We start from the raw sequence: 288,358 nt of genomic DNA on the forward strand, positions 1-288,358 counted from the left end.
ATGCCAGAATATCTGTGTATGTAGAAAACTCAGTTTTTTATTTTTGCAAAAGGTCATAAATGTGTTCAAAACACTAACGTTTCTCTGCTAATTCTTTTCTTGCCATTTAATAATTTAATGTAGAGCAAGAATTAGTACTGACTCAACAAATTAGTAAAAATTAAATCTATACAACCTCACACTGTACACATATCATTTATAATCTTTATAATCCTCACAATCCTATGAAGTTTTGTAGCTAAGAAGACTAAAACTAAGAAAGATTTAAGTAAATTTCATAAGAACACTTCAGTAAGTCAGAATTCAAACTTAAGCCTGGAAGATTTCTAAGCCCTTGCTCTTTCCTGTGTCACATTCTTGTGTATATTTCTTTGACTCAAGTAGATTATAAGATTTGGATGTCAGGAACTGTGTGTTAAAGTGTTTTATTCTGAGGCAGGTGTTTGATGCAGTGTTTCACATGACACTCGGATGCCTACAATCTATATTCAGAAGTGCCTGGGTTTGAGTCCCAGGTCTATTTACCATTCTGCCTTGCAGGGTGCATGCATAGTAGTAGGAATGCAGAATGGTAAACAGATTGTAGGAATCTGAAGTGTCATCAAGGGCCTGGGTCGCTGTCACCCTCAGGGACACCCAGATTGAATTCCCAGCTCCTGGTTTCATCCTGACTCAGACTTGCTGGAATTTTGGAAGGAACCCAAGGATGGAAGCTTTCTCTTGTCAGTCTCTGCACTTTTTCACTAAAATGAAAATAAATAAAAATTTGAAAGTATTTTGTATTCAGCTGATCCAGAGCAGTGATGTGTCAAGTGTTGCTGCTCTTGTGGAAGGTGGTATGGACAGGTTCTGAGAGATAGGTGCACACTTTGTAAATTTTGAACAGTGGTCTTAAGATTGTAGTAACTTCATGATGAAGCAGAAGATGAAGCATAGGTTTGGATGACTTTTCCCTTTCTCATCTTGCCCCCAGTTCAAAGTGTTTACATCTCTGAATAGCCAACACTCTGTTAAGTCTGCAGTTGTATTTCATGCTCTCAAGCATTGGCACAATTTTCTTTGTAGTTTTATTGCCTCCACTCACCCCCCATTTTTGTTTTTCCTGAAGAATCAGCTTATTCTATCATAGCCAGTCTACTTTCTGTCATTTGCTGATTTCCATGGTATGCTGAGAAATCCTGGCCTGTCTTCTTCAGTATCACTTTGTGGGGTGAGTGCTTGCCACAATTCTTACAGAAGTTCCAACTTGTTTCAGGTCATCATGTTTGCCAGATCAGCATGGGAAGCAACATACTAACTCTTCTTGACCTTCTAAAGGGCTGTTTAGTGCCATGTTTTTAGAAAATAATATTCCTGGGCCCAGGACAATGGCTCAGTGGCTAAATCCTCACCTTGCATGCACCAGGATCCCATATGGGTGCCAGTCCCTGTCCTGGCTGCCCCACTTCCCTTCCAGATTCCTGCTTATGACCTGGGAAAGCAGTAGAGGAGGACCCAAGGCCTTAAGACCCTGCATCTTCCTGGGAGACCTGGAAGAAGCTCCTGGCTCCTGGCTTTGGATCGGCCCAGCTTCCGCCATTGCAACCACATGGGGAGTGAACCAGCAGACAGAAAATCTCCCTCTCTGTAAATCTGTCTTTCTAATATAATTAAATAGATCTTTCAATTAAAAAAAGGAAAATAATGTTACTTTGTACCCCCAGACCATGATATGGTTGTTTAGAAATGGTACCATTGTTGTCAGGTCTTGAGTTTAATCACTGGACCTATATGAAAGCCCGAAGACTGCAAGAGTTTTTTTGTCTCATTTGCTCACTCTTCTGTCTGCAGTACCCAGGACAAACATGTAGTTGCACCTCAATAAATATTTGTTAATGGCTAAATAAATTCTATGGAAACCTGTTGCCTTTCTTCTATGGCTGAATATTCTATTTTTAACCTGGTCGAATTTCTTTCGTATCTAAGCCACTGACTACAGGGGAGCTGGGGAATAGAAAGGTAGATGGAACAACATACACTTATCACTTCTACTGCAAATACCAGCCAGGCCCATGCCTTCCAGAAGCTAGGTCAATAGCGTTATCTTTTGAATAAAGGATGATAATGAGAAAAAACTAAATCCAGAAACAGTTCTGTGGCAGAGGTGAGGGGAAATGCATTTCATTCTCTCTTCTTTTTGAATTTTTCAAAAGGATGATGTCTTTGAACATCCTTCATATGTGTTTGGTTTATCATCAGATTTATTTATTTACAAGTAAGGTGTAGTTATATAACTCAGGCAGTTTGCTAATAAATATACCAAACAACCACCAAAAATTGAAGCCATACATTTCCACTTTAATATTACAAAATCTAGAAAAATAAAAGTTTTGCAAATGTGATTAATTGCATGTACCATATGAGTGTCACAGTTTATATTGCATATTGGGTTTTAAATTGATAAGCATTCCAAGATCAAAACAATGTAGGTTTATTTTAGATATTCTTGCTTGGCAGATTACCAGGCGTCTGTATGGTGTTTACCTTGGGAAGCTAAAGTTCACATGTTGCAAACACATGCCAAAATTCTCTTAGATTAAGGTTTGTATTTAACCAGTGCTGACTTTCTTTTCTTTATGGCTTTGAAGTAATAATTTGCAGTAGTGATTATGCTAACAAACTGTCTCTTGGTGTTCATTTGGATAAAAGTAATTCATCAAGTACATTTGCCCCTTCCTTAAAGTAATTTTTCTCTTCATGATTTTCCTACTGAGCAAGAAGTTTATACCCAGTGGGGATAATAGAATTCCCTACTGGGCAGGAAATTAACAATAAAAGTAGGTTAATAAGCCTTTATTAAGCACCTATAATTAGAATGGATGCTGTGGAAAGAGAAGAAATAGAGAGCTGCCTCTGCCCTTGGGGAAACCTACAATCTACTTAAAACACAGTAATGCGACTTGTGGTTTTGTAGGTTCGAATTGAATTTTACTGAAAACGTGTTCCTGAAACCAATACTACTGTAGTAAAAGATTTACATAACATAATATTGAAGGGGACTATATTCTGTTTCCTAATTCAATGCTATAAAAGAATCCAGTGCAACTAAGGTAATTTTAATGCCCATTTGCTTTTAAAAAAATCTAAATTATGTTTTAAACTTTAAAATTTAAAACAATATTAGTAAAAAAGTCATGATGGGGGCTTAAGTTTGTTAGTGATATTTCGTGGATATTAAGATATCTTTAACACCAAAACTGGCATTTTTGGGTGCTGATGTGAATTTGACCACCATTCAACTCATACCCTTTTTTTTTTTGTCTTTTGGAGCAGAAGCTAATTTTAGTCAGTATACACCTTTTGAGGTGTACTCTGTAGCAGTTGTAAGACATGGGGAATCATCAGAGAGAAAATAAATGAAAGCTGATTTTTACCTTCCAGATACATTTAAAGCACACTTAGCAATTACACAAGGTTACATACTTGACACCTGATTATTCTTTTGTTATCTATAGAAGTTATTGAGAAATAATACATATTTAAGGCATAAATATTGAGGCATTTTTTTTGTTATCACTCCTTATAAATTTTGATTTGGGGGAATTTTCCATCAGTTAAAATTATTTGCATTCTGATTTGGCCCTTAATAGGTTTTCTTATTTTATACAGTATTTTGTTTTGTTTTGTTTTTGTTTCTTTTTTTTATACAGTACTTTAAAATAATAAGATAGAGTCAGTGTTATATGTATCAGAAATATGTTACTTTTAACAAATTTTTACTTGAAAGAAATGAAATTTTCTGATATGTAGATGACCAAAGAAAGCAAGATACATGCTAAGGAAAGAAAAAAAATACTTACAGGATAATTAACTCAGTACTTCTACAGTAATATTTTAGTTTTAGGTTCTTAGTTCTTTATATTAGGACCTATTTGTAGAATTTACTAAATTCTAGTTCATTACAAGTATACATTTATTTATTACTGTTAGTATAAGTTTTATTTCTTCAGAAGCTGTTTTCTTAGGAAAAATGTGCATGTGAAATTGTTCTGAGTTGACTTTTGTTAGTAAAATTCTGTTGTGATTTTGCTCTTATACATACATTTCCCTTAAATCTTACATTAAGGTAAACTATTAGTATATAAATCCTATTAAAATGATTTGTCAAGTTGACTTTTTATTTGTAATAATAATTTTTTCCCTGAGAATTAGAGATTTAAATCTCTGAAAACATTAATGTGTGGGGGGTGGTTATGATAGTCCAGCTGCCTTTGTGTATGTTTCATTTAAATGTAAATTTATCTTAGAGACTCAAAAGATGAGCTCAGAAGGTAAAGAATTTTAATTTGAATAGTCATTTTCTTCTCTTTTTTTCATGAAAGCCAAAATCCCTATTTTGCCCTAAAGAGAAAGAAAACTTAATAGCCAAAACCCAACTTTCTTTTTTAAAGCTTCTTAATGTATTATAAATGTTGCTTTGCCAGCAGTTTTTCTACAGTGATATAATTCCATTAAATAAAACTGCTCTGTTCTGTAAAACCAGATAGCAATAATTTAGCAACCATCAGAATGATGCCAAATATTATTTTGCAGTTGTGTCAAAGACAGAAATCAGGTTGTAAAAAACATTTCAAATCATTATATATGATATCTTTTAAAAATTAATGGAGTTAGCTAAACAATGATACAAAACACGTATCTATGTTTTTTGTATGTATTTAGATGATTTTTTAACCACTAAATAAAATATAATCTGATCTTATAAATTAACTTCAGGAACAATTTTCGAGGACACTTTCTGAGGAAATTTCCGTTTTTTTGAAGTTTCAAGTCACTGTTCTCTGTAAGATAGAGAAGATCAAGATCTGAAACTCTGTAATTCTGCTGTATTTCATAGTCAGTTTGGCATTGTGTAAGCCACCATGATTGTCTTGTTAAGAAAGGGCAACCTTTGTTGTCTTTCGTAGCCTTTTCTACTTCTCTGCAATAAAACAGGCTGGTTTTGAGTTACTGGTTGATTATTTTGAAGTCATTTTTCTCTTAGTCATTGCATTACTACTAGCCTGTAATTGTCTTCTGTTAACAAAAAAGAAAAAACAAATAGACCAAAACTCTCTTTGATCTACTCTAACCTATCTATATGCAAATTTCAGAGAAGTAATATTGTACCAACCAATAAAATCTACTCCTACATTGACATTTCTGAAGTAATTATAAAAAGGATTATAAAGTTTACTAGTGGAATTGCTATTTGTTGATTGATCATATTTACTCAAGCTGCATAAATGTAAATATTTCCCCAAGTCATCCCTAGAGAGCCAAGGGTTCCCTTCAAAGGAAAAAACCTTTGTGCATTCTAAATATTTTTATTTTGTGCAATTAAGAAAAGTAAAAGAGCGCTTTTCAAACACTTTTGAGAAGTCTTGAAATTTAGTTTATGCTACTCTTTAATTTTTACACATTTTCGTTGAATACTTAAGAGTTTTAAGATGCAGTTCTGCTTTAACTAATAGTTGCTGTTTAGAATTTAAAACTGAGTGCTAGAGTAACCAGTAAGAATGTCAAATGGTATTTGTTGTAGCAATATCCTAATTTACAGATCTATAAAGTGAGGTGAGACACATAGGCTCCTATGTTAGGCTACCAACCTGGAGACCCAGTGATACCAACCTGTGGGAAATGATTGTGAGAAGTCAGTTTCTCTGGACATCATTTCTACTGTGCATGATGGTTTGGGAAACACAAGAAGTGAGAACAGGTTGAGCATATCTTCATTTTGCTTTGTAAAACTTCATGCCGTGCCTTAAGATCAGACAGTGAGTTTTCAGAAATATTTTCCTTTTAGCATCTGTTGTATGTATAGCAACTCCTGTTTAAGTGTTTATAAGGATATTCTGCCTTAAATTAAATGGGAGTATAAGTAATTGTAAAACGGTCTACTTCACATTCAGGGTTATTACCTAGTAACCAAAAATACTATCTGAATATATTTTTTGGAGTGCCAGGAAAGGCTGGGGGATGGGGAGGATGAAACTTGAATCAGTGACCATCTGGCCCAAATTTGGCTGATTTCCTGTGCACTGTCCTTTGTTTCTGCTAGACAATAGATTGCTCCCTTTAACAGATAAGAACTCTGTTGATGACTTTGTGCTGAATCAGCAGATTTGGTTTGGGATTGCCAGTATAGACTCATAACGAGAGATTTTCCTATTGTTCTGAGGTCAAAATCCTCACCTTTTATCCATCACAAAAGTATTCTTCAGGTGCTCTTCTGTACTTTCATAAATCAAAACTAATTGGGAGTATAGATTTGTAGCTTGCTGTTAACAGTTTTAATCACTGAAATTTTCATTGTTCTTAGTTTCCAAAGCTGTTTCTAACTGTGATTTTTGAGTTTTTTTTTTTTATTCGCATCTTCTTTTATGTGTGAACTTGAATTTTCATTTCAACCTCTAATGGTTTAAATTTAGTGTTGTCTCTAACCTGAATTTTTCAGTGTGGCTTTGTGAACTGTAAGTTTTCAGTGACATTTCTTGCCATATAGGTGTAAATTATCTTTTAGGATGTTGAAAGCTGTTTGCTTCGCAATTGTCATGACACCTTTAAAAATGGTTTTTAACAAGAAATAGGGGCCCGTGTTGCCTAGCATTCTGAGTCAGTCAGCCATCTGTTTTTGTAGGTTGTCTTAAAAGCATGAAAGGTTAGAGTGTGGTTAAATGCCACTTTTCAGATGACTAGGGCTAACTCCAACACCACCATCTTGCGCTGTCACCAAGAAATGTAAGAATAATCATTTTCACTTCTTTTTGGAGAATTGTTGTCACATTTTCAGTCAGATTTTGAGCTTCACACTTAAATCCTTTTAGCTGAATTGCTATTTGTATACACCAGGACAAAATTTTCTGTAGACAACTCTTCTTGAAACAACTATAGTTTTCAAAGCAAATATTTGACCAAAATTGATTATGTTGAGATCAAATCTGTAATTCTTTTGTGTAAGTAAAGGTATGTTCCTTAGGTAAAATCAAGAAGCCTAACCTTTAAAAAGCTTACTAGTTCTTTGGGGATCTAATTATGTAGCAGATGGGACCACATGGCACAGTTCACTGGGTATAATTAATTTTAGGTCCACATCCAGCTAAACCCAATGATGGAAAATGATACTAAATCTTAGTTTGCCGCCATATGGGACACTGTGCATTCCTATATTGTTGTTCCTCTTTGTGAATCTTTAATCAGCTGGTTTCCTCTGACACTAATAAGGTGTTAGAACTGCTTGTTTGATTACAATGTTTGGATAGTTTGGATATCTGGATACGAGCATTGGAATAGAATATTCAGATGTAAAGCACTGATTAATTATGTGGTAAAATAGGGAAGAGGTAAAATCTCCAACAATGTCAAGACAAGTTTCCACTCCTTACCCCCTGCTTTAATCAAAGACTAGTTCAGGGAACTAGTTCGAGGTGGAGGGGAAGGTCTGATCCTTCCCTCCCCTCCCCCTCCTGGTCACCCTTCACCCCTCAACCTCTGACTCTCCTTCAAATCTCGCTGAGGAATTATAGTCTCTACAGAGGCTTGGTTGCAGATGCCTGGAAAGTTTACACTGCAGAGAGTTGTTTTGTTTGGCATAGCTAATCAGGAGTCAGGCTGGAATTGCTCATAGCTGTCATTCAGGTTTTGTTTCAAAGTCCAAGGACCTGCTGGGAAAAACAAAAAGCTAATGAAAGCTGACTGTATTTAGGCCTCAAATCTGTGGAATCTGAAATGATGTCCTGACAGTGTATTCTTATTCTTCCACATTCTTGCCGTTACTAAGGTAACAGATTTTTAGAGGCTTTCCATCTTCATTGTCAAGTATTTGTTACACTTATTGTTGTTTTCCAGATTAGAGCAATTCAGATTATCTCCTTTTGAGATGAAGGAAAAAGAGAAAATAATAGAAATAAAATGTCTGAATCAATTACCCTACATGTTAGTGAAATTAGTTTTTTTTTTTTTATGCCTTTAAATTCTTGGATTCATAACCATGGGTTTGGAATAAAATCAGTTTCTGCAAAGTTGTGAGTGTTGTGTGTATGATGTTCTCAGTCTTGTAATGTGAAATAGTAAGTATTCATACTATTACTAACAAATATATCATATGGGAAAAAGGTATGTAGTGAAAAGATCTTGAATGAAAAGCTAGATTAAAAAGCGAAATGTTGGTAGCTTGAATTCTCATGTAGAAATAGTAAAGTCAAGTAGCATGGGAATATTAGCTGTGATGAATGTATTTACTGAAAACTTGGTCTTTTAATATTTTTTGTGGGGTGTTATGCTCTGGTGTATTATTAGCACTTGTCCAGATGAAAATTCTGTTTCTACAATTCATTTGTGCTAAATACTTGCATTACCTGAAGTGTGGCAAATGATAAACAAAAGATAATTTGGGGGAAGACAAGATTTTCTTAGAGTTGCCTTTAGAATCCCTGTGGATGCTCCTCAATGGTCTTTTAACTTTATGAGTCTTCTTGTCAATATATGTTGACTCCTTGAAGATGATTAAGTTTTTTTTCTACATACTTATCAGATATCTTCATTGAATACTGCTACCCTTGTGGCAACCATTAGAATATTGAAATGATTAAATTTTAGTACTGATCAGATCATGTCAGTATTTGGTCCCAACACAATAAAAGCCAGCATTCATGGAGATAAGATCTGGCTTAATTTTCTCCTGAGAAGTGAGAGAGTGGGCAGCTGGCTGAATGGAAAAGAATCTATCAGGCTCTAGGAGAGAAGGGTTTGGAGTGCATCAGCAAGCCCTCGCTTCAGTACCTGTGTCTTTGTTCATGCTCTTTTCCTAGCCTGGGTTTTCTCTGCTCTCCTCTCCATCTGTCTCAAGCCCGTGCATCTTAAGGTCCAGCAGAGGTTCTTCTTTATTCATTGAGCCCTCTTCAACTGCTGACTTTCAGATTATAAGAGAGACTGGATCCTCAGCCAATCATCGTACCTAGTTAATTGCTTTCAGATATAATTTTGACATTTTTCACAGGAGAATGGTTATGATGGAGGAGATGTGAAGGCAAAATGCCATGAAGCTGGTGGATCATTTGATATGGAGAAGTTTAATCCAGAAAAGATTCAGAGACAGGACAGCTGTCTTCAAGAGCTGACATGTGCAGCTGGCATTAGACTTGCTCTAATTACCTTTAAAGTGAGGGTTTTCAAATTGTGCTGTGCAGAGCTCTAGGGATTTTGTCTTGGGCTGCAGGGGGGTAAGGAAGAAGCAGGGACTGGTTGAGTGCCTCCTGCAGCTGCTAATGGAAGAGTTTCCCTTTTAACTGTTTTATATACTAGATTTGTACCTAATATTTTTTAAGTACCCAATGTACTACTTAAGAAGTAAAGCTTTGAAAAAAATCATTGTTGAATAGACAGTTTTGGATCAAATAATATCAAAATGTTCTAGAATGGAAAACTGAAGGATTAAGTGGACTTTGTGAGATATGAGTTCCTCATCAAATCAAAAGTTAATGACCGTGATAAAGACATTGGAAGATTTCTGCCGTGGGGGAGTGATCAGATTGAATATTGCATGCGCCCTTAGATTTCCTACAGTTCCATGACTGTGTAGTTGATTTCTTCTCTTTTTGTCGGTGTGAGATCACTTGGTACTCGGCTCTCCTCAGAAAACACCATCTCTCAATTTAATGATGAGGTTGCAGGGAATAGGAGCAATAGCCTCACTGCTTTTGGATTCTTCAGATCCCAGCACAGACGTCGGGTCTCAGTGAAGACTTGTTGGTACAAGAACCGAATGCAGGAAGCACTTGCTTAACTGCCTTATGACCCCATCCGATCATAAAAAGTGATAAGGGAAGGTATTCGCAGAAATTTTTTCTATTTGTGCTTTCTGCCCTTCAGGAATAATAGAAATGACAGAGGAGATCTAAGATAATCCACCTTCTTTTTTGCCAAGGCTACTGTGTCTGGAAAAGGGAACCTGACTAGCTGAGCCTAACAGGAAACAGTTTGAATGTGGAAATCATGACCGTGCATAGAAGTTGAGGAGTTGAGGCACAATGGAGGGTGAAGTTGAGGGGATAGCCATCATTCTGCATGCAGAGAAGGGAACACATCATAAGGTTCGCGTTGGCAACTAGGACTTCAGGGTTTCCTTCATTGCATGATTCAGTTGGTGCTGACTTATTTGTTTATTTATTTAAGAGCGAGAATTAAAGCGTATGAATTACAGAGAAGTTTTCCAGATGCAAGATTGGAATCTAGTCATCGTGGTAGAATTGAGAGGGACAGGCAGGCGCTTGATGAGCACAGCGTAATGCGAAGCAGCCAGTTCACTCCTAGGAGGCCTTTCATGTTGCTTCCTTTTGTTTTGGGTGGAAAAGGGCAAAATATTTTCCCAGGTCCTGTACATTAGCTTGTGCGTAACTACCACTAAGGAAGCACTGAAGGAATTGAGCTGGATCTTTATTAAGGGACTCTGAGAACCAAATGCCTATTACAGAGTACATTGTAGCTGATGACTATAGTCAGTACCCACAAGCTGGTCGGTTTAGTGAAGACAAATTTCCAAATAGGGAGATCGGTTACGTGTGAAAACACACAAGGTATTCTTGTTAAATGACAACAGGAATGCCTGGAACCAGAATAATTCCAGTATTTAAGGCACTCTTTATTAGGCCAAGTAGGTATAAATCCTAACTATGTATATTGTCATGGCATAGTGCCTTTGACAGTGAGACAACAGGAAACTGAATTGGGAAGGGCTCTCAAAAGTAGTCTAGTATCCATGCCTGTTTTACTGAGAGGCAAGATCTGAGGATCCCAGAAACACTTGAAGAGCCAGGAGTAGAGTATTGGTTACATAATTCCCTGTAGATATGCCTATTCACAATGGTGAGTGGGACCATCTTTATTTACTCTATAAATTTTTCATATTGTGAAATAATCTTTCTTCCCAAAAATGTTTCACAAATTGGATGTTATGCATAATTGTCAAAATTATTTAGATATCCTAAAAGCAACTGAACAGGCCTTGAAGTTTTCTGTAATACATCACAAAGCTGAATATGCCTTTTATTAAAAAAAAAAAAGCTAAATACACAGTGTATAAAATAACACCATGGGGCCCAGTGTGTTAGCCTGCTGGCTACAGTTCTTGCCTTGCATGCATCAGAATCCTATATGGGCACCGGTTCTAATCCTGCAGCCCCACTTCCCATTCTGCTCTCTGCCTGTACCCTGGGAAAGCAGTCAAGGATAGCTGAAAGCCTTGGAACCCTGCACCCACGTGGGAGACCCGGAAGAGGCTCCAGGCTCCTGGCTTCTGATCAGCTCAGCTCTGGCCATTGCACCTGCTTGGGTACTGAATCAACGGATTCACATCTTCCTCTCTGTCTCTCCTCTCTGTATATCTGACTTTCCAATAAAAATAAATATTTTTAAAAAATAACATCATGATACCTTCAGCAGTAAGTATCTTTTTCCAGTATAAATGAAGACAGAGTATAAGGCCTATGCAAAAAATTTAAGACAATTAAGAGAACTGATTTTGGAATTTGCATATATATATAAAAAAGGTACTGCTTAAGCTTGTCAGAGCACTTTCTCATTAGTTTCAAGAGTTCTAATAAACACCAGTTGTGTGTGCACATATATATGATTAATAGCAATAGTTCATGAAAATGAACTCAATCTGCATATTTGAATTGTGACTGTCAGCTCTAGAGATCAGAAATAGAATATAAATTTCAGAGGTGAAGGTACAAGCATATAATAAAAAAAATAAGACACATTTTACCTTATTATTAAGTATATGTGTATGAGAAAAATCTAATGATAAAATTTGGTTTTCTTCTACCCCTTCCACTTAGCTACCCCGCTGGTATATCCTTACTCAGATATTCTGTGCTTATCCGTGTATCTAGGGGAACATTAGTCCTTTGTATTTTCAGGTAGCTGCATTTTTGCAGATTGTTGAAAACTTTTCTATGACCTAGCACTCTTCAGCAGTGGAATAGGCTGTGTTGTGAATGAGCTGCACATTAAAGGCTGGAAGATGGGCTGTGAGGAGTGTTAAAGGGAATCCCATTCTAGGTAGAAATTTAGACTAGATGACATTGAAGGTACCCTCTCATTCTGTGAGACGTTTAAGTGCCTATAAAATGCCAAATGCTGTGGAAGGTAGAAATACATGTCTAAACTTACATTTTAGTTTGGGAGAAGCACACTCACATGTTTTCTATCAGAGTAAATGTGAAAAATTCTGTAAGACAAAATTAAAGACATCAGGGCTATACTAATACCTCTTTTTAAAAATGTATTATTTTAACATTGTTTATGTAGTTGAGAGGGATGCACGTCCATGTTGGCTTCCAGTTACAGTATGGAGGGTCAAGGTATGGAAGAAGGACAAATGTTTCTTTTTTTTTTTTTCTTTTTCCTTTGGCCACAGGTGGGGAAGGGTGAGGGGCCACTGTTGCTGTCAAACAGTATCGGCTCTTCGGGATAGGGGATGGACCTTTGATGACGCCTTAGAGACCCTAATGTGAGGAAGAGTGTTAAGAGTGTTCTGAGGTTGTTACTTGAGTGGTTTTGATAGTTCTCAGATGTTGTTGGCTTTGTTGCAGTAGGGATAAGAAAATCTTTTCAAGGTCTGTTGGCTGACCAGGTCCATCTTAGTGCATTCCCAGGCCAGGAACACATTGCAAAGCTTAGCCAACCTAGAAAGCTTTCTAGCCTTTGTTGAAGCACTCAGTGACCTCTGCTAGCCTAGATGAACTGGCTGCCATGTCCCCCACACGCATCTGGGCCTGTTGTCCACTGCACAAGTATCAGCAACTGAGGAGGCCCAGTACTGATGCTTGAATTCTAAGGTCATATTGTGATTTTCCCTGTGGCCAGGGTTTGAGTCCAGCCATCTAGTTTATTCAAGGAAACCTTGCCTAGAGAGACCTCAGACTGGACTGCTATGTCCATCAGCCAGTGCAGGGTCAGGTGCAGTCTGTCACTTGCATCAGCCAACACAAATACTGTCCTAATCAGTTCTGTCCCCAGCCCATCTCTCACGTGAACTGACAGGTGCTGTGACTTACACAGGCCCAGTCTTCATGCCAGTGGGTGTCTTGGCCTAGTTGGGAAGCCACCAGTAACCTTCACCAGGCCCACCTCAGCCATGGTTTTCATGTGTGCTGGCAAGTACTGTGGCTAGCCCCGTCTGTCTAGCTTTCATGTACATTCATGGGTGCTGCAGCTTAGTTCGTTCTGACCTGTTCCCAGACCTAGCCTACACATACACTGGCAGATACTGCTACATTAGCCAGCGTGGCCCACCTCAGCAGGTGCTATAGCATGACTCAGCCTGGCCTACCCCCAGTTCCAGCTCTTGCTGGAGATGCAGCAGCCTAGCCCAGCCTGGCCCACCCACAGCCCTCATGTGAACTGGTAGGTGTTGTAAACCAACCCAGCTTAGTGTATACCTTGTCCTGCCTTTCACTCATCCAGTGTGTGCTTTGGACTGGTCCAGTCCAGCCTGCCTGCAAGAATGGGCCCATACATATTCTGATGGGTGCTATAGCCCATCCTGGCCTGGCCTGCCCCAGCCTCAGCTCTTGTGCTCACTGGGGAGTTTCCCAAGTTCCCCTGCCAGGCCTGCTTCCAGCCCCGGATCCTGTGTGTGCTGCCGGGTGGTGTGGCCCAACCTAATGTGGCCTGCCCCAGGTCCTGGCACTCACTGATGGGTTCTGTGGCCTAGCCTTACTCGCCTGCATGCTTTTTGGCTCTCACCTGCCTGACTTGGCTGACGCCCAGCCCTGGCTGTTGTGTTCCGCAGCCAGAGCCGCAGCCTAGCAAGACTGTTTCCCAATTTCCCCTACCAGGTCCACTGCCAGCCCTAAATCTCACATGTGCAAACAGATGTTGTGGCCTTGATTGGAATGGTCTGCTCTCAGTCCTCAATTTTGCATGTGTTGGTGGGTGCTACAGCCTGGTTCAAGCCAGGCTCACAGTCCCAGCTCCAGATGAGTTCCATCGTCCAGTTTGGCTCAGTCCATCATCACCTCCAGCTCTTGGTGTAAGCTGGCAAATGCTGTAGTCTCACAGAGGTGAACCCACAAATTCCCTGTAGAATCTGATCCCAAATCCATTCTCTTAGGTTCTGGGATTGCTGCAGCCCAGCCTGATGTCATCCACCCCCTGTTCCAACGTTTGCGGGCAGGTACTGTGGTCTATCCCAGCCAGGTATACCCCCAAATCCCAGATTTTGTGTGCACCAGTGGATGGCAGATGATACTGTTTAGCCCAGCCCAGGTCTACCAGATGGGCAGATGCCTTGGTCTGACCCAGATATGCCTTCCAGTTGCCCCTTCTAAACTACTCTATCTCAGTTCCGTTGCCTACCTGAGAGTCTAATAAACCAGTCTGTGGAAGATCCCCAAAGTCTTTTCTCTAGTGTCAAATATGCCATCAGCTGCTCCCCCTCTAACACATCCCCAGAATCCCTTCCTGGGCAATCCACAATTCCTTGGCCTGGGGGCTGGAGTGGCATGTCCTATCCCAGTGTTTCCCACCTTCCCCACATATCTTTTAAAAAAATAGAGTAGGCAACTATGCTGACATACTGGTATAGTTCACACAAATTTGTCATTAACTTGGCCCAAAGTGCCTAGCAGCTATTGGCTGCTTTTCTTCTAGCAGTATAACACTTGCCTAAGTATAAGGCAACCTAGGCAGTTGCCAACAGGTAGGGAACAAATAGCTCTTGAATCATGTAGATGATAGGAAGTACTACAAGTTAAGGAAAAGTTGTAGAAGCCTAAGAAAACTTTGCTTGGACCTAGAACTGTACCTAAACCTTGATGAATTAGAGTTGGATGAATAGGGAATAGGTAAGAAAACCCATTTGTCATTGTGAAACACTTGTACAGACGTAGGATAGAATAGTGTGAAAATGGAGGCATTAAGGGAAGTTAAGAGGTTGATGAATGGTAAGCTGTTAGACTCTGAAGTTCAGCATACAAAGAAGAAAGACAGAGATGCGGAGAGAAAGAAATCTTACATCCACTGATTCATTCCCCAAATGGTAGTAACACCAGTTCTAGGCTAAGATGAAACCAGGAGCTAGGAACTCCATCCAGGTCTCAATACAATTGGCAGGAACTCAACTACTTGAGTCTTCATCTGCTGTTTTCCCCGGTGCATTAGCAGGGAGCTAGATCAAAAGTAGAGGAGCTAGATCCATACTGACCCTTCTGCTGTGGGATGTGAGCATCCCAAGTGGTGGTAAGCTACAATTCTTGTCTCTAAGCTTATATTTAGTGAGTCACCAAGGAGCAACTTGAATAAGAATGTGACAGAGTTGCATATTAGAAAAGTGACTTTAAATTATTCTATAGGGCCCAGTGCGGTAGCCTAGCAGCTAAAGTCCTCATGTTGCAGGCACCGGGATCCCATATGGGCATAGATTCTAATCCCAGCAGCTCCATTTGCCATCCAGCTCCCTGCTTGTGGCCTGGCAAAGCAGTAAGGGATGGCCCAAAGCTTTGGGACCCTGTGTGGGAGACCAGAAGAGGCTTTGGATTGGCTCAGCTCTGGCCATTGCAGCTGCTTGGGAAGTGAATCAACAGAAGGAAGATCTTCCTCTCTGTCTCTCCTCTCTGTATATCTGACTTTGCAATAAAAATAAATAAACCTTAAAAAAATTCTTATAAATATGGGCTCAGGATAGTGTGGACTTTTGAATATTAGTGTTAGAATTAAAAGGGAAACAGATTCAAAATATAAAAGAAGAGCTACAGTTTGAGTATCCCTTACCTGAAATGCTTGAGACCAGAAGTGTCTTGGAATTTGGTTCTTTTTTTATTATTATTAATATTGAAGCATTTGCATTTAAACAGTGAGGTCTCTTGGGAATGCCAGGTCTAAATGCAGATGTTATTTATGCTCCGTAAGCACCTTATACACACAGCTTGAAGGTAATTTTGAAAACACCTAGTTGAGAGGCAGAGAGACATACATAAACAGGTAGATGAGACAGAGACCCACCAGCGCATTCCACACATACCTGCAGCGGCCAGGACTAAGCCAGTGCTGATACCAAAGCTGGGCCAGAAGTCAGCAGTCAGAAACCCAGTCCAGGTCTCCCACATGATTGACAGAAACCTTACTGCTTTACCCACCACTTGGCTGCCTCCCAGGATCTCCGTTACTAAAAATTTGGAATTAGGAGCCAGAGCCAAAAATTGAACCCAGATTTTCCACTGTGAGAATGAGGACTTCCTAACCAGCAACTCAACAATAAGCCAAATGTCCACCCCAGAGGTAATTTTAGGCATTATTTTCATTGTGTCCACTTTGTGACTATGAGTTACCAGATACAGTCAATTGCAAACATTTCCATTTTTGACATTATGTCAGTGCTCAAAAAGTTTCAGATTTTGGAGGATTTTGGACTTTATATTATGCATTTTCAACTGATGTTTATTGCTGATTGAAATTGGAGCTAACGGAGAAGATCTCATTTTGCCCGAGTTTTATCATGCCCATAAAGGAAAGGTGTTGCCACAAAAAGAACAAGGAAGGCAAAATTTGGAGTTTTAGGGGGAAATAAGTATAATGCACTTGATTTTAGGGTAAGATTGAGGTGATAGGGAGACATTCAGCTAAATGCTTGCAATGAATGAAACTTGGAATTGTGGTACAGTGGGTATATCTGCTACTTGTGATGCTGGCATTCCCTGTCAAAGTGCCAGCACGTATTGGACCACTGGTTTGTGTTCCAGCTATTCCTCCTTCAAACCAGCAGCTCTCTGTTAACATGCCCGGGAAAGCAGCATTTGATGTTTGGGCCCCTGCCAAGCACATGAGCCCTACCACCCATGTGTGGGAGACCTGAAGGGAGGTCTGTTCCTGGTTTGGATTGGAACCAGTCCTGGCCATTTTGGTAGTGAACTTCCTTTTTGTCTCCATCATATTCCCCAACCCCATTGCTCTGCCTCTCAAATAAACAAACCTTTAAAAGAAAAATTAAAATGTGTGTGTTGAAATATGGAACTAAGGTTCTTGGGAAAAAAAAGTGAGAAGGGTAGATGACAACAGCCCCAGTCAATACCTTTTAGCCCAGAAAACCTGCCCTGTGCACTGTTTTTCAACCAGAGTTGTTCTCTTTTATCTGAGCTGTGATCAGACCCAGCTGAAGCTGGGAGAGAACTGTTCGCTGATAACAAGGTCTGATGTAAGAACTTGTGCAAATGAGTAGTATACTTTCACTGTTTGACTCAAATATTACATTTCATTTCTATATGATGTATGATTTTTTATGTGGTATGGTTGACATGTTTAAATTTTGGCATGCTGTTATTGTTCTGTAATTCTGAAAAAAAAAGTTTTAGGATGGTGTTCTGATAAATTACCTAATATAATACTACTATCTTAGTCATTGCTAACAAATGTAGTACAAAGGGGCTTTTAAAAAGTTTATGGAAAGGGCCGGCATGGTAGTCTAGCACTTAAATTCCCCGCCTTACACGCACTGGGATCCCTTATGAAGTTGGTTCACGTCCCAGCAGCCTCGCTTCCCATCCAGCTCCCTGCTTGTGAGCTGGGAAGGAAGTCGAGGATGGCCCAAAGCCTTGAGACTCTGCACCCACATGGGAGACCCAGATGAAGCTCCAAGGTCCTGGCTTCGGATTGGCGCAGCTCTGACCATTGCAGTCACTTAGGGAGTGAATCAATGGACAGAAGATCTTCCTCTCTGTCCCTCCTCCTCTCTGTAGATCTGACTTTACAATAAAAAAAATAAATCTTTAAAAAAATTTTTAAATAAATTTTTTTTGTCAAGCAAACAAAAAAATTTACTAATGGCAATGCAATACCCAATATTGCACAACTGTATGTTTTATTTGATGATCGACATATGCATTTGCCAAGAACACTTTTTACAGGCAAGAGTGAGCTTTTGTTTCTCTTCCTCCCCCTTAAACAGGGGGTGGCTGGGCTGCCTCTTGATCAGGAGTCTGTCTTTGTGGAGCTTGTTAGGTTCTTGGTCTCAGACCTGTGAGCCTCTGCCTGTTCGGCCAAGAGCAGCTGGTAGGCTTTGCTTTCAGCCTGGGGCTGTGTTCCATGAGTTTTGGCTTGTTTTTAAACACTTTGTTCTGCAACTTCCTGCACAGTCTGTAATACATGTGATTTCTCACACCTTCTGAACATTCCCCCCCCCCCCCAACCAGGTTACCTTCTCCGGTCTTTGCACATAAGTTCCCTTCCACTTACTATACTATCATGCCTTCTTTCTGATGAAACGGGGTGTTTTTCTAGCACGGAGTCTGGGAATGGTCTGTCACTGGCTTGTGGACAGTTAGTTCTTCTTTGATCTGCTTCCAGATCTCTGGTGGGAGTTGGTACAGGTGATTTCATTGGTCTCATTGTGTCTAAGAAGATGTTCTTTTTGCCACAGTAGAGGGTCCTGGAGGTTGACTTCTTCTGAAGCCAGGACTGGGGCCTCAGTGCTTTGCAGTTTTGACACTGAGATGGAATTTCAGGTTCTGTATCCTTAATCTGAAAATAGGAGATCAGAAGTCCTCCAAAAGCTAAAGCCTTTTGGGCACCAGCATGACACCACAAGTGGAAAATTTCATACCTCACCTTGCATTACAGATTGTAGTATAAATGGAGGTGCATTAGAAATATTGTATAAAATGACCTTCAGTCATAAGGTATGTATGAAACCTATATAGATTTTGTGTTTACGTTTGGGTTCCATCTCCAATATATCTTATATTATGTATGGATTCAGATATTCAAATATTGTAAAACCCCCCAAAATAAAAATTAAAACACCAGACTCTTTCTCCCTTGGAGCTCCCCCACTGGTAGCTACAGTAAGAGGTTTTTTAACCTACATAAATCTTGTTTTATTCAAAATAATAAGAATAAAATTCCAAATTCCAAAACACTTCCGGTCTCATGTATTTGAACATAAGGACTACATATTAGAAACCTCTGTAGTATCCCAAGAGAGAAAGGGATGTACTGGAGAAAGAAGTTATTCATCCTGAGGAAGTGAAATGCATTCTCTCTTCTTGAAGAAGAGTGTTGTATTGCATAGTTCAGAGCTGTATTTGATGCTTAACTCTTTTATTTACTGGTTAGTATTTTTCGTTTCTTCTATCTCTTGGACCTGAATTTTATGTTGCTATTCTGTTATTTAATGCATATCCTTTATTATAATACTGTTGGGGAAGAGAAAAGGTATGAATACATTGAATTTATTGTAGCCATTAAACTATTCCCAAACAGTCAAAGCCATGTTGTCTCAGCACATAGAATAGTTGAAAGGTCATAGCAGGCAACCTAGAAATGTTTTTGTAATGAGCGAAGTTCAGGCAAAGTCCAGAAAAGTCACGGAGACTGAGTAGGGAACTATCTTTATTTATTTATTTATTTATTTATTTATTTATTTATTTATTTATTTATTTTTATTGGAAAGGTGGATATACAGAGAGGAGGAGAGATAGACAGTAAGATCTTCTGTCTGATAATTCACTCCCCAAGCAGCCGCTATGGCCAGAGTTGAGCCAATCCAAAGCCAGGAGCTCCTTCCAGGTCTTCCACGCAGGTGCAGGGTCCCAAGGCTTTGGGCCGTCCTCAACTGCTTTCCCAGGCTGCAATCAGGGAGCTGGATGGGAAGCACAGCCACCGGGATTAGAACTGGCGCCCATATGGGATCCCAGCCCATTCAAAGTGAGGACTTTAACTGCTACGCTATCATGCTGGGCCTGGGAACTATCTTAAAAGAAAAAAAAAGTGTACTTTGATTCTGAGAAATTGAATTATTTTTTCCTTTTTATTGATTACATTGCATTATGTGACACAGTTTTTTAGGTACTGGGATTCCCCCCTCCCCTGCCCATACCCTCCCCCCATGGTGGATTCTTCCACCTTGTTGCATTACCACAGTTCAAATTCAGTTGAGATTCTTTCATTGCAAGCATCTACAAAGCAGAGTCCAGCATCTTACTGTCCAGTGAAGTTCAACAGTGAGAAATAGAATTTTAACAAGCAGAGACAAGCTAATAGATTTGTTTTTTCCCCTAGGGAAAGGAGTCAAATAAACAAAGACATGGAGAGCCAAAAACCCTTGGAAGGTGGATCTTGGAGATGCACGGGGAAGGTAGATAGAGTGGTAGAAGGCCTGGTCCTGCTGTTGTAACCATGATCTCTGGCATGTTACCTACGGTGAGGACTGGAGTCCACAGGCCTGCGGGGTAGGAGTTCCAGGGATGTTAGGGGACACGTTCCCACTCTTCAAGGATCCTCCTTGCCCTTCACTATCAGTTATTGACACTAATCCCGCAGTTCGAATAATTTAGCTGTGATGTTATTTTAACCCTGCCTAAACTGCAAGCAATCTAAAGGCTGTCAGGCAGCCTAAATTTTCTTTAGCTTACTCCCTAGGGGCCCTAAAGAGAAAGCACACTACACACATAGCCTGCAAGGACACCTCACAGGAAATGGGATATATGACCACTTGAAGCTACGTGGCTGAAACTTGGAGGTAATAAAAGGAAAAGCTTAAGTTCTTTAAATAGCCTATGTTGAGCATTCTGCTATGTGCCTTATACTGCTTGTGTCATTTCATCTATACTTGTGTCATTTATTACTATACTTAAAATTATATGCTGATTGATATGTTCATTATATATATTCATTATATATACTCATTCTACTGGTAAAAACTGGGAGAGATTCTGTACCATTTATATTCACACCAGTGAATGCCAAAGTAGTCTGACTCAAAAGTGTGACCTCTTAGCCAGATGTTCTACTGATTTTTTTAAAAGATTTTTTAAAATTACTATTGAAAAATCAGATACATAGAGAGGAGGAGAGACAGAAAGATCTTCCATCTGCTGATTCACTCCCCAAGTGGCTGCAATGGCCAGAGCTAAGCCAATTCAAAGCCAGGAACCAGGACGCTTCTTCCTCTGGGTCTCCCACACAAGTGCAGGATCCCAAGGCTTTGGGTCATCCATCCTCTACTGCTTTCCCAGACCACAAGCAGGGAGCTGATTGGAAAGCATGACTGCTGGGGCACGAACCAGCGTCCATATAGGGTTCTGGCACATGCAAGGTGAGAACTTTCTTGCTAGGCTACTGCGCTGGACCCAGTGCTGAAAAAGATTTATTATTTATTTGAAAGTCAGAGTATTCTGACTTAAAGGAAGCACACTGAGAAAGCATGAGAGATAAATATGTTGTTCTGGATTCAGTAGATAATGGCAACAAATTAAGGGTTACAATTAAATTAGCAGACTTCTAAAAATTATTTATTTCTGTTGTAAAGACAGAATATAGAGAGAAAGAGACAGAGTTCTTCCATCCGCTGGCTCACTCCCAAAATGGCCACATCGGCCGGAGCTGAGCCAATCTGAGGTCAAGAGCCAGGAATGTTTTCTGGGTCTCCCACGCAGGGTTCCAAGGTTCTGGGCCATCCTCTACTGCTTTTCCAGGCCATCAGCAAGATGTTGGATAAAAAGTGGAGCAGCTCAGGCAAGAACCAGCACCCGTTTGGGATTCCAGCACTTTTTCTTTTAAGATTTATTTTTATTATTTTTTTATTGGAAAGGCGGATATACAGAGAGGAGAGACAGAGAGGAAGATCTTCCGTTCGATGATTCACTCCCCAAGTGAGCACAACGGCCAATACTATGCCAATCCGAAGCCAGGAGCCTCTTCCGGGTCTCCCACGCGGGTGCAGGGTCCCAAAGCTTTGGGCCGTCCTCGACTGCCTTCTCGGGCCACAGGCAGGGAGCTGGAAGGGAAGTGGGGCTGCTGGGATAGAACCGGTGCCCATATGGGATCCTGGGAGTGCAAGGCGAGGACCCCAACCACTTGCGCCACTGCGCCGGGCCCGATTCCAGCACTTTTAAGGTGAGAATTTAGCCACTAAGTCATTGCCCCAGGCCCTAAATTGATGGACTTTTATATTTCACATTTCTTGAACTGAGTAGCCTTGGGCCCATTGAGGCCTTTGTAATATCATTTCCATGTTTATAAAAAAATCTATTTGCTTTGAATGCTTCAAGATGGGATCATGCATTCTGCTTTTCTCATGTGTCTCGTGAGAGCCTGCAGATGTATGGCACTGGTGGATATTTTAAGATGCAGCCTCCAGTCATGTAGATATTTCTTCAAGGTAAGGGGAGAAGAGAGGAAGAGATGATGAAGAGATATCTTTTTATCAAGGAAGGAAAACTTTTTCCAGAAGGCCTATTGTCTCTTAGCCGGAACTGGGAGGCTAGAAAGGTAAAGAACATAATTTTCATGAGAAGCTTAGTCCAGTCAAGTTCTCTTGGGAGTGCGTGTTGTGGTGCAGTGAATCATGATACTGCTTGGAACACCTGCAACGCGTATGGGAGTGCCTGTCATCAGGTCCCCCTTCCATTTCCTATTCAGATTTGGGCTAATGTGCTTGGGAGGCAGCAGGGGATGGCACAAGAATTCGAGTTTTAAAATAGTCTGATAGTTACATTATAATACTTCTTACTCAGCTAAACACATGTCCTAGGAGGTAATAATATCTCCAGCTAGTTACGTGTCTCTCTGATTTTCCTGATGAGTATTTTATTGTACAAATAAGTGTTTGAGGTTTAAATTTCCCAGAGTAAAAAAGTATGATTAATTGCCAAATCCAAAATATTTATATTAGAATGCTTACGTAATAATTAATTAACCGTTTACTCCTGGATAGTATAAATGAGATTCTAGTTTCTTTATGCTTATGAATCCTTCCTCACTATACTTTGTTTTTTCTTTTCTTTTTTAAAGATTTATTTATTTTATTGGAAAGGCAGATATACAGAAAGAAGATGCAGAAAGAAGGATCTTCCATCCTCTGGGTCACTCCCCAGGTAGCCACAACAGCCAGTGCTAAGTTGATCTGAAGCCAGGAGCCAGGAATTTTTTCTCTGGTCTCCCACTTGGGTGCAGGGTCCCAATGCTTTGGGTCATCCTCAACTGCTTTCCCAGGCCACAAGCAGGGACCAGAATGTGAAGTGGAGCAGCCGGGATATGAACCAACGCCCACATGGGATCCCAGCACATGTAAGGTGAGGATTTAACTACTAGGCTACCGTGCTAGGCCCATATACTATGTATTTTCGAAAAGTATTTTTTCTTGTCTACTTGAAAGGCAGAACTGCAGCAGCAGCAGCAGCAGCAGAGAGAAAAAATAAACAGAGGTGGAGATCCTCCATCCAGTAGTTCTCTCCAAATGCCTGTATCAGCCAAGGCTAGGCCAGGCCAAAACCAGGCTCTGAGAACTCGATCCTGGGCACCCATCTGGATGGGAGAGTCCTGAGCACTTGAGCCATCATGCTGCCTGCCTGTCTTGCCCCAGATGTGTTAGTGAAAAATTGGGTTGGGAGCAGAGAAGATGGGGACTTGAACCAGGCACTTCAATATGGGATATGGGTACCAATCAGTGACCTAACATACTGCACCACAGTGCCTACTTTTGTATTTTTTTCTTAGGGTTAATTTCCAAAAGTAACATAGCTCAGTTAAAAGTTATACTTTAAATATATGAAAGTCCCAGAAGATTGTTTGAATTTATAGTTCCACTTAGAATGTGAGAGTACTTGGGTCTGCATTGTGGCATGTCAGATAAAGCCACCACCTGAAGCACAGGCATCCCATATGGGCTCTAGTTCATGTTCTAGCTGCTCTGCTCCTGATGCAGCTCCCTGCATGGCCTGGGAAAAGCAGCAGAAGATTCTCCAAGTGCTTGAGCATCATGATGAAATCCCTTGTCACCTGCTCAGTCACATCTGAGATGTGACACATCACTTTGTGTAGATTATCTGTGCTGTAGGCACTGTCTGCCTGTTAATCACTTCACAGTTGTTTGGTGGACTGTCAGCATTGCAATACATGTGTTCAAATAACCCTTATTTTATGTAATAATGGTCCAAAAGCAACAGGGTTAGTAAGACTATATTATTACAGTTTTTGGTATAATTGTTCTACTTTATTGCTAATTGCCATTAATCTCTTACTATATTTTATTTTTGAAAGGTTTATGTATTATGTATTTGAAAGGAAGAATTACTGATGGGGGAAGTTTGAAAGAGAGAGAGATCTTTCATCTATTAGTTCACTCCTCAAATGGGCAGAATCTGAACTGGGCTGAAGCTAGGAGCCAGGAACTGTCTGTGGTTCAGGCTCCCAAGCACTTCAGCTGTCTTCTGCTGCTTTCCCAGGTGGATTAGCAGGAGCCGGATCAGAAGTGAAGCAGCTGGGGCTTGGACTGGCATTCAAATAGGATACTAGCGCTGCAAGGCAGCGGCTTAATTTACTTTGACACAATGCCAGCCCTTTGATTTACTTTTAAGTTTATTTCATTAATATAAAGAGAGCAAAGGAAAAAAAATTAAATAGAAAAGATTTTATGTGTCTTCATGTATTTCCTTAATTCTTTTGCAGTAGCATACTTTAAATTTACTTTATAATCACAGACTTGGAAGTTAAATCTACTGGATAAAACAAAAAAGGGTAGTATCTACAGGGTATTGGTACTTTCTGCATTGTCAAGCGCCCGCTGAGGTCCTTGGAATGTATCCTGTGCAGATAAGGGGTTCTACTATATACAGTGCTCAAGGAATCTTGATTTTGCAATTTTCTGCAGTAGTACCCCATCCCTAACTGCCTGTCCGGCTTGTTGCAGGGTAAAGGGAGGTTTGGAATTGGAGGAGAAAACTGGGAATTTATTTGATTGTTTTTTCAAGATTTTAGTTAAATTTGGCAAATAAACCATTGAGTAGAATGTTGCTACATATCATCCTGATTTTTCTGTGTAGATGCGTAAAGAATGTGTAGATTGTGTAGACTGCATTTTCCTTTTTTTTCTGTCAAAAAATACAATTATGTTTGTAGAGGTGGGGAGATCCATGGGAGTACAAGTTGGGATAAGCTGCAAGCGGGGGTGAGAGAATATTCTAGGTAACAGAGATGTTCTACAAATGCTTTACAGTGGTAGTTGATTAACTCTAAAAAGTTATAAAAGACTAATGGAAATGTATACCCACATGGGTATGGTTTATGGTGTATAAATTGTAATTCAAAATTATTTTAATATTCCATTTACCAGCATAAAACTAAACATTTGTTTCCACTTATTTATTGAAATTCTATGGTGCTTTTTTTTTTAAAAGATTTATTTATTTTTTTTTATTGAAAAGGCAGATATACAGAGAGGAGAGACAGGGAGGAAGATCTTCCGTTCAATAATTCACTCCCCAAGTGAGCGCAACGGCTGGCGCTGTGCCAGTCCGAAGCCAGAAGTCAGGAACCTCCTCCAGGTTTCCCACACGGGTGCAGGGTCCCAAGACTTCGGGCTGTCCTTGACTGCTTTCCCAGGCCACAAGCAGGAAGCTGGATGGGAAGCAGGGCCGCCAGGATTAGAACCGGCACAAATATGGGATCCCGGTGTGTGCAAGGCGAGGACTTTAACCGCTACACTATTGACACTATTGCGCCGAGCCCTATGGTGCTTTTTTTAAAAGATTTATTTTTTATTTTTGTTTAAAAGAGAGTTACACAGCAAAAAAGAGAGACAGAGATCTTCCATCTGCTGATTCACTCCCCAAATGTCTACAAAGACTGGTGCTGGATGGTCTGAATCCAGCATCCAGGATTTCTTCCAGGTGTCTCTTATGGGTGCAGGTCTCCCACATTAGACCAAGTGCTTGAGCTTTTATTGCTACCTCCAAGGGTGCTCATTACTAAGATGGTGAATCTACAATGGAGAAGCCAGTTCTTTCCCAGGCCCTGTACTGTGGGATGCAGCCATCCCAAGTAGCAACTTGAGTGTTGTGTGAAACACCTACCCTTACCTTTTAATTCTAGCCACCCAGTGGTATGCAGTCGTATGTTGAACATATTTTCAGGTGTTAGCCATTTGTGTCTTTTATGGAGAAAGATTTGTTCACATTCTATGCTCTATTTTTGGGTAGGTTGTCTTTTGATTTTTAGATAAAATTCTAAAAACATTATAAAACATGACATATATTGGATACAAGGCCTTGACCATTTGTTTATTTATTCATATTTTACACATTGTGTGGGATTTTTTTTTTTGGTAGTGTCCTTCAAAGGACAAAATTTTTGGCTTGCATGACCCTTGTTTATCTGTTTTCTGTTTACCCCGTGTTTGGATGGGAGGTCCTATCTAAGACCCAACAACTAATCCAAGGTCACAGAACTGTTACACCCATTGTTCTAAGATTTGTATAGATTTAACTCTTACATTCAGTTCCTTAATCCATTTTGTGTAAATTTTATTGCATAGTATAAGGTAGAGGGTCTAACTCCATTCTTACACATGCATATCTAGTTATTTTAGCATCATTTGTTTAAGACATTATTCTTTTTCAATGGGATTATCTTTGGTATTACAGAAAATCAACTGACAATAATGGTAACTTTCTTCCATTTGCATTCTGTTGATCTAAATTTGATCTGCCGTTTTCAGTAGCACACAGGCTGGATTACTGTAGCTTTGGATCACATTTTGAAATCTGAAGAGGGAATCCTTAAACTTTTGTCCTTGTTGAAGATTGTTTTGACTAATTTTGGTTCCTTGTGTTTCTGTATAACTTTTAAGATAAGTGTGACAATTTCTGCTTAAAAAGCCAGCTGGGATTTTGAGAGGGATTTAATCAAGTTTGGAGATCAACCTGCTCCTGTTTTGAAGGATTGCTTTGGTCACCAAAATGCTATTTTATACTCTACTTTCTCTTTCTTCTAAAACAAAGTGTTATCATTGCTCCTGATCCAGGAAGAAAGGAAGAAAATTTGTTCATCTAAATGTGATTGTGTAATTATCTGTCTCAGTTTTCTGATACGTAAATGGATTAGTAGGTATAATGATGTCACAAGGATGCTGTGAAAATTAAATAAAAGAATCTGTGAAGCACTGCTAAGAACTCAGGGAATATTATCTGCAATAATAAAAACAATTATTTTTCTAGGAATAGTTGATTCTAGATGGAGTCTCATATCATTTGGCATTGGCTTCATTTCTCATGACTCTCTTGGGTATAATCTTAATTCAAGGAAACCTGCGCTTTCTGATTCTCAAAAAACAGATTCTTGAGCCCAGTGGCTAAAGTCCCATGCATTCGGATCCCATATGGGCATCAGTTCTAATCCCTGCTGCTCCACTTCCCATCCAGCTCCCTGTTTGTGGCCTGGGAAAGCAGTCGAGGACAGGCCAAAGGCTTAGGATCCTGCACTCACATGGGAAACCTGGAAGAAGCTCCTGGGCCATCTGCTGCTGCTTTTTCGGGCACATTAGCAGGAAGCTGGATCAACAACGAAGCAACTGGGCTCAAACTGACACTTAGATGGGATGTTGGTGCTCTAGGTGGTATTTATTTACCGTGACAATATGTATGCCTCGCTCTTTATCTCTTCTGTATCCAACATCATCTTGGGATATGAAGTTTTGTTAATGTATCAACAGATGGACTAGAGAAGGAATGTGTGTAATTGGTGTTAGAGATAGATAACCTTGGAAGAATTAAATGATCTGCCAGAGCAGTTTTAAGATAAAATGGTTGTAGAGAAAAAGTTGAGAGCTTGAGAATGTGGAGGAAACAAACTTTATGAAGAAAGACAAAGCAGAAGAATTTTACTTATGAAGCATTGTTAGGTGCTGCAGGAGTCAGTCGGTAACCCTAAGTAGTTTACTGAGCCTCTAGAAGCGGCGTTTCCTTCGTGAGGGCCACTGATGCTTGCTAAGGCAGGCAGAGCTGGAAATGACCCCTTGTGTAAAAACTGAAACATATTCAAAGGTAGAAACAATTCTCTTAAATGGAGCTGTAATGTACATATGATATAATGTACCTTTTTAAAGTGTCCAGGATAGAAAATTTTAGTGTATTAACAAAGTTGTGCAGCCATTACCATTGTCTAATTCCAGAACATTTCATCACCCCCAAAAGACATCCTGTACCTATTAGCAGTCACTCCCCATTCCTTCTCCGCTCAACCCGTGGTGACCTCTCATAGTTTCTTGTCTCTATGGATTTGTCTCTTCTGAACATTTAATTTCAGTGGAATTATGTCATGTGTAGCCTTTTGTGTCCGGCTTCTTTCACTTGGTATGATGGTTTCAAGCTTCATTCCTGTAGGAAGCATGCATCAGTACTTTGTTTCTAATATTGTTAAGAAATGTAGTTCTTTACCAAAAATGAGATGAGCAAAGGACATTCCCGTCCTTTCTGCTATTAAAAGTTTTACGAAGTGAAATGAATGTCATTATAGGGTAGGGCCCAAAGTTTGGTCCCAGGGAATAGGCTCAGGAATGCCTCTTGTTGTCCTGATTAGGTTTATTAACTTGATGGCAGCTAGGGAAAGAGCAAAGCAGGGACTCTGTGGAGCATCTCAATATGAGAAAGGATCTTTCTGGTTATTTTGGACTCTTAACAAGAAGGACAGGGACTATGGAAGAGAGGCTCTATACAATCCGGAGGCAGCATGAAGCTGGGATAGTTTAGTAGTTGAGGATATCAACACTCTTTGTTTACAACTAAGGAGGAACAAAGAGGAGCAGGGAAGTGCTGGGCAAGAAAGCAGTAGTCACAAGAGGAGTGATTTTTTTTCTGCTTTGGTGTGGCCTTGGGAAAATTGTTTTCTGCTTGTTGTGCTGGCCTTGTCTGTGTCTGTTAGAGACATATCACTACTGATTTTTGTGCACTCACTTGAGACTGATGCACTCTGATTCTAAGATTAAGCAGCAAGTCAAACACAATAGAACTATTAAATAGAACTCTTCATTCACTCACTGAATTGATGTCTTTTAACATAAATTCCACTTAGTGGTCTTCTGGCAGAGTATGATGTGTGGATTACCAGAAGACAAGGGATAGAACGTCTCTCCTCATTCATATTATTTATATGATTAACTTCTCATTTATATTATTAAGCATCCTTTATTCATTCACTGCTATGTGATGATCTGCACACTAAGCATTTTGTATATGTTGTATATTTTTCCTCTTGTCGGCTTAAATTTTGGTGAAAAATTAATCCCATTTCATTCAGTCAAAAGAGTATGTACAAGCATGCCTGTATTTGTCAATGCAATCGTTCCTTTTCAAATTCAGTACAGTTAGTGATAGGCTTTTGGAATGAATTACACATGTTCCTTGCCTGTTAGCGTAGCACAATGCTGTAAAATAGAAGGGGGAGTGATGATAGAAATCCCACTCTGCGTGGTGCAGTATGGTGGTCATGGGTGCATGTGGCATCTGAGTCCCTGGAATGTAGTTTTTATATGGAAGAACTTATTTTTAATTTGTGTTTAGCTTGAACTCATATGTTAATATACAATGTAAGGCTAGAGGCTGTCAAATGATGGAAACAAGCTCCTCCCATTTCAAGCTGTGATGTATAACGCTAGAAGCTCTAAGTTGCAGAAATAACAGAAAAAGCATCCAGAAGGAAGCAGATAGCCTAAACGTGAAATCATAGAGAAGGAGGGGAGGGAGAAGGTTCACTGTAAGAAAAAGTTATGGTACATAGAGCCACCAAGGTATTAAAACACATATGTGAGCAAAGCATTTTGCCTAATGGTTGAGATGCCCGTTGGTGGCTCCCCACATCCCACACTAGAGTTTCTGCGTTAAGATCCCAGCTTCCTGCTAGTATGAACCCTGAGGAGTGATAGCAATGGTTTAGATGGTGGTTTTCTCACACGGGAGCCCTGAGCTGGGTTCTTGGCTTCCAACTTCAGTTCTGCCCAGGCCTGACTGTTTTGGATTTGGGGAGTGAATCAGCTGATGAGGGCTTTGCATCTCTGTTTCTCAACTCTAAAACTTTTATAATGTTAATTTATTTAACAATGTATAAGTTCAGAAAAAAAAATGTGGCTTGGCAGGATCAAGAATAGGTATTGTATGGGCTCTAGTGATGAAGGCTTATTTGAACTGATTAAAGATATATTTAAAATATTTAGCATTTATTTTATAGTAGAAGAGCTGCCTTATTTATCAGTTAAAATGGTCATTACGATCTTCTTTTCAAAGAGAGAAAGCCAGGGTCTACAAAGTTGGATGAGGCTGAGGACATGCCATGAGTGGAGTCAGGGTTTGAATCCAGATTTGTTTGATTTTAGAGATCAATCTCTTCACCAATACTTCTCCCAATTTAAGCTTTTCTCCAAGTAGAATTGTGAATTGCCTTAGCTATGTTTTCCATAGCTTCTTTCTAGCCACTGGAGGTCTTCAGTTGATTTCTTTTGCCTGTGTTTTCATATTGAAAATGTTTTGTGATTTAGGCACAGGCTTTATAAAATATTCTGTTAACAAAGCATCTCACAAATTCAGATTTTAAAAATAGCTCTAGGAACAATTCCTCCTTTTTCTCCTGCATATTTATGGCTTCAGGAGCCTTTTATATCCTGAAATAGAGTAGTTAGAGAATTAGTTAAATTGGAGGACCTAGTCCATTCATTCCCAAATTTGAATGGGCTCCAGTGACCATCCTACCCACAGAATTCTTGCTTCTTCATGGTGGGGAATGACTTGTTATTTGAGTCTTTCCACATCTTAACCTAAAGGTCATGACCCTGGGCTCTGACTTCTTTCTTTCTGCCCTTTCTGGGCAAATCGTAGTGACTGGGTAGAAGCTTTGCTTTTCTTAACTAAGATGATCTCTAGCCCTGTCTGGCAGGCATGGTCAAGTTTTGAAAGCACAAGGTGAGGATCCCTTATCTAAAATGCTTGGGACCAGAAGGATCTATGATCTCAGAGCTTTTTGGATTTGGGAATATTTGCAGAGGTTGTGTTGGTTGAATATTGGTGCTCAACGAGTTTCAGATTTCAGAATTTGGGCTTCAGGGTTAGGGATTCCCAACCTGTTTTTGTGTGAAAAAGAATTTGTGCTGTGAAGACATTTTTTTTTTGTTGCTGTATTTATTTATTTATTTTCAGGCTAAAAATACTTTCACTTGCTGTTATTTACTGGAATTCTATAAAAGTCCATCTTCAAGTCATAATAAGCAGCATCTAACATTTGTACTTATCAGGCCTTGAGATTCTGAAGAAGTTTAGGAAATAGCACTTGCTTCAAGGAATACATACCCCACTGCTAATTCAGAACAGAGATTAAAGAATGGAACAGCCTTAGAAGACGCGGGAGGATGTAGTTAGCAAATATCTAGGGTTCAAGATTCTTCTATAGAAAAAGAGCTGCGGGCAGGTCTTACGAGAAACATGGGATTTGGCTATGGTGAAAAGGGGCACTGTATGTGGTGCCAAGATGGAGAGATCCGTACAATGGCTCGACTGGTGCAACTTTAGCTGCATTTCACTTGGGGAGCTTTAAAAACTGTTTTCCTAATGAGTCTTCTGATGGTCGAAATCTCAGGTGATTTTAATGCACTTCCAAGATTGTAGGCCATTTTCTAGAATTTCTAAATAGAGCAGTGTGGTCTCAGACCTGCAATGCTGGTCTTGCCTGAAAGCTTTTTAGAAATGTAATCCCTCAGGTCCCAATCTAGACCTAGGAAATCAGAATTTGCATTTGCACAACATCTCCAGCACTGTTGTAGATAAAAGATGAGAAATATGGTTAAAGAGGGCCAGATAACCTAACCAGATTTCCGCAGCCTTTATGGTGGGCTGGGAAAGAGTTACAGGTGTGTCAAGATAATCCCTTCCCCTCCAGCCATTAGGATACCTCTCAAGAAGTCTCCTCAGGTCATTTCTGTGCTCCCTAACTACGATGGCTTTGAGAGGAACTTGCTAAAGAGTACTTGCTAACGAGTAGGATTTTTCCACCATGGAAATTCCCTAAAGATTAAAATGAATTTTTATTTAATTTTTGGAAAGGCAGAGAGATAAGAGAAAGAGACAAATGATGAAGTGCTGTCTGCTGGTTCTCGCAATAGCTGGGGCTGGCCAAGGCTGAACTTGGGCACGAGAAACTAATCCAGATCTTTCAGCAGGATGGTAGGGACCCAATGACTGGAGCCATTACTATCTGCCTCCAAGGGTGTGCAACAACAGGAAACTCTAGTATTGGAAGTGGAGCTGGGATTTAAACCCAGGTACTCTGATGAGAGATGCATGTGTTCCCAAAAGACATTTTTTAAAAATATTTATTTATTTTTATTGGAAAGGCAGATATACAGAGAGAAGGAGAGACAGAGAGGAAGATCTTCTATCTGATGGTTCACTCCCCAAGTGACCACAACGGCGGGAGCTGAGCCAATCCAAATCCAGGAGCTAGGAGCTCTTCCGGGTCTCCCACACGGATAGAGGGCCCCAAAGCTTTGGATCATCCCCAATTGCTTTCCCAGGCCAAAGGTAGGGAGCTGGATGGGAAGTGGGGCTGCCGGGATTAGAACCGGCACCTATATGGGATCCTGGTGTGTGCAAGGCGATGACCTTTAACCACTATGCTGTCGCGCCAGGCCCCCCCAAAGACATCTTAACCAGCAGGCCAAAAGTGTGCCTTTACCCTAAAGATTTTTTTTTTTAATCAATGATGTTATATGTATAATGTTGTGATGCAGAAAGCAAGTTTTCCTGATAGAAACATATAGCATAGACTGGTGGAAGGTTTGCAAGAGAGGTAAGGGAGAGTTTAAATACTTCACAAGTAAAATAAGAGAGGAACTGAGACTAAAGAGGGTGGTGGTTGTGCTTAATAATCTGCATAGCAATTAGACATCCACTCCCAAGGGCAAAGCTTGGAAAGAACTGCAAGATTCCTCGGTGCCTTTTTGGAGATACCTTGGACCTTTTGGTTTTATTTTAGTTTATTCTGGTATGACATTCCCTGAGTCTGATGATTAAAATCTACTTGGCATAAATAGGGTCATAAACATTCATGGTTCCCTAGTTCTTGGTAGGTGGGATCAGCCGACGAGAGGGTTATTGATGATTTCAAAGGAGAAAGGAAAACAATGATGGCCATCATCTGGTGAGCGGGCAGTGAGGAGGGGTTCAGGAAATGGAGAGGTTAAAAGTCCAAGTATGAAAGGTTTGCAGTTGCTGAAGACTCAAGAAGGTACATTGTGTTAGGGACAACACCCACAAGGGAATAATATGTTCTCTGAGGTTCTTGGGGAAAAAATATTGGAATTATTAATATGCTAAATTGATTTATTCGTCAAGGCCTAGCAGAAATTGGACTTTTGTGAAATCGTTCCCAGTAATCCAATTCATACTGTACCCTCTTCTCTCTTTTGTCCTAAATGTTCCTTAATACTTGATAACTACTGTTTTTTAGACCTGATATTTGAAAAGTACTACAAAAGTACTGTATTGTCTTATTTTCTAATATTCACTAACGGTTTACTTTCTTCTTGTTTGCAATCGTATCCTATGTCCCAAAATAGACGGTAAGCATTTGAAGACAAGGGCCATATATAACTCTTCTTTTCCCAGGGTCTTGCCCATTGGTCAGTGTATACAGATAATGACAGTTTTCTATGATGAATCATTTCCTTGAGAGATTTGTGACTTTATGAAATAGCTGTTTTCAGGAGTGCTCATAATTGAATATAATCAACTAAAAATAATTTGCCATATACTTTTTTGTTTTCCAACTTTATTGATGTTTCTGATTTTTTTTTCTTTTTTAGCAATGAAGGGGACAAGGAAGAAAAAAAAGAACAATTTTAAAGTGCAATAAAAATACCTTGTGCATTTCAAACTCAGCCAGAGCAATACTGTTAGATAAATACTGGCATCTTTCTGCGCTGTCTGCAACTCTTGCCAAAACATATTTGTAAAAAAGTTATAAATGTTGGAAAACAAATAATGCTGGTTTTCCTAATCTTTTTAAAATTGCCCATTTTACTGAGCTGCTTTTGTCTTCTTGCCATTTGGGTTTCTTTCTTCCTTTTTTTTTTTCTTCTCTCAGTTTGGAGGTGATACCATTTGTTGCAGCAAGGTGACTCTTGGCCATACTTTTAGCCAAGAATGTCACTAATTATCTGGTTGCAGCCTGTTAAGATGTTTAAGTTAAATTAGATGTTAGATTAAGTTTTGTGAAACTATGGTGAATCGTTAACTGTTTTACTTAGGTTCTAATCATAGTATGTTATTTCCATTCCTTCTAGAGTTAGGAAACCTAGTAGTTGCCAAAATTCAAACTTTATATTTATTTTGAAATCAAGGCACTGAAAATTACCAGTATCACCTAAATTTAAGGGAGGATAGGAGAGTTATTTTAACTGTATTCTGTTGTGGTCTTAGGCATTAAGAGTTAAGAACTGTGTATTACATTTATAAAACTAGATAGACTTGGTTAGAATGAATGAAACAGTTTACCAAGATTAAATCAATGCTTAAAGAAAAATCTCAAGCTGGGGAAAGTCTTTTAAAAGAAGACTTACTGACTCAGTGAGCTTATATCCTTAAAGAATTTTTTTTATGGTTTAATAATGAACATTTAAAAACAAAACAAAAATAAGCAGCTTCCTAATATTAGCCTCTCTGCTGATGGAGGTCATAAAAATTGTTAATGCAGATGAGGTTGCCTTCTGTTGTGTGATGCTAATAGGAAATGGATCATTGCCGTTTATGAGGTACTTAGCCATTTTGGTTCATAATAAATGGTTGACTTCAAGTGACATTCTTTCAATGACTCCCTCTATTCATCACCTGAAAGAATGGAACCCAAACATGAAGTTGATTTTGAAGTTGTCAAGAGTGTCACTGTGGTATAAATCCATCATAAGGCAATGTAATTGATTTAGGAAGAAACACTCTGAGAGAAAACACTCATAAATGTTTTATGCCCCTGTTTTCCTTTGTTCAAAAGCCAGTTTGTGACTCTATCTTGCCCTCCTCTGACTTGTTTCTCTTCCCTTTCCCATCCCCCTCTCTAAGCATTTTGAAAACTCCCCTGATTTTATCTTTGTAGATGCTTTGATGTAATTAATTGTTTGACTCTATAAAATTGTTCCCAAATAAGGAGAAAGAATGTTTTCACCTTGCATATTTAACACATGTGAGACATTGTAAAAAGATTAACATGGAGAACTTCTTTCACTACTAATGTTCTTGGTTTAATCCTTTTTCTTCCCCCTTTTTTTGGTCATCTCTTCTTAAAATACTCCCTCATCCTTTTCCTCCCCAGGACACACAACATCCCTGAGCAGGAAGGAAAAATGCTGCGTTCTGGACTAAGGTCACATTAACTGAGGTTGTTGCTTTTAGAAAATTATTTCCCAGTTTATTTTCAAGGAGGTTTTTCTGGCTTTGGAAGGTTTGCCCAAGCTCTAGTCATGCTTAATGTATGCCTAAAGGAAGTTTGAGCCTTTCCTGTGTTGTCTCAATACTTGGGATGTTTATGTGAGGTGGAGCCTGGGTTTGATTCAGTAGCGTGATGCTCTCCACTTTACTCACATTTGGAGAGATTTGATATGTGGCAGCTTGTTATTTGGAAAAGAAAATGCAGATGTTCCTGCAGGTTACCTTAGAACCCCCGTAGTATAATCGTGATCTTTCTGCATTTATTTCACTGTATCTTGAACGGATTTTTGAGCTTCCTTATCTGTGTGCGTTGTTGGAGTGAGGGTGACAATAGGTCATCTTGTTTGCTTTGTAGAACTTAGCTGGAGGAAACTATTCTCAGCTCACTTGAGGTGCTGGTATCCTGGAAGCAGAGCTGGTGAGTCTGAGAAGTTTACGTGCAAGAAGTCTCTTCTAGGAAACGGTATCTATATTCCTTGCTCACAAAAAAAAAATTTAGGCCAATAAGTTGAAAACATTTGAGATGTCTGAATTCTTTTCATGCTCTCGAACCCACAACATTCATTGTAACCAACTTTCTGCTGGTCATTCTCTTATTGTAACCTTCGAAAACAGCTCAGTAGACACAGTTTGATGAACTCATCTTAAATAAATCCTGTCTTTTATGGCTGGTTGTGATATCTGATTAAATGGAATAAATAAACCATCTTTTTTTTTTAACCTTAAGTTGTTCATTGGATACTTAGTCTGGAATACTTACTTAGCTCGATTCAAACCAATGAGAAAACCTTTAGATTCATCAATTCTACTGTGCTACACTAAGCTTTTCAGACTATGGAAGTTGCTGCGATGAGCAGAAAAAGGGAAAGATAAATGGCAGACCTGCAAAAAGGAGACTGAAATCATCCCCGATCCTCTGCCCTCACCCCAGATGGCCTCATTACTGAGAACTGTTAGCACTTCCTAACTGTGGCGTGTAAAAGGGAACAGGCACGGCGTCTTTCTTTCTTTCTTTTCTTTTCCTTCTCCCCCTGTCCTGCCTCCAATGTGGGCATAAATATGCTGAAAGTGAGGGAAAGTAAAGTAAGACCTAAAATATGCAAGCTTTTTGGGGAGTGGAATCCATTGGCTGTTAATGATTTTCTCTCTTCAATTACTGATCTGAAAGTGAGAGTGTTGGTATTATCCTGTAGGCTGTTATGCTTCTTTGCACTTCAAAAAGATCTAAGGTCATTCCCTGATTATGACTTTACCACGTTGGTGCTATTGTCTTTACAGAAAGGTTTGGGGGGCTTAGACCTTTCTGTAAAAAAAAAAAAATCAACCCCCCTGCAAAATCCACCCAAGTAAAAATTCTTGATATTTGCATGTCTGTTAAATTTACCACTTTGCTTTTCATGTAATCCTGTAAAATTTATGTTATACTGGGTCTTGAGTGAGCCTCTTAAGAGAGTTGAAATGTCTTTCCATTCTCTCTCTTAATGAATTGTGCAATAGAGCAAGAGAGTCAGACAATAAAGTGCTTAAGCCTGTGCTGGGGAGTTACTAGGTTAGTAGAAGTCCACATTTCTAAGAAGTTCTGTTACTGTACAACCCAAAATATTACTAATGATTAATTAGCACCTGTTAGTTGACCTCTCCCCCATATAATTTGATCTTCTTTAAATTTATTTATTTATTTATTTAGGTGTTTGGGAGGACGAAAAGAGAGAGAGAGAGAGCACACGATGTCAGTGCCCCTAAAGGCTGCGATGGGGCCTCGCCAAAACAAAGAGCCACAAACCCGATGCTGATGCCCCACATGGGTGGCAGAGACCCATCTGCTTTTGAGCATCCACCATTGCCTTTCAGGATCTACCTTAGCACAGAGTTGGAATTAGAAGCTAGAACTGGATATTCAATTGAAGTACTCTAGTATGGAATGTTGGAATCTTAATGTGAGACTGTACACTGACCCTGACTTTGCCCTTCTTTTGATGTAGAAAGACTGATAAGCCTTTCCTGCAGTTCTCATGCCTCTTAGATATCATCTGTGAGTGACCATTGTGTTCAGGCTTGAACTAGCAAACCAGTGCACCTAGTACTGAATCAGTAAACTGCTGCCTTGACCTGTATTTCAAATGTTATTACTTAGCCCACCATATTATTTTCTCTGTTACAAACAATTGTCAGTCATATGATTTTTGGTGGAGGAATGCTTGAGCTGAGTTGGTAAGAACAAATCGAAGATGCTTTGTGTTGTGATTACTGTTTCACGTCATTCTGTTAATATGTGAGGCCCAATAGCCTGCAGGATAATTTTAAAGACCTAGTCACTATCTCTTTGTAATACATATATGTTTCCAGTAAGATTTTTCATTTAGATGATTTTTAAAAAGTGCTATGTCAGTCCTCTCCCTAGAACTCTAGCCTCATATATTCAACTGCCAACTCCTCTTTCCCATCTGGATATTAATTGGTATCTCAAATGTAGTATATACAGAATACAACTCTTAATTCTCCTACAAACTTGCCTCATACCTGCTTTTCTCCACTTCTTCCCCTGACTTTCAGTTAATGACACACAAAAATCTAAGAGTTTCTTTCCCCACACATATCTTCCATTCAGTCTACCAACAGGCTATCTCCAGAGTAGATTCCCATTCTTTCCAGTTTTTCTCATGTCTGCTTTCCCACTGTGCTTTCAGCCACCATCATCTCTTATTTTGATGGCCACAGTGGTCTTCTTGACCCTCTGCAATCTGTTCTCTGTGCAGAGTCAGATGTCTTTAAAGCAGAAGTCAATTTAGAACCCCACAGCAATGTCTCATTACTCTTGCCTTACAACATTTCTTGCCTTACCAAGCCCTGCATGGTCTGGAATCTGGCTACTTCTTCGGGCTTATCTCCAATCATTCTCCTCTCACTGGCCTGCCTTCTATTCCTCAAGCACACTCAGCTCATTCCCACCTCAGGGCTTTTGTCTTGGCTGATCTTTGTCCCCAGACCTGAATGTGCTCCGCTTCCTACTGGTCAGGTCTTACCTAACTTGTCAGCCAGCTACTCTGAGAGGCCTTCCATTAACTTCTCTAAATAGATTCCTCTCTGTCCTGATAATCTTTATCCTGTTGCCTTATTTTATTTATTTTATTTCCTAAGACAGCCATTTCAAGTTCCTACTTATTTGGTTACCTAGTGGACTCTGCCCACCCTCCTAGAATGTCCATGTGTTCCATTAAGAGCCAGGATCTTGTTTATCTTGTCCAGTGAAGTACCCCAGTACTAATAACGTTACCTGGGATATGCAGTAACTGCTCACTGGGATTTATGATTGGATTAGGAAACTGTTAGTATTAGAGCTAAAACTCTTTGAATACTGCAAACAAATATTATATAAATGTGAATTTGTCAGTCTTTATATAACCTGTATTATATGTAGCAGGGAATAAGACTTAAACAGTTAATGTCTTTAAAAGGCTCTTCCTTAAAGCTGTTACAAGGGGATAATGCTATTTCAACTAGTTATCAGCCAGTGACAATGCATTCCATCACAGATGTACTTTTGTGTTAGCTTTTAGACTGCCTGAAAAAACTGAGTGCTTCAAAGTATAGAATAAGAGAAGGGAGTACTGCACCTGTGTCGTGGCTAGCCTGAAGTCTGTTTATTTTTAAATTATTATTTTCAATTCTTTAGTTTATCAAAGGAGACCTAATTTCACTCAAATTGTTTAAAGAACTGTACTGAAATAAATGCAAAAAAAAAGGGAAAACATATGCAGGTGCTTTAAAATTTTTTGCAGAAAACTTAATTAAAAGATACTTATTTGAGTGAAAAAATTGAAATCTCAGTTTTTCATAATATGCATTTTTCATGAATGTTGGAGGACCGTGCTGATATTTTAGTGATGATTTGCTTTTTTTAAAAAAGATTTATTTATTTATTGGAAAGTCAGATATACAGAGAGGAGGAGAGACAGAGAGGAAGATCATCCGTCCGATGATTCACTCCCCAAGTGAGCGCAACGGCTGATGCTATGCCGATCCGAAGCCAGGAGCCAGGAACTTCTTCCGGGTCTCCCACACAGATGGAGGGTCCCAAGGTTGAGCTGTCCTCGACTGCATTCCCAGGCCACAAGCAGGGAGCTGGATGGGAAGTGGAACTGCCGGGATTAGGACCGGCGCCCATTTGGGATCCCGGCGCCGGGCGCTGCTTTGTTTTGTTTTGTGAACATATTCTCACCAAATTTTCAAGAAAAGTAGGTGGCACCTGAGCAACTAACTAGCTCTTTCCATTCTGGTTTTTTATAATTTGTGATAAAGAAAAGGAGATTGGCAATAATAATTGGCACTTTTATTAAATGAGGCTTTTTAAGAATCCTGCATGTGTTGGTTGGTTAATTTCCCAAGTGCCCATGACAAGTGGGATTGGGCCAGGAGTTCAGAGTTCACTATTAGTCTGTCGTGTGTTGATAGGGACTCAGCCGCATGGGCCATCACCAGTTACCTGCCAGTGAGCACATTACAGGAAACTAGGGTTAAAGTTGAGTAAAAGGAACTCAAATATAGATGGGCATGACAAGTGACGTTTTAACTACTGAACCAAACACTTGTCCCTAGGCTAATTTTTCTCTTGCAGATACATGGATATAAAATGGTCATAATCGATCAGTTATGTAAATCTTTTATTGGCAACTCTTAATGTGTTGTACATTTGAAAAATAGTATAAAATGTACTCCTTGCAGATAAGAGTCTGAAAAAAAGATACCGCTTGCAATGTAGGCATCCCTTACAGGTGCCAGTTAAAGCTGTGGCTCCATTTCTGATCCATCTCCCTGCTAATGTACCTGTGAAAACCAACCCAAGATGAGAAACCTGGATGAAATTGCTGGCTTTGACCTAACCCAGCCCTAATTATTTCAGCCATTTGAAGAATGAACCAGCAAACAGAAGATTCTTTTCTCTCTGTCTCTCCCTCTCTCAATATATAACTCTGCCTTTTAAATAAATAACTTTCTAAAAAGACTTTAAAAATACATATATAATAATTAAGTTTTAAAAATTTTTTGTCTGTAAATTGTTTAATAAATTGAGTATTGTCTATGATAAAAGCAGAGTAAAGAAGACAGATCAATTTCTTTCCCTTGCTCTGCTTTGTTAGTAAATGTCAATGGGCTTCAGACCGCTGACTCACCAAATGAACAGAAAATAGCAGGTTTTTTTTTCTGTCTTCTGTTTCTGAAACCACTCTTGATTTATTTTTAGATCTTTCCAGTATTTTTTTGTGTGTGTGTGTTATTTTCTGCCATTTGACTGATAGTATTTTCCTTTCTTAGCCGCCTTCAAAATAAATACTTTCCTCACTGATAGATCTAGCTGTCTTCTGGGGTCTACTGCCTGGTAGCAATTTTCCTTTAGGAGTTCTGGGTACCTTCCTTCCCCCCATTCTATTGGCAAATCCCCAACTCTGAGTTGTACTGTATTCTCTCACCATCAGAACTTAAGTTATATGCAACTATTATAGTTACTCCTTTGATCGATTACCATGATGGCAAACTACCCAGGCATCTTGAGTTGGTGTGTTTATGGCTCACTGCATGAGGTCTGAAAGAAATAACAATTAAGATTCACCATCTGTCTGTTATTTCAACTGTCTTCTTAACTGGGATCTAATTATTGTTATAGGTGAAATTCTGTTTTTAAATTAGAATGGTCCTAACATTCAGAGGTTGACCATTAAGGCAGAATGAGGACTCACATTGGTTCTGAGTCGTGGATCAACTGATCATGAATTGCCTGCTGAAGATTTCCAGACACCACCAGTTGAGGAATAAGAGGTCATACTTGTAAAGGAAACCTTTTTCTCCTACTGTCTTCGTCCGCTGTTCTCTAGCCTAACTCTGCACCTGGGAAGCTGTCTGTGAAGACTGCTGCAGCAGCTCCTCTGGCCTCTGGCTTCTTCTTTACCAGCAGGGGCTCCAAGGAAGGGAGGAGAGTGAGGTCAGGCTAATTATTTCCCCTGCTTCCTCCTTGTGGGGTTGCCTTGGGCTGCTGTTGCCCCTCGACCTGATGTCATGGTTTTTCACTTTCTCCTTTCAGGCTCCTGTAATCAATCCTTCCTCTCATCCCTTTTCTCTTAGGAGTGGAAACAGCTCTGCTGTCACCATTGCCAAATTAGAGCACTATCTTTGAAATTCCCCTACAATACATTCACATCTTTGCAAACAGTCCCATTCAATAAATCACCATGTTATCCTAATCCGAATGGGCGCTCTCTCTCTCTCTCTCTCTTTTTATGGGATGTTACTTTATACAACTATTTTATTTTCTTGGATGATGTATAGTTTGGGCTATTTTTGACCATGTGTAGATGTTACCTTATAGAGTCTGTGGAGAGGGCACAGGATGAAAGAAAGCATCAGTGTCTTCTGGGAGAGCTGTCAAGTGAGACAGAGTGCGAGAGGAGTGCCTGCTTTACTTTATTCAGGATTCAGTCAGCGTTTATTGAATAGCTGTGTAAACCAGACACGGTGGCCAGGTCTCACACAGATACGAACTGAAGCAGAATGTTGTCCCGGTGTTACATGTATTTTTTAACTCTATGTTTACGGAACATTCTGGTTATTCGAATCATTGCAATTTACAGATCCAGACCAGGCAGAGATGAAGTTAGTCCTGCTTAGCATGATACATTTGCAGTAGTTCATCACTACCATCACTGTCATTGTCATCACTGGTCTGCAAGGGGCTGAGTATAAACACAGGGAGAACTTAGGCTTTGTCTTAATTCGTTTTGGGGGTATTGGTACCTTGTTGTTGTTGGATCACACCACTGGTTTTGTATACTTCTCTAATCCCCAGTTTCTAAACTTCTGCAAGGTTTTTTGTTTTATGTTTTTGGTTTGGTTTTGTTTGCTTACTTCATTTCTTTTTCTTGTGTGGGTCAGGGTGGTGAATCTGGACTGAAGAAGGAGGTGTTAGCTTCATTGCATTGTGCCTTGACAGGCTGTGAAGCTGTGGGCTCTCCTTGGTCCCCATTCATCTCTTGTTATAAGAACTTGGTCAGAAAACAGACAAGCATCAGCTTGACTGGTTATGCCTGCTGCTTCTAGCCTGTTCCGTTTTTAGTCCCCAGTGCCTTATTCACTAGGGTGCCTCTGAAATTCTCAAGCTTGAACGTTTCTCTTTGGATGGGAATCTTGCAACGTTAGGAAAACTCTTCTGTACAAATGAAAAATTCCAGTTAAGTACACGTTTCTTTATATTGGCATTGGGCAAAACATACTCTGTAGCTATACTTCACAAGAAGGGGTCTGTGGTTACATTTGGGCCACAGTTACATTTAAAGTGTCTTTAGCATAGGACATCTCTCAGGCTGTGATTGTTTTACCCTTGTTTAGGAAAACCTACTAGGCATTGTTGAGTTGAAGTCTCCAAAATCTCAGCTGGGTGACTTCTTGCATCGCTCTCTACGCCTGATAACTGAAAAGAGTGGTTCGAGTTAGAATTCACAGTAATAGGTAGGTCAGGAAAGGTGTGGCACTTCTTACCTTGTGAGAGAGGAAATCCTGCGTAAATGGTCCTGTCCAGTTAGAAGGCTTTGTGGCCATCTTTAGTATGCGCACATAATGATACCTTGGCGATCCTGCAGTTCATTCTCCAAGGACATCCTCAGCCTGCACTCTACCAGGAATTCTTCCTTAAAGTTGTAGGAGAGAATCCAAGAATTGCTTCTCACCATGCCCCTGTTCGAGTATTTCAGGGCCCATGGAAGCAGCCAGAAGAAAATTCACTTTACTGACTGATAAGGACTGGAGCTGCATCCCAGCTGTATCATGAATTAAAGCTTTACCTTTGCCTGTTCTCAGGTCCGTTTCTGTGGCTGGAAGCAGCCTCTAGCTGTAGTACCCAGGACTAGAATATACAACGAATGACCATACAACAGAAACTGCAGAAGAGTTTCCCAGTAGTACTGTATAAAGTGCTTTTCTTCCTGTAAGTGACATTAGAAGTCATAGGGGTACTAAAAGAAGTTGATTTTCAAAATCACAGAGAACTTAAACATCTCGATACCTCTTGATCAAATGATCTGATCATTCTGAGCTGAAGTGAGGACTAAAGTAGGTTGGAAATAGGGAGAATCAAGTGTTGTTTCAGAGACAGAATGTGTAAGGTTGTGTACCTAGCTAGATACACGTTCAGTTGAGAAACAGTAAAAAATAAAATCACTTCGGTAGTTTAGCCATAAGTAATTGGGGCAGCTGTGGAGTAGCAAAATGTTGCTGGGAAGTGGAAGAAGTTTATCTGGAGTAAGTTGAACTGAACATAGTAGCAAGACAGCTTGTAGATGTGTTGTAGGAATCTATCTGGAGTCAAGAGAATGGCTGTGGGTATAAGACCAAAGAAGGTGTGTTCACAGTTGTGGCCATGGGAGTGATTTCTGAACAAGAGAGGATTTATAGCTTCTCAAACTTAGCAACATTGTAAGAAACACCCACCTGATAGGAAAATATCAACTGCTACACCCTCCTTAGAGATTTTAAATTCAGTAGGTGTGGGGGTGAACCAGTTGTCTTAATAAGCAACCCCAAGTAATCTTGATGTACTGTAGAAAGCACTTATGTACGTGTGTGTGTTTGAGACACAGAGAGGCAGACAGAAAAGCTCCCATCCTTGCTGTCACATTGCAGATACATACAGTAGTCCCTGGTTGGGACCAAAGCTGGAAGCTGGAAACTCAATCCAGACCTTCCAGATGGGAGGCAGGGACCCAACTGCTTGGCCAGTGTGGCTGCTTGTCAGGGTCAGCATTGGCCAGAGGCAGGCATGGAGGGATCCCCATCATCTTGATTAGGGATGTGTGTTCCTAACCACCAGGCAAAACACCAGTACCAAGAAGCCCTGTATTTTAGAAGACAAAGACCTTTCAGAGGCTAAATGAAAGAGGATGGCTAGTGCTCTATCAGATTAGGGGAAACTGAAGAGTAAATAGTAAGAGATTAAGTGAGTAGGTGGGGATCCTGTGTTGGGCTGTGGTAGCTGAGCCAGGAGTAGGCCTAGTTGAGGGGTTAATAAGGGAGGTGGAAGTATGGGTAGAGTATCAAGAATATATCAATTTACTATGTTAAATGCTGTAGCTGAGTGTTTTTCAAAGTTGTGTGTATGTGTGTGTGTTGGGACAGTTTTTAAAACAATAGGGGCTCCCAAACAATGTTGTTTAAGCAGGTAATATCCAATGGTGTGTTGATAAATTGATTCTCCAAAACATTTGACTTATGATATTTTCTGACTTCTGTGATGTCAGCTCCCATCATGAAGTATTACAAACTATGAATGGCTTTTATATAAGCTTATAATCTGGTTATAAAACACACCAGTTGATAACTGTAGATATTTATCATGATGAGAGTTATAATAAGGACTTCACTTAAAAATAGCAATGATCATTCATTGTTAACATAGATAACATAAGGCATAACTATTTTCTGAAATAAGAATCTAATGATAGCAGTAGTATTGTTATGTATTTATATATTTATATATTTAATTTATATATTTATATGTATATATATATTTATATATTTAAAGTCTGGCTTAATGGAAAGTAACTGGCTTCTCATACCTGTTTCTGCATTTAATATGTTATAATATCACATGTCAGGTAGCCTCTGGAAAACCATATGGTATGCTTATGAGAGAATGAGTGAAAAAATAAATTTCAACTTAGTATCGTTAAGAAAATAATTTTGATTTTACAAACACCTCTCAATGATTTCACATAAATCACTCTCCCTGATGCCACACATTGAGAATTGCTGTGATATGCAGAAGGAGGCTGCAAAATTGTACTGATTTTCTTATCTTGAAGAGTTTCAGTGGACCTGGCGTGATGGTCCAGTGGCTAAATCCTCACCTTGCACACAAATGGACCCATGGGGGAGCCAGTTCGTGCTCCACTTCCTTTCCAACTCCCTGATTGTGGTCTGGGAAAGCAGTTGAGGACGGCCCAAAGCCTCGGGACCCTGCACTCACATAGGAGACCTGGAAGAAACTCCTGGCTCCTGACTCCTGGCTTTGGATTGGCTCAGCTCCAGCTGTTGCAGCCACTTGTGGGGTGAGCCAGCAGGTGGAGGATTTTTCTGTCTGTCCTTCTTTCTGTAAATCTGCCTTTGCGATAAAAGTAAATAAATCTTTTTTTTAAAAAAAAAAGAGCATTAGTAACCATCCTCTCTAACATATTGATATATTATACACTTTATGAGTAAGAATAAGCAATCATTTCCCCTACTGTATAGATATGTCTTACACATTGTAGGAAAAAAATTTAATCACAAATAAGAGTTTGAAATTTTTTCTTTCTAAACTCTGGATTTTATTGTGCATAACCCTGGCTTGCTTAGAGTTCATGGTCGTAAAGGGTGAAGCTGATCCTAAAGTGTTTGAGGTCAGTGTAACAGGGCCTGAATTCTCCAACCTGAAGAAAACAACATCCATAAAGTGGTGAAATGAAAGTAATATGTAAAAGGAGTGAAGAGAGTGATGGAAGGTGGGGAGTCAAGATAAACTGCTGCAGTACTTGGTAAGGGACACAAAGACAATAACTGATTTTCTTGTCTGGGAAGGAATGAAGCAGGAGACATAGGTAAGTCAAGACATCTAAAAAATTATCACTGCCAGCATTCATTATCGTTCACCTTTCTCAAAAGAGCAAAATAAGGCAAGAAGGCCCTTGGCAGAGATTTTGAATATACTCTGAGAATAATGTTTTTCTAATAGAGTCAAGCATTGTAAATGATGAATAGTTGTGTGACAGTTTCATTATTCTAAGTAGGTCAGAACAAGTCATTCTAATGTCTTTGAATTGGCATGATCAGTAAGGACTGGTCTCTCTTTTTAGAGTGTTCAGAAATGAGTCATTGGAAATAATCCTCTGAAAAACTATCAGTAATGCCCAAAGTGGTACCCATCCACCTGCCTGAGCTATGTATCTTTTCCTCCTCTAGGCACAGCTACTGCCAACACGGGAACTTTATTCTGAAGATGCCACCTATTCTTAAAAAGGGCTCATGGAGAACATAGAATTTTAGTAGCCAAGAAAAACATTCCCCATGGTAGGATTTTAATAGTTGTAAATGAAAAATTAGGGGACAGCATTGTGATGTGGTGAACAACCTGAATGCTGTGATCCCAGCATCCCATATGGGCACTGGTTCATGCCCCAGCTGTTCCACTGGCAATCCAGCTCCCTGCTAATGGCCTTGGAAAAGCAACAAAAGATGGCACAACTCTCTGGGTCCCTGCCACCCACATAGGAGACCCAGATGGAGTTCTGTCCTTGGCTTCAGCCTGACCTTACCTTGGCTGTTGCAGCCACCCGAGAAGTGAAGCCACCAGTGTGCAGAACATCTCTCTCTCTTTCTCTCTCTCACTCTCTCCTCCCCCCCCCCCTCCCCCCGTGTGTGTGTGTTTATCTATTGCTTTTTCTGTGTAGCTCTTCCTGAATAAATAAATAAATTTTCTGGAAAAAAACAAACACAATTGATAAACAAAATCGTGGTCCTTTTTCACTATTCTGAAGATGTCCATTTTGGATACTTGAAGAAGTTTGTGAAAAAAATTAAAGCAAGTTTATTTTAGTATAAAAAAATACCTTAAACTTCTCAAACTTCTCATATAGTTTTTTTTTTTTTAGTTAATCTATTTATTTGAAAGTGCAATGGAGTGAGGAAGACAGAGAGAAAGAGCTTCCCTCCACTCATCCACTCCTCAAATGGTCACAACAAGCCAGGGCTGGGCCAGGTAAAAATTGAGTCAGGAACTCCGTCCTGGTGACCCATGTGGTGGCAAGGGCCCAAATACTTGGCCATCTTCTGCTGCTTTCCCAGCACATTAGCAGGGAGCTGGATTAGAAGCAGAGCATCTGGGACTTGAGCCAACACTATGATATAGGATTCTGACATTGATGCAATGGCTTAACCTACTGTGCCACAAGGCAGCCCTCTTGTGTTTTTTTTTTCCTCTATTTGTTTTCATGTACTCTGTAAATGCCTTCTCACCAAAATAAACATATGTGTGAATTTTCTCACCAAAATAAACATACGTTTTAATTTCATTTCCACAAGATTTCCTCAAACTGTATGTTATGATGAGAAAAACAAATAAATGCATTTTATTTAGTATTCCCTAAATGCTAATAACTGCTGTTATTATAATAACTGATTAGACTTAGTAGGTAACCTCAGGACAGCCAGCAACGTCAGAGGTATTGCCCGTGTCTTACAAAGAATGAAGTTCTGAGAACTGAGGAAGCTTAACACAGAGTTGTCCTGCTCATGAGACAAAGAAAGCATGTGAATCCGTAGACACAAGCTCTGTTCTTTCACTCATTAGAACAGTCATTCCCACGGATGACCCAAAACAGAGCATTCAAATCGTGAGGGATGTTTATGACAGACTAAGGACACCAACAGAATGTGAGAAAGTATCTGTGCTATAAATGTTTTCTCCTTTTCTTTTATCTTTCCACTAAGACTCTGGGGGGGGGGGGGGACTTACATCCACCTGGCGGCTCCAGACAGCGTTGCTTAGAATTCTCTGGCATAAGTGGCTCATCGTGTTCTCTCCTGAAGCCAGATGACACTGTTATTTTCCCATCTTTATGGAGAATACATAGTGACTGCTTCTTTTACCATTCTTTCCTCTCCATGCATGTATGGTCATTTTTCTCCTAAGTGTCTGTTTTAAAACAGTCGTGAACCAATCTCTTTACTTATCCTGGTGTCACAGAGATAAGCATTTCTTTGCCCTGACTAGTCAGATAGAAACAATAAGAGAGTTTCTGCGTGAGGAATTACTTGGTGTGTAAAAATGATATGCCTCATCTCATTTTTTGTGATTTTTTTTTTATCAAGATAGCCCAGTAATTAATTATGCTTCAAACTCTAGGTTTCTATAGTGAAGATGCTTCTACTCCTTGCTAGTATTTCTGTATAGGACTTACTCTTTAGTAAAGCTGGCATGATGAAATTAATGTCCTTATGGTAGGCATATCAAGAGCTCTCGTGTCCTGATACAAAATGAAGCTGCCCATCTGCAACCCAGAAGGCAGCTGTCATCAGAATCCAACCACACTGAAATCCTGATCCCAAACTTAAAGGCCTCCAGAACCAATTTCTATGTTAACAAGCCAGTGAGTCTATGATACTTTGTTGTAGCTGCCCAAACTAACACACCCTGCAAGTGCTAAGCCCAAGCCAGATGTCAGAATTCTGCACTTAGTACTTAGCCACAAAGAAGCTCTTAAGGCAGTGAGGAGGGCAGAGTTCAAAATAGTGAACAAATATATTACATTTCCAAGTTCTTAAGTGGCACTAAGGACAAAAACATAGCTTTGCATGTAATTTCCAGACATGGCCACTAAACAGTTAAAACAGTCTGAACTAAGATATTTTGTAGATAAAAAATCCACACTGAATTTCAAATAATTAATACAAAAGAAATGAATGTAAAATATCCCAATAATTCATTAATTTTATGTGGATCACATGTTGAAATGATCATGTTTTGTGTTGAGGTAAATAAAATATTTGATAAAAATTTTAAAAAAGCCTACTCTTTAAACAATCCGTTCTTAAACTCTGAGACAATGGGATAAGATTGTTTAGAAAGAATGGAAAGATCCCATTGGCTTTACAAACACTTGAGAACAGAGACTTGGAAAACCAATAAACTACTTGAGGTAAAAAATGATGACTTGTTCTTTCAGAGGCCCTTAGCACCTGGAGCAATGTCTGCTCACACATAGCAGGTACCTGGTAAATATTTGTTAAGTAGGAAATGATGGCAGGGTGGTTAGGATGTCGGAAAAACAGCATTGCAAGATGAGGGCACCTGATTTGTGAAATGGAGAAGGACAAAGTGTTCACTTTTGTTGGTATTTGCTGACTTCCTGTTTTGTGAATTGTATTCTGTGAGTATTTTAGATCAGAGGCTAATAAGGGGCAAGATAATAAATAGTTTAGATTCTGTAGGCTGGCTTTATAGGATCACCCTGGGAATTATTAAACTCTTTGGTGAAGTGCAGCAGCAGCTGTAGACATCAAAGGAATGAATGAGCATGTCTGTGTTCCAGTAACACTTGATTTGTGGATCTGTGGGCTGAATTTGGCAGGAGAGCCATGGTTTACCCATACTTGATTTGAAGGCCTGACATTCAGCAAACTTCCTATCAAAATATCTTTTGTAAGGCAGCTTCTTATTTTGAGACAAAATAACCATATATAAGGTATTTAAATAGGCATACCCTTTGTGTTCATGAATGGAGGTCAGTGGATGTGGTAAGTCTTAAAAAGAGGTAGTATTCGCATTTGTTGAAATCCATTAATCTGGGACTAACATTGTGGCTTAGTGCATAAAACTGCTACCTGTAGCACTGGCATCCTTTATGGGTGTCAGTTTGAGTCCTGGCTGCTCTGCTTCCAACCCATCTCCCTGCTGTGTGTCTGGGAAAACAACCAAAGATGGCACAAGAGCTTAGGCCCTTATGCCCACATAAGGAGTCCTGGAAGAAGCTCCTGGCTCCTGGCTTTGGCTTGACCCAGCCCTAGCCATTGTGGTCATTTGGGGGGTGAACCAAGAGATGAAAGATCCTCCCTCTCTGTAATTGTGCCTCTCAAATAAATAAAATAAATCTTTTTGAAAAATCCATTAAATCTAGTTGCTAGTTTAAGATATTGGTCTTTCTGCCATTTGGCCCATTAATTTTTCTTGTTAGTGTGTTGTAAGACAGAAATAGGGATGGGCATTGTGGTATAGCTACTTCAGCAGCCAGTTGGGACGACACTCTGTCTAGTTAGGAATACCTGGGATGAAGTCCTGCCTGTGTCTCCCATCCAGCTTCCTGCTCATATACACTCTGGGAAGTAGCAGGTAATGAATCAATAGTATAGGTCGCTGCCACCCATGGAGGAAACCCTGAATGCCTGGCTCCAGGACTTCAGCCTGGCTCTGCCCTTGTTATTGAGTACATTTAGGGAGTGAATCAGCAGATGGACAACACCCTTCTCTTTCTTTTATATGTCTTTCACATAAAAAATAATAAACTTTAAGAAGTAGTCAGCAACGAAGGCAGATGTCTAGATAAAAATGTTCAATACTTACCATTTTTTTAAAGATTTTTAAAATTTATTTATTGGAAAATCAGATATACAGAGAGGAGAGACAGAGAGGAAGATCTTCCATCCGATGATTCACTCCCCAAGTGAGCGCAACAGCCGATGCCATGCCGATCTGAAGCCAGGAGCCAGGAGCCTCTTCCGGGTCTCCCACACAGGTGCAGGGTCCCAAAGCTTTCCCAGGCCACAAGCAGGGAGCTGGATGGGAAGTGGGAGCTGCCAGGATTAGAACCGGCGCCCATATGGGATCCCGGCACGTTCAAGGCGAGAACTTTAGCTGCTAGGCTACACCACCAGGCCCCATTTCAAATGAAAGTTTAGGAATCATTCAAATGTTCAATTTCAAGAAGATTGTTTAGTCAGTTGTGATAAATCCACAAAGAAATATACATTGATCACTACCATGCCCATATCCTCATCACTTTGGAGGCACAGAACAAGAGGACAAAGGGAGACCGATGTGTATTTTAAATATTAAAAAGCTTTGAATCAAATGAACAGATTATTAAAGTCTAGTCATTAGAACTCTTATACTCTTTGGGATGCGTTACTGGAATGTGATATTTGTAGAGGGACAGGCTCTGCTCTTCCCAGCTCTGTTTGGACCTTTCAGCCAGAAAGTCTTATGCTTGTAAGAAACTCCACCCTTATACCTCAAGTCCATCAATGCCTCCTTGGACTTGGGGCACACACTGCGATGTACAGTTTGTTCCACTGGGTCAGCACTGAGGGAGGAATCCTAACGTGGGTCTTTTGGTTGTTAAGGGTTGGGATTCCCAGTACTTTGAGAATGAGCTACATAGATAGCACAGATTCTGTGTGAATGTGTCCTCCATCCTGTGGAGAACACCTCCTCTCAGATGAGAGTTTGCTGGAGAACACAGGGTCATGAGCAAGGCAGTATTTGCCCGGGTGAATGCCCTTTTTATTGTAAAGCTCTTGAAGTGAAAGATGTTTGGAGACTGTGGAGTGAGGCAGTGTGAGATGATGGCTAGCATCAGGTCCTAAATGTTTGCTCGCTGTGTATCATGAACGAAATCCTCCAACATCTCTGTACCTCAGTTTCCTACCAGAAATAGTAATAGCTACACCATGAGGGGGTAATGAAAAGACATTGTAATAGCAATGACTTGACCACTGATGTCACTCTATTATTGTTGCCAGACCTTTCCCCTATTCCATGACTTACAAGAGTGAGAAGAGAGAGAAGTTTCCTGTCTCTTAGGATGTTTGTAAGCTAATGTGAAATATAACACATTAAAACAGATGGTGGTCAGCCAGGCAATAGTGTCTGAACAAAATGTGACTACAAAGACTACCACGAAGGTGATGGTGTTTGGTGGTAGAGATCATTGGCAACTCACTTTATTTTAAGTCTGGTGAGATTTTCACCCAAATAGGTGATTTTTACATATATGCATTAAAATAACTGAAACCAGTTTTTAAAGCCAGGATTCCCAGAAACTAAAACTGGAATTCCTCTAATCTTGGACAGACTTGTTAATTGGACAGAAAGGTGCATAGAATAAACGGATTTCTTCCAAGTTCACCTAGAAGCATAGATGTGGCTATTAATTTTCCTACTTACAGTCTACTCTTTGAAATAGATCAAAAGCATATATTTGTGCAGGCAAAAATCAAATCTGTTAATTTTTGTACTTACATTGTTCAAGGCTTGGCAGAACTAGGACACGTACAATTTTCTTTTGTTCCAGGCTTTGGCCAAATGATGGCAGAGAGAGATCTGGCTCAAATTGTAGAAAACTCAAAGACACTCAATATTAAATCAGAATACTTTTAAGGTTACAGTTGCAATTTGTCTCCTAGATCTTTCTGTCTCTGACAAATGGCAGTGACTCATTTTAAGAATGTCTGAGAGTTGAAGCCGGGATTAATGGACAGATCACCAGCTATAAAGATCATTATTCCTGCCTCATCCACGTGCTATTGTGTTCTTGGGGTTTCCTGAGTTTGCATTCTCCCTTGTTAGTTGGCGCTGAAGAACCATTCCTCCCTACTAGACCATTATAAAAAATAGTAGGAACTATGGGGCTGGTGTGGTGGCTCAATAGATTAATACCCTACTTTGTGACTCTGGTGTCCCATATATGGGCTCAAGTTCAAGTTCCAGCTGCTCCATTTCTGATCCATCTCTTTGCTTATGGGAAAACAGTGGAGGATGGCTGAAGTCCTTTGGTACCTACACCTTCATGTAGAGCTAGAGGAAGCTTCTGGCTCCCAGCATCAGATAAGCTCACTCTGTTGTAGCATTTGGGCAGTGAATCAGAGCATGAAAAATCTCTCTCTGTTTTTCTTTCTCTCTCTCTCTCTCTAAAATTCTGCCTTTCATAGAGTTACGCAGAGAAATAAGTAAATCTTTTTTAAAAAGATAGTAGAAAATATTTCCTGGAATCATTGAAAAGAAAGTATATAAAGACAAAGTTCTGCTGCCTATACTGTTGCCATCAGTGGCTTTAAAAATTGATCTTATAACTTATTAGTAACTAGATGCGAGTTTATTGAGATATGCAGCTTCTTTGCTAAAATTTTTAAAAATTTTGCTATCCAAGATTCTTTGTAATTATGAAACAAATAGCTTATCAGGTATCTTTCATGAGACTAAGAAGTGTTAAGTCTATATCATGTTCCTCCCAACTATGAACTAAAAACTAACTATTGAGCTGACTAGAATAAGTTTTGACTCTGGATAACCTTGGTTAGATCTCCAACCCCACTGGTCTGTTTCTTGTAGAAATAATTATATACATAACATATATAACATATTATAATGGATAATGATTATATATAGTGTATATATATAAATTTATATATATATATATATATAAAGTCCCTCATGATTTATATAAGAAGTAAAGAAGATGATAATGTAAATTCAGAATGTAATATGTAAATATCTAGTAAGTGTTTAGGGTCTAAATCTATTTCATTTGTCCATAGCAAAACAAAAGTTAAAATCATCAGGTAACAGTAGATTAGTCTTAAAATTCAGGTGAACCCTATGATCCATAGAGGCATTTTACAGGATTTTAAATTTCTGTTTTTTTCTACAGAGACATAGATAAACTACTGACATTGAAAACTTTATATCAATCATTAATCATTTACCTCCTACACATTCTTTTTTGTAAAAAAAAAAAAAAAAGAAAGAAAGAAAAAGAAAAGATTTATGGACCTGGCACAATTGCCTAGTGGCTAAATTTTTGCCTTGCATGCACTGGGATCTTGTGTGGCACTAGTTCATGTCCCAGTGGCCCTGCTTCCCTTCCAGCTCCCTGCTTGTAGTCTGTGAAAGCGGTCGAGGATGGCCCACATCCTTGGGACCCTGCACCTGCATGGGAGACCCAGAAGAAGCTCCTGGATCCTGGCTTTGGATTGGCTCAGCTCTGGTCATTGCAATTACTTGGGGGTGAACCAGCAGATGGAAGATCTTTCTTTCTGTTTCTGATTCTCTCTGTAAATCTGCCTTTCCAATAAATATAAATAAACCTTTAAATTATGTATTAATTTAAATGGACAGTAAATAATTAATCCACTCAATAGCTTTTTAAAGGAAGGAAGAACAAAATAATAGAAGTAAAAGCAGAAAAAGATAAATTAAGAACAACAAAAATCGTAAGACCTCTAAAATATATTCCAAGAACTCAATCTTTGAGGAGAAAATGATAAACCCTTAGATAACTAAAATTTATTTTTTTAAAAAAATTGAGAGGCAGAAATGGAGAGCCCACTACTGCTGGTTTATTCTCCAAATGCCTGTAATGGCTGCAGCTGGGCTGGGCCTGAAGGTGAAAGCTGGGAACACATGGAGACAGGAAGTCAAGTGTTTGAGCCATCACTGCCACTTTGCAGGGTCTGCACTGGCAAGAAGCTGGAAGTCAGGAGTTGAAGCTGGGTACCCAATCCAGGTGTGCCAATGTGAAATGATGTTACCACGAAGTTAAACACATGTTCAGTCTTGAGATAATAGCACATTGAAAAAAATTTCAAAAAGTCAGAGGTACTAATGGGAAATAACAAACAAAAAAGATGGGTTAAAAGAATTTTTAAGAGGCAACATTGACCAACCTGTATAAATAAGAATATGAATGAAATAGATAAGTGTAAATGCAAAATCTAATTATTAATATTGACTCCATAAGAGTGCAAACTCACAAAGTACAATAAATAAAATAAAGAAATTGTTAAACAGCTACTCCCTGTGAAAGCACCAATCCCAGACATTTTCATGAGGGATAGTTCTCTATGAAGTTTCTAAGAACAAGCATTTTAGTAAATTTAAACAGAAAGGTTAAAAATTCTTGTGCTCCTATTATGATTTTGGTAGCAAAACGTAACAAAATAGCATGAGATGAATAACTATAGACAATTCAAAAGTGTTCTAGAAGAATCACATGTTATTACCAAATGAAACTGATTCTTAGAACTCTTAAATTGTTCAGATACTTTTCTTTACCATTGAGAAAAGAACATGATTTCTTCTATACATGTGAAAAAGAACTGTAAAACTCCAACAACTGTCCTTCGGTAAAAACTCACAAATAACAAAATAACAAGAGATACATGATACGCTACCCATCCCACTGCCGCACGAGAAGCAGGATAGAAGTGCAAAGTAACTGGGACTCAAACCAGGTGGTGTGCTGTGCGATACTGGCATTCAGATTGCATCCTAACCCACTGACACTTAAGCAGAAATGTGCCTGATCAGTGAATGTTAACTGGGATGATTGTGCTTCCCAGGGTGCATCTGGCAACTTCTGCAGAAGCCTTTAGTTATCCAATGTCAACAGTATTGAGGTTGAAGGGCCCTGATCTAAAGGAAGGAAACATTAAGGCATTGCATAAGACCGCAAAAGAAAGCTGATGCATGTTCTTGAAAAACAAGTGTCCTAGATGATAAAATGCATACATTTTCCTGTTAATTAATATATGCATTTTGTGAGATATCGTTAACAATAACATAAACAAAAGCAGATTCTAGAGTTCTTAAGTAAAATTAGGTGAAGAAATTCAGAAAAATTATGAATAAGAACAGTAGTGATGTGGAAGACAATCCCTGCCAGATATTAAGGATTGCTAAATGAATGATAAAGAGAATATTGAGCTCATAATAAGAGCTAGGCATATACTAAAATTTAGTGTCGTTTTCCTTGCTCTCAGTATGCCCTGCAAAACTGGGTATCATAAAAGCAAACATCTTCAGTGTTTGAAATGAGAGGAAGAAAGTTTTGGCTAGCATCTGATTGTTCCTCTTGAGTAAAGTTTGAATACCTTTTCGAATGCGAACTTTGTGCTGTCTGTAGTGTCTGTTTATATAGTTGTTTGCCTACAGCTAGACACTGTTTGCAGTAGTCAAGAATTCTGAATCATTGACTCCTAGAGAGATAAATTGCTACTATGTTTGAATTGTTGGACATTTCTACGTATGTGTCTTAACTAAAAATATTTAGTGAAATGACCGCTCAACATGCAGATGTCCAATGCGTATTTACTAGAGCTACGTGAAGCAGCACTATATTAACCTATCATTCTGAAGAAGCACAAAAGATGAATTTTACAGCTCAGTAAATTTTAAGTTCAGAAGTAAAATGACCTACTCAATGTCCCCATCTAGGAAATTGGTTATATCAATGATATAACATTCCAAGAAAATTTTCAGGGTCTGATACTGTGGTGTTGCCAGTTAAGTGACTGTAGCCCGAGTCCTGGCTGCCCCACTTCCAGTTCAGGTTCCTGCAGATGCTCCTGGGAAAGCAGTAGAGAATGGCCCAAGGGCTGGGCTCTCAGTATCTGGGAGGTAATCTGAGAGGTTAGGAAGAACCTCCTGGCTCCTGGCTTTGGTCTGACCAAACCCAGACCATTACAGCCATTTAGGGACTGAACCAGGAAATGGAGGACTTCTCTCTCTTTCTCTCTGTAACTCCTTCAGAAAAATAAGATGATTAAGGGGGCGGGGGGAAGGAACATAGTAAGAATTTGAAAATGTGTTTTTGTTTCCCTTTTGTCATAAAAATTATAAATTGGCAAATGACAAAAACAGTGTGTGGAAATATATTATTCACATATGTGTATAAAAACCAAATAGAAAAATTAAAGTATTATGGGAAAATACTAAAATTAAATTGATTTTGTTGGAATTAGGCTCGACAGTGAGTAACAAATAGTTGAGAAATAAGTAGTGATTATGATGATAATAATGCTAATAATGAAAGAAATAATTAGTGGTTTAAAGGAAATAGAATTCACCTGTCCCCTATTTTTAGGAAGTCCCAAGGTGGGCGTTCAAGGCCTGAGATGTGACTCAGGATATCAGGAACCTAGTCCCTTTCTGTTTTTAGCTTCAGCTCAGAAACATTTCATGATCCACAATAGCTGGCTGTTTGAGTTGTAACCGTCTGGTACACAATACTTCTAGTAGTAGTTCTTACTCTTTTTATAAATGTAAATGTGCTGGGTAATCATATAATTCAGTGAGCAAACCAAGTTTCTTTTTATTAAAATGTCATTTCAATGTTGTCTACATTTTTAACACTATAGTTAATTGTGAATCTAGCCATGTCCCAATCTGATGTAGTAAATGTATATAATAGTATGAAAATAGGACACTCATTAGCTTTTGGTTTTTTTTACTTATAAATAGTATTTGTTTATTTTCCCCATGATACAGATTTAAAACAGAGGGGATCAGAAAGTCATCTTACATCTGGACCTTTCTGTTAAACTCATCATTAAACAAGTTTTTCTCAGAAACTCCCCTAGCAGTAAAATAGAAGAATGAGCCAGCCGGCGTTCCTTCCTCCTTCATCACACTTCCCACCATCTCCCATTTGGCACATGGAGCCTTTTGGCAGTTGTCTGCTTCTTTCTTCTTTTTTCACCTAATTGTCTCGTACTGGAAAAGTGATCTAGCCTTCAAAAATCCATTGAGCCATTCAATTTTAGAGATAAACCACAAAACTGAGTCTTGGTGGTTGCTGCAATTTTGGATTCATAATCATCTTTTAGGATCCCTTTAGAAAGAATGTAAGAAAATGCCAAGTTTAAAAAAACTGCTAAAAACAATTTGAGGAGTTATTATTTTCCTAATTTTTAATCGATTCTTAAATTCCCTCCTGGGGAGTCCAGGTGTCAATAACACAAGGTACATAATAGATGAGCAGACTGTGGTTCTACAAATCCACTCACAAAGACTCAGGAAAACACTAGCATTACCATTGACTCCATCCAAGTTAACAGTGTGGTATTTACTGAAATGTTCAAACCAGGAACTGCTGCTCAAGTTATTCTATACTTCCTTGTCCTCTAAGCCCTTGTCGGGAGTCCCTAAACTCCGTTGCATCAGCATCCTACATACTCATAAGTCTCAAATAAATGACGTCTCATCTCTACTGTCCTATTAGTCCCCTATTGTCTCTTTTCTAGACCGTTTAAGTCATCTCACCAAGCTCTCAACTTATTTGAGAGTCAGAAACACTGAGAAAGCTGTCCTTGACATGGGTGGCAGGAACCCAGTTACTTGAATCATCAGTGCTGTTTCCCAGAGTCTGAATTAGCAGGAAGCATAGTTCAGAAGGCAGAGCTAGGAATCCACCCTTGGAATGCTTATGTGGGACATAGATGGCCCAAAAGCAGCCTACCCTCTGGGCCAAAGACCTAGTCCACTAACTACTTTTTAACTGTTTCTCCCCCCATCCTTCAATGTCTTCATCTTGGTCCTATAAAGTATCTGTTTTTATTGCAATATTTATTTGGAAGATGGAATTAGAGAGGGGGAGACAAGGATGGAGAGAGAGAGAGAGAAATCTTCCATTCACTGGCTCACCTCTCCAATGCTCACAACAGCCAGGGTTGAGCCAAACGAATGAGAAACCTAGAACTTCATCTGGGTCATCCTTGTGCATGGCAGGGACCCAAGTACTTGGGCCATCTTTCTGCTTTCCAGGTATGTTAACAGAGAGCTGGATCAGCAGTTGAGCAGCCACAATTTGAACTTTGTGTTCATATGGGGTAATGGTGTTGCAGGTGGTGGTTTAACCTGATGTCATACAATGCCAATTCCTGAATTATCTTCTTGAAAAGTGAATTTGATTATGTAATTACTTTGTGTCCAATCTTCCGAAGCTCTACTTTGTCTGGAAAAAAAATTTTAAAACTGATTGCCTTTCTTAACTTATTCTCTAGCCTAACTTTTCAGGCACACAATTTCATATTGTTTTATCCTTCATGTGGAATGTCTCCCAACCCACAGTTGGCTCCATCACAGAAACCCATACTCATTTCCAAAGTCCTGACCTTTTGCCACTTCCACTTCAAATTCTTGAATTGTGTTCTACCATGTGGCTCTGATTATCCTATATGACATAGTCAAGTCAGTCTCTCTTAGCGTGAGCTTTTTGATGATATGGGTCTAAGGATATGTCCTCAGCATCTATCCCAATACTTGACATCAAAAGGGATAACACTCATGTTAATTAAATTGAGTGAAATCAGGCCAACTACAGAATGTGTATTGTGTATGCCAGTTCTTATTGGATGTACAATCTAAAAACAGTACCTAGATACCCAGGAAATGGGGTGGTGAAGCTGAGATGAGTCAGGCAGAAAGAGGCACACTACAGTAAGTCGAGTCCTGAGGAACTGTTTCCAACTCTTGTATTGCCGTGGCCTGCTCTGTCCTACCTTGTTTGTTATGCCTAATTTCCTCATATTTTATTCTCTCAATTTCTCAGAAGGATCCTTTAGCTCACCCTATTGTATTTGCTCCTTTCTCAGTACCAAGAACTGATGTAGCCATTATATACGTGTGTGTGTGTGTAATGGTACACACAGATATATTCACATCTCAAAGTAAACTTCCAGAAATAGAACTGGAAATACCCACTTAGAGAATTGTATGAATGAGAGGTGGATGTTCAGTGCAGCAACAGGGACCTGACATGCTCTGTTGGAGTGCCTGGGTTCAGATCCCATGTCTGCTTCTCATGCTGATACACACCTTGAGAGACAGCAGACAATGCCCTAGAACTGGTCTCTGCTCTCATATGGGGAGCCTGGATTCAGTTCCATACTCATGGCTTCAGCCTGACCTGTTGATAGCTATTGCAGGCATTTGGGGAGTTTAAGCCAGTAGATATATGATCTCTGTCTGTCCCTCTACCTTTCAAACAAATGAAAATCTTTTAAAAGAAAAAATTGTGGGGGGAAGGGCAGCTCAGTGTTATAATAGTCTACACCTCCACCCCAGCACCAGCATTCCACATGGGGGCCGAATTATGGCTCAGAGTATCCACTTCTGATCCAGCTGCCTACTCATAGTCTGGGAAAGCAGGAGAGAATGGCCCAAGTCCCTGATTCCCTGCACCCATGTGGGAGACCAGGAGGAGCTACTGTCTCGTGGCTTTGGATCAGCTCAGCTCCAGCCACTGAAGCATCTGGAGAGTGAACCAGCTTGTGGAAGATGTTTCTCTCTTTCTGTTCCTCTTTCTCTCTGTGAATATGCCTCTCAAATGAAAATAAATACTTTAAAGAGAGAGAGAATCGTGTGCATGAAGGGCAAGAGGTGGACAACAGAAACAATAATAATCAGTTGTCATATCCTGAATATTTGCCAAATGCCAGAATTTATATTTCATTGTTCCAACTACCTTATGAAGTATAAATACCAATGTTACATTCCTGCTTTGCAGATGAGTTCACTGAAGCTGAGCAAAGCTAAATCACATGCAGCCTTGTTAACATGCTCCAGTTAACATGTGTCTTAATCCAGTTGGTACTATAAGCACAATTAGTGTTAAAATACTGTAATGGAACACCTTAAAAGTGACTCTTAGAAAGATATATTTCTTGTTTGTTTTGTTTTGAATTGCTTTCTGAACACTGATAGACTTTTTACATGCAAGTTCAAATCCTGACAGCTCTCTGCTAATATGCTATGAAAGCAGCGGAAGATGGCCCAAGTGCTTGACTCTCTGTGACCTACATGGGAGATCGTACTGGAGTTTGAGGCTTCTCATTTTGTCCCCTTATGGCCATTTGGGCAGTCAACCAGCAGATGGACGATCTCGTTTTTCTGTCTGTCCCTTTCTCCATTGCTTTGATTTCAAAGAAACAAAGTTAATCTTAAAAAAAAAAAGAAAAGAAAAAGAAAAGAAAAAGAATTTAACTCTAGGGATCATCCTGTACACAATTGTGCAAGCTCAAGAACCTCATTGCCTTTCTTCCCAGAGTGCCCCTTCTGGACCTTATACACCTGTGCTAGTCTGTTGCTCAGGTTCCACTCCCTTAGTGTTTACTGACCTTCTTGACAAGATGCTATTCAATGCATCTTGTTTGGTAGGCAGAAAAACCAGTGGGGATTGGTTCCTGCTTCTCCCTTCTCCCAATAAACAACCGTCATAACTTTTGTGGAAAGACAAGCCATTCACAAAATAACCACAGTGTGGGTAGCATTGGCCATGTGAGTTTGCAAGAGATTTCTGTTCCTCAACTGGGAATGCATTGAGTCCCTTCAGGCTGTGTGCATGTCCCATTCAGCTCCCTTTGTTACATTGTTTACGCGTGTATTCTGTTGATTTGCAGCCTCTCTATATACAGATTTGGGGGAGTGTTTAAATTAGTGTTTTTAAAAATAATAATTCATTTTATTTTTATGATGTTTACAGAGTTGGGAGGGATGCATGCCCATGTGAACCTCGATTAGAGTGGGGAGGGTTGAGGAGTAGGGTGAAAGTGGATAACTACCTACAGTCTGCTTTTTTCTTCCTGTATCTAGGGGAGAAGGGGAGAGTGCTGCTCCCAGCAGCCCAACCACACCAGTACCCAGGAATGGGGGACTGCCACCCACTGTCATCACAGGATCCCCAATATGTAATGTTCTGAGAGTATTGCTTAAGTGATTTTGATAGTTCTGAGATGCTGTTGATTTCATTGCTCCAAGGTTAATCCTTCCAAGGTCTATTTGCCGACGTAATCCACCTTGAAGTCTCAGTTTGCTCAGGTACTTGCTATCAAAGCTTGACCAGGAGAGCTACCCAATTTGTTCTGCCATCCATGGTACTAGGTGTCCTCTGCAGGACTCAATTCACAGACTGTCATGTCCCCCAAGTGCACCTGGGCATGCCAGCCACTGTACAGGCCTCAGCAACCATGGACAGCCAGTTCTCTATGATCCTTTGATTTTCCCTGTGGTTGGAGTTCTAAGTCCAGTGATCCAGTTTCCCAGAAAAAAACCTCGATAAAGGTGACCCCAACCTAACTCCTATGTGTGCAACTGAGTGCAGGATTCTGGCTCAGCCCATCACCTGCATCAGCCTACACACAGTGGTGGCTGTAGTCACCTCGTCAGTTCTATACCCAGCCCCATCTGTTATGCATATCAACATGAACTGCAGCCTACTTGGAATGATTCCCATTAACCCCCACCAGGCCTGTCCCTAGCCCGGTTCCTGTATGTGCCAGCATGTGCAGCAGACTGGTCCAGTCTGTCCTGCATCCTATTTGGGTCTTATATACATCAGTGGGTGTTGGAGCCTAGCTCAGCTCAATAGAGTCCACTGTCCAGCTCACACTCAGAGTGGCAGGTGTCCAGCCAGAACCACCCTCAGCCCTGGTTCTCATGCTCTCTGATTGGAGCTCAGTCCATCAAAGCAATGCCCACAATTTCCGTACTAGGTCCACTCCCAGCTCTGAATCTTGCACTTTCCAGGTGGTTCTATGATCTAGCCTGACAATATTTGCCTCCAGTCACAGTACTTGCTAGCCGATGGTGTGGCAAAGCCCAACCAGCCTGCACAGACTCTAGCTCATGCTTGTACCAGTGAATATAGTCACTTTTCCCAGCCTGGCTCTCCCCTTAAGGCAGCTCATATGCAGACCAGTGAGTTTTATAGTCCTCCCCAACCTGGTCTGCCCCTCACGCTTGCCAGCAGGAGCAGTAGTCTAGCAGGGAAACCCCTCTAGCTTCCCTAGTGGGCTTGCACCCGATCTGAGGCTCACATGTGCTGGTGGGTGCTGTGGCTCAGACTGCCATGGCTCACCTCACCTTAGCATTCACTGGCAGGTGCTGCAGCCTGGCTCTGCCCAGCCAGCCCCCAGTCCCAGCCCTAATGTGAACTGGCTGGTGTTTTAACTTAACCTGCCCTGGCCTGTCTCACTGGTTCTTACATCCGTAAGTAGGTCTGTAAATTGGTTCAGCCTGGCCTGCCCTCAGACTTGACCTACATGTATACCACCGGGTACTGTAACCTGACCTGGTCTGTGCTGCTTCCAATCTTGATTCTTACACTCACCTGCAGGGACTACATCCTGACAGAGGAGTTCCCCAAGCTCCTCTATCAGGTAAACTCCCAATGACACACACCAGTGGGTCCTTGGCCCAGACTGACTTGGCCTACCTCTTGGTCTGGCAGGTATAGAAGCCTTGCCCAACCAGTCCACATTCATTCTGGTTCTTATTGTTGGGTGCTATAACTCAGCCCTACCTGGTCAACCCCCAGACCCAGCTCTCAGATAGGTCAACTGGTGCTAAGACCTAGCCAAGCCTGATCCTATACCCATTTTGGCTCTTGCGAGTACCAGTGGGTGCTGGCGCCTAGCCCAGTCTAGCATGCTCTAGATCTGTCCACACCCATGCCGAGGAATACTGTAGCAATTTCAAGCCCAGTTCCCTGCTCCTGTTCCAGTGGGAACCGCAGCTTAGCTGGGACCTTCCCTTAGCTCCCTGAACAGGTTTGCTCCCAGCCATAAATTGTATGCATGCTGGTGGTTCCTTTGAACCCAGCCCAGCAAATGCTATCACATGATTTGACTTTTGCCCTCAGAAGCTGCAGCCTAAGCTGGGCTAGCCCACCCCCTGTCCCAACTCTCACCGTTGCTGCAGCCTAACCTTGCACAGCCTGCCCCCATGCCCTTTTATGCAAACCGGTAGGTGTGAAAGCCACCATAGCCTGCACCCCATCCTGGATCCTGTGCATGCCAGTATGTTGTGGCTTGGCCCAGCCTTGCCTGGTCCACTTCCCCAGAACCAACGCACACACTTGTTGACAAGTGCAACTGCTTTGCCTGGCCTGATTAGCATCCAGTCTTGACTCATGTGCTCACCAGTGGGAGCTACAGCCCACCAGGCCCACTCCCAGATCCAGATCTCACATGTGCCAGTGGGTGCTAGACCCTTACCCGACACAGTCTGCCCCCTCTGTCTCAGCCTTTGTGTGTGCTGGTACATGTTGGGGCCCAGCCCACCCCTCACCCAGTTCTTGGGTGTGCCTGTGGGTGCTACAGGCTGTACCAACCTGGCCTGTTCCCAATCCCTGTACCCATGAGTGTAGAGTTCCACGGTCATGCCTAGCTCAGCCCATCACCACTCCCAGCCCTCAAGCAAACCAGTTGGTATGACATTCCCACGGGGGTGAGCCCATGATCACCCACAGAATCTACTCCCAGAACTTGTTTGCTTGTAAGATGGTTAATATCATGGCCCAGCCGTTCATGGTCCACATTCTGCCCTGACATTCACTGGCAGGTACTGTGGTGAGCCATGCCAGGCAGGCACCCAACCATAGCTTTTTTGTGTGCTGATAGGCGGTCGTCAAAAGCAACTAGCCCTGCTCAGTTCTGCCACGTGGGCAGGTGTATTGGTTTCTCCTCAAAAGGTCCTCAGTCTTCTTTCTCCAAACCACCTGGTCTCAGTCCCCTTGTTTACCTACAAGTGTAGTATCTTGGTTGGTAGAAAAAGCCCCAGAAGTCAGTCCTCACCTGTCACGTTCTCCCTCAGCAGTCCTCCCTCCCACACATCTCCAGACCTGCTTCCCTGAACAATCCACAGCCCCCCATTCTACTAGCATGCGGATTGTGAAGCCAGTCCTCTGGCAGCGTGCCATGTCACCCTGCCTACCCAAGGCCCATGCATACTCTTGCATGGATCCCCAGACTCTGTCTGCGGGCATGTTGGCATCTGCCCCACCCCCCCACATATCTTAAAAAAATAGAATAGGCAACTTTGCTGGCACACTGGTATAATTAACACAAATTTGGCATTAACCATGCCCAGGATGCCTGCCAGCTATTAGCTGCTATTCTCCCAGCAATGTAAAACTTGCCTAGGTACAGTGCAACCTAGGTAGTTGCCTATCGCTGGGGAAATTAGTGTGTTTTTATCCACATTACTGTCCTTACGCCTCTTTCCTGAGAATAAATCTCTTTTTTCCTGAATCTTCAAAGAGGTAATCAATTCTGACTTCGACTGTGCAACTTAAATAAATAAATAAATAAATAAATAAATAAATAAATAAATAAATAAAACAAAACTAAGCCACTCCTTGAAGAACATGTAGCTCCTAACTGTGGGCCAGCCAAAGGTGTGTTCCCATAGATGGTAGAATTAGGCCAGTTGGAGAGGAAGGGCCACAATAGGCCAGACAGTGGCAGGCTGTCCTACTAACCATGGCAAGGGGAGCACCAATGAGCTAGGGTTCCTGGTGTGTAAAGGCTGGTTTCATTATTTGGGGATTGGAAAGATAAACAAATATTTTCACAGGGTGCGTTCAGAACTGAGTAGCCAAGGTCACTGTGGTGCAGACAGATGGATGGTGTCAGTGTGTCCCTCATGTCTGGACTCAAGTGGCCTTTCTTGGCAGCATGTATAAAGAACACAGAGCATGCTGTAACCTTTACTGTTGATACTGGATGTGCTTTTCCAAAAGCTTAGTCAAATCTCTAGATCTGTTTCCATTTCCAGTAGGTTGTTTTGAAAGAGGAACAAGACTTGCATTTTCTGTAGATTGGAACTTTGCCCAGTGTGCTTTGTTCTTCTACTTGAAACTGACCTATATTGCTCTGATTTGATAGTTCCTCCCAAGGAGGCTGCAGGTACTTACAAGAAGTCTTAACTGGTCTTTATATTGTCTTTTTTTTTTTTAACAGATGTGAGTAAGAACACATGGGCATGTTAGTCGCTTTTTGAAAAACTTGAGTATGATGACTAATAATTTAAGAAAGTTTCAGTAATTGGGGGTGGACCAGGGTGGCCAGGCTACAGCACCCACTGGCAAATGCAGAGATGAGGCAGACCAGACCAGACTGGGTCACAGCGCCCAACCAGCACACATGAGACCTGGGGGAAAGGGGCTGAAATCACTAGGAGAGCTGCATGGGGTTCCCCTGCTGGACCACCACTCCTGCTGGTGAGCACAAGAACTCGGATAGGGGAAGATCAGGCCGAGTAGGGCTACAACAGCTGCTGGCCTCATGTGAACTGGATCGGGGCAAGTCAGGTTGGGTTGACTTTTCCTACTGGTACATGCATAAACCAGAGTGGGTGTGGGTAGGTTGGGCTTTGCCACAGCATCAGTTGACATATGTTGCCACAGGGAACAAATTCACTGCAGAACCACCTGGAGAGTGCAGGATCTGGGAGTGGGCCCGTTAAGGAAACAGTGGGCACCTGCCTCTTGGGTTGCCACTCCAACTGATGAGCATGAGACTGACCAGGACAGGGGCAGGCATGCCCTAGACAGAGAATGGCACCCACTGGCAGGTGTGTGGGCTGAATAGTGGGGCTGGTTGGGGTGAACTAAGTTTCAATGTCCATTAACTTGTATGAGAGCTGAATGGGATGTGGGACATACTGGACCAGTCTGGTGTACATACTTGCAAGCATGGGAACCAGTGTGTGGCGGGCCTGGAAGGGGTTTTTGTTGGTCACTCCAACGAGGCTGCAGCTCCTACTGGTTAGCTTGAGGGTTGAATATGTGGTGGGTAGGATCGGGATGGGCTGCAACATCCATTGGTTTGTGTAAAAGACAGGGCTGGAAACAGAACTGGTCCAGCAATTGCGTGTGCATAAGCTGATTGGGGTGACGGACTGTCCTGAGCCCTGTATTGGCAAGCACACTCAAGAATCAGGTCTGGGATGACCTCAGATGAAGTTTCTTTGGGGATCCTCCCAACTGAACTGCTGGATTCAGAACCCCAACCTTGCAGAGAAGTGCAGGTTCCATGGTCTGACCATGAAGTGCATGTATCAGAGCTGGGCCTCCTCAGTGGCTCATGCAGAGCAGTGGACAGCATATCCAGGTGCACATGGAGGATATTGCAGTCCATTGGAGCCTTCAGAGGACACCTGGCACCATAACAGAGGACAGAACAAACAGATCAACTACCCTAGTCAAACGTTGGTAGTGAATATCTGGGCAAACTGAGACTCTAAGGTGGACTGTCAATTAATGGCTTCTGGAGAGATTTCATCATGCTTTGAGTGGCAAAATCGACAGTAAATTAAAACTTTTGAACTGTTCAAACCTCTTGAGCAGAACCCTCAGAGCATGCCCCACACTGTGGACCCTGGGATGGTGTTGAGTGGCTGTCCTCCATCCTAGGGTATGGAGGCAGTTGGGAGGCTGGGTGTGGCTTCTCCCCTAAACTCTCCCATCCCCCAAGATGCAGGAAGAAAAAAAAAAGAGAATGTGGAAATAATGGTCTCACCCACCTTCCTGTAGCCCTTGACCCTTTGCAACCTAATCAACTGTGTAAAAAACATCAAAAACAAAAATAATTATGTAGAGGCCCAGCGCGGTGGCCTAGCGGCTGAAGTCCTTGCCTTGAATGTGCCGGGACCACATGGATACCGGTTCTGATCCTGGCAGCTCCACTTCCCATCTAGCTCCCTGCTTGTGGCCTGGGATAGCGATCAAGACAGCCTAAGTCCTGGGGACCCTGCACCTGTGTGGGAGACCTGGAGGAGTTCTTGGCTCCTGGCTTTGGATTGATGCAGCACCAGCTGTGCGGTCACTTGGGGAGTGAATCATCGGACGGAAGATCTTCCTCTCTGTCTCTCCTCCTGGCTGCATATCTGACTTTGCAATAAAAATAAGTAAATCTTTAGGAAAATAACAGTTGTTTAAAAAGAAAGTTTCAGTAACATTTTCTTCTTTAACATGCTGATAGTAACATATGCAATATTTTTCTCTAGATAGTCACAACATAGGTAAGAGGCATTGAGCGACTGTTAGGATGAGGAGAAATCACAACAGTATACAAGTTATCAGACTTGTTTTTCATTGGGAATGCCCACAAACATACATTGTAAGACACAACACTTTCTAATCTACATACACCATTCCATAGTTTTGAGAATTCTCTCTCTCTCTCTCTCTCTCTCTCTCTCCCTCTGTAGGTAGACACAGGCTAATTTATCTGCAGAGTTTTTATCTTGATTCAACATCAGTGCCTCATCATTAGCAAACTTCACTTACTAGTTTTAGTAAAGTCTGAGCTGCACAATGGTTGAATTGGTGACTATTATATTTGTTTAACTGCTGTAAAGTAAGTTTGCAACAATAGATGCTTGGACTTAAATAGGCCTGCAGAGCATTGGGGCCCTATCAATCATGCAGAGATTTCCCTCCTGCTGTCTCCTCTGATGGACAATTCTGCTGATGTGGATATTCAAAAAGAAGGGATCAGGAAGAACAGATGATGGATAAAGACAATCTTCTGTCTTGAGAGGAAATCGGAGAAATCCTTTTAAGGAATTTCTTTGTCGTGGTGTCAGAAGATTAATTATGCTCGTGTGAGAACAGCTTTCTCATTGGGTGAAAAGAGACATTATCTTTCTGACTTGTGACAGGAGATTTTCAAAGAAAGAAAGTTAAAGATTCCAGCTTCCCTGAAATCTTCTTACTCTCCTAAGGCTCCTCCTTGGATTGCATCCATGACATTGTGATGTTCAACAAGTAGTTAAATGAATCAGAAATTTGGGTTTCAGGCAACTCTTCCTCCTCTTCAGCTTGAAACCTCTTCAGAGGCCTTACTACCTGAGTTTGTCCATCAGCTTTTTAAAATGATGTAATAGTATAGGTAATAACTTACCACAAGTCAGGTATGGTATCTCCTAGTGATTCAGAAAAAGAGAAACCATGATACAGATAAGTAAATACAACTTTTATTGATGCGAGTAATATTATTACCTGACGTGGTATTCCTAAACTTAGTTTTTAGGAATATGTCTTAAGCTAGTTGGAAATAGTGATGATAGCAAAGATACTTCTTTGCAATCACTTTGAGAATAGTGAATCACCATTTTAAAAAGGCTCCGAAGGTAAAGACAAATAGTTTTATTTATTACATTGTACAGACAGACCAAAAATAGTGAAATTCTTTCAAGTAGCTGTTTGCTAGAGCAACCAAAGTTGCAAAACATTTAAGAAATTAGTGATTCATCAAAAATCTTTCTGAAGTATATTGGTGAATGCTGTACCTTTTAAACAATGCGTATTCGCTGACTCGGGGTAATAACATGGAGGTCTACCATCATGCTACACTGAAATACACTAACGCCCTCAGGGACAGTTGGCATATTTAGCGGAAGGTCATTTGCCTCTGCAGGATGTGATCTGAACAGTCATATTTTTATTCTTTCTGTCACCTTTTGTAGAAATGGACTCTTTTCCCTTCAGATGAGTTCATCACTTCTCCCTGAAATCTGTCACTATTTTTCTTGATACCTGAAGGTAAACCTGTGCCTACACTTATAAATGAATTGCGTCTCTTTTGTTGTTCCAGTGTAATTATTTGTAGTTTTATTATTTCCCCCACCCCCTGGCATTTGACTGAATCCAGGCTTGTTAGTTGAGGTTTTTACAGAAATTTGTTGTCTGGAACAAGTCATTACCAAGTACACACCCATGTGTGCATCAAACTTGGCTCATATGTGAATTGTGTTGCTAATGTATTACTGCAGGGATGCTGTGAATACAGGTCACCATTGGCTTACTTGTACACTGGAGCCTTCATGATAGATCTGCAGCAACTGTTCCAGTCAACACTTCTGCTCTACCCTGTCCAGGGCCTAGTGTTGCTGCTGTGAAAGGCTACATTTTGGTTTTGAATACATTTGGACTATTAGCCTGCATGGAAAAGAAATCATTAAAATAAGCAATAACTATTAGCTGATGTTGGTAAGTATTGTGTAATAGTAAGATCACATTGTGAAAATGGATAGTCATGACCCCGTGATTGTTATTGTAGTTCATACTTGCTAGTGATACTTAAATGAACAGATCATTTAAAATTAAAATTCTTGAGTTTCACGCAGGCAGTAAGCTTTCGTATATAAGGGGTCTTTAAAAAGTTCATAGAAATAAATGCATATTCTGAAAAAGCTAGGGATGAACTTAATATCTTTGCACTTATCTTTAATTCCATTTTCCATGGAATGTTCAGCGTGACCTTGTCTTACCAATTCTATTTCCAGGTTGAATTTTTGAAGATAAGGTTGTGATTTTCTTGAAACACAATTTTTGAAGAAACAATTCCAGGAGAATAAAAGTCCAGGGAGAAAATTAGTGCCCCCCCCCCTTTTTTTTCTTTCATTAAGAAAAGAGGAATGATAATGTGATGATTCTGGGGGTTTTGTTGGAGAGGGAGTTCTGATTTTTTTTTTTTATTGCTAGTGGAAAATGTAATCTCCATTTTGCTTCCCACTATTTTTCTTTTAGTGGGATAAGTTAATCTTTGAACAAGTTTTAATTAAAACTGAAGGTAATTTATCTGGATGGCAGAACATTTAGAGGGAAAAAAAGTTTACTAATTAATAAAAATTAAAGCCAGTTATACAAAATGTTTTCTTTTTGTCTTTCTGGTCCTGCTGTTAAAGGAGGACAATCCATTGATCACCCACCAGCTGTGTAAATTCAATGGAAAAGAACTTGTGGTTTTCACCTTCCTAAACCCTTGCTGAGTTGTTCTGGCAGTACATAAAAGTGGGTCATTTGTACCTAAAATACTTAACCAATGCTCCATTAATCTTAGTGATGGTGTTCTCACTTGCCCTATAATGAGCAGGCGACAGGGTTATTATGGGGAAATGAAGAGGATGTAGCATTCTTAAGACAAATGAATAAATGTATCGAGGCGATTTAATATTTTATAACCTGACCTTTTTGATGATGAATGCTTTATCAAAATACCACTAAATGTTTGGTGGATTTTGAATACACAATGGTTAATCTTGTGGTGTATTTAATACTCTTTATTAACATAGTATATTAAACCTTCAGCATTAAAAGGAATGTTTCAATAATTTGTTTAAAAAAAAAAGTCATTTGTGTCTTGGGGCATGTACCAAGACCTTCATTCTACAAATAAATAATCTACCAGGCAAAATAATGTAAAAAGATAGATGAGTCAAGGACAAGAGGTGTTTTGCTTTGGTGGTTTTGTTTTAAATGTAAGTCTTCTATCACTACACTGCTGATACACAATGATTAAAAGGAAAAATAAGCTAACCTAAGATTTGAGAGCTTCTCACTTGTTGACTGTTTAAACGGATCTAACAAAGACCTTGGTTATAATCCCAAAAATGTGCTTTTCATTTGTTAAAATAATTTTCTTAATAACTGCTTCTCCGTGTCTGCAGTGAGAGCACCGAAGAGCAAGGCTGCGTGGACTTGCCTCTCAGGCTCCTGTTATATAGACAGGTTTCAAAGGTTAAACCAGCTGCACGGGAAATGTAATCATTGGTGACTTGATGCCTTCCTGGATCGCTCTGGAAATTGCTACAGCCAACTTTGCCCACAAGTAAAGAAAGTTTTTCCCTGAGCGGTTCATATGGGAAGCAGTCCCTGGCTCCTCCCTTCTTACTTAAATAAACAAACTAAATGGAAAAATAAACACTTCTTCTTCACATCTGGTACAAAGCTTCCTCTTTTGTTGGAAGTTCACGTGCTCCCTTGGTTGTGCCTGATCCTGTGAATCAGGTGTCTTGCCTTCTGCTGTCAGTGACTCGTGTAGCTTGGATAAAGGACTCTGAGTGCTTCACCAATAGCCCAGTAGTACCATTATATAGAAACAAGCAAAACAAAACTCTTGACCATGGGGAATGACATCAGATGATATACAACTCAGCCTCCCACACATCTGTCGCTAGTGAAACAATTTGTGACAATTAATACGGCAAGAAAACTTGAATAAGCAAACAAAATAGGTGGGTTTCCCTTGCACCAAGTCAGATTATACTTATTTCTAAGTGTTCCCTCAACAGGTCTTTTGTTTGTCTTAGAAGAGATTTCTTTCTCTCTGTGGCGTGTGCTAATCTTGGCCACTCAGAACAGAAGGTAGCATGCATGTAGCAGAGCCATGATTGACATTTGGTAACCACTGGGGTGATGCTGGTGGTCAAAATTCATCTTTTCCTGCATATATCATTCTAACTGCACCTCCACTGTGCTCCTGGACCACTTTGTCTGATTTCCCCTATTTTTCATAGTAAAATATTTTACTAAGTGGTATTCAACAAATTTTTAAGTTTTTCATGTAATCTACAGCTTCCTTTCCCTCCAAATTCCACAGACGTGATGCCTCTTATTATGTAACATTACACAGAAACTTCCAGAAACTGCCTCTGTTCGTGTGATGCGGGATCTAAGCTTGTGAAAAACCTTTGTTCTGTCTTTGGGGATCCTAAGCATCATGTTTATGAGGATGATATTTCTCACAAAACCATTGGGACGAATTGTCTTCTTGATGTTTCCATTTTGTTACTGTTGATTGCTAAACAGTGCTTTATTATTTTAAATTCTCTGGTTCCCTGTATGAGCCAGCTTTGAAGGAAAAGAGGTCAAATACCAGAGGCATCCAAAACGTGGTGGCAGGTGGACCTGATGCTCACCGCAGAGCAGGCTGCCTTGGCAGGAGGGCCTTTTCTGACTCTCCTGGGCTTTTGAAAGCCTCTCTGAGGAATTCTGAGCTCTCTGAACAGAACCTCAGGATGGCAGAAGGCTTAGTGGGCTTCATAAGTGATTTCTTTCCATTTTCCAGAGGAGGAGATTGAAGCACAAAGCCATCAGCTTTTCACTCCTCTAGTCACACAGTAACTGGTTTTGTTCTCTTTTTAACATGTTCAGCTAATCCTTACACAGAGGCATTCTCTCTCTTTGTAATACAAGCAAGGGTTGTGTTTTTTTTTTCAAACTGTGATGTCATAGAATCATAATCATCTGGGGTTAGATTGCTAAATCTGAAAACCCTGCACAGCGCATTCAAAATGCAGATTCCTATGCTTTGTAGGGTGAGTGACTGGTAAAGCACGGAGAGAGACGAGACAGCGAGGAATCTGCCTGGCGAATGTGCTCTTCAGGGCGTGTTGACGCACAACTTGAACTAGACTTCATGAGCAACATTGGTCCAAACGATTTTACATTTCAAGGATGTCACTTTGGTCTTACCGGGGGCGGGAGGGGGGACCAGTATTAGTTCAAATCAGATTTTCTATTTTGTGATAATGAGGTCATATGTAGCCCAAGCCATCAGCATCACAGGAATAAATGAGAACATCTGTCCCTTTCTTCTTGCCAGTGACTCCTGATTTATCATCCAGCTCTTCCTACTCCATCCCCCATTCCTATCAGACCAGCAATGTCTCTCAGAGCTCATTCCCAACAACCCAACTCCAGGACCAAGCCACTCTACCTTATTTGTCTCCTGATGTCCTTTTTTCCCCACAGTGCTTCCTTCCAGGACTCTTCCTTTGTTTTTTTACACCAAAATAAGAACTCTTAATTCTTAAAACTTATGCCGACACCATGAGTTCTAACATCTTAGGAAGTTCCTTGTATTTTACTTCTTTACAAAGACTTTCTGAAGGTGGGTAATAGAATACAAATACTACCAAAGAGAAAGAAGTACCATATTTATCGATGAAAAGTCTGGATTGTTTTAAATTTGTCTCATTAGAAATTTGAAGCTTAAAAAGGGCAAATAGTACTGTATCATGAAAAATAAAAAATTTTTAAAAAGGACAAATAGTGAAGTCAGAACTTATTTAATTGTTTAAAATCATACAAGTGTGGAATAGAAATCTGTTTAATATAACTTCTCTGGTAGACAAGAGGCAACTTAAACCTTTTTTCATAAATTAAAATGTTTTTAAATAGGCTAATCACATTTTGCTTTCAGTTTAGCTTCAGAATTCTATATTTGGGCATTTTATTATGTCAGGTTCAGCTGACATAATAATTATTACTTCTCTCTCTCTTGAGTTTTAGTTCAGAGTCCTGGTTGCAGTTTCGGACTTTTTTCTTTTTAAAAGGTTTATTTGTTTCTATTGGAAAGTCATATTTACAAAGAAAAAGAGAGACAGAGAGGAAAATCTTCTACCCACTGGTTTACTCCCCAAGTGGTTGCAATGGCTGGAGCTGAGCTGATCCAAAGCTAGGAGCCTCTTCCAGGTCTCCCATGTGGGTACCAGGGTCCCAAGGCTTTGGGCCATCCTTGACTGCTTTCCCAGGCTACAAGCAGAGAGCTGGAAGGGAAGTGTAGCAGCCAGGATAGAACCCGGCACCCATAAGGGATTTCGGCACACGCAAGGCGAGGATTTAGCCACTAGACTACAAAGCCCAGCCCTCACATATTCTTTTCTTTTCTTTCTTTTTTTTTTTTTTTTTTTTTGTTTAAAGAGGTATTTTACTTTTATCACAAAGTCAGATATACAGAGAGGAGGAGAGACAGTGAGGAAGATCTTCTGTCCAGTGATTCACTCCCCAAGTGACCACAATGGCCGGTCCTGTACCGATCCAAAGCCAGGAGTGAGGAACTTCTTCCAGATCTTCCACACGGCTGCAGTATCCCAAAGCTTTGGGCCATTTTCAATGCTTTCCCAGGCCACAAGCAGAGAGCTGGATGGGAAGCAGGACTGCTAGGATCAGAACCAGCACCCATATGGGATCCCTGCATGTGTAAGGCGAGGGCTTTAGCCGCTAGGCCTCTGCACCTGACCCATCACACATATTCTTTTCTATGACTATACAGACGCAATTGGCTGAGCTAGAACACAAGATGTAGAACTTATATTTGTTTGCCTCTCTTCCCTGCTAATCTTTATGGAGTCTGTTTGTGAAATAAATGCAGTGATATCTAAAAATGCAGTGATATCTAAAAATGTTGTTAGGAGGTGAAGCAAAGTGTACCCAAGTTCTCAGTGCAAATCTGAAGTATAGCTTAGAAATTTTTAGTTGATGCTTAGGCTTTAACCCTATAAAGATCAAGAACCTAAGGTATTATATTTTCATTCTTATTTTTACAGTGACTACTTTTGGACACGAACCACAGCTTACCTCTCTAGCACTTACCCTACTAAATATTATTTTTTGTTTTGTTTTGTTTTGCTTTGCTTTGCTTCTGTGATCTTTTCTAGTTCAAGTTGTACACACCAACCCCACCCTCAGGACTTGATGGAATAGCGAGATAATTATATTCCCCTTGCCACCTTCTACCATGCTTATAAAGTAGCATGTTAGAAAAGACATTGGTTCTGGAGTCAGAGGAAATTTGCCTACTTATGAGTGTGAAACGTCATGAAGATTAACTGAGACAGTGTAAATGGAAAAATGCTATGAAGTATATAAAAGCAGTGTTCTCCCAGTGATTGTGGATCTGTATGAAGAAAAATATTAACATTTGTTGTGTGCCTGATATATACGGGTGCTTCACGTATGTCAGCATCTCTAATCCTAAGGAGTAGAAATACTATTCCTGTTTCATATTTACTATCCTCAAGTCACATGATTATGAAGGAGTGGAGCATGAGTCAGCACACTGCCTGTCCTGGTTGCTTGAGAAGCAGTCAGGTCAAGCTACTCTTGGTTCTGCCTCCTGGCTACCAAGGGTCAAGGGAAGGAACAGATGAGCGAGTGGAAGGAGGCACTGTGTGTTGCAACCAATAAATAAGAAGCACCTGTCGGGGAAAATATGTTAGTAACGTGGTGGGTTCCTGCTACTTGTCTGTGTGGCAAAGCTGAAAAGACCAGAGAGGCCACGGCATTGTCAATTTAGAGTGCTTCTGGTAGGGCTTGTGCTCCACCTCATTTGCAACCAGCTGAAAGAGTGGCTCAGCCACAAGTGCCCTTGTCCCTGTAATTTGATTTTGAAACAAGGCTGATTAACTTACGATTTCAGACTAGTGAATTTTTTCCAGTGTTTTGTCACTTGGACACAAATGAAGTCAAAATGTCCCCTTGGCCTCTAAGCTCCAGGTAGCACTGTCCCTTTAGATATAAACCCTTCTCTGTCAGTGCAGCTTTGTTTGTGACCCTGTTATGGTTGCACAAAACAATACTTTCATAGGTAAAGTGGGAGCTGAAATTTTGTTCTTGGATATGGATAATTTTTATAATCAAACAAAACTAGATATATGATGAGAAATCAATTTTCTAAAGAAATAGAAATTACAGAAAAAGGTTCTTGCAATTCAGTTTCATTTGGGAGCTTTAGGCATTTATGATTTAAATTATCAAAACCTTTTTCTTGCCCATGTGTCTATGAGATCTCTAAACGTATTTGTGACTTTTTGATTGATTGTACATCTGACTCTGTTAGTGGCAGATGACCTGATCTAGTATTATACAACATATCATTACTCAGAGAAGCTTGATTTTTTTTTTTTAGTTGTATTTGAAGCTACACTCTCAAAGTGGGCAGAATGCAGGACAACAAGTTTACAAGTCATCACAGACATTTAAAATGTCAGGAAGATTAAATTAGAAAAATAGCAGTATGTCTGATTCATGAATTTTGGTGATGAACGCATTACAAGAACCACCTGTAGGTCCTTGTTCTCCTAGACCTCACTGCCTCAGATACAACTCGGATGGATTTTTTTTTTTCGTGATTGCATTTAAGTACTTGATGATCTAATGAAGACAATTTCTTAATGTGTCAAAATGAGTTCTTTGTGTTTTATTTGGATCTTTTGTTGCCTTAAGGTAATCTGCTTTAGGGTTCTCAAATCCAGGCCTTTTACAAAGCAGACTCTAGCAATGGCATTCATTTGGAATGCTGCCTTTTGTTTACTAGCTTTACCAGACCTCGCTGCTTCCTTTGGTCATCTGGTGTCTTCACTAATGTGATTTGTACTCCTAGGCTCTGCAGGTAGCCATGAGCCTTTAATAGTGGAATTTACAATGGGACTCACCACCCTGGCTGCTAATGAAAGGAGCCACAAGGACTTTGGGTTTTTTCTTCTGTCTTCCAAGAGTGGAGAAAAATTGTGTCCTGGGTTTGCTAATTCTCCTTGTTTCCATTTGCTTTAATTTTTACAATTGGTTTACTCACCGTGGTGCAAATATACAAGTATTTTTGTTTAACAGCCCGAATGTTTCATCTGCCAGCCCTGAGTGCTAATCACTAGAATTGTTTATTATTGAACCTGGAAAGAACAAAGCAAAGCCCCTGTTTAAACTCAACCAACTGGCATTTCACCTTCATCTGCTTTTGTTTTTCAGGAGATTTTTGACCAATTTAGTTGTTTAAAAAAAGTGCATGACTGAGAACTCTGGATTCTGGTGCTGCCTTTCCCATTAGTTCTTCTATAATCAACTGAGCCACTGTGTGTCTTGTAATTTCTTCTCTGAAGAAAAAAAAAAGTTTTAGAAAGGCACATATAAAATTCAAGATGGTGTTTCATATTTTCCCCACTTTCTTTTCTTTGTACTATCAGAGTGATAGTGAAGGTGTTTCTCCATTGGATTTTGGGGTGGCTAACCTTTGAAAAATAAGCTTATATCTGATAAAATGTTATAACCAGCAGTCAAAGCAGTAACAAAACATAAACATTGTTTTTTTTTTTCTTTTTTTGGAAGTGGTATGCTTTGTAGGTTACTATCTGGTGTTATAGAAAGATGGGTTTACCCACTTCCAATAAAGAAACATGGAGACAGTATTTTAATTAAGCTCCATTATCCAATGGTTACCAGGTACGGCTTTAAGATCTTTCAGAGACGATAGGAATTTTGGACTTTAGGATCAAAAGAAGCATCAATAATTAGTGAGTTCAAACCCTGAAATTTTACTGTTGACGATCCAGGAAGCTCAGCAATTGTTAGTAGATTATTCATGGTTACAGATTGTCTAGAGCTGCCTGTAGAGACCTAACTCTAAAGACAAAATGAGAATATCTAGGGCAGAGGTGTCCTACCTACCTCTTCATGAAAAACAGAGTGAAAGATTGAAAGGAAGAACTGGATCTACAAAGAGCTCCAGAAACCCAGTGACAGCAAAAAAGAAAACCCAAAAAACAAAAAAAAACCCTGTAACAAAATGGGCAAAAGAAATGAACAAACATTTCTCAAAAGAACAGACACAAATGGCCAACCAGACATATAAAAAGATGCTCAGGCTCCCTAGCCATCAGAGTGATACAAATGAAAACCACGTTGAGGTACCACCTAACTCCAGTGAGACTGGCCTACATTATGAACTCAACTAACAACACCTGCTGGTGTACATGTGGAGAGAAAGGTACCCTCCTTCACTGCTGGTGGGAGTGTAGGCTAGTACAACCACTGTGGAAATCAGTATGAAGAGTGCTTGGAGAATTGTAAATAAACCTGCCATATGACCCAACTATCCTACTCCTAGGAATATACCCAATAGAAGTGAAATCTGGACCCGGCACAGTGGCGCAGTGGTTAAGGTCCTCACCTTGCATGCCCAGGATCCTATATGGATGCCAGTTCTAATCATGGCAGCCCCGCTTCCCATCCAGCTCCCTGCCTGTGGCCTGGGAAAAGCAGTCGAGGACGGCCCAAAGCTTTGGGACCCTATACCCACATGGGAGACCTGGAAGAGGCTCCTGGCTTTGGATCGGCATAGCATCAGCCGTTGCACTCCCTTGGGGAGTGAATCATTGGATGGAAGATCTTCCTCTCTGTCTCTCCTCTCTGTATATCTGCCTTTCCAATAAAAATAAAATAAATCTTTAAAAAAAAAAAAAAGAAGTGAAATCTGCATGTGAGAAGGGGATCTGTAATCCTATATTTGCAGCAGCACAATATGCAGTAGCAAAGACATGGAAACAATCCAGATGTGTGTCCAAGGGAGAGTGGTTAAAGAAACTGTGGTACATCTACTTCATGGAATATTATTCAGCTATTAAGGAGAATGAAATTATTCTGTTTACAACCGGGTGGTCCCAACTAGAGACCATTATGCTCAGTGAAATGTCAATCACAAAAGAACAAATACCATACATTCTCTCTTAAATAAGGAAGCCAACATGGAAAATGTAACTCCAGTAGTCCAATCCATACTGTGTTTTGATTGTTTGTTTGCTTTTTTGGCTGTATCCCATGTGTTTTGGTGTTTTTATTTCAGTTTGGTTCCTTCCAAATGATCTCTTTTCTCTAGTCGAATTCATCACGTGCTCATGGATTATACGCTGGGCATCATTTTTCCCAAGAGACTTCTGTGTTTCCTTTTTGTCACTCATGTGTTGGTTACTCAGTGGCATGCTATTTTTCATGGTGCTATATTGTTGTTGATGATGATGATGTGGCTGTTCTAACTCGTACCGGTGTTGACCTTGTTTCATGGCTTCTCACTTATGGAAATGCATAATGATGGAGTACTGGGGTATATCATATACAGACGTGGGGGTACAATGGAACATGCATGCCTGCTTCCAGACGGAAGATGGATTCTCAATGAAACTGCTGGACATACGTAGACAATGGGATGCTGGACTGTCTGACATTGCCTGTACCAACAGGGTCAGGTACACTTAAATAAGAGACTGATTGAATTATGATTCCTTATGAAGGACTACACCATTGTTGCAAAATGGGAAAACTGATGAGGGGCTGGGAGTTTGGGGGGAAATCCCAGCCTATACAAAAATGTACCACAGAATTCAAAATTCAAAAGAAGAATATTTTTTAAAAAAAGAAAGGAAGAACTGTTATTTACAAGTCTGAAGGTATACAAATCATTGCTTGATGATGTTAGGGAGTTGGTCAGTTTCTCCAATGAGGCTGCCAGATTAAAGTCAATGCAGTTCAAATGTTTAGGAAGGAGGTGCTTAGGTGAGACATGGAACTGAGGTGATACTCCTGTGAAGGGAGTTTACAATCTAACCTGGAGATAAAACAAATAATACTGTGTGAGTTGCTGGAAATAAAAACAATCAACACAAACTGTGACCAAGGATTACAGAGTCCAAGGGGAAGGTCAATGTAAAAGGAACCGTAGAGGCCAAATGTGTAACAGCAGGTCAAATGTAAAGCAGGTCAGCATGCTCTGGGAACTCACAGGCAAGGTCTAAAATCCCACAGGGATAAAGGAAGAAATGAGTAAAATGATAAAATTTTGACAAGTCTGTGCCAGTGCTTCATCTTCAACCCTGGCTTCTTCCTTGAACTTCAGAATCCTGTATCAAATTACCACCAACAACCCTGCCCCGGATGTCTTTATTTGATAGTCTGCAGCTATCTCAAAGTCAGCATGTCTAGAGAACCAAATGTATCACCTTCCAACCAAAATTCACCTTCTTCCTCAAAGTATTGTTAATCAGAGGTGTCATCATCCACTGGGGTGCTCTAACTCGAACGTGGCAAATGGGTAAAAAATGTTCTGTTAGGAGGCTGTAATAATCCAAATCACTATACTCTGTATCATAGAGATTAACACCTCATATGCGATGGCATGAGAAATAGTATAGACTAGTGATTAAAATCATGGCTCTGAAGATGAATCTGGTTTAATTCCTGGCAGTGCTAGTCACATGTTAACCATGAACAAGCTATTAACTTTTTTCCTTTGAAGATTTCTTTGTGTATCTGACAGAGTTACTGAGAGGGAGAGACATAGCTGTTCCATCTGCCGGTTTACTTCTCAGGTGCTTCCTACTGCTAGGGCTGAGCCAAGCTGAAGCTAGGGGGCAAGAGCTTCCTCTGGATCTTCCATGTAGCTAGCAGGATCCCAAGTGCTTTGGCTGTATTTGTTACTTTTCCCGTATCATTAATCAAGGAGCTGGATCAGAAGTGGAGCAGCAATATCAACCAGCATCCATATGGGATACCAAAAATTAACCCACTGTACCACAAATGCAAGTCCCTGCTACTAAGCTTCATAAGACTGATAAAAGTCATAAGACTTTTATCTTTAAAAATGGAAGACAATAATAGTAAGTTGTAACATGTTATTTTTAAAATGTCTGTTTTCATATACTTGGAAGGCCAGGTGAGACAGAGACAGAATTTTCTTTATGCTGTCTTACTACAGCAGCCAGGTATGCCAGAGCCTGAAACTCCAGCTAGGTCTCCCACATAGGTGGTACAGGGACCCAAGTCCTTGAGCCATCATGTGTTCCTACCAGGGTGCATTAATAGAAAGCTAGATCAGAATCAAAGCAGAAGGGACTCAAGCTGGCACTCCAGTCTGGGATATGGGCAGCGTAGCCCTTGGTACCACAACATCCACCCTCAGTATTAGCACTTAGACAGTGTCCTGGGGATTAAATCAAACGTCATTTATGAAGCATTCATCACCAATGTCCTTAAATGAGATATATCAAGGCCAAGGCCATTTTCAGTTTACTCACTGTTGTGTCTATAGGACCTGAAACAAAGAATATTCTCAGTAAATATTTGTTTATGAGTAAATGGGATGGTGGTAACCTGAATTAAAGGACTAATGTAGGAATAGAGTAAAGCAACCCAAGGTGGAGACCTCGGCTTCTTCCTGAATCACTTCGCTGTGTTATCAGTCAGTAATTCCTACTGATTTAATTGTTAAATATTTCTCAGGTCCATCCCATAATTAGATGTATCCCAACTCTACCATAATTGTCCCAATATCATGAACTCTCATCAGGAGCATAGATGTTTCTAAAAATTCTCCCTGCATGCTCTTTGGCTACTCATGAGACCCTTCCCGAGCACGTTAGGAGAATCTATTAAAAATGGGAACACAGTCATCCTCTTGCGTAAAGCCCTTACCTGGCTGCTTTTTATCTGAGAGGTGTCTGCTCTCCAGATCCGAGCCTACGCGTTTTTGCCTTCCTGCCACTTTATCTCACACACCTGCCAGACTGGTCTGAGAAATGTATTCTGGACATGCTATGCTGTTTCATGGCCTCCTGTTTCTAAGAGGCTTTTGCTTATTCTGATTCTTCCAAAAATATTTCCCTCCTGTCTCAGTTGTGTTTGCAAATGATAGGAAACATAAACCAGCACATTGGAAGTTTCTTCATCCTCGTATAAAGTTAGGATGTAATAGTGCAAAACTAAGACAGCACTTGTGCTGTGGTCACAGATCCCTTTCCTGGGTAGTGGTTCTTCCATACCTGTGTGGCTTCTTAACCTTGATTTTCTCTCCCTCAGACGTTGTTCGTGAATCCTCTCTCCTCTTCTGTAGCATCACCTTCCTCCCTCCCCCCACTTTTTTTTTTTTAAGTGAAGAGACTTATCCTGTAAGAATCCTTCCTAATTGTTCCTTCTTTCTTACAGTTAACAAGTATTTCCGCCCTAGTTCACCATGCTTCTAGAAAGAATAATCACAGGACATGACACGTTTCTCACTAAGCCTTTCTGACTGCTCTTACTTTTCCAAGCTGCCTGTCCCCTTCCATTTCCCTAAACTCTCTAGACCCTTAAGTTTCACAACACTTTCTGGCCCTAGCTCCCTTCTGGCTGCTCTCACTATGCCACCACTACCTGCTTTACTGGGTTTTCTTCTTCTTTGCTTGAGTTTCAAATGATAAGGTTTTTCCTGGTTTCCTCCTTACCCTCTCTTAACTCCCATACTTTATCTACTAGGTAATTGCTAGGTAATCCCAACAGTAACAATATCAGCTATCTGTGTGGCTTCAGTCTGTCTCTGGGAACTATTTGTTCAGTCCCCACATCCTGAGTGTGCATTCTGAATCTCTATTTTTATTTATGAGCAAGGGAAAAATGGGCTGACGGATTAATTGATTAATCTCCTGTTTGCTGGTTTACCCCCCAAATGCCCACGTGATCAGAATTGGCTGGGCTGAGGCCTGATGCCAGGAAGTCAGTCCAGGTAAAAAGGTTGTCAGGAGCCCAGTCATTTGGCCATTACTGCCGCATTTCAGGCAGGAAGCTTTAGACAGTGATTGGAGCCTCAGGTCAAGCCTAATATGGGACACATGCATATTGCAAAGTCCAGCAGTTATCTTCACCACTTGCCTCTGAAGTCCTGAATTTCTGCCTAGTGACAGGGCTCTGCTTTCCTGCTCTCTCCAAGTGGTTATGTGTAAGTCCCATTACTTCTTTCTAGATTCTTGGGGAAACTTGGATGTTCTCCAATCCAACTTTCACATCAACGAACTTACTTTGTTTTTAAAAATCTTTTAAAACCAAGTTATCATTATTATTATTATTATTAGATTTATTTTATTTTTTTATTGGAAAGGCAGATATACAGAGAGGAGAGACAGGAAGATCTTCCGTCCGATGATTCACTCCCCAAGTGAGCACAACGGCTGATGCTATGCCGATCCAAAGCCAGGAGCCTCTTCCAGGTCTCCCACGCGGGTGCAGGTTCCCAAAGCTTTGGGCCGTCCTTGACTGCTTTCCCAGGCCACAGGCAGGGAGCTGGATGGGAAGCAGGGCTGCCATGATTAGAACTGGCATCCATATGGGATCCTGGGCATGCAAGGTGAGGACCTTAACCACTGCGCCATTGTGCCGGGCCCAAAACCAAGTTTTTAAAATCTAATTATGTTCATTTGTTTTTTTAAAAACTTGTGTTGGCTTTATCCTGTTCTGGGTTTAGATTCAGACTTCTCATTTGGGTTAGAAGGTCTTTGAGGTGTGGGAATACATACATAAATTGCAAATGAGAATATAAATTTATTTGATCCTTATGAAGGGCAATCTGATGATATTAGCAAAATTAAAACTATTTATATACTTGGCTCAAATACATTTCATGTCTAAGAATTTATCCAGTAAGAGTGATATTTGTATATATTAATATGAATTTTATTATTAGGATATGTAATATGATACATCATTAAGGGACTGCTTTAAAACAATCATGCTTTATATATGTCAGAGAATTTGCTGAAGCCACAAGATAAGAATGAGGAAGATCCTTACATATTTATATATAGAAATGTCTCATATCTTATATTTTAAACAGTCCAAGTGGCCTTTTCTTTTGTTTCCAAAATTATTTGAGAGGTAGAGAGAGGGAGAGAGAGAGAAAGAGAGACCAAGACCTCAATTTGGGTCTTCCATGTGGGTGACAGGAACCCTTACCTACTGCCATCCCAGAGTGTGCCATGATGGAAAGCTAGACACAAGAACAGAAAAGGGTTCAGATCCATACTCTCCAATACAGGATGTGGTCATCCCAAGGGGTTGTCTCACCCAGCACACCAAATGGCCTCCTTGCAAAGTATATCTTAACATACAAGCACTAGTTCAAGTCTTGGCTGCTCTACTTCCCACCCAGCTCCTGGTTCATGGCCTGAGCAAACAACAGCAAAAGGCCAAGTGCTTGGGTCTCTATACCCACATGACATGCCCAGAAGAGGCTCCTGGCCATTTGAGGAGTGAATCAGCAGATAGATTTCTCTCTCTCTCTCTGTAACTCTGTCATAAACAAGTAAATATTTTTTTAAATTTTTTGTTTATTTATATGACAGGCAGAGAGTTACAGAAAGAGCAAGAGAGACAAAGAGAGGAATCTTCCAATCACTGGTTTGCTCCCTAAATGATTGGAACAGCTGAGGTTTGGCCAGGCCGAAGCCAGGAACTGGAAACTTCATCCAGACTTCCCATGCACTTAGGACATCCTCTGCTGCCTTCTCAGGCACCTTAGCAGGAAGCTGGATTGGAAGTGGAGCAGCCGGGACACTTACTGGTGGCTGTATGGGATGCTGATGTCGCAGGCAGTGGCTTTACCTGCGCCAGCCCTGGCAGAGATATTTTGTAAGATCTTTCAGCAAAGGACAGAAGAGAGTAAAAGGAATTTAAGTAAGCCAGAGTGAAGGAGAGGGCGTGTAGTAGTTCAGGCAAAGGAAGTATGTGTTCATGGCTTCGGAGTTGCCAGAGCACAGTTAGGATAAGGAAACTGCAAGGTAAATCCAACAGGATGCTTAAGGGTGCTTATCCTGAGAGCACTGTAAAATCTTGAAGATTTATGAAAGAGCTGGCATAATTATATTTGCACCATGATGCAGATAAAAGAGATTGGAAGGTACAAGAGAGGAAGCAAGGAAAGCAATTGTTCACATTGGTTTTGGCTCATGAGAAAAGACCTCAGTTCCAACCAGGAGGACTTCTCCACAGAGCAGGTTGAGTGTCCTCAGCGTGCTTACTGCCTTCCCAAACAGATGACCCAGGAAGGTAAGGACCTTCTTTGCCCTTGGAAATTACACACTGGTTACTTATGTGAATGGAATCTCTTATCAACTCCCACTCTTTTACTGATTTATTATTGATAAATAAAAGCTATATTTGTATTAAATATATTAACAAGATGATGTTTTTAAAATATGCTTACATGGTGAAATGACAAATTCAAGATAATTGGCATATCTGTTATCACTTAAATTTTGGAGAGTGAGAACCCTTAAATCTACATTTAAAAAAAAAATCCTTAAAATCCAAAATCTACAGTTTTCAAGTATTATTACATTGTTATTAAATATAGTCACTGTACTGCATAATCACTTCCTTGAAATTATTTCTTCTGCCTAGTTGTAATTTTGTATTCTTTGATCAATACATTCCAAGCCCAAGCCCCTCCTCAGCCCAACCCTGATCAGTACCTTTGTATTTTTAGCTTCTATGAGTTTCACTCTTTCAGATTCCACATGTAAGGGAGATTATGGAATATTTGTTTTTGTGTTCTTGGCTTGTCTCATTGAACTGAATGTCTAAACAAGTTCACCAATGGTATCCAAAATTATGTCATTTCCTTTTTAAAGGCTGGATAGTATTCCACTGTGTGTATATTCTTTCAGTGATTGATGGACACGTAGGATGGTGCTGTATCTTAGACTGTTATGGATAATGCTGCAGTGAATGTGGGGGTTAGGTATCTCCTTAAGACACCAATTTCGTTTGTTTTGGATGGTCAGTAATCCCATTTACCTACCTGGGGAATGTTCCAGCAGCTTCAGTGAATGGATTCCTGAAACCATCAATGGAACTTAAGCTTGTTCAGGTGCTCTCAAGTTAACTTGGCATTATGCTTTTATAAACCCATTGTAAGTTAGGCATTTAATATACCTAAGTTACAAAACATAGCTTTGCCACCTAGTACGAAACAGAGTGTCGTAGTTTATCCTCGTAATCAAATGGTGATGGTAGCTACATCTTATTACGCCTGTCAAACATGATTTGGTGTGCACATGACTATCCTGGGAGAAAAATTAAATATCATAATCAAAGTTGCACATTATTTCCTCTACATATATGCCCACAAGAAAGTTTAGTTTGCAAATTAGATACAATAAGATTAACAAAAATAACTAAAATAATATAAACAAATGAAAAAACAATAAAACTAGTAAGAACAATCTGATTGATTGTAGATGAGCTGTATTAAATGTTTTATTTGCTGCAAAAGCTTTTTAATCTGATGTAGTCTCTTAGGCTTGTGAAGTTACAGCTCTCCTCAAAATTGTTGCTCAGATTAATGACATGGAGTTTTTCGCTTATTTTTTTTCAAGTTGTGTTGCTGTGTCAAGTCTTATATTAATTCATTAATCTATTTTGATTTTTCTGTGTTGTGTGAGATATTGGTCTAATTTCATTTTTCTTCATGTGAATATCCAGTTTTTGCAAATGCCTTTCCGCCATTGTGTTATTGGCATCTTGGCAGAAAATCAACTGATCATAAATGTATGGATACTTTTATAAGCTCTTTTTTTCCTGCTATTTCTTTGGCCTATCTTTATGTCAGTATTTATATTACTGTAGGTTTGTGGTTGCATTAGTAATTGGGGAGTGTTAATGCCTTTACCTGCCACTTCCCAAGATTGCTTTGCTTATTCAGGGTCATTTCTGTTTCCTAGAAAATTTTAGGATTGTTTATTCTGTTCTTTGGAAAACATCATTAGAATTTTTGCTAGGAATTGCACTGAATCTGTGGGTTTCCTCGAAAGTTATGGCATTTTAACAATATCAATTCTTCCAGTCTATGATAACCCAAGGTGTCTTTGCTTATTTGTGTCTTTAATTTCTTTCACTAGTGTTTTATGGTTTGCAGTATACAGATCTTTCATCTCATTGTTGATTGCTTCCTAATTATCTTATTTTCTTTTGTAGCTATTATACATGAAATTGTTTTCTTCATTTTTCTGATAGTTCATTAATAGAGTATAAAAATGTTACTGATTTTGTATGTTGATTATATATTCTTTATATCAGCTCTACTGGATTCCTTTGGTCTGACATTTGCTTTTCCTTAAGTCTTAGGGTTTGTAACATAAAAAATCATCCCATCAGAAAACTGAGGCCTTGTAAAATTGGCTCTGATTACCAAGTGGCTGAGTTGGGAACTCTACATCTTGAACATACGAATTTTACTGTGCTACATTAATGAGAAATCAAGTTGTGTACACAGTCAAACCCTGTCAAAAACAATACTCCCCTAAGTATCACTTCCTTTTGGTATTAGATTCAAGACACCAATTTTAATATACATTTTATTGCAATCTCTAATTTTTAACATTGTCATTTGAGGAACTGATTCTCATCTCCTCCATTCCATTCTCCCAAGACAGGATTCCTACCAGACAGGAAATATTTCTTCTTTGAGGTCTAAATAGCACCTAACCATCTATTGCACTGGATAAATATTTAATGAAAATTGAATATTTCCTCTGTGGTGGATCAATGTCTCCTGTTGATCCCTGAGGAAAGCTTTTTCTTTTTATGTTATATAGTGGGCTAAGAAATTTGTTTTCCTATGTATTTTTATTGATGCAAAATTCACTTCAGCGATAGAAGAACCCATTCCCTTAGGTTTTAGTTGCATTCTTTCCTGGGTATATACATACAGTTTGAATATTTTTGCCATTTGTAATCCTTGCATACTGTTTTCATAATAAGTATTATTATTTTATTATTATTATTATTTTCTAACGTTTACATAATACTGGCTTTCAAATTTTTATATCAAAACAAGCTTATCATTTAGTTACATTTTCCATAAACTTTTTCAAGTACCCTTGTTTAAATCTAAGCTTCATTAATCTGGTAGCAAGCAATAAAATTCATTGCTGATAGGGTTGGTTTGAGGAATTTGTGATATTTGAGAATCTTAAGATGAAAACAATTTAGTAATATGATATTAGGATATTTGCGGTATATTTTTAATGGAAAAAGCATAACTCTAATTGATAAATGTCTCCCAAAACAAAAGTAGTTCTTTCTGTTCATTTGATAAAAATTTGTATTCTTTGTGTTACTAATATTCAAACATATACTTACTTTTCCTATTATTAATTTTTCTTAACTATTATCAGGTATAAATGAAATTCATTTATCCTTGCCCAGGGAACCTCTAAATTTGTGAAGGTAGTAAGATAGCGTGGAAATTTTCATCTTGAAAAATTACAGTTTTACAGTGGATTATTAGGTACAAATTATTAATGGGGAATTTATCTGAATTAATTTTAAAAATCAAAAGTCCTCTCATTTAAATAAAACTAAAAAATGAACAGGAGAAAAAGTAATATATATACTGTTTCTAGTCTAGGAAGCAAGTTAAATTATCTATAAAATAAAAAGTCATTCTTTGTGGCAAAAACAAGTCAACATTATTGCTTTTAGTACCTATATTTCAACTTAGATAACTTATTGACATTAGTTCTTATTTTACTGTGAAGGCAGTTACAGTACATATTTGATAACATGGACAAGAATAAATCAGTTGAGTCATAGTGGTCTGGTGTCTGTTTTTAGGTCTTTTTGACCCAGAAGTCTGTGACCTGTGAAATCTCCACTTTTATTTTTTTTTTTTTTTATTTGTTAAGATGTTTTACAGTGCAGGGTTTTAAATTTAGATGAATACCACACTGTGCAGTTGGCTAGCGTGGCCCAAAACAAAGGATATCAGAGTATGAATTGGGAAAGAAGTTCAGATTACAGTGAATGTATGTGAGAAAAGATTGTATAGTTGAGGAAGTTTCTTTTCTTCGAAAGTTGCCAGAAAAAGAACTTGCGATTTAACCTGATATTTGCAATGCTCCGATTTAATTCAGCAGCATTCTTTTTTGTGAAATCATTGCTAAGAAAATGTACACAAATCTTGAATTTACAGATTGTTCTTGCATCTGATGAGAAGGGGTGTATGAATTATTTGAAAGGTACAGCAAATCCAAGGCTGCACAAATGAAAGTGGAGACCAGCGGGGAGGGTTCGAGTTAGGGAAGGGAAGCTTCCTAGACATTACAGCTCTGTCCTGAAGCCAAATGGGAGATAAATCACCACTGGTCACCTCTCTTCTTATTGAAATGGTTCAGCCCTGGGGTTTAACTGAAGGACTAACAGGGTTTTGAAGTGCAAATAGGATGTTGAAGGGTAAACCCTTTTAGGGTTTCATTTTGATGGATTTTTTTCCTGTGTGGATTTCTGGCACTAACTGTGATCTGGAAAGGGCCCTTAAGAAAGAAAAGTGCTGTTTTGTTTTTGATCAATCAGGCAATAGAACTTTCCACAGGGGTATACTTTTCCTGCATGCATATTGATCCCATTGTGTTTAAAAACTAGATAATTTAATTGGGTCTCTTTTTTTTTTTTTTCCTTTAAGCTTTCTGAAGTAGGGGACTGTCATTTCAAGGTCACATCTCTCTTCGAGTATGATGACAAACTTTGAGCATGTTGAAGGATGTGATACTTTTGGATTAATTATTTTTGGAGTATTGCTTAGACCAGTATGTCTTAAATGAAGTCTTCTAGTTAAAAGTGAAGCCTATATTAGAATTAGTATTTTGCATAAAGATACACATTTAATAATTATTTAGTCATTTCTCATTGTAGTGTATAATTGCACACATTCATTTAATTATTTTGTATGCATTATATTATGCTAGCCCTGAAAACTGAAGTGCTAAATTTTTAATATATTATAGAGTGCTTTTTGTAGAGATTTACTGAAATGTTTGAGGAAATAACGGAGACAATAAAAATGCTTAAATAGGGCTGTGTTGATTTATCATTGAAAATCTTTTAACCTCCTCTCGTCAAATGACCTAATGTAAGATAAAACAGGCATATTTTAAAATGCATGTTTTTAGAAGATGCAAGAGAAGTCATGAGTGGCTCTAAAGAAAAATGAGTATAGCATGATTTAAGGGCTTATTGTGTAAACATTTTTGCATTCTTACCAATTAAATGTTATTATAACCACTTATGTTTTTTGCTTAGAAATATTATTGATGGAACTTTCCTTGAGGATTTTAGTCCTTTGAGTAACACAAACACTTCACTCATTTCTCTTTTAGAGACCAGTTATCTGGGGGCAACAGAAGTTTTCTCCTATGTTGCTTGCTATCTAGCCCATGAAAATGGGCTGCTAATCTCCATAATTGACATTGATCACACTGTGCTCTTAATTGACCTCTAGCTTGCTTTCTGTTTGTACAGTCTTCCTACTTTTTCTTATACCGTATTTTATCTGAATGGTAGAGGTGTATTTCTTACTGCACTAGGATGATTTTAACAACCGTCATAAAAGCCAAAAATCCTAGAATGGCATCAAGCAGAACTTCATGTCATTAGTTTGCTGCTAGGAGAAGCTAATAAGACCTTTCCTTTGTTAGATAGATCTGCAGCTCTTCCCAGAATCCTCTTGGTAACTGTCTCTTTAACCCAAGTTGGAGGTTGTCTGATGAATGAATGGTGAGCTTTTTTTTAAATGTATATAAGCTACATATGCTGTTGTCATTGTGTCATGGTGCTTTCTAATTTCTAATGTGTTTTTGAAATTGCGGAGTCTGCATGTGTCTTTTACAGCAGAACTGAGTCAGCATTTCTCAGTCTAGATATTGGCTTATGCAAACAAGAAGGGTCAGGCTTATGATTGTGGCATGGTAGCCTTCCCTTTCCTGAGACACACGTGGGAATGAATTTCACTTTGAATATTGTGGAATAAGAGGAGATACTGGAGAGGCTTTTTTTCCCAAGAGCCTCTCTTGCCTCTTGGTGAGTGAATTGCCCCAATATAAAAGCATTGGGGGGTTAGGAGGATTGGGAGGAAAGTGAGTTACAGAGTGAAAAGGCAATCCACAAATAATCACTCTTTTCTGCCTTTGATTGTGTCAGATTTTTTGTGTGTGTGTGGCAATTGTTTTCTTTTTCACTTAGAAGAGGTTTATGGTCCGATGTCTGTCAAGTCAGCCCCCATCTTAAGGTTGCAGTTGTATTTCTCTCTGGAGTTCCTGGAGGTGATGTTATCTTTTGTTCACTCAGCAGTGTGGTCATCCCCGAGAGCATCTGTCACTTTAGGCATTCCAAGATGGATGGGTCTCCAGTGAACTGCTGGTTGAAGCAAATGGTGAAAATCAGAAAAGACAAGAGGTTACAGGGTCTGCAGAGGGGACAGACAATGAGGAAACACTGTTAGAAATCAAGAGTAAGCTCTGAGCAATAGAGGAAGCAAGAACAAAGATGGATCAGATGTCATTTTGTAAACGTCTTGGAGATCAGAATCCTTGGCTGACTCTCCTGATCTAAGGGAGCCCTGCATCATGGTAAACAGCTCTGGTTTGGATTAGCAAAATGTGCTTAGACATTAACAGAATTGTATCTGGGAAAAGTTTTAGGAAATAACACAATATAAAATGTTTGTAGATGACTGCTCTGTGGCTTAGAAAAATTATCATTTCAAAAATTAAAATATGTTAAAATTTTCTATTTTACTTCTCCAATTTTCTTTTCTGTAATCAGCTGGGCAGTTTTGGCAAAGTTTTGTTACATGTTGCATCAGTAATATCTCTAATGTTTACTGGATTTTTTTTTTTTCAGGAAAATCCTAAAAATTCTTTTAGGGAATAGGGCAGCTGGGGGTAGATTTTAAGTTATTTTAAGTAACTTCAATATATGTAAACAGGCTCTGAGCAAAGAAAAAAGTCAAATTGTTGCTAATTTTTTAGAACAAGTTGAAGATTTGTATTACATTTAGATTTGAGTTCATTTTGTTGTCATAGGTAAACATTTCTAATCTTGGCTGATACAAAGTCTTTACAGTGTAACAGAAGGAACACGAAGGAGGTTGGTTAAGAAGTGATAAAAGGGAATGGGAGTTGGGAAGGGACTTGTGATTGGAAAATTCATTTTGTCAAACTTTTTGGCACTCGTGTATGAAAAAGACCCACAGGTTGAAAGGCAAAGAAATGAACATGATTAGAAGCTTTAAACCATACCAACGGCAGAGTATCTTCCTTCTCTGTGCCTGTAAATAATGCATGAAAGAGTAAGAGTGACAACAAAGGATCAGGTCGTTTAAGAGAATGGGTGCAGCCTGAATAGGGGTCTGTGGCCCAGGGCTAAAGGTCTTAGCTTTGAGTGTAATTAGAAGAAAATACAAAAATGTCATTACTAGCAGGTGAAGTGTACAGCACGTGGCCAAAAATTAGCAATTTTAGACTCTGAAGCTATTGGAATTGGATTACTGACCTTTTTTCAAAATCATTAAGGTCCTTGAGGAGTCATATACTTTCATTGGCAGTAATGCAGTTTGACCTTGCTGACCATATGGGCTAATCCTGGGTTTGGAAGTAGGTAGCAGGGCTCCTGGCTTAGGAAAAGATGTCTATTTCCGTGTATGGGGGCAAGGGGTAATATGTCAGTTTGAAAATCTGGTTGTTGCATTTTAATGATCCTTTTTTTGCCTGAAGACATTCTTCTTGACAGTTAGAAGAGGTAAGGTAAATAATTTTATTTGAAAATATAATTTTTTCTCATTCAACAGAGTTGGTAAAAAAATAAAATGAAAATTTGTTTAAAGAAAACTTAAATTATTATTATCTCAGATATTTTAGTGCCTTAAATATTCAGATCAAAATTAGTATATTGTTAAAAAAAATCCTCTTTTTTTTTTTTTACTTAGACCCGTACAAAAAGCTAAAAAATATTTCTAGATTTCATATAAAAATTCATGAGTTTTTATTTCACTTTATGCTTTACAACTGTGTTTGTTGTTATGTCATGTAATAATTTCTAATAGTCATAATTACATAGAATAGGGAATAATATGTATGTTATAATTTTCTGTAATTATAATTTTTAGTTTAATATGATCTAGGAGTATACTACCCACATGACTAGGGAATTCTGCCTCTTTTTCCTTTTGTAAACTTTTTCTTGGAAATTGTTAAAGGATTAATTTCAAAAAATATAAAAATAATTTAAATGAACAGTATGTTTTACATTTCTGATAGTTTGTTGAGTAAATAGGTTTTAATAAATATCAGGAATTATGAAACTCTTAAACTCTTTAAGTAAATTATCTTACACTAATTTGATTCCTAAAGCTAAAAATAGTTTGTGGACTTTTAAAATTATGGTAACACATATCACAAATATAGACTTGACAGATTAGTTTAACTTACATTTGGTGGGGTAAATCTTAAGAATGGTATGTTATTTTTGACTGTAAGTAGGATTATTTTTGGAGTATTTAGGAAGGAGAAATATCTCTGAATTTGTTAGCTATGATGTATTTGGGATTGTGTAGTAAGACTTGATCATTAATTTCTAATTGTGATGTCTATAGAATTGCAAATGCTTAGATGATGTTTTAAGAATATAACACATCTGAGAATGAATTCATGTTTTTATGTACATATCTTTATTTTGTTTTTTACAGGTGCAAAAAAATCTTTAAATAATTGAAATCCAGGCAGCAAGCTTCCTGAAGAGTTGACTGCCCAACTTAACCATGAACATGATTCAAAGATGTTAATAAATAAACTAAGGTATTGTACAGTTCTGTATGCCCTCTTCTAAAATTTTAAAGATCAGATTTGAAAAAGTTATATTTACAATGTAAATACAACTACTATTTTGATCCTTAAATTGATTTAGCAGATATTTCTATGGTTTGTTCTTTCTCTATCTCTTCCCCATTTTATCTGTCCCCCACAACAAAACATACTCACCACAAGTTCTCCCCTCTGTGATAACCTCTGTTTTCCATGTGCCTAGATTAAGAAAATAAGAATTCACAATTTGTTGATGGTGATTTTCACGTCTCAAACTCTTTAAGGGAAAGACTTCTAAATTACTGGCTTTGGCAGAAAAATCTAAACCATCTCTAGTGACCATATACGTTCAAAAATTCTTCCACATAGCACCATCCTGAGTTATGTTGCAAAGCTTTTATGAACTTTCTTCTACTTTTAGGCTTTTAATTTAGAAAATGAAAATGATGACATTAACTTACACAAAGAAAATCAGCAGTTTGCTCAGAGTGGAGGATTTAGGGCTACTTTTTTCAGTATGTCTTGCCTCTCTGAGACGGGGCATAACCCAAGACGGTCCCTCTCCTTTTGGAGGTTACAATGTGCTTAAATAGCCTGGCATTTCCAAGGGAGGCCAAAGATCTTTTCCTCTTTTATGACCTGCTGTATCCTTTTGAGGCCAAAAAGAACAAGAGGGTCATTGCCACTTGAGCCTGGTCCTTGTTTGTTCCTTCGTGGTGACCACGCAGATACTGAAGCCCAGTATTGGCTGTAACATTTGGGCCTGGAACATCTGGAAAACGCACCAGAGAAAGAGAGCAGAGGAGGCAGAAGAAAGAGAACTGTTGCATTTTGTTTCACCAGGTGCTAGGAGGAAGCAACATTAGCCTTTTTGATATGGGAGGCGGATTCTGTGGGCCTCAGAGTAAAGTTAGGCTTCAACAATTGCAGAGGTCAAAGGACAGCTGAGTGGGGTCAGTGAGACACCATGGGGTGTATTTTGTTACTTAGTAAAAGGAGCAGCCTCCTAAAACCTGAAAGGATTCTCTTGAAAATCTCTGTTGTGAAAAGATTTTATGAGTCTCATGGCAGAAACCCCTGATTTATCTAAGGAATGCTTGCTTTTGTCTAATGGAGGGATAATCCTTACCAAATGTTGGCCACTACTGTAAAAATCCGCATCAATCCGAAAGAACAGTTAGGGTTTGAAATGTCCTTTGCTTTCCAAAATGCTTATCATTTCAATGTTTCTGTTTCACTGAGGAGTTACGCTGGCGAAATGTCCGTTTCTTTTCTGGGAGTCAAAGTGGAAGGAAGAAAGTAAGGGAAGGATTCAGAGTGAATTGATGTGGATTTTAAAATTTTACAGGCTCTGCACCCACAAGCTAGATATTAGAAAGACTTACTAAGAAGTTATCTTTGAGTTGATTTTAACCTAGCAAGGTAATGAATGGCACATGAAGTGCTGTGTTTCTTTTGTTTCCTTGTAGATAGCTGATAGCAGTATCAGTTGATGAATAATCTCAGGCCTGGCATTTCTTCCCGAATGTGTTTCTCATACAGTTTGTAGAAGCAAGAAGAAAACCAGTGTCAGCATCAAGACTAGTGATTAAGAAAAGCAATAATAAGGAATTTTCTCTTTGAAGAGAAATGAAGACAGGAAAAATCTGCAAGACACCTTACCCCAGCCCATGACCTCAAGAGACCACTCACTTTATGTGATTGTGGACACCTTTGAAAGGTGTTGGACCTGTACCGAAAGGTAGAGAAAGGAGGGGCTCAAAGAAATTTGGCAGTATTTTGATATTTCGGTTTTTATATTCATGGACATACACATGCAAGCATACTTTGAAGAGTTAATAGAAATGGCCAGAAATGCGTGCATAAGTTTTCAGAAAACATTTGTTTAACTTGAAGACTCCTCATGAGATAGAAAGGAAGCATATTTTGTAATCTTCCTATGAGAAGGAAAAAAAATTAACTAGTATATTATAGACTTTGTTAAGTATTTTCTTATTCATAAGTTTACTATTTATAAGCAAACATAATTATTAATATGTTTATTGTGTGCGGCTTTAAAATATTTTTAATAATTTACTCATATTAAAGAAACACATTTATAAATAGAAGGCTTAGCATGCAAAGTCATTGTTCTCTATCCTCAAGGTTAAAGCACCTTTCATCCACTAATTTAGAAACCTAAGTAAACTCATTGATAACTGCATAGGGAAAACCCACAGCTGTTTAAGTAACATTGAAATTGTGGCAAAACTGACAAATACAATTAGCAATGTTAATAAGATAAGAAGATGGGAAGGCAGGGCAGGTGACATAGTGGAAGGGGGAAGAGAGCAGGAGTTAGCAAGTTTCTAGAGACAGAACACTCACATTTGCTTTGGATTTGCAGCGCTGGATCATTTAAACTAAGTCTCTTTCACCGTTCTCTGAATAACTTCAGAATTTATTGAGATGCATTTGTTGAAGCCACATTCACATCTGATTTTGAAAGGACATAGTCATTGGGCTATAGTATCTAAGAAAAACCATGGAAACTTCAAATCCTAAGGTATAATTTGACTTGCAGCACTTTTAAAAAGACACTTTTAAAATTTTAGTAAAATGACTGCATAAGAATTTCTTGTTTTAAGATTTATTTACTTATTTATTTTATTGGAAAAGCAGATGTACAGAGAGGAGGAGAGACAGAGAGGAAGACCCCCCATCCGATGATTCACTTCCCAAGTGAGTGCAACGGCCGGTGCTGCGCTGATCCGAAGCCAGGAGCCAGGAACTTTTTTCCAAGGTCTCTCACGCAGGTGCAGGGTCCCAAGGCCTTGGGCCATCCTTGACTGCTTTCCCAGTCCATAAGCAGGGAGCTGGATTGGAACCAGCGCCCATATGGGATCCTGGTGCATTCAAGGCGAGAACCTTAACCATTATGCTATTGTGCTAGGCCCTGCATAAGCATTTCTTTACCCCTCTTTGAACCCTTACAGTTTGTAATCAATAGGTATGTCTTAAAGGAGACTGTTTCTGGCTTTAGTTGGCCAAATTATTAAAAACAATCATCCCCCCGCCTCTAAAAAATACCTGAAGAATCTTTCAATATGTTATTATGAATGATGTTATCTGGTAAGTGCTGATAGATCACTTTTCAAAATGACTTCTTAGGAAAATTACATGGGAAGATGTAATTCAGAGAAATTAAATGAGTGTTCTATAAAAACAAAATATTTAGTTGTTTATTCCTTTCCCACTATTTGAAGTACCAAATGAAATTTGGAAGGTTAAAGTAGTAGGTTTTTGTTTGTTTGTTTGTTTGTTTGTTTTCAAAATCTGTTCAGTTTGATTTTTGCCTCTGGTGTTTTATTTTTAATGATTGTTGTGACAAATCCATGGGAGTTTGTGCTGTGAAACCACAGAGGCCCTGAACTGAGTGTGGCAGCCCTGATGGATGTGGTAGGCCACACTTTGGAAGCATTTCTTGTATTTAATGTTTTCTGTTCTGGATTATTGACTCTTCTCCCTGTTGAAAAATTGGTCTCTGGTGACATGGTCGAGGTCACATGTTGCCTATTATTGTTTTGCTGCTTTGATCTTACACGGGGATTGCCTTTGGTAATTACACTAGTGCCAAAGACTCTTGACAAGATGTGTTTATTTTACGGAAGAATTTCTGGCATTTTAGGGAAGAAAGTAAAAATTTTCAGTAGTAATACATAACTCTTTGTTACAAATGAAAGTGGGATTATACTTTATCTTGTAATTATGACCATTTTTAATAATTATTATGAAAATAATTGGCATATTCTTTGTCTATAAGGTATATTTCTAAACATGGTTAATTTTAGCATTGTCACTAGGGCTAGATTTTTATTTCAGGACCTAAATCTAGTCACCCAAATTTAAATATACAAAATTATATACAGAAGCTCCATAAATAAATAATATTATAAATATTATTATGTTGATTTTACAAATATATTATTATATTTATATTATAATTATTCTATTAAAATATTAAGTGATTTTATAAATATCAAATAAAAATATTTTTTCTTTTTACCTTTTTATGTTTTTCTAAAGATTTTCAGCAAGGAGGATAAATAAACAGTAAAATGCTGTTTTAGATGCATGATTGGCTTTGTGAATTTTTGGAATATCTTGGGGAGAGAGTCCTGTTCAATGTGTAATTGAGTAAGCCACATAAAATCTCAATCTATTCTCTTTTTTTAAAGCTCAGTTCCAGCTTAAATAACCTCCCCAAACTCATAATCTAATAAAGGAGTTAGGCAAATACCTGATTATCATTTAGAGTAACCTAAGTCAATATAAAAGAATTAATAAAATGCTAAAAAAGCACAGAAGAAAAAAACCTGTTAATATTTATTTGTTTTACATTTTGGACTATAAATGCTATAAGAACTTGCAACAAAACAAAAACAAACTTTGTTTGGGAACCATTCATTATCACTCTTATCAGTCAATGATTTTAGTAGACAAAGAGCACGGAGAAGGTAATATTAATAACAAGCAATTTTCTTATCTAGAGTCTCAAAGAATGTTATTATAAGGGACAGTAGTAATCAATTCTGTACACTTATCTTACAGATGAAGCACTTGAACTTGAGAGGTTGACTTGTTCAAGGTCACATCACTTAGGAAATCAGCCAGAACTCTTAGAAGTTAGGAAATCTTTTTGTTTCTCTGTCATGGTATAGATTTTTTAGTTGTGCTGTCCAAAGTCATAGCTACTAGCTTCGTGTAGCTATTTAATTAAAAATAAAACTGAAAATTTAAATCCTTCAGTCACACTAGCTACATTTTAAGTGGTTGTGTCACGTGGTTAATGGCTACTATATTGGACTATACAAATAGAGAATATTTCCAGCGCTCTCAGAAAAGTCTGTTGGATAGCACTGCTCTTTGGGTCAAAGGTCATCCCATGGTGTGTACTTGTGATTGTTAAACTTTTTCAAGAAATGAGTTATGTCCAGTGCCGAGTAGCTTTTGGAACGTTTACATTGATGGTCATCTGTTCCTGGAACAATGTCCCGGGATCTGTTGTAGTGCCCAATAAATACAATGAAAAGGGTACATCTTACTTTTCTTATTATCCTCATTGTAGTGTAATGCTAAAAGAAAAGCAAAACCTAAGTTTCTTTACTCCTAACATATTGTACATGCTTACCCTGTGACAGGCACAATTCTAAGCATTTCATATGCATGCAATCACAGAAACCTGAGCTTGGGAATGTGCCCGTTTTACACTTGAGAATTAAGTAGCTTGCTTTGTATCTTACAAGAAGCAATGGGGACAGAATTTGAAGCAAAATTGTCTGATTACAGAGCTAAAGTATTTAACCACTACAGTAGGCTGACTGTGTGGATGATCTTTGAAAGGGTGGAAAGTGAATGACAAAAGGGTAACAAACTAGGAAGTTACACAAAGTTGTCTTTTAGTGCTATCACTGGTTCAGGGTTGGTAAACTGTGCCTTAAAGTATTATATCTCACGTCAAACGTCACTGCACGCACGTTCACCAATAGGACTTGACAGCTTCACTCAGCTTTTTCTGTTTTAAGCAGCATGTTTTTAGAGAGAAAGCATGAACTTTGGAGTCTAAATGAATGCTACCTGCACCGTTTGTGAAGTGAATGACCTTAGGTCGACTAGGATGCTAGTTCCACTTTGCGTGTGCCCCTCATTCTGACACCGTACGTTTCCCTGTGCCTTTGTTTAATTTGTTCCCTGACCCTCCAAATTGACATTGCTCTGGACATCTGACTAGATTCATTACACTGCTTGGCAGGGATGCCTCCAGGTGGCAGGTGTCTTTTGCATTGTCCTCTGGAGGAGTCATGCCAAATCACTGCCTCAAATTCACTGGCACTAAGCTCAGCAGTGGATTCCAGAAGTGACAGCCAGATCTCTGCTGTAACATTCCCGATCAGCTTTTCGTCTAACGGCCTTACTTACTACCATGGCCTGCATGAGTTTTTTTAGGGGTTTCAAAGTGGTAATTTCATACTTCTCATTCTTTGCTAGAAAAATAAAATCCTTTACTATAACCAGACTATTTGGTTAATTTTAAGTACAAGAAAAGCAGGGGAAGTGTTTACTTATATTTCTTTCTTTTAATGTTCAGTTGAGTGTTTGTTTCAGTGCTAAGCTGTTTTTTCTCCTTGAGTAGCAAAATCGAGTTGTAAGTTTTCTCTCTAAATATATATCAGCCAATTGCATTTATTCTCTTTTATGTTCAGTTTCTTTTGTCCTTGGGAGCCCTTTATGTGAATTTTATGTATTCTGACCTGATTCATTAGTTCTTTACAGTTCAGTGCTTCTCCTTTACATTTTCAAGAGAAAAGGAGAAAAATTGAGAGTCAGAAAGAATCAGAGAGAAAAAAACTTCCATCTGTTGCATCGCTCACCAAAACTCCACATTGATGGAGACTGGTCAGGCCTGCAGCCCTAGGCCTGGAACTCAATTCAGGTCCTCCCTCTGGGTGCTGGGAAACCATGACTTGGGCTATCCTTGCTGCCTCCTATTGTCCCATTAGTGGAAAGCTGGAATCACTCCACTGCGGGACTTGGGCATCTTTTGTTTCTTATTTTTGAGATTTGATTTGATTTGAAAAGCAGAGTGAGAGAGTGAGGGAGAGACACAGAGACATTTCCTATCCACCACCAGTTCCCTCCCCAAATGGCTACAACTGTCGGTGCTTGTACAAGCCAAAGCCAGGAGGCTGAAACTCCATCCACATCTCCCATACGGCTCTCTTTGGCAGGAGCCCAAAGAGTTGGGCCATTTCCTATTGCCTTCCCAAGCACATTAACAGGAAGCACGATCAGAAGTGGAGCAGCACGGACTCAATGCTTAAACCAACTGCACCAAAACAGTGGCTACTCTAAATAAACACCTTAACCAGAATCCTAACCATTGGTTAAACGCTTTCTCCAGATAAGGAGAATTGAGAAGCTGTCAAAGTGTTAGCAGGCACCAAGATGTATTTCCCAAGCTACTCTTTTCTTCATTTCTCCGGTCCTCCTTCCTAAAATCAGTAGAAAGGGAAGCTGCTTGTTGTATCCCAAAACCCAAAAGGGAAGAGGCTAAAGCAGAAAAGTACCAGGTACAGTATCATGGAGATTTATAGTTGGTTAGTCTGCATTTTGAGCAATTAATTATTGGTGCAGAAAGAGCTCATAGTTTTTATTGTTCTCCTTCTTCGGTACCTGAAATGTCCACTAGTATCTCAGAGATCTTTCATGCCATAATAAAATTTAATAGTTTGTCCTTTCATAACTTCACAATTAAAAAAATGGAAAAACAACGTTGCGTAGTCTCATAAATCTGATGTCGAATTCTGAAAATGCCAAAGTTTATTATGTAATTCATAAGACTGCCTTCTTATTGTGTTTGATTTATTTTGTAAAAAGTACTTTCCCATCTTCTACCTGAAGTGAGATTTATTTTCAATGACTTTCAGTCAGGTATTACACCATTTCTGGTCTGAGAGTTTTGGAAATTCAAAGGAAAAAGGAGGATGGAATTTTCGGAGGATAATGCCAGCAATTTCAGTGACCCTAAGCATAATTATGGTATATGATATTTAGAACATATTATTATTACAGTAAAAAGACTTTGAGCCCCACCCACAACTGGACCATCAAGGGCAGAACTCCATAGTCGACACTAAAGAAGTCTGGGATTAGTCCTATAATTCTTGACATTATCATTATTTTTAAGTGCTGTGTTGTTTTTATTTTATTTATTCAGCTGCTACATTTTACTCTACCAAGTATGAGCACAGAATGAGTACTTTCCCATATCTTCATCTATTATTGCAGAATTGTATCTCCTAACATGGTGAATTTCTATTCTCATGTTTATACTAATTTTTTTTTAATTCAGTGAAATGTATACCTGCCTTGTTATATTACTCCTTAAACTGTAAGAGGAAGAGATTGAGATTTTATGTTTTTCCAAGTATCATTGGGACTTCCTTATTCAACTAAAACAATATCTTTGAGAATGTAGCCTTTTGAGACTTTGAATGATAAAAGAAATTTGTTGGAATGGTGATGGATTAAAAATATGCAGGATTTCCAGGCATTTGGTACTGTGGGTAAAGTCCATCTTTGACGTTCTCTTGTTCACAAATAACTCAATGCTACTTCCTGGTAGTTCTCGTCCTTAGGAAAGAAGAATTGGTACTAGGTTAAAAAAAGAGAGAGAAAGAGAGAGAGATTTATTTGAAAATCAGAGTTAAGAGAGAGAGGAAGTGAGAGGCAGAGATATGCCATCTGTTATTCACTCCCCAGATGCCCACAACAGCCAATGCTGAGCCAGGCTGAAGCTAAGAGCCAGGAGCTTCATCCAGGTCTTCCTCATGGGTGGCAGGGGCCCAGATGCTTGGCCCATCTTCTGCTGCATTTCCCAAGCTATTAGCAGGAACTTAGCTTGAAAGTGGAGCAGCTGGGTCACATGCAGACCCTGTATGGGATACCAGCGTTGTTGCTTTACCTGGTATGTCATAACACTGACCCCAGCTATTGGATATTGACCTTTAAATATAAACCAGTGGCATAGCATATTTCTATTCTGGTTCTCACTCTGTTTTTGTCACTGCTGTAAAAATCAGTTGCCTTTCAGCTTTAGAAAATGTAAATGCATATGGTGGTACTGGTGGAGAATCTTAAGACTTAGCAGAAAACATGGTGTTCCAGGGAATTTTCATTTTGGCATATGGTTGATTATCCTCTATTTACAACTTTTAATTGGACATTGTATATTTTGGGTGTATTTCTAAAATTTATTTCTTTTTATTTGAAAGGTAAATGTATATAGAGAGATGGAGAGTCACACACACACAGATATCTTTGATCCACTGGTTCATTTTCTAAATGAGTGCAAAGGCTAGAGCTGGGTTGATCCTAAATAAGGAGCCAGGAGTTTCTTCTGGGTCTCCCGTGTGGGTGCAGGGGTCCAAAGACTTGAGCCATCCTCAGCAATTTCCCAGACCATAAGCAGGGGTCTGGACAGGAAATGGAGCAACTGGACTAGAACTGCTGTCCACATGGGATGTCAGCACTGTGGGCAGAGGCTTAGCCTGCCATGTCATGGCACCAGCCCCCTTTTTAGGGTATATACATTTATATGAAAGGAACTTAGTATTTTTTAAAGATTTATTTATTTATTTATTTATTGGAAAGTCAGATTTGCACAAAGGAAGGACAGAAAGATCTGTCTGCCAATTCACTCCCCAAGTGATTGCGATAGCTGAAACTAGGCTGATCCAAAGCCAGAAGCCAGGCACTTCTTCCAGGTCTCCCATGCAGGTGCAGGGTCCCTAGGCTTTGGGACATGCTCTACTGCTTTCCCAGGCCACAGGCAGGGAGCTGGATGGGAAGTAGAGCAGCTGGGACACGAATTGATGCTCATATCGGATCCTGGTGCATGTAAGGCAAGGACTTCAGCCACTAGACCACTGTGCCCTGCAATTTAGTGGTTTAGATCCATGACATTTAGTTTTTTATTTCCCATTAGGGGAAAGTTGCCAAATAAGATACAGAATTCTGATTTCCTCCAAATCATACAAATGTCTCATATGTTTTGACAAACTCAGCCTCAGTGATTGAAAGCAATGTAGGAAAACTACTCACGGCTACCAGGTATCACAATGGACCTTGAAGCCGCACAGAGGGCACCAAATCTCCTGTGGATCCCCAGAATGTCAGTCTGGAAGACTTGAGAGAAGGGCTGTGATGGACTGTCACTTTCTCTGCTAACGTATTGGTTCCCTGGGTCATGGTTTTGTTTCCTGATGAGCCCGCTCCAGGGATTTCCTGGAATCTATCAGAACTGACTTTCCCAGCTGGAATGTTTATATTCTGCTTGATGAGAGAAGTAGGCTAAGATACTCTGAAAATTACTTGTCTTGAAATGCGATTTACCCATGCTGAGCTTGTACAGTGACAGGGCAGGACTAGTCACCAGGGACCAGGTACTGGCTCCATCCCTTACTAGAGGAGTGGTAGGGAAAGAGGTGATTACTGCTTTCTCTGTTGATTACATGAGTTAAAACTCAACCTTTGTGGGGATGACATTTCTCAGGATGGAGGTTACAGTTGGTTCAGTATCTAACCATTACTGACAGGTGGCAAACCCAGTGTTTTTTTTCACATGATTTTTTTGTTGTTGTTGTTTCTTTAGCCTTTATTTATTTATTTTAAAATTATTTATTTGAAAGGCAGAGTGACACAGAGAGAGTCTTCTGTCTGCTGGTTCACTCCCTTGACTGCAATAGCTTTAAGCCAGGTAAAGGCCAGGAGCCAGGAAATCCATCAAGGCCTGCCACATGGGTGGTAGGAAAACAAGCACTTCATCTGTTATCTGCTGCTCCCCAGATAACAGTAGCAGGAACTGGATCAGAAGCCTAGTAGTTGGAACTTGAACTGGCATTCTGAATACTGGCATTGGAATACAGGCATCCCAGGTGGTGGCTTAACATGCTGTGCCACATGCTCACTCCTATTCTTATTTTTTTTCCCTCAATTATCTGTTTCTTTGTATTTGAAATAAAGAGTTACAGAGAGAGGAGAGACTGAAAGAGAGAGCTTCCATCTGCTGGTTCACTCCCCAAATGGCTGCAATGACCAGAGCGAGGCCCATCTGAATACAGGAGCCAGAAGCTTCTTCTGGGTCTCCCAAAGGTTGATCTTGGGTGCAGGGGCCCGAAGACTTGGGCCATCCTCCACTGCTCTCCCCAGGTGTCATCAGGAAGCTGAATTGAAAGTGGAGTAGCCAGGACTCTAACTGGCGTTCAAATGGGATAGTGGCACTACAGATGGAGGCTTAACTTGAGACTGCACCAGTCTCTTGTTTCTTAGCCTTCAAAATGGAAGGAAATCATACCTACTCCAAAATATAAGCATTAAATAAAATACTTTTTATGAAATTATTAGTAGACAAGCCCAATACCTCTCAAACTTTTGGTCTTCGATCCATTGATTCAATCCCCAAGTGGCCACAATGGCCAGAGCTGAGCTGCTCCGAAGCCAGGAGCCAAGGAGCTTCTTCCAGGTCTTCCACATGGGTGCAGGATCCCAAGGCTTTGGACCATCCTTGAGTGCTTTCCCAGGCCACAGGCAGGGAGCTGGATGGGAAGTGGAGCAACTAGGATTAGAACTAGGACCCATATGATCTCCCAGGTATATGCAAGGCAAGGACTTTAGCCACTAGGCTACCACACTAGGCCTATAATATATTATTTTAATGAGTGAATTATTTAAGTTTAAGTGCCTAAAATCTTACTTTGAGAAATGTCAACTATTGTAAAGTTTCACCCATATACTTCCAACAGGGATCTTTTTTTTTTTTTCCTTTGTTTCTTCTCTAGAGTAGTAGAGCTTACTAGAGAGTAGGACTTGGATATTTACTCTGAGACCACAAACAGAAATGGGATGGAGTATGGTTAGTCCACCATTTTTAAGATTTGGTTCTCTTGTTAACCAGGTTAGACTTCATGATTACAGATCAGTTTTGATTTACTGTTGGAGAATCTTTTCTGAACACGTTAATTGCTATTTGATTCTTAGATACAAGCACCTTTCGTGAACCTTTTCCTTAAATTTTTTTTTTTTATTTAAAATGCAGAATTACAGATAGAGATCTTCCAGTTCACTCTCCAAATGGTCAAGAGCTTGGAGCTTCATCCTGACCTCCAAGCGGGTGCTGAGCCCCAGCATTTGGGCTCTCCTCTGCTACTTTCTCATGCACGTTAGCTGGGAGCTGCCTGGATTGGAAGCAGATTAGCCAGGACTTGAACCAGCACCTATATGGGATGTCAGTGTTGAGGATGGTAGCTAAATGTGCTATGCCACAGAGCCAGCCCCTCATGGAGCTTTTTGATAATGGATTTGGATTATAAAGAAACAAAGTACAGGTGATAACTTAACATGTATGTTAACAAGAAATATATGTATTTCATTTAGTTCATATTGCAACAAGTTACATGGATATTCTGTGTAGTAGCTTTGCAAGTTCTCTGCAGACATATAACCTCTAATCACCAGCTTTCTCCTTTGTCTCTTTTTTCTTTGGGCTGGGCCGTAGACCATGGGGAATTCATATGCTGGGCAACTGAAATCTGCTCGATTCGAGGAAGCTCTCCACAACTCCATAGAAGCCTCACTCAGATGTAGCAGTGTGGTACCACGGCCAATTTTTTCCCAGCTATACCTGGACCCTGACCAGCATCCTTTCTCATCTGCAGGTAAGTTTCTCATCCCACGTGTATGTCTAGACACATTAAAAAAGAAGTGGGGATTTCAAATCATGAAATCTCTGAGATAATTTGGCCAACTAATGTTTTTAAAAAAATGCTGATCTCTCCTTCCTCAGATTTGTTTTTTAGAACTGTGATTTTTTCTCATTATTTTTCCCATAAGCTCCTTTTTATGAAATTCACTATGATTTATATGCTTACCCAGATGTCAAACCCAAGGTGGAGGAGCTGGATAAGGATTTGGTACATCGCTACACCCAAAATGGAAGTCTGGATTTCTCTAACAATCTAACAGTCAATGAAATGGAAGATGATGAAGATGATGAAGAAATGTCTGATTCAAACAGCCCGCCAATTCCCTATTCACAAAAACCTGCCCCGGAAGGATCTTGCACTACAGATGGTAGGTTTGAGTTTTGTTTTTCCTTTGGTATTTTTTCCTCTTAAACCATCCAATTTCCAATCATCCCCTGTGATGCTCAAGGCTGGTAACTTGTAATTATGGGAAAGCATGAGAAGAGACTGTTTTCACTCCTCTTATCTCCTGTGACTGACTTCACAGCAGGTGTCTTAAAAAAAGATAAGAATCACCACTTGGTTTTACAGAGGAAGAGACTGAGTTTTACAGTTGAATGGCTCTCCTGAGATATGGCAATGGCCAAGTCCGCTGGGCCAAGGCTTTTCCAGGACTCTCTGCACTTCTCCCAGGAGGTATGCTGCTTAGCTCCTCTCTTGGGAATTACTGTTCCCTCTTCCTCCTTTCTATTCCACCCTACTCTAAACACACCAGGCCATCGGTTTTCATACCTTTATTTAATTGAGCAATAAGCTTATCTATCACTTAACAAGCTAGAGGCTGAAATAGCACTTCAGTATCATTCGATTATGGTTGAAATATTATGTGGGAGAATTAAACAGAACAAGATCAAGCATTTTAGAGGTTAATTTTGAACTATAGAATTTTACACTAAAAAAGAGGGGAAAGGGTCCTCCTGACTATAGGTTTGTTGTTGTTGTACTTTGCCTTTTGCAGTGTCTGACATTGAAATTATTTATACCCAGGTATGGAAGGATGTTTAATATCCACCACTCAGTGATCTAGGGATTTCTTCAACTTGAAAACATGAGAAGCATATAGGGAAGATATTAATGATTAAAAAAATAAAGGAAGTAAAGCTGTTCAACAAATAAAAAGCTTTCCCACCCAAGCATGGAATTTAAATTCCGAGACAATCTGAAAACACTAAGGTTCACGTATGAGCTACTTGAGTTTCTTAGGCTGAGTGCTGCTTAGTTCCACTGTAATTCTCCTGGTAAGGGGATATTTAAACAGAGAAGCTTATAATTTGATGGTTTGCAGTTTGTATAGGCTTCTCTTGATTTGGCTTTCTACCAGTCATCTTTACGAAACGGGGCAACAGCTCTGAAGTTTTCCCCATAAAAGTGTCAGTGAAACAGGGCAATATACGGCATGGACTTGTTTCAGCATACCACCTTTTCTTCATGGGAAATTCTTTATTTACCTAAGGCTTAAAGGAAGGTAAAGCTATTTTTAGAGGTGATTTAGATAAGCAGATACTTAACACCTGATGGGCTGCAGGGGGTTACCATTCAAATGTAAATTTTGGTTGCTAATTTCTTATGTAAATTATTGGAATAGTGTAGGTTCATTCCCTGCTGTGAGGCTGTTGATTGTTTTTAGGGGTGAAGGGCGGCCAAATTTTCAGGCTCCAAATGGGGCTTTGATTACTTTGGGTTGTGTTTACAGCTGTTTCAGTAAACTCGCCCTGCCCCCTTTGGGTTTACTCTGTAACCTTCAAGTTGGAGATAATTGGGGAATGCAAATCCGTTTCTGTGAAGTGGAAACGCTGGCTGTTTTTCTAAGGAAATGCAGATCAAGTTTATAAAGAAGGTCCCTCTACTATTACTCCTTTTAAAAAAAGTTAAGTTATTTGCTCTGTCAGAGCCCTGGTTTTAGAGCAAAATTTCAGGCCTCTAAAAAAAAAAAAAAAAAAAAAAAGAACCCGTTTGGTGAAGTGAGTTTGTCAAAAAACCTGCTTAACTGTTTGTAAGCTCCTATCTTGTTTTGCTTGTGTACAGTAAACAGACTTAGATACTTCTTAGGGTGCTGTTAGCCAGATCTCGTAGCCTGGAAAAGAATCATTGTTTCAGAATTATTTCAGATGTAGTGCAACATTAGTCTGTAGGTGAGTACCAGTTTCATTTAGTTCTAATTGCGATTTAATATTTGATCTTATTAGATTAGTAACCAGATGTATTTCTAATAGTGCCACACTGGATATTTGAATCTTAGAAAGTCTTGAGGCATAATCACTTTTATGGATTCTTTAGCTGTCCACTCTTAACACATATGTACAGCTTTTTATTTTTTTTTTCTTAACTGAACATTGTTCTTTGCGTAGTTTATTTTTTGCTGGGGAATCCCTGATGATATACTTCGTATGTAGTTAGCTGATCTGAATCCCAATTTTATACAAGTTAGGAGCAAAGTCAGTAGATAGATATTTACTTTATGTGAAAGACTAGACCCTCAGCAGATTCCTCCCTCACTCTTTGCAGAATAATCAGGAACTGAATTTAGGAACTTCCTGATTTTACAACCTGTTTGACCCTGTTCCTAAACCTGGCCTTGCCTTTCATGTTCTCTTACTCTGTCTTCTTTTTTTCTTTCTTTCCTGTTTTGATTAAAAGGTTTATTTATTTGAAGGGCAGAAAAAGAGAGAGAAGAGAAAGGATTTTCCATCTGTTAGATCATGCCCCAAATGGCTGCAATGGCTAGGGAAGGGCCAAGCCAATCCAGGAGCCTACTCCATCTGGGTCTCCCACTTGGATAAAAGGGACACAGCCCTTGAGTCTTTTTTTTTTTTTTTTGGCTGCTTTTCCAGGCACAGTGCCAAGGAGCTGTATCAGAAGTGCAGCCAGCATCACTGACTCCAGCTACAACAGCTACTACACTGGTGGTGTCTTTCTTTCTTCCCAAGCACCCTACCCTTCTTCCTTCCCCACTACTTTTTCTCTCTCTGTCTACCTGTCTACCTCCCTGCCTCCCTCCCTCTCTCTTTGAATTCTCTGTGTGACTTGAGTTGACAGGTAGCCAAAAGGTAAGAAGAGAGTAGGACAATTTTTATTTTAATAATTATATAATAATAACTTTAAGTTTATGGGAAAATTGAGAAAATAATATAACTTGTTACTGTGCAATGTCCCCTATTATTAGCAACTTAAAATACAGCACTTTTTTTTCTTATTTTTTATTGTTATTATCTTCCATGATACAGTTTTAAAGGCATAGAGATTTTTTAAAATATTTATTTATTTTTATTATAAAGTCAGATATATAGAGAGGAGGAGAGATAGAGAGGAAGATCTTCCATCCAATGATTCACTCCCCAAGTGACCGCAACAGCCAATGCTATGCCAATCCAAAGCCAGGATCCAGGAACTTCCTCCAGGTCTCCCACATGTGTGCAGGGTCCCAAAGCATTGGGCTGTCCTTGACTGCTTTCCTAGGCCACAAACAGGGAGCTGGATGGGAAGTAGGGATTAGAACTAGTGCCCATATGGGATCCCTGGCAGGTTCAAGGCGAGGACTTTAGCTGCTAGGCCACACCACTGGGCCCAGGTATAGAGATTTTTCCCTCCACTTCCCTTTCAACTATCCCCCCACCAACCGTTTTCCCTATATCATTATAATAATATACTCCTGCAGCAATGGTCACAAGCCCAACATTCTGCTATTTAAGTGTATCATGGCATTGTATCAGAAATGGTAGAAAATCTAGTATGCTATTGTCCAGGTCTATTTCACAGTTTCATTGAGAGTCCTTTTATTTAGGAGTAGAGATAAATATTGTGATGTCTTCACTTCTAGCATGCTAGTCTTCATTATACAGTTCATCTGTGAGAATATACATACGTATCTAGTTGTCTTGTGTTTCGCCTGAATATTGTCTTATATCAGAACACATGATATTTGCCCTTTGAGGATTGACTGGTTTCATTAAACATAACGGTCTTGGGACCACTTTGTTGCAAAAGGTAGAATTTTTTTCTTTTTAATGGCTGAGTAATATTTCATGGAATAGATATACCACAGTTTCTTTATCCATTCCTCTGTATTGTTTCCATGATATCTGTATTGTTTCCATGGCTCTGCTATTGTGGATTATGCTGATATAAATACAGGGTTGCAGGTTGCTTTCTCATATGCAGATTTCACTTCTTCGTATATAGTCCCAAGAGTGGGATAGCTGGGTGATTTGGTAGATCAATTTTCAGTTGTCATAGCACTCTCCATACTGACTTCTATAAGGTATTACATTTGTTGCAATTATTGAGCCACTATTGATACATTTTTATTAATCCTAATAATAATATAATTTTAGTTTATTTGGGTTCCTTACCTTTTACTTAGTATTTTTTTTTCTCAAATTGTTTATTTACTTTGATAGGTGAAGAGAGACAGAGACAAATCTGTCATCCACTGGTTAACATCTCAACAGTCTGGCTGTACCACATGGGTAACAGAGACCCAAATACATGAGCAGTCATTACCTGTTGTTCCTCAGGGTGTGCACTAACAGGAATGTAGAATTGAATCCAGGTACTCTGAAGTGAGATGTAAGCATTGGAAGTGGCATCCTTTTAAAATGAATTAATTAATTAATTTGAAAGAGCTGTGGAAAGAGAGGGAGAAAGGAAAAGCAGTCTTCCATCTTTTGGTTCACGCCACAGATGGCCACAATGGCCAGTGTTGAGCTAGGACAAAGCCGCTCCATCTGCATCTCCCACATGAGTGGCAGGGATCCAAGTACTTGGGCCATCTTCCACTGCTTTTCCTAGTGCATCACCAGGGAACTGGATCACAATTAGAGTAGCTAGGGCCAAGTAGAAGCCCATATAGGATGCCAGCATTGCAGGTAATGGCTTTACCCGCCACTCCATGATGCCAGCCCTTCCAAGTGGCATCCTAAATGTTGCTCCAGATACCCGCTACTTGCTGTCCTTTCTTCATTTCTAGAAACATTACATTTACTCATTATGTTTCCCTAACTTCCTAGTTATGGCAGTTTCTCAGAATGCTTATTTTTGATCATCCTGACAGTTTGAGGAATATTAGTTATGTATTCTGTATTACAGGAACCTCCCTATTGGAATTTGATATTTTTCTCCTGGTTAGGCTGAGGTTTTTGGGAGGGAGATCACAGAGGCACAGTGCCGTTTTCATTGTATCAGCATGACTTCCTAGTACTGTGGATGTTGATTTGCTCACCTGACTGACTCTTTCCTCATCCCTTTTTATACTTTCAGACCTATATAAGGAGCACTTAGCCTATGTTTAAGGAGAGGAAAGCTACGCTACACATCCAAGAATGCAGAGTATCTATTAATTACTTGAAGTTCTACTCAGTGGAGATTTGTCTCTTCCCCATTTCATTCAGCTATTTATTTTATTCAGTTATTTGCTTATATCGTTATGGATTCATAAATATTTATTTTATGTTTTGTGTTATAGTTCAATACTAACTAACTTTCTTTGCTCAAACTGTTCCAGTTTTGAACATTAGGACTTCTTTCAGTTGGTCTTTGCAACCCCATTAACTAATCCCCGTTGTGGTGGGTTTTCTTTTAATAAAACAGAACGTTTCCTCTCTTGGTGCCACAAGCCCCTCTTGAAATACTTTTAAGAAAAGAAAGCTGGAAATATGCTTCCCATAGAATCCAATCATTATTTAATAAGTATTACTTTTTACCTCTAGAGGTCCTCATTTCCTAAATGGGAAAAGCCTCAAGGGATGTAATCCAAAAGATCGTATGTGCTTCATTATTTGAGGGGCAGTGGATAGTTTTTATTTTGCCTGAGAAATTGTTCTAAAATATAGCCTAGATGCTCCTGCCTTCTTGAGGCCTTCTCACACTGCTTTCTTGACTGCCAATCTCCTCATCAGCGTGTACTTATCCCCTTACTCTCACTTTCACTGCAACATATTGGTTGCTTGAGAAACTTACTCAGAAATGTCACACTGACAGTGGGCTACTGTGTGGCTTGCAAAAACTTGAATTTTAAGGATTCAACCAGTATAAAATAGGTGGCTGCAACTGTGGCCCATCACCCACAGAGGCTGCTGCGTCTGATGGCCTGCGGAGTTCAGCCTGGAAAGGGTACAGGGAAATGCTGGCATCTACCGCCCAAAAAGGAGGCCAGAAAGTTACAGGAGTTTGTCCTGTTCAGACTGGGGGCAAGTGAAGCATTACTTATGGGTCAAACAGGTGTTAATGAGCTTGAAGGAGCATCTGCTTTGGAGTTGGGAAACCAGGATTCTATTCCCACCCACTTCTCCTGGCTGCCGGCCACTTGACCTCACCAGTTATTTTAACCTTTCTGGGCCTTTCCGTTATTTACACATGAAAGAGGTTTAAATGAATGTAGTGTTCCCCAATCTTTGACTCACAAATCTCTCTTGCAGTGATGTATATTATTTAATGAATTCTTCAGGGATTTAGAAAGTGAATTCTGTCGTTACAATGGCATATGATAAAAACTTGATTATAAGCAGTTAGGTTAACATCAATACGCTCCATTTTATTCATACCAGAACATTTGTCTGCATCTTATTATTCAATAATTGATATTCAACCTACTTGAAGCATGTTTTGTTTAAACATTCAAAAATGTGCTTCTCTGGCAGTGAGGAGGGGAGTCAAATGTATTTAAATGTTTTCCAGATTAAAAAAAAAAAAAAGCCAAAGTCTAGTTTTAATTCCCAAGTTTTAGAATTAAAAGAATGTACACATTCGTATTTTATGATTTTGGTATTTTTCCTCTATATGACAAGACCATTTTAAGCTACCATTTGAGGGAAGTTCTTGAATTATAACATGAAAGAGATAGTGTTTTGCCTCTCACAAATGCAAAGTCAATTGTATCATAATCACTAAATGTTCACCTTTTCAAAGTTGCTTTTTTGTTGTCCTAGAAACATATTTATATATTTTATATCATATAATTTGATAAGTAGAATGGGGAATGAATTTAAATTTTGTACTTAACAAAAATCATAGTTAGGGGCACATTTGTAAATGATTTATTTATATTCATAAACACAAGCTGATGTTTCCTGAGCTTCCTATTTCTAGAAAAAAGCTTTAAAAATTAGTTATTTTATTTGAAATATCCAAAATTTTTCAATTTGAAGTATTCAAAAATATTCAAAATATTCCAAAATTGTATTTGAAATATAAATAAAAATATTTATTTGAAGCGCAAATATATATACGTGTGTGTATATATAGAGAGAGGGGGTTGGAGTGAGAGAGAGAGAGAGAGGCTGACTTAGAGACACCCAAATATCTTCTACTCAGAGAAAGATCTTCCATCTCCTGGTTTAGTCCCCAAGTTTCCTCAGTTGCCAGGACAGGGTCAGGTGAATGCTAGAGGCAAGGAACGCATTCCAGGTCTCCCACGTGAATGGCTTGAACCATCACCTGCTGCCTTCCAGGTACACACCAGCAAGAACCTGAACTAGAGAGTGGAACTGGTATGAGCATTCCAGTAAGGGTTGTAGGCATCCCCAGTGTCACCTAAACTGCTGCAGCAACACACACCCTTGGACTTCCCATCTTTAACCAACAGCCTACTTTATGTGTGTGTGTATATCTATATATCTATTTAAATTAAGCAGTATATCAATATGTATGACTGAAAAATTAAAAATTGAAAATTGTGTAACAGTCAAAGCCACACAAAAGTTAATAACTTTTAGCTCCCACAGAACATAGTGTTCTAGAAAGCTGGTAGGAATTTGCAGGTTGCTGCAGAACTGTTTGCATCAGTGTGTGCACCATTCTGCTTTCCATAAAGACACAGTCGTGACCTGCTATTGAATTTATATACACATTTGAGGAAATCATAAGTTCTGCTTTTTGTAGCAAGTCAGACTTTTTCCAAAGCTGCTACTGCTGAGGGGGAAATGTGTTTTTAAGTGTATTGCCTAGATACGACTCAGGAAATTTCTGATTAAAGATATTAGTACTGTTTTGAGTACTGTGTAATTTCTCCTGGATTTTGTCTCTTAGAATTTTATCAAAAAGCCTACATTCATGCCTCATAGCTTTAGTGCCAGGTCATAACTTCTCTTATTTCCTTTTACCAAGTTGAATAGTCCATTCTTTTAGTAGAGGTGCTGTCAACGAGAGGACAAACAGTCCATTTCTTACATGGCAAGCCTCCCATTTCTGAAGTCAGTGAACTTTACTGGATTCATTTTGTAGCCTTGGACAATTTCTCTAACCTTTCTGAGACTTAGATTCTTTATCTGTGAAAAGGAAATGGTAGACCAGGTTGAATATCCTTCATCTCTTCAATACAAAATTTGAAACATTTTGAATGCTTACGTGATGTCACAATAGAAAATTGCCACACCTGACCACATACAATGAGTTTGAGGCACTACACAGGTGTACTCAAAATAGTGTATAAAACTGCCTTCCTGACATATGAAGCATAAATGGATATGAGATTTAGACCTAGAGCTAATCCACAGGATAGTATGTATATGCACATATTACAAACAAAAGAAATCTGAAATTCAAATACTCCTTGTCCCAAGTACTTTTTAGACAAACAAAAACTCAACTCACATATTCCTAGAATTGTTGAGCAAACTAAGAAGGAGAATTTGTCTAGTATTTAGCACCATACTCATTATTAATAAATATTCCATAAATTTTAGCTGCTGTAGTTATCATTAATTCTCAGCTTCCAAAAGTGTGAGCTCTATTTCTTTTAATGGGAAATAAGAACACATTTTTTTTTTTCATAAATTTCCAGGTATCCACAGGCTCCCCAAAAATGTTTATAAGCTGAATAAACTATATGGCTCATGTAGGGAAACAACTTCCAAATAAATATACATAACGTGAATAGTAAGTTTTACTTAAGATTGTTAAAGAATTCGTAGTAACTTTTTGATAGTAATTTTCTTAATTCATGAACTCTCAAGATTAATTAGATTTTTTAAAATGATTTATCCATTTAAAAATTTGTTTAAGTTTTTTTTATTGGAAAGTCAGATTTACAGAGAGAAGGAGAGACAGAGACAAAGATCCTCCCTCCACTGGTTCACTCTCAAAGTGGCTGCAACAGCTGGCACTGAACTGATATGAAGCCAGGAGCCAGGTGCTTCTTCTGGGTCTCCCATGTGGGTGCAGGGTTCCAAGGCCCTGTGATGTCCTCAAGTGCTTTCCCAGGCCACAAGCAGATAGCTGGATGGAACGTGGAGCAGCCAGGACATGAACTGGTGCCTGTATGGGATTCCTGCGCATTCAAGGCGAGGATTTAGCTACTAGCCTATCATACTAGGCCCAGCTTATCCTTTTTTTTTTTTTTCTAATGTGAAAGTCAGATTACAGAGAGAAGGAGAGACAGATCTTCCATCCACTGGTTCACTCCCCAAATGCCCAGAGTGGCTGTAGCTGAGCTGATCCAATGCCAACAGCCAGGAGCTTCCTCTTGGTTTCCCACATGGGTGCAGGAGCCGAACAGCTCTAACCATTCTCTACTACTTTCTCAGGTTATAAAAGGGAGCTGGTTTGAAAGGGGGGCAACCAGGACACGAACTGGCACCCTCACACCGCAGGAAGATGCGCCACCACACCAGCCCCTAATCCAATTTTTATAGATATTGAAAGAGGCTGTATTAGGTTGAAATATTTGAGCCCCACTGTCTTTATGATTGTAATCTTTATTCTGTTGACCTTTACTAATTTCTTGAGGCCTGCATTTGAGATTTGATGATCAAAACCAGGTAGTAGATTTTATATACCACAACGTCATACATACGTTGATTAAGTTTACACTGTCACATAGCCTAACTGAATGACACCCAATTACTTGTTGGCAGTGGTCTAAAATCATAATACGATTTGCTCCTAGAGGAATGTAAGATGGTTCTTCCCTGCTTAGTCCTGGGCAACGAGAGGATACTCTCCCCAGATTTGTGTGTAGAGTGAGACCTCAGTATTTTATCCCTCCGGGACCCCCAAAGTGGCATTTACCATGCTTGCATTTCATCTCTCTTGACTGTGAGTGACAGAAACAAACTGAAACAAGTTTAATAAAATCAGAAAATACTGGAGTATTTCCAAAAGAAAAAGGTTACATGACTAAATCATGGAAAACAGACACAGCTGGGCTCTTGGAATCCAGACACTGCCAGAATAATCTCCCTTGGCCTCCTGTTTTTGCCCACAAAATTCTCTCATAGATCAAGAACAGAGCAGGCTGCCAAAGAACAAGCAGAACCTGTTGTCCCTGGCTGTATTCAGAACTCTGAGGGGAAAGGCTTTGCTCCACCTGATGTATGTCATTTCCCACCTCTGGCTAGAAAGCTAGAATGTTAACATGGTTGGTCCAACTTGGACTTGGAAGAAGCTCCAGGGCAGTCTGGAACATCCCAGTTCTTTGGGAAGAATTTCATGGTTAGGTAGGAAAAGGCTCAATTCCCAGAAGACACGCAGCAGAGCCCCAGCTGTTCTCTGACATACTGTCTTGGGTGTTTCCTTTTGTTTCAGGTGCCTACTGTGTGGCTTCTTAGAGGAAGATGGTTTTGTTCACCTCTCTGTCCCCAGATCTGAAAAAGCACATTTGTGCAGAAATTTGTTTAATACAGAACTAATGAATGGGTGTCCTTCATTATGGTATACAAAGTGGTCGTGTATGAATTTCTCATGTCTTGTATGCATGTGTTCAGTGAAAATGATGATTGTCGGTCTGGCCTGTTCATTTATGAGTCACCAAACTCTGAGCTTTGGTCTCTTCCTCTGTAAAATTAGAGCATCTCTGTTCTATGGCCATTCATATTTTTACAGATGACTTTGCATTGAAAGTAAAACCACTGGTAAGCACACATAAAATCAGTGTGACTGAACCACGCGGAGATATCTCCTGTTAGTGTTTTTCCAGCTGTCGTCACAAAGGCACATAGGATAGATTTGTCTTCTGGGTACAGTATATGGACTTTACTGATTGGTCCTCATTTGAGATAAGCTACTCTCCCACTAGGTGATAAGGAGATACAACTTCCTTAAGCATTTCATTATGTTCTTTTTCTTTTCTTCTTTTTTACTACTTTTAAGGTTTTTGTCAAGCAGGAAAGGATTTGCGCTTGGTATCGCTGTGTATGGAGCAAATCGACATCCCGGCAGGATTCCTCCTGGTGGGAGCCAAGTCTCCCAATCTTCCCGAACACATTCTCGTTTGTGCTGTAGACAAGCGATTTCTACCAGATGATCATGGGAAAAATGCACTTTTAGGTGAGTCTGTCACACCTACGAAGTTCTTTCCAAGAGGAGGGAGTAAAAATACACAATTACTGAAAATTACCACAGAAATTTTAACTATCTACCTGGAATTAGTTCAGAATTACATAGTTCAGTTCAAGTATGAAATCTTTCCTTTGGAAGCATCCTAAAAATTTTTTTCTTGATTTCCAAAACAGTAACATCAATTAAGAGATTTTGATCAGACATTAAAGGATAGCATGCAGTGCGTCACAAACTAATCTTTTACAAAGCAAAGTAGAATTCTCTTTCAATAGAGTCATTTGATCTTAACTTGATGTCAGGTCAACAAATCCAGTTCATGTGTGGATCATCCATTTTGTGAGTTATTTATAGTTTGTTCCCTAATGTCTATTATTCCTGTCTATACTAAATTGTTATAATTCTCACTTCATGGCTAATATAAATTCCAGCTCCTTATTAATGAACCTGGAAGGCAGTAAGTGGTGGCTCATGTAGGTAGGTTTTTGCCACCTTCTCTGGAGGCTCAGACTGAGTCCTTGGCTTCTGTTTTTGATCTGGTTCGGCCCCAGATACTTTAGGTGTTTGAGGAATGATCTGACATATAGTGATCTCTCTCTTTCTTCTCTCTTTCTACTAAATTAAAGGGATGGGCATTTGGCACAGTGGCTTTAGTGATTATTTGGGGTACCTGCAATCCCACATTAGGATGTCTAATTCAAATCTGGGCTACTTCACTGCTGATCCATCTTTTTATTAATATGTATCTAGAAGGTGATGGGTGATGGTGGAAGTATCAAGTCCTTGCCACTCCTGTGGGTGACTTGGGTTGAATTTTGGCTTCTGGTTTTTACCTGGCTCAGCCCTGATTGTTGTAGCTATATTGAGAGTGAACCAGCAGATTCTTTCTCTTATTGTTCCTGTTTTTTAAATGAGGTGAAAAACAAATAAAATTTTTTTTAAAAAGTTGTTTATTTTTATTGGAAAGGCATATTCACAGAGGGAAAGATCTTCCATCTGCTGAGTCATTCCCCAAGTGGTCACAATGGCCAGTAATAAGCTGATCTAAAGCAATGAACCAGGAGCTTCTTCTGGGTCTCCCATGTGGATGCAGGGTCCCAAGGCTTTGGGCCATCCTTACTGCTTTCCCAGGCCACAAGCAGGGAGCTGAGTGGGAAGTGGAGCAGCCAGGACATGAACTGGTACCTATATAGGATCCCAACCCAGTTTTTTAAAATTAAAAGGAAAACCAAGTCAGTGTGTTGTGGAATCTGTCACAATGCTGCTTGTGTGGATTCTGTCGTAAGGCCTAGAAATCTCAAAGAGGGAAAAGGAAGTACTGAATAAGGGAAAGAAAGGTTGGAAGGAAAGGAAAGAGAAGGGAAGGAAAGAATGAAGGGCTGGTATTGTGGTGCAGTGTGGTAAGCTACCATCTGCTATTCTGTCATCCCATGTGGGCACTGGTTCAAATCCCTCTTGGATGCCAGTTCAAGTCCTGGCTGCTCCACTTGTAATCCAGCTACCTGCTAATGTACCTGGGAAAGCAACTGAAAGTGAACCAGGTGCTTAGGCCTCTGCCACCCACCTGGGTGAGCTGGATGGAGTTGCAGGGCCCTAGTGTAGCCCTTGCAGGTAGGCCATCTGAGACCAAACCCACAGATGTATGACATCTCTCTCTTTTTGTCTCTCCCTCACTCTGTGTAACTCTGCCTTTCAAATATATAGATAAATGGGAAGAAGTTATTCTTCCCTTGCTTTATGGATGCTTCAAAAATTCAAAGCCTTATCTTGGTTGTTCATAGAAAAAGAAGTGCTAAAAGGCTCTCAAGAAAAAGAAATGTGCCTTAATTCACTTTTTAGTGATATTGAGCACATTGTTTAATGTAGGGTATGATAAAGCTTATGCTTTGCACTCCATTATCAAAGACAGTCCAGCAGTTCATTTTTCTTTCATTCATTTAATAAAGCACTCTGTGATGTCTTTCTTTCAAAAAGCTTATAGCTGGGAGGTTATTGTGGAACAGCTTTGGAATTTTTTTTTTTTATGCATTTCCAAAGCATCGTCGTGTCCTCATCTGTCAAAATAGTTCGGATATGAGTCCGAACTCCAAAAGGTATCTCATAATATCCTGATGCTCAAAAATTTTTTTAAAGGTTTGTTAATTTTTATTGGAAAGCTAGATATACAGAGAGGAAGATCTTCTGTTCACTCCCCAAGCAGCCTCAACGACCAGATCTGAGCCATCCCGAAATCAGGAGCCAGGAGCTTCTTCCTGGTGTCCCACACGGGTGCAGGGTCCCAAGGCTTTGGGTCATCCTTGACTGCTTTCTCAGGCCACAAGCAGGGAGCTGGATGGGAAGTGGGGCGGCTGGGATTAGAACCAGCACCCATATGGGATCCTGGCGCATTCAAGATAAGAACTTTAGCCACTAGGCTACCGTGCTGGGGCCCTATACTCTCTCTCTCTGTTTTTTTTTTAATGACTAGAGGAATTCTCACAGGATATATGAGACACAGAAAAACAGAAAACATCAGAATAATAGATTGCATAGAAATGAGATCAAAGAACATGAGCTGCTAAATCAGAACTGGATCTAAAACCCATTGTTCTTATTAGTACTTAAAAACAGATTTACTTGTTTATTTATTTGAAAGACAGAGTGACTATACAGAGAGGGAAATTTTCCATCTGCTGGTTCATTCTTAAAATGGCCGCACCAGCTGGGGCGCTGCAGATGACCCGGGCAAGGGAGCCTGCGGACAGGTTGAAGTGGGAGTAGACAAGGGCATGTTTGACAGGAAAGGAATAACTCCTGTGGTCTTCCACTGACTGGGCCACTGCATTCACAGGTAGGTGAGGGAACTGAGATGGGATGATTTAGAGAGGGGGAAAACAGAAGGCATGGCTTGGGCAGACCAAGGCATCAGTCCACGTGGGAAACCTGGGCTGGGCTAAGTAGCATCACCTACTACCTGTCGGCACACACACAAGCTGATTTGTTGGGCTAGGCCACAATACCTGTCTGCAAGTGTCAGGGCAGACCATATCAGGCTGGGCCCCAGAACTCACAGAACTTGAATTGGGCATAGGGGCAGATTCTGTAGGGGATAGTGGGCTCACCTCTGTGGGACTGCAGCACCTGCTGGTTTATATGAGAGTTTGGGGGTGATGACAGACTCGCCTAACAGGAATCACTTGACACTGGTGGGAGCCAGGACTGGGAGGAGGCTGGGCTGGGTCAGGCTGCAGTACCTGTTGGCACATTCAAGGACCAGGAGTGAGGGTAGTCAATGCCAAGTGGGGCTGCAGCACCTGCTAGCATGCATGAGTGCTGGGGCTGGGAGCAGGTTCTGGGGGAACTGAGGGAACTTCCCTACCAGGCCATATCTCCCGCTGAAGAGCACAGAGCCTGGCCTGGAGGTGGGGGCCGAGGTTGCAGCACTCCTCAGCGTTTGACTGAGCCATGCCAAGCTGGCTGGGTTGCCACACCTGTCAGCAAGGGCTGAGACTGTGGGGAAGGGTATGTCAGGCTGGATGAGAGTACCCATCAGCATACTCAAGATCTGGGACTGTGAACAGACCTGGTAGGTAAACTCTGGGGACTCCCCTGCTAGGCTGCAGCTCTTACTGGTGAGTATGAGACCTAGAGCTGCAGGTGCGTCAGGCTAGGACAGGCTGAAACACCCATTGGCTGGGTCTGGGAGTGGACCAGTTTGGTGCTCATGAGAGTCAGAATGGATTTAGAATAGGTTGAGCTAGACCACGGCACCTGCCAGTTCACATGAGAGCTGGGTCTGGGAGTGCGCCAGGCTGGGCTAGGCTGGGCTAGGCGATAGCACCCACTGGTAACAGCCTGAATGGATGTGAACCAGGCCGGTTAGGTGGCAGTACCTACCAGTGAGTGCCAGGACTGGGTGCAAGTCATGTCAGGCTACACTGCAGTACCCCCTGCCAGGTGCAAGATCCAGGACTGGGAACAGGCCTGATAGGGAAATTGTGAGCACTCTCGTGCTGGGCTGCAGCTCCCGCTGGTGAGTATACAAGCCAGGGCTGGGGTTGGGCCAGGATATTCAGGGCAGCAGCATCCATTGGCATATTTGTGGCCTGGGAGTGGGGCCAGGCCAGGCTACATTATGCTGCACCCATGGGTGTGCATAAGAGCCAGATGGTATGTGTGACAGATCAAGCTAGTCTATAGCTTATGCCAGCACATGCGAAAACTGGGGATGGAAGCAGACTGAAGTTCTAGGCAAGGATTTTAACCACTAAGCTATCGCGCCAGGCCCCAATGTTTATATTTCTATAAGGCAACACCGAAATGTTAATTTTGTGTAATTGGCCAGCTATTATGGTTGTGTCTTGTTCAGGACTGTTTCTGCATTGTTCCGGAAAACATTTGATATATACTGTCAGGTTCTCAATCGATTGATGAGTAAATAATTCATTGGAGTGCTCATTTCTTTCTTTTTTTTTTAAAAAAAGATTTATTTATTTTTACTACAAAGTCAGATATACAGAGAGGAGGAGAGACAGAGAGGAAGATCTTCCATCTGATGATTCACTCCCCAAGTGACCGCAGTGGCCGGTGCTGCGCCGATCCGAAGCCGGGAACCAAGAACCTCTTCCGGGTCTTCCACGCGGGTGCAGGGTCCCAAGCTTTGGGCCGTCCTCAACTGCTTTCCCAGGCCATAAGCAGGGAGCTAGATGGGAAGTGGGTGTGCCAGGATTAGAACTGGCACCCATATGGGATCCCGGGGCATTCAAGGCGAGGACTTTAGCCACTAGGCCACAGTGCCGGGCCCTGGAGTGCTCATTTCTAAGTATGTGGAAATTTTTGTCAGCCTTCTGTGATTAGGCAAGATGTTCTGTCTTTAACCTTTGAATTCCTTCTCCTTTCTCCTTATGTATCTTATTTGCTTATGTAATAATTGGAAAGAGTGTGTTATTGCCTCAGTAAATTTATTTTCCATTGATTCTTTGTCTTCTATGGGGAACGTCCTTTCTTGTTTACAACTCTTGCCCTGTTCACCCTAGGTCCTCGTTGGAAATAACTCACTCTTTGCTCTCTTTTGCTTTGTGTTTTAAGATGGACTCAAAGTTGATTTTCAGTAAACCAAAGCCTGGCTTCTTATCCTCCCAGCCTTCATTTCTTTTTCCTTCCACATCCCCTGCTTTGATCAGGTCACTTGACCTTTGATCAGTCTGAGTGAGGAAGTGTGTATATATTAGACCTCAGGAAGAAGCCAGTTTGACCACACAGAGGTCTAATAAAGAGGAAATGGGGATGTTGTGGAACTTAGGTTAGAAAGTACAGCTAGATCTCCTGGGACCTTCAAGTTGGCCGTCTCCTCCACTGGCATTTCTCTGTTCCTGCTTTCAAACTTTGATCTCCTATCTGCAAACCAGCCCCTTTTCACAGTTCCTTGTTTATCCTCTTGCAGGCCTTCACTAATCATGTGGCTGACATAACTTCAACTTGGGTAACAAATCTGACTGCCTTTTTGATTTTACTTAACATTCTCAAGAGAGAGATTCTGATTGTTCCAGCTTGATCTGGATGTTGGTCCACCGTCTCATCAGCTGTAGCTGTGGAAACATGAGTGATGAGTTGGGTGGAGAACCAGGGCTAAGACAGGCAGGTTCTGGGAGAAGGAGAATGGAGGAGTTAGAGAGATGAATAATGGACACCTCCAGGATTAAGCTTATTATTATATGCACTGTGTGGATTCTGTCCCATGATAGTATCTAGTCTATTTCCTTAATCATCATTCTTTTAAGACAACAATAATGAAATACTTTTTTTAAAAAAAAAAGGACATTTAAAATGTATTTTTATATTTTCATATTTTTATTGATATTCAATTTTGATGAATTCTTCCATGCAAGTATTTACCAAGTCTGACCCTGCTTACCCTCCATGTACAAATGAGTTCTTGTATGTTCATGGTGGAAGGACTGGGGTATTCCTGTTCCCCAATCCCCCCTGCCCTATAAGTCGTTTCCTTGAAATTGAAACATGATTGGGTTGGAAGATATGACTATTTGTATACTTTTTGCACATAAAAGTGTTCTGTTGACTTAAAAGACCATTAGTAACTTTGTTCCTCATTTCAGGGTTTTCTGGAAACTGTATAGGCTGTGGAGAACGAGGATTTCGGTATTTCACGGAATTTTCCAACCACATTAACTTGAAGCTCACCACGCAGCCAAAGAAGCAGAAGCACTTAAAGTACTACCTAGTTAGAAGCTCCCAGGGTGTACTCTCGAAGGGACCTCTTATCTGCTGGAAAGGTAGTCAACCTCCAGGAGGGTGAGGGGAGGGACTGGAGATTCTGTGATTGTGAAAAGTGACCCATTCAGGGTTCAAGGTTCGGGTGTGACGTAGATAAATATCTCAAACGTAAAAGACTGCAAAAATTCAAACCCGTCTGGTAGGTTATTTGGTTCACTTTTTGTTTTAAGATTTACTTTATTGATTTGAAAGGCAGAGTTAGACAGAGAGAGAGAGAGAGAGAGAGAGAGAGAGAGAGAGAGAGAGAATGAGTGGATCAGAGAATGATTCTTTCTCTACTTGTTCCATTCCCAATTGACTACAACAACTATGGTGGGCCAGGCCAAAGCAAGGCGCCTAGATCTTCTTCCAAGTTTTCTATATGGGGATAAGGGACAGGGACTCAAGCAAGCCGTTGGACCATCCTCTGTTGTTTTCCAGGCACTTTAGCAGGGAGCTAGATTGGAAGTAGAGCAGCTGGAACTCAAACCAGTACCCATATGGGATGCTGATGCTACAGACATTGGTTTAACATACTACACCACAGTAGCAGCCTCTGCGCTCCTTATTTTTTTAAAGTATTTAATTTAATTTTTATTTTTATTTAAAAGCTAGAGACAGAAAAATCTCCAACCTGCTGCTTTACTCTCCAGATATCCACAACAGCAAGGTCTGGGCTATACTGAATTTGTGAGCTTAGAAGGAAGTCCATCGAGGCTTTACATGTGGGCGGTGGGATCCTAAGTATCTAAGCATTATATGCTGCCTCCAGGGTGTGCACTAGCTGGGAGCTAGGTCAGAAGCGGCTCGGACCCCAAACAGGCGTTGTGATATGGGATGGAGAGATGTTCTAAGGGGGGGTCTTCACTGCTATGGCAGCACCTGCACCCTCTCCTTACTGTTTTTACCAGACTGTTAAGGTTTGGGAAATTACATGTGTCTCTCCATGTCTCTTGAAAGAAAATGGACACTTTCTAATTCCTCTATCAGTTACCAGAGGACCTCAAAGTGTTAGTACCTTTTGTCAGGAGACCGAACACTGGGCCCATCTTCCATTGCTTTCCTAGTTGTATTAGCGGGGAGCTGGAATGGAAGTGGAACAGCAGGGACTGAAACTGACAGTCATATGGAATGCCAGCAACACAGGCAGCAGCTTATCTCACTGTACCACAACACTGGCTGCAGAGGCTTTTAAAAGTTTTTATTTAAGCTAGCAGTGCTCAAGTACTTGTGTTTTCCTATTTTGATTAGACGTAAGCATGCTTAGAACAAGTAATGCTTTCTTCTAGTATCTGGGAAAATCTACTAGTAAATTGAAAAAGTTTACATTTTCTTTTTCTTTAACTGGGAAGGTCTTATTTTTGCAAAGGAGTCTAGTTGGAGCTTCATATCTTGGTGCGTTTGACTGGAGGTACAAATTTTGTATTCATTATTGTCATCCTTATTTTATTGAGCAGTTTCTTTTTTTGTTGTTATCTTTTTTTTCTTTTTTATTATATTTTGACAATCTTTACATAGTTAATTAGGGTAAAAAGGTTCAAGGGCTATAGGAAAGTGGGTAAGACTGTTATTTCCATATTGTTTCCTTCACATTCAAAGGGGGGTATTAAGGGAGAAGGCCCACCCAATTTCCCACCCTCCCCAGGTCCCACATGTAGGGTATGCTCTGAGGTTCTTGCTCAAGTGGTTTTGATAGTTCACCAGTTATGAATTGCTGCCAATCTTGCCACTCCAAGCACTATGAGGTCTTTGAAGAATCCACTAATTGACATAGTCCATCATAGAGTCTGTTTGCTCCGTATTTCGCTGCCAACATATAGCTGAGTTGGTTGGTTGACCTGTTCTGTCTTCTCTCTTTTCTTGGTTAGGGTTCTGAGTCCAGCATTTTGATTGGGGAGATCTCCAAAGAAACTTTGTCTAAGGTGTTCTCAGACCAGATTCTTGTATGTACTAACAAGTACAGGGCCTGGCACAGTCCATCGCCCCGATCAGCTGGTGGTTGCAATCGCTGGGTTGGTTCTGTTTTCAGCCCGGACTTCCACTGGAAACAATGGGTGTTGCAGTCCAGCCTGGTTCTGCCCAGCACATACTCGGTCCTCGCATAAACAGGTGGGAGCTGCAGCCTAGTTGGAGCAACCCACACTAACCCCCACCAGGCCCGCCCCCTATCCTGGTTTGCCAGTATGTGTAGCAGTAGTCCAGTCTGTCCCACACCCCATTCGGCTTTCGTGCATGTCAATGAATATTAAAGCTTAGTTCCATCTAACCAGCTCCACTATGCAGCCCACACAGATGCTGTTGGGTGTCTGTCTAGCCACCCCAGCCCCTGTCCTAGTTTTCGTGCCCTCCCGTGGAAGTGGTAACCCAAGAGGGAGGAGCCCACTATTTCCCTCCCAGGCCTCTCCCACTCCCGGATTATGCACTCTACATATAGTCCTGTGGTTTGACTTGACAGAATTAGCCCCCAGTGCCAGCTTCTACCAGCTGATGCTGTGGCTAAGCCCAAACAACCCTCACCCACTCTAATTTTGTTTGCAGCAGTAGGAATAATCAGCCCAGCCTGGCTTTTCCCTGATCTAGTCCACATGAGGCACACAGGTGTTGTAGCCCTGCTTAGTCTGGTCTGCCCCATCCCAGCTCACGCTCTCCAGTGGGAGTAGCTATCCAGCAAGAGAACTCCCCACTTAGTCCCCCTGCCGGCTCCACGCCCCCTATTCCTGGTTCTCACGGGTGCTGGTTGGCCCCTGTGGTCACTTCTGGTACAGGCAACCTCACCTTGGCATTCCGTATTGTGCACTGGTTTTTGTTGCGACCGAACTTGGCTTGACTCACACTGTTCTGGTGCCTGGATTTGCCAGTGGATGACGCGAGCAGATTCAGCCTGGTCTTCCCCCGACCCATGCCAAGTGTATGCCAGTGGGTAACTTTCCATGGCCTGTTCTGGGCTGTTTCCTGTCATGTTTCTTGCGCTTACGTGCAGAGGAGTTGCCCAGGCTTCTCCATCAGAACCTCTCCCAAGGCCAGATTTTGCGCATACCAGGGAGTCCATGAGCCAGCCCTACTCAGTTCACCTCCTGTCTTAGCAGGAACAGTGCCTTTCCTGACTGGCCTTCAACCCAAACTGGTCCTTGCTGTTGGATGTTTCAGCCCAGCCATGGTTTGTCCGTACCCACATATGGCTCACACATGGCTCAGTAGGGGTTGAGACCTTGCCTAGTCCATTGCACATCTACCCTGGTCCTCCAGGACACCAGAGAGTATTGGAGAGAGTATTGGCTCGGTGCATCCAATTCCAGTCCACACTTGTGCCAAGGGAGACTACAACCGTTTCCTGATCAGAATGCAGCCCCCATTCCAACCCACACACTCCTTGGTAGGAACCTCAATCCAGCTAGTGTTGTCCTCTTAGCTCCCCAACCGGGCCTGTTCCCAGCCATAGATCACTCGCATGCCAGTGGTTGCTCTGACTCAGCTTGGTTCAGCCCCTTACCTGTCCCGACCTCTGCCTTAGACACTGTGGCTTAGCGTTCCTGGCTCACGCATACCAGTAGGTGCAAGAGCCTAGCTTGGCATGACCTGTGCTCCTTCCTGGTCTCTAGTTTCACTTGTGGGCTAAGGTTTGCTCAGTCCTGTTTAAACCCCCAGGCCCAAGGTTGCGCCCCTCCCCAATCCATTCACCACCCAGTGAGGGTGACGGGTGGGCCCCGGACCTGCCCAGTCACGGAGACATCCCCCCCTCGGTGTACTCACCCCAAGGGAGCAGTCCCTGGAGCCCAGGCAGGCCCTGGGACAGCTCACCACATGCCATGCATGTGGTGGCTGGCGTCTGGGATCCGGGCATGAGAGGCCTGTCCTGAGACCCCGAGCAGTTTCTTTCTTTTTTTTTTTTTTTAAAGATTTATTTTATTTTTATTGGAAAGGCGGATATACAGAGAGGAGAGACAGAGAGGAAGATCTTCCGTCCGATGATTCACTCCCTAAGTGAGCGCAACGGCCGATGCTATGCTGGTCCAAAGCCAGGAGCTTCTTGTGGGTCTCCCACGCGGGTGCAGGGTCCCAAAGCTTTGGGCTGTCCTCGACTGCTTTCCCGGGCCACAGGCAGGGAGCTGGAAGGGAAACGAAGCTGCTGGGATTAGAACCGGCGTCCATATGGGATCCCAGGCGTGCAAGGCAAGGACCTTAACCACTGCGCCACCGCGCCGGGCCTAAGAGACACTTTTTAATCAACTTAGAGATATATAACCATTTATATTCCTTATTCACGTATTATTTTTCAAGTTAATGTTAGTATACTATAATTTGGAATTTAACAATCCAACAAGCTGTTTATAGTACACACTATCTCCCTGAATCAGCGCAGATACTACTGGCATATCAAACCAGAGCCCATTAGTATCAGCCTACTTAATCTGAAACTTGGCAGTGTGTAATCAGGAATCACCTTGAGCATTGTCTATTTCTTTTAGTAAAAACTAAGAATATTGAAAAATTGAGCCTTTCTAATTTTTGTCTTTTGTTTACACATGTTTGTGTTCTTCCCTGAACATAAATTAAGGCTGAATAGGAAAGGTTGAAGGCAACCTGGACAAAATCTGAACTGGGCCTAATGGCTAAATCTTCACCTTACAACTGCCAGGATCCCATATGGGTACTGGTTTGTATCATGGATGATCCACCTCTCATTCAGCTCCCTGCTTGTGGCCTGGGAAAGCAATCAAGGACGGCCCAAAGCCTTGGGACCCTGTACACGTGTGTGAGACCCAAGAGGCTCCTGGCTTCCAATCGTCTTAGCTCCAGCCATTGCGGTCACATGGGGAGTGAACCAGTGGATTAAAGATCTTTCTCTCTGTATCTCTTCTCTCTGTGTATCTACCTTTCCAATAGAAAAAAAAAAAATCTCTAAAAGAAAATATTGGCTACTATGTACACTTAAAACAGTCCTGGGCAGGAGGTAACTCGTGTTTGAAAAGCTTATTGGGTTTTTGTAAGTTATGATCCTTTAGATGCTCTGTTATCCATGATGCTTGCATGATTACAATAGTTATGTTTTTCCCTGAGGACCTAGTCTATAGTGGACAAAGGTCTGGTTATGCTTTGCATTCCAGGCATGACATCAGGACCAAGGAAGTGTTTATTGGCTGGAGTGCCCTGTGGAGTTAGGGTTAGAGGAAGGAGACCTCGGGTAAGGACATTGGCTACCACAGGAGCAGCAGTCAACTCCAGGGATTTTATGAATTGTATCCCCATCACTTCTGATGTTTGAGGAATGTCAGGGATTTTTTTTTTTTTTTACAATACAGTTTTTATTCCTTTCCAGAATGTAGAAGCCGACAATCCTCTGCTGTTTGCCACTCCATTAAACCAAATTCTTCAGTGTCATCAACTGTGACACCAGAAAATGGAACAACAAATGGATACAAATCAGGATTCACTCAGACAGGTATAAGATATTTTCTTTGAGCATTTCAAGCAAACAGGTATCTATTTAACAAAGCATTTGTAATGCTTATCGTTGACTTATAAAAATGAGTCTTTTTAAATAAAAGATGTTACTAGAGTTTAGAATTAGTTTTCACCATTGAGATGGTGCAGTCTGTGAATGACCAAGACTCACATTTCAGTAGTCTCACCAGTGTTAACCACAGGATAGAGAATTGACAACTGGTAGGAAATTTACTTAAAGTGTTAGACCTGCTGCCAGAAGAGTCTGACAGTGGGCAGCAAGTAGAAATCCAGGCTTGTTAGCAATATGCTCAAGAACACTGAAGTCCTGGGGTAGAGCTCTCATTAAAGTCCACAGAACAATACAAGGGTGCTTCAAAAGTCCGTGAAAAAATGGAATTAAAATCTAAGTTTGTTTTTTTATGAAAGCAAAAACTGAATCCTATGTGTCATTTTATGCACCGTTTGTTTTCTCTGGACTTTCTGAAGACTTTTTAAATAGGTGTTTGCATACCGACTGGGATACAAAGTAAGATCTCAAGGCAACCTGGATCATAAGGGATCATAAGGGATGCATCCAGGATTTACTTGCTAGTAGGGACTTGGTTACAAATAACCAAATAAAATCTTAATGCCTATAATTTGATAGTTGTATCAAGGCTGGATAAGCAGCATAGCCAATCTGACATTGATCAAGTCATCTGCTAGTCTATGGCTTCTAAAAATTCCTCCATTATAGAGTCCCAGCCCAGGGCCTGAGGTCAGGATAGATTCCAGGTGGGACTTAATGGTTCCTGGAGGGCTGTAACTGAAGAGATCCCTGCAGATGGTTTTTGAGGAATTTACCCAGAATCAGCCTTGGTTATATCTTAGGTAAGAAGGAAAGTTTGTTTAAGAAGAGTTTAGGAGTTCTTTTTTTTTTTTTACTTCACTTGTTTTGTGAAGTACTATTTTATCTGAAATATAAAATTCATAGCATATGAGCTTTGCCAAATCCTGTTCCACCACAAATGAAAATGAAGGCTGTCTTCATTGACAACTTAGCATACTTCTTTCAGATTTAAGTGAAGTTCTCATGAGGCAATAAATTGCTTTTGCATTTTTTCCCCTAGGATGAAAGTAGTTATTAGCATATGTTAGGAACAAAAGCAATGGCAGTAAAGCTAACCGGATTTGAGGCACTTCTTGATTTATGCCCACACCCAGCTAAGTCTACCTCATCCTGGATATAAAAATGCAGCCTGTCAGGTGTGTGGGAGAATAGAGACTGTGATCAAAGAGGAGAGACCATTTCTGTTTAGGATAAATGAAAGAGCACCGTGTCACTGTGTTTTCAGGAAGGAAAAGAGTTGGCTTTGGCTGTTAGTGTTGGAAGTTTGATCTTCAGTTGGCAGTGTTTGCTTCTGGAATAGGATTTTGGTAATTTAATTGATTCTATGATATATTTTCTTCCTGTATTAGCAGGAGCAAGATATGTGTTTTTTTAAAATAATAATACGAAAAACTAATATTTACTTCATTCCAATAGACACGTGCCAAGTGTTTATTATATTCTAAAAGCCTTATCTGATACTGTAAAGCAGGGCTCCAGTACTTGACTGATGACCGTAGTGATTAAAGATCACTCATCTAGGATATTAGAGAAATGCAAAACATGCTAATTCTCCTAAGTGGGAAAAATGGACACACACAGAAACACAAACAAAAAAGGGTGGTCCAAAAATTCACAGAACACATATTTTGGTGTAAAAAATGTGTTGAAATATGCATTTAACTTTTTCATAATATCCATTTCTACCAAATTTTTGAAAACCCTGGAATAGCCAGTTGTGCCTGGAAATAATGAAAAGATAATTCACTGTTAACCAGCAGTAATATAATTTTGGTTGTATCCAAAAAAGTATCATGAAAGCAAACTTTGCTCTGAAAGAGATGAAGATGGATGCTTTCGCAAAGTGTTGTTCAGTGTGACCGTGAGAAAGGAGGTGAGGGAAGAAACTGAGGGGCACAGGCTGACTCAAGGTGGATGCAGTGGCCAAGTCTTCCAACATTCCATTCTGTCCCTTGTTGAGGGTAAAAGAGCTAATTGGACCATGAAATTGTTACTAACATTTTTAGGTGTAATCCCGAGAATTCAGTAGAAGGTAGTACCTTTATAAATGAGTCTTTGCATCGTAGACTTTTCTTGTTGGTGAGCTACATGTATAGATTGTTCAACAATGATTTCTTTCTCCTGGCACATGATGACCATCATAGGCTGCAGGAATTTTGTCTTCTGTCTGCTGATTGACTCCTCCTCAAGTGGCCACCGCAGCTGGAGCTGAGCTGGTTCAAAACAGGAGCCAGGAGCTGTCCCCAGGTCTCCCACATGGGTACGGGTCCCAAGGCTTTGGGACATCCTCAATTGCTTTCCCAGGCCACAAGCAGAGAGCTGGAAAGGAAGCAGGGCAGCTGGGACATGAACTGGTACCCATATGGGATCCTGGTGTGTGCAAGTTGAGGATTTAAGCTGCTAGGCTACTGCATTGAGCCCAAATGTTTGTAAAATTTTTATCTAATAATGCCTTACTAGCCGGCATTTATCCCTGAAAAAAACAAAAATGTCTTACAGTTCAATAAGATAGCAAATAATTGGAAATACAAGGATTTGGAATGAACATTTCATCAGAAAATATGTACAAATGTCTAATTGTTATGTGAAAAAAATGGTGAGCATCATTAGTTATTAGGAAAACAGCACATTACATCTACTGAAATGTCTAGAATGAAAAAATACAGCAATGATTGTGTATGCATTTGGGGAAATTAGACACTTCATGTATTATGAATAGGAATGTACTGGTGAAATATGGTAGCCACTTTGACAGTCTCAAAACTCCATTTCCAATCCAGCTCCCTTTTAATGTGTCTGGAAAAGCGGAAGGGAGTGGTTCAATTCCTTGGACTCCTGAATTAACGTGGGAGACCCAGCAGAAGCTCCTAGCTCCCAGCTTTGGACTTGCCCAGTTCTTTGGCAGTCATGGTCATTTGGAGAGTGGCCAGTGCATAGAAGATTTTTTTTTTCTTGCTTCCTCTCTCTCTGTAGCTCTGCCTTTCAAACAAATAAAATACAACTAAATAAAAAAAAAATTATTGTAAAGCTACAGTAACCAAAACAACATTGTGCTGGCATAAAGATGCATAATATTCTGTTCAATGGAGCAGAATGGGAAGTCTAGAAATAAAAACAGCATACACTTCACTTTTTAACAAAGGCACAAAAACAGCGCAGTGAAGAATGGATAGCCTTTTCAACAAAAGAGCCTGAAGGAATGGAATGTCCATATCCAACTTGAATCTTTACCTATACCACACACAAAAATCAAATGTGTCAGTTATAAATGTAAAACATAAAACTATAGAACTTCCAAAGAAAACATAAAAAAAATAGTTGTGACCCGAGGCAGGCAAAGATTTCATAGTAATATTACCAAAAAGACAATCCATAAAAGCTCAGATTGCTAAATAAGATTTTATTAACCTGAAAACTTTGGCTCAGAAGAGACTAAAATGAGAATGGCATGAGAAACCACAGCCTGGGAGAAAATCTTTCTAGAACATACAAAAGAATTTTGTCGAGAATAAGACCCTTAAAGGTAAAAAAAAAAAAATTAGAACCAATCCAATTTTTTCAGTGGGACAAGCTATAAAGGTAGTAGTTAAGCAACATAAGAAGACATTCAATGCCGTTAATCACTAAGAACATATAAATTTAAATGACAATAAAATATCATTACACACTGGAATAACTAGTAAGTACCAAATGCTGATGAGAATACACTTAAAGTAGAAGTCTAATACATTGCCGACAACACAGAATGGTAAAACCACTTTGGGAATGGTGTTTGACAGCATCTTAAAAAGCTAATTATATAGGCCAAGCTCAATGGCTCAACTGGCTAATCCTCCATCTGTAGGTGCCAGAATCCCATATAGACACTGGTTTATGTTCTGGTTGCTCCACCTCTGATCCAGCTCCCTGCTTGTGGCCTGGGAAAGAAGCAGAGGATGGCCAAAAGACTTGGGATCCTGTACCCATATGGGAGATCCAGAAAAAGCTCCTGGCTCCTGGATTCAGATCTTCTCAGCTCTGGCCATCGTGGCCATTTGAGGAGTGAACCAGTGGATGGAAGATCTTTCTTCTGTCTCTCCTTTACTCTATAAATCTGGTTTTTTCAATAAAAATAAATCTTTTTTTTAAAGCTAAATATGCACCTGACACATGATATTTATACAAGAGAAAAAGAAATACATGTCCATACAAATCCTGGTACATAATATTTATAGCCGCTAGGGCCCAATATGGTAGCCTAGCAGCCCAAATCCTCACCTTGCACATTCGGAGGTCCCATATGGGCGCCAGTCCCTGTCCCAGTTGCCTTGCTTCTCATCCAGCTCCCTGCTTGTGGCCTGGGAAAGCAGTCGAGGACTGCCCAAAGCCTTGGGACCCTGCACCCGCGTGGGAGACCCACAAGAGGCTCCTGGCTCCTGGCTTTGGGTCGGCTCAGCTCCGGCTATTGCAGCTGCTTGGGGAGTGAATCAGCAGACAGAAGATCTTCTCTCTATCTCTTTTCCTCTCTGTATATCTGACTTTCCAATAAAAATAAAATAAATCTTTAGAAAGTATTTATAGCAGCTTTCGTTACAATAGCCAAAAACAACATAAATATCTATTGAAAAGTGCATGGATAAATAAGTCATTATGTACCTAAACAATGAAGTGCTAGTCATAAACAGACAATAATGGGTTTTTGATATTCTTAATTATGTGATGGATGTCAAGATAATCTGATGGGTGAAATAAATCAGACCTAAAAATGTAGAATTCTGTATAATTTTTTCCATATGAAGCTCTAGAAAACCTAAAGCCATCTGTTGTGGGAGGAGGGAATAATCATAAAAGTTACAAAAAACCTTGAGGTTAATAAATAGGCTCACTATTTTGAACATGATTGTGGTTTCATGGATATATACCAAAATGTATACTTTAAATATGTACAGTTATCAATTATAACTTCAATAAGGCTGTTCTTAAATCAGCAGCATAGGAACTGGTTAGGACAATATGTGACTTAATATTTTAAAGGAGGGATGTGTTCTTATTATTACTAAAGATTAATTTGTTACTTATCTATTTGAAAGGCAGAGTGACAGACAGGAGGACACAGAGGTCTTCTGTCTTCTGGTTTACTTCCCAGTTGGCCTATCGGCCAGGTCTGGGCCAGGCCAGAGCCAGGAGCCAGGAACATCATGCAGCTCTCCCACTTGGGTGATAGGGGACCCAAGTACCTTGACCGTCTTTTTCTGCCTTCATAGGCACCTTATCAGGAAACGGGATCAGAAGCAGAGTAGCTGAGATTCAAACCGGTGTTCTGATAGGGGATGCTGGCGTCACAAGTGTTGGCTTAACTCACTACAGCATAATGCTGGGCCTCATGTGCTTATGTTTAAATACTAGTATAATTGAATCAAAAGGAGAATGCATGAATAACTACTATAGCACCTTTAAGTACAATAAAAAAAAAAAAACATGGTGTTTGTATTAAGGAGGATTACTCTTTTTTTGGGGGGGGAGGTAAATTGTAATTTTTTTATTGGAAAACAAATATACAACTTGGAATGGATTTGAGGCAAATTGTGCCATAAGCAGATTTTCTTTAAGTGGCTAAACAAAGTTTAAAAAGCAAGTAACAATAAAAGAAAATGTTTCTGGTACAGGACCAGCAGTACAAAAAAATAGTGTACGAGTACCTGGATAATACACCCGTTTTGCAATAGTGCAACTTTTAAGTACATATTGTTGACTGTCCATAGTCCACGCAGAGTTACAACTCCACACTTCAACAACAACATGCTGACAGTTCCTAAAGAAAACTACTTAAAAAAAGGCATAACCAGATGTTCCCTCATTTGACCAACTCCTTCTAAGTTTAGATGTGCAGAAGGGCTTAGATATATCCAGAGTAAGCCACATGCAACATGTTACTTGATCAATTTCTAAAATAAGGTTTCAGGACAATGACAGTAAGATAAGGGAAGAAAACATGGAGGAATTACTCTTAATTGTTCTTGAATGTGAAAATAAATCCAGTATACTTCACACAGGGAAGAAGCACATCATTATGTGTGTGTGTGTACTATTTTATATATACATATATACGTATATATGTGTACATTATGTGTGTATATAACACACATGTACACATATATACTAAATATGTAAATTTATATAAGTCATGTGTGTGTGTGTCCGTGTGTGTGTGTGGTTTTATTTTTTTGAGTGATTGACCGATGGAGCTGTCAGCTGCTGGTTCACTCCTTAGATACCTGAAATGACTGAGAATGGTCCAGGCTGACGTCAGGAGCTGGGAACTCAATCCAGCTCTCCCTCTTGGATGGATGGCTCTGAAGTACTTGAACCATAAGCCACTTCCTCCCAAGGTGTGCATTAGCAAGAAGCTGGGATCAGGGAGAGTCGGAAATTGAACCCAGCCATCCAGAATGGTGTGTAGAATTCTTAAACTGCAACTTATCTGTAAGGCTAAATGCCCAGTAATAGAGCCTACATTTTACATGGTGTCAAGGGCAAAAAGAGAGCTCATAAAATGATTAAGTGTGGATCATCTGGAAAATCCTTATCCAGATATAGCAAATCAAAGATTATTGAATGCCTACTGTAAACTGGAGATGGTCTTGGTTCCTTTTTAGTACCATTTGTATATCATGAAACAGGTCCCATGGTGGATTAATGTGAGTATATTTTGGTGCAAAAAAATTTTTTTAATTAATTTTTTTAAATGATCTTACTTAGTTGGTTAGGGTACAAATGGTCAAGGGCTACAGGGTGAAAGTGGGTAATACCATTGTTTCCACACAATATCATTTTTTTTTTCCCCTGTATCTGGGATCAGGAGAGAAACAAAGGGAAAAGCCTCACCCAACCTCCCACCCATCTCAGGTCCCCGGTGTGAGGCACGCTCTGAGGGTCCTGCTCAAGCAGTTTTGATAGTTCAACAGGTCTGAATTGCTGCCAGTTTCGCTGTTCCAATCGTGATGAAATCTATTCAGAATCCACTGGCTGACATAGTCTCTTCATGGTTGGGGTTCCAAGATCGGCAGTTCAGTTGGGGGGGGATCTCCAAAGAAACTTCATCTGAGATGATCCCAAACCTGGTTCTTGTGTGAATTTGCCAGTACAGGGTTTGGCACAGTCTGTTGCCCCAATCAGCTTATGCACATGCTGGTCATTGCAATTGCTGGTTCAGTTCTGCTTCCAGCCCTGTCTTCCCCTTGAACCAATAGGTGCTGTAGTCCAGCTTGATCCTACCCATTTCATACTCGGCCTTCACACAAACCAGTGTGAGCTGCAGCCTAGTTGGGGCAACTCCCCATAACCCCTACCAGGCCTATTCCCTACCCTGGCTCCCATGCATGCCAGTATGTACCGCAGGCTTGTTCAGTCTGTCCCACATCCCATTTAGCTCTGGTACTTGTCAATGGGCATTGAAGCCTAGTTCAACCCAACCAACCTACTATCCAGCCCACACACATACTGGCAGGTGGCTTTCTGTCTAGCCACCCATGTTCCTGTCCTGGTTTTCGTGCTCTCCAGTGGGAGTGGTAACCCTGAGGGAGGTGCCCACTATCTCCCTACTAGGCCACTCCAACTTGTGGATTTTGCATTCTTGAGATGGTTCTGGCATTTGACTTAACAGAATTGGCCCCCAGTGCCAGCCTCTGCCATCTGACGATGTGGCAAAGCCCAACCAACCCTCACCCACTCTAATTTTTGCTTTCACCAGTTGGAGCACTTTTCCAAAGTGGATGGACCATTTTGTACTTCCAGAAGCAGTATGTGAGAAATCTAGTTTTCCCATATTCCTGTCAACATTTGTTATTGTCCATATCGTCAGTTGTACTCAGCCTACTGGATATGAAGCAGTTTCTCATTGTGTATTGGATTTCACTTCTCCAAAGGCTAATGATGTGAAGTATATTTTCATGTGCTTTTTGGCAATCTGTGGATTTTTAAAAGAAATTTCTCTATAAATCGTTTGTCCATTTTTCAATTGAGTTATTTTTTATTACTGATTTTTTAAAAGATTTATTTTTATTATTTTTTTATTGGAAAGGCGGATATACAGAGAGGAGAGACAGAGAGGAAGATCTTCCAGCCGATGATTCACTCCCCAAGTGACCGCAACGGGCCGATACTATGCCGATCCGAAGCCAGGAGCCTCTTCCAGGTCTCCCACGCGGGTGCAGGGTCCCCAAGCTTTGGGCCATCCTCGACTGCTTTCCCAGGCCACAGGCAGGGAGCTGGAAGGGAAGCGGGGCGGCTGGGATTAGAACCGGCGCCCATAAGGGATCCCGGGCGTGCAAGGCGAGGACCTTTAACCACTTGCGCCACCGCGCCGGGCCCTACTGATTTTTTTAATATATATTCTGGTTATAAGTCCCTGATAGATACATGATTTTAAACATTTTCTCCTATTTTGTGGGTTGTGGTTTTAAGATTGGTTGAATTTGAAAGTCAAAATTACAGAGAGACAGAGATCTTCTATCTGTGGTTCACCTTCCAAATGGCTACAATGGCCAAGGTTGGGCTAGGCCAAAACCAGGAACAGGAAACTCCATTTTGGTCTCCCAATGAGTGTAGGGGTCCAAGATCTCTATGATCATGGTTTACTCAATGAATTTTTAGATGTGACATTCAAATACATACACAACAAAAGAAAGTATAAATTAATTTGACCTCATCGCAACATAAAAATCCTTTGTGGTACAGGGGATTAAGCTGCTGTCTATAGCTTTAGTATCCCATGTGGACAGTGGTTTGAATCCAGTTGCTCCACTTCCAATCTGGCTCCCTGTGAATGTTCTGGGGCTTTCTCAGGTACATTAACGGGCAGCTGGATGCCCAGAGCAATCCTCACCTTAACATGTGCTGTGATCCCGTATGGGTGCCTGTTTGTGTTTTGGCTGCTCCGCTTCCCGCTCAGCTTCCTGCTTGTGGCCTGGGAAAGCAGTCGAGGATGAGCCAAAGCCTTGGGACCCTGCACCCACATGGGAGATCTACACCCACATGGGAAGAAGCTCCTTGGCTCCTGGCTTCAAATTGACTCAGCTCTGGCTGTTGTGGCCACTTGGGAAGTGAACCAGCAGCTGAAAGATCTTTCTCTCTCTCCTTCTCTCTGTAAACCCGACTTTCTAGTTAAAAACAAAATCAAAACCAGGGAGCTAGATTGGAAGTGGAGCAGCTGGCATTTGTTTCTGGATTTTCAGTGCTTTTCATTGATCTGTATGTATGTTCTATGCCAGGACTACACTGAGTAATTATTGTTCCAAATGGGCAATAAGTCCTCCAGCTTACTCTTATTTTTTATGATAGTTTTGACTATTCTAGGCCCCTTACATCTACACATGTAATTTAAGTTTGGTTGTCAATTTTGGGGAAGAATTTAGTTTTTGATGCAGGTTGTCATGAATTTTTGGAACAACTTTGGTAGTGTGGACATCTTAACAACACTAAATCTAATCCATGAGCTTGCCAGGGGAGAGAGAAGAGTGAGGTCTTTCCATTTATTTTCTTTCTTTTTTTTTTTTTAAGATTTATTTACTTTTATTGCAAAGTCAGATATACAGAGAGCAGGAGAGACAGAGAGGAAGATCTCAATGGAGCAGAATGGGAAGTCTAGAAATAAAAACAGCATACACTTCACTTTTTTTTTTAAAGATTTATTTTTATTATTTTTTTATTGGAAAGGCGGATATACAGAGAGGAGAGACAGAGAGGAAGATCTTCCAGCCGATGATTCACACCCCAAGTGACCGCAATGGCCGATGCTATGCCGATCCAAAGCCAGGATCCAGGAACTTCTTCCGGGTATCCCACATGGGTGCAGGGTCCCAAGACTTTGGGCCGTCCTCGACTGCTTTTCCAGGCCACAAGCAGGGAGCTGGATGGGAAGTGGAGCTGCCAGGATCAGAACCGGCGCCCATAAGGGATCCTGGTGTGTTCAAGGAGAGGACTTTAGCCACTAGGCCACGGCGCCAGGCCCCCATGATATGGTTTTGTACATATAGGAATTCATCGCTCCCTGTTTTCCTTCCTTCTCCACCCTCATACCAGCCATTTCCCCTGGATTTTCACAATAGTATAGACCTTTAGTACAAGTTATAAGCTTAACTTTCTGATATTTAAATGAATCATGACATGATAAGTACAGGAAAAGGTAGAAAACCTAGAATCCTAATGTAGAGGTATATTTATAAGTTTAATCAGGAGTCCTATTTTTATTCTGAAGTAGAGAGACATACTACTTAGTACCTTTACTTCCTGGTGTGCTAGTCTCCCTTGCACAGTTCATTATATGAAAAAAATATATATATATTTCCATGCCTATATATGTATATATGGACATAAATATATGCATATGTGTGTATATATGTACAAAAGCATGTGTGCATATGTATATATAGTACTTTGCATATCAACTGTCGTAGAGAAAACATAACATGATGCTTCTTTTGGACTGGCTCACTTAGCATAATGGTTTCCAACTGAGACCATTTTTCAACACAAATTACTGAATGACATAACCATATTCCTAATTAGAAGTGTCATCGTTATCATATATTAAATTTTCATGTTTATTTGCATCTCTTTTTTAAAATAATAAATGATGTGGTTAATTTATGGCAGAGAGACAGCTAAGAGTGTGTGTGTGTGTGTGTGTGTGTGTGTGTGTGTGTGTGTGTGTGTGTGTGCATGCATGTGCTTGTGTGCTCCTCTCTACCAGTTCTTTCCCCAGTTGGCCCAGTCCAGGCCAGGGGCTAAAGCAAGGGGCCAGATTCTCCACCTGGGTCTGGAACGTGGGTGGCAGCAACTTGAGTCATGACTACTTCTTCCCAAGATGTGTTAGTAAGGAGCTGGAGTTGAGGGTTAAAACCAAGTATCTAACCCATCCCCACCAACAGGATATGAGCATCCTAACCAGCATCTTACCTTCCAGGCTGAACACTTATGCTTGCATCTCTTACTGTCTTTTTTGTTCCATTCTTCTGTTTCTCTGATTGTGTACCCAGACCCTAGTGTTTTATTCACTGAAGTTTTATGACATATTTTACTGTATCATTTTGTAGCTTGTTCTCATTTTATCTTATTTTTTTAAGCATGCTGAATTTTTTTTTCCTTTTATTTGAAAAGCAGAGTTACTGAGTAAAGGAGAGATGAGAGAAATCTTCCTTCTGCTCATTCGTTCCCCAGATGACCACAATGGCCAGAGCTTGGCCTGTCTGAAGCCAGGAGCCAAGAGCTTCTTCCAGGTCTCCTACATCGTTGCAGTGACACAAGAACTTGAGCCATACTCCACTGCTTTCCCAGGCAATAAATAGGGAGGTGGATAAAGGGGAGAAACTGGGGCAGGAACCAGCGCCCATCTGGAATGCTAGTATCAATGGCAGAGGCTTGGCCTACTACACCAGGGCACAAGCCCTATTTCATCTTATTTTAAGGATGTTTCCTGTGGCAGTGTTGTGGCATCTCAAATTAAACCTCTGCCTGCTGTGCCATTCTCCCACAAAGTGCAGCTGCTCTATTTTGCAACAGCAGTCCAGCTGCTCCACTTCCGTTCCAGCTCCCTGCTAATACACCTGGGAAAACGATGGAAGATGGTCCAAGTCCTTGAGTCCTTCTATGCATGTGGAAGACCCAGAAGTCGTTCCTGGCTCCTGGCTTTAGCCTGGCCTAACCCTAGCCATTGAAACCATTTGGGGAGTGAGCTAGCAGTTAGAAGCCCTTCCTCACTGTCTCTCTCTCTCTCTATGACAATGCCTTTCAAATAAATAAAATACTTTTTTTAAAGAAAAGGACATTTCTATTTTTTTGTTGTATGCTTATTTTTTTCATGTCTATGTTATATAGTTTGCCTAACTAAAGCACTCCAATAATTCTAATAGTAATTCAGTAATATCTACACTGGATAGTTCTTTTCCAGGGATTGCATTAACTATAAATTTTTAAAGTGTATTCATTTGAGAGAGAGAGACAAGATGGAAGCAGGAGTGACAGATTTCCCATAGACTTGTTCACTTCCCAAGTGCCTGCAGTAGCTGGAATTATTATTCCCAGGAATTAGGAATACACTTTAGTCTACAGCCATACCACCTTTAATGTGCCCAATCTCGTCTGATCTCTGAAGGAATACAGTCTAAGTCTCCTGTGGATAGCAGGGACCTAACTACATCAGCCGTTACCGTTGTGTTATAGGATCTGTATTAGCAGGAAGAGAATCTCAGGACTTTGGGCATTCCCATATGGACATCCAAACCAGTGTCTGAACCACTAAGCTAAATGCCTGCCTCAGTTGGCATATTGGAAGACAATCCTAGGATGTGTATATTCAGATATATTGTAAAGTTTGTTTTTAATATAGTTGCAGCTATTTCTGATTAAGCTTATTCCAATGCATGTGAACCATGAGTTGTTTATATATATAAGAAAATTTATTTCTATATATATTAATTTTTGAACCTTTCATTACTTAAAAATATTAGCCTATACTAATGTTAACTTACTCATTAAAAAAATATATGACAAGGCCCGTGTTCTGGTGCAGTGGGTAAAGCTGCTTTCTGTGATATCAGCACCCTACATGGCAGCCAGTTCATATGCTAACCTGTCCACTTAGGATCCAGTTCCTTTTGAAGCCCTGGAAAGGCAGTGAAGGATGACCCAAGTGTTTGGGCACCTGCAACTCACAGGAGAGATGCAGATGAGATTCCTGGCTTCAGCCTGGTCCAGCCTTGGCTGTCGTCGCCACCTGGGGAGTGAATCAACAGATGAAGATCTCTCTGTCTCTCCATCTCTAACTTTCAAATAAATAAATCTTTAAATCACACATTCAAAAAAAGAAAACACAAGGTGAATTACTACCATTCATAATTTGCTAACCAGATTTTGTCTATATGTTTTTTCTTTTTAAAGATTTATTTATTTTTTTATTGCAAAGTCAGATACACAGAGAGAAGGAGAGACAGAGAGGAAGATCTCTCGTCCGATGATTCACTCCCCAAGTGACCGCAATGGCCAGTGCTGTGCCGTTCTAAAACCAGGAGCCAGGAGCCTCTTCCGGATCTCCCACGTGGGTGCAGGATCCCAAGGCTTTGGGCCGTTCTCTGCTGCTTTTCCCAGGCCACAGGCAGGGAGCTGGAAGGGAAGTGGAGCTGCCGGGATTAGAACCTGTGCCCGTATGGGATCCTGGTGCATTCATGGTGAGGATTCACTACTAGGCCACGGCACTGGGCTCGATTTTGTCTCTATGTTCACCTGAACTATCAGATAGGGATAAACTAGTATAACAAACTGCTAACCTTGTCCCACATAACATGATTGTGGCCTGAAACATAATGACCAACCCTTATAATGGCACATCAGACTTATTAATGGGGCCTAACCTGTGAGATTCACACTCAGATGTGAAAAACACAGGGCCAGGTTAAACTTCTGCCTGTAACTCCTGCATCCCATATGGTTGCTGGTTCAAATCCCATCTGTTCCACCTTGAATCCCATTCCCTAATGCTGATCTGGGAAAGTAATAGAAGATGGCTCAAGTCCTTGGGCTCCTGAACCTACGTTAGAAATCTGGAAAAAAGGTCCTGGTTATGGCTCTGGACCAGCCCAGTTCCAGCCATCGCAACCATCTGGGGAGTGAACCAGCAGTTGAAAGATCTGTCTCTCTGTATCTTTCTGTAACCCTGCCTTTCAAATGAAAATAAAATAAATTCTTAAACAATATATGGAAAGCAGTTGCCTCAGTTTCCTACAAATTGGCAGGGTTGTGTGTGTACTGGCTAGTGTCCTCTAGGCCTTGTCATTCCTCCCTGGTCCTCAGAGAGCGTCAGCATTTCAGTTAGCAGGGAGCCATGGAATTCTTTTTGAGTTAGGAGCAGCACTGGTGAGAAGAACTGAGAATCATGCTGCAGCATGAGTAGTAGTCCTTAAAGGTCATGTCTAGTGTAACCTCATCAGAATCCTGTTCTTCAGAGCATTTTGTTTTTGAAGATTCTCTAAGTTTTTATTATCCCTGTTGATACTTCACTGTGTTAACAAATCCGAGGCAATGACCAGGAGACTAGTCATTTTGGAAAACTCCAGCTAGCTTGAGCTCTTCTGTCTTACACAGTCTGTCCCTGAAATGGCATGTGATTTTTCCAGGCTCAAGTATTACCTGTATCCAGATATATGGCAATGATCTTTTGGATGTAGCTGACAACACAGCAATGATAATTCTAGTTTATTCTGAAAGTAAAGCAACTTTGTTTCAGAGGAAAGGAAAGCACTTTTTTCCTAAAATATAATGAGGTAGTTTGTATGACACTTTTTAAATGACAAACTCGTTCCAGTTTTGAGATCAACTTGGGAAACAGTTTTGTAGGCAGCATCATGGTATCCCTGATGACAGGCAATCTGACTTGCCTAAGTTACTAACTGTAATAATACTTACCTCATAGGGTTGATATAGAGAGTGTGTAAATTCATATAAAATTCCTAAAATAGAGGAACAGTATTGCAAGTGTAGTGGTTAAAGCTACTACCTGTGACACCAGTATCCCATATGGGCCCCCATTTGTGTCCCAGCTGTTCCAGTTCTGATCTGGCTTCCTACCAAAGGCCTGGGAAATGCAGAAGATAGCTCAAGTGCATGGGGTTCTGCCTCCCACATGGGAGACCTGGAAGAAGCTGCTGGCTCCTGGCTTCAGCCTGGTCTGACTCAGTGTTGGCTAGTGAGCCAGTGGGGAGTGAACAAGCAGATGGAAGGTCTGTGTCTCTCCCTCTCTGTCTTTCCCTCCCTACAACTCAGACTTCCAGATAAATAAATAAATAAATAAATAAATAAATAAATAAATAAATAAATAAATCTTAGAAGAACACAAAGCACAGTAGTACATTCTAGGTATTTATTAAATAAATTTTTTAAAACCTGCATACAGAGGTTTTCCTAAAATGTGAGACTAGTTCAAAAAAAAATGGAAATTTTACAGTCTCCTTTTTTCAGTTCACACTAGTTGAATTAACTTCTTTCCTGCATATTTAAGTGATTGTCAATTTAAAAATGACCTCTTTCATTTTAAAGATTCGCCAGTTCTCAGTCCAGCAAATTCTGCAATCAATTTAAGTGGAACTCAGGACCTGAGCGGGAACAAGAACGTTGTGAAACCACTGGCTTTATCCTTGCAGGCTATGGGGAAGACATTCCCTGCAGGTGACGTGTTCCTCACTTACATTTCTTTGATAAATCGCTCGTGTGTAAAAGACTTTATGCAATCTAATCAACAAATGGAAGAAAACAAAAGCTGCTCCTATTGAAGATGGAAATGTGGCTGCAGAGACGTAGCACTCTCCAAAGTGTCCCAGCCGTAAGAATCGGGGACTTACATTTAGCACACAGAAGAGACAAAGCGGTTTGATTCAGTCCAACAAACACTTCAATGCTGTGATTAGGAACTGATACAAAGAGAAACTGAGGCTGAATCCCTGACCAGATATCCTTGTAATTTAGTACAGGGAGTGGGGAAGAGCCTATATTAAGGTATTTTCAGGGTATTGCAGCCTACATTTTAGTGTATAATCCAGAAATGAATTTTTTGAAGTAAGCTGGTCTTTAATGATGTGGAGACACTGTAGGAATAGAGAAAAAGCATTTCAAATTCAGTGAACAACAAGAACAAAAGCAGAAAAGAAAAGAAGGGGGACAAAAAGGCAGACACAGCATGATACGTATAAGAACTTACAGAACTGTGGTCTGTTTAGAACCACGAAATGTTAAAATTCCTTAAGTGGCAAGAAGTGAGCCAGGTGTGGGCCAGGAAATAATCATGGGAACATGACTTTTGCTTACAGAGCATCATCATAGTTCTGCTGTGCCATGACCCCTGGCCCCACCATTAATTTCAAGTATGATGTTTAATTGTATTTTTAAAAGAGTCACTTTTAATTTTTGTTTTCTTTGCTTGAAAGGTAGAGCTACAGAGAAAGAAAGGGAAAGAGAGAGAACTTCTATCTGCTAATTCACTCCCCAAATGGCTGCAGGCTGTAAGGCTGTGCCAAGCCAGAGCCAAGTGTTTGTCCAGGTCTCCTCATGGGTGGCCAGGATCCAAACACTTAGGCTATCCACTGCTGCTTTTCCCAGCCTAGTAGCAGGGAGCAGGATCAGAAGTGGAACAATCAGGACTCAAACCGGACCCCAGGCTTAACCTGTTAACACCACAGCATCAGCTACCAGAATCACTTTCTGTTAAAAATACATACAGAAATATTTAACAGTGAAATGATATGATAAATTCATTTGCTTCAGAGTAATCCAGACCATGTTATGTGTAAACTGGGATGGGGAGAAGAAGGCTTGGTGTATAAATGAAGCAGGATGGGCTGTGTGTTGATAAATTTTGAAGTTTGGGTGATGGGTATTTAGGAGTTTATGATACATTTCTCTCTCCTGCATATATTTGAATTTTTCCATCATATAAAGATTTTTTTTATGTTTTCCTTTTCCTGCCCAACCACTATCTCCAAATACTTCATTAAAACTTGTCCTACAAGATCTCTTGCAGCTATTATAATTATATTTGATTTTGATGAAGAAACTATTCTGATGACTTTAGTTGATACTGCTCTGATGACTGGGCTGAATCCTATCTGTAAGACTCCTTTGAACCCTTGTGTGTGAGAGTTATATGACAGTTGTAGCATCACAGGAAACAGTGTCCTCTCCAGCAGCTTTGCAAGTGGCTCCTCCTCTCTTGTTCTACAGATGCTGCTAATGGAAACAGTAGCCACGGAGGGAAGAGTAATACCTCCAGCTCCACTCTCCCCCACCCAGGAAATTACTCTGTATCACCAAGACCTAGTTATGCATCAGGAGACCAAGGTACAATAACCATCTTAAGATGTGCTTAAAAGTATTGCAGTATTTGGAACCATGAATTATCTGACAGAACACTTTAGTTTTTTTTTTTTCCCTTGGTTTGTCATGTAATAGTTTGGAAATTTGTGATTGCCGTGAACAGTAGTATCTTCATGATTCTGCATGGATGAGTGTAACTGGCAAGTAAGGCTGAGACGGATGTATAAGGAAATGTTTGGGCAGGGGGGAAACAGGCTTTGCTAACAAAAGTACATGATTTAAGTTCCTCTGTATTATGTGACTGCGGGCAAATCCGAGCCATTCTTACTCCATCTACAAAATAAGTATGACAGTAATACTCATGATACAACTTTACAAGGGTCATTGATAGAATCAAATAAAATAATCCAGGTAAAATTGTAAACTGGCACGTTGGTGTGATGTTAGATTGTTCTGCTTGACTTTTCCCAAATGTATCTTTGCCTCTGGAAGAGGGACTGATTTTCTGAGTATAAATGGTCTATGGACCCGTGTGACTTAAGCATTCCTCCTTTTTGAACACAATGTTGAGGGCAAGGCCATCTTTCTTTTTGCCTCCAGCTACCATGTTCATTTCTGGGCCACCAAAGAAACGACACCGAGGCTGGTATCCGGGTTCCCCTGTCCCCCAGCCTAGTTTAGTTGTACCTGTTCCTACAGTTCGCCCTGTTTCAAGAACTGGTAAGATTTTAGCAAATGATGGTTTTTATTTTTTAGTTTCTTTTGTTTTAAATTTGCAGATATTTCCTAGTCTTTCTCTGAACCTTTGAAGACAGGTTTTCTTAACCAACATTGGCTCTAATAGTCTAGTAAGGTATTGAAAGTAGGTGCTATTTTGTCCCCATCACATCTGCCTTCCCCAGCACGACTGATCTAAATGCAACCTTTGACCTTGTTTTAGCCCAAAGTATTGACAAAGGACATGACGCTACCAGCACACAATCATAGTGCCAGTGGTGATATTAGGTTTGCCTTCCTGTGATTGGTTGTTTATGTGACCTAGGCTTGTTATTTTGTTATTTCTGGCCTACATGCTTCAGTTTTCAGGTAGAAATCTGGAAATACACACACACACACAACTTTTTCTCCTTCATAATACCCAAATTCTAGCCATTTGATACTCAAACATCTAAATGTTTAAATATTTGTGTACCTTGCTGTACTAAACATATTAGCGTAAATATTACAAGATTTTGTAAGATCCTTTAAAATTTTTAATTTGTTAAAATAAATGGTTCTGTAGGTTACATAGAGAATACATTAAAAAATCATGTCAATATGTTACTCTGGTTGCCCTTTGGTAATGCTGATCAATGAAGTTTGTCCTTCATATTGTTTTAATACATTTCAAAATTTATGTTAGTGTCTTCAGTTATCTGAGAGAAAAAGATAAAATGCAAAAACAGAATCCTAAAGATTGCTTGTGCTGGAAAAAAAAAAAACTAGAAGGAAAGCCACCAGAATGCTAAATACTAGCTATCTCCAGATACGGTCCTCTCACAGCATACCTTTCCTCCTTTCGTTTGTCACATTTCTAATTTTGTATTATACACATGAATAACTTTAATAAAAAATGAACTTTTAGACTTCCAAGACCTATTTACTTAAAGTTTTAAAGTTACATTACATTCTGTTGTATTTCATTTTTCTTTCAAGATTATTGTTTCTTATTCAACAACTTCTCTTTTCCAGAGCCCTTTTTATCTGCCCCAATTCCACAGACCCCATTAACTGGAATTTTACAACCTCGGCCCATTCCTGCAGGGGAAACTGTCATTGTTCCTGAAAACCTGCTGAGTAACTCAGGAATCAGGCCAGTTATTCTGATAGGTAAGGCCAAAGGAATTTCACGTTGTCTGTTTTTCTGAATCTAGGAGTGTTTCTCCATTTTACTGTTTGTATGCTGATTCATGGGATGATGAAAATATTCATTTATTCTTCCACTGATGCTTTTCAGCTTTTGTTCAGCTTTAGTTCTTCATGCTACGAGAGTAGTGCAAAAAAGTTTGTAGACAGTAGAAATAAAAGAAGTTTATGTTGATGTAATATTTTAAATCCTTTCATAGGGTTTTTTTTTAAATAATATATATTTTCTGTGAACCTTTTCGAGATCCGTGAGGTATAGTAAACATGTGATTAGAAGTTGAGACTAAGGCCAAACCTTGCCCTCAAGGACTGCTGTTTAGTGAGAGAGTCTAACTAGCCTCCCATTAACCATTGAGTTGGTAAATAACCATTCCAGTACACCTTGATAAGGGCTGGTAGGGGTTCACAGCCAAGAGCTACTAGAGCTCAGAGGAGAGGGAACTTACCATGCCTGGAGAAGCCTGAGGAGACGTGATGTCCTGGAGGTTAGCTTCGGTGGATAAATAGGGGGAGGGAACATTCCAGGCAGAGAAAGCTAAACCATAGAAGACAAATAACAAGCTGAGTTGGCCAACAGACCTCACCCAGGAGAACCAAGAGGTCTCCATGTGTAGGTGTGAACCATAGGAAAGCACCTGTGAAATAGGACCTTCAAGGGGACTGAGTGCTTATAGGCTGTCTATAGACAGAAGTAAAAGAGGAAGGGAGAAAGAGGGAGAGAAAAGAAAAGGAAATAAAGCTAGTCATTTCATGCCCGCATCAAAGTTTCCCTTAGTTTGGGGGCTAGTTTTGGCCAGAAGGAGTCTGCCTGCCATACCTTCAGGATGAAACAGGATATTTAAGCTATCCTTAAGATGTGTTTACATGATGTATTGTCTTGCATCTTGTAGTTGGACTGAGCCCACAGATGGGTGTTTTGCTTCAAATCCTACCCTTTATCAAGCCACCCTTTGCACAATCATGAATCTGTAGGTACTGGAGGAACCCCGGTTGGCTGGAATTCCATGTGGCTCAGGAAGTTCTTATCAAACACTGACATACTTCAACTAAGCCTTGGAGAGATACATGGAACGTTAGGCCCTTTGTTCCTGCATCTGCCTTTTGAAAAAAAGGTCTCAGAGAGAGGGGCTGTCTTCTGCACCACACACCCAAATATATTTCAACTCATTTTATCCCATCATCTTCTAAGATAATGTGAGGCTATTTACTGACATTCAGGAAGAGAACCTAACGAAGATACCTGAGATAACAAAAGCAGTGGGAGTCTCCATGTACTTAGATCCAACAGAGTAGAATCTGGCTGTTGAGCAGTGGATTGTGCATATGTGTGTTTTTAAGAAAACTTTGGGATGTGAAACGTGTTGCCGTGGCTTGCTTTCTGATCTCCTACCTGAAAGAGAAAAACTGATCAGGAGGAACTCTAATTAGAAAATGTTTTTATCATTGGAGTTTTACAAAGGATAAAGAGATGTTTTAGGAACTCGCCCATCTTCTGTAGTCTCTTCTGTGGGAAACAGAGAAAGCCATTACGATTGCTTGCTTCATGGTTATCTGATGTAATTAATGTAAGGCAAGATCATGGGAAATGATACTAAAGTAAAAATAAATAGATTTGGTGCAAGAAAATTTGAAATCAATGCATTTTAAAATAATATATATTTTCCACTAACTCTTTTGAAGAAGTCTCATATTTGAATGATTTATTGGGCAAATATCTCAGAGGCCATAAATTCTATTACACAATGTTCGTTTTAGTCGAGCAAGCATTCCTTGTTGTACTTCTAAAAGGAATAATGAACCGTGTTCACCTGCTTCTATTTGGCAGGCTATGGCACTTTACCCTATTTCTATGGAAATGTTGGTGACATTGTTGTGAGTCCCCTGCTGGTGAATTGCTACAAGATTCCACAGTTGGAAAACAAAGATTTGGAACAGTTAGGGTTGACAGGCAGCCAACTCCTGAGTGTGGAAAACATGATTCTTCTGACAATACAGTATCTTGTGAGGCTCGGTAAGTTATTTTTGGTGACTTTTTATTCTTTCTTATAAGATGTTTTCCCCTTATTTCTCGCATCCATCTTCCTTCTCCTTTTACATCTAATGTTCTTTTCCTTCATCCCATCCTCTTTTTCTCTTTGTCAGTCCTGAAAAAAAAAGATGAATTGCTCCACCTAGCGTCCAGTGTCATGATATTCCCAAGGTCTCCTTATGGATTGTGTCATTGAAGCCTCTCCTTTGCTGAGTCTGGCCAGGAGACAATGTTGCTGAAAACACAACTGCTATTTGGATTGCAGCGTGGCTGTGCTCTCAGACAATGATGCAGTTTCCCACTTAGCCTTCATTGTAACTATCTGGACTGCTGCTATTATCAAAGCAGAAAGAGACAAGGAAAGCATTCCCCTCTACTGTTTCACACCCTAAATGACTGCAGTGATCAGGACAGGGTGGGGTCTAGGTTGAAGCCAGGGAGAAAGCTGGAGTGCTTAAATAATCACTGCTGCTTGCCACAGTACGTGTTAGTTAAGAAGATGGAATCTGGAGCTAGAGCTAGGAATCAAACCCAGGCCCTCCAGTGGGGTTTTAACAGCCAGGCTAGAGACCCACCCACCACCCACCCTTAGCCTTTTTATCTTCTTTATCTGTTGTTCCTGCTTCCATTTTTTTACCCCCTTTCTCCAACTGAACTCCTTTGATGTGGTCCTTTCATGCTTTCCTTCACCAAAGTAGTAACTGCAGACATCCCTGGAAGATTCTCCAGGGTAAGAGGACATGTGGGTCATGAACCCTTCACGTCCTCTGTTTGAAATATCCTCCTGAGCCCCTCAATGGGCATATGCAAGAGCCCTGACAATACTGTATGGTTTGGCAGCATTTACATAGAAATGTCCTTTATTTTGCAAACTACCGTGAGCCATCTAAAATGCAGCTTAATTATACACTCACTCCAGGACTTCAACCATTGAATGGTTTACCTAGAAAAATATAAGAGATACAAAAAATTTTTTCTTATATTCTCATGAGGTTTTTTTGACATTAGAAAACTGGGCTAAACAGCATTAAAAACAGGCAAAAGCTTCATTCACCCTTCGGAGGTCAGCAACCTTGGCTAGAACTTTGAGTTCCTAAAAGGCTGCCCTGAGGTGAGTTTTGACCTGACATTGACTTTTGAAGCTAACAAGGTTCAAATTTACCATGAAAACCACTTGAGAATAAATCTTCAACTTACCAGTCACTCTCATTGATAGGCAATAAAATTAGAAATATAACTTGCATCTACAACTCATTTGATATTTTAATTTTAGTTGCCTCACACTGATGTTGAATGTATTCTAAGACTGAAAAATAAACACAGAATCAGTAAAACAAGACTTCATAGAGCCAGGCTCCTCCAACAAGCTAAACCAACCACCGTAGCAATATTTTTCCATCTTAATAGATTTTAAAAAATCAGAGTCCAAATTAAGTGAATCAGGTGCTCAAAATTGAAATATCTTCCCTTGAATTACTACAAGTTCTTATCTTTAAATATCTTTAAAAAGTCTTAACAAGAAGAGCTGTTTTTTTCCTTTTTTTTTTTTTTCCTTTTTCAATTAAACTTGGACACTAGAATTTCTGTGCTGGACAACAACTGTTCTAGAATCCTTGGAAACAAAAATTTGTCCCTGGAGGTTTTGAGAAGGCAAGAAGAGGATTTTCACATATGTGTCACATATTGTAGACAATTTTAAAAAAATAAACACCGACTTTTAAAGGACAGTGTTACTGCTTTGCTGGTTCGGTTACCTGGAACAGAGAAGAAAAGCAAGATTCTTCCATAAGAATAGGTTAGGCCTTTTCACCACAGTCATTTTAAACACAGTTTTCTGTTATTTCACAATTGGCAAAATCTTTTGAAGTAGATAATGGAATCAGAAAATCCAGAGATTCTTGGAGGGCTTTGAGTCTGCAGGAATCTTGCCTTTTCCTATTAGGGTAGCTGTATCTGAGAAGCTATCAGAACTAATGCCTGGGCTAAATGGGAGCTTCTGGAGACTAGCACTTAAATCGAAAAGAGGCTATTATCAAACTTGCAGAAAGTGGAGAAAAGGCTCCTGTAATTTTCCTGTTGTGGCCGAGGATGAGGAAGTGATGACCAATGAGTGTAAGCAGGGCATTTTGCTCAAAGGAGGGTCCATATTGCCTTTAAACTTTCATGTATTTCCTCATTTCTCAATGCCTAACAATAATTCAGTCAAAACTCCATGAAAGCGAGTCTTCAGGCAACAGCGATGCTGTGAACATGTGGGATAATTTTATTTCCCTAGAACATGCTTCCTAAACATGATACCCAATCCTGGTTTGCAGCGGGTTCTAAGCCTTTAGCTTGCCAGTGAGGGGTCTTGGCCTTTTGACTAAGATCGAGTGTAAGCTGGCGGTGAGAGATGTTAAGGAATTGGAGACAGGGACAGCTTGTTGTATGTTCTGGTGGAAAAAAAAGATATAAATAGATGGCCACCTGCCATTCATTTGACATGGTCAGTCCAACCCTGTCCACTTGAAGCTCATTACTGTGTGCCCACTTGCCCACTATCCATGATGCCAGTTTGATAAAGCTGAATGAAGATCAGAGGTTTTGGTGGGTCCCAGATGATGAAGGAAAAGGCATCCACTTCCCACTCCCCCCCCAGCAAATGATTAGGAAGGAGATGAGACACATAGATGTAAAAAGTTTTCTACCATGTGAAGAACAGAAAAATCCAAAATTCAGGGCACTTTACTTAATTTTCCTTATCCTAAAACACTACTAAGCTCCTGACTTTCTTCCTTTTGCAGAAACCATGGGTAGGGTCAGGGAGGCCACTCCAATATTGGAATGAAACTGAGGAAGGAAAGATTTCTGACTCAGGTAGTGACTTTTTGTTGATGTTGTTTAGAAATCCAGTCCCTTATCCTTAACTGTGTTCTGTCCTAAGGGACTTTGAGCCTTGGTTCTGAGTCCATCCCCGTGTGGATGCCAGCGATTCAAAGCAGGGGCTCACACTGCAAAAGGAATGACCAAATAGAGGAAATAGAAGCCCTGGCTCTCTGGGATTCCATGCTAGCTAAATGCAGAAACCTCTGTCTGTTGTGCCATTTGGATGCCAAATACTTGCTAATTTTGTTCTATACATTGGTTACATTTCCAAAGAGCGTGAGAATAAAATCCCCCAACTCCATGGGGCACAGCCAGCACTAAAAGCTTAGCTCTGGTGGTAGCGGGGGTTGAGGAACAAAGATCATATTTAACAATCCAGGATGCAGATGTCAGAAATATTCTCTAACTGGGGAAGGTGTGAGGCAGCTAAAATGTAAATTGGAACTGAAAAATTATTTTTCCTGTGGGCATGATTTATGAAGTTAGGTGCAGAGTGATTTCAAAGTACCTATGAACAAAATGAGAACCGAAACCTAAATTTCATCATATACCACTAGGTTGTCGTCTTGTTTCATTAGGCATTAACAATGTCCATGATTAATACATCAGAAACTGTGCCCACCATGATCATCTCCCAAGGCACATAATGAAAGTGACACTCACCCAATTCATCCTCTTTTTTTTTTTTTTTAAGATTTGTGTATTCTTATTGCAAAGTCAGATTTACAGAAAAAAGGAGAGACAGAGAGAAAGATCTGTACGCTGGTTCACTCCCCAAGTAACCACAACGGCTGGAGCTGAGCCAGTCTGAAGCCAGGAGCCTGGTTCTTCTTCCGAGTCTCCCACTCGGGTACTGTATCCCAAGACCTTAGACCATTCTCTGCCGCTTCCCCAGGCCACAAGCAGGGAGTTGGAAGGGAAGTGGAGCAGCTGGGATTAGAACCGACGCCCATGTGGGATTGCACCAGGCCCAGTCATCCTCTTTTAGAAAGATCAAGTACAGAGGAGAGGATAGTAGGACCCTGTTTTCTGTTCTGTTTTTAAATAAAAATAGATGAAGCTCTTGGAACTAGCATTGTAGACAGCAGTTTAAGCTGCCACCTGTGTCACCAACGTCCCACTTCAGAGCACCAGCTGCCCTGCTTCTGATCCAGCTCTGCACCAGTGAGCCTAGGACATCAGTAAGAAACGATGCAAGTGACTGAGCCCCTGCCGCCCGGATGGGAGACCCACATGGAGTTCCTGGTTGCTGGCTTTGGCCTGGTGCAGCCCTGGCGGTTTCCACCATCTGGGAACTAAGTAAACCAGGAAGTAGAAAATCACCCTCTGCCTGTCTTTGTCCCTCTCCTCTCTTTTCTCTGTCTCTCCCTCTCTCCTACTCTATCACTCTGCTTTCTAGATAAATAAAACTTTTTAAAACAGAGAAAGAAGAGAGATGGTTACTTCACAATCAAGAATGATTAGTTGGTGATCTGTACTTGGGACTACTTGAATAAAGCTTATTCATAAGTGGGAGGATACTAGGCTACAAGAATGGGGAACCTTTTTCTGGTTGGCTGACCAAAAAAATGATGTTGCCATCTTAAAAATTAGCCTGCTATGGGCCCTGCACAATGAATGGCTCAGTGGTTTAATCCTCACCTTGCAGCTGGGATCCCATAAAGTGCCAGTTCTTGTCCCAGCAGCTCTACTTCCCATCCAGCTCTCTGCTGTGGCCTGGGAAAGCAGTCAAGGTCGGCCCAAAGCCTTGGGACCCTGCACCCATGAGGGAGAACCAGAAGAAGCTCCTGGCTTTGGACCAGCTCAGGTGCAGTCTTTGCAGCAATTTGGGGAGTGAACCAGCAGATGGCGAATCTTTTTCTCTGTCTCTCCTAGTCTTCATAAATCTGATTTGCCTTTCCAATGAAAAATAGATAAATCTTTAAAAAAAAAAAAAAAAGGGGGGCCCGGCGGTGTGGCCTAGCAGCTAAAGTCCTCTCCTTGAATGTGTCAGGATCCCATATGGGCGCTGGTTCTAATCCCAGCAGCTCCACTTCCCATCCAGCTCCCTGCGTGTGGCCTGGGAAAGCAGTAGAGGACAGCCCAAAGCCTTGGGACCCTGCACCCATGTGGGAGACCTAGAAGAAGTTACTGGTTCCTGGCTCCGGATCGGTGCAGCATCGGCCATTGCGGTCACTTGGGGAGTTAATCATCAGATGGACGGTCTTCCTCTCTGTCTCTCCTCCTCTCTGTATAGCTGAGTTTGTAATGAAAATAAAATAAATCTTTTTTAAAAAATCTAAAAAAAAAATTAGTCTGCCGTAGATTAGGTGAAGTTTGAGTACCACCTACAGTTGTTTTGGCAGAACCAGACCACATAATTTAGCAGTCCTGCTCTGCCTGCAAGTCAGCCAGTTCCGTACCCTGAGGGTCTACAGACTAATATGTGGGTGTGAGTCTCTCTTCTACCTATAATTTAAAACAAACAAACAAAAAACCTCTAGCTGTAACTCTTTTTTTCAATGTAGGTCCTGATCAAATTCCTCTCAGGGAAGAATTTGAACAAATTATGCTGAAAGCTATGCAGGAATTTACTCTGAGAGAGCGAGCTCTACAGATTGGGGCCCAGTGTGTCCCCATATCTCCAGGACAACTTCCCTGGCTGGCTAGATTGATTGCCAGCGTATCTCAAGACTTGGTTCATGTGATCGTGACCCAGAACTCTTTGGCGGAAGGCATTTCAGAAACCCTGAGGACTCTCAGTGAAATGAGACACTATCAGAGGCTACCAGATTATGTGGTAGCAATTTGTGCTTCGAAAATCCGAGGAAATGAATTCTGCGTGGTAGTCTTAGGTGAGTAACTGTCTAATCCATCCACTCAGTCCCTCATCTATCCAAGAGATATTTAGCAACTGGTAGCTATTTGCTCCAACTTGGATCCTTCCTCCTAATTTTAATTCTTCTTTTCCTCCTTAGATCAGAGTTTTATAGCCCTTGGTTTGGCTGGTGCCCTTGGCAGCTGGCTCTGGGAGCATTATTTCAGAGCTCATCCTAGTAATAGATACCTTGGTCTCATATAACTTCTGTCCTTAAAAGGCTTTGGAACTGTCACTAGCCTAGCATGTGGTAAAGCCAGTGCCACAGGTGGCTTAAGCCAGTTCAGCAAATCTGCCAAAAACTTACCTCACGTGGCTTTTCTTCACTAAGGTGTCCATTCCATGTTATAACATGGACTCTAAGGGTAAGTCTCAAAAAGTTGGTGCAAAACATGTGGGTTTTGTTTTTGTTTTTTAACTTGTGCTGATTTTCCATCAGACCCCATGCTGGGTAGACTCCGTTTTGCTTCTCCTCTCTGAGTCCAGTGACACTGCTCCCTACCCAGGAGGCTAAGCCCCCTCCCCTTGGCAAGACCCTCCTGCCGTCTTGCTATGCTGCATGTATTTTCACAGAGCTCCGTCAGACACTGTGATATGTTAAATTATCCATTTTTAATTGTGAAGCAACCAGCTAAGTTTCTGTTTTAAAGATTAAATACTGTAACTGTGAAAACACAGTTTTTATGAGTTTTTCATGCTTTTTCCTTAGTCAGTAAGCACAAGAGTGTGTACACTTTGAGTTGTAAAATGCTAAGTACGTTATTCTTCCCCTTGGTCATCCAGCATGCTGTTATAAGCATTGTCTTTTTCTGTCTGTCATCTTCAACTGACATGTCAAATGTTGCCTCTTTTCGACATAGCAAGTCCCTGTAGTCACAGACTTTGTCTCCAGTTGTTGTTTTGTAAATGATGTTGCGGTGACCATCGCTCCCCCTGATGGGGCCTCTCTTGTCCCCCTGTGTGCTCCAGGTCAGCATCAGTCCCGGGCTCTGGCGGAGAGCATGCTCACCACAAGTGAGTTCTTGAAAGAAATTAGTTATGAGCTCATCACGGGAAAGGTCAGTTTCCTGGCATCACATTTCAAAACCACGTCATTAGGTGAGTAGTTGTAAAAGTCAGCCACCTGGCCGGCCCCTGGCTGCTTGGCTGTGTGAATTTAAATCTTCGACTGTCAAGGATGTGAGTGTGGAGTGCGAGCCCGCCAGCTCCTCTTGGAGTAGTGTAGCCTACGTATTCTGTTACTCATACCAAAGGAAGCAGCGGCAGTGCCAGCGAAAGGTGCCTTAGTCCTGAGACTGGGCTGCGGTCCTTAGCTCTGCCACAGCCTTGCTGAGTGACGTTGGGTGGATCTCTCCCACCGGATCTGCGTTCTGATATGTCATGGGGAGACAGAATAATCCCATTCTGTTTGTTTTTGACTGTTATGGAGGTCAAGAGAGATGCAGTGTGTGAAAGCATGTCACTTGAAAGTGTGATTCCAGGGCTGGTGTTGGGACATAGCAACTAAAGCACCAGCTTTGGGCATCCCATGTGGACAGCTGTTCAACACCCAGCTGTTCCACTATGGATCCAATCCCCTGCTAATGTGCCTGAGAAAGCAGCAGAAGATGACCCAAGTGCTTTGGCCCTTGCACCCTTGTGGGATATCTGGAAACAGCTCCAGATTCCTGGCTTGGGCTTGGGTTAGCCCCAGCCATGAGGCCGTTAGGAGAGTGAACCAGCAGATGGAAGATCTTTTTCTGTCTATGTTACTCTTTCAAATAAATTTTTAAAAATAAATCCTAAAAAAAAAAGGCATGATACCAGTATAGGTAGCTCTTGACATCAACGATGGCAACATGTAAACTCTGACATGAATTACTGGCTCACCCACAAAATGGTGGAGAACCCAGCCTACAGCCTGACTCAGAGATGGATACAAAGCAATAAATATGTCATCCCTCGTCACTTTCCTACCTCCACTTTCTTTTGTAATAGGTGATGATCTGGACATGCTGTTAGAAAAAATGCAGCAGAGAAGAGGAGACAGTGTGGTTACCCCTTTCAACGGAGACCTTCACGAATGTGTGTCACCCCGGGAGGCTGCTGCTATGATCCCCACGCAAAACCTGGGTAACGTCACCCCAGACCAGGAAGGGGAAATCCATTGCTAGCACAGACGTTGCAGAAGCAAAGTCACACTGAGAGTGCTGAGCGCTTAGAGCAGACTTTTCCTTGTTTACATGATAGATTGTCCTCGACTTTTAAAAGTGCCTTGCCCCAAATCAAAGGTCTGCTTCTTAGTAAGAATCTGATTCTTAAGATTAAAGGTTAAGTGAAAACTAGTGGCCCTCTTTTTCCCTGAGAAATTTCAGAGGTCTCAGTCCATTTTTCTTACTTTCCCAAGCTGTACCCAGAGCTGCTGTACTTGCTCCAAGTTCCAAACAACGGCTAGAAAGACTCTAGACTGCACGCTGTGAGGGGTCCCTGGCTGACTTTCCTTTGCTTATTCTGGAATGTGTAACGCACACACAGCCTCAGGGAGAAGGCCTTCCTGTTAGTGGGAGCATCACTTCCTCCTGTGAGCCAGGTGCCCAAGGGGAAGTGCTGGCTGAGAATGGGGAGTTTGATCATTCAGTTTTATTCGCTTGGACTCAGACTGCTCAGTCCACTGAGTGACAGACACAGCATGGGAGAGCCTGGGAGTAAGGACAGGAGAGCATCACGCCAGGAGGTAGACACGTGTCAGCCACTGCTGGTGGCCATTTGGTCTCCACTTGATAAGAATGCAGCATTTATATATTAGGATTGACAGGTAATGAGGAGTTGTGTGGTTTTGGCATCACTTCTGTCACAGAAACAAAGGTAAACACAGGCCATAAAATGGAACAGTGGTAATAAAGTAACCATCTAAAAACGTGTTATATTCCCTGTTTTGAAGTGTTCACACATTTAGAGTTTTAAAAATTCTCAGCATACTGACAGATTCCTAAGTCTTGACTCTATTTGGAAGATGTTGCTTCCAACTTTAAAAATTACTCATCTAGATTCTACAGATGTAAGAATATAAATTATGTGTAGTCCTCAATTTGTGAAATGAAAAAGAAATTAGATGAGAAGATAGACTCACTTTCATTGGTGGTCTTTGTAGATCGAAACCTGTTTGGGCTACTATTGACAATCACCACCTTCTGCCTTTCCAGTGAGTTTTCCCAGTCAGTGGCGAGACTACCGTGTCCAGGCTGGTCTTTGCCTTGGCTGCCTCACAGACTGATTTTAGAAAATGCTAATTGGTGAAGGTTAGCCAGACTCTTATGAATCTGTTTCAGACTGCTGCATGTGTTCTTGCTGAGAAACCTGCCCTTAAACTGGGATGTGGACATTGCCTGTGCAGGTGTTGAACTGACAAACTTGTTTCCGTGGTGTGTATGTACATAGACACACGTTTACAGGAGATTGGTTGCTTGATTATAACTTGCAGCAAAGTCCACTGACCTGCTGAGAGTATTTGGCTGTGTTTTTGTAATGCATCATCTCTGAGCAGCCAGCTGGCTATGTCATGAGTCAGGCTTCTTCAGACCCTCCAGGCACCAGCACTGGAATCGACCACAACTACCTAAGCCTGTCAGGTCAGAAGCACTGGCCAAGTCCAGTTGAGTTAGATGAAAGGTGAGGGACGTGTCATTCTGACCCGTTATGTAGTCACCAGGATATTCCAGACTGACTTGCCGAAGAGGAAGTGTTTACCCTGGTGTGATCCAGAAGAAATCAAAGGAACTCAAAACAATTATAGTCACAGCGTCAGCAGCCCCGCTTCCCCTGGGCAGGTCTGGGCTCAAGCACTGACCTCTGCTGACTTTCCTTGGATACCTAGAAGTCTCCCTTTCCAAGATGAGTCCCGGCTTTGGCTTCACTAAGATGCGTCAGTCTCTACCATCACTGTGTCCAAATCAGGGATGTTCAATTAGGTGTTCATGACCCAGCAGTTGATTTTTAAATGGCACATTTATTAAACTGCCACATACACTACTGAACAATTTTTTTTCTGGGAAAAAAAAATGGCCAATTTATTAAACTCAGTAAAGAATAAGAAGAAAGAGTAAGGATTCTTGATGACAGAGCATCTGTCATTTTACCAAAGATGTCACATGTCCTCAAATGGGTTTTAGAGGCCATCCAGGAAATAAATTAATCATAGTTTTATGAATTTTTTATTTTAGATTTAGATAACGAAACCTTCCAGATTTATCAACCTCAGCTTACAGTTGCCAGGAAGCTCTTATCCCAGGTGTGTGCTATTGCAGACAGCGGCAGCCAGAGCCTAGACCTCGGCCACTTCAGCAGAGTGGACTTCATCATCATCGTCCCAAGGTCAGAGGTTCTGGTCCAGCAAACTCTCCAACGGGTTCGACAGTCAGGTAAGAGGACACTGCCTACATCCAACCTTTAGATTCCCTCTACCATTTCCTTGGGTTTAATCTACTTTGCCTTAATTTATAGGACATGAAAAACATTTTTTTTTCAGTAATAAAATGCATAAATCACTCAGTAAGCCAATAAATCATGAACACTTTAAGCTTTGGACTTATCTGTAAGTTTACTCTCAGAGTAATCCAACATTTTTCTCTCCAAGGTAAATTGATGTACGTGATTGCCAAGGACGGTTAAATCCGTGATGTAATCTATGGGACTGGAATCTGTCATTCATTCAGGAAAAGACGTTTTCTCAAAACAAGGACAGTTCTGTGGTGAAATGACAGACTCTGTGCCAGCTGGCCTGCTTTTAGCCCACATAGGTCACATTTTCATAGGCAGATGTTTGAGCATTTAATCACATCCACAGCATGTTCTCAACCTCAAAGCCAGAACACTGTCCCCCATGTAAACAGTAAGCCTCACTGAAAAAATATATAGAGAGAGTTAGAGTTGCTCCTAAGAACTTTAACAGAAACAGGAAATAGAGGGAAAAATTTCCCCCAGACAATACTAAAAGGAAAAAGAACAAAAATTTTAAAATCATTTTAAAATCTGGGGCCTGGCATGGTAGCCTAGTGGCTAAAGTCCCTGCCTTGCATGCGCCAGGATGCCATATGGGTGCCAGTTCATGTCCTGGTGGCCCTACTCCCCATCCAAGTCCCTGTTTGTGGCCTGGAAAGCAGTAGAGGACAATCCAAAGCCTTGGGATCCCTGTACCTGTTTGGGAGACCCAGAGAGGTTCCTGGCTCTGGGCTTTAGATCAGCTCAGCTCTGGCCGTTGCGGCAATTAGGGGAGTGAATCAATGGATGGAAGATCTTTCTGCCTCTCCTCCTCTCTATCTATCTGACTTTCCAATAAAAATAAATAAATAAATCTTTTAAAAAATAATAAAATTTGCCTGGGATTACAAGAAACTATAAGGAACCTGGAAAATTGCAGCAGCTCGCGTCACCTTTGTGGCATAGTGGCTTAAGCCTCTACTTAGGATACTCCCATTCCATATTTGATGCCTGGGATTGAGTTCTGTCTCTGCTTCCAATCCAGCTATCCTACTGTCTGTTAGGCAGCAAATAATACCTCAAGTACTTAGGTCCCTGCCATTCAGGTTGGAGACCTGGATGAGGTTCCTAGCACCTGAATTTTACCTGCCCAGCCCCAGCTGTTGTGCATTTGGGAAATGAACCAGTGGATGGAAGCTTGCATGTACGCATTTTTCTCTATTCTTCAAATACATAGATAACTTTTTTTCTATAAAAAAAACACTATTATATGTTTTAAAATACCTATGCTACTACAGAAAAAGCATGACTAGAGTAGTCTTTCTTTTGAAAGATGGAAGAAACAAAGTAGGGAAATTTAAATATTTATAAGCCTTCCCACTCAAACATAACCACTGTTAAAACGTTGGTATTAATAAATAATGGAATATTAGTGCTATAGCTCTCTTCACACTTGTGTGTATTTTTACTCAACATTATTCTACACGCATTTTTCAGTGTCATGGAAAGCATTGTTTCTTTTTTTTTAAGATTTATTTATTTTTATTGGAAAGTCAGATTTATAGAGAGAAGGAAAGACAGAAAGAAAGATCTTCCATCCGCTGATTCACTCCCCAAGTGGCCACAATAGCTGGAGCCGAACCAATCTGAAACCAGGAGTCACGATCTGGCTCCTCCGTGGTTTAGGGTCCCAAGGCTTTGAGCCATCCTTGACTGCTTTTCCTAAGACACAAGCAGTGAGTTGGATGGGAAGTGGGGTTGCCAGGACATGAACTGGCACCCAGATGGGATCCCAGCATGGGCAAGGCAAGGAGTTTAGCCACTAGGCTACTGTGCCAAGCCCCGAAAACATCATTCTTAATGAATGTATACTTTTTTTTAATAATAATTATGCCAACATTTTTTTTTAATATTTAAGTATTTTCATTCTCTTGGAATACAAAATAATTGATAGAAGAGGAAAGCCTACCTTCATTTTATGATATGAAGAGAAATTGTTCAGGGTATGGTAAACAGATATCAGGTGATTACTCATTTAAAAAATTCTTAGCAATCATAGCTGTTAAAAGAGAAAGAACTCTCATGAATCCATCTGACCCAATTTCCTCATGTTTAATTATGTGAGTGGAGGAGAACTTGGTTTGCCTGAAGTCCCAAAGGGCAGAATGTTAGCATAATAAGGCTTATGTTTTGTTTTGTTTTTCATAATATGCCTAGTGCCCCATTCACTACCTCTCCTGGCCTGGCACCAGTGGATGTTCCACTAATCAAATGAAAGGCCGGTGGTGATGGTGGTGGTGGCAGTGATGGTGGTGATGGTGGTGGTGGTGGTGATGGTGGTGGTGGTGGTGATGGTGGTGGTGGTGATGGTGGTGGTGGTGGTGATGATGGTGGTGATGGTGATGGTGGTGATGGTGGTGATGGTGGTGATGGTGGTGGTGATGGTGGTGATGGTGGTGGTGGTGATGGTGGTGGTGGTGATGGTGGTGGTGGTGGTGGTGATGGTGGTGGTGGTGGTGGTGGTGATGGTGGTGGTGGTGGTGATGGTGGTGATGGTGGTGATGGTGGTGATGGTGGTGGTGGTGGTGATGGTGGTGGTGGTGATGGTGGTGATGGTGGTGGTGATGGTGGTGATGGTGATGGTGGTGTGTGTATGTATGTATTTGTGTGTATGGAAGACTGGGAGGAGGTATGTCTCTGCTTACTGGATTCTGTTTGCCTCATTAAAGAAAGCATTGCAGCAGTCAGTGAGCCTGCCAGGAAAAGCACCAGGCAGGGATAAGCTGCCAGGCGCCCAGAAAGGGCATGTCCTTGGCAGCCCATGTGTGGCTGAAAATAAAAGGTTGAAAATAGAAGTGGTCACATTGTTGCAGACCCAGCACTCCTGTGGAGCCTTTGGATACATGAACTCACATTCTGATTAAGAAAGGAAGGAAGGGAGGGAAGGAAAAAAAAAGAAAATATTATGAAAAGAACTTGGTGATTAGTAAAGAAACAGTCTTAACATCCTTATGTTTGCTCCAAGTGGTCATGTGACTGCTGGAGGCCTTGTAGAGGGGAACATTTTTAGACTCTAGGAAATACTATTGTGTTAGTACATTTAAAAAAATACCTGACGCTTAAGATAATTCTTCTCATTCAGGAGACCCCATGTTCTATAAATTAGAATCCCAGGGTACTGCTTTAATACAAATGCAAGTCACTTTCAGTCAAGATGGGAGGGAAGAAAACAGGAAGTACTAGTGATTGTATTTTTTTTTACCCTTCCTATTTTTAATATGGAATTGACTGAGAACCTCCCGCAAAAGGGAGCAGGTTGATCGTCCCCTAGACAAGCAAGTTTTTAATCATGCTCATGGGATTAAGACAGGTTTGCCATTTCCATACTTGCACGATTATAAAAGCTGTATAAAGACATGTACAAGAGGAAGTTTTAAGGAAGTCAAACAGTTGAGTGGGAAATTAAAAGAGAAAGCAGAAGGCATTCTCATTTTCTAAAATATCCTTGCTTAGTCTCATCAATTCACCAATCTTCTCTCACCCCTGTTCGTCACTTAAAACTTCAACAGAAAAAAAAAAAAGCAGTATTTATGGGGTGGTGACAAAAGCAGCAGGAAACAGGATCTCAGTGGGGAAAGTCCAGGGAAACGGCTCTGCCCTGAGTGAGGTGGGAGCCGCCCCCGATGGCTTTGTACAAGTAGAACTGAATGTACCTGTTCATGTCCGGCTGGATGAAGACTCTGTCTTCAGTGCATCCTTGTCCAGCGCCTCTGCCCCTAGTCACTCCCTAGACTCTGCTGGACCCTGGAACAATTTCAGACCACAGACTCCTTTCGCTACATGTGAAAGTTCCTGGATGTCGTGGATCCTCAGTGAGTTCTCCTTGCCATTCTATTCCACACTGGCTTCTTGCACACACCATTCCACTCACTCAAACATCATACCTCATTCTTCTTTCTTTAAATTTTTATTTATGTGAGAGATACAGAGGTTGAAGGACAGAGAAAGAGACAGGCAAAAAGAACTCCCAGCCACTGGTTCACTCATCAAAGGTTCCCAGTGGCTTAAAGAGGATGAAGCTGCGAGTGTAGAACTCATTCTAGACCCCTAATGTGGGTGGCACAAACCCCATTACTTGAGCAACTACTCGCTTCTACCCAGGTTCTGTAGTAGCAGGAATAAGAATCAAGAGGCAGAGTCGGGAACTAACATACAGGATGTGTCTTAATGGCTGAATGCCTAGCCCTCTTCCCTTCTTGTCTACAATGTTCCTCTCCTCCCGTTCCCAAAGAGATAAACCCCAAACCATCAGATAGAAGTGTTTAAAATGCATATCTGTCATCTTCATAACCGAGAAAGAAACAAAACACAAAAAACATAAAACACACACACACACACATAAAAATGAAAGCAAGTCTAAAATAAAATGTAAAGGAAGGATGACCCAAACATCCATTTAAAGACCCCCTCCCTTCAAGAAGGTGCCCCTCCATCCAGTTACCAGCAGAGCCAGCAAGTGACACAGCTGTGGACTGCCATGACACTCACCAGAATTCCCCACCTTGCCCATCCATGGGATGAAGGTCTTCCTCCTGTCCTCCTTGGGATCTCCAGGGCTAGTGTAGTGCCTGACACCATGCCAGATGCATAGATGACCAGTCAGCAGCTATCAGATGTTGAATGAACCTAGCGGGCAGTCCACTTTAAACAAATTAAATTTACCTGCCAAATTAAGTATTTGACTGGTTTTGAAAATATAGTAAAATTTGACTACTAAATTTGAGGTGAAATTTGAAGACAATCTCTAGGTAAAGGCTCCTAATGAAAAAATGCTTAAAAAGAAAATTACTTTTGTTTCTTTTGTTTTTAAATGTTAATTTGTATATAATTGAAAGGTAAGGCAACAGAGAGAGAAATGTCTTTCGTCTTCTTGATCACTCCCCAAATGCCCACTAATCCTAGGAGCCTGGGACTTGTCTGAGTCTCACACAGGAGTAGCCCAGGCCCGGAAGCCCTTATCTGCTGCCTCCGAGGGTACATTAGCCTGTGGTGAAATAGAACGGCTAGGACTCAAACCTGCACTCTGATACGGCTCACGGATATCTCAAACAGCAGCTTGATTTGCACCACAAAACCACCCCTGCCCATCTTTTCTAATACAGTCATTGTTAACAGCATTTTTATTACCACTTAAAGGTAATGGTATAAGGCATGTAGATACTAATTGCATGCAGTTATGAACTGACCTGTTTTATATTAGAAGACAAACTAGATATGTTAAGTCAGCATCATTCATAAATGGTCTTATGTTAAAGAAGGATATGGTGTTTTCATTAATTAGTCTAACGACAATTTCATGTTTCTAGAGCTACTTTAGAGGTCTTCATGTAGAAATAATTTAATTATAGGGAGAGATGATGATCTAGCTCTTTCAGTTCCTAACGTTTGGAGAATGTGGTAATCATGAGTAATCAACTCACTGTATAAATTCACAGAGAGCTTTCACATTTTAGATAACGTGCAGAACTGTCACTGTATAAAATTAGTAATGGTGCCAGACCCTGTACTGGCAAGCACACTCAAGAATCAGGTCTGGGATCACCTCAGACAAAGTTTCTTTGGAAATCTCCCTCAACTGAACTGCCGATCTCAGAACCCCAACCATGAAGAGACTATGTCACTCAGTGGATTCTGAATAGATTTCATTGTGCTTGGAACGGCGAGATTGGCAGCAATTCAGACCTGTTGAACTATCAAAACTGCCTGAGCAGGACCCTCGGAGCATGCCCCACATTGGGGACCTGGGATGGGTGACCCCAGGGAAAAATGATGATATTAGTGTGGAAAATTATCCACTTTCCTATAGCCCTTGACCATTTGTACCCTAATCAACTAAGCAAGATTATTTTTAAAAAATTAGTAACATACAACCTCAAACTGGGACGACCATAACCGAAGCAGGTCTTTGGCTCAACAATTAAGACACCTCTTCAGTTGCTCACACCTTCTATCAGAGTTCCGGGGTCTGAGACCCTGCTCTGCTTCTGACTCCCGCTCCCTTTTAATGTCCACCCCAGGGGACAGTGCTGGCACAAGTGTGTGTGTCCCTGATACCCACATGGGAGACCCAGACTGAGTTCTTGCCTCTTGGTTTACTCATGGCCCGGCTTTAGTAGGCATTTGGGTAGTGAACTAACAAATGGAAAATATCCTTCTCTAGCTCTAAAACTAGCTCTGACTTGCTGCTTTACAAATAAATTTTAAAAACAGATTGGGGTGCAGCCGGTTGATAGCAAGCACCCCATAGCAATGATCATGCTTGCTAGGTTCATTGTAGACAATGCAGAAACATGTCCTGAGGCTCCACGCACGCCCCACCTTTGCTCCCTCCACAAAATAAATTAAAAAAAAAAAAAAAAGCTCACAATCTAATGAGGCAGCTTTGAATCTCACATTGTATTTTCCTTCCTCAGATATACCCCCGCCTTAGGGGGTAAAGGAGTATTATGTGGTATATTACTTTCAAGAACCTCCAGTATTTTTCTGCAGGTGGCCTTTAGTAGTAGTTCCCTGTAGCTCTTTACATAGAAGTAGAACTTAATTGTATATCCAACCGCCTTTGCTTCAGGTGTCAGAACATTCCTTGTATTTGTGTGTGGCATAGGAGATGAAGTGAGATGCTCTCAAGAAAGGGGAATCTGGTATTTCCACTTTTAAATTGTGATGAAGAATATGAAAAAAAAAATCTCTAAATCTCTATGTAACATTAATATCAAATATCAGTTGCACAGAAAGCGTTTATCTCGTGAGTGTGTGTGTCTGTCTGTCTGTCCAGTGGATTAACTCTTTCTTCTTCACAGGCGTCCTTGTAGACTTGGGTCTGGAGGACAACGGGACAGCTCATCAGAGAGCAGAGAAATACGTGGTGCGTCTCGACAATGAGATCCAAAGCAAGTTTGATGTTTTTATGCGAAAAGTGAAACAGAACCCATACACATTGTTTGTGCTGGTTCATGACAACTCTCACGTGGAACTAACGAGGTGATTGCTTCAGAGTGAGCAAATACAGTCTTTCTTCTATGGCAGTAAACGTTACATAATGAGCTACCGTAAAGGTGGTGATTGGGAAGTCCAGGGACATCTGCTCACTGGCCACTTCTTCCTGCTCTTTCCTCGTTCCTTCAACATGTCTCCTTACCTATGTAAGTTGTAACTATCCTGTGGCTGGATGTCGACATTCCTGCTAGGAATCCAGTCTCCAAAGCACTGTGGAGCTCAGCTGCTTCAGAGAGAGTGCGAGGTGAAGGAGCGCCCAGAGAGACGCCGCCCTCACACCGCCTCCTCCCTGCTCCTTCTCTTGCCTTTCTCCCCCTTGTGTTCCTCAGTTCCTCCTCATCATTGCCTGCTTTCTCTTGTTCTGCCTGTGCAAGCGGTAGAGCTGCCGTGTCAGCGCTGAGCAGATCTGAAACCTTCCCTGGTTTCCCGGTTTAAACAAGAGCGTATCATTTCTTGACGGGACTTATTAATGAAGGAACAGAATGCCTGGAATGATGAAGCTAGTTTTGTTCCCGGATCAAATTATAGTCATTAGCTGGTTTAGGGTATCTTTGTTCCTGTGGACTAAAAAGGCAAGTAGTTTAAAAGTGGAGGTGGTCGGGGAGGGGGAACAGATACTATTGCACATCAACATTTGCTTTCACCGCATCAGAAGCAGGAAGTCACAGGTGTCCTCAAGCACATGTAGGGTTTTTTTCTCCAGAAGTCACTGAGGTTGGAAATTTCTTCATCTCTGGCAGAAATGTCAGAATTCCCAAAGCCCTTGTTGAGAAGTTAGGAAGTGTTTGATACTCAACAGCCTGAAATCTACAGCCATAGTAGGTATACTCATAAATAAGAATTTTCCAAAGCTTGTTATATTTAGGAGAAAAAAAGAAGAAAAAAAAGGAAGGAGAGCAAGAAGAAAGAAGGGAACCAGGAAATCTTGTCCACATCTATTCAGTTGTTGTGGTTGTTAAGGAACAGAAAGAGCTCACTGACTTTATAGGAGGGTACTTCAAAAAGGGCCTGGAAAATGCATATTATCAAGAACATGCATGTGTTTCAAGAATAATATTATAGGGGGACACTGAAGGGGAAAATGGGGTGATTGGGAATGAAGGGGCATATCCCTATACAACCATATGATGGAAAATACTAAAGAAGAAAAACTACAACAAAAAAGAAAAAATGTACATGTATGTCAGGGGTTTTACACCCAAATAATCATATTTTAATCCTATTTTTCCATGATTTTTAAAGTACCCTTATATAGATAGTTGATGGCTGTCCAGGGCACTGGAGACTAGGGTCTGGTCTGCCCGGCCCCCACATCTCCTAGGCTCCAGCCTGTATCAGGAGGAGGGGCCACAGGAGCCAGTTATGTCACCTACCTGGCGGGATTCCAGGTGACCAGTGGCACACCTGAATGGACATTCCTTGCATAGTTGGGGCACAGACAGCCCCTTTGCCTTCCCACATGTCTAGATGTGTGTATAAAACTCCTCCACACGTATCTCAGACGCCCTTTTCGCTTCCCTCTTCCTTCCCCTCTGTGCGAAGGGGGCCCAGGAGCGGATTTTCCAATAAAGCTTCCATCTCAACTCTGAACAACTTGCCGATATTATTCCACCAGCGGGCGGGCGGGCGGGCGGTGGCCATCATCTAACAATAGTTATTTAAAGTTTGGTGTAATGATGGGCAGGTATCAGGGTCCATCAAGTTAATCTGCTGCTTGGGCATGCCCATATCACTTATCAGAGTTCCTCCTTTGAGTCCTGGGTATCCCACTTCTGGTCCAGCTTCCTACTAATGTGATGACTCAGATGGTTGAGTCCCTTCCATCTGTATGAGATGCCCAGAAGGAGCTCCTGGCTTTGGATTGGCTCAGTCTTGGCTATTACTGTCATTTAGAAGGTTTCATTTCCTTACTCCCAGCCTCCCCTCCATTCTTCTGCCTTTCAAATATATATAAATAAACTTAATTTTGAGATTTAATCTCTCTGTCTAATTCCCCAGTTTGAACATACTTGATTAAAAACAAAAGTGTGTTTTTGAGGCTGGATGGTACCCTAGGATAGTACATGCAAGTGAAAGAGAACTGAAAAGGATTCACAAGTGAAGATTTGGTCATAGGGAGTGGGGCTGCAGGAGATCCTCCTCTGCCCTCCTCACAGTCCAGCAGCCCAAGGGAGGAAGGTGCATGTTAGTAACTGGAGATCCTGATGCTTCTGGGTCCTCTAGGGTACAGATCACTGCAAGGAGATAGCCTCGGGTTTTGATGGAGCAGCCCCCATTGTTGTTCAGACAGCTCTTCAAGTCTAACTAGCTTCTAACCAAGGGCTTTAAGAATTCTGATATTTCTAACAGAGATCAAGAAATTACCAACCTAGTGTTTTCTGGGGAAAAAAAATCTGTACATGTTTGAGGATGCCTGCAATTTCCTTCTCATGATGTGGTTCAGATAGCTTTCAAAGTGATCCTCTCAACTTTAGTTGTAGCTATCCTTAGCCAAGATAACTGAATTTAGACTGAGGTATATAAGACACAAGCTGAAGAGAAAACACACATTCTTTCTCTCTCTCTCTCTCTCTCTCTCTCTCTCTCTCTCTCTCTCTCTGTTTGTGTGTTTCCCTGAAAATGACAGGAAGGAAAGTACATTTTTTCTTTCCCAAATCAAATTTTGGATGCTTTTTCACTCCTGTTCCAAGTTTATAAGAGCTAGAAAAGAACTATAAAAATGTTGTCTCCATGTCAGTGCAGGCATAACTGATGAAACAGGAAGTATTAATGTGACTTTCAATATTTCCACAGTGTCATTTCAGGCTCTGTGTCACACGGTGAGCCCAGTCATGGATTAGCTGATAGAGTCATAAACTGCAGAGAAGTTCTGGAAGCTTTCAACCTCTTGGTGCTGCAAGTTAGCTCCTTCCCGTACACGCTACAGACCCAACAGTCTCGAATCAGCTCCAGCAATGAGGTTCACTGGATACAGCTGGACACGGTGGTGAGTCGGCTACGTAGTCACGTTCTCACTTCTCCACAAATGCAGTCGTGACTTTGTAAAGCATAGTACAAGAGTTCACAAGTCTAACATAATATATTCTCCACTGAAAGTTCCATGGGGTCATAAGTAGCATATGGATAAAACCCAGTGATCTGATCAAGTGATTCTTTTTACAGTATTACATACCAACAGAGTTAGCCATCCCAGATAGTCTTAAAAATGTGTTGTCATCAGACTGATGGACATAGGACTCCTTTTGAAGGACTATGCTGCTGTAGTAACATGGGGAAAATCAGTCAGGGGTTAGGAATTTGGGGAAAGAGTAGAGAAATCACAGGCCCTATGCCATTGTACCATAAAATTAAAAATAATAAAATCAGAAATTAGCTAGCCAAAAAAAAAATGTGTTATCTGAAACACCCACAATATCCTAGCTTATCATTGTGCCTTTAAATGGTATCACTCTTAGTCATTCTGATACTCACACAACAGCTGGATTTTTCCATTTAATCAGCTGCCACAGTATGCTGATTAAAATGGATAGCACTGTTGCTTTTACAAACTAAGGAGCAGGGTTGAATATGTTGAGAGTAACCATCTCAAAACTGTTTATATATGTGTGTGTGTATGTATGTATGTATGTGTGTTTATATATACAGTCTTTTTTAGTTTATAAACCCTGAAAAGTATTTTCTGTGACCTACAAACTCTATGCTAAATGTGCTATTTTGAAAAAGAATTAAGTTTTATAAAAATAATGAAGAGTACTCATTACATAATGGATTCTTTGCTTAAAAATATTAGGCACACTGTATAAAAGTAGCTATGTTTAGAAAACACCAGAGAAGCTGATGTTGTATTCCAGCGGGTTAAGCTGCCATTTGTAATGCCAGCATAGCATGCGAGAGTGCTGGTCCGGGTCCTGGCTGCTGTGCTCCCCATCCAGCGTCCTGCTAATGCATCTGGGTAGACAATGGAGGCTGAGCCATGTGCTGTTGCCACCCATTGGGAAACCAGAATGGAATTCATGGCTCCAAGATTCAGTCTAATGCAGACCTTGCTGTTGTCTCTCTCTCTTTCTCTTTTTGCCTTTCATTTGTATTTTATTTTTAAAATATTTGTCTGAAAGGCACAATGACCAAGAAGGAAAAGCAGAGAGAAAGAAAGATCTCCAGCTGCTGGTTCTCTCCAATAATAGCCACAACTACCAGACTTGAGCCAGTCTTAAACCAGGAGCCAGAAACTTCTTTCTTGTCCCCCACATGGGTGCAGGGGCCTAAGCACGTGAGCCATCTCCCGCTGCTTTCCCGGGTGCATTAGCAAGAAGCTGGATCAGAAGTGCAGCCAGCATTCAAAGGCCCACATAAGGATACTGGCCCTGCAGGCAGTGGCTTAATTCACAGCCTTGAATAAATAAATTTCAGGGCTCTCCTGTTGGTATAGCAAGTTAATCCTGTAGCTGGGGTGCCAGCATCTCTTCCTTTTGCCCTTTCTTTATTATTTTTATTGAAAAGACAGATATACAAAGAGAAGGCGATACAGAGAGAAAGATCCTCTGTCCACTGTTCACTCCCCAAGTGGCTGCAATGGCTAGAGCTGAGCCGATCTAAAGCCAGAAACCAGGAGATTCTTCCAGGTCTCCCACTTGGGTGCAGGGTCCCAAGGCTGTTCTCCCAGGCCACAAGCAGGGAGCTGGATGGGAAGTGGAGCTGCCAGGATATGAACATATGCAACCCCGGTGCATGCCAGGAAAGGATTTAACTACTAGGCCATCGTTCTGAGCCTAGCCTTTCTTTCTATCTCTCCTCACTGTGTAACTCTGTCTTTCAAATAATAATAATAATAATACTTTTTAAAATCTTCAAAGAAATTAAAACAAATGAATGAATACATTTTTTAAAAGTTTTATTTTTATTGCAAAGTCGGATATACAGAGAGGAGGACAGACAGAGGGGATGATCTTCCATCCGATGATTCACTCCCCAAGTGACCGCAACAGCTACAGCTGAGCCGATCCGAAGCCAGGAGCCAGGAACTTCCTCCAGATCTCCCATGTGGGTGCAGGGTCCCAAGGCTTTGGGCTGTCCTCGACTTCTTTCCCAGGCCACAAGCAGGGAGCTGGATGGGAAGTGGGGTCACTGGCCGGGATTAGAACCGGCGCCCATATGGGATCCTGGTGCTGTGCAAGGCGAGGACTTTAGCCACTAGGCCACCACGCCAGACCCAAATAAATTTTAAACTCACAACATACCCCAGAAATCTTTTACATCAGAGACAGATTTGTTTATCAGCCTAGTGCATTTTTCTGTTTTGAAGTGGATTTCCCCTCATGGTGGCTCTGCTCTTTGAGCGTTAGTTTATTCTCTGCCACCAGCAATCTCAGGCTCTTGAGTCATGCTGCCATCAACAGCATCTTCCAGAGAAAAGCCAGCTCGGTGTTCACTCTCCGAGAGAGGTTGCCTTGTGCTTCTGCTCAACCGGGATATTCTCTGAGCCATTTGACTCGTAGGTGGCCAGGTCAGGCGTGAGATGATAGCAAGGGGACAGCCCTTGGACAGTAAAATGAATGAAGGGAAAATGATGCCTTTAGTACAATAGATGGTTCTGTTCTATGTTAAGTTTCAGTGTCTTGGAGTTCACCCACATTGGTTGTCCTGTCTTTTCCGGAAGGTGGAATTGCCCCGTGAGAGGAGGAAGAATGAATAGCTTCAGCCCGTTACCTTCTCCCAACAAAAAGTCGTAGAGATAAGGGCTTGATAATTTCCCCTAAAATGATCATCCTTGTGATTATGGTTCACATTTTAGACATGCTAATGGTAGTGTCATTGTGGTTTTTTTTTTTTTAAGATTTATTTTTATTATTTTCTTTATTGGAAAGGCGGATATACAGAGAGGAGAGACAGAGAGGAAGATCTTCCGTCCGATGAGTCACTCCCCAAGTGAGCACAACGGTCGATGCTATGCCGATCCGAAGCCAGGAGACTCTTCCGGGTCTCCCACGCGGGTGCAGGGTCCCAAAGCTTTGGGCCGTCCTCAACTGCTTTCCCAGGCCACAGGCAGGGAGCTGGAAGGGAAGCGGGGCTGCCGGGATTAGAACCGGCGCCCATATGGGATCCCGGGCGTGCAAGGCGAGGACTTAACCACTTGCGCCACCGCGCCGGGCCCGTCATTGTGGTTTTTAAAAAAGATTCTTACCTTTGGGATGTCTGCCTGCACGCTTACGGATTAACAATTTGATTGTGAGGATGTGTGGAAGGGAGTTATGACAGTCTTCTGTAAAATAAGGGTCTAGCACCTGACACGGTGACTTGGCAGTAAAAACCCTCGCCTTGCATGCACCAGGATCCCATATGGGCACCGGTTCTAATCCCGGCAGCTCCACTTCCCATCCTGCTCCCTGCTTGTGGCCTGGGAAAGCAGTCAAGGACGGCCCAAGGTCTTGGGACCCTGCACCTACGTGGGAGACCCAGAGGAAGTTCCTGGCTCCTGGCTTCAGATTAGCTCAGCTCCAGCCATTGCGGCCACTTGGAGAGTAGTGAATCATCAAATGGAGGCTCTTCCTCTCTGTATTTCCAATAAAAATAAGTAAATCTTTTCAAAGAAATTTAAATTAAAGGTATAAAAATCATCTCAATGAAATTGAAGTAAACAGAAAAGAAAGAAGCTTTGAGTCTAACTTACAGCAATTTTATCGTAGAGGGGAGAAGCTCCTGAGGACTCGTCCTCTTCAGAGCTGTTGAAGGCAGCAACCTGCAGCAGGAGTCACGTCCTTCCAGAACATGTGGTTGGGCACATGGAAAAAGAACACACAGGGAGCTGATGGACTAGAAGAGAAAGGGACATATCTAAGTCACAGTTATCTCAAGTAGAAAAAGATGTTTGAGGAAAAAAAGAAACTGCTGTAAGGGTTGAGGGAGAGACTTTGCAGACAGTGGAGACCTGAAGAGGCCACATGGAGGACAGGGCGCTGGTATTGACTTTGAAAGAATGAAGGCTGGACAGAGGGAATGGGGGCAGACACTCCTGGCAGCCAGCAGAGGGCAGGAGAGAGAGGGAGGCAGGAGCGGTTCGTAGCGGTACCAAAGAATCTGCAAAGGTACACACAGAGGCTTAGCGCGCGAAGCTGGGATGCTTTATGCTTAGCTGTCTTTACTAACATAGATATTTTTTACCTTTTTTGGTTGTGCAGGAGTATCTCCTCCTTGCTTATCTGGTGGGTAGAGAGCTCCCATCTGCTGGTTTACTCCCCATATTCCCACAGCTGCTTGGTCTAGACCAGGCTGAAGCTACAAGCCGAGCATTCAATGTAAGCTTCCTACATGACTGGCAGAGACCCAACCAGAAGAGCCAGCAGCTCTGTGTCCCAGAATACACATTTAGAAGAAGCCAGGGCCAGTTAAGAACCCGGACACTCCAATATGGACGAGGGCATCTTAACAACAGAGCCAGACACCTGTCTCTCAACTCGATGACTTTTCACAAACAAAACACACCCATGGGACCAGCACCCAGCTCCAGAAACCACAGGAGTTGTGTGTCCTTTCTAGCTCGCTCTCACTAGTGGGTGCAACACTGTTCTAACCTCCTGGAGCATATTCCTTTTGTCCAGTTTTGAACTCTGTATGAACGGAATCACATCATATGCATTTCTTTGTATCTGGTCATGAAAGCATCTGTTTGTACTTTACATTGTGTGACTTCATCAGAATTCACTTAACCTACTTCATGGATTTCAAATGGTGTTGCTCTTAACATCCTGGCACATTTTAGTAAGCGTAATCTGTGCTTTTGCTGGCTTTCTGTCCAGGAGTGGAATTGCTGGGGCATCAGCTACACCACGTGTGTTCAGCATTAAGCTGCTGCGTATTGTTAACTGTGGAGCCCGGTGTAATCCCTCAAGTCAGTGATGACTTCGGCCAGTTGCCGGCTTTTTGGTTAGTTCACGTTAGCATGAACAAATGCTTGAGTCGTAATAGTAGTCCTGGTAATACAAAATAAGAAGATGAGAGATATATTGAATGTTGTAGGATTTTAAAGTGGAAAGAGGGAGGAGTCAGAAAGATTTTTGAGGTCAAGGTTTTAGTTGGAAAAAACTGAGGTGAGCACCCTGGAGTGAGGACTGAAGTGAGCACCCTGGAGTGAGGACTGAGGTGAGCACCCTGGAGTGAGGACTGAGGTGAGCACCCTGGAGTGAGGACTGTGGTGAGCACCCTGGGGTGAGGACTGTGGTGAGCACCCTGGGGTGAGGACTGAGGTGAGCACCCTGGAGTGAGGACTGAGGTGAGCACCCTGGTGTGAGGACTGTGGTGAGCACCCTGGTGTGAGGACTGAGGTGAGCACCCTGGTGTAAGGACTGAAGTGAGCACCCTGGTGTAAGGACTGAAGTGAGCACCCTGGTGTGAGGACTGAGGTGAGCACCCTCGGGTGGGGACTGAGTTGAGCACCCTGGTGTAAGGACTGAGTTGAGCACCCTGGTGTAAGGACTGAAGTGAGCACCCTGGGGTGAGGACTGAAGTGAGCACCCTGGGGTGAGGACTGAAGTGAGCACCCTGGTGCAGACGCCAGACTGGACTGTGGATTGGAGCTTTCCTGTGTAGATTGAGAATAATTTTTTTTTTTTTTTTTTTAAAGATTTATTTTTATTATTTTTTTTTTTTTATTGGAAAGGCGGATATACAGAGAGGAGAGACAGAGAGGAAGATCTTCCGTCCGATGATTCACTCCCCAAGTGAGCGCAACGGTCGATGCTATGCCGATCCGAAGCCAGGAGCCTCTTCCGGGTCTCCCACGCGGGTGCAGGGTCCCAAAGCCTTGGGCCGTCCTCGACTGCTTTCCCAGGCCACAGGCAGGGAGCTGGAAGGGAAGCGGGGCTGCCGGGATTAGAACCGGCGCCCATATGGGATCCCGGGCGTGCTAGGCGAGGACCTTAACCACTGCACCACCGCGCCGGGCCCGAGAATAATTTTTTTTAAAGCAGTGATTTCTGAAGCAGCTGGTGTGAATAAAATCATGCAAGAAATTGAAGATTGCCGAGCCAAGGGCTGACATGTCAGGGCCTCCGGATTTGGCCTCAGCAGTCCTTGGTGACCCTCCAGGGAACAGGATCAGACCAGTTTGGCGACAGGTGGAGGGAGAGCAGAGACGCAGTGGAAGGTCTGGGCGAGCTGTAGATTGAAGGCCACCGAGATGGCAGGTCCTTGGAAAGGGAGTGCTTTCCTTTAGTTTTTTGTGAGATGAGACATTTTCCCCTAAATCCAGTTGATCAGTATGGTTTATGATATTTGAAATATATCATCCCAGTGAAATCATGTAGAGTTTCTTAATTCTTCTTTTAAACGTTCTATTGCAACGTTTGTGATATGACAGCAACCACGGCTGAATGTAAACCTAACAGGTTGGGCAAGCATTCATTCCCAATTCTAACTTTCAAGTATCTCTAGTTCTCAAAACCCTCACTAGCTCCAGTTGACCATAAGACATCTATTCAACAAGCTAGGCCGTGATTTTACTTCTGAAAGAGACATAAAAATAAGGACAGGTCGGCACATCTACACCAGCACTTTAATGATGCTGCAAGAGGAGAAGGAGCAGGCTCGGAGTGGGATCCGTGTCTTCCCAAAGCGGCAGGGTCATGGGCGAGAGGGCGGGGTGAAGGCCAAGTCTGCAGAGGAAAGCGCTCCCAATGACTTCACCTGGAGTCTGGATGCAGAGGGAACTGCAGGTGAAGCGCTTTTACTTTTCTTTCCCTGAAATGACTTGATGTGACTAGCCATGACACAGCAAAATGCAGAAAGAGAAAAGCAAGGCCTCTACACTTTTTAACTAGATGTCATTTACTCTAGTCCTTATGTAACGTCCACTTCCTCCAAAAGTAAGTCCCTATTCGAATAAATAGGGCTAACTGGCCTCAAAAAATCCAGAGCTGCCAACTGTGACCCTTATAAAGCACACAATTATTTCTCTCTTTTGAGTGGGTTACTAAAAAGCCCAGGATGAAATCCAACCCACTTCTAACCAAATGTGCAGAAATTTCTTGTGTGATTTTCTGGGAGTACCATCTTTTTTTTTTTTTAAGATCTATTTATTTATTTTTATTGGAAAGTCAGGGAGGAGAGACAGAGAGGAAGATCTTCTGTTCCATGGTTCACTCCCCAAGTGGCTGCAACAACCAGAGCTGAGCCAATCCAAAGCCAGGAGCCAGAAGCCTTCCTCTAAGGTCTCTCACATGGGTGCAGGGTCCCAAGGCTTTGGGCTGTTCTCGACTGCTTTCCCAAGCCACAAGCAGGGAAGCGAGGCCACTGGGACATGAACCAGCACCCATATGGGATCCTGGTGCGTGCAAGGCAAGGACTTTAGCCACTAGGCTACTGCGGTGGGCCTTGGGAGTACCAAATTTATCCTGCTCCAACCTCATTCTTCTCAACTTGACTTTTTCTTCTTCTGATTGCTTAGTTTACTTTTATCTTACATTCTTTAAAGCTGCTTCATTGGCTTTATAAGGCAGTGAATTAGAGAGTACTTTAAAATGCTGATATCTAATAAACAACAAATAAAAGTAGGATTAAACATTCAGACGACACGACAGCAAGAAGAAAATGACCTTAAAAAAATAGAGAAAATAATCAAGAAAACTCTACCTAGAAAACATATCTGTAAACTCAAATGGCTTCTTGAACATTCTGGGGCTTCTTAGTTTAACGACTTAGTTTAAATTACAAGATCCTCTGAGGGTATCCCAGTGTCACCTCCCAAAATAGGGATGCCTGAGTCACCCCAAAAGAAGGAGGCTTAGTGGAAGTAATGTGGCTTCTGAGTAAGAAGGCACAAACAGGCAGATATTTCATTTTTTTAGGATAAATGTTATTTGTAAGAGAAACAGCTTTTATGAATTCTCATTCTTAAGTGATATCAAAAGAAGTAGTCTGTAACAGGGGTTTCTGAATTTGTCCGTCTCTGGAGAGGCCAGCGGGTGGCATTCCTCTCTGACCTTGAGTAGCTGAAGGAAAGCAAAAGTGATGGAATCTTTGCTGCTGCCCTCTCTGCCTGGGGGACGTGGCTCACGGTTCCTCTGGCCACACTTAAGTTCATTGGAAAAGAAGTTTCTGGTGCATCCAAGAGGGTTGCACACTCGGTATCACATTGCATAACACGTCTTTTTTTTTTTCTTAGCTTCCAGGAAATAACCTTTTGCAGGACTCTTCCATCCCCAAAACCAAACGTGCTGTGTCTTCCTCTCATTGCACTTCTGCTTTGTTTTGAATCAGGAGGAGGTGGGCTGTGAGGAGAAGCTGTATTTCGGCCTGAATGAATACAGCAAGTCTCTGCAGTGGGGGATCACAAGCCCACTGCTGAGGTGCGACGAGACTTTTGAGAAGATGGTGAACACGCTCTTGGAGAGGTAAATAGACCTTTGCAACCTTGCCTTTAGCTGTACTGGCAAATCTGAAATAGCCCGAAGTGTTTCGTATCAGTGTCATGGAGGGTGTGCACGCAGATGCTGGCAAAGGCCAAGTAAAAATAGCGTCTCCTAAGATGACCTGCTCCCGTGGGCTTTATGTGATCATCCAAGAGGGAAACAGCCAAAATGGGGCACAGCAACCTTTTTCATGCCCTGAATCATCTCCCAATCAGTCTTCAGTGCTACTGCTCAGAGATTAAAAGGGTGCAAAGGGGGTGTGCTCATTAAAGCAAAGGAACTCCGGCTTCTGTGATCCTATACCCCAGACTTGGACACAGATGGCAGATACCCCCGGATGAACCCCTGATGCCTGGATTACAGATGAGAAAATTTAGGAACAATCGGGTCATGTAAACGTGTTCAGTTCTTAGGACCCTTCTTCCAGGCCATGCAGGGTCTGTCTTCCCTTGCCTCCTTTTTATTGCTCAGTCCCAGATGAAACTCTGGAGTTGTTCTTTCTCTGACCTTGAATCATACACACACAGTTAGATTAAAACATTAGAATTTACCCAGCCCAATAGAGGGCCACCTCCCTGCTCTTGGCCGCAGTATGCTGGCTAATAAGACAGCTGGACTCTGTATTATGGGGCAGACTCTTAAGTTTTAGTGGCTCTGACTCTGAACACTGGCCCCACTTGATGGCAAGCTGTCAGTTTAACAACCTGCCCTGTCATTCTGCTGTACTAGAACGGAAGACAGGTGGCTGCAGGGGGGTGGAACAGTGCTGTGTCAGGAATGGGAACAAGCTCAGAGCAGGCTGGGGTATTTTCACAGCTGTTGGATTTGTAAGTCTTAACTGACACTGTGACCGTAATCCTATCCTAGTACAAGTGAGCTTAAATTTCCACTTTCAGGAGTCCACGAGTCTCCCCAGCACGTGGTCCCCACCCACCCATCTCATCTCCCGTCCAGGGAACCTCTCTCTCCTCCTGGCAATTCTCAGTTTCATAACTTAACATTCTAAAGGGTGATTCCACCAATTTCTAATATTTTTGTAATCTGTTCACTTTTTTAAAAAACATTTGTTTTTATTTGGAAGGCAGATTTCATAGGAGGAGAGACAGAGTCTTCTATTTACTGGTTCGCTCCCCAAGGGGCCACCATGGCCAGAGCTGAGCTGAGCTGAAGCGGGGAGCCAGAAGCTTCTTCTGGGTCTCCTACATGTCTTGAGCCATCTTCCACTGCTTTTCCAGGACATAAGCAGAGAGCTGGATCAGAAGTGGAGCAGCCAGGACGCGAACCAGCACCAGTATGGGACGCCGTTCCCATGGGGCAGAGGATTAGTCTGTTAGTCTGTGCCAGCCCCAATCTATTCACTTTTAAATTCATAATTCTTTATTGTTTTTTTATCTTATTTTTATATTCATAATTCTGTCAAAGTATGAAATCTAAATGCTTACACATCAAAGTTGCCTTATATTCTACTGTTGTTTTTGCAAAGCCATTAAGCATTAATCATTTCTGCCTACTTTCTCTGACCCGTCTCCCCAGGCTAACACGAAAAGGGACTGGCTCAGGGTAGATTGAACTGAGAGTTCTTTTACTTTGCCATAACCCACTAAATGCTTGCATGTGTGAGATACCTGCGTACTGCGTCAGCCTCAGCTACACGCTGACCAACTGTGTACCTGGGACGAGTAGTTGAATTTCTCTGCACTCTCCCAATTCATTCGCCTCCTGTGAGAAGGCAGAGTGGCTGGAATCCTGGGCATCTGTGGCCCTCTCCAGCTCTGAAACATTTCATTACCACGCTGATCATTTGCTGACCCAAAAGGGCATTTGGCCCTGGGCTTCTCTATGCCAAGACTGTTGAATCAATTGAGCTTTAAACAACATGATAAACTGTAACGGAAAGCCTCCATTAGCCTACCCCAGCTGCTAGGCAGCTGCTTGTGCCACCAGCTGGCAAAGTGTACATACCCAGCCTCATTTTGCCAGATTCCATGAGCGCCTGGGCCAAACTTGGAACAGGGTCCCACCCTGCTAGTGCCTGCTGCCTTGACTTAGCATAGCACCTGCTCATGATGCATGGATTCTCTGAGCTCAGGGAGACTCCCTTGGTCATCAGGACTGGCTTTAGGAGGAACAACACCTACATGAGAAATCTATTTTCTACATGAATTCTAATTGGAAAAAGATGGCAGTTTGGACAAAATGATCCAGTCACCTGTAATCTAGACAGGAAGAGAATGATACTGAGGGACTTTGCTCCCTGGTGCAGATTGGTGGCTCGCTTGTCTGAGCTTGACTTCAGATGATACGGCGCCACGCCACTAGAGGGTGCCATTTCTCCAGTCAGCTCTTTTTCCTGCATCTAGGCACTTCTTACAGGAAGATATCAACAGGAATGACCTCAAATTAGTAATGATCGCCCTTTTATATCTGATACTCCATAGGATATCAGTGTGGCACTTGCAGGCTTAGTTTCAGAGGGAAAAAAGCTAATAATTCTCCATCCTGAAGCCACTGGCAGAAAGTCAGGATCTAGAGTTTACCCTTTAGAACACTATCAACAATTAGCCAGACACGTAGGTGTCAGAATTTAGGATACACACAATCTCACACAAGCTGAGATTCTAACAGAGCTGCAAGTCTGGCATCCTTAATGAGCTCCGGTTAGCCTTAGACCACACTTTGAAAAGCTTGGGCTGCAAATCTGAACCCTCCCAACAGGTTAGAACTCACTTGCTGCGGAAACTCAGCATCTCCCAGCGATGCAGGCACCCAGAGCTGAGGCCCCAGCACTGACCAGTGGCCTTTCCCACCACACGCCACCTGCCTTGGTGCAGGCGGTTCTGTGCCCAGGTGGTTCTGCTGCCTTGAGTGCCAGCTCCTTTTCTTCTGTTGAAGGTACCCCAGGCTCCACAGCATGGTCATCCGCTGCTACCTGCTCATCCAGCAGTACTCCGAAGCGCTGATGGCTCTCACCACCATGGCCTCACTCCGGGACCACAGCACACCGGAAACTCTCAGCATTATGGATGACCTCATCAGCTCGCCAGGAAAAAACAAAAGTGGGCGGGGACACATGCTCATTATCAGGGTGCCCTCGGTGCAGCTGGCCATGTTAGCCAAGGAGCGGCTGCAGGAGGTGCGCGACAAGCTGGGTCTGCAGTACCGTTTCGAGATCATCCTTGGGAACCCGGCCTCTGAACTCAGTGTTGCAACTCACTTTGTGACACGATTAAAGGTTAGCAATGGGCAAGACGTCTTTCGTTTGAAATACCATTTGTTTCTGGTTTCTGGGACTTCTGCCTAGTTGGCTTAGCAGCCCACGTTTAACTGGTTGGTGCACCTGTGTGAATTTGGCCTTCCTGAGAGTGTTAAGGCCAAGCTGAGGAACATATTCATTTTCTTAATTGGAGCCGGTTTATAAAGATTCTGTCAAGTCCCCTTGCTAGCATGTGCATGCAGTTGGTCTTCCATGCTCTCCAACTGCAGGTGCAAAAAATGAGAGACCAATTTGACCCCATATTTATTGACCTTGTTCAAGATTCATCTAGCCCACGGCCATCTGTTTTCTCAGAAAAAAAAAAAGGTAAGTTGTTCTCTCAGACCTCTTGGGGTACCTTCTTATGGATCGGCAACTCACTGAGTCTTTTCCGCCTGTCCAGCCTTACACCTGCCAGCTCCTGGTGGAGTGGGTAAAGTATTGCTATTTGCATCTTGGGTGCACACAGAGAACTATCCCTAGCCCTCTTGCATGTGGATTTTTCAACAACTTGCCTCTTGGTGCTTGCTTTGGCCCTCAGCTCCAAGGCTTTGGCTCAACTGAAACCTAACCAGGTGACCTCCAGAGGGATTTGCTGCATGACCCAGCCCTCACAGCTCCCTCTGCATGGCCAGGATCTAGCTGCCTGTCCCCCCTTCCCCTCCTTGAAGGAATAGGCTGGGGAATCAAAATCCTAAATCAACTAACCCAACTCTCTACCTATGCCTGGCTCGGATTTGTTGGGTTTTTTTTCCCCCTCTGGGCAGTTTTATGATCCAGTATGTCTTAGCCATCAGAAAGCACTTAACCTAGCACCTGCATACAAATGGGTGTGAAACTGAGCTAGCTACCTTGTGTCTACTTACACCGAGTTGGTTTCTGTCCCCTGAGTCCTGACCTAAACTTGGTTTAGAAGAATTGTGGTTCAGCACAAGTTTTATGAAAACAAAGCAGGTGGTCCTAGGGGATTTGCCTGTTCAGCTTGGGCCTGCAGCTCCCCGTCTGCCAGATGAGAGCTGGAGCCGTATGAGCCCTAAGAGCTCTAACTTGGGAATGAAGACTGAGTGCTCATAAATCGTTTTCCAAATGACAACCTTTTCACTGGATTTTATTAGCTAATCTAAAGTGAATCATCCAAAAGGCAAGCAAAAGGTTTCCTATCGCTTGGTGAGCAGCTGAAGCAAATATAATTGTCCAAAATAGAAACACCTGCTTTAGGGTGAATTGGGATTGGCAAATCGATCCCAATTCACCTTTTCTAAGTTACCAGTCTTGCTGTTTTCAGGAGGGCACAGGTGTACCTTTTATCTCTAGTCTTGAATGCTGCTTCTGTTTTATATGATCTCTTTTGTACCTGCTGCTAAGGATCCCATCATGTAGTGTGAATGTATAAGTGTTGACAATTACTTTGGAAGAATACAAGGTTTAAGTCTAAATAATTAATCTGCCAGAAAGCATGTGAAGCTTGTCTTTGCTTTCCTTGGCCTTGACCCCCACTGTTGTCCTTAAATTCAGTGCCTGTCCAGTCTTTTGGGTGGTTCTAGTCACCTCTGCAGCAAGGTCATCGTGATGGTTTGGGTGACCCAGGGAAGAACTGAAGTCTTCAGTCAGTGTTCTGGAAAAAACCTTCTGAAAGTAGGTATGGCTAGCTCATTGATCCAGAGTGAAAGTCAGATTATTTAGCCTTCTGAAAAGAATTATTCCCTTGGAGTAAGCTATTCATTGTCCTCTTTTTTAACCCAACCTCATTATTAGCAGCAGCATGGCTAACAGGTGGTTCCTGAGAGACAACTGGGAGCATTTAGGGAAATGATCAGTCAGGCATATCATGAGGCCGATGTGAAAGCTCCACACAAAATAATTCCTAAGGCCAGAACTTTTCCTTTAATTTGGGTAATGTAAAAGCTCTCTCTAACATGAAATGGTATGAGATACTGCACTTTTGTAGACTATCTTCTAACATCCAAAAAAAATATTTTGACAGATGGATTTTCTCAGTCTCAAACTTGTAAACAGTTATGTGGGACCATTGATGTCACCTTGGTCTGAAAATACATAACAGAAGGTTTGGATAACAAGGAAAAGCATTAAAAAGCTCATTTCTTCCACTTTTACAAATTATGGAAAGTTTTATTTTAAGTAATTGTGGGTATATGTGTTCCTAAACACTGAATTTCTTTAGACATTTCTAGACATCAACAAATCATTAATCCAACCCTGTTATATTCTCTCTTACCTGGTAGATTCATTTTTATCCTATTTTGTGTATACCAAAGTTAAGTACCCATCTTTTTTTTTTTTTTTTTTGAGAGGCAGAGAGAAACAGATTGAGAGAACTCCCATCTTCTGGTTCACTCCCCAAATGCCCACAGTGTCCAGGGCTGGGCTGGGCCAAAGCCAACAGCGCAGGAACTCAACCTGGAACTCCTGTGTGGGAGGCAATGATCTAACAAGTTGAGCCATCACCTGCTGGCTTCCAGGGAGCGCACTAATAGGAAGCTGAAATCAGTAGCAGAGCCCAGACTCTAACACAGGCACTCCGAAACAATGAGATACAGGCATCTCAAACAGTGTTGCAACCACGCAGGCCTTCTCCACCCATCTATTTTTAAATAATATGCTTTATCTAACAGCACATCTTTTAACAGCCCATTTTTAATCTTCATTTCCGAAAGCATTATCAGAACCATCACTTTTTTTTAACCTCTGCTGGAAATTCATAAAATGCAGTTAGATGCTACATACTTAAAAAATAGTAGAGCCACTTTATCTACTTTCTGTTCTAAAATTCAAAAACCTGTCACAACCTTTTATCTTGACATGTTACAACTGATATATGTGTTTTCAGGATTGATATTCTATTTACCAAACATACACATATTTGTATCAGAAATAGATGCTTAATAAATTTTTATTGTTGTTGAAACTATGAGCAGATTCCATTATCCTTCCAGGTAAGGAATGGATATTTTCCGTTTTTACAGATTTGGTTATATTGTTAGCCCTTTTTGCAAGAGACTCTTTGGAGGCCGATAGTTGTCAATTATTTTTTTAAGTCAGTAAGGGACAGGTGTTTGGCCTAGCAGTTAAGGTGCCAGTAGTCCCACATTGGAGTTCCTAGGTTCAGTGACTGGATCCAACCTGATCCCAGCTTCTGGTCTGGAAGACAGTGATAATTGGGTTTCTGCTACCCATTTGGGAGACTTGGATTGGACTTCTGACTTTGGCAGTTGGTTTTGGGGGTAGACTGGTAGGTGGGAGCTCTCTCCATATCTCACCTTGGTTGATTCTACATCAGTAATTCCAAATAGAGAAAAATATCTGAGGTGGTTTAATTTATTATTAGTGAAAAATGTCACTGTGATGGAGCCCTGAGATTCTTTTCTGAGTTGTTCATAGTGACAATGGTCTTCTGTCAGCCAGTCGCAGGAGTTTGTCCAACATGTAGGGAACAAAGCCACACATTAGCCTGGAGTATTTTCATGGTTAAGCCAGGATTTCTGTGAGGTTTGCCTCACTGGAGGGATATTTCGCCTTGTGCTTTAGTCTGTGTTGCTAATATAGGAAATATATACCAACATACGCTGCCGTATTCTATAAAGATAAAACAAAAGGTCACATTTTTATAGAAGAGCCTTCATGCCTTCATTGCTTTTTCGTGGCAAGCAAACACACTTATACATACATACAGATGCACACACTGTGTCTCAAATATGGACCTAAAGACTTTTCTAAAGGTGGGAAGTTAAATAAATACCTTTAACTCTGTCCCACGGGTCTCTTTCTGCAGACTTGGAGAGGAAATGAATCCGAAGAGTGGGTTCCTCGGACATATCAAGATTTAGAAGGTCTGCCTTGCATTGTGATACTAACTGGCAAAGATCCTCTTGGAGAAACCTTTCCCAGGTACAACTGGAGTGATTAACCACAATTTGCTTTAGTCACATAGCTGAACTAATGATTCAAACTCATTTCACTTGTTTGTTCGTGAGAAGGAGATACAAGAAATACAGCCTTGCCTTATTTGCTCTTTTGGCTTTCTAGAGAGCATCTGGCAGCGTTGGGGATGGGTCTGTGTGTGAAATATGTATGCATCAAAACAAGGCAGCTAGAGAGGCAGAGGGGAAGCGCAGGATTTCTTTTTAGCAAAGTATTTTGTCTCTGCTGATCTGTCTTCCTGACTCTCCGGGGTCGAGAGCCCGCAGATTGGACGGCAACAGCACCAACAATAGAAGCAGTACTTGAATGCTCACTTGGATGTGGACACTTCCAAAGTCTGTGGAAATCTAATGAAAAGATAAGGCTTTGGGGTCTAAAAATGTTTAAATGCAGTTTTCCTACAATGTTTTCCTTCTGTGAACATTTTCAAAATATTTCACAAATATTGTATGTAAAAATGTTTTTCAGGGTGGCCATTTGCCACAGTGTTTAAGATATCACTAATTCAGATTGAGTTCTTAGCTCCTGATTCTGGCATGAACTGCCCCAAATATTGTAGGTATTGGGAAGAGAACCAGTAGGAGAAAGATTTTTTTTCTGTGTCCTGCAAATAAATATTGGGGTGGTGCTCTGCACTTGGAATTGCAATCTAAACCACATTAGATATTCCAGCTTTGGTCTGCCCTCTTCCTGCCTATTTGTCCATTTAGAGAGTGAAGTTCTCTGTCTATCCTTTCCTGACATTCTGTCTTTCAAATAAAAAATAAATCTTTTTATGAGGCAAATAATTAATTATTTGTATTTAATTCCATTTTCATAAACTTTCTTTTTAAAAGATTATTTACGTTATTTGTAAATAGAGAGACGGGGCCAGTGTGGTAGCCTAATGGCAAAAGTCCTCACATTGCATGTGCCAGGATCCCATATGGGCACTGGTTTATATCCCAGCTGCTCCACTTTCCTTCCAGCTCCCTGCTTGTGGCCCAGGAAAGCAGTCAAGGATGGATCAAAGTCTTAAAACCCTATAGCCACGTGGGAGACCCAGAAGAAGCGCCTAGCTCCTGGCTCCAGATCAGATCAGCTGCAGTCTTTGAGGTCATTTGGAGAGTGACCAGTGGATGGAAGATCTTTTTCTCTGTCTCTCCTTCTCTCTGTAAATCTGACTTTCCAATAAAAGTAAAACTTTTTTAAAAAGAGATAAAGGAAAAAAAAAACTCTTTAAAAAAAAACCCGAAAACTTAGAGGAGAGACAAGATGGCAGAATAGGGTGAGGACACATTTAAACAGAGAAGAATCATTAGGGTGAAGCAGAGAGGCCACGAGTCCGGGAAATAAGAGAGGACAGGCCAATGGCAGAGGGACAAATGAAGACCTGTGGACACAGGGGAGTAGCAGGCAGTGGAGTGGTGTTGCAGTGACAAAATACCCAGCAGCAACCAGCAGTTGGAGCTCTACCAGTGGCCAGGTGGGAAGGGGAATTCACTGAGGGCTCAGGAGGTACACCCAGGCATCGCACTGCCTATCCTGCTGATTTGCTTGATTCAAACATGAACAGAAGCAGAGTGCCAGAGCCCAAGCAGGCCGGTGCAGGAACAGCTTGGATTTGATAGCTAAGACCCCTGCCAGTGTCACATTGGGTGCCATTTGTGTACTGAGAAAACGGCTTGCTGTTGAAGGAACAACAGCAAGCTGCTCGTGTGCTAAGCTAAGGAGTAAGCTCATTTTGCACTTAACACAGTACACTGTTCCCACATGGAAAATAGTACCAACTTGGCATCCTCCAGGTACCACCCAAAACAGATCCAGATGGCCTTCAAACCTGACAGTTGCCAGCGGGTTCCAGCAAGACAAGTCAGTACTGCTGACACCCCAGTGATACAGGACAGCTGACATCACCCTAATCCCAGGCAGTGCTCGAACCAGGAGTGGGAAAAAGGCTGTACAGACAATGGTGTGTGTCACAGCACAGGATCACAGGAGGTGGGAAGTGGTGAGCCAGGAGCTGGGGCTACGGAGACCATGGTGGAAGTCTAACACAAGAGCCTGGGGCTGAAACTTGCTGGAGGGAGTGGCACAAGTGACTGCAAAGGAAGAACCAAGCACCAAACACAATCAGTAAAATCGTCCAGGGGCCCAATGGGCAACACAGCTTAGAAACCAACCCTAAAAAGAGGAATCTTTAAATTCCTCTTTAGAGAAGAATTTGCAAACCAAAATAGCAATGACTAAAAGCAAGAGACAGCAACACAATGAATATTATTGATGCCTCCCCTGCAAAGGAGCAAAAGCCTTTGTCAACCTCAGAGTTAACTGAGAAAGACATTGAGGAAATGGGGGATAAAGAATTTTTAAAGTTGTTATAAAGCTTCTTAACAACGAAAAGCACATACAGGAGATTAAGGGATAAAGAATATGTTACAAAAGAAAGAGCAGCATTGAACCAAATGAAAGCTGATATATTAGAAATTAATACAATGGAGCAAATTAAAAACATCAGTGGAAAGCCTCAATAATATAGTGAGTGAGGCAGAAGAAAGAATATCAGAATTGAAAGACATTTCCTTCAACAATGGGAGAAAAACTAAGAAAAAGCAGGAAGAGGAATTGAGTCAAGCTAAGAAAATATTTAAGAATTAAAAGGCACTATAAAAAGGCCAAATATAATATATAGTGTCATAGATTAGTGGACTGGATCAAAAAACAAAACCCATTCATCTACTGTCTGCAGAAGACATATCTCACTAACCAAGATATGTAGAAACTAAAAGAGAAAGGATAGGAAGAGATTTTCCAAGCTAATGAAAAGGAATAACAAGGCTGATAGAGTTATTCTTACATCAGATAATATAGATTTTGATGTGAAAAATATTAAGTGAAGAAGGACACCACATAATGATCAAAGGATCCACCCAGAGCACCTTAGAGTTTCTTGTGATATTTTCTTTTTTCATCTCTAATTTTACTTGGTTTTTCTCTTTTCCTCTTCTTCGTCAATCTGACTAAAAGCTTTGCTCATCTTAAAAAAATGGCTCTCATTGCAATTTGTAGATGTTTAAATTTCAATTCCATTTATTATTGCTGTGATTTTTGCATTTCTTGCATCCTGTTCATTTTTTTCTTTTTAAATAAGTTCTTGAGATGCATTACATCATTTTCTTGAGATATTTTGATTTTTGCAAGCACCTGATGTCTGAATACTGTCTTTGCTCCATATCATGGGTTTTAATATTTCTGTTTTTATTGTATTTTCTTCAAAAAAGCTTTTTTTCTTATTTCTTCAGTGGCACATAGGTCATATAGTAGCATTATTTTCTTCAAGAAGGTTTTTTGATTTTTTTTCATTTCTTCAGCGACACATTGGTAAATCAGTACCACATTATTTAACTTCATGTTGTACATTTTCTATTTTTCTTCCTGTTGTTTATTTTGCTTTATGGCTTTTCATTTAAAGGGATATATAGTAACTGTGTAATGCAGTATGCATCTCTACTTCCAAATCAAAGATGGACTCCCAGTGAAACTTGTTAAATGTATCTTGATAACAGGATGTTGGACTCTGCCGTTATCCATACCTACAGTGTCAGTATACACGTAAATAACAGAATGATGGGATTATGACTGTTTATGAAGGACTATACTATTGTAATAATATATAGAAAATCAGTGGGGGAAGGTGGCTTACAGAAGGGGAAGTTCTGGGAAATCCCAGAGCCTATGGAACTGTATCATAAAATAATTTTTTAAAAGATTAAAAAAAGAGAGAAAGAGACCTTCCATCCGCTGGTTCATTCCCTAGATGGCCAGGCTGAAACCAGGAGCCAGGAGCTTCATTAGGTCTCCCACTTGGGTGGCAAGGTCCTAGTCACTTAGGTCAGAAGTGGAGTAGCCAGGACACAAACTGGCACCCATTCCAGATGCCAGCACCCCAGGCTGTGTTCTTTTTCCAATACATCACAACACCAGTCCTTTCCAAGACCTTTTTGAATTAACCCTGCAGTGAGTTGCACAGTGCGTTAATGCCTGTGCTTGTCATACCATTCATTACAATAACTGAGCCCAGCACTGGCTATTCTGTTTTATGCTTTAAAAAAAAAAAAAAGTGAAGCACAAAGATCATAAAGCCTGGAAGGTGGCGGAGCTAAAGTGTAAATCAAGGCTTACTTCACACCGAAGCTCATGAGCCTCACTGCTGCAAGCTATATACAGATTGCAGGGAAGCATAAGCCACAGGGACTCACCAAAAGTATAATTATGTCTGCACAGATCTTTGAAGTACTGTGACCTCCGGTTAATTGACTCAAGCTATTTAACTCGCACGGCCTTGGAGCAAGAGGTTGGTCTGGCCTGCTGCTATGTCTCCAAAGAAGTTATCCGGGGCCCCACGACTGCCTTGGACCTCAGTGGGAAGGAGCAGGAGCGAGCCACTGCCAGTGAGCACGATTCTGATGAGCTGCTCATCGACCTGGAGAGGCCCCAGAGCAACAGCAGTGCTGTCACTGGAACCTCAGGTTGGTGCTCTTCTCTTCCAGGAGATGAAGGACGAGGGTCAGGGATGCTTGGACTGCGGGGCCTCCTGCTGAGACACCACAAGGCCTTCAGAGGCACTTTCTCCAGACTTCAGGTGCTTGGAAAACCTGAGTGTATGACAACCAAAGCTACTTCTAAGAGCTTGGTAATAGCCCTAATGTAAGAGATGCATTTTATCAACCCCAACCTGCATCACTTTCCCTCCTCTTCTACCTTTAATCTCGTGGTTATATGCACCTCACATGAAGGCATGGGAAAACAGAATTGAAAGATGCATTTATTTTAGTGCAACATGGTTTTGAAATCAGGTGTAGCATAGTTTTTTTCATAACACATTTTCCATGAAAGACCCACAGTGATTTGCATAAAAACCCTATTTTTTTTTTCCAGATCCTAGAGCTGCAAGTTGGCTTAGGACCTGACACAACATGTTGTTTTTTGTTTTGTTTTTCTGTTTTAATGGATGCATTTCCTAAGAACTTTGTGGAAAGTGTTGGTACACTTCTCAGGGCCCCTGGAAGAAACACCATGCAGACCTCAGCCCCTCACACGGTGTTACTGTGTGTTCCATGGCACGGCTTAGAATACTTTCTCCTGCTAAGCTGTAACACAGAAAATGCAGCACTATTTCCATTTTCTCTGATCATAAAAAATAAAGCATAACTGGAGGAGTCTAACACAGAAGAGCACACGAGAGAGTTAAAAATGAAATGTTGTTCTGTCCAAAAGTAACCACCAAAATGTTACTAGCAGTGAGCCTCAGGGCCCTCCTTCTCTGCCTTCTTTAAACTCCCATTGAGGTCATGCTGTCACACAAGCACACGCTTTTGTATCCATAAGAAGCATCAGTCTTCCTGTTCATTGTGTTGGCAGCTGTTGCAGGCTCATTTTGGGAAATCTGTAGTGAGCTTTGACCTGGATGAGTTTGAGAACTATGTTCCTGGGAGTTCAGTCAGTCCTACGACTGCAAGTGCCCCAGTTCTCTGAGACGAGTCCAGAATCCCATTGAGAGGTTCAGTTGGTGGTCCAGGATAATGAGGGAAGGGCAAAAAGGGACATCCAAGATCTTTGGGATTCTGGTGGGTGGGACAAATGGGGTTGGGGAAAAGCAAAGTTGGTCTTCCTTATGGTGGTTCTTGGGCCACACTCCCTTTCCTGTCCCGTTCTTGCAGTGCTGCCCCACAAGGTTCATAGGTTCTTGGCCTTGCTCTGATGGACTCAGAGGTTGTGATTTGCCGTTTGCTGCCCAGAGTGCTCGGTGCCATCATAGGACAGCAAAGTTTCCTACAAATCAGAGAGAGACAAAATTCAGATAAGCAAGTAGAGGAATGAGGTTTTCATAACTCCATCAATGGCTATTCGTTCAGGATCTCCCAAGCTTGGGAGTTAACTCATAAGCCGGGGCAGCACTTGTATGAGCTCAGAGGGCCTTCGACTGCAAGGGTGATGGATCGCTGATCTGTTGGAGAAGGGGGCATAGTTGAAGTTCCTCAGCCACAGTGCAAGGAAACCCAGGGCAACAACGGCACCTCACTTGACTGTGCTTGATGTCACTGCATGCAGATAGCCCTGTCTTGGCTTGGGAGTCCGTGTAGGTGGCTACAGCCTGGGGAGCTTATCCACAGTCACAAATAGGAGGCTCTCAGTTCTCAAAAGGCCACTGGAGTAGAACTTGAGTAGCCCCCATTGGTCACAGGCTGGAAAGAGTCAAATTGCTAAGGGACACTTTACAAAGATATGGGCAAGATCTAGAAAAGGAGAATAGGCAGTTATGGCACTGGAGCTTAATCAACCCCCGGGGCCCTACCCATGCCAGGGCCTGAGGAAGTGGGGGGACCCTAGAAGTCTGCAGGACACTTGCTGCAGCCCTGGGTAAAGAACGGCAGCCCGAGGGCCGGGGGGACCTGCGGGGAAAAGGCCCAGGAAAAAGAACCAGTCTCTATGTGGTGTCTCCCACTGCCCACAGCCTCTGAGGAACCAGGGCCAGGACAGTGGGGTGGAGCAGGAGGGAAGCCAAGGGAAGCCGTCATTGTCAATGGCCTACAGGGCCCAACCAGGGATCAGCTGGTTTTCTGCTCTGTGCAGAACCTGGGAGGGGCACAGCTCAGCATCCGCACCTGGCAGTTGCACTGCGAGTTCTATCCATCCTCTTTCAGGTTCCATCATGGAGAATGGGGTGAGCTCTTCCAGCACAGCTGACAAGGCCCAGAGGCAGCCCCTGACGCCCAGCTTCCAGAGCCCAGGCCCCAGTGTGGGGCTGGACGAAGGGGTCTCTGGCAGCCTGGCTGGAGCTGGGGAGAGTCTGAAGCAGGAGTGTGACTCCTTGGGCCCCCCTCTAGCGAGCAGCACCACCTCCAAGCCTTCATCCTCCTCCTCCTCCTCTTCCTCGGGACCTGGCACGCTCTCCTGGCCAGGATGCCGAAGCCTCCACACAGCCCTACCCCCAGTCGTGATCTTATCCAAGGCGGCCTACAGCCTGCTGGGCTCCCAGAAGGGCGGAAAGCTGCCATCTTCCACATCCCTGTTGCCGCACGCCGACGTGACCTGGCTGAGTTCACTGCGACCGCTCCTGCACAGGGACATGAGCAGCGAGGAGCAGTCCCTCTACTACAGACAGTGGACCTCTGCTCGGCAGCACCACGCCGACTACAGCAACCAGCCCGACCCGGCCACGGGCAACCGCACCTTCCATCCCCGGCGGCTGCTGCTGACCGGACCGCCCCAGGTAGGGCCAGGCCGGGCTGGGCTCAGTCTTGGGCTGGGGTTGCCTGGGAAGGAGAGACCAAAGGGGATCTTGGGGTTGGAGTAGGTGGGACAGAGTGGAGGGGACCTCCCACCTGCCTCTCAGACCGAGGAAGAGCCCAGGTGTGAAATGGCTTTTCTCTTTTCCTTCCTCCCTTCTCTCCTCCACCCTTCCCCAATTAACTGTATTTCCATCAGGTGGGAAAGACTGGCTCCTATTTGCAGTTCCTTAGGATCCTCTTCCGCATGCTCATCAGGCTCCTGGAGGTGGATGTGTACGACGAGGAGGAGATCAACACCGGTGAGGCCTCACCCGGGGCTGCCAGCTGAGCAGCTGATGCGGCTTGCCCTGGGAATCTGCTTTTGCCTTGACATCCTGCCGCGCCGAGTGGGCACTGTGAGGCTGAGGGTCACGTGTCTGGCAGGAGTCCCAGCAGTTAGGTCAGGGTGGTCGTTTATGCTCCCTGAGGTCAGACATGGAGTAGTCTACCCTTGATCTCCCTCCCTCGAGGATGCACAGCAAGGAGCAGGGCAGAGGCATGTAGTCAGGACATGATTGGCTCCAGGGTGAAACTGAGGGACACGTAGGCCTTGTAAGTCAGCGTGCGGTGAGCCAGAGTCTGTCTTGCACGGGAACCACAGGCTGTGTGGGAAGCATGAGTGCAACTGGACAGGCTGTGCAGCAAACCTTTTGTGTATGGCAGGGTCTGAAAGCAGCGGGTGGGAGCATAACCACGCATCTCCCCCTCCTCTGCTTTTCCAGCCCTTCACCCACACCCTACTCATCCTCGCTGCCTCCCAGGAGACAGTTCCGCTTTGCAGCTCAGCAGAGAGCCAGGGTTCCACAATGAGTCCAGGAGAGGGAAAGGCCTTGGTGTCTCCCCTGCAGATCTCACCTCGCCTGCTCTTCTGATGTGGTTGGACTTACTCTGTGACCAGTCCAGAGAGCTGGAGCAGAGCAAGGGCAGGGAAAATTACCCGGATTTAGTCATTTTATCACAGCTGCAGCCCCCTTTCCATTGCTCACCTGTTCACATCCATGACTTACACCCGTGTGTGTAACACACACACGCCCTCAACTTCCTGCCCATGTCATCCCTGACGTTCCTCCCAGCTTTCCCACCAGGCTCCTTGGCATCACCAGGAAGTGGAGCTTTTGCTTGTGTCCTCAGCTTAGGCTGCAGTGGCCTTGGATCTTCTTGGAGCTGATGTGCGTCCCTTACAGCCCGTAGGATAGAACCTGGGTTTTGTAGCAAGATGTGCTGTTAGCTTGGCTTCCTCTTTCTCCCTTCTCATAGAGCAGGTTCACTCAGTGCTCCAGCAAGTGTAGTGACACCTTTTAGAAGCACCAGCACAAGGTTGAAATGTTAGATAAAATGCAAACTTCAGTGCCATCAACAGTACTGTTTATGTTTGCAAGGTAACAGTTACACTTCTGGTCTTTTAGCTCTTTAAAATGTACTCTCTGCCACTGAAAGTTGTCTTAACTATTTTGAATTAAGTGTTATTAACAGTAAGTGCCATGCATCAGACACCCACTCTGTGCCTGCCACTGTGTTAGTACTTTGGAGATGAGGGTACTCCAGACTGTGGAATAGGGCCTGGTTTGATGGGTCAGTGGTTGAATCCTCGCCTTGCAAATGCCAGGGTCCCATGTGAGTACCAGTTCGTGTCCTGGCTGCCCCACTTCCCTTCCAGAGTCCTGCTTGTGGCCTGGGAAAGCAGTAAAGGATAGCCTGAGGCTTTGGGACCCTGTACCCACATGGGAGATCTGGAAGAAGCTCCTGGCTCCTGGCTTTGGATCGGCTCAGCTCCAGCCTTGCAGCCACTTGGAGAGCGAACCAACAGAAGAAGGTCTTTCTGTTTCCTTCTCTCTGTAAATCTGACTTTCCAATAAAATAAATCTTAGAGAACAAGAGAGAGAATTCGTGTGAAAAGGAGAGTTTCGGGACCCGGTGCAATGGCTCACTGGCTAAATCCTTGCCTTGCGAATGCTGGGATCCCATCTAGGTGCCGGTTCGTGTCCTGGCTGCTTCCCTTCCAGCTCCCTGCTTATGGCCTGAGAAAACAGTAAAGGGTGGCCCAAGGCTTTAGGACCCCGCGCCCATGTGGGAGACCTGGAGGAGGCTCCTGGCTTCAGATCAGCTCAGCTCCCACTGTTTGCAGCCACTTGGGGAGTGGGCTGGTCAATGGAGGATCTTTCTGTCTTCCTCTCCTTCTCTCTGTAAATCTACCTTTCTAATAAAAACAAATAATACATTTTTTCAAAGTTTGAAATCTATGTGTACCTTTTTTTTGTAATATGTGTGTTTTATTAACTTTTTCAAGACCCTTTGAATGCAGGGATCCAGGCACTCTGAGGGGTCAGTGCCTGAAGGTGTGTGGTAGTAAGGGGCAGGGCAAGATGCTGCCTACTGGCTGTCAAGCTTGCCTGAGGACTGGGTCACCTTCAGCAGCTTGCAGGAATATGCCCAGTGCCTGGGTAGGCAGGGGGATTCTTTCTTAACCACTCTGGGTGAGCGGCCTGGGTGTGGGAGTGCCACAAGCTCCCAGGGGACTGCTGTGCAGCAGACATGGGGCAATGTGCTCAGGGCATCCTACAATTTCTTGGAGGTTGACGATTTTAAACCCCCACAGCTGAAACTCCTAACAATTTAGAACACCCAAAGCGAAAACAAGGAGACGGGAGGCAGGTGGGGAGTCTGTGATCTGGGTCGGTTGGAGTCGGGGGATGTGCTTCCCAGGGTGGGCCTCGAGGAAGGGTCCCAGCGCCTCCTGCCCTGGAACAGGTGAGTACATTTGTCAGAAATGCCTTTCTCCACCCACCTGGGCCCTGCGCACTTTGTTCTCCTCCCAGATCACAGTGAGAACAGCGGGGTCAGGCAGGCAGAGGGAGAACCCTGGCCTGACATTGAGAGCTTCAGCAAGATGCCCTTTGACGTCAGCGTGCACGATCCCAAGTACAGCCTCATGAGCCTGGTGTACACCGAGAAGCTGGCGGGGGTCAAACAAGGTCAGTGCCAGCCCAGGTGGGCTCCCCTCCTCTGAGAAGTCCAGGGGAGACTGACCAGGCATGGGCTGGGGGATGGGCAGTAACAGCTTGCAGAGCAATTTTACTAACCCTCTCACACACCTTTATATCACCTGTAATCCAAGGATTACAGAATCCTTGGAAAAGGAGCAGGGGCTTTCCTTCCCAAGTACAGGACTTCTCACATATAACATGGGATGCGTATTTAACTCTTTATCTGCAGAGGTAATCAAAGAAGCCAAGCTTGAGGAGCCCAGGAAACGAGAAACGGTGTCCATGATGCTGACCAAATATGCAGCCTACAACACCTTCCATCACTGTGAGCAGTGCCACCAGTACATGGACTTTGCCGCCGCCTCGCAGGTGCGGCTCCCATCTTTCCCTCATCTGAGACCCTGTTACCCTCCAGACTAGGGATGTGTGAAGGCAGAGCTGTGTGGTTTCAAGCTGTGGGTAACAGAGAGCTGATCTATGAGAAGGAGCCACTGACTGGAGAGGAGGATGCATGAGACCGCGATCCAACGGAACCGAGTGTGTCTGTTGCAGGAAGGGAAGCAGCCCAGTCCTCCAGGTCACATGTGTCACGTTTAGGTGGGATTGTACCCACCTACCTGTGATCCTGAGAAAAGTAGACACAATGGCATACTTGTTAAAAGGGAGGCCCTTCCCTTTGGGCTGCTGGCTGAAATGAGAAGTTTATCTAACGTGCACAGGGATGCCCTTGGCGCTAAGATTCTAGCATGTCTGTTGACTTATACTAACCTAGTCCTCGTCTCACTGCAGCCAGGGATGGTTGGAACCAAAAGTGGATGGCAGGACACAGAATGCCAGACAGTACCCTTAACAGCTGGCATGTGGCCAGTGCATCCTTAAGCGCATGTGATGGGAAAGGCAGCAGGTGGCAGCAGTGCCAGGGCCTCTCTCAGGGGAGTTCCCCATGGCTTCTCCCCACTGTGTGTGTTTTGGTCCCTTGGCTCTGCACATCTTGCAAGGACTCTTGCTTCTTCCAGGCTGTGCCGATTAAGCTCGCCCAGCCTGCCTCTGATCCTTGGGACCATGGCCCTTGACTCATCCTGAAACACTAATGGCTGCCAAGGGTCACCCTGAAAAATTGTATTGAGTAATCTGCCACTCTAATCCAAATTATCTTTTTGTCCCATTTCTTATTGCTGTTGAACACGTTTGGTGGGATACCCCAAGACTGCATCACGGTGTGTTACAGAATACAGAAGACAAAGGTCCGCTTGTGTGTAAATCACAAGTTTTTAGCAAACTTTATTGAAAATTTTCATATAGTTTCTGCACAGTTATAGTACTATGTAGTAAATTCCCACATTTTTTGAGGTGGGATAAACTAGAATGCCAGGAAAGAAGTACATTATTATTTTTCAGGGAAATATATTGTTTAAGCTAAAGCTATTGGGAAGCCCACCTGGATTCTAGCTGCTGAAATCCCTTGTTGGGCCAAATGTCCATATCCACAGCATGCGAAGGCTGTTACGGCATTATCCAAGGAGGTGGGGTATGGGCATGTGTTCCTTCCCTGCTGCTTTGACAGATAGATTAGATTTATATCTGACTCCCACCAAAGCCAGAGTTCAGACTTCCGCTAACACAGTAGCCAGGAACGATGGCGCTATGGAGATGTTTCCATGATTGGGGCCGTTAGGTATAAGTGTACAACAGGACATCCAACACTACAGCTGACCCATGCATAAGCCTGAGCTGACAGAATGCAGAGACTTTGCCGAGCACCAAGCACTTTACCCACAGAGAGTGTGGGGCAAAGGGGGCTGCTGTTGTGCAGCTACTCAGGGATGGAGTCTGTCTTTCTAACCCTTAAAATGCTGCCCCTCACACCCAGCAGGTCTGATGGCATTTCTGAGTTCTAGTTTGCTGCTCTTCACAACTAAAGAGCTGCCTGTTGTGTGGCAACCGTGAGCTTACATTCCCTCCTTTTCTTCTTTGCAAATACAGATGTCTGACTCCACCCTTCATGCATTCACGTTCTCTTCCTCGATGCTGGGAGAAGAGGTTCAGCTCTATTTCATCATCCCCAAATCCAAAGAGAGTCATTTTGTCTTCAGCAAGCAGGGCAAACATCTGGAGAGCATGCGGCTGCCCCTGGTTTCAGACAAGGTGGGTGAGGGTGTCTGGATGCAAGGGCTGCCCGGGATCAGGCACTAGAGCAGGCTCTCTCTCCCTGGGAGCCTCCCCATTTCTAAGAGTTTTAATTGCCCCCTTTGATCTCTTGTTTTGTCCCCTTTCAGCAGGATCTGAATGCAGTCAAGAGCCCTATTTTCACCCCTTCCAGTGGTCGGCACGAACATGGACTCTTAAACCTTTTCCACGCCATGGAAGGCATCAGCCACCTTCACCTGCTGGTAGTCAAGGAATATGAGATGCCACTGTACCGCAAGTACTGGCCCAACCACATCATGCTGGTGCTTCCTGGCATGTTCAACAATGCAGGCGTGGGTAAGGGGCCCTCTGGCCTTGGGGGAAGGGCTGTGGCTATTTCCTGAGCCCCATTCCCTGGCATGACACTCCCAAAGATTTCTTCTGCCTCTGCAAAGTGACCTTCTCTCCTGAACAGAGGTTTTATTGGCTGAGCACTCTGGGGCAGGAAGATAGCGGTGCTAAGAGAGCTTGGCAGAAGCAAGAGAACATTAGCAGTTCTCCTTGGTCTGTGACAGATCTGGTTCTCATCCAAAAGATACAAGATTCTAAGAGCTGATGCCCAACCATCCCAGGAGTTGGCAGCATTGGGACTGCCCCGGGCAGGAAAGGTGCCTGGGAGAAGTCTTTCCCGGAGAAGTCTCCATGGAGTTTAAGAGCAGTGGGCTGTCATCTCACAATATTTAGGTGGTTATCAAGTATCTGACAGAGCAGTGGAGAGACACTGCAGGTGTCCAGAACTCCTTCATTAACCATAGCCAGGAAATCGCTAACCAGAGCCCATGTTTCAGAGCGATCCTTCCCTGGGTACTTCTGGCACTGTTCTCAGTGGTTCTCCCCATTAGCTTCAGTGCCAAGTCTCCAAAGGGTTGAAGGTCAAGAACTGCTACTTCCCTGTTTAAAGGGTAGTAACGAAATCAATACCGGAACTGAAGTGCACAGTGTGCAAATTTTAGTTTCTCGAGAAGTGGAAAGCTGTGATCCCTTGGTTCACCCCCATAGTCTCCAGTGGCCACGTCTGGACCAGCCAGAGCCAAAAGCCAGGGATTCTCACATGGCTGGCAGGGACTCAAGTGCTTGATGCATGATCAGTGTGTCCCAGGAGCTGCAGTGTCAGGAAGCTGGAGTCAAGAGCCGAGCTGGCACTCTGACCCACAGTCTTCCATAAGGAACAAGGGGATGCATCAGTTTCTAAGCCGAAGGCCTGCCCCGGTAATGTTCTGGATCCTACAGCCTCCTTGTCTGCAGGATTTTCTGTGTCTCCCATTTTCTTCCTTTTCCACATTGCATCTGCCTCCTCATGTCTGTCCCTGCTTTCTTCTTCCCTAGGTTTCTTCACCATTATCATCTTCTCCTTCTTCTTTTTTTATTTATTTTTAGAGTTATAGAGAAAGAGGGAGACAGAGATCTTCCATCTCATGTATATGTGCTGCCGAAGTGAGCGGGAGAGCTTCCATCTGTGGTTCACTCTGTAAACGGCCGCAACAGCTAGGGCTGGGCCAGGTCAAAGCCAGGAGCTTCATACCGGGGGACAGTCACCTGAGCATGTTCTGTTGCTTTCCAAGGCTCACTAGCAGGGAACTGGATTGGCAGTGGAGCAGCCAGGACTAGAACTAGTGCCCGTATAGGATACTGACATTGTAAGCAACGGCTCAACCTACCATGCCACAGTGCTGGCCCTTCTCAGTCTCCTTTCTATTTCCTTTCAGTTCTTAAACTATCTGGATCTAAAATATTTTCAGGCACTATTTTATTGGTTAGAATTCCACTTTAGTTTTCCATTTTTTAAAAAGATTTACTTATTTATTGAAAAGGCAGATATACAGAAAGGAGGAGAGACAGAGAGGAAGATCTTCCATCCTATGATTCATTCCCCAAGTGACTGCAATAGCCGGTGCTGTGCCCATCTGAAGCCAGGAGCCAGGAACCTCTTCCAGGTGTCCCACATGGTGCAGGGTCCCAAGGCTTTGGGCCATCCTTAACTGCTTTCCCAGGCCACAAGCAGGGAGCAGAATGGGAAGTGGGTGTGCCGGGATTAGAACCGGCACCTATATGGGATCCCAGAGTGTTCAAGGCGAAGACTTTAGCTGCTAGGCCACGCCGCCGGGCCCAGTTTTCCATTTTTGTAACCTACTGAATGAGTCAAGGCTATTACTGTCTGCTCTGGTCCTTTGTCCTCCCAGAACCACTGATCCCAGACTCACTGGAGTCTTGTTGTTGTTGTTGTTGTTTTGCTATGTGAACATGATCTTCAGATTATTTATCTGTGTCTAACTGGCTATTAGGAAAAAAGTCTTAGCAAGATGAAACCAAATTTCTTCTACTTCCAGTTTTGCTGTTTTATTTTGATTTTCAAAGTTATAGAGAAACAGGGAGGAAAGGAGAAATAAAGATCTTCCATCCACTGGTTCACTCCCTAAGTGAGTACAAGGGCAGGAGCTGGGCCAGGCTGAAGCCAGAAGCCTGAAACTCCATCTGGGTCTCCATAGGGGAGGCAGGAGTCCAGGTCCTTGGGCCATTTTCTGCTGCTTTCCCAGGAGTTTTAGCAGAGAGCTGCATGTGAAGTCAAGCAGTTAGAACTCAAAAGGGCCATTCCTGTGGGATGCTGGCATTGCAAATGGCAGCTTAATATGCGGTACCACAAAATTGGACACTGCTTTGTTCAGGTTTTAAAATCAAAAGTGTCACTCTTTAAAAACTTTTAAGACTGACTTACTTAAAAGGCAGTGTGACACAGTGGCAGAGGAAGACTTCTGTATTCTCATTTACTCCACAGATGTCCACAGCAGCTGGGGCTAGCACAGGCAGATGCAGGAGCCAGGCACATGGGTCTCCTATGTGGGTGGCAGGACTCAAAGACTTGAGGTGGCCCCTGCGGCATCCCTGGCACATGAGCCAGAAGCTCAGAGGAAGCCTGGACTTGAGCCAGGCACTCTCACACGGGATGCGGGTCCCACATGGCACCTAACCCTGGTACATCACAACACCTGCCCCTCGTGCTTCTCATTCAAGACTGTGTTGGCTATTTAGAGTCATCTACACTTCCCCACAAACTTAGGCATGGAGCTCTGCATTTCTCACAAAAGGTCATTGAGATCTTGATAGGAATTAAATACATGAATCACTAGGTGGCAGCAGTGATGGCTGACAGTACTTGTCTCTATGAGTACAGCATGTCGGCACGCTTGTTGGTGTTTAATTTCTGCTAGCAGTGTTCTGTACTTTTCTGTGTAAGTCCTTTGCTGCCTTGGTTAAGCTTTTTCTTAAGCATTTATAGTACTTGGATGCTACTGTAAGTTAAGTTAAACCCTTTTGTAGAATGTATATTGTTGGTGTATAGAAATGCTTTTTTCATAGAAATTTTCATAGATAGAAATGATTTTTCATGGATCTGCAGCTTTGCTAAATTCACTTATCCTACCTCTGTGGAATTTTTAGTTTTGTATTGTGTTATCTGGAAATAGAGATAATTTTCCTTTCCAACTTGAATACCTAGTCTTTCCTAGTTGCTGTGTTAAGTAGAAATAAGAAGTGGGAATCCCTATCTGGTTCCTGACCGTAGAAAGCTTTCAGCTTGTTACCACTACAATTAGACCAGCTATGGACTTTTCATACATGGCCCCTACTGTGTTGACTAAGCTATATTTTTTTAAAAAGATTTATTTATTTTTTTTTGAAAATGCAGACATATAGAGAGAAGGAGAGACAGAGAGGAAGGTCTTCCGTCTAATGGTTCACTCCCCAAGCGGCCTCAATGGCTGGAGCTGAGCCAATCCAAAGCCAGGAGCCAGGAGCTTCTACCGGGTCTCCAATGTAGGTGCAGGAACCCAAGGCCTTGGGCCGTCCTCGGCTGCATTTCCAGGCCACAAGCAGGGAGCTGGATGGGAAATAGAGCTGCCAGGATTAGAACTGGTGACCATATGGAATCTGGCGCGTTCAAGGCGAGTACTTTAACCGCTATGCTATCATGCCAGACCGAGTAAGCTGGATTTTCAAGTAAACTCCACAGACTTAATAGCTTTTACACTTCACTTAAAAAAAATTATTTATCTAGGCCTAGCATGGTAACCTAGTGGCTAAAGTTCTCACCTTGCATGTGTCAGAATCCCATAAGGGAGCTGGCTTGTGTCCCGGCAGAGACAGATGGATCTCCCACAAGCAGGGAGCTGAAAGGGAAAAGGAGCAGCCAGAATGTGAACCGGCACCCATATGGGATCCCAAAGCATGCAAGGCAAGGACTTTAGCCACTAGGCTACCACACTGAGCCCCAAGATGGATCTATATTTTATCTGCTGGCTCATTCTCTCAATGGCCCATATAGCTGGGTGGACCAGGCTGAAGACAGGAGCCAAGAACTCCATCTGGTCTTGTATGTGGTTATCAGTGCTCTAAGTACTTGAAGCATCACCTGCTGTCTCCCAAGATGCAATGGTAAGAAGTTACATTGGAAGGACGATAGCTGGAGCCCCCATCAGCACTGCAGTGTTGCATAAATGTATCCCCAACAGCAGTGCAGCCCATGGCAGCCCAATGCCTGCCCCAGTCTCATTTTGTTATCACTCATATTTTTACTTTTGAGTGGCACATTCATAAACTTTGGCTAGTTCCTAGTGTTCATCATATAGTAATCATCAACTGTGAGTCCGTAGTGCGTGCCAGGCTCACTCCCAGCACCACACAGCCACCCCGTGAGACAGACATCATGGCCTCCTTCCAGGCCCGTGGAGTGCACTTGTTCAGGGTCACGTGGCTAGCAGTGCTGGCACTGGGCTCACATGCAGGCAGCCTGTTTTCTTATTCTAATCTACTTTTTGCCTCTTGCCCAAAGCACTTGTTGAGCAGATGCTGCTAAACTCCTAAGTGTCTCTAAAGCAAGGGACACCTTTCACCTGTCCTCGGGCAGGGCATGCGAGTGCCGTTTCATGTGAGCAGTATTCTTTGCCCTGTGAGGAAAACCAGATTCTTGGCATCATGAGAAAAAGTGTAGTTCATGTGTCAGCTGTGTTGTCAAAGCGATCTCTGGTCCCTGACCCTTCCCCAGACCCACTGCGCTTACTTTCTGGTGATGTGTTCTGGAAAGCTACTTTTTTTTTTTTTTTTAAGATTTATTTATTTGGAAAGTTGGATATACAGAGAGGAGGAGAGACAGACAGGAAGGTCTTCCATCTAATGGTTCACTCCCCAAGCGGCCACAACGGCTGGAGCTGAGCCAACCCAAAGCCAGGAGCCTCTTCTGGGTCTCCCACGTGGGTTCAGCGTCCCAAGGCTTTGGGCCGTCCTCGACTGCTTTCTCAGGCCACAGGCAGGGAGCTGGATGGGAAGTAGAGCTGCCGGGATTAGAACTGGCAACCATATGGGATCCTGACGCGTTCAAGGTGAGGACTTTAACCGCTATGCTACCGCGCAGGGCCCGAAAGCTACATTTTAAACCCACTTCCCAGTGGTGACGCATACACAGTAGCCTGGGAATCACTGTTCTGCATATTTGGCTGACTTCCTAACATGCACGGTTACCATGGGACCAAGCACAGCTGCAGAAGAGAATGTGAACTGTCCATGGGGTTTCATCCAGAGCTGAGTGGGGGATGTGCATAGCTTGCTTATGCTGCCTTGCAGGTGCTGCCAGATTCCTCATCAAGGAGCTGTCCTACCACAACCTAGAACTGGAGAGGAACCGCCTGGAGGAGCTGGGAGTCAAGCGCCAGTGTGTCTGGCCTTTCATCGTCGTGATGGATGACTCATGCGTCCTGTGGAACATCCACAGTGTTCAGGAGCAGACCAGGTAATGACACTTCCACGCAGCTCTGTGGCATGTAACATGTGCTAGAAAAGGCATTTTTCTTGGCTGCAGCTGTTGTGGAAATAGAAGACACAGCTTCTCAGAGCAAACTGAGTATGACACCTGCACTAGCAGATTTTGTAGTGATTTTGTTTTTATTATTATTATTATTATTATTAACTTAGATCTTCAGTGTGCCGTTAAACACCTAGGCCATTTCTGCATCATAGCTTTGGTTAGGCAGAATTCTGTTATGTCTCTATGAGTTATCTAAAATCCTGCCAGCATCTGACTTATGTGCCTGGGTTTTGGCCTCAGCTTTTCTTAACTGTGCGTGAGCATGGGAAGTCAGTCTACTCGGTCTCAAGGTTATCCCAAGAGAAATTATGACTGCACTGACACCAGTGTCTGCTGGAGCACCGGGCTGCCTTCCTTGGATGTCCCGTTGCTCAGGCGGAGTGGACAGCATTCCTAAAAAGCAGGGAATGCTGAACATTGAGAAACCCCACACAGCAGAGTCCCTCATTTGACAGTAGCCCTGTTGAAACACGATGCCAATGGTCAGAGGCCCTTTCCAGCTCACATGCTGGCTTGGACCCGGCAGTTCCCAGGTACTCCTGTATCATACGTAACTTCCAGAACTGGGAAATGCACTTCCGTATTTCGAATCTTGACTACCTCTCTTTGGAATCTTTGTTCAATATTCACTTTTTAATATGAACTCTATTTTTGCTGTGCCTGGAAGTGATAAACCTCGCCCCAAAAAGGTAGTTTCTTTTAACAATGATGGTATGAAAACCTGCACCTGGTATTGTTTTCCATTCCAGGCTCATTTGAAGAAAACTATCTCATTATATCCCACACAGTGCACTTAGTATATGGGAAGTTTGGCCCTTCATAGATGATTCTTGCATAATGTTTAGTGATATCTCTTGTAAAATCACTTTGTATTTCCTAGCCAGCAAATGGAAGCAGGAATTTCCAGTAAGAATGTGTCCTTAAAGAGTGTCTTGCAGCATATCGAAGCCACACCAAAAATTGTTCACTATGCAATTCTGGGCATACAGAAGTGGAGCAGCAAACTGACTCGCCAGAGCCTCAAGGCCCCATTCTCCAGGTGCCACGTGCATGATTTCATCCTCCTCAACATAGACCTGACTCAGAATGTGCAGTATGACTTCAACAGGTAGGTCTGGCCTCGGGGATGCACGGAACCCCGTTGTTACCGGGCATGTCTGCCCAACCCCAGCCTCTGCAGCACTTTTACTCCTACGTGTCTTTGAGAAGCTGAGAAACGCCTTCATAGAGACAGGGAGAAGCACAAGCCCCATGTGCCCTTTCATCACCCTGCCATTTGACCCAGACCCTAAGTGATAAGTTAGAGCGTGAAATGCTTAGAATACATTCAGCCACCTCAAAGCTACCTCCAACAGCCAGACGTTCACAGATCAGTGTGCAGCTCCACAAACAAGGAAACCCAAAGCTTCACTCTTCTTTTTAATTTTATTATTGATGCTGTTTACATAGTTGATCAGCGTGGAAAGGGTTGAGGATCAGGGGAGAGTAAGTGAGACCCTTGTTCACGCATTTTCTTTTTCTTCTCATATATGGGGGAGAGGGGATACAAGAGGAGAAACCTCGCCCAGACTCCCAACCACCACATTACTCCAGAGATTGGGGAAGTGCCACCCGATGTCATCCCAGGGTCCCCACTGTGGAGTATCTTCTGAGGACATTCACTCTTCTTGGAGCTCAGCAGACAATCACTTTTTCAAACATCAGACCAGGAGTTCTGGATCAGGCAGGGAAAAGACACCAAGTGGGGCTAAGCAGTCTGACCACTGCCTTGCTTCCTGGGTATGCTTATTCCTGAAAAGTCTACAGGGGCCAAGAGGCCCGCTGGGTCAACCTGCGAGGTGCAATTTGTGGCAATTAGAATAAACTTGGAAGATGCTTCAAGCTGTTCACAGGCCTTAGGAAATGTTTAAAGACTGTTTTTATTTGAAATGCATATTTATAGAGAAGGAAAGAGAATGAACTTCCATCTGCCGGTTCACTCCCCAAATGGCTACAATGGCTGGAGCTGAGCTCATCTGAAGCAAGGAGCTTCTTCTGGGTCTCCCATGTGAATGTAGGGTCCCAAGCACTTGGGCCATCCTCCACTGCTTTCCCAGTTCATAAGCAGGAAGTTGGATCAGAAGTGGAGCACGTTGGACACAAACCATTGCCTATATAGGATGCCAGTGCTTGCAGGATTAGTCTGTTGAGCCATGGTGCTGGCCCCAGCCCCCCCAATTTTTTTAAAACACTAGCCAGAACGTAAAGTGTAGTGCTGTTTCTACACAGGATTTCCCAACCCCTGTGTATCTCACAGGAATCCCCTTACTTCCTCCTTCCTTTCATGGTTGCAATGCACAACCTAGCTGCTCCCACAGGTCTCCAGCGGGAGGGCCAGCTCCCTTCAGGCTGTCTCCTGACCTCTGCCCCTGTTTTCTGTGTGTGGTTGTCATGGCTGAGATGTGCAAGGTGTTCATAGAAACCTATCCCTATGGTGATGATTTAGGTATTTTTGTGAAGACGTTGACTTTAACCTGAGAACAAACAGTAGTGGCCTGCTCATCTGCCGCTTTAATAACTTCAGTCTCATGAAGAAACATGTTCAGGTTGGCGGGCAAAGGGACTTCATCATTAAGCCAAAGATCATGGTAAGTTTTGCAAGCTTGGGTCTACTTTGGAAACTATGCAGTGATTTCCTTAAAACCACACACACACACACACACACACACACACACACACACACACACACACACACACTTTGTAACTAGATCCTGGCGTTGGGTACGTATTGCTTAATGGGAAAACGAGTAACAGAAGTGAGTTCTTAACATCAGATTCAATTTCATTTCTGTTCTCGATGGCTCATCCAGAGCCAAATCATATGTTGCCAACTTAGTGAGAACACATTTTATCTTTAATTTTTAATGATTCAATCACAGCTTCAGCTGCAAGATTCCAAATATTCCATTTTTATACAAGAAACATTTGTTTGGTTCTTGTAGCACTCATTTTTTTAAAGGACAGTAATACAGACAATCCTCACCTTCTTGAATAAATTTACTAGGAACTCATCGCTTGCCAAACCCATCCGCACCAGCAACACTCTACACACTGTCTCTATTTGACATTACAATGCATTTGGGTTTCTTAAAAAGTCTTATTTTTTTAAAGTTTGAAAGACAGTAACGAAGAAAAGGAGAGTAAAACAGAGAGGTCTTCCCAATAGGTGCAACAGCCAGAGTTGGGCTGTTCCCAAGCTGGGCACCAGGAGCTTCTCCCTGATCTCCCACGTGGGTGCAGGGGCACAGGCACTTGGGACATCCTCTGCTGCTTTCTCATGCACATTAGCAAGAAGCTGCATGGGAAGTGGAGCAGCCAGGACCTGCACCCCTGTGGGATACTAGGGCCTAATGCAAGGGACTCCTAGCTTACTACAGCATGGTGCTAGCCCTTCACAGTGTGTTTACTAAATACAGTAAAGCTTTTTAAAAGCCTACTTTCTGCTTCTGGTCTTGTGTTACTTTTGCTAAATCCTACTGTACCATCCCCAAAGCCAGGGAATAAAAGAATCTCAGGACCCTTAAATGACAGACATTTGGAATTAACATGTCCTCATGCTGCTGTTCTTATTGCAGAAACCCATCTACCAGTTAGTGCACCTTTTAGTCTATTATTTTTGTCCAAAAATATTTTTTGTCTTCTTACTGTCAACAGAATTACAACCATGTAACTTTCATTAAAATACATTGCTCTTATATTCTATAGTTAGCTGTTCCCTCTTTCTGTGCCTAATTTATAAATTAAACTTTATCATGGTTTGCCAAGGAAAAAGTCTATGTAGGATTAGTACTAGCCAGAGTTCAGGGAGCCACCTGGAGTCTTGAATCGTAACCCCTGTGGACATGAGGTGGGGACTTCTAGAATTCTGTTAAGCCCTTCATCCAGTGACAGACAAGTTCCCCATGACCATGGTCTCTCGTTCCAGGTGTCAGAGAGCTTGGCACCCATCCTGCCCCTTCAGTATGTCTGCGCTCCTGACAGTGAGCACACACTGCTGGCAGCCCCCGCGCAGTTTCTCCTCGAGAAGTTCCTTCAGCACGCTTCATACAAACTCTTTCCCAAAGCCATCCAGAACTTCAAGAGTCCCGTGTTGGCCATTGACTGCTATCTTAACATTGGACGGGAGGTAAGTGTGGTGATGTGGGAGAGGCGAGTGCACAGCCAACACTAGGCTCATCCATAACCAGCCAGTTTTAGCCAGGGAATTTCTGGTTCTCTTGTTTATATCATTTAAATGTTGTCAAGGAGGAGCCTGGGACACACTTAGCTGAAGCTTCACACACAGTGTGACGGCAGGTGCCCCTGCCTAGACCAGCTTAGCTCAGAAATCAGCTCCTCTGAGAGGCTGCCTGGATGACCTGGGGCAGCAGAGTATCTATCTGCATGTGCCCACCTGTCTGAGCCATTTACCAGACTATGCGGGAAATATCTGAATTTCTCCATCAGACCTGAGGAATTCAGTGGTCACTCAACAAAGAACCTTTGACACCTTTGGAGTTGCTGTTTCTCACCTTCTCACCTGTACGATTTTAAGTTACTTGTTGTTTCACACCATTTTTCTACTTCATTCATTCATGTATATATCCTCCTGTCAATGAGACTTTTTAAGAAAAAAGAAGATAGCGAGGTGTCAGGAAGAAAACAGAGGCTTCAGAAAATGGAGTAAGTTTTAGTCCAAAAAGTTTTCAAATCCAGGCACAATGTTTTCATAAAGCACATGTTGCATGAGCTTCTTGGGGGCCCATGTGCAATCACCTGTGACAGGAACATTGCATCCTCAAGCCCTGCACTTCCCGTCAGGATTTTCTCTGTGTCAGTGACCATAGTCTTAAACACTGAAAATGCAACTGTGTTCAATTCTAAAAAAATTTTTAAATGACCCTGTATGAACACTTCACATCCTCATTTTTATGTTTCAACAATCTACAGCATGTATTGGTCCATGAATTGTAGACTCTGGTAGGTGCAAGCAACCTTAAAACCAACCAGGTGTAACCCAGGTGTCTATGTAAAATATGCACCTAAGCCAGCTCTCCCTTTCCCCAACTCCAGAACCCAGGGCCTTCAGCCTCCAACACTGAAGTCTTGGTGGTACAACCACTTCCATCAGAAACTAGCATTTATTGAATTCTTACTAAGTGGTTTGTACAAATTATTGAATCCACAAAATAGCTCTATGAAACAGCTAAGAAAACTGAGGTAGCGTGACAGGAAGGAAACCGCTCCAGGTCACATGGCCACCCAGCCAGGATCTGAACCCAGAGGGGCCCACACATACAGCCACAACACATGTTTTGTTTTTATTTTTTTTTTTCAATTTATTCGAGACAAGAGGGAGAGACAGAGAAAGAATGACCCCAATTGCTAAATGCCTGTGATAGTTGTAGCTAGGCCAGGCCAAACCCAGCAGCCTGGAACCCAAACCAGGTCTCTGACGTGTCAGGAACTGAATCACGTGGGCCATCACCACGTCTGCGTGGTGTGCATTAGCAGCCAACGGGAGGCAAGAGCCAGGAGCTGGGACTCATAGCCAGTGCTCTGATCTGGAATGCAAGCACCTGAACTGACATTTTAAAAGGTTTTTTATTAGTATAAAGAAAACATTTCATGTATTTCAGAGGTGCAGTTCTAAGAAGATAGTCTTACTTTCCACCCTTCCTATTCCTCAGTCCCCTCCTTCCTTTTAAATGCTTGCAAAAGCAAGACTTTTTTGTTGGTTTGTTTTTCAGATTTTTTTTTTTTACTTACTTGAAAGACACAGGAAAGAGAGAGATTCTTGCAACCACTGGCTTACCTTCCAAATGGCTGCAGTGGCCAGAGCTGGGCCAGACCAAAGCCAGGAACTAGTTCTTCAGGGTCTCTCCTGGGAATGCAGGGGCCCAAGCACTTGGGCCATCCTCCACTGCCTTTCCCAGGTACAACTGCACAAGGCTGGATCAGAAATGAAGAAGCTAGGACTCCAAGGGGTGCTCATATGGCATGTTAGCACACAAGGCAGTAGTTTTACCCACTGTGACACAGCACTAGCCCCAAATACATAGTTTCTTCCTGGGTGTCTTAACTATTGGGCCAAACTCCTGTCCCCTGTCATTCCCCCACCCGACTACTGCATTCACGTCCCTGTAAGTTTTGTAGTTATCTTCTGTCCTCAAAAGCCATAGAGGTAAACACTCCAGTTTGTGTACTATCCAATTGAAAAGCCTATCTAAATGAATAGTTGTAAATATTAATATTTTTGTAACCTAAATCATTTTAAGTATGCTTTTTTGAGGAAAATCTTTTTAAATAAAAAATATAGATGGAGGGATTTTTATTGCCGCTGTTATTTCTAGCTACCAATTTTTCTAACCAGTTCTTAGTAGTGAGAAATAAGCTTAGAAACAAGTTAAAGGGCCAGTGTTGCAGTACAGTGGATTAAACTACTGCCTATGATGCTGGCATCCCACACAGACACTGATTCACGTCCTGGTGGCTTTGCTTCTGATCCTGCTGCCCTGCTGATGTGCCTGAGAAGTCAGTGGAAGATGGCCCAAGTACTTGGGCCCTTGGCACTCACATGGGAGACATGGAGGAAGTTCCTGACTTCAGCTTGGCCCAGGCCGAGCTCTAGCCACTATGCCCATGTGAAGAGTGAATCAGCAGATGGAATACTCATTCTGTCTCTCCCCCTCTCTACCATTCCCTCCCTCCTTTTCTGAAACTCTGCCTTTCAAGTAATAAATACATCTTAACATTCAGAAGGAAACGAGCTAAACCTGGGAACACAAGACAAGAGCTAGAAGCCTCCAGGGACCAGCCCATTTCTGTTGACCCTGACAGAAAGGAAGCTGCCTCGCCTCCGCCTCATGGGAAGGACTCTGGCTCTTGGGCCTGTGAGTGTCCCCGCTGCCTCTGAGTGCTCACGCTGTTGTGCTCGCTGATTGCAGGTGGCCGTGTGCTACATCAGCTCCAGACCCCACTCCAGCAATGTCAACTGTGAAGGGGTGTTTTTCAGTGGACTCCTCTTGTACCTCTGTGACTCTTTTGTAGGTGCTGATCTTCTCAAGAAATTTAAGTTTCTGAAAGGTAAATCGTATGTTGTATCTTGTTAACTACTTCCCACTTAAAAAAAAAACACACAGGATAAAAGATATTGTTTACAACAGCATTCTGATACTGAGTTTTGCCAATAATTTGAAGCATGACTTTTAAACCAAGACAATAGTTGGGGGTGGAAAGTAACTTAGTAATGTAAGCTCCTCATAGGACCTAGTTTTAACTCAGGTTGATGCCACTGCCAATACACGTATGTGTGACGAGTACACACTCTGTAACCCTTCCAATGTGCTTCCCTGGTCCGAAACCATCTATGTAGCAGTGTATCTAACCGCACCTGCGGGTGTAAGCCCTTACTCATTATTCTGGTACTGAAACATGTGGCTTTAGTAGGTGTGTGCCAGAGAGTTCGATTTGCCCAATGACAAACTGCAGGATGAAACACCAAAGATGATCCTGCTGAGGTGGCCTCTGAGGTCAGTGAAGACACTTAGGTGCAGAATGTTGTGTGCTGTGAACTCACAGGAACTGTGTGACTGATGGGCTGGGGGCTGCTGGGGTAAGGTGAGCCGGAACCAGGGAACGCCACGAAGCCTCCTGCAGGGTCCACGGGGGCCCTTGACCCCACACAAGGAGTTCTCCATGCAGCAGTGCCAAGGGTGACAACCCCGTTCCAGAGAAACACCCAGAAAGCTGGCAGTGATAGCATATTCCCACAGGGGAAGGGGCTCCACGTGGGGACATTTCCCACTTTACATGCACGGGAACACATCTCAGAGGCTCCTGAGCTGCTGCCTGTTGCCACTCAGATGTGAACATTAGCAGCACAGGGAAAATAATTAGATGTGATGGAAGTTTTTATCCATCCAGTCTCTGAGTCCAGGACATATTTCTTTTTTTTCCTCAAGGTGCTACACTGTGTGTCATCTGCCAGGACAGAAGCTCCTTACGCCAAACAATTGTCCGCTTGGAGCTGGAGGACGAGTGGCAGTTTCGCCTGAGGGATGAATTTCAAACTGCAAACAGCAGTGAGGACAAGCCCCTCTTCTTTCTTACTGGGCGCCACGTGTGAGCTTTTGGAGGGACCAACAACAGCAGTGGATGCCTGGGGGGTGGGGTGGGAAAGCAACGATTACGTGGGATTTCTTTTTTCCTTTAAAGTACAATCACTGTGGAGCAAAGTGCAACATGTATGTCTGTTCTCCAAAGAATCCCCAAACCTGACCCGGGTCTCTGGGGACACTGCTTTTCTTCAGTTCTAACGGAACCTTAAGTTTGGGTAAACTCCACCCTAGGCAGTCACTTAGTTACTGAAGAACTGGGCTGCCTGTTGGCTCCTGAAGATGATCCACTGTGAAGAACAAACATGGAGCTGGCATTTTTCACGTAATATGCTACAAAACGGACATGGACTCTGAGCATGAGCTAGCTTGAATGTGTTGCAAGAGACTCACACCGCTGGTGTGGAATTAATTGAAGAGGAATGTTGAGGTCTGAACCCTCAGCTTCTCTTCAGCTCTGTACCTTGGTACAGCATTACTCAGGGGTCTGAATGATCGAATGTAGAAGATATTTGTATTTAAAAAAGGTAGCTTTGTCTTTCTCTGTGCAGTGTTAGTTATAAGATTTATAATCCTATACATATGGAAAACTTTGGCAAAATTTCCACAGGAGTTGAAAGTTTACTATTTACACTGAACAAGCAAATCAGCAACTGCAGAGCAGGCACCGCGTGTGTTTTATAGAGCTTCTCCTAGCTAAACACCTTTGCTTTTCCCCATTCTTTGTCTATGAGAACATGGAACAGCGATTCATCTTGTACCACATTTGTGACCATATTAAATGGGTTTTTGCCACTATGAATTTTAGAAAGGAACATTAAGAATATGTTAGTTGATTTAGCTGAACCAGTTAAGAAGCTTTCCGCAGTGAACTTGCACCCACCTTGTTTGATTGACATTACACGGTTGGCACAGACCAAGGTCTGTTGTGGAGAACTAGTCCATTTCCTTTCAGAGACTCAAGCAGTTTCCTTTAAAAGACACACGGAGTATCAGTGGCCTTAACTGACAACACAGACAATGCTGAAACAGGAAAGAGAGCCATAGAGAGACGACTGCTTTAGTCATCCCACCAGCAACTCTCTGGTGAGGAACAAGGAAGATCCCATGAAGGCTCTTTGAGCCATTCAAACCAACAGGAAGGTGGCCATCCAAATCGACATTTCTACACTTTTCGTACCAAATACCCTAATCAGATTTTTAAAACAGAATGTTCCAGAAGAAGTCTAATGGATGTTTACAGTTTAATTAGTCCCATTCTCCTCACTAAGCAATCTCTTGATAGTTTCTCAATCCATCCCCCCTTGAAAGGACCATTTCTGGAGTTGAGCCTGTGACTTGAACTGGTTGAGAGATGTCCGCTGAGCCCGCATTTATGCCAGTAGTGCAGCTGACCAGCTTTATGACCCAGTGACAACAAAGGATTTACAGTTACTGAGGAAATGAATTGTACTGCCATGAGAAAGAGTCTGGAGATCTCGTGGCTACTTGTGACGCTTTACGTGTATTCTTTAAATGTATTCTGAAACAGTTTATTTTAACCCCATTTTTAACTGTCCTCTAGTGGACCTGCCTTATAAAACTCCTTAATTTGGAAACCTTTTGTGGAAGAGGTATGTTGGAAGCATCTTTGTTTAGGTGTGAATGTGTTCATTTGTTCCTGTTTTGTTGAAGGGGCCTAATGCAGATAAATCCAAACCCATTGTTTGTGCAATATTCCAGTACTATTTACTTTATAGAGCAAGTAAGATACTTGAAAGAATTCTAAAGCAGTTGTACCTGGGGCAGGTAGCCTCTCAGGGTTTCTTCTGGCTTTTATGATGTCATAGTCTAAAGAAACTTTTAAAGTAGTTATCTCCAATTCAAGTACTCCATTTTAATTTGTGGAAGAGAAAGGCCAGAATAAAGCCAAAAGACCTCGATGAAATAGAAATCTGAATTAATCTGCTTATTCTTTTCGAAACATTACAAAACTCAAAGTGAAGTTTGGGTTTTTAAAAGTCACCTGATCAGTGTAATTCTTCAGAGCTAGAGTAAAGTTCTTTAGAGTGTTGGGTCCTTCTATGAGGATCAACTTGCACACGTACAGGGCTCCAGGACTTGTTACTGCACATCCTGGTATTTCACTGGAAGCAGTGCCATCCCTGAAAACGCTGACGTGGGCTGAGTGGATCCGTGAGGCCTGCACATTACCTTCACTGCAGCCCTGCTGGACCTCGGCACACATCCCAGGTCACACGGTGTGAGGGCAAACTAACAGACAGCATTGACAGAGGCAACTGCCTTGGCTGTAATTTATGTAATTGCTTTTTGTGATTTTTAGGAAGTGGGCACCTGAGTTATTACTGTAACATGTTCTTAACCAAAATTTGGTGAATTTCACTAGTCAGCCTACCTCACATTTTGTTGGATTCTAAATTGTCTTCAGCTGTGTCTAGAGTATGTTCTTGTCGTTTCATGCAATTTGGTGAATGTATTAAAATTTTCTCCTACCCTTCCAATGTCACAAAAGTTTGTTATCATTTCATTAACCTTCTCATCTGTTCAAAGGGGATGAACAGCCTGACTCCATCAATGTTCAAGAAAGGCTGAAGTCTCAAAATTATACCTTGGATGAGTCTTAAGATTCTGTTACTCTAGCATAATGGTTCAAGACGTGTGAAATAAACATGTTTCTTATATGAATTTGTAGCTTAAACACACACACACAACAAAAGCCAGCCCCCTGACAAACTTCCCTATAAATCTTTCATAGATGTCCCAAATCTTTCATAGATGGCAAACCTACTCATTTTGGTATCCTTCTAAGTTCTCTCAACATTATGGCTACAAGTATGATACAAGGAGTAATATACACACTCCAGCTGGCCTCACCAACTATTAAGAAAGAACCTATAATCCCAGAAAAATGCCTTTTAGCTCTGTTGTGTAAAGACAAAATAAGACAGGCCAAGCATGGCACAGGTACAGCCCCTGTTAATAGCATCCTGACTTCAGTGTCCCCGTGGGAGTGCTGGCTCAAGTTCCAGTTGCTTCCCTTTTGCTGCAGCTCCCTGCACCAAATGCACTTCAGAACACGGAGAAGATGGCCTGCATATTTAGGCCCTCCGTTGACCCAAGTAGACCTGGATGGGGCTCCAGGCTACCGGCTTCTGCCCAGCCCAGTCCTGGCTGTTGTGGCCATTTGGGGAGTGATACAAAGAGTGGATGAAATAAACAAATAAAACAGAGAATTAAATATGTCTTTTAAAGAGTGGTAAATACAAATTGACAAAGAGTCCATGAAAACAAAAAGTGGTGACTGCTGCACCACTATACCTTAGCATGTAACCCAGAAGATCCAGGGACCAGGATGCTGGTCCTTTCTCTAAACGGCTAAAATAGCCAGGGCTAGGCTACTCCTAAGCCAGGAGCCTGGAGCTTCAGGCACATCTCCCATGTGGGTCGCAGGAGCCTAAACTACCCAGGCCATCCTCTGCTGCTTTCAGGCACTGGAGCAGGACAATGAGATGAGGGAAAGTGGGGAGTGTGACCTTGGGTCTAGTCCTAAGATCCAGCTTGGACACCTGCATCCCACCTTGCAATGCTTGCGTTCAATTCCCACCTCCACTCCCAATTCCAGCTTCCTGTTCACATATGACCTGGGACGGTCACACGTGACCACATATGCTCACTTATGACCTGCGCTGCTGGTGCTCTGTCATTCATGTGGGAGACATGGCCTGACCTGTCTTTTGCCAGCTCCAGCCTGACCCTGCTCCAGCCATTGCGAACATTTCTGGAGGGAAGCAGTGGGTAAGAGCTCACTCTCAGCACCTCCATTTTCCAAATACTTTTTTTTAACTTTAAAAGAAAATCAGAATAACAATGAATGGCCAGGTTGCACACACAACAATAGCTCATTTTTTTAAAAAATTAAGAAATTAAGAAATGACAGGAATACTGTGGAGAATTGAAAGCCTTCCCACTGGGGCCCATACAGTAGCACAGCAAGCTAATCCTCTGCCAGTGGTATATGCATGTCACATGGGTGCCTTCTGAAGACCTGTCTCTGACCAGGCCCCCGTTAATGGTCTGGGAAGGTAGTGGAGGATAGTCCGAGCCATTGGGCCCCTGCACCCATGTGAGAAACACAGACGTTTATAGCTCTCAACTATGGACTAGCCCACCTCTGGTCATTGTGGCCATTTCATGGAGGAACCAGCCAATGGAAGATCCCTCTCTGTCCCATCCTATCAATCAAATAAATAAATTTTAAAAACAAACAGGGGCTGTCCTCTTGGCTCAACAAACTAATCCTCTACTTGCAAGCACTATCATACAAGTTGGGTGCCGCTTTGTGTCCAGGCTGTTCCACTTCACATCCAGCTCCCTATGTCTGGCCTGGGAAGACAGCAACTTGGCACTGAAATGCCATCGTTCTTGGTTGAACAGCCCCGCAGCAACTAGGAACAGGGCTCGCAGAGAAATTAACCCCTGAGCAAAGTCCTTTCTCCACACCCTATTTGTAAAGCATAGCACCTTCCAAAACACACATTTCCTCTGCTAAGTGTGCTGTCTAAATGCAAGAAATGGGAACCCAGCATGGTAGCAGAGTGCCTACAAGTCCTCACCTTACATGTGCCAGGATCCCATATGGGCACCAGTTTTAACCCCAACAGCCCTGCTTCCCAGATAGCTCCCTGCATGCAGCCTGGGAAAGCAGTCAAGGATGGCCCAAAGCCTTGAGATCCTGTGCCTGCAACGGAGATCCAGAGGAGGCTCCTGGCTTTAGATCAACTTAGCTCCAGCCATTGTAGCCACTTGGGGAGTGAATCATCGAATAGAAGACCTTCCTCTCTGTCTCTCCTCCTCTCTGTTTAACTCACTCTCTAAAAAAAAAAAAGAGTAAACAAAGTGCAAGAAATGTAGAAATTCTATGTGTTTCAGCAGGAAGCTGAATAGGACAAGGCACCAAGTGAGAAGCAGTGACATAACACAATGCAGATTAACAAAAGGGGCTGAAGTTCCCGCATCGGGGATCAGTGCACTGCCTGCAGCACAGACATCCCACGGGAGTGCTGGTTCAAGTCTCAGCTGCTCTAACTTCCTTTTTAAGTTTTATTTAATTCTAATTTTTAAATTTTAAAAATTAATTTTAATTTTAATATTATTTACATACTTGAGAGTAAAGTATGCCCATGTGTGCCTGTGATTAAGCTGGGAAGGGTCAGGTATGGAGAAGCTGGGTGGGACACCAGTTGCAGTCTGGTATTTTTTTTTTTTCCTCCTGTGTCCTCAGAGGGGGTCGGGGAGAGGGCCACTCCTTGCCATCAAACTACATCCCCAGGGAATGGGAGATGGCTTTTTAATGACACTTAGATATCCCATCATGGGGAAGGAGTGTTCTGAGAGCATTCCTTGAGTGGTTTTGATACCCTTGAGACATTATTTGTTTCATTGCTCCAGAGTTGAGAAAATCTTTCCAAGGTCTACAGGTTGACAAAATCCACCCTAGTGCAGCCACAGACCCAGCAACATGTTGTAAAGCTTGGTCAGGAAAACTGTCCAACCTGATCTGTTTTCTTTCTACTAACATGGCAATTAATGTCTCTTACTGGCCTAGATGAGCTGGCTGTCATGTCCTCCATGTGCAACTGGACATGCTGTCCACTGCACAGGCATCAGCAACTGAGGAGGCCCAGTTGTAATACATGCACTCCACATTGGACTACACATCTTGTGATTCTCCCTGTGGCCAGGGTCTCGGTCCAATCATCTTGTCAGGGAATCCCCATGAACCTCACATGACCTCAGACGTCATTCTTGTGTGTGCCACGCAATGCAGGGTCAGGTATGGTCTGTCACCAGCACCAGCAAGTGCAAATACCAGTAGATACAGCTGCCTGTTAAGTTCTGCCTCAGCCCCATATCTCATTGGAACTGATAGGTTCTATGGCCTAGCGGCCAGCCTACCCCAGACCTAGTCCTAATGCATGCCAGCAAGTGCCATTGCCTAGTTTGAGTGACTCACAATAACCCCTACCAGGCCCGCTCCCAGACCTGGTTTTTGAGTGTACCAGCCTCTGCTGCAACCAAGCCGGCCCAGCCCACATCCTATCCCGCTCTCATGCACACCCGTGCAGCTTTGCTCAGTTGACCCCCTCCAAGAATCAGCCCTCACATATGCTAACAGGTGCCTGCCACCCTGTCCAACCAGTCCTGTGCCAATATTGGTTCTTGTGATCATCAGTGATAGATACAACCTAGCAGAGAAGTGTCCACAATTCCAGCACCAGGCATGTTGCCAGCCACAGAGCTTGTGCATTCCAGGGGGTAGTGCAGTCTAGCCTAAAATGACATGCACACAGTTCAGCACTTGCTAACTGGTGCTGTGGCCTACCTTGGCTGGCTGGCTCACCCCCATGCTGGCTCTCATGTACACCAGCAGGCACAGCAGCCTAGCCTAGCCTGGCCAGCCCACAGACCACCCACGCATAGATAGTTCAAGCTTTCATGCTCACCAGTAGAAACAGCAGCTTAGCGAGGAACTTCCCAAAATTCCCCTGCCAGGCCCACTCCAAGCACCCAGGTCTAGTGCACACAGGCAGGTGCCTTGACTCCACCTGGTATGGCCCACCCACCGTCTCAGCTCTCATCAGTGAGTGTTACAGCCCAGCCTCACCCAAATGGGCATGACCCACACCCTGTACTGCCTCTCCTGCTTGCAGCACAGTCTGTCCCCACAACCAGCACAAATACTCTTTTGAGTGCTGCAGCCTTGCCTGGCATGGCCTGGCCTGGCCTGTCCCCCTTCCCAGCTCTGGTATTCCAAAGAGGGGCTGCAGCCTAGCAGGAGAGTTCACCAAGATTCCCTACCAGGCTGTTCCCAGCCATGGATCTCACATGTGCCAATGGGGGCATCAGCCCTGCTCGGCACGGTCTGCCCTCAGTTCTAGACTTTGCATATGCCGGCAGGTGCTGCAACCTGGCCCCACTTATCCTTCTAGCCCCAGCCACCACAAATGTCAGGTGGATCCTGTCAGATGAGTTCCATGGTGCAGCCTGCCTTGGCCCAAAACCACCTGCAGCTCTCTGCAGAAACCAGCAGGTGCTGCTGTCTCACAGAGGCAATCCCACAATTCCCCAAAAGAATCTGCCCCCAGATCTAGCTCTCTCACATCCTGGTGGGTTATGTGGCCAAACCTGACATGGCCCACCCCCTGCTCTGTCGCTCACAAACTGGTACTGGGGCCTAGTTCAGTCAGGCATGCCCCGGTCCCAGCTCTTGTGAGCACCAGGGATACGGGTGATGTTGTTTAGCCCAGCCCAGGTCTCCTACATGGATCAACTGCCTTGGCCAAACACAGAAACGCTCACCGGTTTCACCACTATAAAGCACTTCATCTAAGTTCCTCTGCCTACCTGCCAAGCACAGTGTGCTGGTCAGGGAAGACTCCAGAAATCATCCCTTCCCTGTCAAACATGCCCTCAGCTGCTCCCACTCCAATACATCCCTGGATGTCCACCTGGGCAATCTGCAGTCCCATACCCCACATAGGGCTGGGTTACCATGTCTGGGCCCAGAGATCACGCCCATCCAAATTTAAGAGAAAAAAAAAAGGAAAACAAACCTGGCATACTGGTATAGTTAACACATGGCATTAAGCAGGCCCGAATGCCTGTCAACTATCAGCTGCTTCTCTCCCAGCAGTGTAACACTTGCCTAAGTGCAAGGCAATCAAGGCAGTTGCCTACAACTGGCATCTAATTTCCTTTTAAAAAAAAGCTGATTAACTTGAAAGTCAGAGAGAGACCAGTGTTCCATCTGTCGGTTCACTCCCCAAATGGTCACAGCGGTTAGAGTTGGCCAGGCTGAAGCCAGGAGCTTCCTGTGGTCTCTCAGGTGGGTGCAGGGCCCAAGCACTTGGGCCATCTTGTGTTGCTTTAGCAGGCACATTAGCAGGCAGGTGGATGGGATCTGGACCAGCCAGGACTTGGAATTGGTGGCCATCTGGGACACCAGTGCTGCAAGTGGTGGCATTGCTGGTTAGAACACAGCACTGGCCCAACTCTACTTCTGATCCAGCTCTCTGCTAGTGCACCTGGCAGAGCAGCCAAAGACAGCCCAATTGCTTGCACCCTGGTACCCACTGGGAGAACCAGATGGAGTAACAGGCTCTTGGCTTCAGTGCGGTCCAATCCTGGCCATTGGCTTTACCCAACTCCAGTCTCTGGAGATTAAATCAGCACATGGAAGTTCATTTTCTCTTTCTCCCTTCCTTTCTCTGTAAGAATGTCTTTGAAATTAAAACCAAACCCACTCTGAGGAGGGGAAACAAGTCACAAAAACCCAAACATTATCAATTCAAACAAATATTTAGAAGCCTAAAAACATCTACAGAAAATTTTTGGAAGCACATGGACTAGAAATGGAACAAAACAGATTGCACTGTGTAAAATCAGTTTAAACTCAGTAAGGGTGGCTTTGGTGAGTTAGGCATACAAAATTTACATCCAGTAATGATCATATTTGCAATTAGCTCAATCAGTTTTTTTCCTAGCAAGATTATAGAGAAGTACATATTTTCAGGCTTCAGTTTTACTTTACTGTATTATGTTACAAATATATACTTTTACTAATATGAAAGACACAGCAGATAGAGAGAGAGAGAGAGCACCAGCTGGCATCAGCTAAGGGCTCACTCTCCCAAAGCCTGCCATAGCCCACACAGGGGAAAAGCCAGGAGCCAGGAACTCCAACCTGTGCTACTACCAACGTGGCCAGAGTTTCAGATACCTGAGCCATCTCCGGCTGCCTCGCAGAGCACACAGGAGTGGAAAGTTGGATTCTGGCAGGGATCTGAGACTCAGCCATGACACTGGGTAGAACCACAGCATGAGGCTGTGGGAAGCAGCACCAGAAGGCCAGTGTCTGTGGTTTTTATACTGACACACATTCTGGGTAGGAACTGTGTATCTGGGAGCTCTGGGGTTTGATGGTACTGGGTGCCTGGTACTGGGGAAGAAGGTCCAAGAGGCCCCTAGGCCTTTGGAGGAGCAGGATGGAAGCCATTGCCCGAGTTCTAGGCACTCCCTGGCAACAGCTTGTTGCTAACCAACGCCCATTGTGAGCTGCCTATATAAGGCCCAGCATGCACTGGTCTGTGACACTTTGTGGGACTGTCCGACTGAGCTGGACACTCTCTGAGCGCTCCAGACCAGTTAAGCAAGCCACAGCCATGTCCTCAGTGGTCTGTGGCCTAGGCACCAGCCTGGCCCACTACCTGGGACAAGCAAAGGACATTGGTAGCTATTTAACATCTATGTTTAAAAAGCGTGCAGAGGAAGCACCTCCAAGGATTTGAAGATGACATGTTGATACATATTTGCCTTGACGGGGAAGCACGCTATCAGGCATGGGAGCTATGCGACATCCAGCAGACTGCCAGTCAACACACTTTACCCCCAAAATGGACGAAATCAAAATAGAATGTGAAACCTGCACTAACTCCACACATTAGTTGTGGAGACGACAAAACAAAAACCAGACTGTTCAGAAACAAAGTGAGCCCATACCTGGAAACCGAAACCCTTGGGCAGCTTTCCACCAAAGAACAACCCCTCAGAGAACCCAAAGTGGTACCCGAGGCCATCAACAACCTGACCTTTCCTGATGAAAGAAAACCTGTGGCCCGCAGTGAGCCTCCTCGGTTGCTCCTACGAGAGAATGAAACCCTAAAAGCCTCCCTAGCCACCAAAGCAAAAACAATCAGGCTCCTCCAGGAAAGGATCCAGACACTGTCACAGACCGCGACAGAGACCACACAACTGGAGACAAAATCACTTGAAATTAAAAAACTTAAGAAGAAACCACAAGAATCAAGATGGCAAAAAAGGGGGATGTACAGTAGCTGTGAAATGGAGACTAACATCCAGATGTGAGGATACAGTGTAGTATGCATTTCTGTTTCCAGGCGAAGATGGACTTACAATGAAACTGTTTACTATATCTTGACAATAGGATTTTGGACTCTGCTATTGTCCATGCCCGCAATGATGGACATATGAGTGTGTATGAAGAACTATATGTTAGTAATGATATAGAGGAACTAGGTGGGAGGGGAATTGGGGAGTGGATAAGGGGATATGGAACTGTCTCATAAAATGATAATAACTATAAAATCTGAAAAAAAAAAAAAAAGAAGAAACCACAGATCTTACACAACCTAGTGAAAGGCAAAGAGCTCCTTTTGACAGCCAAAAAGAAGGAGGTGCGCTCTCTGCAGAACCAGCTGGCAGAGAGTCAGAAGGAAAATAAGATGCTGAAACAATCTCTGTCAAAGTTAAATGAGTCATCTGGTCATCAATAAGTTGTTGGACTCTATGGTTGGTATATGCTTGCAATGAAAGAACCCCAACTGAACTTGAACTGTGGCAATGCAGCAAGGTGGAGGAACCCACCGTAGGGGGAGAGTTGAGGGAGGTGGGAGGGAATCCCAGTGCCTACAATTGTGTCACATAACGCAATGTAATTAAAAAAAAAAAGTTAAATGAGTCGGGGAGGCTTCAAAAGGAATTTGCAAGATATACTCAGAGCTCATCCTTGACACAGACCAAGTTGAGCAAGACATGGATGACAATGACTTGATACACAATGCCCAAGACATTAACATCAGAAAGAGAAATTCTTCCACGACCTCGAAATGCTTGGCCAGCTTTCTTCAACCAAAAAAGACCTGCTCAGACACCTCAAAGCCTTGCTAGATGCCTCCAACAGGAAAACATTCTCAGAAGAGTCTCCGGAATTCACAGAACCTGCTACCTCAAGTCAATTCCTCACAGGAGCAACACAAAAGCTAAAGCTAAAATCACTCAAAGCAAACGAAGCCACAATCCAGATCCTCCAGGAAGAACTGCACGCGATGGCTTCTCTGAAGGCTCACACCACAAAAGTAGACACACAACAGCAGCAACTGTCTTGAGAAAACAAGAAACTAAAGGAGAAACTGGAGTATTTACAGAAGCTACTAAAAGGCAGACATTTTGATGAATGCCAAAAACAGGCATCTGCGCTCTCTCAACAAGACACTTGCAGAGAAAGAGAAGGAAAGTAACACTTTACGGCAAACCGTGAGAAAACTCTCACTCCACGACGGACACCACGACCCTGGAGACGGAAGATGACCAGAAACCTTCAGAGATCAGGGATCTGGAGGAGAAACAACACGTGTTAGAGAAACTAGTGAAAGGGAAAGGGCTTGCTCTGAGAGCCAAAACTCAACAGTTACACACCATGGAGGACACTCTTGTCCAGAAAGAGGAGGAGAACACCATTTTGAGACAATCTGTGACCATATTAGAAGCAGTGTCCCATCCAAATACTAACCAGAAGAAGCAGTGTCAACACTGTATATGGAGATTCAGAAACTGAAACAAGAGTGTGGGAAAAGACTCCACACAGCTCAGGAAAGCACGAAGGCACTCCAAGACTCCAACACCAAGATGCTCACATCCTTGCAAGAGAAGGAGGTGGCTGCCTGTGCACTCAGGGAGGAGCTCCACACTTGGGAGCAGTTGCTGAAAGAAACAGAAGTCAGATCCCAGCAGCTCTTCAGTGCCACAGAGGCCATCCTCAAGCAAATCCTGCTGTTCCAGCAAGAGAGAGAGACACAGTGACACTAGCTCAGAGACAGAAACACCTGCAGGAACAGGTCCTGCAGAGCACTCTGCAGAGCTTACAAGACACGTTCAGCCAGGGGCAGGATGGGGACCACCACCATCTTCCAAAGTCCCAAGATTTTCACCTTCCTGAAGGCCTGCCCAAAGCAGATGGACTGGCTGCAGTTCGAGCAGGAGTGGGAGTAGAGAGTAGACCCCTGAGAGCCCTGGTCAGCACCGCCAATGATGCTGGCTCAGGGACACTGACACCCTGTGGGGAACTACAGATGCCACAGCCAGCCCTGGCCACCCGTAGCATCACCATGAGCAGCCAGGGCAAAGCCGATGCCGAGACCCAGCAGCAGCTGCCCGCCAAGGCCAAGCCCTTTATGATGGGGCACATAAAGCTGATTGCGACCAAGGTTCAAGGAATCATTAAATGGTTCAACGTCAAGATCAGAAACACCTTTATCAGCCAACAAGACACCAAGAGGACGTATTTGTCCATCACCCTGCCATTCAGAACCACAACCCAAGGAAGCACCTGCCCAGCCTAGGAGTTGGCGAGACCATGGAGTTTGACGTGGTGGAGGGCCAGAAGGGTGTGCAAGCCACAAATGTCACAGGCCCCCAAGGAGCTGCAGTGCGGGGAAGCAGATATGTGGCCGAGTGGGGTCGTTCCCGGTGCCATCCACAACGTAGGGCTCCTTATCACCATCTCCCACAGGGTCACCTCACCAGTGACACTGAGGGCTCTGACAGCACTTGGGATGGCCAGACCCAACCTCGCTGGCTCCAAGGCTGCCCAAGGCTGCCACGATGCTACCTGCAGAGACCCTACTGCCATAGAAGGCAGGAGTCCCACACTCTGGTGTGGGGTGAACAGGTGCATGGTGACCATGGCCATGACAAGCAAGCCCCAAGTGCACACCCAAGACCAGGGAGAAGACACCCAAGGCCACCAGCCTCCTCTCAGGCGCTCCCCATGCAGCAGGCCACACAGTCCTAAACACCGAGATGGCACACAGACCAGGGCTGCCCAGCATGCTGCTGACCATCCACCTGCTCCCCAAGCAGTGTAAGGGGGTCCTGCTTCACGTCGTCACTGTCGTCCCCTTCACTCACCCAATAAACAAGGAATCTAACATGCAACCCAGAGAGAACAACATAGTTCTGGTCATTCTTTGGCAACTAAACCAAGACTGTTATGACATGCTTTAGGCACATGAGTTTTACACAAGGCTGTTCAGGTTGAGATCATGAAAACTGGAGAGATCAAATGCACTACTCTCTGTCATCAAAGACACACAGTGTGTCATCAAAGACACACAGTGTATTCTGTGACTCAGAAAATCAGAAACACCTTTATCAGCCAACAAGACACCAAGAGGAATCAGAAAACACAAACTGTGAACAGAAGATTTCAGTAAGCAAGAGGAAACTGCACTAACAGCTTTCAAAACAAGATCCAATGGGAAGTGCTTTGCACTTTCTAGAGACTGATGAAACTGTAAAGTGTCTACATGAACAGGTGAACAAAATCCTAACAAGGTCTTTAAACTTCTCACAACTGGTTTCAGGACTATCTATAGAACCCCTAGATGGTTCAATCACTAGACACACAGCAGACAATATTCTGCCTGATGGTGGGTTTGGAATGGGAGGAGGAAAGATGTTGAAAGAAAGTAGGCATTTTGAGGGGCCAGCACTGTGACACAGCTGGTCAAGCAGCCATCTTCTGGGATCCAGCATCTCATCTGAGCACTGAATCTAGTCCCAGCTTCTGCTCTTGCAACCCAGCTCCCTGCTCATGTGCATGAACAAGCAGGAGAGGGTGAATTAGGTGCTTGGGCCTATGTTCAACATGTGGGAAATACGGATGAAGCTCCTGATCCCTGGCTTCAGACTGGCCCAGCCTAAGCCCTTGCCACCATTTCAGGAGCAAACCAGCAGATATATCTGTGTGTCATCAACTGACTCCCCCATCCCCACAAAGTAATGCAGTTTGACCCACAGAGAACACAGGAGAACAATAAATAAATAATTAAAAAGAGCCGAAACATTTGTCCCAACCGCTTTTCTCTATATCTCAACCCTCCAGGCTCCAACCAGAGGCCCATGTGGGTGTGCACTTCTCTCAATTATGTAAGCAATAGTAACAATTATCAGATTGGAAAAAAAAAAGTTTTCATTTTCAGTGTCCCTTCCTCTCTAACTCTGCCTTTCAAACACACCAATATAGAAATAAGTACCTCTGGAAAATATTCAGCAGCAAGCCTTTAGAAGGCATAAGGAAGAATCTAGAAGCCTCTGTTCTCTTCAGCTGGCCTCAGTTACTATATTAACGCCTTTGCTACAATCTTATGACGTAGATACTAATCACAGGTTTTGCATCCAGAGCTCAACCAAAGTACCCCTCCTTCATATCCAGGGGTGATCAAACTTCCATGCAGGGCTGCTCCCCTCTTCCACTTGCATGGGACAGTCCACCAGCCAGTGAATAAAGACTCCTGAGTTTCTAAGTCTGCCACTGACTATTTTAAGATTTATTTATTCTCATTGGAGAGTCAGATTTACAGAGAGAAGGAGATACAAAGAGAAAGATCTGCCTGATTCACTGCCCAAGTGGTTGCAATGGTCGGAGCTGTACCGATCTGAAGCTAGGAGTCAGGAGCTTCTTCCAGGTCTCCCACACAGGTGCAGGGTTCCAAGGCTTTTTAAGAAAAGACTGTATGTATGATAGCAATGGCCTACACCACAATGCTTGGCTCCCCCGTTTTATTTACAAAAAAGGGGCCACATTTTGCCAGCCACAGTTTGTCTACCTTTTAGTAACTCCTGTGCTGGAAAGACGGAGAGAGCTAGGACAGGTAGCCAACATGGGAACTTCCAGAGAAGCTTTCATAGGACTTTTATTCTGTAGGTTTGAATCTTACCAAGTGAAGAGACTAATTCCCACCCAAGAACCAACTCTACCACAGTGAAGAAGCACATGTGGAAGTTCTTAGATCACACCTTCTTTGCATAAAATGTGGACAATTGTATCTGCAGTGTAGTATTCAAGATAACACAGGAGACTCATGAAACATCAAATTACTTTCCATTCCATAGTAAAAGCTGACTTAGTCATAAAGTACTGTGTATTCCAAAAGGCTACAAGAATGGATTTTCAGTGTTCTCACTACAAATAGTAAAGTCTGAGGAAACACTCTGATTTACGCAGCGTATACATGGGCATAAACATTGCATGGTTCTAGCACATCAACCACGTAAACTAACTACTCATGAAAAAACCCCAGCCCAGCGGCAGGCAGCTGCCCAGGTTGCCTTTTACCTAGGCAAGTGCCACACTGCTAAGAGAAAAGCAGCTGGACCCGATAGATGCAAATTTGTGTTAACTATACCAATATGCCAACATAGTCGCTTATTTATTTTTAAATATATATGGGTCAAAAAAAAAAAAAAAAACTCATCTGTTGCCTAAAAGAGGCACATCTGACCCACAAAGATAGGTGGAAACTGAAAACAAAAGCTGGGTGGCAAGTGGAACAGACAGGCCATGAACCAGTACTCATATGGGATCGTGATGCATGCAAGCCAAGGGTTTATTTAGCCACTGAGCCACAGTGCCTGGTCCAGAGCAGCTCATTTCTGGCTGATGCAGCTGTCTGGGGAGTAATCGAGCATATGGAAGATCACTCTACCTGTCACCATCTTTCCCTCTTTGTAACTCTTTTAAGTAAAATAAAGCTTTTAATTTTTTTTTTTTAAATATAAGGGCAATTTCAGGATTGGTGGAGAAATGACCTATGTCTGGGGCCAGCCCAATAGCATGGTGCATAAAACAAGGTACCAGGTAAAGTCCCGGATGCTCCAACTCCCTGATAGTATGCCTGGGAAAAGCAGCACAAGTTGGCCCAAGTGCTTGAACTCCTGCACCCACGTGGGTGACCTGCATGAAGTTCCTGAATCCTGGCTTCAGTCTAACACAGCCCTGCCTGTTATAATCACCTGGGGAGTATTTCTTAAATCATGTTGAAATCATTTGCAGTCATTTGGGGAATCTAGCAGATGGAAGACCTTTCTTTTTGTCACCCCTGTACCTATGTCTTTATCTGAAAGAGAGGAAGAGATAAATAGGAATCTTCCATTCACTGGTTCACTCCCCCAAGGGCCACAATGGCAAGAGTGGGGCCAGCCAGAAGCTTCTTCAGGGTCTATCATGGTGCCGGAATCTAACATCCTCCTCTACTTTCCCAGACCATTACCAAGAAGCTGGATTGCAAGTGGAACAGCAAGGGTTCGAACCAGGACCAATATTTGGGAAGATAGCATCACAGGCAACAGCTATTCCCATTATGCCACAACAACAATAAAATAACTTCAGCTATGTGTTAACCTCTTAAAATTGGCTGTAAAACAGTATTATCAATTTTATATAAAATTTCACTGGAAATTTACCTTTGTCAAAGTATATTTGGGTCTTCAGGGAGAACCACAGTATCCTGCCATCAGGATAGTCAGCCAGAATTATTCTTCTGTTTTCTAGTCGTAGATAGAAAAAGGGATAAATTGTGTATATAATTTTATTCATCATAGTCATATACAAGAAAAGTACATCAATGGAAAAATATATGTTCATTGATGGTTAATAAGGCACAACATCAGGTATTTTATTAGCATAGGATATATACAAAGCAAGCTAATTGCCATAACTCAGAGACAGATTTTAATGCTACAAATATTTTAAAATTTATATCTTCTCATTTTAAATTAATTTTGAAAATTACATGTCAAAAGCAAGCCCTTAAAGTCAGTAAGTCCCAGAGCCTAGCTATCGTAGATTCCTGAGGTAAGGAGTCCCACCTTCACCTCCAGTTCAGCTTTACTAACGTACCTGCGAGGCGGCACATGACGACAGCCTTAGCTCCGGGCTTGGCTCGGCCCAGCCACCGCTTCTGTGGGGAGCCCAGCAGCTCCACTTCCCATCTAGCTCCCTGCTTGTGGCCTGGGAAAGCAGGCCCAAAGCCTTTGGACTCTGCACCCATGTGGGAGACCTGGAAGAAGTTCCTGGATCCTGGCTCCGGGTCAGCATAGCACCGGCCTTTGCGCTCACTTGGGGAGTGAATCATCGGACGGAGGATCTTCCTCTCTGTCTCTCCTCTCTGTATATATCTGCCTTTCCAATAAAAAAATAAATCTTTAAAAAAAATCTGCTTATCAAATAAAAAATGAATATAAAAAAAAGAAAAGAAGGGAAGCAAAAGGAAAAAAGAAGGGCAGGAAGCGGTGCGGGGAGATAGAGATTAAGAGAGAAAGAGAGGAAGAGAGACAAAGGAGAGACGAGGGAGGGAGTGAGGAGAGACAGACAGAAGCTAGGGGACAGGGAGTAGTACTGGGGAAGGGCGGGGAGTCTGCATTAGCAGGAACCCGAAGTCAGGAGTCAGAGCAGCTGAATTCAGGAACTTCCACACCAGACCCAAGTGTTTTAACTGGCACTGTTAACTGCAAGGCTAACCACCTGCCCCCTGCCCCAATTTAACCTTGTTTTACTGCAGAGAACTGCTAATCGTCCCACCCGACCACAGCTGATGGTCCTTTGCAGTTTCTTTTTAAGCAGATCCTGCATTGGGCAGATCTTTCAGTACCATGTAACAAAAATCCAACTGAACGGCCCAATCACCACAGGAAATGTACGGCTTAGTTCTAACATAAGTCATGCCCACATTTCTAAACATAGAAACAGTCTGTACCGTCAAAGAGTACCACTGGGGCCAGCCAACACAAGGTCCCCGTCTTTCCAGGAGTCACTTGGCAAGACTGACTTCACCTGCAGGGTCTAGTGGTGCCTGTCCTCTAAACCCCCTTCTCGCAGTCGCCACGTTTCCAGGCACCCACCAGCACCACCAGCACCACCAGCACCACCAGCACCACCAGCACCACCAGCACCACCAGCACCCCCCCCAAACCCCCTTCTCGCTAGGCTTTCCCCTTACAGCAATAAAATAGTCGCCACGTTTCCAGGCACACCCCACACACACGCACACCCAACCCCCACCCCACCCCACTCCCCCTCCTAACCAGACCATGGAAACTGTTGTTTAAGCCAACTCAAGTCCTCATGGACTTCACTGGCTGACTGGAACACAACTCCATCCAGACACAATGGTTATGCTCCATGGCTTAAGCAGCAGGAACGAATGAGAGCGAGAGGCATCAACAACTGAGTTCTATTCCACCCAAATTAGCCCAACTAGATCAATGGATTGGCTGCCCTACCTAGACGGCTCTTCTGCCCACTGCACTTCGGGAAGCGCTGCACAAGCACAGCCCAGAATGAAACCTGGAGTCTTCTTTCTGCCGGCTCTTGCTTTTTCAGTTTTCCTTCCAGCCCCTCTCCGTTGATTTATTTCCGCTGAGGACAGCGCACTTGATGTTGCAGGGCAGAAGAGCAGCAGTACTGCCCTCAGCAGGAATCTTCCCTGCCTCGACTTCCAGGGGTCCACACAGCATCTCAGGCAAGGGCTCCCTGACGCCTACCTTGGGACAGCACCCATGCTTTGGTCATACTAGTGTGGTCAGAGACAAAGAGAATTGTGACCAACAGGGTGGTCACATACCTGTGGGTGGCTCCCAGGTCCCTGTGGTCAGATTGTTCTATTCCCAGAGAAGCGATGAGCTTTATCGGGATCTTGGTATCCAACCGCGGGAGGCCACCGAATGCCCAGCAGAGGAGCCTCCGCCGGCTCGAAAATTCAGGCACAAGTGCAAATTTAAGGTCAGATTTGATCAACGCTAGCCTGGGATCAAATCTCTGCAAGATGGATTTCAGTGGCTAATACAAATAGGTACTGAAGCTCTAGAGAGAGTGTGGCAGGTGGGAAGGGAAGTGACTGTGGAGGATTATCCCCATTAAATCCCATCTTTCCTCTCAGAAAACGCCTAAGTGAGAAAAAAGAGCCCTGCTTTCCAGCTTTCAGGATGCTTCCGTGGAACAATGCTTTAAGCCTTTGCGAAGGACTTCAGGAAGAAATTCATTTCTCCTTATCTGCAAACTAAACGTGAGGCTAGGCAGCTTTAATTCAGACTTTGGTCTGCAAATACTGAGGCAAACGGTGGTGGAAGACAGCAGTCCCACCGCCCCCGGCCAAGAACAAGCACCCTTCTGAGGAGTTGGATGGACTGGCCGATACAGAGAGCATACAAGCCTCCGGTCCCAGCCGGCGTGTCTTCACCGGCTCGAAGGCAGGCAGCCGGCTGAGCCGTCCTCCCAGACAAGCTGGTTTAAGTGGTTCCAACGACCAAAGCCCAAACACAGGCAAGTCTCGACTTCTGTGGCTGAGGAGCAGGTTGGTTACAACATACAGAGCAAAAACTTCTCCTCTTTCAAAGCCTCCTGCCTAAAAGCATCTTAGGCAAGACTCTCGTGAAGTAAGCGTTACGTCACAGGAAGTCCCTTAGCAGTGCGTCTCTTAGTGGCGTGCGAGGGTCGGACAAGCCTCAGCCTCAGCCCTCAAGCACTTACTCCGCAGCAGCCGGGAGTTGGGGGAAGGCGGGAGGAAGGGGGCCGAGAATGGCGGTGCGTCTTGGGTGTTGTAGTTTACTTCCGGAGGCGATGCCCTTGGGAAGACTCGGCTCTGGGGTTCCGAGAAATACATCTCCCAGGGTGCGCCACGACAGGGCGCGCGGGGTGGTGAGCGGGCCCGGCAAGCCGGATGCGCCGGGAGGAGGAAGTGCGCGTGCGCGCTGAGCCAGCGCCCGCGTCCGGCTCCCGAAGCTTCCGGTTACTTCCGTGGTGTCCCCGCAGGTCCCTGAGGAGCCGTGGGGCGCCGGCTTCGCCTCAATGTTGGTCAGACAGGGTGTGGAGTCGGGAGACTTGGCTGCCATGAGCCTGGGGTTCCTCCCCCTGCCTTGGACCCGGTCCGCCCCATTTGCCGGACAGACCTCTCTAACGGCACCCGCGTTTGGGCAGTGGTGTTCCGAATCGGGCCGCCCGGAGGAGGCCACCTTCTCTTTCACCGCCCTGATTGTGTGCACCCCTATTCACCTGTCGCCCCCTGCTCACCAGCTCTTCCGGATACGGCCACCTGGGTTGCCCACCGCTTACACTGAGCAGGAGCGCCTTCAAGTCAGGTGTCAGCGGGCATGGACAGGCGGGGTTTTCGCCACTAGTTTTTAAATTTTGTTCAAGTCAGAGTGCTGTTAGTGGAGGTCAGCACTCTTTCTGTACTACTTAAATGGATCCTTGTTAGAAGGGAAACAGGTTATATCAATCACTTCAGGCCTGGCTCTTCCTGAATTGGTTATTGCAGTGTCCCTCTTGAGCAAGCACCCTTGTCTGCTCTCAGACCCAAGTAGCTGGGAGGGCATCAAAATTATAACTCGATATTTCCAGCGTTCTTGAGAAAAACAGGCGTCTGCACCTTCAGTTGATGCACCCAGCCTCATTAGAAAGGCGTTGCTATTTTTGTTTTTGCTTAATGGAGCAGCCAAGTTCTAACGCTGGCTCCTTGGCAATTACTTAGAAAATGTTTTTAGTTGAGAGAACATATGCGTCCACTTTGGGTTTGATGCTAACATCTAAATGACTAAAGACAGGGCATAAAAAAGTAAATTCAGTCTTTAGAATTGTTTAAATGATCTGATCTGAGCATTTTCCTTAAAAAAAAAAAAAAAAAAAAAAAGTCATTCGTGCCATCTATATTGGCACTGGAGCCTGTAGCAAAGTCCGTGGAGTGGTCCCCACTTTGCAGGCAATTGTTCCCTAATTCTGAGTGGAGGGGGCTCCTTTGATAGTTACTATTGAGAAGTAATTCTCTAAACAAAGCATGCAGAAACACTGTAACCCTAATCCACAGCTCAGACCCAAAAATCAGGTTTTTAAATTTTTCTAGATTTACTTTAATGGAAGATTTTTTAAAGATTAGTTTTTGTAATATTTATTTTTATTGGAAAGGCAGATCTACAAAGAGGAGATAGAAACATCTCCATCTGCTGGTTCACTCATCAAGTGGCTGAAACAGCCAGAGCTGAGCCAGTCTGAAGCCAGGAGCTTCTTCTGGGTCCCAAGGCTTTGGGCCTTTCTCCCCTGATTTCCCAGGCCCCAAGCAGGGAGCTGGAGAAGTAGAACAGCCAGGATATGAATCGTCTATATGGATTCCTGGTGCATGCAGGGAAAGGATTTAGCCCCACTAGGCTATCACACTAGGCTCTTTTTTTTTAAACATTTACTTATTTTTATTGTAAAGTCAGATATATGCACAGGAGGAGCAACAGAAAGGAAGATCTTCTGTCTGATGAATCACTTCCCAAATAGCCACAATGGCCAGAGCTGTGCCAATCTGAAGCCAGGGACCCAGAGCCTCTACTGGGACTCACACATGGTGCAGGGTTCCAACGCTTTGGGCCGTCCTCAAATGCCTTCCCAGGCCACAAGTGGGGAACTAGATGGGGAGCGGGGCTGCTGGGATTAGAACCAGCACCCATACGGGATCCTGGCATGTGCAAAGTGAGGACCTTAGCCTCTAGGCTACTGTGCCGAGTCCAGGGCACTTACTCTTTACAAAGTCTTATCTTAACTGAAGTTTGGGTTTTTAAAAGTCACCTGATCCTGGACAATAAGATGCTGGACTTTATGCTAGGTATATGCTTGCAATGAAGGAATCTCAACTGAACTTGAACTGTGGTTATGCAGCAAGGTGGAGGAATCCACTATGGGGGGAGGGGTGCGGGAGGGGTGGGGGGAATCCCCAGTGCCTATAAAACTATCACATAATACAATGTTAATAACAATAAAAAAAAAAGTCACCTGATCAGTGTAATTCTTCAGAGCTAGAGTAAAGTTCTTTAGAGTGTTGGGTCCTTCTATGAGGATCAACTTGCACATGTACAGGGCTCCAGGACTTGTTACTGCACATCCTGGTGTTTCACTAGAAGCAGTGCCATCCCTGAAAACGCTGACGTGGGCTGAGTGGATCCGTGAGGCCTGCACATTACCTTCACTGCAGCCCTGCTGGACCTCGGCACACATCCCAGGTCACACGGTGTGAGGGCAAACTAACAGACAGCATTGACAGAGGCAACTGTCTTGACAACTGTTCTTTCTTAGCTCACTCTTGCGTTCTCAGCTCACTCTCTTTCTTGGAGACCCCTGTCTAGATTTAAAACAAAAGCAAATTGGAGGAGGTTGGATCTTCAATAGGAAGTTGACAGTAAACTCTTCTTCCTTAAGAATAGCACTGAAGGGCCCAGCGCGATGGCGCAAGTGATTAAAGGTCCTCGCCTTGCACGCCCGGGATCCCATATGGGCGCTGGTTCTAATCCCGGCAGCCCCGCTTCCCTTCCAGCTCCCTGCCTGTGGCCCGGGAAAGCAGTCGAGGACAGCCCAAAGCCTTGGGACCCTGCACCTGCGTGGGAGACCCGGAAGAGGCTCCTGGCTTTGGATCGGCATAGTATCGGCCCGTTGCGCTCACTTGGGGAGTGAATCATCGGACGGAAGATCTTCCTCTCTGTCTCTCCTCTCTGTATATCCGCCTTTCCAATGAAAAAATAATAAAAATAAATCTTTAAAAAAAAAAAAAAAGAATAGCACTGAAACCAGCCAAGCAATACATCATCTCTAAAGGACACTCCAACCTCTCCTTGAAAATGAACCTGCATTACGAATTTAACAGTTCTTAAGAGTGTCTACGACGGGTGCTGAATATTTAGTCTAGGGGCCATATAATGCATGCTAAACCATTTGGTCTAGCCCCAAAGCACAGGTGGAACCTGATAATCAATCTATAGTAGGCTGATTTGTTAAGTTTAAAATTTCAAGTGGCCTGTGACTGCTGTTATAAACATCCACATGCCTTATGGCAGAAAGATTCCCCACATCCAGTACTAGTTATAAAATTTCATTCCATTAAAAAAAAAAAAAGATGAAATTCAGGCAACTTATGGAGTGCTGAAAGTGTCTCAATCCCAAAGGAAAATGGAAGTGTCAAAGCCAGACCACCATGAGTCCAAAGGAAATTTTTACACTGCTTCACCCTTCTTTTCATCCCATCAGGGAGTGAGTCTTCTTCCACTCTAGGAATAATCAAAGCACAAATCTATAGGGAATACAACAGACATCTGAATACTACCTAAAAACCCTAAATTGTAGCTAAACCTACAGGAGAGAGAAAACATCGTTTCAGCCAATAAAAATAAGCCAGAATGCAGTGATGTTTGAATCCTGGGTTAAGTCTTCTTTCTTTCAAAGAAACACATGTTCCTGAAATAACCAAAGGACTCTGCCTTTTGCAGAGAATGTTCAGCCAGGTGCTGCTCCCACAATGATCTTTTGGCAAACTTGGGAAAGCGGCTGTAAAGCCTGCGTTTAAGTCACATTGCAAGGTAGGAAACCTAGTAAAGTCCTTGAGAAAGCACACACGACAATGCACCATTACCCCAGTATATTTATCACTTAGAAAAAGCTGTCAAGTATTTTATTATTTTATTCTACATTATATACAGTTTATAAAAGGCCACAGCAGTTTATCAACATATAAACCCTTTAAAATTAGAGGGCACTAGGAAGGTCAGACAAGTATGAAATGAAGTCCAGTAATGAGGGCGTATACTCAGTGCAGTATTTCTGAGGAGTAACAGATACCAAGTCACTATTCCATATGTCTTTCACAAACTTTGAAACTAATTAGGCTAGATATACCAGGTTGTCATTTCTTAAAAAAATAAATAAATAAAGGGAATCAAAAATCAAAGAATAATCCATCACAATTCTAGCCACTTTTCACTTTTTCCTGCCTTTAAAAAGAAAAAAAACACCAGGAAAAGCCCTATGAGTCCTTCCTGCTTATCAGAACTTTCCCTTTTACAGGGGTCTCTTCAGGGTAAACTTGAGGCCCTATTTACAAATTAGCTGCAAATTCTTCAGCACAGAATATTTTATGATCTGTGAATAGTAATTTGAACAAATTGGTTTCCACTTCAAAAATACAACTTTCAACCCTAAAATTGGTATCAGCAGATCAATATAAAAAAATACAGTACCAAGCTACACTGGTATATTGCCATATTAAGAACTTCAAAATATACTTATCACTGAGACCATAGTCCTTGCATTAGTTTTCAGTCCACTATGAACAATTACCTGCTGCATGTAAACATGTCTAAATAGGTATAGATAAAATACATCCATCATAAACATCTGTAAAAGATAATAAAATATCTTCTTTAAAAAACAAAACAATAAACTATTACTGCATTGTTTCCAATTTTATCAAAGTGGAACAACCGCATGGTTGTTGCCAGTCCTGAGTTCATGGTAATAAAAATGGCCCTAGTTCCTGGTTAAAGTCAGCAACCAATCCATCTCTTCAACAGACATCTTCTAGTACTGCAGGCAAAAATTTATTTTACGTGGCATTCTGTCCATTAATAAAATTATATACCAGAAATTGGCCAGTGCCACAGTACTGGGTTGCAAATAGTTTTCCATCAGGAGTAGGATCTGAGAAAGCAATTTCTTCTTTACTGAGATAAGAGCCATATATAAAGTTACTCCTATAAAAAGGGGGTGTGAGGGAAGGAGAAAAGATTAAATCATTAAAATCTGAAAAATAACTTCATCTAAAATATTAATAATACAGTTAAGCACTTTTTAATACCAGCCAAAACATTAAACATTTTCCCAACAACTTTTCATGATACAAATAGTCAAGTTCAAATAATTACTCAATTCAACCAAGAGTATCAAGAAAAATGAGTTAACAGTGAAAGACTGAGAGTTGATCTTTGAGAATCAGCTGTTCTGTCCTTAATTACTCAAAAGGACTAGAGGCTGTATTAATGACAATTAAGGTTTCACAGCCATAAACTTTGAGATTCCTTTCTATTACAGCTTCAAGTACTTTCAATAATGTATTTAAGGAAACAAACAAACAAAAAAAAAGGTTATTTATTTGGAAGGGCGAGACAGCATTTTCATATGTTGGTCCTTTCCCTAAACAGCTAAAATAGCCAGGGCTAGGCTAGTTCTAAGCCAGGAGCCTGGAGCTTCAGGCACATCTCCCATGTGGGTCGCAGGAGCCTAAACTACCCAGGCCATCCTCTGCTGCTTTCAGGCACTGGAGCAGGACAATGAGATGAGGGAAAGTGGGGAGTGTGACCTTGGGTCCAGTCCTTGGGATGCAGCTTGGACACCTGCATCCCACCTTGCAATGCTTGCATTCAACTCCCACCTCCACTCCCAGCTTCCAGCTTCCTGAGATGGCTGTGGTGCTGGTGTTCCTGTCATCCATGTGGGAGACATGGCCTGACCTGTCTCTTGCCAGCTCCAGCCATTGCGAACATTTCTGGAGGGAAGCAGTGGGTAAGAGCTCACTCTCAGCACCTCCATTTTGCAAATACTTTTTTTTAACTTTGAGAGAAAATAAGGACTGCAATGACTTCAAACCCACATTGGTGGCCCATTAAAAAAAAATAACAGATGTTACGAACACTACAGAGAAATGAAAACCTTCCCACAGGGGCCCATACAGAGGCAAAGCAAGCAAATCCTCCAACTGTGGTGCATGCATCTCATAAAGAAAAGGTTCGAGGCCTTGCTTTGATCCAGCACCTTAACAGCCATGAAAGTAATGGAGGATGGACTGAGCCCTTGGGGCCCCTGTACCCATGTAGCAAATCCGGAAGAAGCTCCTAGATATCAGCTTCACACCGGGACAGCTCTAGCCTGAACAGCCATTTCAGGAGAGAACCAGTGGATGGAAGATGTCTCTCTTCCTAACTCTACTTTCAAGTACAATTTTTAAAAATATAAAAACAAATGGGCTAAGACCAAGGCTCAACGGACTAATCCTCCCACTGCAAATACCACCATGTCATATGGATTCTAAAAACAGTTTGCCATGACAACCTGCCTCTGGTTATGCAAAAAATGGGTAAATCTGAGCCCTCCTCGATCATTACTCACCCGTGACAAACAAGGCCAGACAATAAGGCCCTACAATTCTGGGCACCTTGGGATCTCCTTTAAAACAAGAATTATTTTGAAAGCTATACTCACAGATCCACATTCTAGGAATACACAACAGATGGAACTAAACCGCTTCGGAATGATCTATTTTAATTTTACCCTCTTCCATTGAGCCTTTATTAACTGCACGTTACAGAACAAATAAAACAGAAAACTTGCCTGTCCCTGCTCTCTATGAAATACCTCCAATAAGCAATCCGTTGATAAAAGAAAAATTATTCCACTTACAAATAATATTAATAAATGAACACAAATTAAAGGTAAACTACCAGGAAAATGTTTCACAAATCTTTGCTTACGTTTGAAATTCTCCAGTGTCAAACACAGTTTAAAATGGTGTTATTCTGGCCTAATAAATTCTAACCTTTAAAACTCAAATCCCCAACTAACAAATGATTGAAGATCACAGGCAGGGACCAACACCATGGTTCAATAAGCTAAGCTTCGTTCTTCCTTGGAGCACCAGTACTCCATTTAGGTCCCACCATTTCATGTACTGGCTGTTCCACTCCCCACTCATCTCCATGCTGATAGCCAGGGAAATCAGCCCCTACACCCATGTGAGAGACCCAGAAGATGCTAGCTCCTGGATTCAAATCAGGTCAGGTCCAGCCATCTGGAAAACTTGGGGAGTGAACCAGCAGAGGGAAGATCCCTCCATCTCTGGGAATCTGCCTTTTAAATTAAAAAACACATAAATCTTTACAAAGAGTCGCATGAAAATTACCTTAGGCATTCAATCATGCGAGAAGCAATTTTCCTCCGCCGCATCATGCTGAATACCCAGATTCGACTGATCCCACAGATTGCAGGCTCTGGCAATGTGGAGCAGCACCAAGCTTTTTGCCTTTCAAATCTGACTTTTTCTTCTTCTGACCTGATAACTGGAAGCTTCTCTTCTATAACTCTGTATCCCTGGAGGTGTCAGAATTAGAGGGAAGATGTTCAACTGAGAATACACATTGGCAAATGGCTAGCAATGACCTTGCTGAGGCATTACCTTTCGCTGACCTCCTAACAAACTCTGGGGACTGACACATTCACTCTTTCAGAAAGCAGACAACCATTCATCTCCATTCTGTTCTCATTCACATACTAGATATGTAAACACGAGAGAAAGTCATCTCACTCCCTATACTTTGGGTCCCTTACCAGCGGCCTGAAGCTATCCCTCTCTCTCTGAGCCAATGGATCTGGTAACATTCAAAGAAATCCCTGCCAACATGAGTGGCCTGCCAGGAGAACTGGATGTCCATTGCCCCTTCTGCATTCCAAGGATCAGTGGGAGCTTGTCAAGCAGCCATCTTCTGATGGCTAGTAGCAAACTAGTATCCATTCCATAGTAAAAGGTGACTTTTCATAAGGTACTGTGTATTCCAAAAATCTACAAGAATTGATTTTCAATGAATGGACTTTCAATGTTCTCACCACAAATAGCATTGCATAAGGAGATATTTATGCTTACTCCAATTTATCAATGTAGACATGGAAACAAACATTGCATGGTTCCAGCATGATGCCTCTAACCTACATATTATTAATCTCTCCAGAGCTGCACACACTGCCTGGGTAGTCTTTCACCTAGGTGAGTGTTACACTTCTGTGAGAAAAGCAGCCAGTAGTGGTAGCTGATGGGCAACTGGCTCTAGTTAATGCCAAATGTGATAACTACACAAGTATACCAGGATATTGCTTCTTAAAAAAAAAAATGTGTGGAAGGGTAGAAGAACACTTGCCCAAGACAGGCCAACCTAATTCTTATCCTGGGGGCTACAGACTGCCCATGAAAGGGGTCTGGGATGTACTGGAGTAGGAGCAATAGAAGGCATATTTGACAAAGCAAGAATGACTTCTGGGGAATGACTTCTTGATTCACTTGTCCCCCTCCACCAATTTCTCAGGACTTTCTTCCCTTGGAACCCCTTCCTGTTACTATGACAGAAGAACTCTCTCTTCAATAAATCTTTTCACACGGGGAAAAAAAATATTTTTCTACAAAGTACTTGTGTACACTCTTTAAAATTACTTACCCATTGAATATGTTCTGCAATTAGACAGCCAACTACTTTCTTATCATTGGAAATGAAGAGAAGGGTTTTAGTTCTGGAATAGCACATTAATGGTGCCTGTTGGAAACCTAAATCATTATCCACCATCTCTCTAATCTCATCAACCTGTCGAAGAGAGAACAGATAACTCTTCACACAAGAACACTAAACATACATAAAAACATGCTACTTCCAGTCAGTTGAGTAGATCGTTCTAACTCAGGTATTCTCTCAAGAGCTCTCCGCGATGAATGCAGACATAACACCTTTCTTTAAGATTCATTTGTTTACTCACATATTTTAAGGAAAGGTAACAAAGAAGGAGAGACATAGGAAAAGAGAGCTCCCATCTCCTGGGTCACTCCCCAAATGCCTGCAATAGTCGGTGCTGGCCAGACAGAAGCCAGGATTCTGGAAATAAATCCATTCAGGTTTCTCAAATAGGTGGCAGGAATTTAAAAGACTTGAGCCACCATTACTAATCAATCTTTCTGTCTCCCTCCCTGTAACTCTTTCATGTAAAAAATAAACTAAAAAAAAAAAAAAAAAAAGTAATAATAATCCCTATTTTCAGGACTGGTGTAGAAATGGGTTGTGCCTGGGCCTGATGCTATGGCATAGTCACCACCTGCAGCACCTGCATTCCATCTGGGTGCCAGGTAGAGTCCTAGACACTCTAGTTCCCTGGTAACGTGCGAGGAAAAAGCAATGAAAGTTGGCCCAAGTGCTTGGGCTCCTGCACCCACATAGAAGACTGGGAAGAAATTCCTGGACTGTTCCTTCAGTGTAGCACAGCTCTGCCTGTTGCAGTCATTTGGAAAATGAACCAACAGATGGAAAAACTCCCTCTACACCCCACCAGAGATAGAGAAGGGAGAGAGAAATCTTTTCTTTTTAAAAGATTCATTATTCCTATTGGAAAGTCATTACTAAGAGGGAAGGAAAACAGAGATGAAGATTCTCCATCCTCTGGTTCACACCCTAAGTGGCCACAGTGGTTGGAGCTGGGCTGATCTGAAGCTAAGATCCAGGAGCCTCTTTCAGATCTCCCACACTGGTGCAGGTTCCCAAAGCTTCAGGCTATGCTCTACTGCTTTCCCAGGACACAAGCAGGGAGCTAGATGGGAAACGGACTAGCTGGGATATGAACTGGCACCCATATGGGATCCCAGTGCATGCAAGATGAGGGCTTTAAGATCTTAACCCACTGGCGAGTGCAGAAACCAGGCTGGAGTGCAGGTCATGCCGGGCTAGGGTATAGCACTTACTGGTTCACATGAGCCAGAGATGGGAGGAGACCGAGCAGGGCCAGGTTGTAGCACCCGCCAGCCAGAGTTGGGACTGGGGACTGACTAGGTCAGGCCTGGTTACAGCATCCAAAGACAAAGGCTAAGACAGATGAGGGCTATGCCAGGCTGGGTCAGAGCAACCACTGGCATGCATGAAATCTGTAGAGGGGAGCAGGCCTGGCTGGGGAGCTAAGGGGACGCCTTGGCCGGGTTGTGCTCCCCATTGGAGAGCACAAGGGCCAGGGTGGGGGCTGCGGTTTGGTCTGGATATAGCTGCAGAATCCCTCGGCATATGTGTGGGCTGGGTATGGGATGGGCCAGACTAGGCTAGAATCCAGTACCCACTGGTACTTGTGAGAACCAGGGTAGGTATAGGACAGGCTAGGCCAGGTCTTTGCCCCCACTGAGCCATGTGTCAACTGTGTCTGGATATGGAGCAGGCTTGGCTGGGCTGTAGCACCCACAAGAACCAGAATGGGTGAGGGCCGATGAGGAAAGGCCACTGTTCCTGCTAGGACAGGAGGTGGACCAAGTAGGGCTGGCCCATGAACCCAGATGTGTGCGAGATCTGGCATTGGGAGAGATTCGGATGGAGGAGCCTGGGGAACCCCTCTGTCAGGATACGCTCCCTGCAAGTGAGTGCAACAACCAAGATGGAGAGCAGCCCAGACCAGGCCAAAATATGTTACCCACAAGCATACATTTGGTGCAGGTCAGGGGTAGGCCAGACTGGGTCAGTCCACATCACCAACTGGCGAATCTGAGTGCCAGAATGGAGCGTGGGTTGGGCCGGGTCAGGGTGCAATACCAGCCAGTCCTCATGAGGACCAGGATTGGAGGTTGGCAGGGTTGGGCTAGGCTATAGACCCCACCAACGTGAGTTGGATTTGAGAGTGGGCCTGGCTACAGCACCCAATGGCAAATGCCAAGGTGAGGGGGCTGTGCCAGACTGGGCCACAGCACCCAACGAGCACATGGCCTCAAGGAGGGGACTGCGAAGGGCCCCCCTGCTGGGACACTACTCCCAGTGGTGATCATGAGAGCTGGGATGGGGGCAGATCAGGCCTGGCAGGGCCATATCCAATGGCCTACATGTGAGCGGATCAGGAAAAGCCAGGCTGAGCTGACTGTACCTTCTGGTACATGTATAAGCCAGGGTCAGTGTGGACTGATTGGGCTTTGCCGCAATATCAGCTGGCAGATGCTGACAGAGGAACCAAATTCTGTCAGGCATAGACATGGCCTAGACAGACGGTGGCATCCGCTAGAACCAGTGTGGCCTGGATAGTGGGGCTGGTTGGGATGAACTGGGCTTCAATACCCATCAACATGTACAAGAGCTGAATCAGATGTGGGACAGACCAGACCAGTCTGCTGTACATACTGGCAAGCACAGGAGCCAGGGAAGGGGTGAACCTGGTGGGGGTTTTTGTAAGTCGCACCGACTAGGCTGCAGCTCCCACTGGTTTAAGTGAAGGCTGAATATAGGGTGGGCAGGATTGGTCTGGGCTTTAATACCCACTGGGTTTCGTAAAACACGAGACTGGAGACAGAACTGACCCAGCCATTGCAACTACCAGTGTGTGTGAAGGCTGATTTGAGTGACAGATAGTGCCAGACCCTGTACTGACAAAAACAAATGAATCAGGTCTGGGATGGGCTCAGATAAAGTTTCTTTGGAGATTCCCTACCAAATGAACTGCTGGACTCAGAACCCTAATCATGGAGAGAACTGCAGGTTCCATGCGCTGACTGTGGGAGTGGATGTGTCAGAGCTGGGCCTCCTCAGTGGCTCAGACGGAACAGAGGACAGCACATCCAAATGTCCATGGAGGATTAGGGCAGTACATCGGAGCCTCCAGAGGACACCTGATACCATGGCAGAGGACAGAGGACAGAACAAATTGATCAACTATGATTGAACAATCATTGGCAGTGAAGATCTGGGCAGGTGGAGACACAAAGGTGGACTATAGCAGCCAGTGGGTTTGGGAGAGATTTCATCATGATTGGAGGGGTGGGATCGCCAGCAATTTAGGACTGTTGAACTATCAAAACCTCTTGAGAAATTCATGGTGTTGTAAATTTCTATTTTTCTTCCTGCTGTTAATTTTGTATTGTGGCTTTTCATTTAAGAGGGATGTGTGGTGACTGTGTAATGGAGACTATCATGTCCAGATGTGAAGTTGCAGTGCAGTGTGCATCTCTACTTCCAGATCAAAGATGAAACTGCTAGCTGCATCTTGACAATGGGAGGCTGGACTCTCTGCCATTGTCCATGTCCGCAATGATGTACACGTGACTGTTTATGAAGACCTATGCTATAGTAATAATATAGGGAAATTCGGTGGGGGAGGGGGCAAAGGAAATATAATTAGTTGATTTTTTTTTTTAAAGATGAGGGCTTTAGCCACTAGGCTACCGCACAGGGCCCTAGAGAGTAGACATTTCATACTCATTGGTCTACACACAAATGATAACAATGGCCAAAGCTGGATTGGTCAGGAGCTTCTTTGGGGTTTAAGGGAGAGCATGGGCCCAAGTACTTGCACCCTCCTCCTCTACTTTTCCAGGTCATTTAGCAGGAGCCAACTGCAAGTGGAGCAGCAGGAACTTGGCCCTTGTCTAAGTGGGACACCAGCACCATAGATAGCAGCTATTTCTTATGCTCTATGCTATAGTTACAACCCCAATAAAATCAATAAGTAAATGAAAGAAAGAGGGAAGGAAAGAAGGGAGGGAGGAACGGAGGGAGGAAGGAAGGAATTCAGCCCAACACAATAGCCTAGTAACTAAAGTCCTCACCTTGCATGTGCTGGGATCACATATGGGTGTCGGTTCATGTCCTAGCTGCTCCACTTCCCATCCAGCTCCCCACTACATCCTCCCAGTAGTGGATGACACAAAGCCTTGGGACCCTGCACCCATGTGGGAGATCCCAAAGAAGCTCCTGGCCCCTGGCTTCAGATCAGATAGGCTCAGCTCCAGCTACTGTGGCCATTTGGGGAGTCAGCCAGCGGATGGAAGATCTTTCTGTTTCTCCTTCTCTCTGTAAAATCTAACTTTTCAATAAAAAATAAATAAATCTTTAAAAAATAAGTATGCTATGTGCCATAAAATAGTATTATCAATTATATTGGATATTTGATTGGAAACTTACCTTTTTCAAGGCATACTTTGGGTCTTCAGGAAGAACCATTATTATCCTGCCATCAGGATATTCAGCCAGAATCCTTTCTTTTTTCCAGCCCTAGATAGAAAAAGGGATAAACAATATGTATAATTTTATTCAATATAGCCATATACAAGAAGAAAAGTATGTCAACGGGTCTAAAAACTGTTCACTGATGCTTAATAAGGCGAAACAACTATTTTGTTAGCATACAATATGAACAAAGCAAGGTAATTTCTGCTACTCAGATTTAATGCCACAAAACATTTCTAATTAATTCCTCTTGTTTTAAATTCATTTTGAAAATCACACATCAAAAGTAAGCCCCTTAAAGTCAGTCACTCCCAGAGCCAAACTGTCTTAGATTCCCAAGGTAACAATTAAACTCTTGAAATCCGTTGGAATATGGTGACCTCCACAAACGCACACTCATAGTTCTATGTCTGGCATGCCAGAGACCTCCAGGAGGCTTTACATGAACTGGTTTGCATGCAGTAGCCCAGAATGAAAGGTATTGTTTTTATTCTTATTGATCACAACTATCAAAGCCACAAGAAGGAGACTATAAAAAATATAACTACCTTCTAAGAATCTAATAGGGAAGGAGAGGCTACGTTGTGTGTATCTGAACTTAAACATACTCAAAAAAAGAGGTAATAAACTCTTCTTCAGATCCACACTCGTGGTGTTAATGAGCAGAACCTGCATGAAAAACAAAACAAAACAAAAGCCACTTAAATCTAGTAAGATGGGACTGAATCAGAGTTTCAAATTAGGAACTTTGAAGTTCAAAGTCAGTACAGAAGGAATGAGCTTAACTAACGCTCCATTTGTCTTACCCAACCAAGTTCACATTAAAAAAAAAAAAAAAGAAGAAGCCTTTTGAGAAGCAATCTGTAATTCTATTAGAGAAAATCATCACGGTTTATACATATATATATATATATTTTATATATATATATATATATATAATATATATATATTCCTTCTTCTAAGAACACAAAAGTTCAATGAAATCAAGAGAAAGATTGCTACATTTAAAAAATAGCCTATGACAAGCCTGGAAGGAGGCTGGCATTCTTGAACAGTCTGGAATGACTTCTGGTGGGAGGTAGGACATTAGCAGGGAACAAATAACCATGTAAGAAACTTGATACATGTAACGTTCAGATCAAAATATTAAAAAAAATTTTTTTTAATTTAGAAAATTAGATCATCCAAATGAAAAATAAAATCGGTGATAAAAACCAATTATGATGATAAAACAGACTCAGGAACTGTTAGGAAAAAAAGCTGAAACAGCAACCAAAGTCCTTTTTTAACAATAAACTCAGTCTGGACCATATTCAGGCTTAAATGTAGGTCAACTGTTTAAATGGCATAGAATGTACATCATCTCTATCAAAGGCAGGTTTATCTTAAGAGTTACTTAAAGAAAAAGCTTTTAAATGAGCCTGTTTTCCATAAGATGAAGACAGATGTTCTTCACTCAGAAAGTCACACATCCTAGACTGAATGAACTGCCTCATGTTAAAACTGAAAAGCTGACCTCACATTGCATATCAGATTATTTACTTATTATTTATTAATTACAAATTACTTTCCTTTACTAACTTTGCAGGATACAACTTTCCCTTAAAACAATTTGAGATTTACATGTTCATACAGAACATTTTATCATAATTGGATTTGATGCAACTTGGCTTTCAATAATCAACTTTCATGTACTAAATCAAAGACCTTTACATCTAAGAAGCAAGAAATGTAAAAGGCAGGGATACTATTGCTTTTTAGGTTCATGCAAACAGCATGCTTAGCAAAGAAAAAAAAAAAAAAAACCTTTAACCATAAAATTAAGTACTACAAAGTATAGAAGTTCACAGATTAGTTCCATGTTCTTGGTAGATATCAGACGCGTGGCTTGGGCAACCGCTGGAGTAGTTTCACTCCACGGAACTTCTAGTCTCCCTCCCTCCAGTACCAAACTATGATCAATGTACAATGCTGAGAAAACAGCCACATAAGAAGATGTCCCTAAAATTAAATACAAAAACCAATGCAAAGCATGGACAACAAAGGTTAAAGAACCAAGTTGGCTAATGTCTGTCAAGAAACATAACTCAAGACATTGCTGTACCTCAGTTACAGTTCACACTGTATTGTCCCCAATAAGCACAGGACTCCAGTAAGTTTAGAAAGGACCAAGTCTATCAGCTGCCTGGAACTGCCACACAAGGCGACACTGGTACCTGCACGTGCACCTTAAAGGCATCGACACATAGCCACAGCACACTTACGCTTCTCACCTTTGCCCTAACATGTCACATATATCCTCCTGCCAGCAAAGAATATTTTCTAAAACCCAAGATTCCTTATTTCATCCATAGGCTACTGAAAAGCAGGAAAATTTAAAGTAATAATCTAAATTTCTAAGAGCAAGCAACAATAAGTCTTCTCTTCTTCCTGTGACAGTAACTCTAACTTTAGAAGTTGCAAAAAATCTCCCCAGCACTCTGACCTCGGGTTTCCAGCCTCTAGAACCGTGAGAAAGTAAGTTCTATTGTTAAACAACAGAGAACAGCGAAAGAGAGGAATTTAGAAGCCGAATTATACTGAAAGGTTCAACTCAACCCTAATCTGATCTAGCACAATACCAACAAGATTTCAGAGATCAGTTCCACCTCCTAATTAACTGAGAGGAAAAAAGGGACAGCTCTCAGCGCTAGGGAGGGGATATTATCGACCTCACTCTGCTACTCCTTCATTACAATGTTCAATAAAAGCTTACAAAAGCCAACAGAAAGGTTCAATCTTGTGTTTTCCTAACAGTGCTACTAAATTCAATCCCACTCAGGATCTCAACAAATCACCAAGAAAGTTTATATGGGGCCTGGAGCAGTGGCCTAGCTGCTAAAGTCCTTACCTTGAACACACCAGGATCCTATATAGGCACCAGTTCTAACACTGGCAGCCCCACTTCCCATCCAGCTCCCTGCTTGTGGTTGGGAAAGCACTCGAGGACAGCCCAATACCTTGGGACCCTGCACCCGCGTGGGAGACCCTGAAGAAGCTCCTGCCTCCTGGCTTTGGATCGGCACAGCTCTGGCCATTGCGGTCACTTGAGGAATGAATCATCGGACAGAAGATCTTCCGCTCTGTCTCTCCTCTTCTCTATGTATATATATCTGATTTTGCAGTAAAAATAAATCTTTAACAAGAAAAAAAAAATTTATATGAAGAATAAAAAAGGCTCAGTATAGCCAACAAAAAATGGAAGGAAATCCACTTCAAGATTTGCTATAAAGCTAAAAAGATAATCCAGACAATGACTGGGACTGATGAAAACATCCACTTCTGGTCCAGCTCCCTGCTAACAGCCTGGGAAAGAAGCAGAGGACATTCCAAGTTGTTGCGATCCTGCACCCACATGACAGACCTGGAAGAAAATTCTTGGCTACTGAACAGCCTGGTTCCAACTGCTGCGACCATGTGAATGGAAAAATCTATGTCCTCTTTTTTTCTTTTAAATATTTTTTTTATTGGAAATTCAGATTTAGAGAGATGAGAGACAGAAAGGTCTTCCATCTGCTGGCTCACTCCCCAAGTGGCCACAGCAGCCAGAGCTGAACCAACTGGAAGCCAGGACCAGGAGCCTTTTCCAGGTCTCCCATATGGGAGCAGGGTCCTAAGGTTTTGTGCCATCCTTTAATGCTCTCCCAGACCACAAGCAGGGAGCTGGATGGGAACTGGAGCAGCTGGGATACAAACCGGCACCCAAATGGGATCCTGGGGCATGCAAGGCGAGGCTTTAACCACTAGGCCTCCACACCAGGTCCTCTCCTCCTATCTCTACTTATTTTTCAAATAAAAATATATACAGTTTAAAGAGACAGAGAATAAGCCCAGAAATCAAGAAATAGTCACATAAACAGTCAACCAATCTCAGACACACCAGAAAAGCCAAGACACTGGAGAAAAGAGGCTACAACTGAGTATGTACATTAAAACAGAGTATCTAGACAGAAACGTGAAACCCAAATAACAAACTCATACAAGATACTAAAGAAGAAAATCTACATGAATTTATATATAGCAACAATTTTATATTCAGCACCAGAATACAAACCTTGAAAGAAACAAATAATTCATCAGAAGGAATTCCTTAGAAACCAAAGCTCTGTCCACAGAACATGCCATCGAGAGAATGAGGAAACAAGCCACAGGCTAGGTGAGAAAGTCACAGCAGCTCTATAATAACTGAATGGGATATGAAGAATAACGGAACCTAACTATAAAGAATTCTAAAAATTTAACAAGAAAATTCACAATCTGACTTTAAAGGTGCAAAGTGGGGCAAGTATTCCGCCTAGCAGTTAAAAGGCTTAGCAGTTAGGATCCTCACATCCTACATCAAAGACCCTGGACTTGGGACCGGCTCCCAATTCCAGCTTCACCTAATACAGAATCACTAAGGCCTCAGACGATGTCCCAAGCACGTGGGTCTCTGCCACCTATCTAGCAGACATGGAGTGAGGTCCCAGATCCTGCCTCTACCACATTGGTGGTTTACAGGAATTTTGGGGCTGAACCAGTGGATGGAAACACACTCACTCACACTCACAACTCTCTCTCTCTCTCTCTCTCTCTCCCTCTCTCTCTCGCCAAGGGTAGGGGAGAGGGACAAGGGTTAATTAATGAACAGATAGCTCACCAAAGAGAGATCAATAGCAAATAAGCCATATGAATGTGCTCCGCATCATATGGCATTAAGGAAATGTTTAGGGGAAAAAAAAAGGTAACCAGATGGCACTATACATCTACTGGAATGTGCAGAATCCAGAACACTATTCCCCCAAATGTCAGCAACGATATAAAGCAAGAAGATTGCCAACTGCTGGCAAAAATTCAAAATAATGGGCCTAGAGCGGTAGCCTAGTGGCTAAAGTCCTTGCCCTGCACACATCAGGATCCCATATGGATGCTGATTCATGACCTGGTTGCCCCACTTCCCTTCTGGCTCCGTTTGTGGCCTGGAAAGCAACTGAAGAAAGCCCAAAGCCTCGGGACCCTGCAGTCGTGTGGGAGATCCAGAAGAAGCTCCTGGCTCCTGGTTTTGGATTGGATCAGCTCCACCTGTTGCAGTCACTTGGGGAGTGAACCAGCAGATGGAAGATCTGTCTCTCCTTCTCTGTAAATCTGCCTTTCCAATAAAAATAAATCTTACGAAAAAAAAAAAAAATCCAAAGTAACACTCAATCTGGCAATTACTTACAAAAGGATAAGAGCACTCTAAATCCACATACTCCTTGATATCTTCCCAAGAGTTGAAAAAGTGTGCCTACATGAAAAAGCTACACAGATGACCAAAGGGCAGCTTCGGTCACAATTCTCAAAACCTCAGAAGCAACAGATGTCCTTTGGTTGCTCATCCTCACCACGGAAAGGGACGCAGCACTACAAAGAAAAGAGCTGTCAAGTTAGGACAACACATGGGGAGCCTCAGCCATGTTACTGAGTGAAAGAAGCCAACCTGAAAAGGCAAATGCTGCTCAATTCCAACAATGTACCATTTGCAAAACAGAAAACTAAGGAGAGAGGAAAAACATTCAGTGACTGTTACAGATTAGAAATAGAGACAGACGGATAGGCAGAGAATTTCTGCGGCAGTGAAACTATTTCATGCCATCTCACATTGGCCAAAAGCTGTCGAACATAAATACCGAGGGCGAATCTAAATGCAGAGTATGGAACCTGGATCATAATGATGTGTCAACTGAGGTTTATCAATTTTAACAAATGCATCATCCTGTTGGAAAAGACTGTATGTACATGCAGACAGACAATTGCACTCTGCTCAACTTTCCCCTGGATCCAAAGTTACCACAATAAATAAATTAATTATATATATATATATATATATTTTTAAATTTGTTGGAAAAAAAAAAAGAAAGAAAAACAAACTGAAACAAACACCACTCAGGCCCGACACATTAGCCAAAGCCCTCGCCTTGTAATTTCCAGGATCCCATATGGACGCTGGTTCATACCCTGCCTGCTCCACTTCACATCCAGCTCCCTGCTTGTGGCCTGGGAAAGCAGTCGAGAACAGCCCAAAGCCTTGTGCCCCTACAACCACGTGGGAGACCCAGAAGAAGCTCCTGGCTCCTGGTTTCAGGTCGGCTCAGGTCTGATCATTATGGCTACTTCGGAAGTGACAGTGGATAAAAAATCTTCCTCTCTGTATCTGTTCCTCTCTGTATATCTGCTTTTCCAATGAAAATAAATAAATCTTAAAAAAAAAAAAAAAAACCCACTCAGAAACAGGAAATGTCAGTCCAGGATCAAGAGGAAGTAAGAAAACAGAAGCAGATCTAGAGATGATCCAGATGTGTAAATTAGCAGAAAAAGCTTGAAGACAACTATTTAAGGGTCAGCACCAGGATTTAGTTGGCTATGCCAAGGCCTGCAGAACCAGTATCCTATATGAGCAATGGTTCATACTGCTTCAATAATTTATCTTTTATTGGTAGCTTGTGATTATTTTTCAGATTTTGTTCTAAATTTCAGAGCAAGGACAGATCTTAGAGCATGAGAGTAGTTTCTTTCAGAAGGCAATCAGATGTGAATTAATTCAAAGATGATAAAGAGGAACTGGGTTGGGAGTGGGGAGTAATTTCACAAAGTGGCATAGTAGGTAAAGCAACCACCTGCTATGCCAGATCTCATGCACGCCATTCCAGCTCCCTGCTAATGCCTGGGAAAGCAGCAGAGGATGTCCTGAGTGCTTGGGCACCCATATGGGAGACACAAATGCAGCTCCTGTGGCTGAAAGGTCCAGCTGGGAAGTGAATCCAACTAATTGACAGACCACCTTTTTCTCTAACTCTTTTACAGACAGAAAGAAACCAACCAAACACTATTCTGCCTGAATTTCTACAAGCCCAGAATATAGATGAATTTCTTATGGGTCAACATGGCTCAGTGTATCAGAGAATTCTTGCAGCATTCTCTTCACCTATAAGTACCTTTTCTTTCCAGCCAGCAACAAGCAATGGACATCACTTGGGAAAACTTTCACAAGCACAAAAAAAAAATGGAGGCAAAATAAAGTTCTGCCATAATAAGTGTTAAGTATAAGCTGCCAATACTAAGATTGCCAATTCAAAGCGAGGAGCCAGCAGCTTCTTCCGGGCCTCCCACATGTGTGAGAGTTCCAAGGCTTTGGGATTTCTTCGACTGCTTTTCCAGGCAGGAAGCTGAAGGAGTATCTACCTTAGACTATGCAGCTTACATCTGAGTGCTACCCAAAAACATTGATCTTGATGTCAGGAAAGGATGGTCAACTGCTAAACTCAATTCCTTCACTTGAGGTTTTTTCAACAATAAACCAGAGCCCAGCACAGTGGCCTAATGGCAAAAGTCCTTGCCTTGAATACACTGGGATCCTATTTGGATGCAAGTTTCAATCCCAGCAGTCCTACTTCCCATCCAGCTCCCTCTCTGCTTATGGCCTGGGAAAGCAGTCAAGGACGGTCCAAAGCCTTGGGACCTTGCACCCGTGTGGGACTTGGAGGAGACTCCTGGCTCCTGGCTTCGGATCAGCACAACACTTGCTGTTGCAGCTGTTTGGGAAGTGAATCATTGGACGGACGAGCTTCCTCTCTGTATCTCCTCCTCTCTGTATATCTGACTTTCCAATAAAAATCAAATACTGGAAAACCAAATAAACCTAAACCATAGCTCTGTGCCATCAAAGGGATATGAAGGTCAACTGAGACACTAATCAACATACTCTTGGTTGCTACACTACTCAGAAGCTTTGAAAGAGAGCCAGGAATTTTGTAAAAGACAATGGCTACAGCTTGTTCCATAAATAATTTCCTTTGATAACTTGAAAGAACAAAGTATTAATTTCCTGACTGATGTCTTTACTGTTCCTTTCAAACATTAAAATGTCTCTGCAAGGTAAAATAAACATTTAAAGATAATATTTTTATAATTCTAGGAAACTATATAACAGCCAGAATTAAACAATGTAAATAGTAGAAATGACTTTAACTTATACTAGGTTTGTGTACATAAAATAAACTGGAATATTTTTGCCTCAAAAGTATTCCATAGCTTAGTTATCCAACAGAACTATTTGTATTTTCAAAATAGCAGAAATATTAATACAGTCAAATTGGCTAACTACAAAATCAAAACCCTAAATATCTACTTAGACATTCTTATGTTCACACACACATATTCTCCTTAGTGAAGTGGTAGAAGGAAATGTGTGAAAAAGGTGAATGCTACAGGAATATAATGAATATAATGAACGGTAGCAAAAAAAGAAAGCCTCATCTTCCTGAGTAGAAGCAACTGGTTTAATAAAACAATGATGAAACAATGAATACACACCCATCAAATAAGGGCAAGTGTATGAATTTGAGGCCAATACAGACTTTTAAACAATGCAGCACCTAATTCCTATATAAAGGCCAATATGAAATGAATTGGTGATCTCAGTTCAGATATCCTGGAGGTCTTGTTATTCTGAGTGTACACTACTAAAGATAACACGTATGAAATAGGAAGATTTGATTTCAAATTTGGATAAAAAAGTTATACTGAATTACTATTTTCACCAGACATCTGAAATGATTCAAATTACTAAAAATTCTATTTCCAGAAACATTTAAATAATATCCTTTAAGCCTCAAACACACTTTAGAAATATATTTTATCAATTTTTTTTTTACTTTGAGATATTTAATATATCACAAAAATTCTGAGGTCTTAATCATTTAGAATTTTTCTTCATTAATTATAAAGAAAAACTCTCATGAAAGCAAAGAAAAGGTAAAGGAAATCCCTAACCAATATAGAAAATGTATCACACTCATTCTCAAATCCCAAAGTTGTTCCAAACCATTTAAGTATTAATTAGTTTAACCGTAATTTATTAACATCAAAGACATTTTTAAAAATTAATACTTCAGTTGAATACCATGATGTCTTAGAATGGGCAACAAAACTACTTCAGAAAAATACAATTTACATTTAAAATCCCACAACACTAACCAGTCAGAATAGATTATCTGGCTTTATGTTTGGATTTGCTTGAAAATAAGCCAGTGTATTTACCATGCCATCTACTAAAAATATTATTTTCAAACATGAGATTTTTTTCAATGATTGGAATTTGGCCATTCACTACATTACAATTCTGACCTAATATTTGGTATCTGTAATCTAAAATTCAAATTCCACTTACCACATATTTTACAGCACTTATAAACTGGTTATGGAAAAGCAGATGCTGTGTTTCATCTTCTGGATTTGAAGCTGTGTACAGCATTCCACAAATACTGCAGGAAACTGCTCCAAATCTTTTTTGCCCTGCATCCTATTTACAAAAAACAGACAGTTTTTTCCCCAACCAAAAGAGTTTCTATCATTTAAGCCTTAATGTTGCAAGAGAACATAGAGACAGAACTACTGAATCCATAAGTAACATCCAATATTCATTCCAAAAATTCAGGTGCTAATACCTGAAATCTGACTAAATTTACAATAAAATATTTTAATTTTTAGAAAATATTTATTTTTACTTTTATTAGAAAGCCATATTTACAGGGAAAAGGAGAAACAAAGAAGATCTTCTGTCCACTGGTGCACTCTCCAAGTAGCCTCAACCTCTAGAGAGGAGCCAATCCGAAGCCAGGAGCCCCGGGCCTCCTTCCAGGTCTCCCATGCAGGTACAGGGTCCCAAAGCTTTGGGCCATCCTCGACTATTTTATCAAGCCACAAGCGGGGAGCTGGATGAGAAGTGGAGCAGCCAAAACACAAAACAAGTAGGGAGCTGATTGGGAAGTGGAGGATGCAAGGCAAGGATTTAGCCACTGAGCCATCATATCCAGCCCAACACTTTTAAAGCAATTGAGAAACAGCTTCAACAACTATATAGTCCTAAAGTTGGAAACATCACATATCTACAGAATACTGTTTTACCAACTCCAATTACTCTAATTATAAATGTCTTAAAAAACTGTTCTGTTTTAGATACCTCACAGATATTTTTCTAAAAATTCATCTGGGGCTCAGGCTAGGGAAGGTATCATGGTAAAACAGACTAATCCTCCACTCTGTGGCACCGGCATTCTACATGAACATTGGTTCTAGCCCACACTGCTCCACTCAGGATCCAGCCCTCTGCTTATAGTCTGGGAAACCAGAGAAGGACAGCCCCAGTTTTTGTGACTCTGCACACAAATACAAGATCTGGAGAAATCTGAATCCCAGTGTCAGATCAGCTCAGTACTGGACACTGCAGCCATTTGAGAAGTAAATAAGGGGATAAACCCATTCTCCAGCTCTCTTTCCCTCTGTAAATATGTCTTGCAAATAAAAACAAATCAATCTTTTAAAAAATTAATCTGGAGCAGACATCATGGTGTAATAGTTAAGACATCACGTACAACACCAGCATCCTGTCTGGTTCCTGTTTCAGGTCCTGGCTGCTCCACATCTGTCCCAGCTTCCTCCTAATGCATGTGACAAAGCCCCGCACCTACGCAGGAGATCCCAAATACAGTTCCTGGCTTTGGCTTGGCTCAGCCTGGGCCCCTGTGGCCATTTAGACAGCAAATCAGCAGACAGAAGGTCTCTTGTTCTCCCTTTCCAACTCTTATCTTTCAGCTAAATAAAATAAATCCCAAAAAAAGGTCTGATCAAAAACTCTGAATAAAAGATAATTTTCCCATTCTCTCCATATTAAGTAAGCATGAAAGTCTGACTACAAATCACTTATATTCCAGTAATCCATGTGTCTCATACAAGTTTTTCACCAAGTATTTTCTATTCTTGTGTTTATTTGGTAAGACTATTTCAGTAAGATCATCTAAATTTAAGAATAAACTTAAAAGTACAGGTACTCTTTTTTTTTTTACTATTTCAGCATTTCACAAGATTCGTGCAAATTTTGTGGTTCTAAGTGATAAACAGATCTTACACATATATTTTATGCATTCATGAGATTTCTTTTTCTTAACTTTTTTAGTATTCTTTGGCCTGTAAGTTTTTCAATTTACTGCTATTCTCAACAGAGAAAAAAAAAATCCCCATCTAAATGGCCTTACACAGTTCAAACCCATGCTGTCCTGGGATCCGTCATTACAGACTAATCAATGAACATCAGCTTTTCAATTTTTGACTGTTACGATTAATGAGAATACATATAGAAGTTTCTCTTTGAACAAGCAATTTTCCCTATAACAAGAAAAGTGTTCCAGTCTCATGGTCAATAAAGTTTTCTTGCAAAGTTTAATTTCGTTAATGTTAACAGAAAACATGAAACAATGTACTGAAAAGTATTAGCAGGTATTATCATTAACATTTTAATGATCAACCCTTGACCAGCATTATCCAGTGGAAATATGATTCACAAAATAAAAACAAACAAAAAAAAAGATTTAACTGATTTCTACGCATTTCTGAAAACATTTTAAGCATCACAATTTCAAAATATATTCAATATTAAAAACTCATTCTGAAATGATTTAATCATTTTGTACAGGTCTTTGAAATTCAGTTTGCAGTTTTTATACTGACAGCATAGCTTAATTCTGATCATGTATTTCAAATGTTCAACAGCCACACACACTTATCATACTGTATAATACAGTTCTAGACTTTCTAATCCTTATTCTCTATCACATTGATCTGAAAATAGAAACATTGGCTGTGGGTAAGTCAAATATTCTCCTCACTCTGCTTTGTGAAAAACTTCTGGACAATTCTCACCAAGTTATTCTCTAATATTAATGTCAAAGTACATTGTCCAGTTGCAAAAGCTTCGCTAATTGTATTGACTAGAACTACATTAAATGCCCCAATTATTTTTTTCCTTTCTCATTCTTTTATTATTCTCCCTCTCCCTTTCAAACAAATACATGTATCTTAAGAAAAATAATAGGATGACGGCAACATTTCTCAGAAAAGATGAAGCTCTTTACTTACTATGACCAACTGCTTTTCATCAGCTTTCTCTGATTCTTTTAGCTTCAAGTCCTTTGGAACTGTTATCTCAAAATGTGAATTACACTTAGGCCAAAAATGATTTGGTGATATCGCCCTAGGAAAAAACATTAAATATTATAAATTTATAGCACCCCAAATTACTGGAGGAAAAAAATAATTTATTTCCCATTGAAGACTGATACATTTCAACTTCAACTAGAAAAAAATAAACTTTTTTTAAAGACTTATTTTTTTATCACAAAGTCAGATATACAGAGAGGAGAAGAGACAGAGAGAGGAAGATCTTCCATCCGATGATTCACTCCTCAAGTGACCGCAACAACCTGGAGCCAGGATCCAAGAACTTCCTCCAGGTCTCTCACACGGGTGCAAGGTTCCAAAGCATTGGGCCGTCCTCAACTGCTTTCCCAGGCCACAAGCAGAGAGCTGGATGTGAAGTGGAGCCGCCAAGATTAGAACCAGCACCCATATGGGATCCTGGTGCATTCAAGACAACGACTTCAGCAGCTAGGTCACGCCACCGGGCCCAAAAATTACCTTTTAAGAATAAGGAGCAGGGCCTGGTACAGTATCCTAGTGGCTAAATCCTCTCCGTGCACACTCTAGGATCACATATGGCACTTGTTCGTATCCAGCTACTCTACTTCCCATCCAGCTCCCTGTTTGTGGTCTGGAAAAACAGAAGAGGATGGCCCAAAGCCTTGGGACCCAGCATTAGTGTGGGAGACCTGAAGGAGGGTCCCAGTTTCTAACAGGCTCAGATTCAGCTGCTGAGGCCACTTGGGGAATGAATTAGTGGATGAAAGACCTTTCTGTCTCTCCTCTCTGAGTCTGTCTTTCCAATACAAATAAATATTTTTTTAAATACTCTGAATATCAAAGGGAGCAACAGCTAAGAAACAGAATCAACCAAAATGTCTGACAACAAGATAGAACTGAAACAAAAGGATACCTCAAAGAATGAAATGTTACCAAGTGCAATATGGGTGAGCCTGGAGGACATGATAACAACTGAACCAAGTTAGGCACAGAAAGACAAACTCCGCATGATCTCATGTATGTGTGGAAGTTAATGCTGATTTTAAAAAGTTGGCAAAATAGTGGTTACCAGAAAAGGTGGGGAAGAGGGATGGAGAGATGGTGTGGTGGTAAATGGGTACCAAGGTGCAGATGGAGAGGAGGAGCCAGTGGAGTGTTTCTTAGCACAGTAGGACAATAGAGGGATACTCAAAAACGTTCACGGGAAAAGGACATTTTGATACAAAAAAATTTTTAGTTCAATCATTTAATTCAGCTGTTATGAATTAATAGTTCAAAAGAACTATTGGGGAGAAGTCTCAATATTCCAACAAAAAGAAATGTGAGGCCAGTACTGTGTTATATTGGGTAAATCTGCCACCTGCAATATCAATTTTCCACAGAGGCACTTGTATATGTTTTGACTGCTTCACTTGTGATTGAACTTCCTATTAATGTGCTTGGGAAAGGATATCGTAAAGGATGACTCAAGTCCTTGCGCCCCTGCACCCATATGGAAGACCCAGAAGAAATGCTGAGCTTCAGCCCAGCCCAACTCCAGCCACTGCAGCCATTTAGGAAATGAAGTGAATGGAATCTCTCTACTGCTCGCTGTCTCTCCCTCTCTAACTCTCCCTTTCAAATAAATGATAAATCTTTTTTTAAAAGAGAACTACTTAAGGTAGAGAATATGCCAATTACCTTGATTTTATCATTACACACTACATGTATGCATTAAAAGATCATCATGAACAGGCAAAACGATTATCTATCAAATAAACTAAAACTAAAGCATAAAATACTAATTTTTAACGAACACCTATATCACCTACTATAGTCTGACTATGCTGTTTTATAGTGTCAGCACGTCACTACAGTTTTAATAGCAAAGTCACAACATGTATTAAATATTGCTTCTTCGTAATTTAAAAGGCAAAGTAAGATGTATTTAATGATAACACTGAAAAGCTTGAACCTACTTGAAGTACTCTTACATGTTGATAATACACAGTATTTACAGAAGTAGGTACAAAAAAAAAAACAGCCACTTTGGAAGGAACTGAGGCACTAAGGTTGTCTCAGCTATGAATCAATCCTAGGAATAGTCACGGAAGTGTATAAAAATGCACATGTTGTTGCAAAATGGTTTCGTGACAAACTGGAAAACTAAAATTTCAATAAAATTGAGCATAAAGCAAAGAACAGTCACACAACAATGTCTCACACAGAACTGAACAGTTAAAAAGGCACAACAGATTCCAAGGCACTTTAAAAGAACAAACAGGAAAAAATAGTTATTTGGGCCCAGCAGCGTGGCCTAGCAGCTGAAGTCCTTGCCTTGAATGCACCAGGATCCCATATGGGTGCTGGTTCTAATCCCGGCAGCTCCACTTCCTATCCAGCTCCCTCCTTGTGGCCTGGGAAAGCAGTCGAGGACGGCCCAAAGCCTTGGGACCCTGCACCCGTGTGAGAGACCTGGAGGAAGTTCTTGGTTCCTGGCTTCAGATCGGCACAGTACCGGCCGATGCGTCACTTGGGGAGTGAGTCATCGGATGGAAGATCTTCCTCTCTGTCTCTCCTCCTCTCTGTATATCTGACTTTGTAATAATTATAAATAAATCCTTAAAAAAATAAAAAAGTATAAAGTTATTTAAGAGTACACATAGGCACAGAGAAAAGTGTAATGAAAAGAATAAACTGACGGACGGTTACCTACTTTCTGTTCTTAGGGAAAAATTTCCATACTCAAAACTCTTTATTTAGTCTTTTAGCTCACAAATACACACCTGCATTAAACTAGCACCTTACCTGCTATCACCGTTCTGAGATGTGTGGTCATCCACTGTACTGTGCTGTTTGGGAGATGAACCTGTAATTTAATCAAGAAAATGTGTTTCAATGTGACGCTCTGTATCAAATGATGAAAACTATACCGAAAGAAAAATTCTAGTGCATAAAATGCTTTACTTTCAATAAAGATCATTTGTTAAACCAGAACCAGCACCTAGGAATGTTTCTTCAGAAGCAGCAGAAAGGACATGTCACGCTTAGGTCACAGCACTACAAAGAGATCTCATGGTAGAGTAAGTTTACTTCTAATTTCCCCAATTACTAGCATTAGGCAGTGGAAATTATTTCAATGCCATAATTATACAATATCTAAACGTAAATAACTAAAAGATTTCCTTGTTAAAAAATTATCCTCCCATAACAAGTGCAGTATTATGGTACTCTACCCATGGCACCGGCATCCCACACGGGTGCTGGTTTGTGTCCTCCCTGTTCCTGCTTCCCTGCCATCTCCCTGCTTGTGGCCTGGGAAGCCAGTAGGGAATGGCACAAGCCTTGGGACCTCACACCCACATGGGAGACCTGGATGATGATCCCGGCTCCTGGCTTCAGATTGGCTCAGCTCCGGTCACTGTGGCCATTTGAGCAGTGAATTAACATATGGAAGATCTTTCCCTGTCTCTCCTTCTCTCTGTTAATCTGATCAGCCTTTCCAATAAAAAAAAAAATACATTTTTAGAGAAAATAATGTAGTATAAGTGGATAATTTAGAACAGTGTTGCTTTAATTCTTGTCCTTACTATTTACATAGTTGAGGGGGATGCCCACCCATGTGGACCTCTGGTACGCGTGGGGAGGCTCAGGTATAGAAGCTGGGTAGGACAAGGCTACTCCTTGCTGTAAAACTACATCAGCCCCCGAAGTGAAGGTTGATTATTTGATACCCCAGAGACCCTAAAGTGGGGAAGAGTGTTCCGAGAGTGTTACCTGAGTGGTTTCAATAACCCTGAGATGATGGTTTTGTTGTACCAGTTTAAGAAAACCTTCCCAAGGTCTACTGGTAGACAAAGTCTATTTTAATGCATCCAGGCACGTGTGTTGCAAACCTTGGCCAGGAGAATTGTCCAACCTATTATACTTTCCATCTTCTAATGAGACAGCGGACAACTACTATTGGCCTAGATGAACTGGATGCCATATCCCCCATGTGAATCTGCACATGCTGTCCACTGCACAGGCATCAGCAACTGAGAAGGCCCAGTCCCAACACATGTACTGCAAGGTCAGACAACATACTGTGATTTCCCCTGGACCTGTGGTCAGAGTCTATGGGTCCAGCTGGGGAGTCCACATACTGGTGGATGCAACAGCTTGATCAGTTTCACCTCAGCCCCATACATAACTTGAACCAATGGCTACTGCAGCCCTGTACAGCCAGTCTGCCACAGATCTCGTTTTCATGCATACCAGAGGATGCCACAGCTTACTCAGAGTTACTCCTAACAACCCTCACCAGGCCTGCCCCAGACCCAGTTTTTGGGCATGCCAGGCTCTGTGTGACCTAGCCCAGCCGAGCCCACATCCTATTCAGTTCTCACATGGGTACTACAGCTTAGCTCAACCCAAGCCACCCCCAGACCCAGTCCTTACATATGCCAACAGGTGCCGCTGCCTTATCCAGCCTGACCTGCACCCAACCCTGGCTCTTGTGCTCAACAGCGAAAGGAACAGCCTAGTAAGGAAGTGCCCTCATGTTCCCCCACCAGGGGGAATATCCCCAGCCTTAGATCTTGTGCCTGCCAAGGATACTGTAGTCCAGCCTGACATGACTTACACCCAGTCCAGAAACTTGCCAGCTGGTGCTGCACCCTAGCTTGGCCGGCCCGCACCCATTCTGGCTTGTGTTCATCAGCGGTACAGCAGTCTAACCCAATCTGGCCTGTACCCAGTCCTAGCTCTCAGGTTCACTACTGAACGCATCAACACAGCAAGCAATCCCCACAATGCCCCCTGCCCAGCCTGCTCCCAGTCCCAGGCCTTGCGTATGCCATCAGGTGCTGCAACAGTCTGAGATGGTCTGCCCCTAGTCTTGGCATTCACCAGTTGGTGCTACATCCTGGTTTAGCCTGGCCAGCCCCCATCCCCAGCTCTCTCTGTTGGGTGCAGCAGCCTAATCCAGCCCAGCCCATGCCTAGCCCTTATGCAAACTAGCAGGTATTGCAGTCCAACTCAGCCTGGCTTTCACCCCATCCTGGATCACATTCATGCCAGTGTGAGCTGTTTACTGCCCTGCCCAGCCAGCCCCAAAGGCACCTCACACATGTGCGGAAGGACGCTGCAGCTCAGCCTGGCCTAGCTTGCTCCCAGCGTTACCAGCAGTAGCTGTGCCTAGTAACAAATTTCTACAAGTGCCCCACCAGGCCTACTTGGAGCCCCAGATCCCACAGGTACTGCTGGGTACTTTCTGCAGCCTAGTTCAACCAGCCCACACCTTATTCTTGCTCTCACTGATGGGTGCTACAGCCTAGCCCAGCCTGGCTATGACTAGACCCAGTTCCCACGCGAACTGCAGGTGACAGTCTAGCCTAGCCTGCCCACACCAACTGTGCTTCACCCCCAAACCAAACCCACACACATGCCAACTACATCTTTGCCCAACCCTGCCTGCCCCATTCCAGTTCTTGCACTCACCAGTGGGAGCTGCAACCCAGCAGGGGGAGTCCCTGGAGTTCCCCTACCACTAGTATTCCAGGCACAGAATGTTACACATGTGGGTGGTTCAAACCAGCTTGACATGACCCACTACAGTTCCACCTCTTGCTGATGGATATTACAGCCCAGCCCAGATGGGCATGGCCCACACTCTGTCCTGGCTCTAATGCTTTTCAGTGGATGCTAAGGCCTGGTGCAGTCTGACTTGTCCCCAGACCTGGCCCACACAAACATGAAAAAGTGCAGCAGTCTTTCCTGGCCTGACCTGCCCCAAGTCCCAGCTCCCACGTTCTCCAGTGGGAGCTGCAGACTAGCAGGGGAGTTCCCCCCACCCCAAGTTCCTCTAGCAAGCCTACTCCCAGTGCATGCCAGTGGAGGTAGTGGCCCTACTTGGCATGGTCTGGCCTCAGCCCCAGCCCTTCCATGTACCAGTAGTGCTGCACCCTGGCCCAACCAGCCCACACCCACTCACTGGAAGTATCAGGTAGGTCCCTTTCAAGTAAATTCCATGGTCCCTAGTTGGGCTCATCACTGCCCCAGCTCTCCATGTAAACCATAGGATGCTGCAGTCCTACAGAGGGGAGTCCACAATTTCCCTACTGAATCTCCCCCCTAGAACTGTTCTCTTGCATTTCACTGGGTACTATGGCCCAGCCTGACATGGCCCACCCCCTGCTCCGACACTCATGGATGGGTACTGCAGCCTCGCCAGTAATACCCAGTTATGCCTAGGCCCAGCTTCTGCAAGTGCCATTGGATGGTGGGTGATGTTGTTTAGCTCAGCCCAGGACTCCCACATGGGCAAGTACCCTGTCCTGATCCAAATATGCTCTCTGATTTCTACTTCTAAAACACTCCATCTTAGTTCTTCTGACCACCTGGGAGTGCAGTGGCCTGGTCTGTGGAAGGCCCCAGAAATCACTCCTTCCCTGTCAAATATGCCCTCAGTTGCTCCCATTGCAATGCATCACCAGATCCCTTCCCCAGGCAATCTATAGCCCACCCACCCAAACTTGGGGCTGGGATGGCATGGAGTTCCCCACCTTCCTCACTTACCTATTTAAAAAAAACGGCAACTATGCTGGCATATTAGTACAGCTAACTGAAATTTGGCATTAATCAAGCTCAGAATGCCAACCAGTTACTGGCAGCTTTTCTCCCAGCAGCTAGGTACAACCAATTTAGGCAGTTGCCCACAACTGGAAATTTGCAGCAGTGTTACATTTTTCATTCAGAGACAAACTCAATAAGACAGAATAGTCAGGGCCCAGCATGATAGCTAAATCCTCGCCTTGCATTTGCCGGGATCCCATATGGTCGCCAACTAATGTCCCTGCTGCTCCACTTCCCATCCCGCTCCCTGTCTGTGGCCTGGGAAAGCCATCAAGGACAGTCTAAAACCTTGGGATGCTGCACCCACGTGGAGAGCCAGAAGAAGCTCCTGGCTACTGGCTTTGGGTCAGCTCAGCTCCAGGTGTTGAGGCCACTGGGCAGTGAACCAGCAGCTGGGGGATCTTTTTCTCTGTCTCTACTTCTCTCTGTAAATCTATCTTCCAATAAAAATAAATGTTAAAAAAAACTGAATAGTAAGAATCCAAAATGATAAAAGACAAAGAGTAATAGCCTGGGAAAAGCAGTAGAAAATGTCCCTATTGTTTGGGGCCCTACCACCCAAATGAGAGACATGGAGAAAGCTCCTGGCTTAGCTTCAGCTTGGCCCAGCACTGGCCACAGTAGACAACTAGGGAGTGGACCAGTGAATGGAAGATCAGTCTGAACCCCCAAAATCTGACTTTCAAATAAATATTTTTCTTTTTTTAAAAAGGTGGTACTTAGGTCTTTAAACAAATCAAAGAAGCAATTCCAAAAATAGTGACAATCATAGATCTGAAAAGCATAGCAATGATTAAGAAGGATGTAACAGGCTAGCAGGTATACAATATATCTCTGTAATGGTGACAACGGAAAAAACCTCCAAACACTGAAATCCAAATAATATTTTCAAAGTATTACCTGGAAATTTATTCTCTCCCATGCCAATTTTAGCTTGACTGAATGGTGTTGAAACAGCAGTAGTATTTTCCACTAGACAGTTATCCAACTTGGATTCCAAGCATAAGCTGAAATTCTAAAGAAATGTGACATATTATATATCAACCTTTGAGTCTGATTGCCATACACTATAAGGAAACTGAAAATTACACTTAATATTTGGAGTAATCCACATAAGCATATCTTCAAAGGTTCTCTATGGCTTTTCCACAAGACACCTTCTCAGTTACCAGCTCCCTTTATTTCTCTTCACACTAAATTTAAAAACTTAACTCATACCTCTTGTATGTATATTCTATAGATGCTTTTTAGCAACATAGGTGTGATGAACTTTTTACTGCCAAAGGTCATTTACATACTTATAAAATCATTCATGGGCCATACAAAATTATCATCCAGGCAAGCACCAGAACACAACACCTTCAAGCACCAGCGTTCCATATGGCTGCGGGTACTAGCTCCAGCTGCTCCAGTGCCCATCTAGCTCTCTGCTTGTCACCTGGGAAAGCAATGGAGGATGACCCAAGTCCTTAGGACTCTGACACATGAGAGATCCTGAACAAGCCCCACTCCACTCCAGCCATTGCAGCAATTTGGGGAGTAAACCAGCAAATGGTAGATCTTCCTCTTCTGTACTTCCTTGTCCCTGTCAATCTGCCTTCCCAATAAAAATAAATCTTAAAAAAAAAAAAAAAGAATATTCTGCTACAGATTCACTAGATTTCAAGTTTCACCTACAGTTCCCTCAGCAGGGCCAGACGATGTAATTTTGCTGACCCTGAACAGCCAGTAGGTTGCACATTCTCCACCCCGTGTTGATAGTCTCCTTTACTGCACTGCCCAATAGAGTCTAACTCTAAATTCTGAGCACATGAAATGTGCTAAGCAAGATCAGGGGTGTATGGGTAAGCATACGTCACATACCTGATTTGGAAAATTAAAGCACACAGAACAAGGTACTTTGAAATTATAGTTATATCTTTTGTATGACAGCTTCAATATACTGGAATTTTATTTTTGCTCCAGACAACTTTGGCTATCAGACAATTTAAAATTATACAGGTAGATAACGTCATTTATTTTTCTACAATTTGCTTATTTGACAAGAGAACCAAAAATAATTCAGTGAAAAAGTCTGGTCTCTTCAACAAACGCTGTTGAAACAATTACATAGCACTCTGCCGAATAAAGAAGCAAGAGCCCCACCTGTCATCTTAAAAAAAAAAAAAATCAGCTCTAAATAGAACAGGGGCCTAAATCTGTACCCACAAGCCATCAACATATTAGAGGAAAGCACAGGAAGCATTCTGCAGATAAAAGGATTGGGAGACTTCTTAGAACACTCACCAAAAGTACAGTCAAAGCCAAAATAAACAAAGTGCACTACATCAAGCTGAGAAGCTTCTGCACAGCAAAGGAAATGATCAACAAAGTGAAGAGGCAACCAACGGAATGGGAGAAAATCTTGGCACAGTACACAAAACAGAGGGGCCTAATATCCAGGATTTACAAAAAGCTTTAGAAACTCAACAGCAGCAAAACAATTAACCCTGTGAAGAAATAGGCAAAGGAAATAAACAGACATTTTTCTAAAGAACATATTCAAATAGCTAATAGACACATGAAACAAATACTCAGGCTCCCTGGCTTTCAGGGAAATACAAATAAAAATCACACAGCGATGCCACCTAACTCCATTGAGACTGGCCTACATTCAAAACTCTACTGACAACACCTGCTACGTTGGAGGTGGGGAGAAAAGTGCCCTCTTTCACTGTTGGTGGAAGTGTAGGCTAGTACAACCACTGTGTAAGTCAGTATAGAGAGTGCTAAGAGAACTGAAAATTGACCTGCCATATGACCCAGCTATTCCATTTCTGAGAATATATCCAAAGGAAATGAAATCCTGTATTCACAGCAGCACAACCTGTAATAGTAAAGATATGTAAACAACCCAGATGCCTGTCAAAAGAGGAGTGCATAAAGAAACTGGTACATCTATTCTCTAGACTACTACTCAGCCATTAAAAATAGTGAAATCCTATCATTTGCAATAAAATGGTCCCAACTAGAGATCAGTGAAATAAACTAATCCCCAAAAGATAAATATCATATGTTCTAATATAAAGCAACCTTTATGCAATATACAAGACCAATAGATACACAGGTAAACATGTACTATACATAATCATCTAGAGGAACTGTGTAGAGCACCATATCAAGATGTGACGATAGAGTACAGTATGCATCTCTACTTCCAAATCAAAAATGGACTCCCAATGAAACTGTTAAATATACCTTGACAACAGGATGCTGGACTCTGTGCCATGGTTTATACCTATAATGCCAGGATACACTTAGAAAACAGAATGATGGACTCATGACTGTTTTTGAAGGACTATTCTGTTGTAATAATATAGGAGAAATATGTTGGGGAATGGGAAAAGGGAAAGGGGAGGGAGAAATCCCAGAGCCTACTGAACTATATCATAAAATAGACAATTTAAAACATTATTCGCTTATTCGAAAAGTCACAGAGAGGGAAGGAGAAAGACAGAGCTTCCATCTACTGGTTCACTCCCCAGACAGCTGCAACAGCCAGGATTGAGCCAGGTCAAAGCCAAGAGGCAGAAACTCCACCTAGCATTCTCAATGCAAGGCTCAGGCCCAAGGCCTTGCGCCATCTTCCACCACCTTCCAAGACACACTAGCAGAAAGCTGGGTCACAAGTGGAGCAGCCAAAACTTGAACTGATGCTCATATAGTATGTCAGCATCCCAGGCAATGGCTTACCTTCCTGCACCACATTGGCCCCGTATTTCTACCAAAGTGTGCTAACCTAGAATGTATTTCACCATGTACAAATTCATTCTACAAGAGTATTTCAAAGAGCTCATGGAGATGAAAATAAAAGTTTTTACACATTAAAATGTATACATACTTGCATAAATTTTTGCATACTACAGAATCCCCATGGACTTTCTGAAGACCCTGCACCTGTTTGGATTTTTAATTTTTCATTAATTCATTTTATTTGAAAGGCAGATAGAGAGCTCTTCCATCACCTGGAGTTTATTCCCAAATGATCACAATAATCAGTTCTAAATCAGACTGAAGCAGGAAGTCAGGAATTCCATCTGGGTCTCCCACTTACACGGCAGGAGTCCAAGTACTTGGCCAATCTGCTGCTGCCTTTCCAGACACATAAATGGGAGCTGGAATGGAAGCAGAGCAGCTAGGACACAAAGCAGCACTGAAATGGAATGATAGTATAGCAAACGGCTGCTTAATCACGATGCCACTCCTGCAACACAAGTTTCTTAAAGGAAGAATCAGTTTCTGCAGCCCCAGCACCATGCTTTAGACACAGGAAAAATACAAGTATATACTGGATACATCCCGACATAATGTTATTATAATCACTGACAACACACTTTGCTTTTGGTGAAAAACTTGTCTTTTAGTAGGAAAAAACAGATTTGTGGTGTAAATTATGTATACAAATTAAGACATCTTATATATCAGTAAGTACCAAATACACTGCTTCCACAAAATCAAATTTCAAAAAAAAAAAAATTAAGGGGAGGCATTGTGGGGCAGGCAGGACACACTGTGAGACACCAGCATCCCACTTGAGAGTGCCTCATTCGAAACTCAGGCAATCCACTTCCAATACAGTTTTCTGCTAATATGCATCCTGGAAAGAGGACACAACGAAGGCTCGAGTACTTGAGTCACTGACCCACCTGGGAGTTCCAGGATCCTGGCTTCAGCGTGGTCCAGCCCTGCCTGCTGTAGGCATTTGGGGAGTGAACCAACGGTTGGAAGATATTCTCTCTTTGTTTTAAATACATAAAACAATGAAACATTTTAGACACATAAAAAATGTTAGCATTCATGTAAAAATTTAAGACACAAACAAATGCTAAATGCCTTTTATGGACATATACACACATACATGAAATCATAAAAACAGAGGCAGGTGTAAGCATTTGCTGCCACCTGGGACACCTACACGCCGTACCAAGCACCTAGTCCCAGTCCCACTTCTTATTCCAATCCCCCGCTGTTGTATAACCCAGAAAGCAGCAGATACTCAGGTACTTGGTAGACCTGGACTGAATTTTGGGCCCTCGTTTTGGTTTGGCCCCATACTGGCTGTTGCAGGCATTTGGGAAGCAAATTAGTAGCTGAAACATCACTCTGTTTTTCTCTCCCTGATCTTAAAATAAAAATAAATAAAAACAGGGGAAAAAAAGCACAAACAAAAATATTCATATTATCAAATTAGGGAGTACATTTAACTCTTTGTAGAGAGGTGAAAAAGAATAAAGAGGGGGATGCAATCTTCAACAGTATCTGTAACACACTTTTCTTAAAGAATATGAAGTAATTCAACAAAACATTAATTTCTGTTAAATCTAGGTGGTAGCTACATGAGGGAAAAGTTAATTTCTGAATGTCTGAAATAGCTTAAAAATGGAAAGCATTAACATGGAAATTAAATCTCACTTTTTTTTTTTCAAAAAAACTGTTTTAAGATTTACTTTATTTTTATGCGAATGGCAGAGCTACAGAGGGGAGAGATAGATCTTCCACTCACTGGCCCACCCATCAAATGGCCACAACAGGTGGAAGTAGGACAATCTGAAGCCTTGCGCTTCTTCCCAGTCTCCTACATGGATGTAGGGGACCAACAACATGGGATATCCTCTGCTGCTTTTCCCAAGCCACAGACAGAAAACTGCATCAGAAGTGGAGCAGCTGGGACATGAACCAGCATTCACATGGGATGGCAGCCCGGCAGTGATCCCACCACACCTACCGCACCGTGGCATCTGTCCCAAAATGTATTTATTTTTCTGTGAAAGTCAGAATTACAGAGAGAAGGAGACAGAGACAGAACTTCCGTTACTGGTTCACTCCCCAGATGGCCACGATGGTCAGACCTGAGCCAGTCAAAGCCAGGAACCAGGAGCTTTGTCCAAGTCTCCCATGTGGGTACAGGTACCCAAGCACTTGGGAGATCCTCTGCTGCTTTCCCAATAGAGCAGCAGGGAGCTACAAGAGAAGCAGAGTAATCGGGACTCGAACTGCTACCTACACGGGATGCTGGAGCCGCATCATGGCACTAGCCTCAGGTTTCACATAATTTGCTTCAAAACGGAGAGACTAAATCCAAAGCACTTTTCAATATATGCAATGTTGTATAATGTCAAGATCATGTGGTCTAAGTAAAACCTCTTCTCTAGTAGTTTAGCTAAGGAAATAATTAGATTTCTTGTCCTTCAATATATTATTTGTAAACTGTCTCTTGAGTTTTAACAGGCATTTATGAAGCTGTCCAGCTGTGTTCGAGGACACACTTCATCTAAGAAGCCACAACTTATTATTCATGTACTATTTATTTCTAATTATGATCTCAACTTGGTAAAATATTATCTGAATATTCATCTTGTAGCTGACAACTTCATTCCCATTTGTTTAGAAAATAAAATCTAAGAGTACCACAGACTCTTCCCTTTAAGTTCACTCCAATCTTCAGCCCAGAACAGACACTGCTCTATTTCCCGGCTCCTAGCATGCAACCCAGACTCCTAACATTCTACAATTGTTTCTAGTCCAATGTTTCCAAAGAAAACTTGAAATCATTCTCACAGTCCAGGATGACCGTTTTTCTCTGTTCATGACTTTTCTGTTCAATTATCTAATGCTCAGGATATGCTGGTGCTGAAAAGAATGCTTGAACTAATAATTAGAACACCTAGATTCTAAACTTGTTTGTGCCGCCAAAGGTGTGACCTAAATCACATATTATTTTCCAATTTAAAATTAAGTAATTAGTATAAATTAACAATGAGTTTTAAAAATCTGTAATACAGAGCTCCTGGGATCTGTGAATACAAAATTTCTGCTTATTTCTGGTATTCCATATGCAATTCACTTTAGCAAAGCAAAGGATCAGCCATTTTTGTAAAGTTTAAGATTATTTTCCTAGATAATCATTAGGGTCTCCTAGATAAAAGCCATGGCTTTCAATTTGCTTTGTTTACTACAAAATTCTTCGGTCTCTACAATTATACTCTGAGATTTATACTGAATTATTTATACAACTCAGAATTTTTTTTAAGATTCCTTTTTTTTATTGCATAGGCTGATTTTACAGAGAGGAGAGAAAGATTTTTCCATTCCCTGGTTCATTCCCCAAGTGGCCACAACAGCCAGAGCTGAGCCTATCCAACCTGAAATCAGGGGCCAGGAGCCTCTTCTGGGTCTCCTATGTGAGTTGCATGATCCCAAGGCTTTGGTCTGTCTTCTAACTGCTTTCCCAGGCCACAGAGAGCCAAATGGGAAATGTAGCAGCCGGGACACGAACCAGTGCCCATAAGGGAGCCTGGGACATGCAATACGAGAACTTTAGCCACCTTGCTACCACACTAGGCCCCAACTCAGAAGTGTAATCTGTCAAGCATCCAAAATGGTCATATAAGTGAAACCAAAAGACATCCTTTCAAAGATATTTAACTTTGGGAGGCTGATGCAGTAGTGTAGTGGGCAGGGCCTTCACCTGTAGTATCAGCATTCCACTTGGAAGATGGTTCATGTCCCTGCTGCTCTATTTCTGATTCACTCCCTGCTTATGGCCTAGGAAAGAGCAGAAGATGGCTCAAACCCTTAGGATCCTGCACCCACTAGGGGAGACCCAGAGGAAACTCCTGGCTCCTAGCTTTGTATTGGCCCAGCTCCAGCCATTTGGGCTTTGAGCCAGGGGTTGGAGGATCTCTGCTTCTCCTCTCAGTTGCTCTGTGTTTCCAGTAAAAATCTGAAAAAGGGATATTTGATTTTGGAGCAGTCATTGTCATAGTGGCAGATTAAACTGCAATGCCAGCATCTCATACGAGCACCAATACAATACAGGCTGCTCCACTTTTCATCCAATTACCTGCTAACACACTTAAGAGACAAACCAAGGACTCAGAGCCCTTCAACTCACACAGACTCAGCTGAAGCTCCTGGTTCCAGACCAGCCGAGCCCTGCCACCTGGGGAGTGAGCCAGCAGATGGAAGAACCCTGTCTCTTCTGCCAACTCTATTTTCAAGTTAAGAAAAGGATGAGGGGGAGTATCTTGATTAACAACTCTTCACTCTTTTCTAACTTAAATATTAAATGTTTTTGTTATAAACAGTTTTTTCGTATTAGAAAATACTCAACTACCTCTATTGTGCATAATGAAAATAGATTACACGGGCCTGGCAGCGTGGCCTAGTGGCTAAAGTCCTCGCCTTGAATGCACTGGGATCCCATATGGTTGCTGGTTCTAATCCCAGCAGCCCTGCCGCCCATCCAGCTCCCTGCTTGTGGCATGGGAAAGCACTCGAGGACAGCCCAAAGCCTTGGGACCCTGCACCCACTTGGGATACCCGGAAGAGGCTTTAGGCTCCTGGCTTCAGATCGGCTCAGCTCAGGCTATTGCAGCCGCTTGGGGAATCAATCAATAGACATCATATTTTCTCTCTGCATATCTGACATTCCAATAAAAATAAATTTTTTTTTTTAAAAAAAGAAAAAGGATTACCTTATCTGGTGTGGATTCAAAAGAATGTTTCGTCTGATTTTCCAATGGTGGGTCAGAAGATTTTATTTGTTTATCCAAATGGCAGTTGTCAGGAGCCCTTTTTACAGCCTTAATTTCAAGTGTAATGTCATTAACTTTAACGTCTTCAGAATAAATTTCTTTCATTTTGTTCTGCTGGCCAGATATACATTTATCATGTGTTTTTGTCCCTATAGATGTCCTTTGAGTCATCGAATCATGACTTTCTAAAGACAGCGGTGAAAAACCAGTTCGTAAAAAGCCCAATTTAGGGGGTACTTGAGAGTCTGACTTACTTTGTTGCACAGAGTTGAATTTTGAGAGTTTAATTTTAGTCCAGTTAGAGTTCTTCTTAGTTGAGCTGCTTATTCCATTTAATATACATTTCACAGGCTTTGTTTTTCTACTAGGAAAAAAACGATTACATTGCACGTCCTGATTTGTTTCCTTTTGATGAAGTATTTGCTTTTCAACACTGCTCTCTTCCAATTTTACTTCTGTAGGCGTCTCCTTTCCACTTTCCATTTGTGAAGATTCCTTCTTTACCTCTACAGTATCTGACTCGATCTCTCCAGCAATTTCTTCACAGAGCTGGAGAATGCTACCTCGTTTGCTCTTTCCTGCTTGCTCCAATTCGTTACCTAGACTTTGTTGAGGGGCAGATGGCTGCGGACTTCTCGGGGATTCCACACTAGTGTTCACCTGTGTGCGACCCGATTTCGCCTCATTCTTTTTACAGACCCCTGAAGTAGCCATTTTTGATCGTTTTACCTCAGAAGTTGCAGGCACATATTTCGTTTCCTCCTTTCTAATCGTCTTCTGGTCACACTTCTCAGACCCCTGAGCGCGGGGAGGGCTACAAGTACATGCAATCTGCGGCTCCACTCTGCGTTTTTTTCCTTTGGGGGAATTTATGACTTCATTACTCGCTGAATTTCCATCCTCTTTAGAGTCAGACTTGATTTCCAACACTTTCCTTTTCACATGCTTACTTGTTTTGACTTGATTCGATTTACTCTGAGTACTGTTACAATGCTCTTTTCTTGTTAGTGGCAAGCTCTGTTTAACGGCTTGAACTTGACCCTGAATTTCCCTACTGCGCAAAGACCTTGTGGAAACCTCTGATAACTGCTGTAGCCTTTGTGATCTCCTATTAAGCTGCTCATTTGCTTTAGGAGTTTCATGCACTAGTTTCTTCTGAGACAATTTATTCTTTGCCGAGGCTTCTTGGGGCTGTCCCTTCACAGTGGTCACATTTCTGTTACTGGACTTGATGGCTCTGCTGTCATGGGATGCTGCCTTTGCTGATCTCGTACTCATGCGTGTTGCCAATTCAGGCTGACTTATTTTACTTTCATTGAAAGCCGTAACCAGTGATTTTACACTTTCTTTTGCACCTGATTTTTTTGCTTGATCCCTTGGAGAATCCCGAGTTCCTATTTCTAAATTCTTATCTTCACTTTTTTTATTAACTTTAGAGGAACTTTCTTTTGATTTCTCTGGAATGGACATCATTCCTGAGTAATGTCTGCCTTTCCACGGAGTTGGTTTTGAGAGGATTTTCGTGCTGAATAGCTGGTATTTGTGACTGAGGAACAGGTCTTAAAAGCCAACTTTAATTGATACTGATACACATTTCAACAAAAATATTAGTTTGCTTCAAATAAGGTTTTGTCATTCCTAGAACATGAGAAAAGTTGGCATGAATGCCAAAATATATCTTCTTTATACTTTAGACAAGGCAACAGAAATTTAAAGAAAATTTTAATTCTAATTTGATATTTTTATTACAAAAAAATTAATTCATGTGCATATTGTTCTGTTAACTTTTAAATTAATTCTGGTTTCATACCTAACCCTATCACTGGAGGAATGACTTATCACTGACCCGGAGACAAAATCTTTGAAAACTTTTTTCTTCTGAAGTCTACAGTCACTGGACTTCGATTCACTTGAAACATGTCTTAAGGCTAACACGTGTCTTTCCTTGCTTGCTGAATTTGTTGTGTAGTTCTTACCGAACCTCCTTTGCTTAACAAAACACTGTATTAATATAGATTGTATTTTATGTTGCCAGTTCTGAAAAATTAAAAAAACGGAAATTAAACTTTGTACAAAGATGACAAAGTCAGCACTTTATAGAACTCCTAAGTTAGAACAAAATATAACTTGTCCTTTTGAAATATTCATTCTGTACAATTAAGACCTACAGAGAATGAAGCATCCCAGGTACATAACCATTCATGCTACACATGGACAGAATAGACCCAAGTCAGGTTATTCCTTACTTACATTTCTCTTTCCACACGACACAACTGATACTTCAGCCACCATAACTCAGGAAAAATTGACAGAACCATTCCTTATGATCTGCTTTTAACACACTACACAGCACCTAAAAGAAAAAGGCTTTCAATGTTTAAAACGACAAAAAAGAAATAAATACCCATTCACTTCTCATCAAATACAACATTAATTACGCCCCACCCATCATTAGTCATTATCTCTTCAGAGTTCACATAGCATTTTTTATTATTATTACTATTTTTATTGGAAAGGCAGATATACAGAGAGGAGAGACAGAGAGGAAGATCTTCCGTCCGATGATTCACTCCCCAAGTGAGCGCAACTGCCAATGCTATGTGGATCCGAAGCCAGGAACCTCTTCCGGGTCTCCCACACAGGTGCAGGTTCCCAAACCTTTGGGCCGTCCTTGACTGCTTTCCCAGGCCACAGGCAGGGAGCTGGAAGGGAAGCTGGGCTGCCGGGATAGAACCGGTGCCCATATGGGATCCCAGGCATGCAAGGCGAGGACCTTAACCACTTGCGCCACCGCGCCGGGCCCTCACATAGCATTTTTTTTAAAAAAAGATTTACGTTATTGGAAAGTCAGATATACAGAAAAGGAGAGACAGAAAGGAATATCTTCCATCTGATTATTCACTCCCCAAGTGAGCACAACGGCTGGTGCTGCGTCGATCCACAACCAGGAGCCAGGAACCTTCTCCAGGTCTCGTATGCAGGCGCAGGATCCCAAGGCTTTGGGTCGTCCTCAACCACTTTCCCAGGCCACAAGCAGGGAGCTGGATGGGAGGTGGGGCTGCTGGGATTAGAACCGGCGTCCATATGGGATCCCGGTGCGTTCAAGGCGAGGACTTTAGCCACTAGGCCACCACGCCAGGCCCCCACATAGCATTTTTTAAAGTATGGTTCATGCACTCAAACAGCACACATCCAATTTACTTTGTGGAAAAAAAAATAGAAAACACAATTCATAACACAACCATAAAATTGCTAGAACTGCTAAAGTCCGAGAAGAAAAAAACATAGCACACATACATATACTCAAAAAGCCTGGCAAACAGCAAAAGGTGGCCAATTTAAACACCAAATTTGTCTCCATTCCTCCATTACAATGCTATCAAAATAAAAAAAAAAAGGGGAAGAAAAGGTAGAGAGATTAAGACAAAACCTGAAGGATAAGGAACAACAGAAGAGGCAATAAAATCATTAAAGCAAAAAGGACAAAAAGCGTGACCTCACACATTCAATAAAACCCTAAATTTAAAATACAAAAAGTTGAGAAATAGCCTTATTTACACCACAGAACCTCAAAGATTCAGAAACCAAAAGTACTAGATTCAAACAGAAAATGAGAATTAGGGCCCAGGGAATGGCTCAACTGGCTAAGCCCCCCTTTTCAAGCACCACTTACTATCCAGCTCCCTGCTTATGGCCTGGGAAAGCAGTTGAGGATAGTCTAAAGCCTAGGGACCCTGCACCTGCACAGGAGACCAGAAACTCCTGGCTCCCAGCTTCAGATCGGCTCAGCTCCAGGCCAGTTCACTGCCGTCACTATCTCTCCTTCTCTCTGGAAACACACCTTTTCAATTTAAAATTAATTTAAAAATTTTTAAAAGAAATTGTGAATAAAAATGGGACTAAAAAAAAAATCAGGGGCCCAGAGCAATAACATAGTGGCTAAAGACCTCGCCTTGCATGCACCAGGACTCCATATGGTCACCGGTTCTAACTCCGGAGTCCCTGCTTCCCGTACAGCTCCCTGCTTGTGGCCTCAGAAAGCAGTGGAAGACGGCCCAATTCGTTGGAACCCTGCACCCATGTGGGAGACCCGGAAGAAGTTCCTGGCTCCTGGCTTCAGATTGGTACAGCACCGGCTGTTGTGGTCACGTGGGAGTGAATCATCGGATGGAAGATCTTCCTCTCTGTCTCTCCTCCTCTCTGTACATCTGACTTTGTAATAAAAATAAATCTTTTTTAAAAAAAAAAAAGGTAACTTAAAATGTACAAAAGTTTAAAACAAATTTTTTTAATTTATTTTTATTGGGAGGCAGTAGAGGATGGCCCAGAGCACTGGGACCCTGCACCCACATGGGAGACACGGAGAAGTTCCTGCTCTTCACTTCAGATCAGCTCAGCTCTGGCTACTGACACCAGTTAGGGAGTGAGCCAGCAGACTGAAAATCTTTCTCTCTGCTGCTCTCTGTAAATCTGCCTTTCCAACAAAAATAAATAAATCTTAAAAGAAAAAAGAAAAAAAAAAAACAATCCTTGTGCTAGGTCAGGTGAAGCCACTGCCTGGGGACACCCACATTTTCTATGTGATTTCCTGGCTCAGGTCCTGGTTCTGCTGTGGATTCCAAATTCACGTTGAGTCAACAGGTGCTGACTTATGTACTTGGGCCTTTGTGCCCACAGGAGACCTGGACTGAGTTTAGGGTTATCAGCTTTAGTCTATAATCCTGGATAGTCAGTGCATCTGGAAGGTTAATTTTTTCTTTCAAAAACAAAAAAATTGCCCAGACCATACAGACCTGCCCGCATACATGTGGGTCAGTCAGGTCTGGGAACAGACCAGTCTGGGCCAGCACATAACACCACTGGCAGATCTGAGAACCAAGGCAAGAGGGTGGAGGAGCCAGGTGGGGCCACAACACCAGCCAGTTCCCATTCGGGCTGGGACAGCAATCAGGCTGGGCTGGGACAGGCTGCAGTGCTGGGGTCCATGTGATGGGTGTGGAAGACAGGAAGGTGTGAAGAGTATTGTTCCACTTGCAGGCAGGGCCCAGCAGAAAGCCATGAGTGGTTTCCCCCTTTGTATCTCCCTTATCCCAGGAACAAAAAGAAGAAATAACAAATTTGGAAGCAATGAATTCACCCAATTTTCCCTAAACCTCAATCCTTCCTATGCTGATCAACCATGCAATCATTATTTTTTTTAATTTATAATTTAAAAAAAATTATAATGCCTGGCGCAGTAGCCTAGTAGCTGAAGTCCTAGCCTTGCACGTGCCGGGAACCCATATGGACGCCGGTTCTAATCCTGGCAGCCCTGCTTCCCATCCAGCTCCCTGCTTGTGGCCTGGGAAAGCAGTTGAGGACGGCCCAAAGCCTTGGGACCCTGCACCTGCGTACAAGTCCTAGAGAAGGTTCCTGGCTCCTGGCTTCAGTTTGGCTCCGCTCCAGCCGTTGCGCTCACTTGGGGAGCGAATCATCAGATGGAAGATCTTCCTCTCTCTCCTCATATCTATATATCTGACTTTGCAATAAAAATAAATAAATCTTTTAAAAAATTACAAATCTTTAAAACAAAACCTTTACACTAAACCAAAAAAGCCAGTTACATGCAGCTGGCACTGCAAGTTGAGCTGCCACACACAACACAAGCCTCAGGTGCAAGTTCTGAGTGCAGCAGCTGGTTCCGGTTTCAGCTGACACTTTCAGTCCAGTTCCCCCACTAACATGCCATGAAAGCTAGGGAAGAAGGCCCCAGGAACTGGCCACCGCCACCACCACTGGAGATCTGCTTGCAGTCCAGGCTCCTGACTTCAGATTGGCATTGTGGCCATGTGAGTGATGACCCAGCTCATGAAGATTCTCTCTCATTCTCTCTCTTCTCCCTCGGTCTCTCCTACTCTAAGGCTGATGCTGTGACATAACAAATGAAGTGTCTCTAGGCCTGTCCTACTAACACCCCAGACGGTGCCAGCTCCAGAAGCAGCTGCTCCACTTCCACGCCCGCTTCCTGCTAGTGCGCCTGGGAGAGCAGGGGAAGGTGACTCCGCTCACTGCGCCCCTACGCCCATGTGGAAGACCCAAAGGAAGCTCCTGGCTTTCACCTGAAGACCAGCCAAGCTCTGGTTACTGCAGCTATTTCAGAAATGAAACAGAAGACAAAAGATCTCTCTGCTTCTACTCCTCTGTAATCTGCCCTTCAAATACAACTAAGTAAATATTTTAAAAATAAATAGTGAAGTCGGGCCCGGCGCAATGGCACAGTGGTTAAGGTCCACGCCTTGCACGCCCGGGAGCCCATATGGGCACCGGTTCTATCCCGGCAGCCCCGCTTCCCATCCAGCTCCCTGCCTGTGGCCCGGGAAAGCAGTCAAGGACGGCCCAAAGCCTTGGGACCCTGCACCCATGTGGAAAACCTGGAAGAAGTTCCTGGCTTTCGACTGGCATAGCCATTGGCAGTTGCGCTCACTTGGGGAGTGAATCATCGGACGGAAGATCTTCCTCTCTGTCTCTCCTCTCTGTACATCTGCCTTTCCAATAAAAATAAAATAAATCTTTAAAAATAAATAGTGAAGTCAGTCACAGAAGGTCAAATATTGCATGATTCCACTTATGTGAAACATCAAGAATAATAAGTTTTAACAATAAATAAGTAAATAAAACAAGTAAAAAAATAAATAGTAAGTAAAATAAACAAGGCACAAGTTTCTTCATGAATAGATGAAAATATCCTATCAGAATGAACTGCCAAAACTGAGCTGTATATTATTTCAAGGGTAGATTATGTTAAAAACTATTCCAAAAGTAGTGAATCGGAACTGACAGACTTTAACATCATATCTTTCACATAAACTTCAATTTGTCTTCTGATATGTATTATCTATTTTTGTTTTGGCATAAAAATTTCATCCAGAAACTTATCACCACAACAAAATTTCAAATGAGTCAAAGTAACAGTAAATTTCAAATGTCTAAGTCAACTTCTTAAAAACTACTAGAAAGGGCCCGGCGTGATAGCCTAGCGGCTGAAGTTCTCGCTTTGCACCAGGATTCCAACTTCATATGGGCACCAGTTCATGTAGCTCCCTGTTTGTTTCCTGGAAAAGTCGTCAAGGATGGCCCAAAGCCTTGGGTATGGGAGACCTGGAAGAAGCTCCTAGCTCCTGGCTTTGGGTCTGATAAGTTCTGGCCACTGTGGTCTGTTGGGGAGTGAATCAGCACACTGAACATCTTCCTCTCTGTCTCTCCTCCTTTCTATATATCTGACTTTGCAATAAAAATAAATAAACCTTTTGGGCCCAGTGCATTAGTCTAGTGGCTCAAGTCCTCCCCTTGCACACACTGGGATCCTATACAGGCACCGGTTCATGTCCCAGTGGCCCTGCTTCCCATCTAGCTCCCTGCCTGTGGCTTGGGAAAGCAGTTGAGGATGCCCCAAAGCCTTGGCACCCTGGTATCCACATGGGAAACCCAGAAGAAGCTCCTAGCTCTTGAAAACATATCAGATCAGCTCCAGCAGTTGCAGCTGCTTGGGGAGTGAGTCAGTGGGTGCAAAATCTTCCTCTCTGACTTCCCAATAAAAACAAAAATCTTGAAAAAAAAAAAAAACTACTACTAGTATTAGGGACCAGTGCTGTGACTCAACAAGCTATTCCTCCAACTGCAAGCACCAGCATCACCTATGGACAATAGTTCCAGTCCCAGCTGCTCCACTTCTGATCCTGCTCCCTACTGACGCCCTGGGAAAGCAGCAATCCCAGTGTCTGGACGTCGGCACTCACCCACCTGGGAGACCTGGGAGAAGCTCCAGGCTCCTGGTTTTGACCAGGCCCATTCATGGCTGCTGCCACCATTTTGGGAGCAAATCAGCAGATGGAAGATCTGACTGTCTTTCCTATTTTCTGTAATTCTGTCTTTCAAATAAAAGTGAACCTTTAAAATAATTCTCCATCTGCAATAACTACATCCCATAAGGATGCCAGTTCTAGGCCCAGCTGCTCCACTTCCAATTCTGCTCCCCGCTAAAGCCTGGGAAGGCAGTGGAGGAAGGCTCAAGTGCTTGGGCCCCCCCACCCCCACCCGCACCTGAGAAGAAACTTGTGGCTCCTCCGGGCTTTGGTCCCAACCAGCCCCAGCTGCTGTGGATATTTGGGAAGTGAACTAGTAAATGAAACATCTGCCTGTCCTCTAACTCTGTTAGCTAAAAATAAATAATAAACCTAAAACGAAAAAAAGAACAAAACAAAAATGCGCTCACCTCAGAATTTTTATACTGATTGACCAAGAAGAATGACAGCACATTTTAAAACCACAGCAAATTCTGTTCAAAGAACCCTGCTGCCAAAGACCCATGTGACCTGGGAGCTAGCATGCTTTCTGGCGCAAAGGGGAAATGACCCTGCTACAGTCCTAGTTTTCTCATTTCCTCACATGCTCTAGGACGGAATCTGAGCCTTCCAGTGAACTCATTTTGAAAGCACTTCTCCCAGGTGTGAGAATCTTAAAATTTCTCCCAGTTGAAAAACTTGTGGGTGTCCCACCGGGAGAGGACAAACACCACACACCCAGCGGAGCAGCAGATCTCACCGCAACCTGCATGCTTTCAGATGAAACACTGTTTGACCCAGTTAAAAAAAAAAATAAAAGTGGGGGGGAGGAAGTCACCCACAGCTTGTTATGCCACTTAAACAGCATTTCTGCAGGAAATAAAATGGGCCATTTTATAACACTACTTAGACACTGCAATTATTTCCTGCGGAAAACACTCCCAACTTCAAGATGGAACTACAGAAAACACGGTTTACACGACTTTCCAAATCTTCACGCTGCAACTCCTTCCCCTCCCCATCTCCGCCTCCCCTCCGCCACACCTCCTCCACCCCATGGAAAATTCTGTAGCGCCAGGAACTCCAAATTCACCACTTGAAGGGAGAGGGGGCGCAACGGCAGTTCCCTCAACTGTGCACCTGCTCTCCCACTCTGCAAAAAAACAAACCCCTGTATAAAAGATTCTGCTAAGAAGTGACCCCCCCCCCAAAAAAAAGCCAGGACCCAATGTCCCGCTGCTCACACCTCTCCAGCGCTGTAAGGCGCTCCAGGCAGCAGCACCACATCACCCAAACCACTGCCTCGCCGCCACCTCCTTCCCCCGAGGCTCCCAACCCCAATTACTCCGTGACCTTGGACCCGAGCCACCCAAGCTCAAGTCTGTAAAACCGGGACCTGCCCCGAGCCCGCCGCGCGCGCCGCAGAGGCCTCGGGGGCTCGGGCCAGGACTGCGGGCTGCGGCGCGGCCGACGAACCCACCGCGACGGCCGGCTGGGGGCCGGTGGTGCAGCGGAGGGCGGCGCGGGCCGGGAAGGGACGCCGGCGCCCGAGGGACCAGGCCCGGGGCTGGGGGGGCTCCCTGCCCGGGCGGCGACGCCATGGCCGCGCGGCCTCCCGACGAGCCCCGACGGCCCCATCAGGCAGCGGCAGGTGGAGTGCGGCGCCCCGGGGCCGCGAGGGCGCGGGTGGGCGGCCACCTCGGGCGACGGCGTCCCCGAGCCTCCCACCTCCCTCCCGGGGTGGGGGACACGCACGAGCATCTGGGACCGAGGGAAGAAGGAAAGAGGCGTGCGGGACAACGCGAGCCCGAGGGTGGGAGATGGGGAAGAGAGAAAAATAAAATAATAATTAAAAAAAAAAACCAAAACCGTCCGCCGGGAGAGCGGTCGCCGTCAGACGCCGGCATCGCATACCTTGCTCTGAGCCCCGGCCCGGGCAGTCCCGACTGCAGCACAGCGCCTCACATCCGGGTACCCGGAGACACTCAGCTGCTTCTGCCGCGACCGCCGCCTCCCCCGCGGCGCAAACACCAAACTTCCGGCGACGGCGGCGACGCCTCGCCCGTCAGATGGGAGTTACCTGGGACCGTCCTGGATGCGCTTGCGCAACGCTCCTCTTCAGCCCGAAGCGGCTCAGCTGACGTACCCGCCAGACGAAGATGGCCGCCACGCTCGGTGCGTGTCACGCAGTTCTCACCCCGGCTCGGACGGGCCGGGCGTCGGGGAAAGGCGAGCCCGCGCGGCCATCCTCGGCGCAGGCGCGGTGGGAGGCCTCGCGTGCGCGTCTCCGCGGGTGGGCGCCCGGCGGCGAGGGGCGGCGCCCCCTAGCGGCGGTCGCGTGTCCTGCCCGTGGTCGTCAGTCGTCTCGGGGTTGGAAAGCACCAGCCCTCTCCCACCCTGAGCGTGGGTGGTTTGCCTTGCAAATGAGCAGCCACGGGGTGCCCCGTGGGCTTCGAGTAACCCTGTGGTGTGCCGTCCAGATGCTTTTCGTCTTCCACAGGGGCCGGGGTGACGAGGGAGCGATGGGGGAAAAGTGACTCTGCCCTCCTTACCCTGAAAACTGGGCCTCCCCCCATCAAAAAATAAATAAACAAAAAGACGACGGGGCAAGACAGCCTCCTCGTGCTCGGAACACACCAGCCTGCAAGAAATTGTGGCATATTCAGTTACGTTAGCTACGGCGAAGTCTCAAGATAGGACCCAGGATTTTATCCGTGCAGTTCATACTTCCTACGCTGCTTCTAAACACACTTAATGAGCTGCTGTTTCCATCTTTGCACAAGGGTGAGGAGATATAAATTGGTACTTGTGCCATTCAGAATGGAGAGTGGGTTCTCCCCTTCCTGCTTCTCGCTTGTGAAGCCATATTCAACCTAAATGTGCTCTAAGCCTACCGAGCCTGATGTTTTTCTTATTAAATTTTGCAAAATATTTTAGCAGGTGTGGGGGGAAGTTATGGCTTCCAATTCGTATTGATGGCTGAGGCTATCCATCCATGTTGACAAGGGTTCGGTTCCGTGTCCCCCACCTCCACTCCTATAGCACCTGATTGATGTTTAACAGCTTTGCCCCAGATGCCTCCAGCTGGATGGAGATGGAGGGAAGTCATCAGTAAACTGTTACCCTGTAGGGCTCAACCAGGTTTGCCTCCGTCTGTAGGATATCAGAAAACTGGGGCCCGGCTTGGTAGTCTAGTGCCTAAAGTCCTCGCCTTGCATACGCCAGGATCCCATGCGGGTGCCGGTTCGTGTCTGGGCTGCCCCATTTCCCATCCAGCTTCCTGCTTATGGCCTTGGGAAAACAGTTGAGGATGGGCCAAAGCCTTGGGATCCTGCACCCACGCTGAAGAGCCAGAAGAGGCTCCTGGCTCTCAGCTTCAGACCCAACAAATATATATATCAGAAAGCTGCTGTGATGTCTTTTCGGTGGTTAAGCCACTTCATCTTTCTTAACTCACATACTGGCATAAATACATACAGTGGGTGTTTGCGAGCTTCTACTCCCAGGAAGCAGGTCTCCAGCAGGTGAGTGGCCTGTTCCAGGGTAGGGTTGTATCGGCACCCTCAGTCCTTAGTAATGTCGGAGCGTAAGAAGTCATACAGGGACTATACAGCCCCTTCGGTGAAATGATGGGCTTGGATGGTTTATGAAGCAGTGTACTACTGTAATTACATGGGGGAAATAAGTGTGGGGGAAGGGGACTCGGGCAGGGGAGAAGGAGAAATCCCAGAGCCTATGGAACAGTATTATAAAATGATTTTTAAAAATTTTTAAAAGAAGTCATACAGGAATGCCTCTCTGTCTCTCCCTCTCTGTGAAAGTCTAGTGCCTTTCAAGTAAAAATTAATCTGAAAAACAAAATTTAATTTCATGAGACAGGAAATCTGCATATACTTATTAAGAAGTAGTATAGCCTGGATTTTGCAAATAATGGTTAAGGAGAGGACTATCATTATTGAACTAATAGAGTTTAGATCAAAATTATAAAGAAGAAAAATCTTAATTTGGGGGGGGCCAATGCGATGGCTCAGTTGGCTAATTCTCCACCTGCAAGTACCAACATCCCAAATGGGCACTGGTTCGTGTCCCAGTTATTCCATTTCCCTTACAGCTCACTGCTAATAGCCTAAGGAAGCAGTAGAGGATGGCTCAAAGCCTTGAGACCTCGTAGCCTCATGGGAAACTCAGAGAAAGCTCTTGATTCCTGGCTCTTGATTGGCTCAGCTGCAGCTGTTGCAGCCACTTGAGAGGTAAGCCAGAACATAAAATATTTTCGGGGGGAACAGCGCTGTGGCCTAGCGGCTAAAGTCCTCGCCTTGTACGCAACAGGATCCCATATGGGCACAGGACAGCCCAAAGCCTTGGGACCCTGCACACGTGTGAGAGACCAGGAGGATCTGGGCTCCTGGTTTTTGATCAGCGCAGCACCTACCGTTGTGGTCACTTGGGGAGTGAATCATTGGATGGAAGATATTTCTCTCTGTCTCTGCTCCTCTCTGTATATACCTGACTTTACAGTAAAAATAAATCTTCAAAAAAAAATATGTTTCTGTCTCTCCTCTCTATAAATCTGCTTTCCCAATAAGAGTGAAATAAATCTTTAAAAGGTTTTTTTTTTTTTTTTAATTTAGAAGGGTTCTGGGACTAACAAACCAATGTTTCCTTAACTAATGCCTAGATAGAAAGCCATGAAACCTCGAAAAAATAATGCTTGGTAATCCAAACTAAATATTAGTTTCTTTTAAGCTCAAAAAATAACTCAAAACCAGCTAAAACTTACACAAGTCACTTTTTGAAAATGGACTTCATGGCCACCATAGCTGGGAGCTGAGGAAGCAGCGGGGCATCCTGAAACCCACAGCCTGGGTGATGCTGTCACTGCGATGTGCAGTGCACAGCTCTTCTCTTCCATACCACTTCATTCTCTAGCAGGCTCTTCTGACAACTTAGCAACGAATGTATAGGCTCATGGCTGACTGACTCCAATGAAAAGCACAGGCCTCATTCCTGAGAGACTAAGTGCTGCTGAGCTCTGATTGGTTCAATTTTGCAAGTCCTCACACTAGAAACAAACATATACACACACACTGTGATCCAGACAAGGGGTGCATCTTGGTGTCCAAGATGGCACACTGTGGTGCTCTACATAGCAAAACATTGTTCCCACCCCATAACAAGAATTGCACTCTCCTACTTAAAATTCTCTTGCTAAACTCAAAACCATGAATATAATCTAGACTTGCTTTAAAACATTTGTTTTCCTTGCTGATTACAAACTGCAGAAAGTACTTTAAAAAATAATAATAATAAAAAGATTTATTTGAAAGTCAGATTCATAGAGACAAAGAAAGAGACCTTCCATCCACTGGTTCACTCCCCATATCAACACAATGACCAAGTCTGGGTTAGAATCTGTATCCAGGACTCCCACATGTGTGGCTGGAACCCAGATGTTTGCATTATCTTCCAGTGCTTTTTCCCAGGCCACAAGCAGGGAGCAAGATCAGAAGTAGAGTAACAGGGATGTGAAATCGGCCCCCATATGAGACAGTGGCAATCACAAGTGGCAGTTTTACCTGCTAAACCACAATGCCAGCCCCTGGAATGTCCTTTCTGCATTTGTTTTTCATAAAGAACATCTACTTTAATTTTTTTTAAATCTTACTTGAAAAAGAGAGAGAAGTCTTCCATTTTTGGTTCACTAACCAGTGGTCCTAATGGCAACAGTTGGGCCAGTCTGAAGTCAGGATCAGGAGCTTCTTCTGGGTCTGCCATGTGGGTGCAGGAGCCCCAGGTCTTGGGCCATCCTCCCCTGCTTTCCCAGACCATTAACACAGAGCAGTCAGGACCAGAACTGGTGCCATATAGGATGCTGGTACCACAATGGGTAGGATTAGCTTGCTACACTATACTGGTCCCAGGATATCTACTTTTTTCTTTTTTTTTAGAAAGTGATCACAAAAATGTATTTATAATTTACAAAATATGTACATATTTTGAATAACATTCTGCTTTAAGAATTTTTTTTAGTAAAAGGCGAAAGATTTATTCGATCTGAAGAGAAACCAGAGCATTGCTCTAAGAATTTTAATTCCTAATTGTGCATAGAATATTTATTTTGCCCCTCAAGTGACATGCTGTTAACTGGGGTTTTTTTTGCTTTTTTAAAAAAATTTTTATTTAAAATTTTTGTGTTTTATGATACAATTTTGGAGAGGCTAGGATTTCCCCAAATCCCACCCCTGACAGATTTTCCCCACGTTGCTACAATAGTATAGTCCTGCATAAGGAGTCATGATTCCATCAGTCTTTTACTTAAGTGTGCCTGAACACTGCTGGTATGATAATTTCAGACAGTCCAGCATCCCCATTGTCTACACGTTTCCAACAGTTTCATTGGGAGTCCATCTTTGATTTGGAAGCCGGGATGCGTATTGCATTGTATTCCCACATCTAGATATGGCAGTCTCTATTTCTCCATCACTATATCTATATATTCCCTTAAATGAGAAGCCACAAAATAAGGTCAACAACCATTTTGATTAGAACAACAACAAAATTACAGCACCATGGAGTCGAATAAAAAAAAAGTGCCACTGAATAACCAACACACAGGTGACAAAAACAAAACGCAACTCTCTTGGATAAAATGATGCCACCGTGCAATCCATCAACCAGCGACAGGACATCTACTTCTAAAAATGATAATACAACAGTTGCATTTCCCCACACAATTCTGTTTCTTTCTGTGACCAATCTAACGCTTCTGCTAACTCACAGAGAATAGGTCAATCTACTTTCAGACTGACCTGCCTACTAATAGCAAATAAGGACCTTTGCTCTGTTGTTGCACTATAGTTGAGTTTATTTCAGAATTTCTGATAGTTTTTTACTATAAAAGAGTAAAATTAAAAAAAAAAAAAACTTCTGGGCTAGAAAATACACACAGAGTGGGGCTGGTATGGTGGCATAGCACACTCATTCTCCATCCTGTGGTGCTGGCATTCCACATGGATGTCAGTTCCTGTCACTGCTGCTCCACTTCCCATCCAGTTCTCTAATTATGGCTTGAGAGGGCAGCGGAGGATGGCTCAAACCCTTGGGACCCCACACCCATGTGGAAGACCTGGAAATGGAAGAGGCTCCTGGCTTCTGGCTTTGGATCAAATCAGCTCTGGCCATTGTGGCCATTTTCGGGAGTGAACCAACAGGCGGGACCCACTTCTCTCTCTGTCCTTCTCTGTCTCTCTGTAAACCTGGCATTCAAGGAAAAGTAAATAAATCCATCTTTTAAAAAGGAGAAAGGATAAAGTCAAAGAAAAATCATATCCCCAAGTAGGAAGCACCTGTAAGATGACAGGTGGTGGATTCATATCAGGATCTCTTTTCTCCCATACACATGTTGTACTGGGGAAGGTATGCATTTATTTCACAAATATTTGAGGAATCAGGCAAAACTATTTTAGATCCTGGGGCTGCATGGTAAACAGGCACAATTCCTTGCTTAAGCATACTGTGCATTCCCATGCCCTAAAGAAAGTAAATATATGGTAGGAAGGACGCAGGAACGGAAGTGAACATAAACAAGAGTGTAGGTTGAGAGAATGGGCAACGGAATACGTGCCAATCATCTAAAACAGCCCACCTGCTCCAGTCTGCTTCCCAGAGGATGCTCCAGGAAAGTTAGTCTTGCAAAGTGGTACTCAAAAGAGGCCAGACCACCACAAACAGGAAAAGCTATACAAAACCACCCTTGGACAGATTTCTGAGCGATTTATGAGGATGTGTGCTGCTAGGACAGGAAGAGCCCGCATTCTCCCTGGTTGCTACATCCTGGATGTACTCCTAGGCTTTCATGAAAGCCTTGGCAAACTGCTTCCCTGGGAGGTACCTTCCTTAAGCCATAATGCCTTCTGAATGTCTGCTTGTCACAAGCAAAGAGAAGACAAAGCACCTTCTTTGTGTCTGCCAATAATGCAGCACCATTCAATCAAGCTTTATGGGATGATGGAAACATTCAACATCTGCAGAGTTCAAAATGATAGCATAACTGCATACTGCTATTACATACAAGGAATAGGGATTTTGCAATTGAGGAACTGAATTTTTAATTTTTAATGATTTCAAATACATCTTGATGTCCCTTTTAAAAGATTTATTTATTTTTGGGCCCAGCATGTAGCCTAGTGGCTAAAGTTCTCGCCTTGCATGTGCCGGGATCCTATATGGGTGCCGGTTCTAATCCCGGCAGCCTGGCTTCCCATCCAGCTCTCTGCTGGTAGCCTGGGAAAGCAGTAATGGATGGCTCCAAACCTTGGGACCCTGTACCTGCATGGGAGACCTGGAAGAAACTCCTGGCTCCTGGACTTCAGATTGGCCCAGCACTGTTCGTTGTGGCCACTCGGAGAGAGAATCAGTGGGTGGAAGAACTCTCTGTCTTTCCTCCTTTCTGTGTATCTGCCTTTCCAATAAAAATAAGTAAGTAAAAAAGGATTTATTTGTTTTTATTAGAAAGTCAAATTTTACAGAGAGAGAGAAGGAGAGATGTGAGGAAGATTTTCCATTCGATGATTCACTCCCCAAGTGGCCAAAATGATCAGAGCTGAGCTGATCTGAAGCCAGGAGCCAGGATCCTCCTCTGGGTCTCCCACTTGGATGCAGGATCTTAAGGCTTCGGGCCGTCCTCTTATGCATCTTGCATAAGGAGGAAACTGGATGGGAAATGAAACGGCCGGGACTCAGATGGGATCCAGCACACGCAGGGTGAGGATTCAGTCACTAGGCTATCACCCGAGCCCCAATTTCTCAGTATTCTTATATGTGTGGACCTCAGGAAGATGACTCTACCCTTTATGTTAATGACCAAATTCTATTACTTGTCCATAGCCGGACTGCACTGATCAGGTCTTTGCATACAATTGCTCTCTTGTTGAGTCACACCTGGAGACATTGGGAATTGCCACAGAACCAGAAGAACCAACCTTACAATAGTTTAAAAAAAGAAGAAGAAAAAAGAAAACCAATCTTCAAACCATAGGTATACTCTGGATGCCAGCTTTCTTGGATGGTTCAAGTGGCTTGCTTCCTGCCTCCCAGCTTCAGCCGGCTCAGCTCCAGCTTTTGAGGGTTCTTGGGGTGTGTAGACCCCTCGAATAGAAGACCTGTCTCCTTTTCTCTCATTCACTGTTCGTGTGTGCTTCTTGCTTTCTCTCCTTCCTGTTCTGCCATTTCTCTCTCTCTCTCTCTGCCTTTTAAATATTTTGAAAACTCTCAGACCCTTAATAATATTAATTAACCTACCATTATTTTGAAATGAGGCCAGAATGTGGCTATGAAGTTAAAATTTATCTGCCTTTCCAATGAAAATAAATAAACATTACTGAGAACTTTCATGAAGAGAGTAGATGTTTTGAAGGCAGCACACAAATGTGCCTTATAACTTTGCTAATAACGCTGTGATCCACGGACTCAGGGTTTCTTCAACTA

At 42.5% G+C, this 288,358-nt stretch overlaps 2 protein-coding genes and 1 long non-coding RNA gene across 5 annotated transcripts in view; 2 read left to right on the forward strand and 1 right to left on the reverse strand.

The window, feature by feature from the left end:
• LOC121159524 overlaps window positions 1-1,714 on the forward strand; it is a 9,624-nt gene extending 7,910 nt beyond the window's left edge. The window contains exon 3 of the long non-coding RNA XR_005884385.1: window positions 1,704-1,714. This is a non-coding gene — a long non-coding RNA (uncharacterized LOC121159524). The remainder of the gene's footprint in view (window positions 1-1,703) is intronic.
• A 103,545-nt stretch (window positions 1,715-105,259) lies between these two features.
• Window positions 105,260-212,189, forward strand: GREB1L (GREB1 like retinoic acid receptor coactivator). The gene is made up of 31 exons (XM_040984784.1): window positions 105,260-105,416; window positions 105,634-105,831; window positions 116,586-116,762; window positions 122,867-123,043; window positions 128,341-128,463; window positions 145,321-145,437; window positions 146,014-146,133; window positions 147,145-147,282; window positions 149,144-149,329; window positions 154,720-155,046; window positions 156,039-156,167; window positions 157,047-157,181; window positions 159,269-159,466; window positions 166,385-166,565; window positions 169,374-169,566; window positions 177,831-177,964; window positions 180,875-181,214; window positions 185,026-185,141; window positions 189,438-189,682; window positions 191,858-192,426; window positions 192,642-192,744; window positions 195,301-195,456; window positions 195,698-195,837; window positions 197,452-197,613; window positions 197,748-197,952; window positions 203,269-203,434; window positions 204,390-204,617; window positions 205,995-206,136; window positions 207,474-207,674; window positions 210,475-210,613; window positions 211,492-212,189. Exons 1-31 carry the CDS (start codon window positions 105,260-105,262, stop codon window positions 211,653-211,655), a joined length of 5,766 nt encoding a protein of 1,921 aa, XP_040840718.1. The 3' UTR covers window positions 211,656-212,189.
• Window positions 212,190-234,728: 22,539 nt separating this feature from the next.
• ESCO1 (establishment of sister chromatid cohesion N-acetyltransferase 1) lies at window positions 234,729-281,137 on the reverse strand. Of its 3 annotated transcripts, none has more exons than XM_040984786.1 (12): window positions 280,953-281,137; window positions 273,303-273,405; window positions 272,899-273,089; window positions 270,993-272,690; window positions 263,377-263,491; window positions 258,670-258,730; window positions 255,823-255,937; window positions 253,079-253,210; window positions 243,808-243,897; window positions 239,341-239,484; window positions 238,038-238,225; window positions 234,729-235,836 (listed from the first exon to the last, which is right to left on the reverse strand). In XM_040984786.1, the coding sequence occupies exons 4-12, from the start codon at window positions 272,523-272,525 to the stop codon at window positions 235,689-235,691; spliced, it is 2,526 nt and encodes an 841-aa protein (XP_040840720.1). In that variant the 5' UTR covers window positions 272,526-272,690; window positions 272,899-273,089; window positions 273,303-273,405; window positions 280,953-281,137; the 3' UTR covers window positions 234,729-235,688. The 3 variants fall into 3 exon arrangements, 2 of the variants coding, with proteins under 2 accessions (XP_040840720.1, XP_040840719.1); XM_040984785.1 differs by lacking the exon at window positions 280,953-281,137 and adding an exon at window positions 280,787-280,887; XR_005884398.1 differs by lacking the exons at window positions 234,729-235,836; window positions 238,038-238,225; window positions 280,953-281,137 and adding exons at window positions 244,401-244,521; window positions 280,787-280,887 and having other exon boundaries at window positions 239,397-239,484.
• Window positions 281,138-288,358: the final 7,221 nt, after the last annotated feature.

The sequence above is a fragment of the Ochotona curzoniae genome, unplaced genomic scaffold (genome assembly GCF_017591425.1).
Source record: "Ochotona curzoniae isolate NIBS_2020 unplaced genomic scaffold, NIBS_Ocur_1.0 contig_43, whole genome shotgun sequence".
Taxonomy (NCBI): domain Eukaryota; kingdom Metazoa; phylum Chordata; class Mammalia; order Lagomorpha; family Ochotonidae; genus Ochotona; species Ochotona curzoniae.

What these genes read in the sequence shown, in the direction of transcription:
- GREB1L (XM_040984784.1), top strand. Translation starts at nt 105,260, where the DNA reads ATGGGGAATTCATATGCTGGGCAACTGAAATCTGCTCGATTCGAGGAA. An exon ending in TCGCCCTGTTTCAAGAACTG is followed by an intron (nt 146,134 to 147,144) that starts GTAAGATTTTAG and finishes TCTCTTTTCCAG; the next exon opens with AGCCCTTTTTATCTGCCCCA. An exon ending in GAAATTTAAGTTTCTGAAAG is followed by an intron (nt 210,614 to 211,491) that starts GTAAATCGTATG and finishes TTTTTCCTCAAG; the next exon opens with GTGCTACACTGTGTGTCATC.
- ESCO1 (XM_040984786.1), bottom strand. Translation starts at nt 272,525, where the DNA reads ATGATGTCCATTCCAGAGAAATCAAAAGAAAGTTCCTCTAAAGTTAAT. An exon ending in ATGAAAAGCAGTTGGTCATA is followed by an intron (nt 253,211 to 255,822) that starts GTAAGTAAAGAG and finishes TTTTGTAAATAG; the next exon opens with GATGCAGGGCAAAAAAGATT. An exon ending in CGCATGATTGAATGCCTAAG is followed by an intron (nt 235,837 to 238,037) that starts GTAATTTTCATG and finishes CCCTTTTTATAG; the next exon opens with GAGTAACTTTATATATGGCT.